This window comes from Cynocephalus volans, chromosome 6 (genome assembly GCF_027409185.1).
Source record: "Cynocephalus volans isolate mCynVol1 chromosome 6, mCynVol1.pri, whole genome shotgun sequence".
NCBI classification, from domain to species: domain Eukaryota; kingdom Metazoa; phylum Chordata; class Mammalia; order Dermoptera; family Cynocephalidae; genus Cynocephalus; species Cynocephalus volans.
The window spans coordinates 37,709,103-37,980,487 of record NC_084465.1 but is presented as its reverse complement, the minus strand read 5'-3'; the positions used below and the strand labels follow the sequence as shown (position 1 = coordinate 37,980,487).

The 271,385-nt window shown below is 38.7% G+C and overlaps 1 protein-coding gene and 1 non-coding gene across 3 annotated transcripts; one reads left to right on the top strand and one right to left on the bottom strand.

The window, feature by feature from the left end:
- Positions 1-53,866: 53,866 nt before the first annotated feature.
- Positions 53,867-230,562, bottom strand: CTTNBP2 (cortactin binding protein 2). Of its 2 annotated transcripts, XM_063098875.1 has the most exons (23): positions 230,468-230,562; positions 217,430-217,537; positions 149,667-149,891; positions 126,763-128,419; positions 120,616-120,819; positions 116,710-116,809; positions 114,249-114,399; positions 111,157-111,408; positions 100,637-100,754; positions 94,633-94,908; positions 92,393-92,488; positions 90,968-91,047; positions 82,851-82,937; positions 82,671-82,770; positions 73,616-73,768; positions 73,261-73,448; positions 66,312-66,490; positions 63,917-64,122; positions 63,390-63,575; positions 61,331-61,394; positions 60,075-60,207; positions 58,892-58,993; positions 53,867-54,673 (listed from the first exon to the last, which is right to left on the bottom strand). In XM_063098875.1, exons 1-23 carry the CDS (start codon positions 230,546-230,548, stop codon positions 54,428-54,430), a joined length of 4,992 nt encoding a protein of 1,663 aa, XP_062954945.1. In that variant the 5' UTR covers positions 230,549-230,562; the 3' UTR covers positions 53,867-54,427. The 2 variants fall into 2 exon arrangements, with proteins under 2 accessions (XP_062954945.1, XP_062954944.1); XM_063098874.1 differs by lacking the exons at positions 149,667-149,891; positions 217,430-217,537; positions 230,468-230,562 and having other exon boundaries at positions 126,926-127,015.
- Positions 230,563-239,974: 9,412 nt separating this feature from the next.
- On the top strand, positions 239,975-240,079 carry LOC134381417 (small nucleolar RNA U13). Its single transcript, XR_010024005.1, has one exon. It is a non-coding gene; the product is annotated as a small nucleolar RNA U13 (small nucleolar RNA).
- Positions 240,080-271,385: the final 31,306 nt, after the last annotated feature.

Genomic DNA, 271,385 nt, shown 5'->3' with positions numbered 1-271,385 from the left:
TGGCAACCATCAGTTTACTTTCTGTCTCTATGATTTTGACTACCCTGAGTACCTCATAGGAGTGGAATCATATAGTATTTGTCCTTTTATGATAGGCTTATTTAACTTAGCTTAATGTCTTCAAGGCTCACCGACACTGTAGTATGCATCAGAATTTTCTCTGTTTTAAAGACAGAATAATGTTCATTGCATGTATATACCACATTTTGCTTACCCATTCATAAATCAATGGACACTTGGGTTGCTTCCACCTTTTGAATATGGTGAATAACACTTGTACGAACATGGGTGTACAAATATCTTTTCATGTCCCTGCTGTCATGGCTTAGGACACTTTTGAGGTTATTTGAGTTTTAAAATGGAGGCTTATAGAATACAAAAGATTTATATTCTGCAAGTTTCTATGTGTTTCTTTGAAAGCTTATTCAAAGAGCGGTAACTACCTGATGGCTCTTGATCAGTGAAAAAACTTCATCAAGGAAAATACTATTTCTGTACTAGAACCTGGGTGGCTTTTCTTTGCCCAAATTCCTGTTTTAAATTGATGAGGCTTCTTTGGTCCCCTTTTCTTCCTTGTGGAGCTTCTTCTTGAAAGCCACAGATGCTGGCATGTGGTAGACAGACAGTAGATTCCTACTGAATGTGAGGGCCCTCTGGCCCTGTGTTCTCTTTGCAGAGGTTTGTTTTAACACATGACCCCAAGAGAGCAGTCTTAGAGCATGCTATATTCTAGTTCTACTTCTTTCCAAATTGATAAACTTTATTTTTTTAGGGCAGTTTTGGATTCACAGCATGTTGCTGCAAATGGCAGAATTTCATTGTTTTTTGTGCAGAGTAATATTCCATTGTGTATATACCACATTTTCCTTATCCAGTTGTCCGTCGGTTGACATTTAGGTTGGTTCCCACTCTTGGCTATTGTAAATAAAGTTGTGACAAATATGGGAGTGCAGGTATCCCTTTAACATGATGATTTCCTTTCCATGGATGAATTTGGAGAATATTATGTTAAGTGAAATAAGCCAAGCACAGAAAGAGAAATACTGCATGACCTCACTTATAACTGGGAGCTTAAAAAATAAACAAAAATAAATAAAGGAAGATAAAATAATCACAGTAATTGATTGAACTTTCAAAAGGGGAGAACAGAACTGAGGCCACTAGAGGTGGGAAAGGGAGAGGCGGAAGGGGATTATCGAGAAATTGGTAAAGGGTAAACAATTACATTGTTTAATGATGAATATACTAATTGTCCTGATTTGAGCATCACATATTGCACACAGGTATTGATATTCAATGCTGTACCCCATGATCAATTATGTTTCTATATATAAATAAAAGATTCACAGCAAAATTGAATAAAATATACAGGGAATTCCCATATGCCCACTGTCCCCACACATGCATAGCTTACCCTACTATCAAAATCCCACACCAGAGTGATACATTTGTTACAACCAATGAACCCACATTGCCACATCATTATCACCCAAAGACAATAGTTTACATTAGGGTTCATTCTTGGTGGTATAATTTTTATAGGTTTTGACAAACATATAGTGACATGTATCACCATTGTAGTATCTATCATACGCAGTAGTTTCACTGCTGGAAAAATTCTCTGTGTGCCAGGTGTTCATTCTCCCCTCACACTCTTCCCCTTCTAACTCCTGGCAACCACTGATGTTTTTCCTGTCTCCATAGTTTTGCCTTTTCCAGAATGTCATATAGTTGATATCATATCCTTTTCAGATTGGCTTCTGCTGTGGGTTAAATGCGTCCTCCAAAAGTTCATGTATTGGAAACTTGATCCCCATTGTAACAGTGTTAAGAGGGTGGGGAATCCAATTATGATATTTGAAGGGTGAGTCATTTCACAGGTGATTAGATTGTGAGGTTTGTGCCATTGTGAATGGATTGATTCATTCATGGAGTAATGGGCATGGTTCTGATGGCTTTAAAAAGAGGCAAGTGAGAAAGTTAGTTCTCTTGCTCAGCCCATTTTTGCCATGTGACACCATGGTTACCACAGGACCATGTAGAGAGTTTCCACCCAGAAGAAGGCCCTTACCAGATATGACCCCCTGGATCTTGGACTTCCCAGCCTCCAAAACTGTAAGAAACAAATTTCATTTCTTATAAGTTACCAAGTTTCAGGTATGAGCAACAGAAATGACTACTACTGTTTCTTTTGCTTAGTAATATTCATTTAAATTTCCTCTATGTCTTTCCATGGCTTGATAACTCATTTATATTTAGTGCAGGTATGTCTTTGACACGATGATTTCCATTCCTTTGAGTGTATACCCAGTAGTGGCATAGCTAGATCATATGGCAGTTGTATCTGCAGTTGTTTGAGAAACTTCCATACTGTTTTCCATAATGGCTGTACTAATTTACAGTCCCTCCGACAGTGTGGAAGGGTTCCCTGTTCTCCATATCCTCACCAGCATTTGTTATTCTCTGTCTTTTTAAATAATAGTCAGTGTAATCGGGAAGAGGTGATATCTCAATGTGGTTTTGACTTGCATTTCCCTGATGATTAGTGATGTTAAGAATTTTTTCATGTATGTGTTGGCCATTTGTATGTTTTCCTTTGAGCAATGTCTATTCAGATCCTTTACCCATTTAAAAATTGGATTATTTGTTTTTTTACTGTTAAGTTGTTTGAGTTCCTTCTGGATATTAATCCCTTGATGGATGTGTAGTTTGCAAATATTTTCTCCTGTTCTGTAGGTTATCTCTTTGCTCTGATGATTGTTTCCTTTGCTGTGCAGAATGCTTTTAGTTGGATGTAATCCTATTTGTTTATTTTTTTTCTTTTGTTGCCTGTGCTTTTGAGGACTTATTCATGAATTCTTTGCTTAGTACTACATTCAGAAGCATTTCCTCTTTGTTTTCTTCTAGGAGTTTCAAAGTTTCAGGTCTTATATTTGTCTTTAATACACTTTCAGTTGATTTTGGAATATGGCAAGAGGTATGGGTCTAGTTTCATTCTTCTGCACATGGATATCCCGTTTTCCCATCACAATTTATTGAAGAGGCTGTCCTTTCCCCAGTGTATGTTCTTGGTGCCTTTGTTGAAAATCAGTTGGCTGTAAGTACATGGATTGACTTCTGGGGTCTCTATTCTGTTCCACTGGTTTAAGTGTCTGTTTCTATGCCAGTACCATTCTGTTTTGCTTACAATAGCTTTGTAGTATATTTTGAAGTCAGGTAATGTAATGCCTCTGGCTTTATTTTCTTCACTCAGGATTGCTGTAGCTCTTTTGGATATTTTGTTGTTCCACATGAATATTAGAATTGTTTTTTCTATTTCTGTGAAAAATGTCATTAATATTTTGGTGGGGATTGTATTGAATATGCAGATCACTTTGGTTACTATGGATATTTTCTTTTTTTTTTTTTTTTAATTTTATTTTGTCGATATACATTGTAGCTGATTATTGCTCCCCATCACCAAAACCTCCCTCCCTTCTCCCTCCCCCCCTCCCCCCCAACAATGTCCTTTCTGTTTGCTTGTTGTATCAACTTCAAATAATTGTGGTTGTTATATCTTCTTCCCCCCCCCCCGGTTTGTGTGTGTGTGTGTGTGTATGTGTGTGTGTGAATTTATATATTAATTTTTAGCTCCCTCCAATAAGTGAGAACATGTGGTATTTCTCTTTCTGTGCCTGACTTGTTTCACTTAATATAATTCTCTCAAGGTCCATCCATGTTGTTGCAAATGGCAGTATTTCATTCATTTTTATAGCTGAGTAGTATTCCATTGTGTACATGTACCACATTTTCCATATCCACTCATCTGATGATGGGCATTTGGGCTGGTTCCAACTCTTGGCTATTGTAAAGAGTGCTGCGATGAACATTGTGGAACAGGTATACCTTCGACTTGATGATTTCCATTCCTCTGGGTATATTCCCAACAGTGGGATGGCTGGGTCATATGGTAGATCTATTTGCAATTGTTTAAGGAACCTCCATACCATTTTCCATAGAGGCTGCACCATTTTGCAGTCCCACCAACAATGTATGAGAGTTCCTTTTTCTCCACAGCCTCGCCAGCATTTATCGTTCATAGTCTCTTGGATTTTAGCCATCCTAACTGGGGTTAGATGGTATCTCAATGTGGTTTTGATTTGCATTTCCCGGATGCTGAGTGATGTTGAGCATTTTTTCATATGTCTGTTGGCCATTTGGATATCTTCCTTAGAGAAATGCCTACTTAGCTCTTTTGCCCATTTTATAATTGGGTTGCTTGTTTTCTTCTTGTAAAGTTGTTTGAGTTCCTTATATATTCTGGATATTAATCCTTTGTCAGATGTATATTTTGCAAATATTTTCTCCCACTCTGTTGGTTGTCTTTTAACTCTTTTAATTGTTTCTTTTGCTGTGCAGAAGCTTTTTAGTTTGATATAATCCCATTTGTTTATTTTTCCTTTGGTTGCCCGTGCTTTTGGGGTCGTATTCATGAAGTCTGTGCCCAGTCCTATTTCCTGAAGTGTTTCTCCTATGTTTTCTTTAAGAAGTTTTATTGTCTCAGGGTGTATATTTAAATCCTTAATCCATTTTGAGTTGATTTTAGTATACGGTGAGAGGTATGGATCTAGTTTCATTCTCCTGCATATCGATATCCAGTTATCCCAGCACCACTTGCTGAAGAGGCAGTCCCTTCCCCAGTGAATAGGCTTGGTGCCTTTGTCAAAGATCAGATGGCAGTAAGTGTGTGGGTTGATTTCTGGATTCTCTATTCTATTCCATTGGTCAGTGTGTCTGTTTTTATGCCAGTACCATACTGTTTTGGTTATTATAGCTTTGTAGTATAGCTTAAAGTCAGGTAGTGTTATGCCTCCAGCTTTATTTTTTTTGCTGAGCATTGCTTTGGCTATTCGTGGTCTTTTATTGTTCCATATAAATGTCTGAATAGTTTTTTCCATTTCTGAGAAAAATGTCTTTGGAATTTTGATGGGGATTGCATTGAATTTGTATATCACTTTGGGTAGTATGGACATTTTCACTATGTTGATTCTTCCAATCCAAGAGCATGGAATATCTTTCCATCTTCTTGTATCCTCTCTAATTTCTCTCAGCAGTGGTTTGTAGTTCTCATTATAGAGATTTTTCACCTCCTTGGTTAACTCAATTCCTAAGTATTTTATTGTTTTGGTGGCTATTGTAAATGGGCAGGCTTTCTTGATTTCTCCTTCTGCATGTTCACTATTGGAGAAAAGAAATGCTACACACAAGCTCCCAAAATTGAACCGTGAAGACGTAGAAAATTTGAACAGACCAATAACAATAAAGGAGATTGAAGCTGTTATCAGAAGGCTCCCAACAAAGAAAAGCCCAGGACCAGATGGATTCACAGCAGAATTTTACCAAACATTCGAAGAGGAATTGACACCGATTCTTTACAAACTATTCCAAAAGATTGAAACGGACGCAAATCTCCCAAACTCATTCTATGAAGCAAACATCATCCTGATACCAAAACCAGGTAAAGATATAACCAAAAAAGAAAACTACAGGCCGATATCCTTGATGAATATAGATGCAAAAATCCTCACTAAAATACTAGCAAACAGAATACAGCAACACATACGAAAAATTATTCATCACGATCAAGTGGGATTCATCCCAGGGATGCAAGGTTGGTTCAACATACGCAAATCAATAAATGTGATACACCATATTAATAAACTCAAACACAAGGACCATATGATCATCTCTATAGATGCTGAAAAAGCATTTGATAAAGTTCAGCACTCATTCATGACAAAGACCCTCTATAAGTTAGGTATAGAGGGAAAGTATCTCAACATAATTAAAGCCATATATGCCAAACCCACTGCCAATATCATCCTGAATGGGGAAAAGCTGAAAGCTTTTCCTTTAAGAACAGGAACTAGACAAGGATGCCCACTCTCACCACTCCTATTCAACATAGTGTTGGAAGTACTAGCCAGAGCAATCAGAGAAGAGAAGGAAATAAATGGCATCCAGATTGGAAAAGATGAAGTCAAACTGTCCCTGTTTGCAGATGACATGATCCTATATATCGAACAGCCTAAAACCTCTACAAAAAAACTGTTGGAATTGATAAATGATTTCAGCACAGTAGCAGGATACAAAATCAACTATGGATATTTTCACAACATTAATTCTTCCAATCCTTAAACATAGAAGGATTTCCATCTTCTTGTGAACTCTTTAATTTCTTTCAGTAGTGATTTGTAGTTCTCACTGAGATCTTTCACCTCTTTAGTTAAATTTATTCCTAAGTATTTTATTTTTTTGGCAGCTATTATAAACGTACTTGCTTTCTTGATTTCTTTTTCTGTTAGTTTGTTGTTGGCGTATAAAAATGCTACTGATTTTTATATATTGATTTTGTATCTTGCAACTTTACTGAATCAGTTTATCAACTCAAAGAGTTTTTTTGTAGTGTCTTTAGGTTTTCGTATATATAGGATCATGTCATCTGCAGACATGGACAATTTGATTTTGTCTTTTCATGTATATATATTTTTTGGTCTTTTCATATTTGAATGCTCTTTATTTCTTTCTGATTGCTCTGGCTAGTATTTCCAAAACTATGTCAAATAGGAGTGGTGAGAGTGGGCATCCTTGTCTTGTTCCTATTATTAAAGGAAAAGCTTTCAGCTTTTCTCCATTTAGGATGATATTGGTGGTGGGTTTGTCATATATGGCTTTTATTGTGTTAAGATACTTACCTTCTGTACCAAATTTGTTGAGAGTCTTTATCATGAAGTTATGTTGAGTTTCAGCAAATGCTTTTTCTGTCTATATTGCAATGATCATACGGTTTTTGTCCCTGATTTTGTTGATGTGGTATATGTATTGATTTGTATATGTTGTACCATTCTTGCATCCCTGGGATGAATCCCACTTTATCATGGTGTATAATCTTTTTGATGTGATGCTGTATTCTGTTTGCTAATATTTTGTTGAGGATTTTTATATCTATGTTCATCAAGGATATTGGCTTGTAGTTTTCTTTTTTTGTATCTTTGTCTGATTTTGGTATCAGGTGATCCTGGCTTCACAGAATGAGTTTGGAAGAATGTCCTCTGTTTAAATTTTTTGAAGTAGTGTGAAAGTATTAGTATTAATTTTTCTTTAAAGGTTTGGTGGAATTCAACAGTGAAGGCATCCAGTTCTGGGCTTTTCTTTTTGGGGAGACTGTTGATTACTGCTTTAATCTCATTGCTCATTATTGGTCTGTTCAGGTTTTCTGTTTCTTCTTGGTTTAGTCTTGGCAGTTTTTACATGTCCAGAAATTTATCCATTTTTTCCAGGTTTTCAAATTTGTTAGCATAGAATTGTTCATAATATTCTCTGTATTTCTGTGGTATTGATTGTAATGTCTCCTTTTTCATTTCTGATTTTGGTTATTTGGGTCTTCTCTCTTTTTTTAGTTAGTCTAGCTAATTATTTGTCTATTTTGTTTATCTTCTCAAAAAAGCAACATTTGTTTTGTTCATCTTTTATATCTTTTTTTTGGTTTCTATTTCATTTAGTTCTACTGTGATCTTAATAATTTCATTCTATCTATTAATTTGGGGATTGGATTGTCCTTGTTTTTCTAGTTCTTTGAGGTATAACAGTAGGTTTTTTATTTGAAGTCTTTCTATTCTTTTGATGTATGCATTCATTGCAATAAACTTACCTCTTAGTACTGCTTTCGCAGTATCTCACAGGTTTCGGTATGATGTGTCTTTATTTTCATAAGTTTCAATTTTTTAAAATTTATTTCCTATTTAGTTTCTTCTTTGACCCATAGGTCATTCAGGAGCAAGGAGCATGTTGTTTAATTTACATGTTTTTTATGGTTTCCAAAGTTTTACTTGTTACTGATTTCTAGTTTTAATCCATTGTGGTCTGAAAAGATAATTGAAATGATTTCAGTTTTTAAAAATTTGTTGAGACTAGATTTGTGACCTAACATGTGGTCTGTCTTGTCAAATGTTCCATGTGCTGATGAGAAGAGTGTATATTCCATAGTTGTTGGATAAAATGTTCCATAGTTGTCTGCTGAGTCCAAGTGGCCTAAAGCGTACTTTAAATCCTGTGTTTCTCTGTTGATTTGTTGACTAGATTATCTGTCCAATGTTGAGAGAGAGGTATTGAGGTACCCAACTTGTATTTTTGTATTGGAGTCTATTTTTATCTTTTTGTCAAATAGTGTTTGCTTTATATATCTGGGTGGTGTGATGTTGGGTGTGTATATACTTATAATTGTAATATCCTCTTACTGGATAAATCCTTTTAGCGTTGTATAATCACCTTCTTTGTCTCTTTTTATAGTTTTTGGTTTAAAGTTTATTTTATCTGATATAAAGGTGGTTACACTTGCTCGTTTTGGGTTTCCATTTGTGTGGTATATCTTTTTTCCATCCCATCACTATTAGTATGTGTGAGTCTTTACAGGTGAGGTGAGTTTCTTGTAGGCAACATATAGTTGTGTCTACCTTTTAATACATTCAGCTAATCTATGTCTTTTGAGTAAGGAATTCAATCCATGTACATTTAGAGTTGCTATTGAAAGGTATTGTCTTACTCCTGGCATTTTACTGATTTTTGTATGATTGTTTTAAATATCTTTTGTGCCTTCCTTTCCCCTTCATTGTTTATCTTCAGTGTTTGATGGTTTTTTGAAGTGGTAAGGTATCATTTCTTTCTCTTTCCATTTGCATATCTGCTCTACCAGTGTGTTTTGTTCTTTTTTGTGTATTTATGGTGGTCATTATCATTTTTTGAATTCCAAATGCAAGACTCCCTTGAGGATTTCTTGTAGGCCTGGTCACGTGGTGGTGAACTCCCACAGGTTTTATTTGTCTATAGCCCATTTTTTAATCAGGTTGTTTGTTTTCTTATTGTTTCACTTTAAAAGTTCTTTCTATATTTTGGATAACAGTCCTTTATGAGATGTGTGTTTTACAAATATTTTCTCAGTTTGTTACTTGTCTTTTCCTTCTCCTGACCTTTGACAGAGCAGAAGTTTTAATTTTAATGAAGTTCAGCTTATCAATTATTTATTTCATGGATTTTGCCTTTGGTGTTGTAGCTAAAAAGTCATTGCCATACTTAAGGTCATCTAGGTTTTCTTGTATGGTTTTCTTGTATGTTACTTTCTAGGAGTTTTATAATCCTGCATTTTGCATTTTATATTTAGATCTATGATTGATTTTTAAAGCACTTTTTTTTTTTTTTTTTTTTTTGCAGCTGGCCAGGTACAGGGATCTGAACCCTTTACCTTGATATTATCAACACTGCATTCTAACCAACTGAGCTAATTGGTGAGCCTCTTGTGGTTAGTTTTTGAGTTAATTTTTGTGAAGAGTGTAAGGTCTGTGTCTTGATTCATTGTTTGGAATGTGAATGTTCAGTTGTTCTGGAACCATTTGTTGAAAAGATGATCTTTGCATGATTGTATTGCCTTTGCTCTTTTGCCAAAGATCAGTTGATTATATTTATGTGGGTCTATTTCTGGGCTTGCTATTCTGTTCCATTGATCTATTTGCCTATTCTTTTGCCAATATCACACTGTCTTTGTTACTGTACCTTTATAGTAAGTCTTGAAGTTGGGTTAGGTAGTATCAGTCAGGAGTGGAATAGCAGAGAGAGACAGAGACAGAAAGAGTCTGAGTGACAGGGAAAGATAGGGAGAAAGCATATGTCCCAGGAGATGAAAATCTAAGAGGGAAAATTTGATATCCAGTAAGACATGAGGCAGATTTATTGTGAAGCTAAGAAAGCTAATGTCTCAAAGAACTTTACTTGCCTGAGCAAAGAGTTGGGAAACTGAAGGTGTTCATATTGGGCTGCCTCAGTCTTTTAAAGCCAAAATCATGGAAATCAGATAGTTTCATTTCTCTAACTTTGTTTTTCTCCTTTAATATTATGTTGGCTATTCTGGGTATTTTGCCACTTCTTATAAAACCTAAGAATCAACTTGTTAATATCCTCAGAATAACTTGCTGGGATTTTGATTGTTATTGCCTTAAATCTATAGATCAAGTTGGGAAGAACTGATATATTGACAATATTGAGTCTTCCTATGCATCAACATGGAATATCTCTCCATTTTTAAAAGCTCTTCTTTAATTTATTTCATTAGAATTTTGTAGTTTTCCTTATATAAAACAATCACAACAATTCCTGAACTTGTTAAGACAAGTGAACAGATATGATGTTGATGGGGGGAGGGGGCAGAGGGAGGGGAGAAGAGGAATGGGTAAAGGGACACGAAAATCAACTACATTGTATATTGATAAGTTAAAATTTTAAAAAATCTTCTACATATTTTGTTAGATTTATACATAAGTATTTTGTTTTTGGGGGTGTTAATGTAAATGGTACTTTGATTTAAATTTCAAATTCTACTTGTTCATTGTTGTTATATAGGAGAGCAATTGACTTTTGCACATTAACCTTGTATCTTGCAACTTTGCTATAATCACTTATTTTTTTTGTCAGTTCTTTCAGACTTTCTACATAGATGATCATGTCATCTGCAAAAATAGACAGTTTTATTTTTTTCTTCCACAATCTGTATATTTTTAATTTCCTTTTCTTGTTTTACTGCGTTAGCTAGGAAGTCCAGGATGATGTTAAAAGCAGTGGTGAGAGGGACATCCTTGCCTTATTCCTAATCTTAGTGGAAAAGCAATGAGTTTCTTACTGTTAAATATGTTAGCTGTAGGTTTTATATAGATGTTCCTCATTAAGTTAAGGAAGTTCCCCTTTATTACTAGTTTTCTGAGAGTTTTTATTATCAATGTGTATTGGCTTATGTCAAATGCTTTCTCTGCATCTATTGATAGGATCGTTTGATTTTTCTTTAGCCTGTTGATGTATGAATTAAATTAATTTATTTTCAAATGCTGAACCAGGCTTGCATACCTGGGATAAATCCCACTTGGTCATGATGTAAAATTGTTTTTATACATTGTTGAATTTAATTTGCTAACATTTTGTTGAGGAATTTGGCATCTACATTTATGAGAAATATTGGTCTGTAGTTTTCTTTCCTGTGGTGTCTTAGTATGCTTATGATATTAAGGTAATGGTAGCCTCATAGAATGAGTCAGGAAGTATTTCCTCTGCTTCTTTCTTCTGGAAGAGATTTCAAAAAATTGGTAGAATTTCTACTTCAAATATTTTGTGGAATTCAGCCAATGAACCCATCTGGGCCTGGTGCTTTCTGTTTTGGAATGTCATTTATTATTAATTCAATTTTAAAAATAGATATAGGCCTATTCTGGTTGTCTTTTTCTTCTTGTATAAGTTTTGGCAGATGAATTGATCCATTTCATCTAGGTTATCAAATTTGTGGACATAGAATTATTCATATTATTCCTTTATTATCCTTTTAATATTCATGGGATCTGTAGTGATGTCTTCTCTTTCATTATTAATATTAGTAATTTGCATCATCTCTTCTTTTTTTCTTAGTTAGCCTCGCTAGAGGCTTATCAATTTTATTGATCTTTTCAATGAACCAGCTTTTGGTTTTGTTGATTTTCTCTTTTGATTTCCTGTTTTCAATTTTATTGACTTCTACTCCAATTTTTATTATTTCTTTTTTTCTGCTTACTTTGGATTTATTTTGCTTTTCTTTTTCTAATTTTCTAAGAGGAAGCTTAACAAATTGATTTTAGATCTTTTTTCTTTTCTAATGTATGCATTAAATGCTATACATTTTCCTCTAAATACTGCTTTTGCTACATCCCAGAAATTTTGATAAGTTGTATGTTCATGCCTGTTTCATTCCAAATATTTAAAAATTTCTCGATATTTCTTTGACTCATATGTTTTTTAGAAGTGTATTATTTAATCTCCAAGTATTTGGGGATTTTCCAGCTATCTTTCTGTTATTGATTTCTAGTTTAATTCTATTGTGGTCTGAGAGCATAGATTGTATACTTCTATTCTTTTAAATTTGTTAAGATGTGTTTTATGACCCAGAATTTAGTCTGTGTTGGTGAATGTTCCATGTGAACTTGAGAAAAATGTGTATTCTGCTGTTGGATGTAGTATTCTATGGATATTAATTATATTTGATTGATTGTTGGTGATGTGGAGTTTAAGCATGTCCTTGCTGATTTTCTGCCTGTTGAGTATTTCCATTCCTAATAGAGAAGATGTTAAAGACTCCAACTATAATAGTGAATTTATCTGTTTCTCCTTGCAGTTCTATCAGTTTTTGCCTCATGAATTTTGATACTCTGTTATTAGGTACATATCCATTAAGAATTGTTATATCTTCATGGAACATTAATTCATATTTTATTACATAATTCTTCTATTTATCTTTAAAATCTTTCTTGATCTGAGTCTGCTGTATCTAAAATAAGTATAGCTACTTCCACTTTCTTTTGATTATTGTTAGCATATTATCACTTTATCTGTCCCTTTATTAATATGCATGGGGCTTTAAGTTTAAATGGGCTTGCTGTAGAAAACATATAGTTGAGTCTTGTTTTTTTGATCCATTCTGACAATCTCTGTCTTTTAATTGGTATACATAGAACATGATGTTTAAAATGATTATTGATATAGTTGGATTTATGTCTGCCCTATATGTTACTGTTTTCTGTGTTTCTGTGTTTTGCTCTTGTTATTTGTTTCTATTTTTATTTTCCTCTCTTTTTCTGCCTTTTAAGGTTTTACCAAGCATTTTATATGATTTCATTTACTTTCCTATCTTAGCATATCAGTTCTACTGTTTTTTGTTTGTTTGTTTGTTTGTTTTACTTTTCTTAGTGGTTGCCCTAGAGTTTGTAATAAATATTTACTAGTAGTCCACATACTCTTAAATAACACTATATACCACTTCACCAGTAGTGCAAGTACATTAAAATGACAAAATATTCTAAATTCCTCCCTCCTCTCTCTTTTACCATTGCTGTTATTCACTTCATTTATATATAAGCATATATATGATGATATATGTTTATATATATGAATAGCTTGTTGCTATTATTTTGAACAAACTGTGTGTTATATTAATTAAGAATAAGAAAAATAAAAGTTCTTTTTTCCCCTTATTATTTATTCTCTTATGCTTGTCCCCCCACTTCCTATTTTAAAAATGTAGATTAAATTTCTGACCTATATTATTTCCATCTCTCTGAAGAACTTCTTTTAATATTTCTTGCAAGGCAGGTCTACTGGCAACAAGTTATCTCAATTATTGTTTGTCGATACAATCTTTAATTCTCATTCATTTTTGAAGGATACTTTCACAGGGTACAGGATTCTACATTGGGAGTTTTTTCTCTCTCAACACTTTAAATATTTCCCTCCACTCTCTTCTTGTTTGCATGGTTTCTGAGGAAACATTAGATGTAATTCTTATCTTTGCTTCTCTATAGAAAAAATGTTTTTTCCTCTGGATTCTTTCAAGATATTTTATCTTTGATTTTCTGCAGTTTGGATATGACAGGCCTAGGTATAGATTTTTTGGCATTTATACTGCTTCTTGTTGTCTAAGCTTCTGAGATCTGTGGTTTGGTACCTGGCATTAATTTGGGGAAATTCTCAGTCATTATTGCTTCAAATATTTCTTCTCTTTCTTCATCCCTTTCTTCTCCTTCTGATATTTTAATTATGCATTAGTTGTACCTTTTGTAGTTGTCCCACAGTATTTGGCTATTCTGTTTTATTATTGTTATTGCTATTATTGTCATTATTGTTATTTTCTGTTTTTCAGTTTTGAAGGTTTCTATTGTCAAATTCTAAGCTCAGAGATTCTTTCCTCTGTCATGTTCAGTGTACTATTGAGCCCAGCAAAGGCTTTCTTCATTTTTGTTACAGTGTTTTTGATCTCTGGTTTTACTTTTTGATTCTTAGAATTTCCATCTCTCTGCTTACATTATCCATCTCTTCTTTGCATGTTGTCTTCTCCTTCCATTAAAGTTATATCATATTAATCATAGTTGTTTTAAAATTCCTGGTTTGATAATTGCAACATTCCTGCCATATTTGACTGGTCCTGATGCTTATTCAGTGTTCAAACCATATTTTTTCCCTTTTAGTATGCCTTGTAACTTTTTGTTTAAAAGGTGAACATGATTTAGTGGGAAAAGGAATTGTGGTAAATAGGCTTTTAGTAATGTAGAGGTAAGTTGGGGGAGGGTGCATTCTATAGTTCTATGATTAGCTCTGTATTTGATGAACCTGTGCCCTAGGTATATGAACTTCACCAGTGCTTCTTAGATTTTTTCTCCTCTTAGGTGGAACACAATGGCTAGAGGTGGCTGGAGTTGGTTATTTCCCTTCTGCCAGGTAGGTTAGGATCTGATTAGACCCCAGCAGCTTAGCCTCTAGTATAATAGTTACTCCTGAGTGCAGGCCTTGTTAAGAATAACAATGCTGTTGGGCATTTTGAAATGGTCGCTTTTCCCCTGCCCCCGCAGAAGCAAGAGAGGATTATTCTCCAATCTTCACTGTGAGAACCTGGCAGAGCTCCTAGAGGTAATACTCATGAAAGTGTGCCCCACCCCCACCTGCGACTGGGTCTCAGTTTTAACTCTCAGATTTGTCCACTCTGAGCCCCCAGCAATTTGTTGACTACAGCTCAGGTTTTCCTACCCTGGCACTGGTTCCTGTGGAGATTTTTGCTGGGTGGTTTTTGCTCAGGTAAGTATTTCTCTCTGCCTGTCTGTGTCTTTGATTTTGGGGGCAGCAGTCTGCCCTATCAACTCACTTCTCTAATAGATCTAAGAAGGGTTGTTAGTTTTTCAGTTCATTCAGATTTTTATTTATTGTTAGGATGGAGTGAGCTCCTCACATGCTGGACTGGAAACCAGAAGTCTTTCTAGTTAAATTTGAGAGGAAAAAAACAACTTTGCAAAGTTGGAAGGAGTCAAATGCAAACTCAGTGGGACAAAAGAAACCCTAATTTTGAAAGCCCACTTTAAGAAGAAAAAGCACTGAAATGAGAAGGGAAAGTCAATGTCGATTGATCACCCAAGCTTCATTGTTTATCCCAGCACTTGACTTTTCCTCATATCAGATTTGTTTCCCTGGGTTTTTTTTCTTCCATTAAAACAAAACAAACTATTTTGGTCACAGACTTTGTTTTTATCTATTTGTTTTCTAGATTCAGGTTTTGAGCTTTACTTGTCTCAGTCATGCCCACTCCTATATGATAAACTTTCTTAATTTCTCAGCTCTTGCTCTTTGTTTATCCTCATTATAAGAAAAAAATCAAAAGCTTGAAACTAATGTCTCCTTTTAGTAGCCAGGGGCTTTCCAGAGTTAGGAAATTACTATGTGTTAGAATGAAATGCTAATAAAAACCCCAAAGTAAATATTTTAGTAGTTCACTAAAGAAAGAACCTCAAATACTGTGTGGAAGACAACTTAGAGTGAGGTTTAAATAGCTCAATATAAAAACCTGTTTGACCTGTTAAGACAGGTGTGGATAATCACAATTTCCTATTAAAAGACTCAACAACAAAAAACCCCCTATAAATGCAAGACAAATACATCAGGGCATGAGAACTCCAAATGGATAGACTAGGAATTATAAACTTCTCCCAGTGTGTACAGCCTAAGAGACCCGACTCAGTGTCAGCTAACAGGGAACAGGGAATCAACACCTGTGTACAACACCTCGGCACAAATTTCAGGTTTATCTTTGATTCAATGCAGTGGGAATACTCATTTGCTTTTTTTTAATGTTTAGTTTTGTTTTTATTGGTTATGAATATTCATGGAGTACAAAGCAAATTGTCAGCCCTCGTGCCTAAGATGTGATGGCCAGATCCATACTGGGAGCATGTCCATCACCACAAATTGTGATTCTACCCCGTGTCCCAAACCCAATTATCCCTGACCTCCCTCCTCATCCCCCTTTCCCCACTCCACTTTTTATCCCTAGGTATGTTCTCTCCCTCTGCAAGTCCAACGCACCACTGTGGTCTTTCTTTCCTTTCTTCTTTATCTCTTTAATAACTCAGTTTCTCTAGTTGTAAAATGACATTTTACATTATGAAGGGTGGTCAAAAATTAAGTCAATATGCTAATACCAGCTTTTAATTTCATGTAGCGAAATAAATTAACACAGCAATAATTCTAAATAGTTACTTGGATCAAAAGTTATGATACAATCGCAATATACCTTTCATCAAAGTACAAAATCTGTACAAAAAGCGCAACTTGACCTTCAAGAAGTGCCCCCTTGTGGAGGTTTTATTCATTGTTATAATAGCTAATTTCCCAAAAGAACACATGCCAAACACAGAAATGAGTACAGAACTTCACACACAGACTTACGTGGACCTTTAAGACCTTTTATACTTAAGCCATTTTGAATATTGGAAATTAAGCCTGAATAGTTTTGGGTATAAACAGCTCTTTCTGTTCTTTCCTATCCACCTTTGTGAATAACAGGATTGGTCTTTTACTGTCAGTAATGACAGATATCCTGATAGATTGCACTAAAACCGAATTGTATGTTTTTCTTCTTTTTTCTTTTTTTTTCACTTTAACTCTTAGCAATAATCTCAATGAATTGTATTTTGAGACAAATGCTGGCACAAATACTTTTTAAAAAATACAAAAAAAATCTACCTTGCCTAAGGTAGATTAAATTAAAGTCAATTACAATGCAAGTTACAAAGTGATTTGGGGAAGGTGGGCCTAAAACATTTATTCTGCAAGAAAAGGATATGTATGGAGAATCCTTACCATTGGCTGTATAGGGGAGGAAAAATTGCTTCTACCCATTTAGGTTATATGGCTGGTCTGCAAATTATATTGATCTAAGACAGGTTAACATGAGAAAAACAATTTTAGTTGTGTATCTTATACACAGTAGTCCCACAAAAATATGAGACTCAAGGAATCAGTCAGATGACTGAGACATATAACATCCTGAGGTACAGAAGAAATAAGGGTCTGGGGTTTCTGGGGGTTGTGGAGGCAAATTATGGGAAGGAGAGGGGAAGAAAGGTATGGTCAATAGAGGCTGCCTTGTTATGCAGATAAAAACCTCTCAGGTGATAAACATTGTCCCTTAAGAGTAGCTATGTTCCTGCTACAGATGCCTTTGCTAATGAATTTTCTTTAGAGATGTAAATTTCCTTACAAAAGTGGAAGGAAATTTATACTTTAGAGAGTCAAGGGGGAGGGAAAGAGCTTTTCCTGCATTGGCTGGCTGTCAGTTTCTCTTAGCTCAAAATAATATGCCAAAGTGGCATATTTTGGGGTGACTTGTTCTAAACCTCTTCAGCTGGAATACAGGGTCTGGAATATTTGCAGATCTATAGGGTTTCCATCTCATCCCTTAGGGGCTGCTGATGGAAGATAATACCTACTTTTTGTCTCTTAAAGGAAAAGGCTCATGGACAGCTGCGTGGGTCTCTAAGGGATATCCAGCTGCTCATTGAGGCTAATCTGAATTCTATCTGGAAAACTCTAGAATGGCCCCACAGGTTGCCTGGTGATCTTTGGCAGAAATTCAGAAAAACATTGAGACAGGTGGTTGGTTAACTGTGCTATTATAAGAATAAGCTGTCGTATTCTGCAGTGCCAAGCACAGTGCCTTGCACACAATAGGATTTTAATAAATACTTGTTGACTGATTAAGTCAATGCATCATTCTGAGTCAAGCTTCCCAGAAAAGGAAAACTAGCTGTGTCCTCACTTGTTCTGAGGAGAGAGAGAATGAAAGAGCCTCTGCCTGATCCTCAGGAGTAGGTGCCTGGATGGTACAGGCAGTACTACAGGACGTGCGATCCCACTAAGTGCCTAATCCCAGTCCCTGGGGAATACTGGAAGTTCCTCCACAGAGATATCAATCAACCCAAAAGAACTAGAACAGTAGTTCTCAGAGTGTAGGCCTTGGGTCCCGCAGCAGCAGGCGTCACCTGTGAACTTGTCGGAAATAGAAACTCATTTTCCCCTCCCCACAACTTTCTGAATCAGAATCTCCAAGGGTTTGCCCAGGAAACTGTTTTTAACAAACTCTCCGAGTTATTCTTATTCACATTAAAGTTTTAAAACCCACTAAACTAGACTATCCTTTGGAAGTCAAAGTGAGCCACCAGAGCAGCAGTTCTGAAACCTGGATGAACATTAGGAAAATCTGGAGATTCTGAGAACATTGATGCGAGACTCCATCCCAAACCAATTAAAGAAGATTCCTGGGAGGATGAGGTTAGGTTATTGACAGCCCGCAAGGCTCCCCAGGTGATTCTAACAGAGCAGCCAGTTGAGAACCAATCACCGTGCAGTTGGGCTGTTAAGGTGGGCTGAAAGCTGTGATGCTGAGCAAACCACTGGAGCTCGGCAGCAGTTTGAAGGTGACGAGCTTGTCAACCCAGGACAGGGAACGGTAGAGTGGTGCCTGGCACCTGAGAGCATTTCAGAGATGCTCATTTAAAAAGTGGTGGTGACATCAAGTGAGAATTTTTAACCAGACATTCAACAAATTATTGTGTGCCATCTATATGTTCTAGGTGCTAGGGACACAGCAGGGAACAAAAAAAAGGTCTCATGGGGCTCACATTCTAGTGGATGAGGACAGAAAATAAGTGGATAGAATATGTAATATAGCAGATGGTGATTAAAGGAAAAAATAAAGCAGAGAATTAGGTTGTCACAGCATGGGAAGAAAAATCCTCATTAATAATGTCACGACTCAGCTGAGACCTGAAGGAAGTGAAGAAGTCAGTTTTGGGGGTATCTTGAAGACTGAAGCAAAGGGAAAAGCAAGTGCAAAGGCACAATCATTCTTGGTGTGTAGGGGGAAGAAGGGAAAGACACCATGACAGCTTGAACTAAGGCAGCAACAGTGGTGTATCTGAGGTGGTCAGTTCTTGTATCTTGAGGATTCGTGTATTTTGAGGATAGAAGCAACAAAATTTGCTGATGAATTGAACATAGGGTAGGAAAGAAGAGGAGGACACCAGAATGTTGCTAAAGTTTTGGTCTGAGAAGTTATAAGGATGAATTGTTTACTGAGACTGGGAAGAATGAAGGTGTATTGCTAAGTGACTACACCAATTGTATGGCTAGGCAGTTCATAAGCCAGAATGTTTCATTATTTTAGTTATGCTAGGTTTTCCATTTGTATTGTCTGGGCTAGGGGGTTAGGGCCCACAGACCCTTCAAACTCGTTGAACAGACTGGGTCACAGACCCCTTACACACAGGTCCATGCTAGGTAATTGGGAAAAGATCCTGGGAGCCATCGGCAGATGACACGAGATTCGTCCTCAGCTTCTGCAGCAATGGCTTATAGCAGATCCAGCAGTGGCAGCGGTGGTGGCAGCATGGGCGGGGGGGGGGGGGGCGCGGGAATCAGAGCCGTTCATCCTAGACACCTGGGCACACATAAGCAATTACATTAGACAACCAAGGAACACCTGGGCTCACGCGCATATTTGCATCAAATGCTCGGCAAGATTCCAAACATCTGAGGGGCCCTGACCATTTTCCCAACAGAAAGGGAAGCTAGTAGAAAGGGGGCAGGATTTGGGACATGCTTTAGACATGTTAAGTTTGTGATATCCAAGTGGAATGGCAAGCAAGCAGTTGAATCCATGAGTCTGAGGTTCAGGAGAGAGATCCAGAGTAGAGACAAAAACAGGAAAGTCATTAAAATGCAGATTGTGTTTAATGCCGCGAGAGTGAACTAGATTCCTGCTGCTTGTATCATCAGCATTACCTGGGAGCTTGTTAAAAATGCAGAATCTCAGACCCTGTCCCGGAACTACCATATCAGTACTGACATTTTATCATCCCCAGGTGATCCACAGGCACTTTAAAAGTTTAAGGATGTCTAGACTAGATGATTTAGGGTCTAAATGAACACAGAAGTTCTGAAGGCCTGAGTAAATCCAGCTTTGTAGGCTTTGGAAAAAAGATGGAGACTGAGATGATATGGGGAAGGAGAGACGGGTGGTAAGTGGATGAGAAAGTGAGGTCAAGTGAATTGTTTGTTTTTAAGGTGGGAAAAATAACATCCTATTGGTATAGTGGACATGGGGATAACCAGTTAAAGGGAGAGGGGAGTTGGTGGAGCTGCGTGGAGAATTGAGAGTTGTTCCAGAATACCTTGACTAGGTGAGAGAGAAGGGACCTGGGCACAAGAGAAGATCATCTTGAGAGATGATCATGAACAGTTATTCTTAGGAACAGAAGAAAAGGTAGGTGGGCAGATGGGAGGATGAAAAATTGGGAGAGTTTTCTTTTGATTGATTTAATTTTTATCAATGAAAAAGGAAGAAACTCAATTAAGAATGTGGACAGGAAAGGAAATATTGGGGATTTAAGGAGAAGGATGTAAGAACTGTCACCTAAGACAGTTTCCTCAAACTTTTTAAAGTCATGGCACACGTAAAAAGTGAGAATATTTGGATAGCAACTAGGAGGAGATTTGGAGCCATGGCCAAGTTTACTGGAGCAGGAGGCACCTGACTTGGGGGTTCTGGTTGCCACAAGTCCTGCTTACATGCCCAGATGGCTAAGATAGGATTCTCGTCTGGCGTCCCGATTCTGTTTCACACATGAGGTGGGGAACTATGGAGTTAGAGACGGGAATGAGTGGATCAGAGAGAGGCAGAAAGACGTCCGAGTAGCATGAAAGGACGAAAGTGCAGTGGAGTTCATGAACCTGAAGAGAGACTGGCTGGGAGGGTTGTGTGCATTTTCACCGTCCTCAGCTACACAGGTACAGTCATGCAACAGGTGGAGAACTGGCTGTAGCTAGGTTTGGGGTTATGCCTGGCAAGTCCAACAGGAAGAGAGAGGGGAGGAGGGAGTTGAGGAGAGATGCACAGGAATGACAGTAATTGTGATCATGCTGCATAAACTAGGTGAGGAGAGAAATTAAGGCATGGAACAGGAAGAGAATATTGAAAAGGTGGGTAGTTCAGTGAACTGTGAAATTTGTGGGGTCTTGCTGTTTTTGGAGTTGTGATACCAGAGGCAAGGACATGATGGGAGAATGGGATGCTTGAGACTGAGGTCATGGATGGAGTGCAGTATTGGTAATGACAGAGTCAGGGTAGTGTATGGCAGTGGGAAGCTGAGGTAGGGTGGAGGGAAGGAGGTTGAGCTGAGAGGTCAGGGTATTGGAGAAATTATTTACATTGATATTAAAATCGCCAAAAATGATACCAGGTGAGGGTGACAGTGAATCTGGAGATAAAATCCTTGATAAATGAGGGAGAGTAACCCCAAAGTCTGTAGATGACTATAAAAAGGAGGGCTAGTGTAGTCTGCTGTGAGAGCCTGATGTCAGAACCTCAGAGTGGAGCATTTGTGGCAGAGCAAGGAACGACGTGTGGAAGTGACAGTGAGGAGTGAGCAAGACATCGTCGTCCCCCTCCAGGGAGAGCAGTGTCCTCGGGGTGGCTGGTTTTCATTAGAATGGTTGAAGGAAGCAGTTGGCCAAGCGTTTGACGATGCAGGAGACTGTGCTGAGAGGGCCGTGACTTGGCACGTGGGAGGGTCTGGGGGAGTTTGGGGGGCATGAGAGGTAGAATCCGACTGAGGGACGTGTGGGGTCCTACAGAGAAGAGAGCTCAGGGGAGGAGGCCCAGCTTGAAGTGCTCAGCTGCTTGTTCCAGCTTTTGGTGAGCAGACAACTCCAGATAGCTCAGAGTTTTCTACCTAAGCAACTACAGGTGATCTAACCCCACTTTTTAGAGAACTTATTTCTTTTGAAGACAGAAATATTTTCTCTACAATCTAGCTGAGAAAACTTCTTGGCTTTCCCTTTACCCTTTTCTAAAAGCTTCAACAAAATTATCAATTCCAGAAATGAGAAGTGAGAGAATCTTGTCTTAATCCCCTACCTTACAAAAATTTGTCTTGGAAAAATTATTATCCATTTTATTTTCCCCCAAGGCTCTCTCCTTAAAGACTCTTTATTCAATCTCCTTTTTGATTTGAACATTGATCCAGATTATAAGCAGCCCTCATTCCATCCTAATCTGACGTATCAGGATGTGTGCCTTCGCTGTGAATGTATGGGTGGGTGTGGGTGGGAGGGAGGTGTCCTGAATGCTCTTTAGACCTGATCTTTATAGATCTCCATGATATTTCTATTTCCCGTTACCTGTATGACTTTGGTTGTGACTCATATTAACTAAGATTCTTTACAAAAACACTGTGCACTGAAGGACAGCGAGAAAATTCCAGGATTCTGTCCAAGTTCTAATTGAGATGCAATTCTCCATTCTCACAGCCTTTTATTGGGCAAGCTTTGTTAGCATTTGTTTTCCAAGTTACCAGATTACTCATTGCATTTCAGAGTTTAATTACCCAGAAACTATCTACTTCCATGCCCGCAATAAGAGGAAAACAAGAGGTTTCTGCAATAAAGGGGATCAGTATCTAAGATAAGGCCTTGCATGAGGGCTGGTCCCATCTTTGCTGTGTGGCTACAGGGAAGAGGTAGGGAGCAGAGAGGCCAGTTTTCCCACAGGCTGTTGGGAAACTCCTTGGGACACCTCATCTCACATCTTGGCATTTGAATTAGGTTGGTCAAGGTCACAAGGAGTCCTATACACATCACCTTCAGTGGTAGGAGTTTATTGTTCGAATATTGTTAGCATAGGAAGGGTAGAATGGAAAATTTCCTCACCAGCTGCCCAATTCTTCCTGGTCCCAGGGCTTCAGAACTGGGATGGTGCCCAACAGACTTCTTAAGTACAATCAAAGGGCAGACTAGTCATTCGTCGTCTTTTTGTTCCCCTCACACAATGGAGTGTGTATGAGTGAGCCAGCTTTCAGCTCCCCAACTGGAAATGGTTACCAACAAGTCACCTCTGTGATGGTTCATTTCTCTAGTATCAGAAATTTTTAACCCGAGGCTTTGGGGATCCACAAATCCCCTGGAGCTACGTGCCAGAGTGAGGGTCTGTCCATATGTGCATTTCTCATGAGAGGGTACAACCTCATGTCCATCGGAGCCTCGATTCTTGCTTCAATCAACTGTGGCTAGTATAACAGGTTTGTCTCTTACTCGTGGCCCAACACAACATAGGCATTTGAAAATGGCTGCCCTCACAGGGTATCCACACGCTGTCAGCAACTAAAGGTTCCAGAACCATCCCTGCAGTTGGTTACATATCAGAATGCTGTGTGGAGCCATTCCGTCATGTCCCCACACTGATTTCTGATTCCTCCTTCGGATCCTCCCACGGGTCACAGAAATGCAGTGCTCAGTCACCACCCCCAGCACCCCGACTCAGTGACAGAGTGCAGAACATTCTTCTTAACTCTCGTTCTATGGCTAAATAAGTTCCTTTCATGCTGTTTAAATAGACCCCTAACAATGGGTTCCATAGGGCTATGCTGGGTTCTATTGTTCTAATAAGCAATCCTGATTGAGTAAGTTAAGGGTATTCCAGGATTTTCACTTCTCAGAATTACGCAGTTTAGATGTCAATCTCCCATGCCTAAGTAGCAAAGATTCTACAGCTGCATATGCAAACTTTAAGAATTCTGGGAAATCCCAAAGGTTTTTCTGGCCCATGCCTCTGGGCAGAGGTGAATTTTTAACTACTTACAAACAACACGGGTTATTGGTATTTTCAGCATTGACTCAGTCCCAATCAACAGCAATATTAAAATAAATGAGCATCAAGTCTGAGAACAAAGTCCAAATGCTATTTTCCAATCACAAAAATGACATAGGTGACATGAACTAGTGTTGCTTTTATAGTCAATTATTCTAAGTCAAATCCACTTCTCAAAGTAATCGCTACCCTTCATAGCTGGCGGCTGCCGGGGCTTTAGGGCACTGAGTCAGAGAAATGCAAGGGAGACTCGTGTACCATTTGCCTCTGGAGCAATGCAGTATGCGGCTCAATTTTAACCTGATGTCATTAACTCTGTAACCGAATTAACCAGCAGCTCCTACCAACACTAACGTGCCGGGAAACAAACCTATTTCACCAGAGTTTTCAGTCCACTGGCATTGAAAGGCTTCAGAGACTTTAACGTGAATATATCATAAGGGTCTTACCGTTTTTAAAGACAAATACTGGTATGTTGAGAACAGACATGATCACTATTCTGTTCCATCAGTATCGAGGATCACTTCCAATTCTTATAGAGCCTTTCTCATACGAAGATCAACATAATTTATAAGTACTTAGTTTTCATCCTTGGAGAAAACTGAACTCTTTTTTTAAAGGGAATAAAAATTAATTTCAATCAAAAGGATATTTAGGGCTTTTATTTCTATTTCCTGCATTTATTTTTGGAAGACTTTTTAAACATGTTTATCAATATCACATCTTTTGTTACAATATTTTATCCTCTAAGGTAAAAAGAAAAGCCAGTATTCCATACCATGATCTATATAAACCTTAAAGAAAGTTCCCCCGTAAACATGAAATAGATTCTAGGAAAGACACATAAAGCATAAGGATTACATTTTACTTCACTCTTTGGAACTGGAAGAGGCTGGAACGATTTTTAAACTGAAACAAGAGATAATACCCTAGAAAGGAGGACAGGTCAGTACAACCAGCTGGCGTCATGTTCTCAGCATTTCTTTCAGCTTTGTGGCTCTGCTTCTGACCATGCCTTTTATGTTGTCGTTCGTTTGGTTTTCAGAGGGGACTGGTTCTTTTATTTGAACACATATCCTATTTGTTGGAAAAACTTCCATTAAATTATCTTGTCAGCTCCCACCACACTTTCTTTTCATGGCTTTTGCTGCCTGGGTTATAAGAACCCATGGCAAACACGAGAGGCCCTGAAGGAATGCGTGCTGGATCTTCTTGACACATTATTGCCCTGGATCACGGGAGGTCTTTGCCTGTGGGAAAGCAGCGGAGAGAAGGCGGGTTGACCTGTGCAGAGTCTCTCAGAATGAATGCGTTTTTCTTTAGAGTAGTCATGAAAAGTCGCTCAGGGACTGACTGATACCAAGCTAGCAGGCCAGGAGAATGTTGTTAGTAAATGTGCAATGCGCTACTCTCCTGAAGGTACTTCTTGGGTGCTGTTTATCCTTATGATTTCTATCCATGTCCTTTCAGAGTCTAGGATGTTGCCTTTCTCCCTCAAGTCAAATGGGTTATTGCTTTCAAGCTTTTTTTGCTATGAAGACAAAAATAAGAAAAACAGCTGTGCCAACTATTCTGTGACCAGTTTTATTTCCTCTGACAAACTTATGGCTAGTGTGACTTGGCATCACTAGTAACCAGATGCATGAGGCAATGAGCTCTCTCTGGGTGGGCTGCCCTCTCTGATGTGCAGCCCCGAGTGGGTCGTGGCACCTGGTTAAGCTTGCTTTAGTTGGATAAGAGCTAGGAGAGAATAAAGAATCTATTGTGCTTCTAAAACTTAAAGCGTCATTTTAATTAAAATAATATGGTAAACTGGCAGTTTATATTAAAAACAGTCATATACAAGTTAGAGGAAAAAATATAAAGAAATACCAGCTCCTTGGTTTGACTTAAGCATCGTTATTCCTAGAATGAACGATTATTGAGTTCTGCTAATGCCCTGCCCCAAGTGTAGGCATGGAAAGATGAAAGAGATAAACCCCCAGGCTCCAAATCAAGGGACTCATTTAATAGTGTTATGCTTACTGGGAGAATTCTTCTCAATTTGGACTCAATGCAGAAGTTACTTCTTCCACCAAAAAGAGCAAAGAAGGGAGCCACCTCCTAGAAAAGTCCAGGCAGAATGTATAAGGTAGAACCATAAGAAAGAGCTATATTTGACCATTTTTGCCCCCAAGCACATTAATTTTATATTGGTCAACACAGTAGAATCAGCAACTTCTATATGGGAGGCTATGGACTCCCACTTTTTCCTTCCTCCTACGCTTGAGCAGAAATTCCCACTAGAGAGTAAAACTTGCTCTGCCCCTCAAAGAGACAAGGAACTATTTTCTCTTCCCCCATCCTTCTTCAGTATTAAAAAATATCTTGGAGTATCTCACGAGACCTCAACATTATGCCTGCTCTGTCCTGGGATCCAGCTTTCTCCATCCCAGTGTATCTCAACTTTCTTTCCTAATTAAGCCTCATAAGTTTACTGGGACGGAGGGAGGGTAGGAGTACTTTGCATGTATAAAATTATTTTTCCATAGGAAAAGTTTAGTTATACTCAATTCTTGTTATTTAATGTCTTGGATTGAAGAACTTCTTTAGGTATTGTTAGTGCAATATATCTATAACCTCAATTGATTATTTCAGCTAAGATTTTGATGCCCAGTGAATATAGCCAAATAAGCATCATTCCTTACAGAGTACTGTTTAATGAATGTCATACCTGTCTGGGTATTACATGTGTATTACATGTTATACTTACATAAATTTTGACTTTCTTAAAGGCTGTGTCTGAATATATTCATACGGCTCAACTACTAATGTTTTTGGCTTCCTTTCAGTAAAGGTATTAGCAACGTGTGCTTGTTCATCTCATCTGCTGTGAAACTGAGTGTCTTATTCCGTGGCATGGGGGAGTAACTTGTAAGTTCTTCAGGCAAAGGTCCAACAGGCCAGACCAGTTCATGGTTAGTTCTCAACCTAAATGATTTTGTCATTCACAGAATCTCCAACATTCAAAATGGAGGAACTTCTAGATCACGGTTAAACTGTTTTTGGCATCTTTTCCACATTGACACCATTATGTTTTAACAGCATGTTTTCAAGAGACACAGTCTATTAGTTTCCTAGGGCTGCTAAAACAAAGTACTACCCAATGGATGAGCTAAAACAACAGAAAGTTGTTCTCTCACAGTTCTGGAAGTCTGAAATCAAGCTGTCAGCAGGGCCATGCTTTCTCCGAGGGCTGTAGGGGAGGGTCCTTCCTTGCTTCTCCCTGGCTGCTGGTGGTTGCCAGCAATCCTTGGTGTTCCTTGGCTTGTATGTGCGTCACTCCACTCTCTGCCTCTTCTACAACACTTTCTCCCTCTGTGTCTCTGCACATCTGAATTTCCCTCTTCTTATCTTTAAGGATACCTTCATCCAGTATGACCCCATCTTAACATGATTACATTTGCAAAGACCTATTTCCAAGTAAGGTCACATTCAGAAGTTCAGATTGACACAAATTTGGGGGGTGGGGGCACTATTCAACTCAGCGTAAGTAGTTTTGAAGGTTTTCTTCTAAATATACTGAATCCTTTTAAACAAAACAAAATGAGATTCAAGCAAATAAATATACATAATCACCACCATGTCCCAAGCTCCATCAGCTGCATGTTTATATTTATTCATTGGTTCATTTAGTAAGTATTTACTGAGAGTCTATCATATGCCATGAGCAGTGCCGGACACTGGAGACACAGTAATGAACCAGAGGTGAGGTCCCTGTTTACAGGGGCTTACATTCTAATTAGGAGAGGGATAAACAAGTATCATGTCATTTGTGCTCTCAAGCAATAGTTGTTGAGAACCAACTATGTGTCAGACACTGAGGATGAAGAAAAGGAAAAAAAAAGAACAAATTTCATGTCTTCACAGAACCTTCATTCTATTGGTAGAAGGACAATGCATAAATAAGTAAGTAAAGTACACATAAGTGGTAACTACTACAAGGAAATAAAAGGCAGGGAAAGGGGTGCAAAGTCGGGGAGCTCCATATCCTTTGGCTTGAGTTCTGAAGCAAGCCAGGGTGTGAGCCTTGTGAATGTCTGGGTTTCGTTTTCTAGTGGGAGGAACTACAGGTGCAAAGACTCTGAGGAGAACAAGCTCCTGGTGTGTTTAGGGATGGCAGGAGGCTGGTGTGGCCTCTTGGTGTGAACCTGGAAAGAAAGGGATTGAACAGTAACCTGGGGCTCCAAAAGAGCCTGGTTAGCCATGATAAGAGCAATTACTGTAAGTGCTGTGGGAAAGCAACCAGAAGGTTTTGAGCAGGAGAGTAACATGAATGTACTTAAGTTTTGAAGAGGACCCCGGGCAACTGTGTGAATACTGGACTATAGGGTGCAGCAGGTGCAACAGGGGCCAGGCTTGGGTGGGATTTTGACTACGGAGTTGATGTGATTCAGATAATGGCAAATTCTGTGAAGTAAACATGATGTGATGGAGAGAAGGGGATGAAGGAAGATATTTCCATTGGGTGGTTAGTAGCTAGGGAAGCCTTCCTAAGAAAGTGACATTTTAGCTTATGCACAAATGACTAGAAATTGCCAGTCTTTTACAGATCTTGGAAGGTATTTGCAAGTAGAGGGAACAAATTGGAAAGCCCTAAGCCTGGTGTGTTGGAGGAAAGAAAGAGGACCACTAAGCCAGAAAATTCTCTGTAGGGAATGAGGCAGAAGAGATAATCAGGGCAGCGTCAGGTGGGTACCTGTGGGCCTTTCTTAGTGCGCTGAGGTTCACAAGGAGCAGGAAACCCCACCAGTGCAGCTGGCGTCCCTGTCTGTGGTATGTCGTTTCTTGCTGCTTTGTATGGTACAATATTCCCCATCGTGAGAAGAGGGAGTGACTGCCTTCTGAAGTATGAGGGTACTTCAAGAAGTTCATGGAAAAAATAGAATTCTCTTTCAGGATATGAATCTTTCCATGAATAATGATTCCATGAACTTTTTGAAGTATCCTCGTACATTCAGTTAAGAGATGCAAAGTGTTACAGCTCATAATTTTAAAATGTCTATGGCCTTTCACACAGCAAAACCATTCCTAGGAATCCTACAGAAACAAAATTACTAATACTTAAATATAGAGTATAAAGATTTTACTGTAGCATTGATTACAGTAGCAAAAACAACCAAAAAATGGAAACAATCTGGATAAAGCCCACTAATAAAGAAATGGATTAGTAAATTATAGCACATGTGTAAGTGGACTTGTATTTGGCTATTAAAAAGAAAGTGTTGGAGCTGTATTTGTTGACTTAAAATAATGCATTGTAACATTTTTTCTGAGTGGTAGACGGGACTACAGAAATAATATATAAATAGAAAGTGTAATAATATGTGAAATATAAAATGATTTAAGAAAAACCCATGGTGGAGCAATGGAAATGTTTTAAACTTTATCTTGGTGATGGTTTCATGGGTATACATAATTGCTCAAACTAAGAACAAACTGCCGCAAAGTAGACGCAGTTCATTGTACATAAATTATTTCTGAATAAAGTTGGAAAAAATATTCTATACCTATAAAACCAATCTATCTTCTATCATCTCTTTATCTGTCTATATTTGAGCAGGTTTGTAAAAGCAAATGAAGAAAATATAGAAAGATACAGTGATTACATAGGGATGGGTTTGGAGAAGATGAGACCTAACTCTATAATCCTGTAATGTGCCTAGCTTCAAGCCCTTGTCCAGCCAAAATGCTTAATGTGAAGATACATTTGTCTGCAGAGCAGGATTAGGTAAATATTTGGGCTGGCTAAGTAAGGGAAGTACTTCCCATGTAGGTTCTGCACTTTTTGAGCATGTGGAGTAGGTGAGAGGCGGAGAGAACATTCTACTACAGTTTGGTGGTAGTTGGCTAAAATTAAACCTAAGCCACTGATTGGTTGTCAACAAGAAGATCGTTACCCTTTTTCAGCCTATCTTGGAACATAGTAGAGGAACAAGATCTTTGAGTTCAGAAATACTTGAATTATAATTCTAGCCTTGCCCCTTCCTGGTAGAACAAGTTCTGTGTGGCTTTGGAAAATTTAATCTACATGGTTTTCATTTTCCTCAAATGCAAACAATAACCCTCATAGAGTTGTATGAAGATTAAATCAGATGAAATGTTCACAGGGCCTTCTACATTGTAGAATGTCAGTACATGATATTATTAGCCACTGTGGGGGGAAAAAGGTTGGAAAGTTATTTTTTCTGAGGATGGGTGAGTTTAGTGTGCTTAATTGCATGGCTGGCCTATTAGATGTTGTTCACTGAAAAGTTCTAATTCCAGGGCTGGCCCTGTGGCTCACTCAGGAGAGTGCAGCACTCGTAGCGCTGAGGCCGTGGGTTCGGATCCTATATACGGATGGCTGGTGTGCTCACTGGCTGAGCGTGGTGCAGATGACACCATGCCAAGGGTTGTGATCCCCTTACTGGTCAGAAAAAAAAAAAAATTTTCTAATTCCAGACTCTTCTACAAGCCCACTATACGGTATTATTGTGATTTGATAAGCATTTAAAAATTGAATCTGCAATGACTTCAGCATGCTCTCCAATATCCCAGTGGAATCATTATCATGTCTCATCAGACACTATGTAATTCTCTGAGCTTTGTTGTGCCAAGTTTAAGGCAGCCAGAACTCCTTCCACCAGGATTTCCTTGCAGCCAATAAAATAGCTCTGGTGAAATGATGCTCATAGATGTTCACAGATATTAGGAGGATAATTCACACCAAATGGCCTCTCAGGTCAGTTATCATGTTGCTCTCTTTCAGGTGACAAGCAGAAAAGACTGAGTTAGTCTTTGCTCTGTTTATACAGATGCTACACCGTCTGATGGTGTTTGAGATTAAGCCCTGTGCATAGAGATGCATGAAGTGAAGATAAGGAACTCTCTGAAGGATATCTTCATTATTGTGGGGCAGCCCTGCAAGACCTGGCCTCCCTTGCATGTACCCTCTGTCACCATAGAATGAAGGGCATTGCACTAATGAACCAGAAGCCTGGGTCTTAGTTTCCCTTCATAATAGACTTGCCAGGTGGCCTTGAGTTAATCCCCCTGGGTTTTGTATCTGCAAATTGGGGATAAAGATGCTACTTCAGTATTTGCCCAAAAGGAAAATAGTGACCAGTCGGTCCTTCCAATTTTAAGTTTTATGATGCCCAACTTTGTATTTTTCTGCCTTTCTCTTGCCATCTTCTTTCTGGTTGTCCTGTCCTTTATGTGCAGGACACTGTAGATATCCTTTCATCACCTGAAATTAAGATGTAGAATTGAGCTCAGCATTTTATGCTAGAAACTGCCATCGCTGCACTCTCTGACTTTTAGAGGGAAGAAATAAGGGTGACTTGCAGGTTTATGTCTTTACACTCCTGACACCTGAGACAAGGAACCAAGGATAAGAGCCCATGAAGGTAAAGGAGAAGGAATAGGTTCAGATGTGGACATGTCAACTTGTCTGACATTTGTTTCAGTCAATTAGATCTAAGTATTTATAACCCTCCCTACAGATGTATAGTTTTAACAAATATTAGCATGTAGGTTGTTAAAGCCATGGGAGTGGATGAGCTCCCTTAGGAAAAGTGCCTTGAGTAGAAGAGAAAGTGTCAAGGACAGTTTGGGGTGAACAGATGAAGAGGTTCCAGTGAAGGAGCCTGAGAAACAACCATCAGAGTAGAAAGAAAGCCTATAGCTATTGGTGTCATGGGGGCCACGGAAGGAGAAAGGCTACATGGGGAAAGGAGCTGCCTGATCGGTAATGCCAAATACAGAATGAAATCTAATAATTGGAGGCTTAAAAACTGCCCATTGGTTCTGGGAATTAGAAGGTCATTAATGGCTTTAGGAAGAACAGTTTCAGTAATAGAGAAGGCACAGGGCAAATTTTAGTTGATTAAAGAATAGAGAGGAGAGGAAGAAAAGGCCGGATGAAACACTATGGAAAAAGAAGTCAGTCGTTAGAAGATCCTTTTTAATTTTCCATAGGGGCTCTTTGAGCTCACATGTAGGCTTAAGGGAAAGAACCACAGTGAGGGACAATGAAGACCAAATAAGTCATTGAAGAAGCAAAGTCCTGGAGAAAAGAATAGTATAGGCCAAATGGAAAACCTCAGCTTTTGTGATAAGAAGTATTTCAGTTTGAGTTCTCTAAGAAGCAGACCCAAGATGTGATAAGATGTGTAAGAGATTTGGAAAAACACCTGTGAAAAATAAAGAGGCAGGAGCAAGAGACAGTGAGGCGACCCTTCAGATCCCAGTAGTCTGACATCTGCGAAGGAAAAAGGGGGATTGGGTAGGAAGTGTCTTCAGCTGTAACACAGTTCCAAGGAAGTTCTGGCCAGGCCTATGGAATGCCCCAAGTCTCCAGTTAAAGAAGTCCTGTGTCTCACAGAAATGGGCCTGTAAGTGTCCCCTCCACACTCAGTCACTGGCAGGGAGCAGCATGTGGGAAACCTGGCCCTAAAGCAGATGCAGAGGTGGAGTCATCAGAAAATCTGAGCAGTGCACTTTCATGGTGGCTGTATTTGGACGTCATGAAATGAGGAGAACAGGAAGATCAGGGGGTTCCCAACTGGTTGCTTCATTTACCTCTGAAATTTGGCTCGAATAGGAAAAAAAGAACAGAATCAGGGGAGGGACCTGAGTGATGAAGGTTTGCAATAGCAGAAACTGAAAGAAGATAAAAGATTTTGTGCCACACAAGGTCTTGCTGAGAAAAGAAACTGTAGGATTGTGACTGGCATGACTATGGTTTTCCTCCAGAGGGATGTAGTGAGAATAGAGAAGGTAGGTTTCATGACTGATCTCTTTTCTGTTAATGCCACCCCTGGTTCCAAGGCTGCCTCCGTTTTATAATTCTTAAGTTATTAGTTTCTTGTCATTCATGTAATTAAACACAAAAATATACATTTATTGAGCCTTACTGTGTATAAAGCCCAGAGGGACATATAAGGTTGTGTTTCTGTCATCAAGAAATGCATAACTTAATAACAGCAGTGCCTATGATGCAAAGTAAACTATGGTCAGTGATATGAGAGAGGCACAGATAGGGTCTGTGGGACTTCAGAGGAGGTACAGAGTACCTGAGTGGGTGGTGGCAGGGGAGGAATCACAAAAGCCTTTGTAGAGGTGGCTTTGGTTTGGGACTCACGGAGTGGGCATAATTGTGACAGGTATATTATCTTCTATGTCTAATATATTACCAGACAACAACCCTTTCTCCCCCCCTTTTGAGTCTTCCTATTCAGGGCCTTCCTCTGGGCTGGGTGGTGAATACCTCATGCCTGCATTGCTAATGAACTGCTCAGTCACTCTTTAAATCTTACTCTCTCATAAGTGTGACTACAAACACAGCTGGGTGAATTATGTAGTTTATATACTTTAGAAGCTTTGGGGGAACCTCTCCTCTCCTCTCTATTTCCCAAGAATAACTGATGCTATTGTATTTTACACTGCTTGCATATTTGCAAATTTTGCACATTTGCACCAAGCCTTATTGTACTAAAGTTTTTCCCTCCACTAGACTGTGATAGCCTTATTGGGTTGTAACCTTGGGCAGGAAATTACACGTGTTTGATACACAGTAAAGTTAGTGCAGAGTTCTAGTTACTCGCTTAGTTTTCTCACGTGTCAATGAATCTGTAAACCAGTCAATGTTTGGTCTGGAGTAGGAGGGAGGTAGCCCTGCTATATTATCTATACCACTTTTACCAGTACATAAGCTAATCTTGAATATTGGTTGATTCTTCATGTGGATCTTTATGTTGGTTTCCAGTGGGTTGGGACTCCAGCTGTTCATGATACATGGAATTATTTGAATGATGCCTTCACCCCTCAGTAATAAATCTATAATGAGATCCTCTTCCACCTTTCCAATAACTTGGAATAAAAACTACTGGAAGATACAAGAAGTGTAACAGCACATAGTCCAGACCTCTGTCTTATAAAGTAGAAATGATTTGTTACTTTTTCTGAAAAATGCATCTATTGTACAGTTATGTAGGTTATTCAGTGCTATTGCTAAGGTCTTCAGGTGAAACTCAATACAGTCCGTCAACTAGCCCTGACTAGCCTCATTTTCACTGTTAATGCTACAACAATGAACTTCAGTCAAGAAAACATGTCTAAGACCCTTCACACTTGACTGATTCACTCCAGGCTTTACCATGTTGTGCAGAGATATCAGTAAATAGTTGTGAAGGAAATTAAAGTCATGGAGCCTGCATTTAATACAATAACCCCCTCCAAGAGACTTCTGGTGATGTTTGCTCACTGAGCCAGTACTTACATGTTTCATGATTAGTAACTTTACACCCTTTCTGGAGGTTTTTTGTTCTCCATTTAAACATACACTCTGGATACAGGGATTTCAGCTCTAATTGTTACCTAAGTCGCTACCATTGGTCTGTCAAGGTACCTTTTCTTTAGAGGAAAAGACATTATCTTTTAGGAAACTCTGTCAAGGTCAACAGAACACAGTGGATTTATTTTAATAATACTTCTGTATTAACAGAATTTACTTTTAGGATTATGAAAATGTGTTTATCTTCCCAGGCATCAGGCTGGGTTTTTGCCACTTCGAAAAAAAGTATGTGGTATGTTAGGGCAGGAAGCATCATGTCAACAAGAAGGGAAGACATACATGGGTAGTGACTTGGAAAGGCCTCTGAGGGAGGTTTACTCTCCTCTCAGATGTGGTAGAAAGTTCTGTTACTGGATCTGAGTCTGGCTACCTGCTACCAAAACAGAAACAAATGACCCCAAAGCCAATTTGTTGGTGGAACAGAAAGTCAGCTTTATTCAAAAATACCAGTAACATGAGGAAGATGTTAGGCTAACCCATCTCCCTGGTAAACTTGAAGGACATGGCCAGACCGAAACCATCTTAAACTCATACTTGCTGAGGGTTTTTAAGGAGTAAAAAGCGGAGAGTGAAAAGCCGGATGGAGGGGGATGTGTAAGGGGCCAGGTGCAAATTCTCACCAAAGCTCCCTCTGGCTTCTGTTCTCCTTCTTGACATTATCTTAGGGTACTGTAGGATTTTGATTTGCCTCAGGGTGGAATCAGCATAGCTTTATTGGTGTATTCCTTGGTTTCTCAGGGTCTGGATAGCAAGTCTGCACCTCCAGGCTGACTGGACAACATCTTTACATTTATGTAAGTAATGTTATCTTGCCCCATAATCAAGGTTCAAAATATCAAGTAACCATGGGAAAAGAAGGAACTCAGAGAAATGCATACGAAGAAAAAACAGTTTTAAAAAAAATTTTCCTGTAGCCCAGGTGGTTCTAGGTCCCAACATGGTTTCAGTCCTGTTCACTCCAATGACTTCCCCACTGTCAATGGTTCTTTCCATTTCTACGGAATGGGCAGATGACTTGCCTTACTGCTTTGTGCTGAGTCAGGGTGAAGAAGGAGTTAATCTGGAATGAAACTTTTTGAAATGATGGGGGATATAGCTTTTGGTGCCTGGTTGGAGTGGCAGAGGGACAAGGGCATTTGTTTATCCATTGTCTTAACAGTTGATTGGTAGCAGGCAGCTTACTCAGAGTTAGCAGTTATACATTAATTGGTACATCAACAATTTTAAGAAAATACATGAATTCTTTAAGAATAGTATGTCTCATCCAAGTCATGAGGCCCCCCTTCAAGACCGTGAATATTTTTAGAGAACTGTGTAGCTGAGTGGGGAGTACACCAACATTTATAAAGCAAATGTATTTCACAGGGCCTAGTTTCCAAAGCCCTGTAGTTTCAGGTTTAGCCTAACTTCTTATAATTACATATAGAAATGTTAACCCTGCAAAAGACAAGAAACTTTCCCCAGGCTAAGCCTCTGGTATAGATATAGAATTGTAACACAGCAAAATTGCTGGCTCAAAGGGTAGATGTCCTTGGTGCTGGTTAACCTTACTTAATTGTTACGTAAACGTACTAAGGAAATTGCTGTAGGGAAAGAAAATGTTTGCTAAGAATAAACCTATCGACTTAACCTTTTGCAATTGCATTATGGAATGTCACTTTGTTATCTCACTGATGTTACCAGCCTCTATTGTTAAACTATACTTAGCCATAGCCCCACCTTTGTTCTTTTTCTGTAACTTTCTGGCCTGGAGAATAAATACTGAGACAGAACCCTAATTCAGTGTTAATTTCCCAAAGGAGGAATGCCTCTCTCTTGAGGGCTCTGGGAAGTTAACCCCTTCAGGGTGTCTCACTGCTCAGAGGAAATGGGCTTTGGGTAATCCTTTGTGTCTCCGTCATCCAGGGGAGAAGGGTAGCAAATCTGTGAGAGGACAAAGAGAGTGCAATAGCTGAGTTCGATTCAAGACATCATTTCCCCCTTTTGGATCAAAACATTCCTTATGGAAGCATTGACCAATTTCCTGGTCAGAAAGATCCTACTTTTTTTTTTTTTGTGACCAGTAAGGGGATCGCAACCCTTGGCATGGTGTGGTCTGCACCACACTCAGCCAGTGAGCGCACTGGCCATCCCTATATAGGATCTGAACCCATGGCCTTGGCACTATCAGTGCCGCACTCTCCCGAATGAGCCATGGGGCCAGCCCCTACTTTTGTTTGTATTGATTCCTCAGTGCTGGGAAGATTCATTCCCAAGTAATCATGTCCCATGTTGGGGGGAAAGTTGAAACAGCAGGTAGGCCAAATTAGGGCCACGTGAAGTGGGGTCAAGAATTTAGAAGAGACATGATATTTAATAAGCAATGTTTCCAGTTGTATCCTGTTATAGAGAGAGCAAATTCTTACTGAACTTATGTAAATAACCATATTGCCATAAAAATTATAAGGATACTCAGTTTTCAAATTTTGAAGAAATCAAATAAAGAAAAATAATGTTTTCATCTTTGTTCATAAAAGTATATTTTATCAAGTTACTGTAAGTTATAGTTAGCTTGAGAGGATTCCTTAAATTTGGAGAACAAAATATTTAAGTGAAGAACCAACAATGTTTTAAGTAAAAGTCACAAAAGTGTTTATCCTTTGTCAGTTATTTAAATTCATGTAATTAATTTTTGCTTTGCTTGATCTTGATTAGAAGTTTTATATTTTTTCTTCTGTTGCTGCTTTTGGGGTCTTATTCATAAAGTTTCTGCCCAGTCCCAATTCCTGAAATGTTTCCTCTATGTTTTAGTAATTTTATGATTTTGGGTTTTATACTCAAGTGTTTAATCCATTTTGAGATGATTTTGGTATATGGTGAGGGGTACGAATCTAGTTTCATTTTTCTGCATATGGATGTCCAATTTTCCCAGCACCATTAATCGAAGAGGCATTCTTTTCCCCAGTGTGTGTTCTTGTTGCCTTTGTCAAAGGTCAGTTCACTGTAAGTATGTGGGTTGATTTCCGGGTTCTCTGTTCTGTTCCATTGGTCTGAATGTCTGTTTTTACATGAGTACTATGCTGTTTTGTTACTATAGCTTTGTAGTATAATTTAAATTCAGGTAGTGTAATACCTCTAGCTGTATTTCTTTTGCTCAGGATTGCTTTAGCTATTCAGGGTCTTTTGTGCTATATGAATATTAGGATTGTTTTTCTATTTCTGTGAAGAATGTCATTTGTATTTTGATGGAGATTGCATTGAATCTGTGGATAGCTTTAGGTTGTATGGACATTTTCAAGATGTTAATTCTTCCAATCCAAGAGCCTGGAATGTCTCTCCATGTTTTTATCTCTTCTATAATTTCTTTCAATAATGTCTTGTAGTTCTCGTTGTAGAGATCTTTCACCTACTCAGTTAAATTGATTCCTAGGCATTTCATTTTTTTTTGGTGATTATCGTAAATGGGCTTGTTTTCTTGATTTCTTTTTCTACTAGTTCATTATTGGTGTATAAAAATGCTACTGGTTTTTGGGTATTGGTTTTGTATACTGCAATATTAACTGAAATTGTTAACCAGCTCTCAGAGTTTTTTGGTAGAGTCTTTAGAATTTTCTATATATATAACCATGTCATTTGCAAGCAGGGACAGTTTGACTTCATCCTTTCCATGGGATTATATCAAACCAAAAAGCTTCTGCACAGCAAAGGAAACAATCAACAGAATGGAAAGACAACCTACACAATGGGGGAAGATATTTGCAAACTATATATCTGACAAGGGATTAATATCTGGAATATATAAGGAATTCAACCAACTTCACAATAAAAAAACAAATAACCCAGTTTAAAAAATGGGCAAAGCAGCTGAATAGACATTTTTAAAAGGAAGACATATAAATACCTTAAAAAATGATCAACATCACTAATCATCAGGGAAATGCCAATCCAAACCACATTGAGATATCATCTCACCCCAATTAGACTGGCCATTATTAAAATGATCTAGAATAACAAATGCTGGTGAGAAAGAGGAACTCTTCTACACTGTTGGTGGGACTGTAAATTAGCACAGCCATTGTGGAAAACAGTATGGAAGTTTCTCAAACAATTACAGATAGAGCTACCATATGATCCAGCAATCCCACTTCTGGGTATATACCCAAAGGAATGGAAATTATCATATTGAAAGGATGCCTGCACTCCCAAGTTCACCACAGCTCTACAATAGCCAAAATGTGGAACCAACCTAGTTGTTCATTGATGGACAACTGGATAAGGAAAATGTGGCACATATATACAAATGAAATGCTACTCAGCCGTAAAACAGAATGAAATTTTGCCATTTGCAGCAACATAGATGAGCCTGGAGAAAATTATGTTAAGTCAAATAAGCCAGACATGGAAATACCACATGTTCTCACTCATAAGTAGGTGCTAGGAAGGAAGGAAGGAAAGAAGGGAGGAAGGAAGGAAAGAATCACAATAATATACTGAACTTTCAGAAGGAGAGAACAAATCTAAGGTTACTAGAGGTGGGAGGGGTGTTTGGGAGAGATTGGGTATGAGGCATAAAGAAAAATTACGATTTGTAATAATGAATATGCTAATATTTATTTGATCATAACATTGTACACAGGTGATGGTACTCAAGTTGCACCCCAAAGTATGTATAATCAATTATGCTTCAATAAAAATAAATTTAAAGTATAAAAAAGTGTTATAAACCCATCAAATTTCTTATTAGAGTTTTGAAAACCTTTTATTTTGTCCATTGATCTTAAAGTTATTAGCAAGCTGTGTGAGTACTTGTTATAGTCTTTTCCCTGAATCTGATTGCAGATGCCTTTAGAAAAACATCAAAACTTCTTGCAGTTTTACTAAGAACAGATCAATATTTCAAGAAAATCTTGTTCTAATATGGAGGATGGGGAACTTTAGTTCTGTATCAGTGTCTTTTTAATATCAAATTTCAGTCTTTAGAAAGACTTAGAAATAATTTCCCTTCTTATAGCCAAATTAACAACACAAATTTTTCATAAATTCACCTTTCACAAACCATTATTACGACTTAGACATTGCTGGGGCATGCTTTAGACTTTGTTTTGTCCTTTATTTACTCTTTCCTAAATAACCAGTCATTTGCTTAGGAGAAAAGTTCACTACACAACACGCCTTCTCATATAAAATATTCTCTTTTCTTTTTAACCTTCCTAACCCAAACTACATCTTCATATACATAATTTTCTTCACATCTCTCTCTTCTCCTGCTTACTGGTTCCTTTCTGTCTTGTTTTTATTTCCTCCTAAATTTACCTTTTGAAACAACCTCTAATAAGCTCTGACTTTAGACAAAATTATTCTTTTAAATAAAGAACACATTTTCTGTCGCTCTTGTAATTTTTCTCATCAAAAATACATCTTATTTTTGGTATATTTTGTATACATAATTACCTATACTAATTACACTCTTAATAACCTTAATTTTTAGGAAGCAAGTAATTTTGAACTATCTGCCATATATCAGTATTTTATATATGAATGTTTGTCATTCTAAAATTCAACATACTATTCAAGCAACCACAAAAACCAAATGAAGTGCTTCACAAAGACCAAAAAACTAGGTAGCAAGTCCCACTATTTTATTCACCAGACAGTACCAACAAACAGCTAAAAGCCCAAACAGTAAGAAAGGGAGTTTCCAGCATGCACATTGGAGTGACAGCTTCAAATGCCAAGGCACAACATACAACATAATACATGTGCATATGGGTAAACACACCTAAACACATATGCATACATACAAAGGCCTTAAAGCTTTCATTTTAGTCATGACATAGTAGTACAATCACCACTTCATAAAAGACATTTGAACTCAAATTGTATTTCAGACAAAACAGGGCCTGTTCACATGGCTAAATTTTATTTGCCCTGACAGGTAATCTAATAAAAGCTGTGGACCAAATTTTAGGTAAAACAATTTTCACAGCAGTCTGATTTCAAAGCAAAACCTTTAAAACCTTTTTTTCCATCTAGTTTCAAATGAGTTTTGGGTTAAATTCTGAATGTTTATACTTAGATAGGACTAGCTGAATTTTATAAGATAAGCAAAATCTCCACGTGACTTTGATTTTTAGTAATGAGCTTCTCTTCTTCCTTATCTTGGCTGAAATGCCATAAACAGTGAGTTTTTGTTTTAACACTTTCAGAACTGTGTACACAGACAGACAAATTTTGTCCAGAGACTTAGCCAATTCTAACTTTCTGGATCATAGTTTCTGTTTCTGTAATTTGCCAAGAGAATCTCAGAAAAACTTTGTTTGGTCAGTTGGCTGTACTTCGATGACCAAAAGGCACAAACTTAGTTACTGAAACCCAAACAGATGGAGCTCTCCCAAACAAACTCCTTTGAGGAGAAAGACAGTTACTAGTCCCGGAGTCCTTTCTCACACCCAGAATGGTACTTTTAACAAACAAATGGTTTAGAAAGAGGACCCCTGGCCTGACTTACGAGCTTGGAGCCCATCAACCCCTTACTAATGCTGGCTTCCTTACCAACCAAAAGGCGGGGATTCAGCGGTTAACACCACCACTGGGAGATCAGGGAAAGTCTCCCAAATCTCAGCCACAGGGCTGGCCTGCCACAGGCAGCTGGCACACACGGGTGGACCCAGCTTTACTCCCACAGCACAAATGGGTAAACCCTGGTGCGCTGCCGTGGCCAGTTGCCCCTTCTGTTGGAAATGGGGGGGCTGAGCCACCCATGACATTCAGCTCCTGGCTGAACCTTGCCAAAATTTCTTACTGAACCCAAGTCCAGCTGCCCACTGCCGAAACAGAAACAAATGACCTAAAAGTCAAATCGTTGGTGGAATAGGAAGGCAGATTTATTGAGGAATACCAGTGACATGAGGGAGATGTTAGGCTCAGGTTATTTGTGTTCCTGAATAAAGCTGACTTCCCATTCCACCAGCAGTTTGACTTTTGGGTTGCTTGTTATTGTTGGGGCAGCCAGACTTGGGACCAGTAACACTTCCATGTGAGAACATTTTCCAACCCATGTGAGAACTCTTTTTTCCATTCTCCATAGGTCTAACTCTAAGCTTTTTCTTTGTGCTTTATTTTATTCTTTGAGGGTTGGAGAGGTGAGCTGCCCCTTCTTTGAGTTTAAGGTTCTCACTTTTTGAGCTTCCAGTGCTCAGAGTTCCTGGCTGTCTGGGTCTGTGCACAGAGGCCATTCAGAGCTCCATTTCAACAAGTAATTGCGTCTTTGATCCAGTAATCCTCTAGAACCAGGACTTGGCAGTTCTTCCCAAAGTACTTTCTAAACAGTGCTTATAACCAATCCCTTTCACTAGGTAACTTCCAGGTAAATAAACATGGCCAGATGCTTTCCATACTTAACAAGGGAACATCAAAGACATGGAAAACTGGTTGACTCATGGTTGTAGGAAGTTCACATAACAGTGTTCAGTTACCTATCAAGTTTGCTTGTGATGTTAAATCACTTGTGACATTGGGCTGATATCCTATCTTTAGGCTTTCTTATTCTCACCTATAAAACAAGACAAAACGATTACTTAATTGATGTCTTAAAATGGCCCATCTATGGACCACTGAACCACACTGGTAGCCTCATGTCCAAGTTCAACTGTGACCTTCCTCATAACACAAGCCTCGATAGCCAGATCCTCTTCCCCTCCCCTTCCTCTCTCTCTCTTAGGGACCCTTGTAATTAATTTAGATTAATGGCCAGTCCTCAGGCCTAGAGTTAGGAATATGCCAAAGAAATCTACCATAAAGCTAATGTTCAGGGGTGTTTTGTGCTGACCCTTTCCAAGCCTTCAAACATTCCCTCAAATTGCCAGACCATGCAGTATCCACAGCTATGCAATAGAGATACAGGGCACTTCCCCAGAAGCCTTGATGGTCCTAGACTAGCCCTACCTTCTACCTCCATATTTGACCCCAGTGGACCTGGTCCAGAATCTTTTGCCTTAAGGAGAAAAATCTGAATGAGTCAGATTTTGCTCTCTCATCTAGACCACCATGACTCAGCCTATACGGCCATCAGGTCCATCGCATCCACAACTAGAAGCATCATCTTAGCAAGAGATTTACAGATGGGGCATTACCAATGAAGCTAAAGAAACATATTTCCTGTACTGTTAATAATCAAAATAAAATTCGAAAGACTCTGCTAGAGTCAAAACTGAATTATCTTTCTATTTTTTCTACAGAACATTTTACAACATCATTGCCATTTGAAGAAGAAAACAAGTATGTGTTTTCTATGAAACACAGTCCCTAGATTGCAATTTTTTGTTAGTGTTTTTTTTTTTCTTTGCTTTTGAAAGCAGTTTTATTGAGATAAAATTCACAAATAGGTAGGATGTCATACAATTTGCCCATTTAAAGGCTAAAATTCAGTGGGTTTTAGTACATTCAGAGTTGTGCAACCATCACGATAATCAATTTTAGAACATTTTCATCATTCCAAAGGGAAACCCCATACCCTTTAATTATCACACTTCCCCCAAACTTTCCATCTCCCCCAGTCCTAAGCAACATCTAATCTATTTTATATATCTACAGTGGGAAGATTTTTTCAAAGTTTTAAAAATATATTCCATGGCTTCAGTTTCCCCCTTTTCCATTTCCTTGGGGTGGAGAAACAGACACGGGGTCCTGTTCTCTGCACTCCATTTGGTCTAGTGTCCATAATTAAACACATCATTTCCTTTATAATTAAGGCAGAACAAAGTATAATATCCTAAGGATTTGTTTCAAAGCACAACATTGAAAAAAAATATTTCATCTACACTATGACTAGAGAATGTCTTTGACAGGTTTGGAATAGGCTATCTTTTCTTTTTTACAAAATCAAATATGGCATGGTATAGTAGAAGGTCATGTTACTCAGGACTTCCAATCACTAGAGACAGAAGTCTGTCTCACACTGGCTTAAGCAAAAAGGGGAATTTATTGGCTCATATGAGCCTAGGGTTCCTTAGGTACTGCCAGATCTAGCTGTGCCAACCCTATCATTAAGGCTCAGTCTTGTTTTTTTTTTACTTTGTGCTGACTCCATTTTCAGGCAGGCTTGCCCCTTGAGGTGACAGGATGGCTGAAAGCAGCACCAGGCTTACAATCTATCCTCTTAACAGTGCTAGTAGTTGGGAGGATACGTCTATCTGAAGTGAAACATGGTACTAGAATTGAGTGTCTTTGGATCTCATTGGCCTGGACTGGGTCACATGTCAACTCTTGGAGCTGGGAAGAGTCAGCTCTGGTTCACTTGACTAAAAAGGGAAGGAATTATTTCCCAAGGAAAATCAGGGTGTGTTACTAGAAGTGGTTAAAAGGATGGATTTGGGGCAGGCAAAAACAAAGAATCAGAATTACAGAGTGCTACAGCATGAGTCATAAAATCTGGGCTTTATTCTAATATAGAACCAAGTAGTTCTATTACCTTAATCAAACCACTTAATCTCTATAGGTCTTGGTTCCCAGTTCTGTAAAACTACAGACTTGCCCAAGAAGTTCACAAAGGTCTGTGCTAGTCTAAAATTTAATTCAGTGATAAATTGGCTAGGTATTTTGGTATTAAATAGGCATAACTAAAACTGTTTTTCTTTGATAAGATCAATACAATGACTTCCACAGAATAGGACCATATTCTACAGTAAAAGTAGTTCTGTCTTGAGTCATGAGGTTGTGTGTTTTTGAAACTGAGTGCTGACTAGGTGAGTGCAAGGTTTTTAACTCATTTTTGAACTGTCCAGGCTGCTCACAGAAGTTTAAACCCTTGTCACTTTTTTTCTTTAGAAAAAGCCGTGTTGGATATCAAGTTGTTTCCAGTGCTTTCTTTGTGCTTACATTAACCCTTATAGTGTTACGTAGAAAACCAATGAATTCTTGGAGATACTAGGAATCAATTAGAAAAAAAAATGAGATAGCATAATTGAGCCTTCTGATATGCTTAAAAAGGGGGGAGGGAGGAGAAAAGAGGGAGGAAGGGGAAGAAGGGGCTATCACCTCAAGTTTGAAACTACAGAACTGAGCTCGTAAAGAGTGAGCCCCAAAGAAAGGTTCTTAAGATATTTGACTAGTTGCCATGACTAGTACTCAACATAGGCAGCTGAGCTAGCTTATGGTATGATTGAGAGGAGATGGGAAAGGTGGGGGGGTGGAGGGTGTTGAGGGTGGGGGAGTTCTTTAAGTTTGGGTATGGCTTATGAGTTTCCTCAATTGCTTTGGTTGGTAAAAGCCTTTTATTTTCACAAGCTTTCAATAAAAATGCAGATATCTGAGTGCCCCACAGATTAAGACTTAGGTATCAATTCAAAATCAAGAATTATGACTGTTTTAGAAGTTCGATGACAATTTGTATACTTCTTTGTGATTTTTTGACAAGGTACATTTTGGCTCTGGTGTACATGAGTCACTCATCTGGGGTTTTAAAACAACACCTCTTTAATTTAAAGCAGGCTCTTTTTCAGCTTGGACAGGGTACTCTGGCAGATACTCTGGGAAGGTGGACATTTTTCCCATTTAAGGGAAGTAGCATTCACACAGAATTCTATATAAACAGTGTCCCCTGAAGTATAAGTCTGTCGACTTCTCTGTAAAGAGACTATGCTGGCTAGACTTTACAATGTACAGGTGGGCTATTTCCAATGGGAAATGTGACTTGAATTGAAACTAGAAGGCAGACATTTAAATGACTAATCTCAGCTCTGATCTCAAAGTACTCTGTGATTCCATGAATCTGGGTTTCATTTTTGAAAAGTCTAAAGAGGTGATGAAGTAGATCTGTCAAGGGAAGTTTGAGAAGGAACAAAATGATGATTCATCCTAGCAGTGCTAGTGTTCTAATGAAGGGGGAAGTTGGTAGATGTGAGTCTAACAGGGCATAAGCTTATTCTGAAATAAACAAATACAAACCACAAGACTTCCAAGACTGACATGACTGCCCAGTTGTGAACATTATATAAAGGATTAAGTTGGTATAGTAATGCTCTTCAAATACTTTGGGCAAATATTAGGTTTAAAGGCAAAAATTGTAAGTATTTATAGGATTAAATGAGGTATGAATTAATATTTAGCACCTCAAAGGATGGGAAGAAAGATGGTGTTATGATTACCATCTTCAAAGTGGGAACTCTCCACCCAAAATTTGGTTCAGATATCAAAACAGATAAACACCCCCACACCCTCACACCCAAGAGGGTATGAAAATGTGTATTACTCATGCATTCTGGGGAAAGCAGGCCAGGGTCCCAAGCAAATGAAAAACTGGATTGAGAAAGCAGGGAGGGCTGCTTGACTTGGGATTTTATGGTGGTAGGAATTGGAGCTGGAGGGAAGGTTCTGTTGTGTGGCCTGGGGCTTGTGTGATTTGAACTTCTCACCAGTAGAAAAGGAGGGCCATTCAAGCTTTCCTGCCAGCTTGTCCAGATGCGGGTAAGAGGAAAGGAAGCAGTAAAGCTTGAAAACCACCAGCAGTCAATTCAATAGATAATGATTTTTATATCCTAAGACTTCTTTGCCTAATCTCAGATAAAAGATTTTCCCCTATGTTTTCTGTTAGAAATTGTATACTTTTAGCTCTTATATTTAGTTGTATGACCCATTTTAAATTGATTTTTATATATGATAAAAATTAAGGATTGAGGTTCTTTTTTTGTACTTATTGGTATACAATCGTTTCAGCAACACTTGTTGTAAAGATTATTCTTTCTCCCATTGAATCACTTTGGCACTTTTGTTTAAAAAAAAACAAACAAAAAACCCCACCATTGAGCGTGCGTGGGTGGATCTGTTTCTGGACTCACCTTTCTGTTCCAGGATCTATTATCTACCCTTATGCCAGGACTACATTATCTCAATTACTGGAGCTTTACAGTAAGTCATGAATTCTGTTAGTGCAAACCATAACTTTGTTATTACTTTCAAATTTGTTTTGGCTATTTTGCATCTTTTATATTTCCATGTATACTTTAGATTCAGCTTGTCAATTTCTATAAAAAAAAAAAACAAAAACCTGCAAGAGTTTTTATGGAGATTGCTTTGAATTGCTAGATCATTTTGGGAATATCTTAAAAATATCGATCCTTTTCATCCATTGACATGGTATATCTCTCCATTCATCTGGCTCAGCATTATTTCCCCCTCCCACAATGTTTTGCAGTTTACAGTGCACATGTCTTATATATTTTATTAAATGTATCCCTAAGTATTTAATTTTGATGCTATTATAACACATTTTAAAATTTCCATTTGCTGCTATTATTGAATTACAATTGATTTTTGTATATTAATCTTGTATCATGACTCACTAAACTCATTTATTGGTTTTAGTGGCTTAGTAGATTCCTCAGAATTTTTGTAAAGTCAATCATGTCATCTGCAGATACTTTCACATCTATTTCACTATGCAGACCTTTATTTTCTTTATCTTGTCTGTTTTTATTAGCTAGGATCTCAAGTACAATGTTGAATAGAAGAGGTAAGAGTGCTCATTTTCATTTTCTTTCTGATCTTGGGGGCAAGGATGATAGTTGTGTTCTGTTTGTTCTTTTTTTTTTGTAGATGCCCTCTCTCAGGTTGAGTCCCTTCTCCTGGTCAGCTGCGAGTTGTTTTTTTTTAGATCATAAATGGGTGTTGAATTTTGTCTAATGTTTTTCTTCCTGTATTGAAACGATTGTGGGTTTTTTCTCCTTGTGTTTCACCTTTGTTTTAGGAAGATATTTTCACTAGATATGGAAGTCTTAGGTTGACAGTGTTTTTATTTCAGCACTTTAGAGTTATATCATTCGATTTCTCTTCCGCAGAGTATAGTTTCTGATAAGTCTGGGGTAGTTCTTATTTTTGTATGTAATGTGTATTCTTCTCTAGCTACTTTTAATATTTTCTCTTTATCATTTAATACTCCCTAATTCAAGCAGTCATCACCTAATTAGAAATCCATGCCCCAGGAGTCATCAGCTAGCATTCTAACAAGGAACGCAAAGGCAGCTACTACAAGCACTTCTTTAACTTTATCATTGATAGACATTAGAGCCTTTGCCAATTAGTTATAAATGTCAAAAAGTGAGTTTTCATTGGTAAAATTAGTAACTTGTCAATCAGCTTAATGAACATTAGAAATATAATGTTGGTTAAATGAATGTATTAGTTGTTTCCAATTGCTTATAACAAAATACATGAATCTGGGTAATTTATAAAGAAAATTTATTTCTTACAGTTTTTGAGGCTAAGAAGTCGAAGGTTGAGGGGGTACGTATGGTAAGGATCTTATTTTTGGTGGAGACTTTCTGCAGAGTCCCATGGCGATGCAGGGTATCACATCCACATGCTTTCTTCCTCTCATTAAGTTACCCGTGCCCCTCCCATGATAACCCACTCATTTATTAACCCGTTAATCCATGAATGGATTGATGTATTCATGAAGGCAGAGCCCTCATGATCCTATCACCTCCCAAAGGCTCACCTCTCAATGCTGCCACATTGGGAATCAAGCTTCCACATGAGCTTTGGAGGGGACACACATTCAGACTGTAGCAATAAGTCTTCAAGTTCTGCGGCATGGCTAAAATATTTTGGAGATTCTCTTGACAGAGAATAGAGTATAGGCATGGAGGGAACCCAAGCATATTCTGCAAGGGCAAAGGAGTTAGGTTGGCAAGAAATGCTGGAGGTAGAAAAGAGAGAACCAAGAAGGGGTTGGTGAACCCCAAAGCCCAAAAGATGGGAAGGGAATCATTAGGAAACAGTACAAGAGAGAAGCCACTATATGGGTACTGGCCAGTGGCCAAAGAGAAAGGCCACTTACTGCAAGAGGCCCTATTTGGGTTTCAGGAACCCTCATGGACAGAGTGTTTGCAAGCTAATTGCCCACACTTTCCACAGTGCCAGTTCTATTTCTTTCGTTTTTGTCCTCCCGTTATCCACTTATTCCATGTAACAGCACCTGGAGTTCTAAAAGCCTACACGAAAGACATTTAGATACCACTTGTGGTGGTGGGGGTGAGGGTAGAAAGATACTACAACTTTACTTGAGAGGAACTTTTACTGAACTGGGGTCCCTGATTAGGCTAGGATACCACCATTATAGCATCATCATCATCATATTTTTTAGTTCTTGTCAAACATTTATATATCCATTACAGTACTATCATATAGTATTACTAGATATTAGAGGTAAAGTGAAATACATAAAATATGACTGGACTTTGCCTTCAAGTAGCTGACAGAGTACCTCCTGTGTGGTTGATATTAAATATTTGGTATGACATTTTTTTCCCCTTAAAGTTCCTGGATTCAGCTAGGATTAGTTGGATGAAATATCTCTTCACAAAAACTCTAATCTTTAGCCTGTGCTTCTTTTTTTCTCTTCTTCACTTTTCTAGCTTTTGGTCCATTTTCTCCTTGGCTCTGTTGCTTTCCACTTCCTGTCCCAGCATGTTGTCTTTCACTACCTAGGACATTGCCTAATGTTAAGGGCCCCTGTTTTCTTGATACTGATTCCTTCCCTTTAACTGAATGTAGGAATTCTGATTCCATTTCCTCAATGCATGGACAGGGAAAAGAAATCTGGACTATTTGAGGTAACTGGATAATAGAAGCAAAGATTCTGGAGTTAGAAGCTACCTTAGTTCCAAATCAAACACCTAGGCCCAGGAAAGTTACGTGTCACATGGTCAGTGACACAGATCACTCAAGGGCAGCACAGAGAATTTTATTACTTCAATTCCTGTGCTCTATTTACCATATCACAAAATACCACAATATATCATATTTTAATAAGACATTTGGAAATAAGGAAGAGAGGGATAGTAGGGCGGGAAAATCTTGCCTTGCCGCTCAGATTACACCGCACAGGTGTTACGTATTACACTAGCTCTTCTTTTATTACTCACAAAGCCAATCTCAAAAATTCAGGGTAAGGTAAATTACTTGTCAGAAAGATCTGAATAACAAACTGGTTTGATCAAACCAATTCATGCTGCTTTTGCTTTAATAAAATATTTTACTGGAAATATTATTATATTTGGATTTAAACACCCCTTGAAGGATTTGTCAGAAAGAAAATAGAACATTGATTGTTCAGGTCGTTGGCACAGAGACCTGGAAACCAAATGAACTTGGTCAGTCCATTTTCTCTTCCTAAAGAGAATAAAATGCCCCAAATCAATGGGTGGTCACCATAGAAATTATTCAGTTCTAAGTCAGAGTGACTGGAATATCTGTGTACTGTTTCCAGTTCTGAGGGTCAGGCAGATACACCTGAAACTTATGGATTAAAAAAGAAGTCGTGTTGAGACTATTGATTTCTTTAAAAAAAAAAAAAGTCCTGTTTGGATTTTGGTTGGGATTGCTTTAAATCTATAGATTTATGGATTTTAAAGAATATATTGCATTGTTATTAATCATAGTCAAATGACTGTAGTGCAAATGACAGAATTTCCTTCTTTTTAAAGACTGAATAGTATTCCATTGTGTATGCGTGTGTGTGTGTGTGTGTGTGTGTGTGTACATACACACCACATTATCCTTTCATCCGTTGATGGACACTTAAGTTGATTTCATATCTTGGCTATTTTGAATAACACTTCAATGAACATGAGAGTGCAAATATCTCTTTGACATACTGATTTCATTTCCTTTGGATATGTAATTCAGTAGTGGTAGTTCTATTAATTTTCTGAGCAACCTCCATACTATTTTCTATAATGGCCATACTAATTTACTTTCCTACCGATAGTGTACAAGGGTTCCCTTTTCTCCACTTCCGTGCCAACACTTATCTTTTGCCTTTTTGATAACAGCCATTCTAACAAATATATCTTATTGTAGTTTTAATTTGCGTTTCTCTGAGTGTTAGTGATGTTGAACGTTTTTTCATATACCTGTTGGTTATTTGTATGTCTTTTCACATCCTTTGTCCATTTTTTAATTGGGCTGTTTCCTTGCTATTGAGTTGTTCAAGTTCCTCACATATTTTGGACATTAACCTCTTATCAGATGTACGGTTTGCAGATTTTTTTTTTTTCCATTCTGTAAGCTGTCTTTTTATTCTGTTACTTTCTTTGCCATGCAGCAGCTATTTAATTTAATGCAACCTCATTTGTCTATTTTGCTTAAATACAGTTGCCAGTGCTATTTCCCCTGGCTCCCCTATATACCTTGATCCCTTTTACCCTTCAGGTATCAGAGTATGTATTAGGTCCTTGGAGACCCTTCCTTGAGCTATTCTGCCCTAATGATCTTTCCCAAGTGTTTTCTTTCACATCACTCTGATTTCTTCTATATAACATACAAAATGGGAAATTATCTTGCTTTGTTTCTTCATTTATTCACTGGCTCATCCCAACAGGCTATAAGCTCCAAGATGGGAGGTGCCTGGCACATCTTAATGCTATCTTTAAGCCTCAAACACAGTATTAGTTTAATGAATAAGGTTTGAAGCCATTCTTATAAACATTTAAATTAGCTCAAGAGAAATATATTCTTGATTTCCTCAAAATAGAACCTAAGTAACTTTTGTGCTATGTTTCGCTGATACTTTATTAAGGTAGCAGAGTACATAGAAATAACTATCAGTATTTCTGATTTTCCATTGTTTTTCTTCCTGGGAAGCAGAAAACTCCTCTAACTTTTCCCATGAGGACACTGAAGCCCAGAGACATTAAGTGTCATCCTAGCTTGGTGGCCAGAGCCTGAGCTCATGATTCCTGATATTTGAATGTTATCTTCTCTATTAAAGACAGACTGGCTGTGGTGTATAACACTGCATATTCCTTTTCAGTGTATCTTCCATAGTTCTCTCACTCAAAGTAACAGTCAACAGGCATCTTGGTTCACAACTAAACATATTTATTCATGGTCATAACCAGACTAAGAGGATATTAATTCACTAATTTACTTTGACACCTGTAGGATGTTCTCTGAGAAAAATGATCTTGCAAAGGGATGGGATAGAATTCAGAAAGCATCACAAAATTTCAGAAAGTAAATTTTCTGTAATGGGTCAGAGTTCTTAAGAATAATGGATGCCTAAATAAGGTTATGGCTAGGGCTAATCAACTGAATTTAATTTTTATTAAGGATTTAACTGCACAGAAAAAAATATATTTGTGAAAAATTGACCTATTAAAATTGGCTACTTTTACTAACACTCATCTTTTATGAAATCTACTTGTTTTCTCTCTCTGACACAAGCAAAGGCAAAATGTATTAGGCTATTTTGGAGAAACTAACCTTTAAGTGCAAACAGAAGGAAAAGGAAATATCTAATGTGCTTTAAAGTTATTAATTTCCAGTTAAACATTTCTATCAGTTTCATACACCCATAGTTTAAAATCAGATGCTCATAATATAGCATTATTTGTTTGTGAATTATTACAATTTGAAAAATGTTTGAATGCCACAAAAAGTTTTTTTTTTTTTTTTTTTGCTTGATCTTTATTATTTCCTTCCTTCTACTAACTTTGGCCTTAGTTTGTTCTTGTTTTTTCTAGTTCCTTGAGATGTACCATTAGGTGGTTTATTTGGGACCTTTCTTTTTTGATGTGTTTGTTGCTATACACTTACCTCTTAGAATGGCTTTTGCTGCATCCTAAATGTTTTGGTATGTTCTGTTTCCATTTTCATTTGCTTCAAGACATTTTTTAATTTCCCTTTTTCTTTCTTAATTGACCCATTGATTTAGGAACATGTTTAATTTCTATGTATTTGTGAATTATCTGAAATTTCTTATTTTTAGTTCATACCATTGTAGTCAGAAAGAAAAATACTTGATATGATTATGATGTCAATGTTCTTAAAGAATTGTTTTGTTACCTAATAATGAGCTCTCCTGATGGATGTTCTGTATGTGCTTGAAAAGAATGTATATTCTGCTGATGTTAAAGGAATGTTCTGTACATGTCTGTTAAGTCCATTTGGTATGAAGTATGGCTTAAGTCTAATGTTTCCTTATTGATTTTCTGTCTGGATAATTTGTTCATTGATGAAAGTGGGGTATTGAAGTCCCTTATTATTATTGTATTAGGGTCTATATCACCTTTCAGATCTATCCAATGTCACAAAAAGTTCTGAGATATTGATTCACTACTTAGTTCATGAATGAGTGAGGCAACTAGGAATGCTTTACCGTATCTAACTTAACACTCATGAACAACCTGTAGGGTTGTCATGATCTTTATTTTACTACTGAGAAAACTGAATTAAAAAGATTAGGTAACTTGTCTCATGCCATGCAGCTTATAAATGGCAGTGCTTAATTCTGCCCCAGGGCCATTTACCATCAAAGACCATATTATCCCCAATGCAGCCCTACTGCCACCACTAGGTTCCATTATATGGTACTGACTTTCCAAGACTTTTGACTGTGACCCACAGTTATTCTTTACATCACATATATATACATGTATACATCCTCATAATTGAAACAAAATTTCACTAATAGTTCTTAATTTTATTGACTGTGATGACTGACATTTTCTATTCCATATTTTAAAAATGCTAGTTGTGACTCACTAAATTGATATAATGACACATCAGTAGGTCTCTACCTGTATTTTGAAAGTCCCTGACATAATGCCCTGTTTAGATAGTTTGCAACTATATAAAGTGCACATTGTATTTTACTGACAAATCAAAGCTGCACAGATCAATTACTACAGGTCATTTTAATAATCAATTCAAAATTTGGTGTTTTCTCACCTCATGATCTTATCTTCAGAAAATCAGCTAATATAAAATACAATGCCTTGTCACTAACAAATCAAATTGGATGTAATCTAAGTAGGTGTACATAAGTAGGAGAAAAACACACTAGAGCCACCTGAATCGAGGTATGTTGGTCTATGACTTGAGAGCATTGTTTTGTTCCCAAGCTTACTGTCCTTTTGTGAAAACCCTTGAGAGTATCAACTACTACTAGGGCACCCATAATTTGAGTCCAGCTCAAAGGACCTATTGTGCTTAAGCCTGAGACTATTTCCCACAGTCCCTCTCTTACCAAACCTCTGCCCCTCGCTCTAGTCTTCCCAACTCACTGCACACTTCCCTGTGCATGAGGTTGGAGCTCTACACCCCAGGATTTGCCTTGCAGAAATGAAGCCCAGGAAGAATGCTGACATGAGTTGGAGTCTAGTTCTTCCTGGCTGGAAAGGCCTATCCTCAGCTTTATCCCATGTGACATAATCTTCACATTGTGGTTTTTTAAAACATACTTGTAGACATTTTTGTAAAGTTTAACATCGTATCAATGCAGTATGTATACTTCAATGTGAATAACCATTCTGGCCATAAAAAAGGGCTCTCAGTACCCTTACACAAGTAAATGATTCTTAATGTAAAAATCATGTTTTTGGTATTTATGGAAAAAAAGGAAGGTGTCTTATTCAGTGAGCACATAATTCCTGGAGCTCCATTTAAATGTTTAACCCAATCATCTAACACTTTAATAAGGGTGAGTCTTTCTGTGTATAGCTAGTGAAATACAACATAGAGGACAAGTTATATGAACATTCCTAAATTGAACACGAATTATCTGTACAGATAAACTACTAAGAGCTATACATAGAAAGTACTGCAAAATCATTTCACTAAATCAATATTTTATTTGGTGTCAAAGCATTTTAACTGTGAGTTACATAAGTAATTTCATCAGTAATTTTAGGAGAAACACTTCCAGAAAATATTTTCATAATTTTATTATCAGTTGTGCTACTAGAAATAATATTGAAGAGGGAGTTAACTCTCAATTTATGAAGCATTTATGCAAGTATTTTTTATAACCAGTTAGGTACAAAACTTTTGTAAGAAAGATAACTTTTATTGCATTATAATTTCATATTTCACAGGAGTCATAATGCAAACTCATAAGCATTAATAAATACATGTACAACCAAATGGCAATGTAACTACTAAAAGATTTAAAACAAACTAGAATTTAACAGGCAAAATACATCATATGGCTTTTAATGGAAAATAACTATTTAGAAATGATTTGTTATTGCCCCATTCTAGTCATTCCCCATCAAGTGAACATAACATTATGATCTTCATTTAAATGGTACATGTCATGTCATCTGAGCCAATGTTGTACACATTTTCTAACATGTAGTATGCAGTATGATTCATGGACTTCCTTAAATATACATACATATGTACATATATAGATATACAGTACACAGTTCTTTTGCAATACCCCTGAACATCTTGAATGAAACTATGACAATTTTTCTATTATAAAACTACTTGAAAAGTTGGCATAACTTCTTGGTGTAGAAGTTCAATCCTATGGAATTACAAAAAAGCAATAAAATGTTGGTTATAAATACAGTCTTTACAAAAAATTGAATAGTGGTCCCGCACTCACACTTTATATTACAGTGAAAACATTTTATTCATTTAAAGGTATTTACATCTTGTCATCCTTGGTTTGTGTGTGAAATATACAGAAGTTAATAGTGAGAATATTGTAGGTAGGCCTATTTGTTCGGTTTCTCCGTTAGTTCATTTTTGTGTAAGTTCCAATTCTCTTCTTTTGAGTTGTTGTTTATTTCTATTTGCCTTGTATTACTGCTGCTGCTGCTTCTTTTGGTGTTCTGGGAACACTGGGCGACTTTACTTCTAGGAACAGGAAGAAAAGATTTAACTCTTGAAACACCCGACTCGGTCTTTGATTTGCTGTTGCTGCATTCCGTAGTTGGATGGCTGCTGAGAGGACTGACCTCCTGTAAGGGAAGAGAAACCAGTCACATTTGCTATCAGCCATAAATCTTCCTCCTGTCTGCCTCTGAGCAAACACACAGGAGTCTCTCCTAACCACAGATTCTCATGAAAAAGTAAACAAAAGATAATAGAGAAGAGAGGCTGAATAATTAATTCCTATAGACTTACTGCTTGATTTTCATTAGGCCCTTCCTGGTGTCACAAAATTCCCAAATATAGGGGGCAGAGGATGAATCAAGTGTTAAGGAGTCTGGGATTTCTTTATCAACAGAAACTTCACAAAATCCTAGGCCTGAGGAAATCACCAAATCTGACTAGTTCAACTATTTGTAGGGAGCTCTGCAAATAAATGATGTCACCTTGGGTAAGTCACCTAAATTTTCTGCTTTCTACTTTCAGATCTTTAAAATTAAAAAAATGGACTATTAGTTGATAAGCAACAAATATTTTCTGAGCATTATTATAAGACAAGCACTGTTCTGGTTGCTTGGTATACAGCAGAGAACATAAAAGAGAAACAACCCTGCCCTAATAAAGCTTATGTTCTAGTGAATTAAAGCTCCTGTGTGGCGGTTCTACAATTAGGTGAGTCAAGATCTACCATACGGATGGGACGAGACCTCAGCTAGCCCAACTTCCACTGAAGGAGTTTTTTCCCTAGTTTTCAGAATTTAATGCAATATAATAAACATGACATGAGGCCTACTAAGTGAGCTGCTCTTAATGCCTCTGAAGCAGTTGACATCAATTACTTTCCCTCTTTGAAAATAGTAATGCATCCAAACAGCAATGTAACCAGTAAAAGATTTAGAACATAAAACTAGAATTTAGCAGGTAAAATACTGAACATGGCTTTTAATGGAAAGTAACCATTTGGCTTCAGCTGGTGGTTGTATTCTCCTGGGTGTCTTCTTAAACCAGTGGTTGCCAACCTTAGCCATAACACTGGAATCACCTGGGGAGCTTTAAAAACCGTTGATGACTGGACTCTATCCCCAGAGATTCAGATTTAGTCTAGAGTGTGGCATGGACCCTGGGTGACACGATTCTCACGGGCAGCCAGAGCTGAGAAGCCCTGCTTTAACTCACTGTCCTTTCCTCCACTTCTGCCCATTCTGAGTATTTCCATTATCATCTCTACTTAAATAGCTCTCAAAGTTCGTTCTTTAGCCTTCGTTTATCTCCTGAACTTGAGTACTGCATTTCCACCCACTCATTGACATAATTCACCTCTATGGCTAGCCTGCACTTCAAACTCAATTTTTCTGAAACCAGTTTATTGTATTTCCTCAATCCTACCCGTATCTGAAGGCTTTCCTCTTGTCTCAATACTGGTTAATGATGTCCTCCCGTTAACTGAGCAGACGACCTCAGTTATCGTTAATGACTGCCTCTCTCCCCCCAACTTAATCCAATGTGGCCTGCAAAATGGGCAAAGAATCATGGCTGTTTTGGTGCAAATGGAAAAAAAGAGGATTAAGTCCTCACTGTATAACAAGTCCCAAACTCCTAAGCATGTCACTAAAGCTCTTTTTAATTTTGGCTCTGAACTCTTTTAAATCCCATTTTCCCTCAATTTTCACCTATTAAAGTCCTAATAATTCTTTAGAGCCCAGCACAACGTGTCCATTAAATCACTGAAGTATCTACTGGAGCCAGGTCTTCAGAGCCAGCTAATCTTAAATGGCAGGACAGCTGTGCTAGAGGTTTCAACACTTCTGTTTTTCCCAAACATGAAGTATGTAATGAATGAAGAATAAAGAGGGGACTCATATGGCGTTCAAAGCACATGCATTTGCAGGGGAAAGGAAAAAGGGACTAGACTGCAAAAGTTTGGCTTAGGAAGGAATAGCCTCCTGTCAAAAGCTCCCTCTTTAGGGAATCATAAAACAGCTTGGTTCTTTTGTATTAGAAGGACCAACTACCTCCAAGGAGCATAAGAAAAAGGCTGAGCTACAAATGGTTAGAACGCACACATCCCAGTCGATCCCTGTCACCTCCATTTGTACTTTATGGTAGGTTAAGGGTGAAATAGAAAATAAAACCACACTCAATCTGATTAGTATGTGCTGCATTTGTTTTGTAAAGAAGCTTATGCTGTCAAGTAACCAGAAAGAAAATGAGAAATAGTTACATTGCTTGTGGTGAGTTGGATGGCTAGAGTCACATGCTAAGACATGGCTGTAAAAACATAGAAAAGGTACCATAATCCAACCTCATTTCTCCTTACAAGAAAGTCCTTTTTAAGTCTGTAAAATGGGACTTGGCCATGGACCCAGTAAGGTTAATTCCAACTTATAATTTGATCTACCAGGAAATTCAACATGGCATATTATAAAATAAGTTAGCATACAGAATCTATTAGGGGTGGATGGGTGGATCTAACTATAGATAATATTGCTATTATTATTGAACTCCCCCTCTGGCAATCCACAGAGTTAGTACCAAGGTGCACAGGGAGGAAAAGGAGACACACCACGTGTGATTTTCAAGTCTGTCCATTCGTCTGTTGAAGGCAAGGGGAATACATCTTCATGGTCAGAGGCAGAAAATGCCCACATGAAGTACCAAGAAGCACCCACAATAGCTAAAAATGTGGTTATCAAGGCTGGGTGTGGATAGGTGGGGCTGTCAGTCTCTAGAGCTGCGAGGATGCTATATGAGGTGTGATGAAAACATGGAGAGTCATGTGGGCTTAGTGTGGGCCACAGCAATTCAAGGCCGGGTGTGCAAGAATAGAGCAAGTGACTGTGCAGTGTCCTGGGTGTTTAATGCTTCCTGGGCTAAAACCCAAAAGTTCTTTACATAAGGTTACTATTAATGTTGCTGTGCATATTAAGCTCAAGAAAAACTCCAATTTGCATAGAAAGGCACTGCCCTAAAGGAAGTTTTACTTATTTAGCCTTAAAGAATTATTGTTAAATCAGCAATTCACTCATTCCTTCAATACTAAGCATCTACCAGAAGATAAGAGGATACTGTAAGCCCTCCAGATGGGACAGTAGGGGGCAGAAGGAAAACGAAAGCATGTAGTGAAGTTGGCATTGGAGATGGATCTTTAAAGGTGTATAGGATTGTGGCAGGTGAAGAGTGTTCTATAGGAAGGGGAAGGGTGAAAGGACAGATGAGGGGAGGTGCGGGAATAGTGAGTTGCATGTAAAAACTTACATGTAAAAAACGAGTTATGCAAAGATATACCAACCTCTAAGGTACGTGTGGAAAGAAACAGGGTGGAAAATCAGGATGACAGATCAGAGCTGTGCTGTAAGCGGCGGGGGGGGTGTCTCAGCCCTGGCTGCATGTCAGAATCACCAAGGAGCTTTAAAAAACCCGATCTCTAGGTTGCACCTCAGATCAATTATGTCAGAACCTCTGACACTGGAGGTTTAAAAAAATCCTCAAGTGGATTATCCAAACAAAAATGAGAACTATACAACTAAAGATGAGAACTTTTGCTTTAGGGGGATTAGTTTGCATTTAAATGAAAAACATTAGTATTTTGTTCTTTTGATGACTTAAACGTGTGTATTTGTTGTTTTAATTTAGAAGTCTGGCTACATGCCACCTGATTAATAATCCCCATTACATTCCCTTACTGTTAGAGGTGTAAGGAGTTATACTGTGGCAAATACCGACGATGATTTACTCATGGTTGTTTTTCAATGGATAATGGTGTCTACAAGGTTCCTCTCTGATGGAGGCATCGCCAGCCTTCTGGCCACGAAAGAGAAAGTGATTTCAACTAACCCAGAGACCTCTTACCTCTAAAGGGAGTTACTTCCTGATAACAGAAGAAACTGGGCATCTAACCAAGAAATGCTAGTTCTCAGGAGGGTAGAAAAGGCATGAGCACGCCAAACCAGTGCTACTGCGCCCTCTGCTGGCAGGTCTGCAAAAACCATCTTCTAGCCATCGGGGAAGAGTTCCTCTATGTGTACTTGGTGGGCAAAGAAAGAGGAGTAGGAAGCAGCTGTCCTAATACCCACATTTTTAGGCATTAAATAGAAGAAAAAAAGTAATGCTTTCTGGTTATTCTTTCAAGATATTATCCAAATGATAATGTTTCTAATCTTGATTAACTAGTAAACACTTTTATCCTATTTCTCATTTCCTAGCTGCAATTTAAAAACAACTTTGTGATTCACACTGAAAGAAGATTTGTGCACTCAATTCCACAGTAATTCTTCTTTGTCCCATTTTGGAGAGAAAGGGATGCCTACCTTTTGTGACACTGGCATTCTTGGAATATTAGCCATTGCTGAAAATGCAGGGTTGTTTCCTGAACTATCAAACCTTCTTAAATCATCCCTGGAATCAGCAATCTGGAAAACATACAATTTATTAAGTCATGTTTCCACAGTAACACTGTGATACACTCAAGGCACAGCTAAATGTCACCATGGAAAACCCACATATGAAACATTATCCTTATCCTCTTCTCCAAACCTCAGAAGTTCTATAGAATATATCCTCAAATCCTGTAATGTTCACATGAAAGACTTGAAACCTTCATGTAAAGCTAACAGCAAATGCATGAGAAATATCCTCTAAGGAAAAAGAATCTATTAAAGTCAAAAGAAGACCAGAAAAACTGTAGGTAAAAAAAGTCACCTGGCAAGTAAAGAAAAGATATTAAAATTGCAAGATTTTAATCATTACCTTATTTTTCCAGGGGCAAGTTTTTCTATTCATTTCCAGCAAGGTTAAATAAGAGTCAGTTCTACTTAGTCCTAGGGATTAAGACTATTCAAATATAATAGTTGGATCTTTGAGTGGAACCTGAATGAGTTATAACTATCTTCTTATGCTTCCTTGAAAGTAAAAGGAATTTATCAAGGAAGCTTGGTCAAGCTTGCTGCAGATATCAGAGTGTCAAAACAGGTTGAACTTGATGCTGTTAATGCTTTCTTTGAGATTTCAGGTCACTGGTTTCTATATTTGGATCTCAAATTTCACAGCTTAAAGACTGTGATGATATGCATTACACAGGCCAATTATTCTCTTACTGATAGATGACTTATGTGCCAAAAGCACGTAAAGTGCTTTTCATAGGAGTACAAAAAGCAACAGTCTGAGGAGACTCAAATTTAGGCTTATATGAAAAGCTGCCTCAATGTGTTGGTGTGACTTGTGGTAATGTCATTAACATACAGTTTTAATTACAGGTTTTTCTGAGGAGTTTAGAAAAACAAGCTTTATACTAAGACCTCCCTTATTGTATAAGTAATATTTTGGAAGAAACAGCTTTTCTAAGCAAGGTGAGGAATGGTCTGATTTGCAGCATTTACCATCCTGTTCAATAAGAAATTTCTTTTAGGGAATAAGCGTCAGGATGTGGCTCCAAGAAGTCTCTCTGCTAGTGGGGAGAGCCCTTCAATACCCTCACCCATTTGTACTGCTTACCTTGCTTATGTCAGATTCAGATTTGCTGGAGCACATGCTCTGAAGCTCCTTTACAAGATCTGCTTCATCATCCAAGCCCAGAGAGAGTCTCTGATCCAAATCCAATGTCAATGACAGGTCATTCTCTAAAGACCTAGTGCAAAGTTCAGAAAAGAGTTTTTCAAAGTGAAAGCGACACCCCAAATCTCAATATGGAAATCTAGACACCAATTTTTTTTTTGGAATTTGGTGTGGGGTAAGGAAGAAGTATGTGATATCCTTTAAAGTATTTCATACACATCGTGTAATGCAACAGCCCACTCCCAGCCCTGAGATTAGTATACTAAGGTAATACATTTCCGCAGAATTTTGATAACTCATACTCAAAATTCTTAATAGGATAAATTTTTCTTTTACAAACAGATCGACTTTGACTTACAACATTCCAATCTCCTTACTCTTCCCTTTTCTTCTCACGATGGAACAAATGTAAATTTCAAACCTGCCTCTAATGCTCACTAGCAGTGTGGCCATGGGTCAGGTTTTCTTTTTTCACTCCTTAACACCTCCATTCCTGGGCTCCCTTCTCTTTAAAGAATCCTTATGCCTACATCCTAGGGTTACTGGGAAATGACACAGGTGGTCGTATATAATGAATCCAGCTGTGGGCCGGGAAGAAAGTGGCAGGTGGTGCAGTTTCCTTTACCTCCCTTCCTTCTCTCCACCCTTTCCTGTAATGCTATGGACCAGAGGACCAGGTCCTCAGCCAAGTGATAGCGCACACAATTTATCGGGCTACAATGGGGACCTACTGACAAACTGTCCAAACATTTCTATTCTATGATTAACCAAATTATTCTTTATGCCTCAACATTTGTAAGCTGAAATCAACAATTCCCTAGGAATACCATATATCACTGTAAACATCTGGCATTAAAAAATAAAGACTGTCTAAAAGTCCACAAATGTAGAACTTTACCATATTACTTTATGTCAAATGGGTTAATAATTATCACGTTTGATTGAAAAAAAATGAAGCCTATAATATTCAACAAACTAAAAGCAAAATAGGTTTTATATAAAGTTATATTAAGCTTAAACTTTTTTTTTAGATTTCAGTTTAATACTAGCATTTGCATGACATCTAGTACTTTTTAAAAAATATTAATAGCATAATAGTTGCACAAAATAATGAGAATGTGGAACATTTAAAATAGTGATTGAAGTTACTTGATTTATCTTTGTTTGCTATGAGTGAGATCTGAAAGGGAACTTACTTTTGTTTTGACAGAGATGCATTCCTGTTACAATTCAGCTGTGATATAGTCTTGTTTTTCATACCTGTTCAAAAAAATTGTAATCATTTTCAAAAGAATGGCTTGTTGTCCTTATGCATCATTGAACTCTGTAGGACTTTCTACCCTGTTCTTGAATAAACATCCACCTCTTGAGATTTCCCCCCCAAGGACAGATGCTTTGGGCATAATAAACTTTTTCATGTACATTTATGACTGAATTCAGTACAACTTCAATTCCGGAATCCTGAACTTCACTTTTATCAAGAGCCCCTTTTCTTGTTAGCCAAGTTCCTATCAAAAGAGGAGTTTAATGCTTGCCTTTTGAGGATGGTAAGCTCCCTTTCCCTGCCTTCCAACATCACTGACAACGTAATCAAGAGTAGTTTTGACTGTGGGCCTGTTAATGTACTACAGTGTATGCGGCACTAGCAGTGCACTTGTAGAAATTTAACTTTCCATAGCTTTGCATTACACAGAAAAGAAAATATAAGAAGTACACAAAAAGTCATGGAATTAAAAAACAGTGCAAGTCATACCAATGTCTTTCAAGCTACAGATTATAACCTACTTAAAAAAAAAAAAAAAGAAAAGAATCAGCCTGTACTGCTTGCAGTGAATATTTTGACTTGTGTTGGTTATACATACTCACAAATGCATAGGTTTGTGGGTACTGGGCACGATGTAAAAGATTTCTCACTATGGATTATGGTCAAAAAAGTTTGAGAACCACTGTTATAAACCATTTTAGACTCTGATAAAAATGTTTGCAATACACACTCCAAATATTATAAACTCATTAAAACATTTAGTTGCTTCTGAGTAAATTTTAAAATTGTATGAATATTGCCAGCACAAATTTTCTCTAAAAAACGTTTTTGAAAAGTAAATCAAATTTAATATATGCTCATTAAAAAAAGATCAAAGATAATCCACTGTACTAAAGCAACATTTTATGTTAAGAAATATGATTTTAGCCACCATATTTTTTTTTTTTGATCTGGAAACCCCACTGCTGTAAAGTTGGCATAAAATCTCACAAAACAAATTCTTTGGACGGGCAAGTGGAGGGGGCTCCTATCAGAAATACATAATGGGAACATCTTTTCACTCTTACTCGAATATAGAGTTCCCTTAGAAAGGATATTTAAATTTTAACTTATACATTAAAATCTGATATTTCGATATGCTGTATAATGATTGGGCCAGGGCAGTTAATGTATCCATCACCTCATCCATTTAGTTTTTCTGTGGCAAAAAACATCTGAATGCCTCTCTTCTAGCTATAATATAATATACAAAACTTAACGGTTAACCAGTCACTGTACTGTGCAACAGAACACCAGCACTTAGTCCTCCTGTCTAAGTGTAACTTTGTACCTTTGACCAACCTCTTCTGTTTTCCCTCCCCTGTCTCTTCTAGTAACCACTGTTCTATTCTCTGCCTCTATAACAGAACAGGAAGGACATCTATAATTTGTCTAATTGCTAATTATCGTATTATCAACACCCAAAGGCAGAGGTCTAAAACCAGGGATAGATATGTCTTTGTTAGAATAAAAACTAAGGAAATGTTCTAACGATTCATTATCCTGTAAGGACAGGGATTTGTTTCCTTGCTGTTTTCATTGCTTTATGTCCAATGCCTTAAAACCTGGCATATGGTACATGCCATATCAAAAGTATGTAAAACTAATTCACTCAAAGGCCTTAAATTGTACCAAATATGCCAAAGTGCAATGATTTTATTATGTAAGTTTAATTGCCAACACCAAGAAAAACAAACTAAAAAGAAAACCATTAACACAATAAAAAGAAATGTCATTTTAGAAGTCTAGCATGAAAGTGGTATTTTTTAGGTAGGGGGCGCCCATATATTTTTGGAAATGTACCCACTACATAGTTTGTTTATTCCATGAAAATGTGCATCGAAATACTCAGAACTTCGTTCTGCTGAACGCATAGTGAGAAAAACGAAGGCATGCATGCTTTCAGAAACTGGATCGTGAGTGCCCAACTCCGCCTAGGCAGCACGCCTTACCTTCATTGCTCAGGTCCGGCTTATTCCAGGTGGGCGAAGAGAAACGGCCAGACTTCTTGCGAGGACTTGTGTTCACCTTTCTCCAGGCACCGCTCTCTCCTTTCTTCTTGCTACAACTGTTGTAACTTGAAACTATGGATAAGGGGAAACTTCCTCCTTTGAAATCGGCTGTGTACTGGTCTAACTCTGAAAAAACACAAATCACCTTTTGTCAAAAGAATCACAGTGATAATACAGTTTCATCTAGTAAAGTAAAATACATTTCCAGTTCTTAAAGAGATGGACTCTTCAAAAATCACAGGCCTGTTTAATCCCTAACCCGGGGTTTTGTGAGCCAGCACAAACTTGACTTGGAGGTCTAGAATTCAAACATGAGCCAAGAATTAAAAGCAGAGTTCTGGAGCAGTGTTGTGAAATGGCAATTAATTTCTCTAGTGACAGAGAAAAAAGAGCACTCTAAAAACACATTCCAAGAAGTATTAAATAAGGGTGTGAATTTCCTCTCCTGTCTGTAGAAACCCACATACCTGCTCTGGGGAGGGGACAGCCATGCAGGACAGCTTTATTAAGCAAGATGCTGAGAGCAGCTTTAACCACAGCCTGCTGTCCTTGGCTAGGGTGTTTTTTAGCAGTTGTCTGCCCAAAGCCAGGTTGTCTTTTCACAGAGGCTCTTGACAATATAGCTTCTTGAACTCTGGGTGCAATGACGGCATTCCACAGCTTAGACATCCACCTTGCGAGAGAGGGGCAGATTCACAGGTTAGGAGCAGGCCTCTCATGAATTACACACAACTCTACAAAAGGACAGGTTTGAAGACCATGGGGGGAATAAATGTTTCTACAGGTATGTTACCTTTTCCAAGTAGTTTTAGAATAACTGAAATTATCCAATACCAAAGTAGTTTGAATTTGCCTCAAAAATACAATATATTTAAAATGAAATTGTTTACATGTCTCTCTCAATGAAGGAATCAGTGCTTGAGTGAAATACACAGAAAGGAAGGTGATGACTGAAGAAGTCTAGAAAAAATTAGATTTCCTAAAAGTCCATGTCTAAGTAGCATAAACTTATTTCCCACATTTCCTTAACAAGACACACACATATTGTATTTTAATATTTCTAAAATAGGGATACATCTTATAATCACTGGCAAACTAATTCTGCATGCCCCGAGGCAAGGGCTCACTGGTGCACATGGGTGGGCTCAGCCCTGCAGAGAGGATGGGTCAACCAGCCACCACCTCAGGTGGGCTCTGCATTAACAGCTATAAGCAGCGGCACTTTAGCCCAACTTTGGAATGCTGGATGCAATTAAGAGTCTTTCAATAAAAATTACACTTTGTTACAGCCTTAAAAAAGTTAATATGATTAAAGGCTAGAAACAAAACCACATCTCCCAGGATAAGTAGGTTTTCAAAGCTATTAGATATTGGCATAAGACTTTCAGGTACTGTTAAAAACTATTACTTAGGTATTAAACATCAATCTATTTTAAGTTTCTCTGTTAATGTCTAGTGATATGCAATTCAAGAAAAAACTACAACAGACAAAATTTTGGTATTTTACAACAAGTCAAAATTACACAGTCATTCCTAAAAGTGCTAAAGGTGTAAAGATAATAAGCTTTGGTTTAAAAAGGAAAACAAAGCAGCTTCTTAACAGGGCTGTTGGGAGACAACTCTCCGTGGCATTTCTGCACATCTCGTGTCAGCTGCTATTCTGGACTATCTTTTCAGACTGGCAAGATAGACACAGTGTCTCCTTCAGGAACAGAGGGCAGATTTGCTTCCTGACCAGGATAATGAAGATGTTTCCTTCTAGGACAAAGCTTGAACAGATGTGCCAGCATCCCCCTTTAAATGACTGGTGTGTGTGTTCCCAAGCTGTGATGCAAATCCAGCATCTACTTTGGCCACTAGGCATCACCCCATGGGACTTGAGGGGCAAGGGGAACCTGTGTAAACAATGAAGCTCAGGCTGCCTGCTTTGCTGTGAGTGGTAAGTCCTTTGTCTCTGACCTGGCATCCTGAACAATGGAGGCTAACTTGTTAGCTCTCAAATAGGGTAAAAATCTCAGAGCCTCCACAGTTTTTGCCAAAGACCATGCTCCATATAGGAAAGGCCAAAATTTGTTTCTTTAGTATCTTGAGACTCTGGATATAAAATAGCCTTAGATTTAATGAAGAAAGTGGTAATTATACTAATAATAAATGATTTGGTTTTTTAGCAAGAAAATGCTGTGTATATTTAATATAATACTTCTTCCTTTCCCCCCAATTAGCTGTTATTAAATTGATGGTTTCTCTTATGATAGAGAAGATATATTATTTGCATTCCCTGCTTTCCAAATGGATTGCTGCCCAGGAAGCCAGAAAATGCAGAATCAAATCTGCTAGCTAATCACAGAACACTTACTAAGCTGGGTGGTGACAAGTTTTTTCCTTTCTGTTTCCTCCTGATTTTCTATTTCATTAACCTTAGGGTATACATGACTGTTCTCATAAGCCACTTCAAAGGAAAACATAGTACATAAGTGTCAATAAAGGAGAAAACTTTTCAATTCATAAATAGAATGCTGTTTGGTTTTTTTTGCGGGGGGGGCGGTGCATAAAATACTTGACAGAATTTCTCAGGTGGGACCTTATCCAGGGGACACTGCACAGCAATCTGGGCATTACTTTGATGAGAGTTTTGTAACAGAGGGAAAACTGCCACCTGGCTCTTGGCAAAAATACAGTCGCCTTAGGAACTACACAACACACAAGTCACACTCACCCTCTGACAGAAGCATGGAGCACTGGCATTCCGTGTTGATGACAAAAGGTGGCACAAGGCAGCCCGGTCAGTGTTCTTACTCTCAAACATCCCAAATTTGCCATGGCTCTATTTTTAGTAGGCAAATAAGGAGAAATGGCACTTACTTCACTGTTGCTTGGGCATGTCCTAGGACTACGGGACAAGACAGGAAATACTTTGGCCCAAGTAGTGCTTCAGGTGTGCCCAGGCGGGCCAAGCAGGAGTTGAGCTGCCGCCACACGGACAGAGCCCAGTCGACGACCTTGCACACAGGATCGCTGGGTGGGGGCGCCTGACCTCTGAACTAGAGAGACAGGGAGGTGCAACACAGGGGCTGGGTTTAGAACAATGCTGCTTTTCCTTTTGTTTCTAGAAGTCCAAAATTAAAAATATGAAAGTTTAAAACTATAAAACAAAAATGGAGCTGAAAATAATTTTACCTTCACTTGGGGCAGATGAAGGAGGGATAGCTAATGTGTGTTAATGTGTGTGTTAGTGTGATGGGTGTTTTTCTCATTTAATTCTCCCCACAAGCCTGGGGTAGGCATTTTTACCCCATTTTACATATCAGCAGAATAAGGTACAAAGAAATAATAACGCCCAAGGTCACATAGGTCACAGGTGGCAAAGCCAGGGCTAGAGTTTATTTACTTATTTTAATGTTTTATTAAGGTATAATTAACAATAATTACATATATTTGTGGGTGCAATGTGTTTTCGTATATGCATACATTGTGAACTTACTAATTCAAGCTAATCAACATATGCATCACCTCATATACATACCATTTTTTTTGTGGTGAGAACGTTTAAAATCTGTCAGCAGTTTTCAAGTATACATTATTATTAGCAATAGGAAATTTATTTTTAATAGAAACATAGTATTAGGATATAGAATTAACTGAAATAATAAAGGAGTACTTTATCACATTTAAAATGAAGTCAATAACGATTAAGCTAAAGAATCTCCTTTTTTTCCCTCAAGCTTAACATTTCTTTTTCTTTTTTTTTTTTGACCAGCAAGGGGATCGCAACTCTCGGCACAGTGTGGTCCGCACCACGCTCTGCCAGTGAATGCACCAGCTACCCCTATATAGGATTCAAACCCGCGGCCTCGGCACTACCAGCGCCGCATTCTCCCGAGTGAGCCACGGGGCCGGCCCTCAAGCTTAACATTTCTGATGATCTCTCAGAGCCTCACTCTCTATGGGCAGCCAGGGCTGAGGGGAGAGAAAGATCTGGCTTGGCTGTGTGGGCAGTCGACAGAGGGAGGTATCACCCCAGATGTCTCATCAAGACCACGTGTTAAATAAGGACAAGGCAGGCAGAGTTCTCATTTTAACCTGGTCCCCGGGGAAACATTATTTTTTTCTAGGAAATCTTAATGACTGTCCAATAAACTACTTCCAAAGATCAGACTGTTAGGTATCCTAACAGAAAGACATTGCGTAATTCCCAAAGGTAGAATGAAATCTGCCCATCTTGAAGACCTGAAGAAACAGGTGGGCACCCTTCTCTCCAAAGTGCAGATGCTGTTTATGTAAAATTTTTCATTTTGCAAGTTGGCAGTTTTACAGTAACAGTGGTATTACTTGATGGTACATTAAAACTGGTGTTTCATTAAAGGGACTATCCAATAAATGGTATTTCCAGTTACCACACTTTTTTTTTCCTTAATATATATATTCATTTAGCATAAAGACAATTTTATGGAGATGCCTAGAAGCTCATATTTAAAAACATATTTATTGTAGGCCTACTATGTCCAAGCACTAGTTATTGTTGCTAAGAAGGATAAAAGCCCACGTAACACAGTTTCTGTACTCACAAATGATAGAGGACAAAAGCAAAGTGAGTCAAAAGCTACCCGAGAGCAAGTGACCAGTGTCAGGGGAGGGTGAGGTTTCACAGAGTAGAGCAAGCCACCAACCAGGTCCTGCAAGTGCCTTCCTTTTTCTCTGTTTTGTTTGTTAAGTTAACCATCTGTGAAATGAAGAAGTTGAGCCAGGCTCATTATCCTCAAGATCTCTTCCAGACTGACAAGCTTTAAGTACAGATACAAGCTGAGATGGTAATTCAAAAGAACAACTGACTAAGTACGCGTGGTCAGGAGAGATAGGGAGAGGAGGTGGGACTTCAGCTGGGTCTCTCCCAGGGTGTGCAGGACACTTGATGGATGAGGGGACGTGGAAAGAGCATCCCAAATACAGAATGGGCAAGGGACTGTGGGGGAGGGGTGAAAATGGATGCTAACGTTTGCAAATGACAAAAACAAGCTTCCACAAGAAAGCAATTTATGTAACTGTTACTAATTCAAGGTGCTGCGCCTGATCCCCCTGCCTCGCGTGTGCCCCAATGAATGACCACACAGCCCGTAGCTGCCCTTTAGTTTCCCCACACACCACGCTCTTCTTCCCTGTGTCCAAGACTTGCTGCAAGTGCTCCTCCTTCTGCCTGGACCCCCTGCCTCTCTATTCTCAGCAACGCTTCCTTCTTTAGATCACAGACTAACATAACCTAAAAGGCCTCAAATGTGAACACAGAGAGGCCTTCCACCCACTATATTCCTCCCCTGCCCTAATTTCTACAGCGATACCTTATCTGTCCATTTTACAGTGTATATTACAGTCACCTGTTCACTGTAACCAGTGTAACTTTAGTGTCGTGCCCATGAAGCCATACAGAATGAGAACTGAGAGTTCAGGGTCTAACCTGAGGTCATGTATCAGACTCAGGGCCCTGCCTTCAGGAAGAGAAAAGGATTAAATTACTTAGTTGAATCCAGTCCAGTGGTGAAATGCCATGGGAGGGGGTTACAGACTCAAATCCTACCTGAGAATTAGGTACCTGTAAATCGAATCTACTTAACTGGAGGGCATGGACTTAAACACTCTACATACATAGCGACTGTTAAAGTGCTCTACTGGTTCCTCCTGTTATTCAGAAAACCTGAGGCCAGAGCACAAGTCCCCACATAGCTCCCTGGCTGATACACAAACTCAGCCAGCCAAGAAAATAACCCTAAATTTTCAAGGGGAAATAATCCAAATCTCTGAGATGGCAAAATTCTTTTTTGGGGGGTGGGATATATTTTTGTTTTCATAAATATCCAGGATTGAATATAATCAAACCTATATTATTACTTGTTTCTGAGTTAGAATGAGGGATAATAATATATTTTATATTTTTAAGTATGTGTAATGTTTAAGAGAATTTCAAATACAAGGGTACTTCAAAAAATTCATGGAAAGATTCATATCTTTCAATTCTATTTTTCCACGGACGTTTTGAAGTACCCTTCTATTAGAATAGCCTTATGTTTCCACTTCATAACAGGAACTGAGTTATTGATTTAGGATTGTGATTTTTAAGTTAAGAGGGATAAAAGAATTGTACTACGTTTACATAAATGGTATAAGAATTAAGAAAGCATTTGAGTCACCAGGTTTATAAATGTAATTTTCTGGTTTTATAAGAGTTAATTAACTACTTGGAAAGATTTACTTGTAAGACAGCAGAACTTCTCAAGAGAAATGAAATATATTCCTTTAAAAAAAGGTTTTAAAGTTTTAAAGGCCAATTAAACTATTTAAGGGAATTTAATTAACTAAGTTACAAGTGCCCCTTCAAAAGTGATTGCTAAATTTTGCTAGATTTATACATAGAAAGATAAAGCTTTCACACTGAACTTAAAAGCTTGAGGGAAAGCTATTTGGATATACAACTCTAATATACTAAATACATTTTTAAAAATAGCACTAAAATAGCACTTGAATAATCTCTTCTGTATAAAAACTGTTCTCCAAGGCCCCTAGCACCCTACAAGTATGGTTCCTCTGCAAAGGCCTGTCTCTCTATGAGCGTGGGGAGGACCCCTGTGTTATCTCAGTCCCCAGGCTAGTGGCAAATATTTACTAAATAAGCACGTAACACTGTTCTGATGCATCTCAAACAAATGTCTGTGGTGGTTCTGATGTGTTTTGATGATCAGTTTCCATAGCTACAGGTCCATCAATCCAGGTGCTGGCTCTTCCTTGGTCTCCCACAGAGTGAGGACGTAGAAAATGCTAGGACTGACTGACCAGGTGAACAGCCTAGAAGTTCTAAATCTGGATGACTGACATAACAAAAAAGGACGTCAGAAGGGGAAGCCAGGAGTTAGGGTTGGGGTTACAAAGTGTTGAGATTGGCTATACGGGCAGTTTAAGGCGTACTACATTACACAGATCACGAGCTGAATACAAGAAATTAATACAAAATAGAGCAGGAAGGAGACTAAGGAGAAACTTGGGTGAATTCTTAAAAATCAGTTCTGGAAGAAATCATTATTCACATGTGTATAAGGTTCCTCAAAGGACCTTGCAAATCAGAGATGGTCAGAAAAGGTTTTTGAATTAATGAAATGACATTAAATATTTCACATTCTGGGTAAGTGATAAGACGGTATTTCTGAATCTGTAGCATGTTCACCTTGTATAATAGTGACAAAAAAAACTTAACTTCCCTGAAAGGAAGGTCTCAGCTAAAATGCTAACTTCACCAAAATGTACAGAGCTCTGTTAGCAAAAAGAAATTTGTTTTCAAAATTTTAAATGTGCAAATTTTAAATAATACTGTGTAACACACATGATGTAATGGGAGCAGTTCTGTTTAGAATTGTATTTTATAAAATCAAGTCCCTTTTTGGTAGTACAGAGGGTTCACCAAAGGACAAAGATTTATTTACAATGAGAAGAAACATCCCTCAATTATTTAGAAGTCAGATATAGTAATTAACTTTTGTATAAGAAAGGAGCTGCACACACATCTTTGCTTTACCCAGTAATTATTTTAAGACTAGGGACAATTGTGAATGTTGGTATGTCGACTTGAAGGAAATAATTTGGCAAGTACAGACAGAGTGCTTCAGTGATCCCAGCAGTTCCACTAAATTGCTATCACTGCACTACATGAGGCCTCGGGATCTATTTGATAATAATTTCCCTTCTCTTCAAAAGAGGGACAATCATATGTATCTCTCAAACTTTCTCTGATATTCTTCTAGCAAGAATTCTGAGATCGTGTATTATAATTAGTGATAATTGAATATTAATTTTCCACTAAAAATGATATTATTTTTTATTAACTACTAGTAGAAAGAATACTATTGCCCTGAAAGGTCTATTTTTCTTATATCCTTGTAAGGAATAGGAAGAGGAAATTTTGACCAAGTGCCAGCGTGTGTCTAAGTGCCCACAAAGATCAGGTTCTGTGGAGTTACAAGATTTCTGATGTTATGCAGTAGCCGTTCATTCCCGTTGTACACTTACCCCAGGGAATTTGTTTTGCTAGCCTGATCCCTGATAAAAGAAAGGCATTATCCTTTCCCTGCTTTCTATTCTTTGCAGCACACCCCACTTTCAAGCACAATGGTAAAGAAAGTAGAGCTTGAAGCTTGGAACTGTCCTTTCAAAATAAGTAAAATCAGTCCTTTTCAAACCATGTTTATCTGAGAGTTGGGGAAGGGGAGGTCCATTTTACCTGAAATAGTGCCAATTCTATAGAATAAAACTGGTATCGTTGTGATTATTTATGTGAATTATTTTTGACAATGACATGTAAATGTTAATAATGATAAAGTTAATGGAACTACCAGTAATTTGAAAAACTACAGACCTATACAGTCTTTACCTCACTTTTCTGACTACTTGCTGAGGTCATACAATGACCGTGCTTTGGGCAAGAGCGTACATTTATGACCAGACAATGACTTTAACATAACTTGGGGTAAAAGACTTTTCTGGTTAAATTAGGAATTTCAGACACTAATTCAAATCACCAGTGGCAGACACTGTCCACTGAACTGCCAAAAGCCACCCCACACTTCTCCACCCACGGATCTTTTCTGCCCCCCAAGCACACATGCATGCACATTCACACAAGCTAACACAACAGACACAGAATTCTGTTCAAGTATTGGGTGGAGAGCTTCAATCTCGGGAAGGTAGATCGGGCCATGATCTGGGACTGTGGGGTGGGGCAGGAAACCAGTTCTGGTTAATGAAACATTAAAGAGGAGTCTTATGTTTCTGGGAGTTTCTGGAAAAGATGCTTTCCTCCCTGATAAGGAGGAGACTGAGGAGGCTGAAGCTCTCTATCCTTCGCTGGACCTGCTTTCTGCCTTTAAGCGTGTTTGTGTGAGGGTGGTGTGTGACAGACACCCTGCAGACATGCTGCAGTCTTGAAGGGAAGGTCGAGAGACTCACCCGGACCTGGGCCTGATATCCTGGAGATGGTGAGCACCTACCACAAGACTTCTGGTTATATGAGGGGAAAGAGCATCTTTTTGTGGGGGTGGGGGTGGGGAAAAAGGTAGCAATGGGGTGTTCTGTTACTTGCAATTCTGTTATTTGCAGTTTAAAATACTGCACAGACACAATAACAATTCTGTCCTCCAAGTGTGGCCCATTATATAGTCTTAAACGAGAAAAACTTATTAAGTTGAGCTCTGGTATTTCAAATCCACCCTGATACTCAGCTATTGGCCCAATTTAAGAATGTTAAATAAGAATGTATTAGACTCAGTCAGTACTAAATTATTTTTGTTATATGGGAGACTACTGAATATTTATTTCATTAACCTGTGAAAAGTCACTTAAAGTTATTATTACTCTTGAAAAGGTGTCAAAAGGTATAGAATTCTACTTTGCCATGTGACTTTTTAATATTTACCATAGCATTGCATAATAGCTGAGTATTAATGCTTGCCTGAATAGATGGGTAACTACAAGGAAGCATTTAATTTTCTCTAAGAAAAGTGATTAATTTTCTAGTCTAGCATTCCACAGCATTCAGAACTTGGTGAGATTCCATGAGTACAGTTAATAACACAGGAAAACCTATTTACTTTTTCTTGTATGAAACACGTCTAGAAACTATTACAGGGTTTCACATTCATTAACTTATTTAACCCTTGAATATCCCCAAATTGTACTTGCCTGAGGCCACACAGTAAGTGATGGAACTCAAGGCCAAATCTCCTGACAACTAAAGGTTGCCGCCCCCTTCCCAGCAATTGGCTGCAGCTGCTGTTACCTTATTCACAACTTTCCTTCTTAAGAACCTGCGCAGCAGGCCTTGCATGGGCTCCCCATCCCACCGCAGCTGAACCCAGCGGAAATGCTGCTGCACCAGCAAGTCGGAGCCCTGGAGACAGGCCTTGGAAATGGTGCCCATCAAAAAGCAGTTCTCATGAAAGTAATAACATTCGGACGTTCCATTTCCTAAAACAAACCAAAAGCAATGGTCTAATCTCAGAGAGTCCTATTATGAGACAAATGCAAATTAAAATAGGTTAGAGAAAGAAGAACATAAAGTATAACTTGTATGTTGGGGAACAGAATGATATCACAGAAGCTGCTTCTCAGCACAGTCTCCCCACTTTCTTTACCTTTTTGGAAAGTACAGGGGCTTTCGGTGCTGCGATTTTCAAGAGGTGCCAAAAAGTCTCCCAATAAATCAGACAATGAAGATTTTTCCAAATTCTCTAAGATGATGATGATTTTCTTCTTAACAGGAGATTGCTTCACTGGGATCAGACAAGCTGTAGTCAAAAAGAAAATTCAGTGATTAAAGCTTTTACAAAAACCTATGCAAATTGGCAAAAATTAAAGTCTGAAGAAATAAAGTATTAGCAAAGATGTGGTACACTGAGAATAATCTTAAATTGCTGGGGAAGTATAAGGACTCTGGAAAACAGTTTGGCAGTATTCAATACAGGTGAAGATGTGAGGGTACTTCAAAAAGTTCACAGAAAGATTCGTATTCTCTCAATTTTATTTTTCCATGAACTTTTGGAAGTACCCTCTGATGTATACACAGTGATACGACACTCCTAGTTCCATAGCAGATCCCAAATGGAATCAACCCAATGTCCATCAACAATAGAATGAATAAATAAATAGGAATATATTCACACAACAGATATGAAAGTGAACAAATTACAACTATAACAACATGGAAGACTACGAAAAACAATATATTAAGAAGCAAATCTCAAAAATATATACAATACGATTTCGTCATGTAAAGTTCATAACAGACAACACTAAATATATAATTTAGGAATTCGTACATAGGTAGTAAAACTATTAAAAAAAAAAAAAAGCTAAGAAATGATTATCACAAAAGATTGACTAGTAATTACCTCCAGAAGGGAGGGTTTGTTATCAGGGGAGTGGGCACACAGATGCATTCTGGAAGCTGTTCATATTCTATTTCTTGACCTGGATATTGGTTAAATGGTTATTTTATTTAAAATTATTCATTGAAAAAAAAAATTATTCATTGATCTGTAAATACGAGTAGTATGTGTTTTTCTGTGTGTCTATTTCACAGTACAAAAGGTTACAAACCCTAAAGTGACCTTTAAATTAAATATATGTAAAATGTTCATAAAATTATGTTGACAAGACCTCAGAGAGATAAGCATATCCCTCCCCTCATCTTACAGATGTGAGAGGTGGAAGTGACTTGATTAAGGTTTCAGCAACGATGTTAAGGAGTAAAATCTAGGACTTCTGAGTCATACTTTAGTAATCCTTCCACTCAGGATAGAAGGAGCTGACTTCATATCAACCCAGAATAAAGGTGAGAAGTAAATGGAAGATTATCAATGTATATAGGAAACGAATAAATCAATACACAAAACATTCTTAAAGAAATGCCTGACACATACTAAGCACTCAAATGTTATTAATATTTTAGTTAAAACGTACCCAGCACTTCCTATATATTAAACAATAAAAAGTATTAAAATCACTTTTTAATTTTTAAGAAGATTCTAAGATAACCCGAGTCCTTGCCAAATTAACCTGGAAAAAAGAGAGACCAATTTAAAATACTTGAGAGTAGTATTGTCAAGTACTCCACTTTTCACAAATACTCATTATAATATGAGGGTACTTCAAAAAGTTCGTGGAAAAAAAGAATTGAAAGATAAATCTTTCCATGAACTTTCTGACGTACTTTGGTATATTCTCTATTCCTTCTTGTTACTATAGACACAATGCATTTTCACTTTCAAAAGAACTCCTTGAACATCGTAAATTAATCTCTTTTCAGACTGAAATGACTTTTCTGGGTGCTATAAAACCTTAAAGACTAGAGGACTAGAAACCATAACAGCCACGTCTCAATTGAGCTGTCCTTGTGAAGACTGTACGCTAGTGCCCGGTGTGAGTCGGGTCCCACTCAACACAGCTATTCAGTAAAGAATGCTAAAATCCTATGCTTCTCAGTGTTCAAATTTTATTTTAGAAATACCTGTACTGTGGAAGGATGACAAATTCACAGGTGGTTAAAGCAAGAGTGATAAACTAACAAACCTCATCTACTCAGTGATTAAAAAAAAAAACCAAACGCACCAGGTTAATGGTTTATGTGTGTGTTTTTCTGTAACTCGAGACTGAAAGTCTCCAGTTTTTCCCTGATATGTGATAAGTGTCTGGCTAGTTCAAGTGGTGCTGAAGCTGCTGCAGCCAGCTAGAATGTATTGGAAAGAATATTTAATTGCATTTCACAAATATTTATCCAATACCTCCTTGCTACATGTACTGTATGCTAAATGCTACAGCATGTGGAGCTGACTGATTCTAATTGGGGGCATGTGGCACTTTAAACTGGGCCTATTATGAGGAATGGCATCTTAACAGATGGACAGGTCAGGGAAGGCTTTCTGGGTTTAAGAACAGCATAGGCAGAGGAATGGGGACTGGGCAGGGCTCAGTCTTAGAAGGGTCTGGGGCATCAAACCGAGGTCAGAATGTGCAAGAATGGCATGAGGTGAGATCAAAGCTGACCCACACCTCAGGTCGGGACTGGGCTTGGCACCTGGGGTAGAGTCACATGAGTGGGATAGGATCATGCAGTGACAGCCGTGGCCAGCAGCAGAGTGGCAGGCTGTGTCTTCATCCTGGGCTGTGCATTAGAGTCACCTAGGATCCATCCCCAGTGATTCTGATTTAATTGGTCTGGGCGTGGGGCACTGGCATTTTGTGAAAGCTCCCTTATAAGTGAAATGTGTAGCCAGGGGTGAGACTTGCTGATATGAAGCTTTAGAACCTGGCCAAAAATGAAAAGTGGGAGATGCAGATTATCATCTGAGGAGGGAGAAACACCAGCTCTGGGAATCAGTAGAAGTCTTTAACGATGGGGATAAATAGGATTTGACTCCTGTTCTGAGATCCTCACCCTGGTGCAGACTTGACCGGAGAGGAAAGAAATGGGAACACACCTACCAAGGCTCTTAGTGCCGTGGTTAAGGCAAGAAGTGATGGGAGCCTCATCTAGAGCCAAGGCACAGAATGAAAAGGCATTTTGAGATAGACTCAATAAGGCTCAGTGCTTGACTTATTGAGAGAAGGGCAGAGAAGAATCCACAACAGCTCTGAAGCTCCCACTAGAGAGGGGTTGTGCAGCTAATGGAGGCAGAGAGCACATGATCGACAACGTACTTGGGGCAGGGGTGGTGGCGGCGGGTTATGTGTCAGGCCCGACGTGTTTGATGAATGAAGCACCATTTTGAGACACACAGCAGAAGGTGGGACATGAGGATGGGAGCAACTTGGGAGGATTCAGGCTGGAGATAGGAGTGCAGGAGGTCGCTTGGACAAACTCATGCCCTTGGTCCATGAGCAAGGACTGTATGCTAATGACTTAATAATCCCACATTTAATGGACAGTTTGTACCCTAGACCAAAACAGGGTAGGGCTGCTGTTTGTAACCACAGGAAATGCATTTCTATCTCATCTTTGTTTATCTTGGTCTTCCTTGAGATGCCAATCAAGGGTCAAACGGTGTGGGTTTCCGTGGTGAAAGCTTCGTCTTCAATGCTGCTGCCTCATTTCCTCAATTTTTCATTAGCACCTACTTTTCCACCTGACCACTTAACGTTCAACATCTTTCAACAAGTTGGCATAAAGGTGAATTTTATTTTAGTTGAGAAACAGAACACATCTAGTTCAGGTTATTTAGCACAGTTTCAGGTCTAAAATATTACCCACAGAAGCAGAAACTCATTACAGTTTTGAGTTTTAGGAATTTACCAGTCCCTGATCGGGATTTACGGAGATGTGAAGGAAGTGTGCTCACCCCATGTGACATCTGCAGATTCCTTTTGACCTGTGCCCTCAAAGTTAGCCATTCAAATTCCCTTTGCTTTATGTCATTTCAAAGCTCTGTTTCTGAAATGAGTCTACTTTTTGTTCTTTTTTCTTCCAACTTTATAGGCTACACAGCCCTGCTTCTCTCTTGCAGGCTGGTAATCATATTGGACACCTTGTTCACAAGGCTCCGGGCCACACCTCAGGTTTACACACCCTTGTATTAAAAGTCCTGGATAATTTTACAGCAACACTTGTTGGTTAAAAAAATAATTAATGTACCACAGTTACAGTTAAACCCAAATTCTCTTTTGTCTAAAGTGACCCCAAGTCTATAATCTCCCTTTTGGGGACAGAAAACAGCCTGTCTCTTCCACTATCCATTCAAATCCAGGCTCTGCAGAAATGATGCTCTGAGAGTCCCAGTGAGAAGGGCAGGCAAACCTTTCAAAGAGCCTCTAGCAATGCAGGGTCCAAAGAGATAAACTCATGTATGGAGGCTCCAATCATATTCTCCTATTATTATTATAGTAACCCCATCCCATTTTTTCTAAAAAGGAAAGTTCACTCAGAAATTTAAGGTATTATTTTAAAATACTGATCTAGTGTTCATATTTTTTACTATTGTAAAAAAAAAAAGTCACATTGTAATTTTGAAAAATATCTGCCGTGCTAACCCAATGCATATCTTACATTGAAGAGAAATTTGACCCAACTCTAATATACTTTCACACCCTCCTTACCAAATAACAGAGTCACGTGATGTGACTCTCTCACGAAAGGCAATATGAGAAGGAAAATGTTATTTTAAAACAAAATAAACACAAACTTATGCTACCCAGGGTGCTATGTCATTCTCTCTGCAGTGTTCTTTTGTTCTATGTTCCTTTCCTCACTGGCACCATCTTAATCTTCACATAAGTTTCAGATTCTTAAAGCTAATTATTCAAGATACTTTTGCAACTCTTCCTGCTTGTACTTATTGCTCATACACTTCTTTTATTCATTCTCTGTGACTCTTCACAATGGCTTTTCTTCCCTACAGGGCTGTAGAAAGGAACTAATAAGGTGCATATACGTGTGCTGAGCTCAGTGGAAGATAAGAGTTCAAGATTCCAACCCCAGCCCCATCCGAGTAGTTTAAGTCTTTTTCTTTAGAGAAAATAAGCTTAAAAATCAGGAGTAGGGATAGAATACATCACGAATCAGTGTATTCCTCACTTGTAGTAATGTCACTTGAATGATTTAATTTTTTGATTAAAAAAAGCCAGAGAGTAGCCGATAGATAATTCCTATATCCTCATTATTCTAAAAGGTTGATTGAAACAGCCTAGGAAACCCTTGTCCCTCATCCAGATCTCTGCTTTCTTTATCCTCCATCCTCTCCCACCATCTCTTGACCAAAAACATCATTCCCTGCTATGTGCATTGTGTGCGAAGGAAAGACTGACACCACACCCACTGATGGGTCCTTCTCTCTGGCTCATGGGAGACTGCCCTGCACATCTCAGGAGCCTCTGGTGTCCCTACCTACTCTACTTAAGTGTGCATTCTCCATTATCTCTTCATCGGTCACCAGTCGATAGCAGTGGGTCCTACTGAGAAGATGGTGGTGGAGGATGGAGTTTTAGGAGATGAGGACGGACAGCAGCCAGGGCCAGATGAGAGACCAGACCATAGCATTCCTGATTTAACATTCTGAGAACGTTAGCTTTCATTCTGGAACCATTGGAGTTTAACAGCAGAGCACTGTCATTAGTGGTTTTGTATTCTAGAGTGAGCCCCTGGAATCCCTCTGGAGGGCTTGTGGAGGGAGTGAGACCACAGAAAATATAAAGGTTAATGTGATGAGGCCTCCATCGTCTCTGCAGCATGAAAGGCTAGGTGGTAGAGGGAACGGAGAGCAGGAAGAGGACATGATTGGACAGAACCTAGGGACTGCCTAGACATGGGGACAAGGCAAACAGGAATTTACAATGCTCAGGTCGCTCACTTGGGCAACTGCAGTCAAGGTCTTAACAGAGGAACTTTGTATTTGTGTCTTCGTTTTATTAAAAACTGAAGGAAGATCTTTATACTTACAAATTCCTAAGCCAACTAAAGAATAAAATTCCTTCTATATTTGGAGATGACACACCATTTCCTACTTTTTTCTTAAACTTTTTTGGTCTCGGTCTCTTGTTCAATACCTTTATTTTTCAAATCCAAATCATTTTGTTTTTTTGCCCTGTTATCAATGATTCACTTACCGATTCCTGTCCCCTGTGATCTTCTATCTCTACTCTAAGCAAGTTCTTCTATTTGATGACAATTGAATAGCACTGAGAATTCCCTTTTTCTTTGCCTATGCTACTTCCTCCATCAGAAAATTCACCCATTCATTCAAAAATAATTATTGGCAATTAGTACACAAGGCTAAATAGAAGGACAAGCTAGAGCACTAGCTTCCAAGGAGCTCATAATATAACACGTATGTGGGGCAAAGCAAAAGCCCACATAATGCCCTCACTGCCTTGGCCTATAGTTAGGTGGGGCATGAGGAATAAACAAAGACTACTGCTCTTCACTAGGAGGAGACATCATGTCTGGAGCGATCAGAGAAGCCTTCATTTGAGGCGTCCTTACAGCATTTTCACAGAAGCTTTTCCTATAGTTTCTAGAAGTGCAGAGACCATGTCTATTTTAGTCACTAGTGAACAACATCCTACTTTGCATAGTACCTGCCATGTGCTAGTCCTTGTGTGTGTGTCTTTTGGGGCACGGGGGTGGGTTGAGGGGAGTTTATGTGTTTAGTCTAATTCTAGTGGAAACTGCAGCATGAACAAAGACATGGAGAGTAGAAAAGCAAAGAAGCATAGGGAAGAAACAGCATATTCTGCTGGAGCACAGGCATCTATTAAAAAAGGGTCAGAGAAGCAAAACAGGTAGGTAAATGTCCTAGAATGGAAGGCCTTGAATGGCATGGACTTAGTTCAGTGGGCAATGGATGGATGTGGAGGGGCAGGAATCACAGACAGCTTTTAATCAGAGGCCTGCTAGCCTACGAAGGACATTCGTGGGGAGCAGTAGGGAGAGAAGCCACTTACAGGAATGCAGATGAGTCACAGGAAAAGGGCCATCAAGTAAGAGGGTACCAGTGGGAATGCATGAAAAAGGCACACTGAGACCGACTTGGCAGGACGTGACCATGGACTGGCTGTGGGACAAGGGGGAGGGGGTCCATAAATGAGAGACCTGGGGGTTCTATGTGGTTCTCGTGTTGCTTTAAAAAAATTAAAATAGTTGACAACATTGAAAGAACAAAACCCAAAACTTTTCACATAAAAACCTAGATTTCTGGCTTCTTCCTAAAAGGCATAGACCTCACAACACTGGATCTATGCGTCTGATGAAACAAGTCTCTGGAGCCAAGAGCTGCTGCTGCTCATGTAGACGGGGACATGCTGGCCCCTCCTTTTGCAGCACCACTCAACCATTGTCACCTTTTAATGTGGCTTGTTGGCACTTGTGGGCATTCGCATTCAGGTTTTCAATCCTGCTAATAGACCCAAGTTTTAAGTGTGGGAGCTGCTAATAAGACCTGAGTTTCAAGTGTGGGAGCCAAGAGTCTTGGGCCACTCTCCGAACTGAGAAATAAGGGAGAGGGATTCTCTTTAAGCAAATGTCCTCTGTAGACTTAGAAATGCTGAGCTGTCACCTCTGCATGCTTCACAACCTAATTCACTGCTCTCCATTTTCTTAGCTCTTTAAACTCAGAACAGAATTCAGTCAGTATTTCCATCTGCCCTGATAGGGTGAGAACACAATATTTTAGCTTCTTACTTTGAGATGAAACAAGAGCAAAAGTTGAAAAAATGTGGGGGACTTTAGTTAGATAACTAAGAGGGAAAAATAGACATTTTGGCACAGGGGAGTTTTTAAGGAGCAGTGGCTGGTAGTGATTAAGGCCAGGCTCGGGAGCCAGATTTCATGGGCACGAATCCCGCTCTATGTCCTTGCTGTGGGATCTTTGGGCAGGGTACTTAACCTCTGTCTCAAGTGTTTTCATGTTTATAAATCAGGGACGGTTATTGTAGCTGTCTCAGAGAGCTGTAAGTTAATAACTGCAATGTTTACAATTGGACCTGCCAGAGTAAGAGCTTAATAAATGTTAGCAATGATTAGTAACATTATCAGAGAAAACAGCTCTCTGTAGGTTACTTTCACTAGTTTCTAGTCAAAGACTGGCCTGTGGAGTACAGTGCCATTCAGATTCTGGTGGGATTTTCCTGCTCCCAAAATGTGCTTCTAGGTTTGTGGAATCCTCAGTGAAATCCTCAGTCCTTCCCCAAACCTGCCTCTTAATTTTATTTCTTCATTTAGGAACTGCAGATAATTTCTGTCTTCCTAAGCCTGGTCTATAGCTGCCCTGGCCCTAAGATATCTCCCTTTGTCATGACTCCACAAATGAGAAGCATTCCTCCCCCTAAAAAAGAGATTTTGCATCTGTGTATGGACTAATCCTTCACCGATCTGCCTCCTTCACCCCCTCCTCAGTTGTCTCTGAGGCTTTGAGCCCCTGAAGACTGAAGTCTGGCCCATTTCAGTTTTGTGTCACAATCACTATGCAGGGTTATGCTAACTCCACCTGTGGTGAAACCTGAGGTGTCAGACTCTGGAGCCTGAGTTAGAAAACTCACGAATGACTTATATTAATAAACATGTTTAATCCTGGTTCTGCTTCTACATAATGTGGCAAGTTACTAAAATTCTCTGTGCCCGTTCTCCCACCTTTGAAATAGAAATAATGATACCTACTTGTATAGTGCTGTTGTGGAGATTAAATGAGTTAGTGTATGAATGTATTTAGCAAAGTGCCAGTCAATGGCATACAAAGGGTGAGGTGGAGAAAACGGTTCACTTAGATGCAGCAATAAAAGGTGCTTTGACTGTAGAGAATTTAAGAACAATAAAATTTACTAAAAATCGATCTGATTTTTATTATCACTACGCTCCAGCAATTCTAAACAGCAAAGATACAATACTAAGTCCCACAAGGGTAAACTGCTCCTACCACTTCCTCCCTTGGTATACCAATGGTGCCAGTTACTTAGCATGCTCACAATTCATGAATTAACACAAAAGATTTAAAAAAAAAAGAAAATGTAGTATGTTCAAAAAATGCAATGAAATACACATAAAAGTAATTTTTTGCAAGTGTTCCAAATTTCATCCCATAGCTGCTGAATAATTGAAAGTCTGACTTATTTATCTCCAAGCAACAAAGTTTATTTCCTTTTAATGGCATTGTTGAAGAGCATGCCTTTTGGCTATCACAATCCAGTTCACCGAAATGGCCTTACCGTTACTGATGAACAGGTCTACTAGCTGTTCCTTGGAGAAACCAGCATCCACTTCAGCTCTCACTATTTCACATGCAAATCCTGCAGCCATTTGTCTGTGCTGTGATAATAAACAGAATGATTAGTTCTATACACTTTCAGATTTTCAAAGAGAAGGAGAGGCATGCAAGTAATCAATACCTTCATGCAGAGCGCAAGCTGATGTGCTATGTAGTCTTGCAAGCTTCCTTCTGGGCCATGGAAAATGACATTATGATATTGCTCGACCTATTAACAAACCAAGAAGAGAACTTAGGTGAAAATGTTAAGTTGAGAAGGAAAAAAGAAGTGGTACACAGAGCGTAATTCCCCTCGGACTGTCCTCAGACTTTCAAATGATTAAAAATAAAATTTAGAGATTAGCTTTGCTCATGGAGCACTTGAAGTCTATCATTTTAATGTGAAGCACAGGAAAAGAGTATTTAGCAAAAGCTGACGTTTTTATGAAAAAGCATGTACTTTCTTCCCTCTATTTTCCATGGTGAGGTTCAGTATGTTTGCTGGAAAACACAGTTCCTAATGTATTTTGTTTCTTGCAAATGTTCTGTAATTTTTTCTGTATTATTCCTTACAGATGCGCTTGGAATTTTCCCAATGCTATTTTGCCTTTTAGTGATTAAAACACAGCAATGTCTTTCATTAAGAAAATTTTGAAAAATACAAAGAAATATAAAGCAAAATAAAAATCACTAATAGTGTTAGCACTTACAAGCCACCACTGTGAACAGTTTTATATGTTTCTTTCCAGTTTTTTCTTTGCATAGTGGATGTGTTTGTATTTGTGTGTTTTTTTTGAGAAGGGTAGATGAGTATAATCTATTTATAGCTGTTGTGTATCAGAGAATGTGTTTGTGCTGACTTCTTAGGTAAAAGACATCTTGATGAATATAAAATTCTTTGATCAACTCTAGATATTATTCCACTTTGGAATTAAGTGTTTCAAAGAAATCTAAGTAGAGACTAATCATTTTTATTTTGCAAGAAAGAAAATCCCATGCTTAGATACCCATAGGATTTATTTTTAACCTTTATCCTCATGTATAAGGATATCTCTCCTGAGGACATGCAGAGATTTAGCATGCACTTGGATGGGAAGGTAATTATCATCTACACTGGGCACAGGCAGCCATGTCTGGAGCCAGATGTAGAGGGGGAAGTCACCCTCCCTGCTCCATCATCCCAGGGCTGAGCCTCTACTCCCAGCATGCACGCTTCAGAGCAGCTTTCTTCTTGGAAAGGTCTCTTGGAAAAAAAACTTGGACAGGTGATGCTCCAACCTAACTGGTACAGTTGCTCATGGGTGAAGATTGAGCCACCCAGATTTACAGTCTGTTCTTTCTCTAATTTAGAATGGGACAATGTAAGGGCATGTATGTGTGTCTCTGTGTTGTCACTATATTGTGCTCTGATCAGGCAGTTCCCTTGAGATCATAGCAGAAGGCCACATCCCTGAGAGTAGCTGGGGTGGACTTCTGTGAAGACAGTAAATATGCCCCTGGTCCATCACTACGGGAAGAGGAAGCTTCTGGGATATGAAAGGAAAGCTTGAGGAGAATTCCTTAGCATGGAAGGAAGAAGGCTGGGGCCTTTAAGACTTGAGCTTTGGCCTCCAAGGAGCCCAAGACATGCTCTCGGAAACTCCTGGAAAGGAGAGGAGAGCAAGACTTGACCACTAGGCATCAGACCATGCGCTAAGGAGGGAAGTGGTCCTTTAAGGTGCTCCTTGACGTTGAGCCTGGGACTGGCTTTTAGGCTCTGAAAGGCAACATATGTGTAGCCACCACCAATTTTCTCTGAGTTTGAATACTATCCCATTATTGGTAAACCTTCAATAAAAAAGGGAACAGTTGGAATTCACACTGGGGCCAGGGCAGAAACAGGGAGGGTGAGTGACATGCCTGGAAGAAACATGACAGTGTCTGTTGCTGCCCAAGGAATGTCAGGATCCGAAAGCCACAGGATGAACTCAGCAGGGGCCTGCGCTGCCTTCTGTAGCATTGATGGTCTGTGAACCAAGCAACGGTGGAGGTGCTGGCAAGAATCAAGACTAGAACGGGGGCTTCCCCAGAGACATGGGAGAGAAGAGTATCCTAGAAACTGCAGCTGAGGTTCTGCTCCTTCTAAGCAACGGGGCTATGAAGTCACAAGACTTAAGCAGTAAATTATTATTAAAGAATTACTGAAGAATTATTATTGAAGAATAATCTGTTCTCGTTTGTGTCTACGACATGGGGAAGGCTGGGAGATGTACAGTTTGTCCTTGTCATTAAAAATGTTGCCCAGACTTGTCTAGGTGGAGCCTCTTTCTCCCAATCTTAAATGGCACATGGTAAGTCCTTTTGATATGCAGAGCTAGACCTTTTTTGGCTTAGAAAATTCTTCTTCAATTATGTTTTCGGTAACTTCTCCTCTCCTAGAGCTATTTCTAAGGAACATCTATAATGCTTAGTTCTCTCTCTGTTCTCTGTGAGGTATCTGTCATCTTATCATGACTCTGTCTGTCTCTTCTACACTTGGGAAAGCTCCTCAAGTAGGTGTTGAACTCCACTGAGTAACTGCTATCTCACCTCTGCTCTTCACTGTCTCCAGGACAACTTTATGTCATTGCATTCTCAGTTGTTCTCACAGTTCCTGACCTCATCCATCTCTTTCTCAACAGTTTTCTTTTCCATCTTAACCCAGGCTCTACTATGGCTTTCCTGCCCTGTTTTATAATCTACCTCCTTGCATTTATAAAGAATTAACATAATTTTCCAAACTTTTTTTTTTTCTGGTTTTCTTCTGTTTTTTTGCTATGGTCTGAATGTTTGTGCTCCCTCCAAATTCATATGTTGGAATCTTAAACCCTAAGGTGATGATATTAGGAGGTGCCGCCTTGGGGAGGCCCTTATAAAAAAGGCCCAAGAGAGACCCCTTGCTTCTTCTTCCACATGAGGACACAGCAAGAAGGTGCCTTCTATGAACCAGGAGACAGGCCCTCACCAGATACTGGCTCTGCAGGTGCCTTCATCTTGCACTTCCCAGCCTCCAGAACCGTGAGAAACAAATTTATGTTATTTATAAGCCACCTGGTCTATGATATTTTGTAACAGAAGCCTGAATGAACTAAGACACTAGTAAATAATTTTTAGGGTGTGTTCTCCTCTTGGGTTCTAAGAATGAACACTCTGTTCTGCAATATTCTTCCATAGGTACAAATGTTAATTTGTATTATTATTTATTTATGTACTGTGAAAGCACAGGAAGAATTCTGCAGTAAGGCAGAATGTGTGGACCCCCACTGGCTTTACTTGCTGTCTGCTGATTTTCTGTCTGAATCCTCTCCTTAGGTCATCAGGTGGCTGGCAGTGTCTACAGCTAGTAGCTAAACTCCAGGGTTTGGCAATGACTGCAATGGAACGAACTCCTGCTGTTCAACATGGCAGACAAACACGTTAGATGAACTGCAGCCTCCGGAAGCACTGCAGCCCAGCCTGCACCTGTCACCATCCTTGCCCAGAGTGCTTACGGATAACACCCCTCCAGGATGCAGCACAGTCTCACCAATCCCCACCAACCTCCTGCTCAGGTATTTCTAGGAGCTGCAGTTTCTACATGAATGTGAAAGGCCTGCATGGACAGGGAGTAGAGGAGAAGACAGTAGTGCTACACAAAGCAGAGACTGTGCTTTATGCATTTATTTAAAGGATAAATACCCAATTTTCAAACCACTATAAATCTTGGTTTTTTGAATCTTCAGAAAGATAAGAGATAAATGATAGTGTTTTCCTACTTAATTTCTGGTAGGCCTCACAGTAGGACTACTACTCTACTGTTTCTAAAAGGTAGTGGAAAATTTTTCCAGATTCTTGCCAAAGGGAGACCTCAGTTCTATTTTTCTCTGTCATTGTGACGTTTTATCATTTTTCAAAAGAACTTTGGTGGGAAATTGTGTATTGGGTACTTCCAGCCAGGTGTAATTTTAAACCAGAACCCGAGCTCTTCAAATTAATCCCAAATTGCTATATGACTTATAGGTAGAAATTCTATCACAAGAAATGGATTGTTTCACACCAGTGAAATACGATACAGATTTTCGAGATTTACTGAATATCCTATCCCTGAGATTTCCAACTAGCATTGCTATTTAATCTTGTCTTCTGGAAACAAGAGTGCTCTATTTATTATAGCCACCCTGTCAAATGTCCTACACTTCCTTAAGATTGATTTTGAAATCATATAACAGCAAGAGAGCCAGCCTCATAGATATACTGTCTTCAGTTTCAACACCTCATTTGTTCTCAGATCGTAGGCTTTTGGGAAATACCAACAAGAAACATCCAATTTAAAATTTCATTGAAAAGGCCGTTCACTAGCAGTAAGCCTTTTGTGTTTACATAGTCTAATATCCTTTGTGGGATAAGGTCAAATATAAATAAATAAATTAGGTAAAGCGAAAAACAAATGTACACACTTCCAGATCATTCATACATTCTAACACACATATTCCATTAGCAGGTTTCTTCTCATTTCAGGTATTAATGGTATTTTATTCTATTTTATCAAAGGACATGTAGTTGTGTTGGTTACAATTTAAAATCTGGACAGAAAGGTTAATTACCAGAAGCAAATTCCTGTTACTCTACTGAGACTGGGTAAACATACAAAGTTTAGCAAGAAAATGTATTTATCTGTTTTAGAGCTACCATATTACATTTCCCCAAATATCGAAGTTTGGAGTATAAAGAATATAAATGCTCCATGCTTCCAGCAGAGGGCTCTAAAGACAGATAGACAGACAGGCAGACAGATTTTTGAGGGTATGTGTGTAAATATTTTAATTGTGTTGAAAGGAGATATGTTATTTAAGAAAGAAAATCAAACTCAACTTCTGAAATTATAGTCTGAATCATTGCCACCAGAATTATCTCCTTTACAACATGACATTTCTGCTTATTAGTAAAGGGACACTGGCCTCATTATCACAATTGGTACCAATCCCTTTTATTCTTGGGTCTTCACAGCCTATTCAGGAAGGTCATCACATGTCAATTAGTGCTTTGTGAGGCAAATGGATTCTGGCTTAGATGGAAACAAGTGACCTCAACCATGGACCATCCATCCCTTTATTTTTTTTTTCTTCACAATGTTTTTCTGCAGAATGGGGATTACTAGAGTAGCTGTGGTCTCCACTACTGTCAATGTGGCACCTGTAATGTGTTTTCAGATTTGTGGCATTTTAAAGCAATAAACTTCAACTTTTGTTTGGAGTCTCTGAGAAAAAGCTTTTACTGTCCAGAGACAGTTTTAGGCCAACTTGTGCTGAGACATTAAACTCAAAAAAGAATGAAAAATAATAGGGCTTTATGGAGCCAATAAAATCGGGATGGCTGGATCTCACAGTCACATGCCTTACAGCGAGGAATTTCATTCCAACCTCTTCTGACACTCAGTTTTAAGGAACTAATTTATTTATGACTTTAGAGCTACGAATGACATAGTTACTGTCAATTTATTATATAAATTCCCCAAACAATACTGACACATCCAGCATTTGGAATATAAAAAACTGGAATCCTTCATGTTAGAGAGAGTTTTAACCATTTGCTGAGGTCCTTCTGTATAGAATAAGTTTGGGGAAACAACTCCATCTAGAAATGGTATTTTTATTTCTCCTACAAACAAATATTATCGTCAAGGTATCCTAAATCCTTGTGTCTAACTTCAAATCCTGTGACAGTTTTGGGAGAATTTATGTTTTGGTTTAGGAAAATAAAACTCCCCTACAAAATTAAAGAGAGTCATGATTTCTTGCCATATTAAGATTCAACCAAAACCATCAATCAATAAATGATATTATTCTAGTTTTTTTAAAAAAGAAATGGCTCTTTCTGTCTCCCCTTTCCATCAGCTTTTTATCTCCTTATCTGCTTTCTTCTACTTTATACTTGGAATTACTGTATCATCACATTACATATATATTTATTCATTTGTTGTTATTTTTTAAATCTGTCCTCTCCCACTAGAATATAAAGTCTAAGAGCCCAGGGAATGTGTCTCATACGAGGGTACTTCAAAAAGTTTGTGGAAAAATAGAATTAAAAGATAATACAAATCATTCCATGAAACTTTGGAAGTACCTTCATATACAGCTGTATCCTAATTTCTAAAACACTGCCTGTATTTAGGAGGCTCTTAATAAACAGTTGTCAAACAATTGAATTAAATAACTAACAAGATACAAAAACTCACAACACATGGTCTATCCCCTTAAGGAGCTTCTAATTTTGTACAGAGGAGGAATCATTCACAACCATTATAATATATTATTGCCTTAGTCGCTTTAAATTTTGAAGTGACTGCTGGAATGAGTGATACATTTTATTATACTCATCCAAGAGTAAATTGTTAGACTAAGAAAGCCCTTTGTATATACTAAATTGAGATTAGAACTAACAAGTGTTCATTTAGTCTCTGGTCTGTTGGTCACTGGTCAAACTATGCCTTATGTATTAGGAGGTACACATGTAAGTGTACTTGGAATATTCTAGGTATATTGTGACCAACAGATATTGCATTTCACATTTGCTAGTCAACATTAATGTGTACTAGTAATTCAGTTGCATGGCCTTTCTGTTCATTTTAGCATCTAAACAGGTGAATAAAAAGCCCTGGTCCAGAACCTTGCCTGATGAGGAGAAACTAAGAAAGGAAGAGGGAAAGAAGGAAAAGGTTTTACCAGCTGATTTTACTGATGGCCTGAGGCTCACATTCCTGAAAACCAGTTGGTCACACCCTTCAACCTGCAGGTAAGCACAGGAATGAGATAGATGTCCTTCTCAACAAACATAACCCTCAGGCATACTTTGATCCTTTGGAGAAAGGAAAGCAAATAGCAAAGAATAAAATGGAAGATACCACCTTTCGCACACTGTGAGGCTTCTGAGTGTTTATATGCTAGTGTGGCTGCTGGTACAAAGGTCAGTCCCAACTTTGAGCCTAGATAGATCAATGGAATGGTTTTGAATACTTCTTTTCATCATCAGTGAATACAAAGACATCAATTCACAGTTTATGGAAACAACTTTTTAAAAGGGTCTTGGTTCAATTCGTTTATTTTTTTTTCAAAAAAGGATGCCTAAATTAAGGCAACAGGCAAAATTACTGCTTACTTAATATTTTATAATATTAGTATTAGTTTTAGATAGATCTCACAAACAGACACAGTATATCAGGGTCTTGCACAATTCTGGATTCATCACTTACTAGGTATGTGGCTTTGAGCATGTCATTTTACCTCTCCCGGCTTAAGTTTCCTCATCTACAAAATGGATGAAATTATCTATCTCATAGAAACATCTTGAAGAATTAATAAAATAAGACACGTAGAAGCCTTTAGCATATTGCCTGGCATGTAATAAATATGTAGTAAACACAAAGCATTACATTTATCCATTTTGTATCTAGAACTTGCTACTTTCTCTTGACAATCATATTCTGCTTCCTCCTTTTAGTAACAGACCGCCTGGTTTCAGCAGGGTGCATGGTTATCCAGCAAAAGACCACACTTCCTAGCTAGGCATGGACCTGCGTCTAAATTCTGGTCAGTGGGATGTGGGCAGGGATGATGTGTGCAGCTCCACCGAGAGGATGGGACTGCCCTCAGGATAGGACCTGGGTGTGGGCATGGGCACAGTGACTACCTTTGACCAACACCCCAGGGAATAGCGGAGCAGCAGAGAATGCTGAGACCCTGGAACAGCCACCTTGATCCTCCCCACTCCCTGAACCTCTTACTGCTGGCACTTACATGTTTGAGAAAAATAAACTTCTATCCTGTTTAAGCTATAATTATTCGGTTTCCATTAAAGTGGCCAAATCAACATTCTAACTAATACTAGCATATTTATTTTAAATGACAGAAGTTTATAGTAAGCCACCTTGATGTTTATGGACATTCTCTTCTACACTGATGGTTATTTACTTGATGTCGAGTCCTTGTTAAGGGAAGATAACCTCCTCCTGCACAAATTGTAACACTTCACTAGTCACAGGTGGTCTCTGGGTCCAGGCAATGGCAATGGACATCTGGATGACAATGACACAAATCCAGACTAAGTGACAGGCAGCCTGCCAGGGCGGGGGCTGAAGGGGAAGGTAATGGCATAAGGACACAGGAGGACAGGAGCTGGCACTCTTATAAACATAGAAACAGGCCACCCGACATTCCAGTGGCAGGGATGAGAAGCACAGGCCTCCACATGGCAGTGCCAACCTACCAGCCGGAGGTAGTTCTGCAGCATCTGAAGAGGGATCATGGATGTGTAAGTCACACTACTGAGGCAGCCTTCTTGAGGACCTGTAAGAAATACATACACAGAAGGAAAATTGGCTCTCCTTGTTAAACATAAATGATCAAAACACAACAGAATCTATCATAAAAGATTCAATATGTTTGTTGACATACGTAGGCAGAGCTGACGTTTGGCCAAGAAGCACCAGTATGCCTTTGATGTCGTGAAAATATTATCATACTTTGTAATGGCTGCTAAACAGCTGCTGCTCCTGGCCTCCCAAGAGCTCCCCAGCTGCCCCTTCCTTCCTGTAGGGACGCCCACCCACCTCCCAGCAATCACAGCCAGGCCTCCAGATCCTGGCCCCAACACCGTAGCTGGTATCTGCTGATTGCTGGGGTCAATGTTTTACTGTTTATAAGCAAAAGTTATCATAATCCTCAGAAAATTTTAGCCTCGGCCAACATGAACCATAGACCTGGTGTCTCCCTTTCGGTCTACTGATCATCCACCATCCCCCCGCCCCCCGCCCCAACTTCTGCCATTTTCTCAATACACTGCTTGAGAATAAAGGAATTTTCTGGGATGGGCTCATTCTTTCTTTCTTCTTTTAAACTTCAGTAAGTACAGTTCAAACAATAAAATAAAACCTTATTAGGTGAAACTGAATTTTTAAAGACTTCATTCCCAACTATGGGAAATAGGAGGGTACTTCAAAAAGTTTGTGGAAAATAGAATTAAAGTATGAATCTTTCCATGAACTTTTTGGAGACTACCGCGTACACGATAAAAAATAAGTAGCCTTTAAAAATGAAAGGCAGAGAAATTAAGAAGTCCTGTGTCCTATACCACTTACTAGTGGCATGATGTTAGGCAAGAAAATCAACCTTTCTGAGCCTCAATTTTCTTGTATATAAAATGGGGATAAACAGAAATACATATCACATTGGGCTGTCATGAGTATTAAATGATTTCATACTCGTAATATGCCATAAATAACAGGCTCCTGCACATAGCAGTTGCTCACTAAACACTAGCCTATAGCATCATAATAATCATATTAAGCACACACTGGACTTGACAGTGACAAAAGACATTTCTCTTTTAACATGGTCTCTGTTACTGTCTGATCAGCATGCCAGTTTGGCCTCTGGTTTGTTCCTAATGAGGGCTGCAATCAGAATGGCAGGAATCAGTGATCAAGACAGACATCACCCACAGGTCAGAGATAGGGCTTTTGATTTTTCCTCCCCTTTATCAAATGTTTCAAAAAACATCTACTTTCTTAGTAGTGGGAGTCGCATGTGCACGGCTAGAGGACACAGGACAAAAACATGCAGATCTAAGAACAGGTACTGCAAACTGGTCGTGAAACACTGTAAACATCACCTCAGTCTGGAACATCCGTACCTGACAAAAGCACAGTGATCTGCTCTGCCTTATTTTTCTTCATAAAGTCCCATGGGGACTGGCTGTAGCTCTGACCAGCTGACCATGGCATATTTCCTAGTCCCCAAGAAAGAAATAAAACGTCAAGGGCAGCTTAAAAGTAATTTTTCTCATAAGGGCAAACATATGCTGTCCTCTGTAAGAACCCTAAAGAACCCAGACCTTAAATTGTCACAGGCACACACAGAACATGTAAAGTGTTATGCAAGGGGTTAATTCCCTAATAAAAATTTTTCTGAAGGTCAAAAGAAAGGCCTTCAATCTACAGGTTTCTCCAAAGAAGTCTTTAGGAGGGATTTAGAGAGATACCTAGAGAGCAAAAATACACTTGGCTATTTCTAGGGTTACGTTCTTGGGAGCAAAACTGATCATAACCCAAAACTGCTTCAGAAAGCCCAAGCACTTTAGATGAGATATCAGATCCTCTGTGATCCAGACAGTGTATTACTTTCCAGGAAATTTTTAGATTCCAGGAAAAAGAAAACACAATTTCTGGTGCCAAGAATAAGACCAGCCTTCTCACAGCCTGGACCCTCTTCTTACTCTTGCTCAGTAATGGGCTCGCTTCATAGGTGTCTTCTCTAGGAAGGGATCAGTAATAAGTATTTGTTTTCATCTCTTCCCTTCCACAGATCAATTCTTAAATACCGATTCTCAGCATGCCCCCAATGCACACCCATGCCCCATTATAATTCTCTGCTTCTCCGCTGGCCTGAACTTCCTTTAATCTATCTTAGTTTATGGACCCAGCAAAATAACATATGCACATATATTAATAACAATGTTATAATTGCCAATTATCAAACGGCTGCAATTAGGCACTAAATTAAGCCCGTTATCCACAAAAACTCAAATGATTTTTAGATCTGAAAAGCTACTAGGATGCATTTCTAGAACCTCCGTGACAAGCATGAATACAGGAACAATTAAGCCTTAGCATCCATTGCTCACAGAGGTAAATTTATCTCATGGTGGCGAATATCCATTTGCCTTTGCCAGTTTCCAGATTAGCTGGATGAAGACTGATGGAGGGTCATTTCCTTTGAAACATTGTGCTCACTTTGTTTTTCAGACCCCTGGGCAGAACCACACTTTGCATAATACTCTGTTGCTGGGGCAAAATGTGTTCCTGAGAATCATTTATGACTTATTTTCTTAATGCAATGATTTAATTATATAATAACAATTCAATAACAGTAAGAATTTTAATGACCATGCCAAAGATCCATAAAATCAAGTTGTCACGAATAATTTGCTCTAAAAACTAGTAGTAATATATGTTTTGAAAGTGAGTTAGCATATATGAGTGAACAGAATAAAACACTGATATAATAAATAAGCTCATACATTAATAGCCATGGTAAAAGCTCTTGACCAGCCTTTTCCAACATGCGCTGTTGAAAGTATACAAGATTTCATATAGACAGAGTATGACTGCTTTGCTCATTAGCTATGTGATCTCAGGCAAGTCATCTTGTACCTAGTTATCTGTAAAATGAGGCTGTTGTAAGGACTATTTATAAAGCACCAGCACAGTCCTCGCAAAGGAGCACGTTTCCAATACATGTTAGTTCTCCTGGCCTAAGAGGGAAGAAACTAACCAGGAACAATTAACGTTTATAGAACACTTACTATGCTCACCAGAAAGCAAACCTTATCTTTATGAGTTCTTTGGAATCTGTTTTATGGTGTCTAACAAATAGAAATAACCAGTTATCACACTGACTCATCCCATGTAGGATATTTGGATATATCTTCATTAAATTGCTTCTTCTAACTCCAGACTTCATTAGGATACCTGTCCTGGAGGTAAGGGGTTAATGCACTATAGCACTGTTGGCATGGCCCAGGAACAAATTTGGAGCTGGGTTCAAAATGTGTGCATTAGCAAGCAGTTGCAGTATGGTTAGTTTCTTGCATTTATCTAGAATAGCAAGTGCAATCACAAAGCTTCATCAAGGGCTTTCATGTTCTTTAAGTATCACTTGAGGCATAAAAGCATTTTTATATTAACAGGCAACATTACGTAATAGCTACATTATGAATAGTCAAGTTATTCAGCACCAGCAGCTGCCACAAGGGAGCTTTTTCCATTTGTCAAAACTGTGCTTAATCAATGAACTAAATATCAGGTTATAAAGCCCATAAACATAAATAAACCCGGAAATCTAACTTTCTCTTCACTGTAGAACTGCTGATACCTAGTGTGATGGATCGTACACTGCTTGCACTGAGACCGATGTTGGAGTCAGTGGTGTTATTAAATGTCACGTCTTCCAGACTCCACCATCCATCAGAAGAGATTGCTTGGAAATGATTTGTCAGGGCTTGACTCACGGATTTTGAAAAATCATCCCATGATGTCTGTTTGCGGATATTTAAAGTACATATTGTGTTTTCACATTCAAAGTCATCAGAACCATAGTTGCCTGGTTGAATTTCACCCACTGAAATCCTTAAGGGTACTTTAAGAGCATCTGTTAGAAGAATAAAAGAATTAGAAGTTTAAAAAGAAATTCTAATAGATAAAAACAGCAATAGTATTACATAAAATAAGCAGATATGAACATTTTAAAAATAAGTAAAAGAACAGCTATTTTATTTCTTTAAATAACCTTAAATTGAACATTCTTATATTGGAGTAAACTTTTGTCTCCCAGTCTCTTCAGGTTCTTCGGAAGCATGTTGCACAAACTGTTTATTTTTCCTTGTATCTTTGGCCTTTTCTACTTCACTGACTCATTCTCTTCAGCAAGATTCTCAAATCCTTTAAAAAAAAAAAAAATCTGAGAAAACTAGAGCTCTCCCTTTACCCTGAATTCTCTATATTCTCTTTTCTCCTTTTCTTTATGGATAATGTCATGAGCTAGGGAGGTTGCAGCTGTATACAGGTCAGTATGCTTAGGATAGTGGCTTCAGAATCATTCAGACCATCATGAATCATGAGTCTCAGGGTCAGGCTTTTACTAGCTGTGTGTACTTGGTAAACTGCCTTGATCTCTCTCTGCCCATAAAATGGAGGAAATGCACATGGAGTTGTTAGCAAGAGTAAATAAACTTAAGTTTGCAATGGATTGAGCACACTATTTGTTACATAGTAAATACTAGTAAGTATTTGATAAGTGGCGAACAGTAGGAGCTTTTTAAATGATCTTTCCAATCTCTCTGTGATACCAACTGACGGAGGCTCCTCTGGGTGGGCAGCACCCCATACACGTCTGTCCTCATGAACTGCACTGCACACTTACTAAGTGTCACTGGTGTTTGTTCCCAAATCTTTGACGTCTACTGAACTCATTACTAAAATTAGTGAATTAAATATTCCATAAACTGATAAAATATGAGTAACTGTTCCTATGAAAACTAAGTTGAATACTTTAGAGACACTTAAAAGGGTTTCTAAAAGATGTTATCTAATGAAGTATAGATGAGGCAACCATGGGAAATCTGAAAAAGATATTGCTTTTAGTTTGCTTCACAAATGTGTTTAAGTACTCATGCTAAAAATCATGGATGATGCATTAAAGGTCTGGTTTATTCAAATAAGAAAATATGGAACTTCAATCAGCAGAATCATACTAAAGACCTCTATCTAAAAGCTGGTTACAAAAATTTTTTACTCTGTATACCTTAAAATTAAAATGAAATGTTTAAATATCTGTATTTTTATGACTTCCTTCTTAAACTAGCTTTTCCCATTAACTGACCAGCTACTGGATTATTTTATTTTCCATTTGTCAGTTCTCAGTCATCTTACTTCTCAACAGCATCTGACACAAGTGACCTCTCTCTGCTCCCTGACACACTCCTGTCGATTTCCTCACACCTCATGGGGCATTCTTTCCTTTAATGTTGTTCCTTTGCTTGTGCCTCTACTGTTTCTAGACTTCTTTTGTCTTCTTTTTTGTCTCGAGCCCTTTTCTCTTATTTTTCCTGTGTTCACTCTTTTGGTGATCTCATCTAGTACCATTACTTTAAATATCACTCAGACTGCTGATTCTCCAATTTATATATCCAGTTCATATTCATTGCTGGAATTCCTGCTGACTTGACATTTCCACATAGACATCGTAACAGACATCTCACACATGCAGAGCTAAACTCTGGATCTTCATTAGCATCATCTGCTTCGCCCACAGCCTTCCCCTTGACAGGTGAAGCCAACTCCATCTTGCCAGTTGCTCAGACTTGAACACATTGGAATTATCCATGAATCTCCTATCACACGTCATGTTCAATCCACTGGGAAGTTTTGTTGACTCTACCTTTAGCTATATCCAAACCAAGTATTTCTCACTATTTCTCACCATCTCATCTGCTACAATCCTGTATTAAGCCATCACTATTGTCTCTCACATTCATGTCCTAACAGGTCTCCCGGATTCTACCCGTGACTTCCTACAGGCTATTTACAACGCAGCCAGTGATGTTACTAAAACATACATCAGAGCTGTCACTCCTACGGCTGTGTTTAGTCCTTACAATGGCCTATAATGCCAACAAGATTAGGCTCCTCCCCATCCTATAACTTCTCTGACCTGTGTTCCTATTTCTCCCCCTCTGCTCCCTTTAACGAAGTCACCCTGCCCTCCACGCAGGTCCTCAGACACACCAGGCACACTCCTTAAGGCCTACCTTAGGGCCTCTGTCCATTTGCTGTTCTGCCTGGAAAGCTCTTGCCTAAGGTATCTTCAGAGATGCCCTTTTTATCTTCAAGTCTTTGCTTCAATGTCCTAGCTGTGTGGCTACCTTGACTGCCATGCTGAGAACTGAAAGCCCCCCTCACACTCCTGATCCCCCTCAGTCTCGTCCACAACACATCTCACCATCTCACAATACCATATAATGCATTATTTCTTATGTTTATTGTCCATTTTCTGTCTCCTAATGTTAGAATATAAGCTTCATGATGATAATCTCTTAAAAAATTCTCTGATTTATCTACCCGAGTGGCTAGGACAGCGGCTGGCACATACAGGAGCTCAATAAATATGAAGGTACTTCAAAAAGTTTGCGGAAAATAGAATTAAAATACAAATCCTCCCGTGAACATTTTGAAAACCCCTCATATTTGTGGAATGAATGAATGAAACGGTAGAATTCTAGAATAGTTTTTTCCACTGCCTCTCCATATTATTCATTGCTCAAAATAATCAGCTTCTGCCTACAGAACTTCATAAAATTTGTCTCCCTGACAACTTCCTATTTGCCAAATGTGATGACATTTTAAAAACCCTTACAGCCTAGGGAATTTTATACTATTGAATTACTTATTCCTTTTGGAAACTTCCTCCTAACTTGGACCTGATCATACCATTATTTTCTGGCTCTCCTCTTCTCTCATCCTTCCCAATCTTCTTTTCAAGCCATTCCTCCTCTCTGTTCTGTCCTTAAAGTTGGGGTTCCTCTGGGCTTGCTCCTTAGTCCCCTTTTCCCTTACTCTACAAATCGTTCCTGTCTGATGGCACACCTATGACAACTGTGGCCCGCTTCTCCAGTCCTGCTCCCACTTAGGGAGTTCAGGCCCTCATTCTGTCCTGCTTAGTACCAGTCATGCTCCCCCTCTGTGGCGTCCAATACCAAGACAATATTTGCACATTACCAATCTCTCACTTCCTTGCTTACAATCATTCTCCCGTTCTTCAGCATCCACAGGATTAAGTCAAAACTTAACCATAGGATCCAGTCAAAAAGGAGTGCAGGGCCTTTTATGGCCTGACTCTAGATGGGTGCGGCCTTTCCACACCCATCTCCCTCTTCTCCCCTGCGCGGCAGATGTAACTAAACACGTGCAGAGATGCCACACTCTCCAGTGCCGTCACACATGCTGCTGGTTCACCTGGGTGGCTCTATTTTCGGCTCTGTCTTGGCCCAGCCTTTCAACTCTCCTTCGATGCTCTTACTTACCTCTCCTATGCATATTTTTAAACTTTGCCTCACTCAGAGGTACTCATAACAAACATAAGTTTGGAGTTTTATTTTTAAAATTTTACACAGATGGTTTTATATTATGTATCCTTTTATAACTAACTTCTTCACTCAGCATTTTTTAATGTATCTATGGTGATAGATAAAATTTATTTTTAAGTGCTATTCGGTAACTTGAGAGTATGAATTTTCTATAGCTTATTCTACTTATCCATTCCCCAGATTTCCATTTAGAACATGTTTAATTTTCTACTACTACACACAGGGCTGCAGCATACATCTTCATATATCTCCTGGTACATACTTTCAAGGATGCGTGTAGCTCTCGTGCTTAGGGAATGAATAGAAAATGTTTGTTGAATAAATGAAGAAAAATGGGCTTCTCTGTGCTTCTTTGACACATTCTGTTCTTCAATACTTACTCTGTATAGTTCCTCTGTACTTACAGCTTCTACTGTCAGCCTCATAAAAGTACTCTTACAATCTCAATGCATAGCCTGTCCTTACTGCTTTTCTAAGATTGTCAGAATCACAAATCTTAAAGAGACCTTAAGAAATTATCCACTCTTTTGCCCTTAGGCATACGAGTAATTATTATCCCCTATTAACAGATGAGCAGACTGACGTCAGTGAAGGTTGTGCACCTTGCCTGAGGTTACACGGACCTCAAAGAAGGGTACTGGGATTCAGATGACCCTTCCCTAAAGCACACCACCTAATGTCCAGTCTTCCACAAGATGTTCACTTACAAATCCTGTCAACATATCTGAGACAGAAATCACACCTGGGTCTCCTTTATTAGTCTTTTACTTCCTAAAGTCCTCCTACACCCTGCTCTTAGGCTTTTCGGCTTTTCCCTCCCTGTCCTCATTATATACCATTTCCTTATCCACCACTCTGGTCCAACTCGTGACACTTAACACTTCTTGATGCTTGATGTTTACAGACTCTCTGTAGGTCGATTTGTCCCATACAGAGCTGCCTACATGATTCAGAAACAACGTCTGAATCTTATTATGCACTAGCAAGAATCTCACTAGCTCTTCTTTGCCTGTCATATAAAATAAAAACTACTAAAACTAGCATTAAACTGCCTGAAACATCAACTGCCCTGTCCTGCTCTGCCAATTTCCCCTCTAATCACATCTCTACTTCAGCCAGGCCAATATGCTTTTTACCGTTCATGTCCAACATACCAGAGTTATCCACGTTTATTCCTTCTATTTTTTTTTAACATTTAATATCAAAAAGTGGAACTGAAATAAATGATAGCATTTACATTCCAGAATAAGTTTTTACCCAACCGAAAGTTGTCCACATTTGTTATTAGGGTAGGTTCAATTTATGTATATAAAAAGCTGAAATATGATAAGAGAAATATTGTATCTTAGAGAAATCCTATAAAAGGCACTGCTTCAGCCAGTGAATAGTGATTCAGAAGTTTAAGGCCCTGAAAGCTAGATTTTAATGATAAATAAAGACTTTTTTAACCAAAAAACCCCTCAGATGTAAAGAGACTTGCTATGATTCTCCTTCATCTTCCTAAATTAAAGTACCCTTGTAGTTTGCATATATTCTTTCTTACCACACTAAAGTGTTCTTCACAAGATAAAAGAATACAAGCACATGTATTAAGTTGAAGATTAAAACATTATTTCAATTTTTAAAATTCTGCTTATCCTAAAGTCGAATTACTGATACAGTTTGCTGATGAGAATTGGATGATAATCTTGATCAGAGGTTATCATGTTTTGTAATAATGATCTAGCATTCCACATTCATAAACCCACAAGTGAGGCCTTCATAAAATGTGCTGAGGAGCATATACTCTCAGAGCTAGAGGGGACCCACGAGATCAATTATCTTCACAGACAGGCAACCAGGCCCTGGGAGACAACCGACTGGCCTGGCTCATGCGATCAGCTGATGCAGAATACACAGCTGGGATTTCTCATGCCCTACCAGTCTAATGTCTAGAAGGACAATCTAAATCAGAAGAAAAAAGCAACAATTATTTAGATTGCTCTCCTAGGTCCATAAAATACAAGGAAGAATTCGCATTATTTCAATAGCAATTAATTCTGCAAAAAGTCATTTTGCGTGGAAAAAGAATTAATTACCAAATTTATAATCAACGAAGTGTTTTTGCAACAGCTAAGGCTCAAAAAAGGTTAAAGAGAGGAGAAGGCTACAGTTGCATTAATATTTTTTCCCACTGTCCCAGAGTCCCCAGCATCGTAGAGGAAGGATGAACAATAAGCTCCGAAGGACACTCACTCAGGTTCTCCAGCAAATGCTTGCAGTCATCAGTGGCAACGTCGTGCACAGTCCGATTGCACTTGTCTCTCCTTTCAGGCTCGAGCCCTCCGTGCCTACACAGGATCTCTAGGCAGTTCTGTAAAGACAAGAGCTCTATTACCTACAAGTCCAAATGAATTAACTTGAATGCAAAACCCAAGGGAAAAGCTAGTTGCCTGGAGCAAGACAATCAAGAATTCACAGCTAGAAATCTTCTTTCAATTCCAACAACACAAATATACAGATTAATTTCTGATTAATCTAAATAATGTCTAGAAATGCAAAGCAAAGGGTGCTTCATTTAAATGTGAATCATAGGATCATAAAACATTGCTTCACAGAATAGCCTCTTAAGTTTCAAGAAAAAAACTTAGCTTATTAATCATTCAGTTTGCAGAGTGAAATTAAGAATGAAATTGACTTTAGAAGACAGTTTCCTTTTGTGGTAATTTGGTAATACAAAGCAAAGGGCTCTTGCTACAGCTGGATGCTCCTTCCTGCCTTCCAGACTACAGACTGCTTTCTTGGTAATGTAAGTGCAGGGATCCAATTTTAAGAATTTTGTCCCAGAGTCCTTATAAGGCATTTGTATTTGAGATCTTACACTGCCCTATTTTTCTATTTGAAAAATATGATCACCACGTTGATTGAGTTTTTAGAAAAACATTCCCAACAGATACTGAAGTTATGTTCCTTCTGTTATTCAGCTTTTTCTTCTGTGTTGCTTAAGAAAATTTCCATTCAAAAAGTATCAGTAACTATGAACTGAAAAGTCTTAGTCCTCCATAATTTTTCAAATGCAAAGTAAAACACTATATACATAGTAAAAGACTATATATATACACACACATACACACATATTTTCTAATAAATAATTGCATGGCAGGATATTACATCAGGATATTTACCAAGGAATTCTTCTATATCAACTTTTACCAGTTCATGATTTGTTTACTGATCTCCCACAAGAATAAGGAGAAAAATGAATAGACTAGAAACCATGAAAAGGAACTAACAAGCAAAACAAGCATCATGCCCCTAAATACAAACACACACGCACACACACACTCACACATGCATGCACACATGCACTCACACACGCACACAGGGCTGGCTTGCATTCTGACAACACAGTAAACCCAGCAGTCTGAAAAGCCTTCCTCTAATCCTGCTGTTATACCTTTTTCTGTTTCATAAAACATATTTTTTCCTTTTATAATATATTTTTACTAAAGTATAAAATTCACATAGAAAAGCAGACATAATGTACAGCTTGAAGCATTACCACAAAGTGAATCTGCTTGTGGAAGGAGCACTTTGGAAGCCCTCTGGAGGCTCCATCTCGAGCCCTAGGCCCTTCCCTTCTCCTCCCAGAGGTAACTACTATTCTGATTTCTAATACTGGACATTGGTTTAGCTCGATTTTGAACTCTATGTCCATGGAATAATACTGCAGGTACACTTCTGCATTTGGTTTCCTTCATTGAACATAATGTCTCTAAGATTCATCCATGTATTGGGAGTAGTCATAATTCATGTTTTTTTAAAAAAGGTATTATCATGTGGTATTCTATTACATGAATATACCACAATTTACTTATACATTCTCTTGTTGCTGAATATTTGGGTTCTGCTGTGAGCATTTAGTTCATGTCCTGTGGTGCATGCTGGTATACACATGCTGGTATACACTAGAGCTGGACCTGTTGGAGCCCAGGCATACATCTGTTCTATGTGAATATATACTGCAAAGGCTTTCAAAAGTGGCTATACCAATTTCCACTTCACAAATAGTATATGTGAGTTCCAGTTGCTTCATATTGCCTCCAAAACATACTTTAAAATGCAAAAATGTGTTCACAAGAAAATATAGGAAATCCCTAAGGGCCAAAAAGAGTAAGCTGAAACCACAAATTTGGTGAAATTTGAACAGGAAGCCAAGGCTTTTGGAGGGCAAAGTTGATAGAACTTTTTGGGGGGGATGGGAGATGAGGCCTTGGGCCCCACAAAATGGAGCACTGATCTAGGGGAACCCTGAGTAAAGAAAATCCATGTGCCTGCAAAGGTAACCAACATTTGTTTTTCAGTGCCTGCCCCTGCTCAGGTGGGAGGGATCTCCTCTAAAACTCACCAAAGTCTGGCTTTTGTGAGTCTTGGGTTCAGATTTAAGAATTCACTGAGAAATGAACTGAAAACAAAATTAAACATATAAATAACAGTTCTTATCAAGGTGTTCTTACTACTTTGTATGGAACCAGGAAATGAATGATAAGATAGTGAATAAGAAATTCAGATAATATTGATTTAGAAATTAACTCTAATAAGAGGCTTAAATAGAATGGAATCTGAGAACTAATCTTTGTATATTCCCAAAATGATAAGAGATAAAAATAATACATTTATTATTCAGGTTAGTACTTGTAGCAAAAGTGGGCAAGAGACAAGGCAGATCTGGATTCTATTCCTGCCAATAGAAATGATTATATCTATAACCACTGGTAAATTATTTAACATTTTTCTGCCTCAGTTTCCTAATCTGTGTTTCAAATTTCTATATCTCAAAGGATGGTTAAATGACTTAAATAAAACATGCATACAAAGCTCTTACACTGTTGGCATGTACTAAGCTCCCAACATTTATTATAGCAGCAGTTATTATTATAATCAACATCATCATCAATTAGAAGAAAAGCCCAAATATTCAGTTAACTTGCAAGGTATTATGCACATCAACAAATGGCACTAATCTCAAGATAATTCTAGAAGATCTTAAATTATAAACAGAAATGAAAAAAGGTTATATTAATCTGTTTCTGTTGCTTATAATAAAATACACGGAACCAGTAATTTGTAAGAAAACGAAATTTACTGCTTCCAGTTTCAGAGGCTGGAAGTTAAAGTCCAGGGAACACATCTGGTGAGGGTCTTCTCTGGTGGTGGCTTTACAGAAATGCAGGAGTCTCACACAGCAGAAAATGATGGAGCAGAGCGAGAAAGACTCTCACATGCTCTCCTTTTAAAGCCCTCAACGATGTTCTTGACCACCATTATTAATCCATTCACTACGATGTGCTCCTACAGTTGAATCACCTCTTCAAGGCCCCACCTTTCAATTGTCATAAGAGGATTTCCCACCCCTTTACACTGTCACAGTGGGGACTAAGTTTTGGGGGGACGTCAATCCACAGCAAAGGTGCAATGCAAGTTTACAGTACAACACAAGCCAGCAATTCTCCTCTTCATTTCTGACAGTCAAAGTGGGTTATTTTTAATTGTTATTACTCTCAAGTAGGTCAGTGGGCAATCATATAAGCAACACCTTTATCTTTAAGGAGGTATGAAATGTCAGTCCCCATGATGGTAACACATATCCAAACACTGCTATAAGTGTAAATTCTGCAGCGCTGTGCTGGCTCCAGGGGACCTTGACCCAACTGATTTACTTTATGGAAGAGGAAGAGGAAGGAAAGATGGAGAAAAGTATCCATGTGCTCTCCTTGCTGGGTGGAGTGTGTGAAGAGGACAAGTGCTCTGATACCAGTCTCTCCTTGTGGAAATGAATCCCCAGGGGGTCTAAACTGGGCAGGGTGTATGGGCAGGGATATGGAGCAAGAGGTACAGGTGAATGAGTTTAAGCTAAAGTCCTATTAAGTAGGACATAGATGCACCTGCTAAAACAGAGCTTAAAGTAGTGGCTTAGGCTTCAGCTTTTATTTCCACTCACACCTCATTTGCTGGAACTTAGGTATGTGGTGACAGTTATCTGCAACAGGGGCTAAAGAATGTAGTCTTTATGTTGGGTGGCCACAGGCCCAGCTGAAAATGGAAGAATTGTTATTACAAAGGAAGGCAGAAGAGATGTTGCGGGATGATGAGCAATCTCTGGTCCTTTAAGGAGAACTGAGAAGCAAGGTACCAGTTCCAGGGAGACTAAGTAGAAACTCCAAGTCCAAAGAGCTAGAGATAAAATGAAAGTCAGGACAGGGAGTTGAAGGTTTGAAAATGAGCAGAGGGACAGAAAGCAAAACAGTGTGCAAATGCAGAGGTAAGGTACAGGTCAACTGCTGAGAACAACCTTGGGTATGGGTGTACCCGCTGCTGTGCAGGGTGGGGGAGGTGGAAGCCGTTAAAATTAGAAATAATGACATTAGCAAGAAGGTAGTCTTAGGTGTGAGTGGCCAAAGACAAAGGTGACTGGAGGCAGCTATGAAGGGCTGAGTGCTGAGCAGTTTGCAGCAGTCTCTGTAGGCATAGGAAAGTACCATCACCTGCCCTACCCTGAAAACCAATTGGTGCATTTGGAAGATATATTGGAAAGGAAGAAGGTGATGGAAAGGAGCCCAGTTAAGAAACAAATGTAATAGTTGTTCATTCACTGATGCAACAAACATTCAGTACTTCTGGGCCAGAGACTATGCTGGGCACAGAATATACCAAATGAAAAACTGATTTTTTGGAGGCAGTGGAAAGGGAGAGAGGCATGCAAACAATTACAACATAATTGTCTCTAAGTGGAGTGCAGAGAGGTGCCTGGGGAGCACCTCAGTCCTGGAAGCCAAGACTGAAGCTGAGATGTTTTCCAGGCGAGAAGAGTCAGGGCAGAAGAAGAAGCCATCTGAGGTCATGTGAACAGCAGTGGCAAAGATAAGAGAGTGGGGGCACAGGATGTCTGCACAGTGGCTTTCACACCTGGGTAGAGCACAGACACGCCAGGGAAGGAGGCAGAAGTGCATCGTGAGGCAGACTCAGGCCACACAGGGAGGGACTTGCCTGTCATGACAAGGGTCTGGCCCTTATCCTGGAAGTGACAGAGCCTTGGAAAGATGGGCTACAGGTAAATTACATCACCCAGTTCCCCCACGTGACAGTGTAAAGGAGGTGAGGAGACTGGAGCTGAAACCACAGCAGGACCCTGAATGCATCCCAATGGCCAATGATGATGCATCCAAAGGGCAGTTCCAATGAGACCATGGAGGGCTCAATGTATTCAAAATTCATGCATAAAGGAACAAAATCTGGAGCTGTACTGATCACTTGAATTCATTAAGTTAGGAAGGAGCAAAAAAACTGAGATGCCAGGTCATGTAAGTGATGCAGCAGACCAGCTGAGGAGCACAGATGTCAGGGTACAAGGACACACCCCATCGAGCTGTCTGGTAGACGCAGAGAAACACGGTCATCAACAGAGTGCAGGGAAAGTAAAGATAAATGGTCAGGGTCCCTCAAGGATTTGGAGTCTTACTGAGCATTTGATGTAAATATGCACACGCACCCAGGTGTTCCTTGGTTATTGTCTAATGTAACTGCGCATGTGTGCCCAGGTGTTCCTGAGTTGTCCGACTCACACCCAGGTGTCCTGGGTTATTGGACTTAAGTATAAAGGACAAACTGCTCTGATCCACAGCCCCCCCCCATGCCCTAGGGGGGAGGCCCACAGGGAGGCTGCTGCTGCCAGGGCCCCTAGGATGCCCCGAGAGGCCACCACCGCTGCTGCTGGTGCTGGTGCTGCTGCTGCCATTGCTGAGGAAGCTGAGGACTGAGCTCGTGTTATCTGCCAATGGCTACCAGGACCTTTCCCAATTACCTAACTCGTGGACCTGTGTGTGAGGGGTCTGGTGACCCAGCCATGCATGTGAGGGGTCTGTGACCCTGGCTGTACAATGGGTTTGAAGAGTCTGTGGGCCCTATCCCTAACCCGACAATACAATTGGCTACATCAGCAAGATTCTGACAACTGCCCTAGCCAGACACACGGTTACCACATCACTGTCTAAATGGGACACTTTATGAGTAAAAGGTGGCAGTGTGAATAATAACACTGGGATAACAGGACTGTATTGGGTGAACTGAAAAGTTTGTTCCGCTAGTTATCAAGGAGATGCCCTGTAAATGTGAACTTCCTGGAAAGGACCTGCTTGGATGGACTCAGGAAATACATAGGTAGGGTTAGAGATAAGATTTTGGAATCCCTGTAGATTATGTTCTGGGGATCAACAAGATCACTCAAGGGAGAAAGAATAGAATTAAAGGAGAAAAAAGGTCAAAACTCAGATCCCCAGAAGGTGTTAGTGGAAAACACCAGAAGGCCCACGTCTTGGGTGAGAGGTGGAGCAGGACCCTGCTTAGCTCAGTTTCTGTTCCCTTTAGTGTTCTGCCAGTCAATCACTGCTGCCCAAAGTAAGCCGGGATTCAATACTCTTCATTGAACATTCTGGAATGAGTGTTAAATTTTAAAAAAGGCCTTCCCTTTGTTTACACACAGCCTGGCATTTTCAAAAATAATTTTACTAAAAATTAAGAGAAAAATGGAAATAATCACAAAGAATCAAAAGCACTAAAACAGAGTCCAAAGCTCTTAAAAGACTTCTATTTATTATGAGTAACATCCAGTTCCAATGACTTGGTGCCTTTTCAGGCACCTTATCTAACTTTCTCCTCTCTAAACCAGTTATCCAACTCTGTGCAACAAGGAAAAACTCCAGTGTCTCCTATTACATTCTTCCTTTGAAGCCAAGACCTGGGTAGGAGAAGTCCAAATCTTGGGGCTCCATGTGGACGTTTGCACACACCTTATCCAGACTGCCTGGAGGACCTGGGTGACCGCTACAGTGTGAGAAGAAAAGTCTGGCTCTCACACAGCTAAAAGTTAACAATGCATCAGGCAGACCACAATCATAACAGAGCAAAAATGACCTAAAGTTGGCAACGAGAGGGCCACTGCCTGATCAGAGGGCGCCTTGCCTAGAGATGACCTCTTGGAGGCTGGAAATAAATGTCTGGAAGAGAAGTAAAAAGCCAGGTGTGGAGATATGAGTTTGGAACTAACTAGCTATTGCAGAAGCCACAGTTAAAGCTGACAGACTGGATAAGCTCTTAAAAAACAGGAGTAGGCAGCTGAGAATCGTTTGGGAGTTGCTTAGAGTTAAAAAACAAACAAACAACAACAACAACAAAAAAGAGAAACACAGGAAAAACAAATAGAAAGCCTGGTCAGAGAAGTTGGAGGGAAAGCCAGGAAGGGGCAGTGCTTTGGAAGCCCAGGGAAGGAGGAGCTTGCATAGGCAACATGTTAAACAATCCAGACAGAATAAGCAGGAGCATAAGTGACAGGAAGCCACTGGCTTTGGCAATATGTAAGCTATAAGTATAATCTACTCAGAGTAAAAAAACTCACACAGTCCCCCAAATTTAAAAAAAAATCTCTGGGTATATGAGCTTCAATAACAGAGATACTCAAATTTAGACAATCTCAATTTGTTCCTATTGCAGGAACCTGACCTGTCAACGGTCTCATGACAGAACAGAAAGTTTCATTAAGAATCTCTTCTATCTATGCACCTGAAGTGATGAAAACAAAGGCTTATCCTTACTTCAGCAGTCTCTCTGGGGTAGTCATAGGCCAGCTCTAGAGAGAGGTATTCCTATTACAAAACATCAGATGGTGATTTGCATAAATTTCTTAATCACTGGAAAAAAGACTAAGGACTAAAATGGAAAAGGCACTGATTTGGAAATCTGATCTTCAATGAACGGACCATGGGGAATTAGTTACCCCATTTCTCAAGACTTAGTTTCTTTATCTATAATACCAGGGGGATGAACTCCATATGCTACATCCCTTTGAACTCTCAAATTCCACAATTTCCTACTGAAAGCCATGTGGAAACTGAAGTCTCTTCTTGGGTAGTGATGATATTATTACCCTGTGTAGATTGGATACATATGAGTATATGCTACTGTAGACAGAAAAAAGTTTGCTTTTTAAGTTCTACTTGTTGTCAGTGTAGATATTTTTACAAAGACAATGATTAACTCAAAATTCTAATTTATTTTTTCATAAAACTGGCTTTAGCAACTTAGTTGTAAATAAATTGCCTTTCTGTAGATCTCAGCCAGAATATATACATTTTATTAGGCAAATGAAACAAATATGTTTTCCAACACCTTTGACTAGGAAAGAAAGAAGCTTGGTATAGTGAAAATAATGGGATCAGGCAGTCTGGGCTTCATTCCTGTCTTCCATCTATTAAACCCTCTGGGTTTAAATGCCCTAATCATAAAATGAAGAGGTTAGACTGGAAGATTAAATACCCACTCCAAGCCTAAAAATACAATCTATTATTTTAATACTTTAACAGTGTGTGAATGTTGTCAGTCATGCTCGCTTCTTAAAATCTCTTTTTTCTTGTCCAAAATTCATTTTATGCTTTTTAAAGTAAGAGTCATATCCCATGAGACAGAGGTCATATTTTCCTTTAGTCAACAGTGATAGACCATCCACTGCAAATCAATGAATTGTATCCATTCACTGTATTGGGTGATCTTTGATCATAAAAACACCAGGACTAGTAAGAAGTTCGTAACTAGGGAGGTGAGCAGCAACACAGTCCCCCTACACTGAAGGGTAACTCTCCCTGGGGAGTGGGTTTCTCTCTCTGCCTAGCACGAGAGGTTCAGTAGCCAAACATTCTAGATCAGGGGTGCTCAGGTTTGGCTGTTTCGTTTCCTCTAGACTGAGTGCATTTTACTAAATGCACAACCACTCCTGCCATTAACATCTCACATTAGACTCAGAGATTTTCTTTTAGGGAGTGGAGACAGTTGCGAACTCTTTCCACACACCCCTAAACTATCAAATGAGATTCACTATCCCAGATTAACTGTGTGCTTTCAAATTGAAACTATTCACATTTCCCATCTCTGTCTCCTAAAAACATTTATTATTCACATTTCCCATCTTTGTCTCCTAAAAACTTTTATGTCAAATGCCACTATATTCCATTCAAATCAGTACATAAATGAGGGTATTTCAAAAAGTTCTGGGAAAAATAGGATTGAAAGGTAATAATCTTTTCATAAGCTTTTTAACGTACCCTTGTTTATCAAGTTCCCAGTATTTTTGTATCCTTTTTGTTAATAGGCAAAGTGGAAAAAAAAATTACTACTACTAACAAACAATACCTCCACAATGAACTGAATCATATCCTTTTCTCACTTTTTTAAAAACCAAAATCCAAAATGAATAGCTTCTGCTATAGAACACAACAACAGGAAGTTACCCGACCAGGAGCTCTAAACGCACCTCTGCAGCTATCTCCATCTGGATGAATAAATCATAGCACTTGAGTTCAGCATGTCTAAAACCACATTCTATCTTCCTAATCACAATGATGCCTTTTCTTGCTCTTTCTGGGAACGTCACTATTCGATCATCTTTCTATTCAGTGTCCTCATTTCCCATATCTAATCAGTGTTCAATTCTTGGACATTTCTAATACCTCTCATCATTTCTGCCTTTCATCTAGTCTCTCTCCCTGTCACCAGTTTTTTCTTAATCCCAAATCTTCTAAATTAGTCTATTTAAATTGTAGAACTGATTATTTTGCTCCTTTCTACAAAACCTTTCAATGACTTTACTTTGACTATTAAGACCAAATTCCTTAATATGTCATTGAAGGCTCAATGCCCCACTATGAAACTCTCAATCTGGTCTTATTTCTCACAAGTCTTCAATAGCTCACTCGGAGCTGTTATCTACCTCTCTACATCCACGTGTCTGTTTTTACACTCCCTCCACCTGAACTACTCTCCTCTCCCCATGGCTAGTGGCAAATTTAATTTAATCTACCCTACAAAGCCCAAAATAATTTCCATCTCCTCCAGAATGAGGCACTCTTGAGTCTGCAACTCTGCCCTTTGAAATATGTATGTTCTCTTTCTTTTTTCCACAATCACTGTATTTTGATACTGTTCCAACTGCATGTCGGTTCCTCTTACGTTCATTTTTTGTGCTTCTCTTGTATCTGTCTTGTACCCTGCACACTTGCCACTGGATTAGGAGCTACCCCATGGCAGAAACAATCTCTGCAAAGGTTAGCATACACAGTGCCTTGCACTTAGAAGCTTCCTAATAGCATATTATTGCTAAAACATATTATTGTTAAAGTGATTTAAATAGAAAAAGCACGAGGCCTACCATAGTATGCTACTTCTTTGATAATCAGAATATTTTTTGTATTCTATCTGATGAGTGAAATCTAGAGCTTCCTCTTAGATATCAGCAAGACAGCACAGGTAAGGTGTAAGGTTGGCAGCTGAGGGTACAGGGCACAAGCATGAACTCTACAGCATGGTGTGAGTCCTGGCCCTGCTTCTAGCTAGTAGCATGGCCTTGGCAGTGAAGTGAACAACCTGATGGATTAAATCAACACCAATAGTTTTCTCCTATTGTGGATAAGATACAATCTTTGAAATTACTCTCATATTTCTTATTAACAAACTCCAAAAACAATGATTTTCATAAAATGTCCCTTATACCCATGACCACAAATATCTGCTGGGTAGGAAAAATGTCAATTTGTGCTGGTAGTTAATCATCTCCTGCAACAGCATCACTCAGTCTCCAATCACTCCATTTCAATACAGTTAATCAATAGCAGACAACTTTGTCACTCATCACACTACAACTGCGTGATGTGGCCAGCTGCTAGCAGACACACCTTAAAACCTTTTGAAGCAGCAATGTGGGCAGCAGTCCAGCCTTCTCTGTCGGCATGGTTAATGAGGTCTGCAGGAACTACAGGCTTGGATGTGCCTTCAGAACTCTCTTCTCGATCCAAGTCAAAGATGCCTGACTCAGGCTCCTCTTCATTCACAGAGTTTCCATGAGCGGGTGCCTGACGGTACATAAGGAGCTTCAGGCCGTCCACACTACCAGTGTCCACAGCTGCATGAACTGGTGTCCAGCCATCCTGAAAATAAAATGACCAGGGGGAAAGGGTTGATGACAACATGAATGTTGAGAACAGTATTATTTAAAGCTCACCTTAAATGTTCTTGGGTATTGTAAGGAAAATGAAAAATGGTCAGGTTCCCTTAGCTGTTCGGAATCTTGCCGAGCATGGCCTAGCCTATTTGATGTAAATATGTTAACTGTGCACGTGCACCCAGGTGTTTCTTGGCTATTGTCTGATGTAATTGCGCATGTGTGCCCAGGTGTCCCTGGGTTATCTGACTTAAGTATAAAGGTTAACAGCTCCAATCCACAGGGTCCCTGAGATGCCACCAGGCTGCCACTGCCTCTGTCACTGGATCTGCTGTAAGCTGCTGCTGCTGAGGCTGGCTGGGGGCAGAGCTCACATCCAATCACACATGTCAACCTTGCCAATGGCTCCCAGGATCTTTTCCAATTACCTAGCTCATGACCTGCATATGAGGGGTCTATGACCCAGTCTGCACAGAACAGGTTTGAAGGGTTTGTGACCCAGCCCAACAAAGGGTCTATGACCCAGACCGACAACGGGTTTGAGGGGTCTGTAACCTAGCCCGACAGGTACGTACCACTGAGCTGGGAAAAGCAGGCATTCTAATCCTGAATATCCCTGGTGAGCTGAGTAAAGATCTCTGACCTCTGTGGGTTACTATACTTCCCACTGCTATGACTCATGTTTGCTATTCTGTAATTATTTCCACCTAACAGCCATTTAGAGTGATCAGGTACTGCCCAGGAGGGTAACTGAACATTATGTATGGTAACCCAAAGTCTCAATTTAATACTATGAAAGGAAATGAACTTTAGCATAAAGAGATTTTTAAAAAAACTTATACACAGAATGATGTTATTAGTAATGTACTAAAAGAATGCTTTTATGAGGCAGTTTTACTTATAAGGCAGTGTCCTAACTTTAGTGATCTTAAAATTGTACGCCAACCCTTTCCAGAAGGAAAGATCCTAGATAACAGGAAAGAGGTAGACACGTGGGAAAAACAAAGCCAAATAATTTCATTGGATGTCACGGGCCTCTACTGAGTGCTCTGTGATTGCAGAGGGATACTTACTATTACAAGCTTAGAAAATGTTTCAACTAAAATTATTTGGTCCATTTTCTAAAATATATTATTACTTTGGAGCTTTTATCACCCACTTAAGCTGGCTGTTACAGTAGATGCACACCTCTTTTCTAGGGCAGTGATTCTCAGGTGTGCTCCCCAGACCAGCAGCATGAGCATCACCTGAGAACTTGTTAGAAATACAAATTCTAATCCCAGATCTAATGAATCAGACACTCTGGGGTGGGGGCCACCAATCTGTTTTAACAAGCCCTCCAGGTGATTCTGATTCACAGAAGTTTGACAAGCACTATTCCAGGGAAATAGTTCTTGGTTCTATCTATAGTCTCTCATTTCTACATAGAGATGGGTCTGCCTTCTATTCAGGAACCCATCTTCACCTGTTTTTAACATTTTTCATGAAGAACTGAGCCTTATTTTTATGATCTGTATTATGACTTTATTTTTCTGCCTTTATTTTCCCTTTGACAAATTTTTCATATAGTATTTCATATTGTTGTACTAAATTATATTTCAGTGAGCTGTGCTCATGGTTTTTATTTTTTTAAGAATCCACGGTAGAAGACACAGAGAAAAAAGACAATAAATGGTAGCAATCTAAATTTAGTCGAAGTGATCTGATCATTTGCTAAAGCTGTTCCTTGATGATGCGGCTTTTTCTCTGGTTCTGCACCTCATACCAATAAAGCCCCCTTGGCTAAGACAAGACCATGGCTGGGCAGTAACTGGAGTACTGAATATAGTCCTCAGGCTTCAATCAGGTAAAGGAATTTCACGGCTTGTTCTTCCTTGAGTCGTGGACACCTTTACTTGGGTAACAACCTCGGATAGGCACCAGAATATAAGTGCTTTGGACCTTTCCTAATTTACATTACAAAGGCACATGGCCATTCCTGAAGAAACTTTCAATGTTCCATTCTCCTCCGATACTTTCTTATTAAAAGGCGCAAGACATTATTAATCATTCCCTTAAGATCATCCATCAACTATACTCTTTATCTCTGTACTTTTGAGCACCTGTACTTCTGAAGATTTTGCCAAGCTCATCAACAACTAGCATGACAACATGGATTTCTGTGTTCTCTAGCTTACACAGGATATAACTTAAATTTTTATGTGTACTACTAATTTTTCATTCAGCATGGTGATGTAAAATTCATTTATTTTTCATCTATAAGGTAAAATTTTATAACAAATATGTGTAATACCATGGATTGCTTAGATAAAATGTATAAAATAACATGAAGAAATGTAAAACTAACTTATTTTCTCAGACTTTCAAAGAATAGAAAGGAGAGTTTTGTTTTTTAAAGCTCTAGCAATAAGATTCAATGAAAAATGTTTATACCTAGCTTACTATATCCCTGCTTATATCATTAAATGCTGGTTCTCTTTGGGAAAATCACATAAGAAAACCCAGGATCTAAGATTATTATTTGTTGAATGAATAAAAATTTATTACACTTTCTCCCATATTTCTGAAAATAGGACACAGGTATTTGTTTTCTTGTTTTACACATGAATAATCTGAGGCTCAGAAGTTAAAGGACTGGTTAGGCTAATGAGGAAGGCTTTTAATTAGTAGGGAAAAGACTCAAACAGAGGTCAGACACTTTCCAAATCCAATATCCTAAAAAACAAAACAAAGTAACCTGTATTTTAACATAGTTTGTTTTTCTAACTGTAGAGTTTGCAGACAAATTGTAAATTATATATATAGGAAAAGAAAATTGGTACTCACTGTGGTTTTTACACTTCGGTCAGTTCCAGCTTCCAACAAGAGTTCAATACATTCTTTATTGCCATTTTTACAGGCCAGGTATAGAGGGGTCTGTCCTCCATCAGCAGCATGATTAATGTTAGCATCATATGCAATTAATAATTCTACACACCTAAACACAAGATTATGTCTAATTACATAAAAACTGAGTTTGAGAAGATACAACAATCATAATTCCTTGAACTTGTAAAGGCAAGTGAACAGATATGTTGATGGCGGGGGAGGGAGAGAGGGAGGGAAGAAAAGGAGGAATTGGTAAAGGGACACAAAAATCAACTACATTATATATTGACAAATGAAAATAGAAAAAAGAATTAGAATAGGCTATGTTGACATTGCATGCAAGACATACCTGTTACTTTTATTCAGATAACTGAAATAAGTTCTTATAATAAAAATAATACATGATTGTTAAAAAAAAAAAAAAAAAAAACCAAAAAACTGGGTTTGACTTCTGAAGCACCACCTGGCCAAGATATTAAATTAAAAAAAAAAATAAAGCTAAAGCAATTCTGCATCTTTATATACATCAATTATTTTTATTTATACATAGCAATTATTGTGGATCTTATTATATGGATATTGTTTTTTTAAATGGCTAAAAACTATATTTTAATAAAAAAATACTCCCATGAAAATTTAAAACAGTAGTTTTGATTGAGTGATGAAACCGGGTTCATGACACTTTCTGTAACCAATTTGTAAAAGTGGAGTCCTTGAAATATGTTTAACTTGGGATGAATGGCTTGACTGTACTTAATATACATATATATATGATTTGTTGTTCAAAATAGCTTGAATCTTGAAAAAAAGGCAGGCTGCTGAATCATTCTGAGATTTTCCCTTGAGAAAATCATTATAAATAGCGTAGACAGCAGGGCACCATGCGTCTCCTCTATAAAAGGCAGTATGGAGGCTGAGAATAGGGCTGCCTTAGGGAGAAAAGACAGCAGAGTTTGGTGTCCTGTCTCCTCAAGGAAGCTAGTTTTGAGGAAAAAGACAGCTAAGCAGAAACTCCCTGCCCTGAGAATCAAGACGAATGAAATAAGGTAAAGTCAACACTTTGTGACACTTAGTAACAGCTTAGCACCCAGAGCTTGAGCTTGTAAAATCAACTAAGAATAAATGTAGGAAACAGGGATCAATCATAATCAAATTAATAAGCAATTCCCATCATCTTTGTTTTTTTGTTGTTTTTTTTACTCAGATGAATTTTTTGTTGTCTTTCTTTGGCATATCTTAAACATAAGGTACATGTTAACATGTGTGTATCATACCCACTTAAATTAATTAATCCCTGGATTTCCCCTGGGTTCTTCCTTTTCACAAAGGTATCCATGCCTTCACTTCTGTGACTGTTCCACTCTCCAGGGAAGTAGCCCTACAGATTGCCCGATCACAGGTAAAGGTAAAGCATAGCCCAGAATAAGAAATCACTTTTGGAGGACTCAGGACACATCCAAAAAGTGACAGCAAAGCAAGTCCCTATGGTTCTCAATAACAAACTCTGGGTGATGAGACATGTATTAGACATGCAGGAAAAAAAAATAATACCATATATTAAGGATGCATTTTGAATTTTAAAAACTTACACCTATGATTAGTGATATTAATGTGAACCTTAAAACACATACTTCAAGAATTTTGTAATTTGTTAAAGAACATTTCTATTAGGACAGTTGGATTAAAAAGTTGAAAACAGCTTGTACTCCCCACAACCTGCCATTTCAGCAGAGGCAGAGAAAGCTACTTAGCTATATTCTATTTCATTATTAGGATATGACTTGTAATTTTAAAAAGTCATGCCTATATTTAACTGACTTAGTAAGCTACCGAAGAAATCATTGCCACAGTCATGTGTATTTTAATTAATAGGCTCTCTTCAGTGTTAATGCTCAAGCTTTCAGGACATAAAATTAATGCTTCAATTATTTTAAATGGTAAAACTAGATGAATAATCAGGATTTAAAACTGAATAAATTGCCACTTGGGATTTAAGATTATTACAAATAACATAATTCTATGTTTTACTTTTAAAGCCATCATAAGTAACAATGATGGAGGTCTGAGTGGTAGAAAATATTGAACCACAACCTTCTTAACAGTCCCTGATCTCACTATGTATGCGCAGATACACTACAGATTATTGTCTTCAGAAGATTATTGTCTGCACGTTCATTCACATGCAGTTTGGGCACAGCCTGTTTCTCTTCCTCACGTTCCTCATATACAACCACTTTATTATTAAGAAGAGTAAATTTAGGATACAACTTTGGATTTAAATCCTCAAATATGTTTAGTGAATTTATTTGCTGATGGATATTAAGCACTAGTTTTCACATTCAGCCAGAACTAAAGTATATATAAAAAGCGGCTCTTTTCAAAGAGAGAGAGAAAAAAAAAAATTAAGATCATCACTTACTCAAAATGTCCCTGAGCAGCTGCAGCACACAAGGGTGTGAAGCCTTTTTTATCAGCAGCATTGACTTGGGCTTCTGCACTCAGCAGCAATCTCACACAGTCTATGGATTTAAACACAAAACCATGTTAATTCCCCATTTAGAGTCATGATGAGTCAAATTCTATGCAAGCTGTAGATAGATTCTAAACCCAAAGGACCTCTCCCATGTACAGTTAATCTGATAATTCTATCATGGCAGATGTGGGACCCCACAGACTATTTCATAGGGAAAGCAGCCTGTTTCACCAAAGATTATAATACCCCAGATTCACCAACTAAGACATGATTTTTTTTTTTTTTTTTTTTGGTGCTTTTGGAAGAACTACTGATGAGTAAAAGAAATGTCATGTGCTAGAAAATGCTTTATCAGACTCTTCCACCAGCTTCTCTCAGGAAATAATGTTTTTGGACAGAAAACCAAATCCATTCCTGAAATTGAAACATTCTTTGTATTCTAATAGTTAAATTCTTACTTTATGATGTTAACTTAATTAACTGTTAAAAGGTTTCTGTAAGGTGGCCGTCCTACATTTAACTCCGTGAACAAGGACAAAGGAGAGCCTACACAAAGTCACCTAACACAGGCATATCACCCACCCCTCACGTTGTGTATTTACTGGTATAATTTCTCTATGCTAAAAAAAAATCTCCATAATGCTTTTGAAGTAAAAAAGAATTCTAAAGTACTTTAAAAATAATGAGCTATCTTTGCTGACTAGAATCTTCCACGTATCTAAATCACTCAACAATCGTATGCTCACATATGCAGTGCTATTGGGCTTTGCATTTGCACTCTGATCATCTTTTTTCTGCACTACCATATGTTTTGGTATATTTGACTCCAGGACTTGCATTTTAAAGAACAAGAATAATTCCCAGTCTTCATCTATATGTCATTTGTAGTTATGTACTTTTTCAGTTCACTTAAAAAATCTAAATAACTCTATAATTGTTCCAACTACACAACAATTTCAGACCCATGACCTTTCCTAACTACTAAAACTTTCCCTTGCTGTAGCATACACTAAAGCCCTGATGCTTTGACTCTCACCTGTCAGGTATTTCTAACAGACAAATTAGGGCTATTCTGTCCTAACCAACGTGATCACAGATGAAGGACTTTATTCTAAAATGTGCCTTAGTTACTAAACCCAAGATTTCTACAGGCACAATACATTTTATTGGGCATAAAAACAAAGATTACTCGTTACTAGCTGCAGTAAAATATTTATATATTAAGGAACTGCTCTGGATAGACTGTTCTGCCCGAACTCACTGAGGCTTAAATTATGTCCCCCAAAGTTCCAGGTATTGGAAACTTGGCCCCCACTGTGACACAGTTGAGAGAGTGGGAAATCCTATAGTGATGACTGAAAGATGGGGCCTTAGGGAGGTGACTGCATTGTAGGGCCCATGCCTTAGATCATGGGCATGGTTCTAAGGGCTTTAAAAGGAGAGCACCTGAGTGTCTCTCTCTCTCTCTCTCTCTCTCTGCTCCACCATGTTCTGCCATGTGAGATCTCTGCATTGCTGTAAAGCCACCACCAAGAAGACCCTCACCAGATGTGTTCCCTGGACTTTGGTCTTTCCAGCCTCTGAAACTGTAAGCAATAAATTTTGTTTTCTTACAAATCACCCAGTTCCATGTATTTTGTTATAAGCAACAGAAATGGACTAATATAGAAAATTTGTAGCAGAGAAGTGGGGTGTTGCTCATAAAAAATACTTGAAAATGTGCAATCAGCTTTGGAACTGGATGTTGAGAAGAAGCTGTATGAATCTGGAGGAGCAGGCTAGAAAAAGTCTAGATGCTGGTGGGAGTTTAGAAGACAAGAAAACTAGGAAAAGTTTGGAACTTGTTAGATACTGGTTAAATGTTGGTGAGCACAATGTTGATAGAAATATGGACAATTAAAGAAATAAGTTTTTTGGAAACTGGGGCAAAGATCACCCTTGCTATGAACTGGCAAGGAATGTGACTGCAATCTGTTCATGCCCAAAAGTTTTATGGAATGTGAAATTTCAAGGTGCTGACCCAGAGTATTTGGCAGAAGAAATTCCTAAGCAAGGAAAGCATTGAGGAAGCTACATGGCTACTTGCAACAGCCTCCGCTGAGTTATGGTGGCAAAGGCATGACAAAAAGCCAGAGTTTATTGTTAAAAGGAAAGCAGAGTGTAAAGATATGGAAAATTTGCAGCCTGGCCATGTGTTACAAAAGCAGAGAGGATTTTCAGGAGAATGATTCAGTGCTGTAGCCCAGTGACTGTTTACTGAGATGATTAGTACAGAAGAAAAGATTAAGAGAATGAAAAGATTTTGAAGGCCTTCCAGAGATCTTGGAGGCTGCATCTTCCATTACAGGACCAGAGGTTTAGGGAGACAGAATGGTCTTGGGGAACAGGCTCAAGAAACCTTCCATGGGCTCTTTGCCCAGGGCCACTTCAGGATGCTGCTCCCCATACCAGCACCTCAGCTGCTTCGGCTGCTCCAGCCATGGCTAAATTGGCCCCAGGTGTGGCTGGACCTGCAGCTTTGGAAGATAAAAACCAGAAGCCATGGTGGCGTCCACATGGTGTTAGGTCTGCAGACTCGCAGAATGCCAAAGCTATGGAGGCTTGGGAGCCTTTACTCTGATTTCAAAGGTTGTATGGAAAAGCCTGGGGTCCAGGGAAGAGGTCTGTCACAGGGACAGATCTACCACATAGAGCCTTTGCTAGAGCAATGCTAAGAGGAAATGTGGGATTGGAGTGACAGAAGAAATACCCCACCAAGGCCATGTCTAGTGGAGCTGTGACAAAGGGACTGCCATGGAGACCCCAGAACTGTGGAGCTCCCAGCATGCAACGCCAGCCTGAGAGAGTTAAAGCATGGCCCGAATCCAGGGAAGCCACAGAAGTAGAACTGCCTGAGGACTTGGGGACCCAACCTTCATGCCAGCGTTCAGAGGAGGTCAAACATGGAGTGATGGTACATGATTTGCCAGCTTTGAGATTTAATGCCTGCCCTGCTGGGTGTTGGACTTGCTTAGGACCTGTTACACATTTCTTTTTGCCTATTTCTCCCTTTTGGAATGGGAATATGTATTCTGTTTGTCCCACCACTGTATCTTGGAAGTAGGTAACTTTTTTTGATTTCACAGATGGAACTTTGAACTTTAGGCTTTTGAAACAAGACTTTGGGGATGAAATGAATGTATTTGTGTATGAAAAGGACATGAGTTTTGGGGGGGCCAGGGGTAGAATGCTGTGGACTGAATATTTCCCCTAAACTCACTAAAGCTTAAATTGTGTCCTCTAAAGTTACAGGTATTGGAAACTTGGCCCCCACTGTGACACAGTTGAGAGAGTGGGGAATCCTATAGAAGTTGATTGAAAGATGGGGCCTTGGGGAGGTGACTGGATTGTGACGACCATGCCTTAGATCATGGGCATGGTTCTAAGGGCTTTAAAAGGAGAGCACCTGAGAGTCTCTCTTTCTCTGCTCCACCATTTCTGCCATGTGAGACCCCTGCATTGCTGTAAAGCCACCACCAAGAAGACCCTCACCAGATGTGTTCCCTGGACTTTGGTCTTGCCAGCCTCTGAAACTGTAAGCAATAAATTTTGTTTTCTCACAGATCACTCAGTTCCATGTATTTTGTTATAAGCAACAGAAATGAAATAATACAGGAACTATACAATTTGGACTTTTTAATGTTAACAAAAACTTAAATCTTATGTAAAAAAAAAAAAAAAAATTATCCACTACTACCTGTAAGAGAAAACTGAAACCAAAATGGACCTTTTGCTCATAGCAATGATTACAAGTGTTTTTGACTTTCCATTCTGTTGCAAGTGTGTGGTATGATAAGAGCTTGCCATTTTTACCTGTATGTCCATTCTTAGCAGCAGAATACAAGGCAGAATGGCCATCTTCACAGGAGTAATTAATGTCCAGTCCTTCTTCATTAAGCAGCATTGATAATAAAGTGACATTTCCCTGGGCAGCAGCTTGCTGAAGAAGGGTGGGCCTGCCAGCCAGGGGGGCAGGACCACCACTCATTAGCAAAGGGGTTAGGGAGGGTGACCAGCCTGTAGGTTAAAGTGACCCTCGTTAGAGTAGGAAAAAGGACAAGAGACAGATATTACCCATCCCTTCTGAATTACACACACACAAACATATGAACATGTATCCTCAAGTGGATTATGTGGTTTCTAACATTATCAATATGTTAATATTTACTCAGCATGGATCTGAACTGTTATTTCAGATCTTATATCTGCTGCTAATTAAATTAACATACATCATAAGTTATTTTTAGTCATCAGTCTTGCACAGATAAATGTTAAAGTGGTGACTGGTTTTAGGAAACTAAGATGGCTGTCTCATTTTAAAAGTTCAAATTGCTCTTTAGGATTTCAAAACAATTTGAACTTTAAAATCATGTTAAGGTTTCCTCAATTTCAATATCAATCTTAAAGAGTGAACTGACATTTTTAGGTATAAGACAGAAATAATTATAAGAAATAGAGATTTTCTTTTTTCAACAATGTTTGTAAGGTACATAACTATACATTTTTACATAAACCACTAAGATAGACCAAGCACTGTCAAGGAGCCTATTTACATTCCTTGAATTCCCTTATTTGGAAATAAAGGTAACAGAGACCAACTACTATTCGCTATTAATCGCTAATGCAAACACAACATATATGACTGGATCTAGAATACATTGGCACAAATATTCAATACACAATTTTGAAGACTGTGTCATCTGGCCATCTTTACAACATGTCCAACAGACTTTTAATCAGCCAACAAAACAGGACACTCTACCATATAGTTTTAACAAAAATAATAAGAGTTATCATAGTTAGATATTTCTCATCAGTGTTTAGCAGCTTTAGAAGAGAATCTGTTAAGTGTGTGAAGTCGGCTGCATATAGCATGGAAAATTTTCTGAATTCTTCCTTGATCAAAAGGCTGTAAAAACAGTAAAGTAAAAATGTTTATTTAATGTGATATATAGTATCTGTGCATTTAAGGCTTACATACAGTGAACTTTCAAAACAAGTCATTTTACTTTTCTCCATATAGAGCCCCAGTACCTTCAAATAACGACGTTGTATATATATATATACACACAGAGAATTCCTGAGGACACACTTTCTACATATATTTATGGAATCATTCTCTTTAGTAAAATACAATAGATGAATGTTTTATATTCCCTGCACAGCAGTATCAGGACAATGTTCTAGGTATGTGGGTGTTATATTACTATGTACGTGACTCTCAATTCTTATGACTGAATCCTACATTATTGGTCTTAAATTCCTTTAATAAATATTAAAATGGTGCATATGAAAAAATTTCTCAGTATTTTAAAAATTATTTACAAAACAAATCAAAGCCATTTATACAAATGAACCTACAGTGCTTATTAAAAACTGGATATTACATCTTTATAATCAATTATTTGGGTCCATGAATAATTTATTGTTTTTATCCTATTAGGATTGCAGTGACATACAAAACCAAAAGCCTCATGAAATTCAATGTTTATCTAAACTTTATGATATTTTCCCACTAATATTCATTAGCTCTTCTTACAAAAGTAGTATTTTTACTTCATACTTACAAGAAGGCTCCTCTCTGGTACATTTTACCTTTTGTATTTTCTTAAAAACAAACAAACAAAAAAACAGGCCCACAAAAATTAAATCAGTACTTATTAGAAATAGAGGATAAACAGAAATTATAAATACCAAGGTATGAAACCTTGACTGCATAGCAAACACAGGCAATATGAAGGCATCGCACTATCGTCCTCTGCGGAACAGGAGGGGATGCAGCTCACGCTCAGCCAATTTCTTTCTCTCATTCTCTCATTCTCTCTCTCTCTAGATCTCATCCAAGGGCTCTTGGTTATTGATATTCTATTATGAATACCAACACATGTATATTAAGCAGTTTGCTATTCTTTTGGGTTTTATTTTCATTTTTCTTTTTTCACCAGAATTCTAGGCTTTGGGAGGATAGTTTCAATATATTTTTCAACTGCTTTGTGTAAAAATATTGAATGATGAATATAATTTCCTGGGAAACTCCATTTTTAATATTGTTATCTGAAAGATAAAATGTTTTATTCAAATTTTTTCTTAATCTTTAGACCACTCAAGAGCCTTGCAGTTCTCTTCCTGTTATACAGAACAGCAGGAGAAGATACATCAATTTCCTTATTTTCTTAGGGGACTGTAATTAATATACTTTTAAAATGTTAACAAAAGAAAAATGCTTTATAAATACCAAGTATTTTAAAATTTTAAATACATTTTATATCCTCACTATCATTTCCAGTTTTCTCTAGCACAGACAAGCTTAAGTCACTTTAATAAATCCTGCTATAAATATGGAAACAAACAAAACTTCACTGCCAGACTACTATTCACCTGAAATTCCCAACAATGATAGAAATGGTACTATTTTGTTACCTGGTTAAGTAATGGTTAAGTAATAACTGAACAGGCCTGTATTCACATAGCTACTCTAATGATGTTAGGAAAAGGTCATTCAGCTTTCAGTGTCACATGCAAACATTAGTACAGGTGACATCTTGCACAACATGCCACGAGGAAGGGAACAGACTGAACATGCAATGACAGAGGGAAGAGGAGTTGCCAACAGCTTCCGGCATCAGCTTCAGAGGGTGGAGAGGGTTAATGTCACAGCCCAGATCATTCTTATTTTCTGATGTAGCCTTTAAGCCAATCATACATGGAGAGTAATTTTTTAAATATAGGTTGAAGGGAAAAAGTCTGAACCAAATCAAATAAAATGCATTAAAAACAAAACAAAACAAAACAGAAAAATAATTTCCAGGGGCATGGAAACTCAGTTGCCTGGAGCAATTTCTGGGCTGGGCTTCTGTTCATCTAACAATTGAAATGTGTTCATTTGACAAGTTTGGCAGGAACAAGAAATTCTAATTCACTTAGAAGTTAAAGCATTATTTAAAAATTTAACATTTGGCAGTAAATGTTGCCAATAGTATTAGGGTAATTTATAATGCAATTCATCAAAATAGTAACTTCTGTCATCCCAATTCTCCTTGGTGCTTTAACTCAGCCATAATTGTTTGTCATTGAAGGTGACATGGAAAATCAGGATTTTAGAGTTTGAAAGATCATGGGATCTAGCAGTTTCCCAAAGAAGGAGAGGTAATGAACTATTGTTTGAAAATTCATCAGGCAAAATTATTTTGAATATTATTTTTTGTTTGAAAATATTTTTTTGTTTCAATGCTTTCATTTTTAAATGGAAAAGCTAATGGCTCAGAGAGAACATGCTTTCTAGGGTGATACTTACAAAGAAGCAGAAATGGAATAATCCTGACTTCGTACATTCAGTTCAGTGCTTGTTTGATCACTGAACTTGGGACAGACATCTGCCAGACATATCTGGCAGATGTGCTGTGTCCCCATGTCCTGTCCTTAGCAACCACGAGGGCATTTAGTGGCTTTTTATAAGGTTGATAACTTTCAGTGGGCTTATGACCTGGAGAAGCACAAGCTCACCCAGGCACGGACAGGTTAAAAAGCAGGATGGAGGGAGCTCTGGTGCTTCCTACTTGCAATGGGAATGTGACAAAAATAGGACAATCTAAATAGAAAACAGAATTGAAATCCTATATCTCAGTTGGAGAGTTCAGGCTGACCTACATCCACAGTTGAGTTACACAGTTATACACCCCCATTATGTAAGTGTAATAACATTTCCATTCCCTGAACAGATGAGGTGCTCAGTCAACATTTCTTGAATACTAAAGATCTCCAGTGCCTCCACTCTCCCCTAATAAACCACATCTTATAATCAAATGACACAGAAATTTGTTATTCCACCAATGGTAACCCTGTACTTCTGAGAATACGTTGGCCAAATTGCAAAAATTGGAGAATAGAGAATGAGGAACCAGTTTCATGAATCTTTAGTGGATGTTGTTGCTTTGGTTCACCATGTTCTCTTTTGCTCTCCAGACCTAAGCAAAGGACATTTTTCAGAGGAATTATGGCTCCTTTATCTAAAGTTCCACTGGATCCTATGAAGGTCATTCTGGTAAATATATAGCAGATTAGGAATTCTTCATCTTTAAAAGTTAACTTAAAATCCTGCTGACAAGTTATGCTTCTCAGTCATGGATCCTGATTTTAAAACTTCTCTGCTGAAACCAAAGGGCATTTGTGGCTGGACCCTGGACCACAGTGATGACCAAGAAAACAACTGGCAAAGCCTCAAGGTATCAAAGCAAAGATGGCTTTGTATTTTTAAAAAACTGACAAAACTTATATATGTTCCTAGGAAGCGTTTTCTACTTCACAGTCTATGCATTTATGTCAATAGCACTGCCACAGCTCCAAACATTGTTGGAACTTGTGTAACTGCCTAAAGATCTTACGGTACATTCTGTGATTCTCCTGAATGGTAGCAAATATTCCTTTTCCGAGGGTGGGTTTAATTTGTCACAAACAGCTAACATTATTTTAGGCCAATGAGAAGGGCTGTCCAGCTTAGTAATATGATTTTGGATCAAAAATATGGAGTGCTGAATGCTTGCAAACACATCACAATATAATACCGAAGTCAATTCTAAAACAAATTCTCAAAAATGCTTTGAGCACCAATATCATTGAAGCAGCGACAACACCTCTAGTTATTGCTTGCTCATGCTGTTCTAAGCTTGATGCCATGCTCGTATAGTATCTGATCCTCCTAACATCCACTCTCACCCATATAAATAGCAAAGCTCCATATTAAGGAAGAGAAAACTTGCTCAGTTTAAGAAAAAATTGTCAAAAACACAATTGTAAATGGCAGAGCCTAGATTCCAATGCAGAGCTGACTAACTTCCAAGTCCATGCTGTTTCCAATACCCAATTTTGCCCCTCAAAATAAGATATAGTCTCACAAACAGCTTAATTTCAAGGAGACAGTTTATGATTGAATAAATAAATCCTGGTGTACTGCTCTCATTACCTGATGATTAGCATGTATAGCGCTACCTGTTTTTCTCATGCCCACTCTCCCCTGTAAGTTTTAAATATAACACTATTCAACCTTCTTTTAATTTTTAAAGTTCCCTCCCACAGAAACAACTGTCTCTGCTTGCTATCCACTAAGATCCCCTGGTAGGAGAGACATCTCCAAACAGAACTCCGACATGGTAACATTATTTTAGATCCACAAAGTGCTCAATGAAGAACTAATCCAGTCATGTCAATCAAAAGCAAGGCTTCCTCTACCAACTGTGCAACAGAGAGGGAAAGTCCAGTTCTTCTTTGTTCAAGAGTCCCAATGAGTTCATAAGCCACATCTGCAATGAAAACCTTCTCCAGTACAGCCCTTATGCTATGCTATCCAACTGTGCTCAAGTGTTGGAAGAAGAAAGCTCTCAAGAGGGTAAACAGCTTTGGAAATTAGAGCAGAGATTTATAAATATTCAAACTTCATCTCTGAGGGTTAAAAAAAAAAACCCTTAACATCAAACTGATATTAAAACCCAGATTATACCAATTACAGAAGAAATCTAATCGGTTTGATAATCCAGGGTAGTGTTAATAATAACTTTAAAGGATTTTTTTTATGTCCTCTAGGAATGGACAGAGACTGACGATGCCTGTTTATATTGAGGTCTTGTGAGATAAATGTTTAATGAGAAGGAATACTCTTTTCTCCCATGGAAATGTTACAGCCTGTCTAAATTAATGGTCTCCATGTGCTTCAAACCACAATTTTCAGGTTATTTTAAAAGAAAAAAAGCACTCAGCATAACAAAACCGCAATTCATACAGCAAGATGAATCACCATACCCTGGGGCCTTTAAAGAAAAACACAAAAAAAGAGAGGAAAGAAATAGAAAAAAAAAAGGAACAAATTAAAAAATAAAAAAAAGTTTCAAGGCAATGTGAAGGAAATTGAGGCACATGAGAGGACAGGCCACATTCTTAAAAAAGGGTATAATATTTCAATCCCTTTACCTGATGCTGTTACCAGGAGGCTGTCTGAGGCACCTGGTCTACGGGATGAGGCACTAACAGGGTTTATGGAAGAGCGAAAGGCAATGGTGGTAGGAATGACAAGGGAACTGTCTGAACATGCAGGTTGGTTCGATCCAGGGGTTTCAGCAGGCCAGGCACCCACCTGAGACGTGGCCAGGGCTGAAACTGCACAGCCTGCAGGTGCCACAGTTAAATCTATGGATGGTTTTGGTGGCAGCTGAGGGGAGGATGATTTAGGGAGGTTCTCCTCATTTATGACCCTGTTCCCTTGGGGCAAACTGGAAGGAGGCGAAGCCACAGTTTTGTTATCAACCTTGGCCCCTGTGTTTGAGGCCCTGCTGCTATCCATGATAACCTTGAGTTGGGGATGTGGTGGAGAAGGAGTTTGGGAGAGCCCTGGCTTTTTTGGAGGGATAGGAGGAGGATTTCCTCTGTCAACTCGTGCTATACTGGGAGTCTTTAAACTGGTGCGACCAATGGGAGAGTAGGTGCCAACGTCCCCCATAGGGGGGGCTCCGGGCCTTGGGGCTGCACTCGCTTGAGGGCTTGTAAATCTTGACAGTGCTTGGGTCACAGTATTCCGAGCAAGCTGTTTGGCCACTAGGTTGTCACGACTTGTAGGAGAGACATCTCTTGATGGAGGACTTTGGGTAGTATTTCCATTTTGGTCCGGGTCATTAGCATTGCCCTGAAATCTAAATCTAGCTGCTTGGATTCGTGGGTTTAGACCTGGATGCAAAGACGTGTTGGCACATGGTGAATGTAAACTGTGTACAGGCGGAGCCTGTGAGTGGTTCTGGGGAGCTGTGCCTGGGGCTTGAGCAATGGGAGGACCAGTGTTATTGGGAAGTGGGGGTACGCTACTTGTTAGGTCTGGTATTGAGCCAGGGCTCGGTCCATTTTCTTCAATTTTGCTTGCACTTGGAGGTGGGAGAGTGGGTAGAGAGGAGCCAATCAAGTCACAATGGGAAGCCTGCCTATCAACACCTGGCCTGAGCAAGGTGGCATTGGTGCACACATTCCCTTTTGCATTTGCAGAGACTAGGGGGCTCCCTGTGGAAGGCTTTACAGGCACAGTCAAAGGCAACTTCTTCACATGGTCAGTGCTGTCTGTCACTAGGTCTGTCTGGCAAGCAACAGACCTTGTCACAGGTCCTTCTGTCCCCACAGATATAGAAACCAAACGCCTATCTTTTGTCTTCCGTGGGAGAGAGAGGCTTGGCTTACTGTCATTTCCCCTTTTCAGCTGCTCGATCATTTTCTTCATCTTGTCTATCTCCTCTTTGAGGTCAGTGGTGTGCGCTTCTTCGCGGTTCAGCTTGGCACGAAGCTGCTCCCGTTCGGTATCGAACTCTGAGAGCTGTTTTTCCATCTGAGCTTCCATTTCTGTGCTTCTGCGTTTCTCTGCAGAGAGTTCCTCTTCTAATTCATTTGTCTTCTTCTTTTCCTCTTCCAGCTTGGCCATGGCTTCCTCTAGCTTCTGGGCCTCCTCTATGACTTTGCCCGAGAGCTGTTTACACTCCTTCACAAGCATCAGGACCACCAGCTTGTTCTTGCCACGCTCCTCCTCGAGGCGGGCAGCCAGCTTCTTGTGCTCTTGTTCGAGGGTTTGTAGCTGAAGCTTCTCCATTTCCAGCTGGAAAAAATTCACAGGAAAGCCCTCATTAATCTACAGAACATTCTTTCCACCGAAGAAGTGCTTTTTTCGAGAGATTTTCATTAATTTTCTAACAATTACATGGTAAGGGTCAGCAAAAAATGTCATCTTTTCAAAATGTGTTGTGAGAAGAAAGATAATATTTTAAAGACCTATGAAAATGAGAAAATAGATGTAAATGGTTTTATGAAAAACATCTAAGTTACAACAATAGACAATCTTTTAGATCTATTAAAGTTAACTATGAAAAAAGAGAACAATAATCGGATGCTTCAAATCACAGCAGAGTTCAGAAAGGTCTGTTTTTATAAAAATAGAGCCTTGTGAGGGAACTGGGGATATTAAAAATAAAGAGGTTTAATACCTTAAAATTACTAACTAATCTTTGAGGTACAGAATCATAAAAAGTGCTGAAAACAAAGGACTTTGGTTAAATGCTAAGCCTTTATATTCGATAATTGGATTACTTAGCTAAATAATGTAACTTCTCTGAGCTTCTTATGATGGGTTGTTGTCAAAGTCATATAAAGTCATATATGAAAGTTCTTTGAAAACTATGCAGAGCTAAAAATATGTCTTATTGGAACTGTAATCAGTGTCAGTGAACCCAAAGCCTGTCTGCTACTTCGATCCCATTTGCTCACTTGATTCCCATGGACTTGGCCTTCCTGTTTGCCGCACATTCTTGAACAGGGTCCGAGCTCAGTGTCTTTGACCTTGCTTTCTGTTCTCTCTGCCTTGGATTCCACCCACACACCTTCACGTAGTGTTCCTGCTGTCCTCACCATTCCATCTGCTCAAGCATGCAGGGAGAGGTACCTTTTCCCTTCACAAAAAAGCTGTCTATTCACCGAGCCATAGGCCCCTAGGATTGGTGCTTACCAGAGAAGAAACATTTCTCTACTTGTTTGACCTAGAGAGGAAACTTTTAAAAACCTTTATCTCTGCAGATGGGGTTTTCTAATATGCACCAAAGTACCCAACAGCACAAGAGGCTGGCTCCTTCATGTCCTCCAGGGCTCTGCTGAAGTGAGGCCTTCCCTCACCACCCCGTGGAAAATAACAGTCCCTGCCATCCATGAACGCATCACCCTTTGTCTAGCACCTACCTGCCCCCACTGGAATGGGACTTTATGAGGGCAGGGACTGTCTGTCTTGTTTGTGGCTGTGTCCTCAAGACCTAGAACAGTGGCTGGAACACAGTGGTGTTTAATAAATTATTGGTTGAATGAATTAATGAAATTAATGTAGTTCCACAGAAACAACAAACTTCCAAACACCGATGGTACTTTCTGGGTACAAGGGCAACCTTACAGCTGCACTATTCTAACATGTTCTAACAGGCTTCTCACTTCTCTCCAGGGGAACATCTGTCACGAGGGGCTCCTGAAGGACAAAGGACACACTCCGAGCTGGGACGCAGGAGCTAGGTCAGCTCACATGCCTGATCTACCAGGGGTGGAAACATTCTACCAGGGGTACATAGAGGGCTTCATGGCTCATAAAGGTTAAAGTAGACCTACCTGATTAAAGATATGGAGAGGACTTTTTTTTCCTCTAGATGTTGAACACAAATGCACTCCCGAGAGAGTTAGTACCTATTTAAGTCAGATTTTAGTCAACAATAACGGAGGGAGGAGATGCTCTCACGATCCCTCAGTTGAGGGCATGTGCTCCTGTTCCTTACCCGCTAGGAAAATACACTCCTCCATTCCCATTCACAGTCATACAGTCATGGAACCAAGAGGAGAAAATGGCTCGCTGTCCAACTAGAGGTCAGAGACATTATTTACTATTTACCCTGGATGCTTCCTGCTTTGAAGAGCAGTTGCTGAATAGCACTGGATGGATCCCATAAATAGGTGATCTGGAATATAGATCATTTCTCATGAACAGTTACACATATGCTCTAGTCTACTGTATGGAATTTTGGGGGTCACTTCATAAGTAGATTAGGTAAGATTTGGGAAACAACAGTGCTATCATATATTTATATTTATATTATATTCACTTGGGTGCCTCACAGAAAATTTGACTTATTATTGGCTAAAGCACATTTAACTCTTGTAATGTGCACCAAATGATAGACTGCTGCTAGAAGGCATAGACAAAATTAAAACTACCGAGAAAATTTAAAATGCATTTTATATTAACTCCAACAAAAAAACATTCTTATGGCAATGTAAAACAACAACAACAACAACAAAAAAACCCCACACAAACTAGGTCAATTTTCACCTTGTATTTAAACTACAAGTTTCATAATTTACCTCAAAAGGTAGAAAAAAGATGTGCTGTAGAATTTTAAGAGCTACCATCATTTTACAAAACAACTAAGTAGAGGCCAACTTAGTGACTTCCCTGATGTCGTCTGGCTAATTAGCATCAGAATCATGGCAGTTACTCAGGGTGCTATTTGTCTCAAGTTTTTCTCACCATGTCACATATCTTGCCCATGGTATTTCTTCACTATGGATCATCATACTTCATTTTTGAAATAACTTTCATCTTACACTTCAGAATCAAATTGAAGAAACAGTTCCAACTGAAAATCAATACAACTGATCTCAGATATTTATACAGAAATCTATACTACTATAAAAGCATCCATAATTCTTTTGTATCTTTGTCCTTCTACCACTCGTGCCTTATAAATCCTATCTCAGACTAATTCATGTCATTTTTAAACCTACCAGAGAGCAGAGCACAGAGGAAACTTCACAACTCATGTACCTACAAACACATGGCTCCAAACTCAATTGAGCTCTGAGCCCCAAACATCACCCTACCTAACTCTGTTTAGCTGCTTCTACCATTTATTACAGGGGATATTTCAAACCTCTGCCACTTTCCCCAAAACTTCACCTAATGATCAATCACTGGACTCTCAGTTTACCTTCACAGACTCCTTTATCAAGGAAATTCAAACTCACTCATTCTCCCTCTACATTTCTGTCTCCTCCATTAAGATTTATTACAGCCACACCAATTCATATGTCCTTCCCTTCAATCTAAGGGAAAAAGGTTTCCATCTGTTCAACTTCAGACTTGCCTTCAACAATTAACTTCATTCTTTCCTGTCACCTCTGGAACTTGCTCCATCAGTTATCACACTGCTCTTTATAAATACTAAACATCTGCCTCTCTACAAGCTTCTTCCAATCAGTAGATAAATATACTCCCACACTTTAAAAATACTTTTTTATATTAAAAAAAAGTCCTTGACCATTATAGCCCAAAGTTTTTATGCTTAAGACACTAAGAGATGTAGCACTAAGTTCTGATCCCACACTTATTAGCTGTGTGACCTTGGTAAGTTCTCTCTCTAAAGCTAGATTCTGTACTATTTCCTTATTTGTACAATAGAGCAATAATAGTAATTGCTTTATAGTATTAAATGAGACATTTCTTGTACAGTGTGTAGCATAGTGCCTGGCACTAAAAAATGTTAAGTTTTCAATACATGATATAATAGCTAGTTGTGTTACTTAAAAATGTGTGACTTTGGGGCCGGCCCCATGGCTCACTTGGGAGAGTGCGGTGCTGGTAGCGCCGAGGCCGCGGGTTCGGATCCCATATAGGGATGGCTGGTGCGCTCACTTGCTGAGCGTGGTGTGGGCCACACCGTGCCGTGGGTTGTGATCCCCTTACTGGTCCAAAAAAAAAAAAAAAAAGTGTGACTTTGCACAGTGTTTTTCCTTCTGAAAACACATTTCAAGGCAAACAAGGAACTAGAGAACAGACCACATTAAATATACAAATGGATGTTTTTATAAGTTAGGGGTTATGGATTTCTGAGTTTCAAGATGGCGGCGGCTGCGGCGGCTGGCGCGGAGTAGCTGAGGTGGAAAAGGTGGCCACTGGGCCTCAGGCAGCCGGGAAACTTGTGGACCTTCCTCTGGCCATCTCTTAAGGGAGGACTGCTGCTGCTGGCCGGTCGTGGGGGCTCAACGCCACTTTGCCCCGGGCAGGAGAGGCTGCCTCATTTACAGGCAACAGCTTTGAAGTGTGGAGCAGGAAAAGAACTGATTCTTAGCTGCAAAAGTGAGTCTTGAAATAGGGAACACGGCGCCAGGGCTGCTGTGGATGCAGCCAGGATCCCGGAGGCTGGGGCCACACTGAAGGCGGCCAGCTGCCCTATTCAGGATTCGAGGTTTCAGGCCGGCATTAAAGAAGATTCCTGGGAGCGCCCGAGCCGCGCCGCGACTGAACAGCCCCAGGCGGCAGCGCCGAGAACACGGAAGGCAACAAACCAGAGACAGAGCGAGCGCCCGACCTGGCACAGCACTGTGAGTGATCCCTGGCACAGCTCTGTTCGGGGGGTGGATGCCCACGCGGCTCCCGCCTGCACCACCAGGCCACTCACTGCCACGGTGCTGCCTCCATTTTCCCAGGTGCGGGCAGCTCCGCCCTGCTCGGCCATCACTGAGCCCATTTGCTTGGCCTGGCGCGGGGCTTTCCGGACCCTGCGGGCCGACCTCCTCTCCCACTCCCCCCGCGGTTCTCTGGCAGGGCTGGGGGTGTGGGGCGTCCCGACCAGTTTTGGGAGGGCTAGGAAGTACAGGCGGGCTGACTGTCACTCCACCACACCCTGGACTCCGGCCCCGGTAAACTTCCTGTTACTGGGAGGCAGATACCATCTCTGCGACCACCAGTTTGGAAAAAAGCCTAACGAATTTCTGGTTGGGAATAGTGTGGTAGGAGAGTTCCCAGGTCCGCTTGAACCTGCCAGAGAGCAGGCTGCAGGCGGGTGCTAGACTCGGTTTATACCGGGGGGATACAAAGGTGAACAAGACCCGAGAAAGATCTACAAAGTGCTACAAAGGCACCCAGAGAGACCGGTCGTCTGTGCCTAGCAGAAACCTGGTAGACTTCCTGGGCGAGGCGGTGCTGAGCAGGGTCTTGAAGGCCCAGCTGATAGACGAGGGGTGCAGAAGACACGCCCCAGCCCAGCACAGTGTGCACAGAGGGGGAAGACGTGTGGCCAGGGAGGCGGAGACTCGACAGAAACCACACACCCGGTGGGGTCGCCACTGCATGATCTAACAGCCTGGGCCAGAGCACACGGAACGGGGAGAAGTCCTGTACAGAAAGTGAAAGCTCAACAGAGATCACACACCTTGTGGTACGTGATCCACCAGCCCAGCAGAGTACAAGCTGACCAGAAAGGTGGCTCCCCGGAGAAGCCCAAGACCCGAGGCAACCACACACACAAGACACTAGAGGCCAACTGAGCAGTCACGGCGGGAGCCATACCAAATTGGCAACCACAGCAACATCCTAGTTAGTCATTAGTCTTAAACCGGTGGACTGTGAAACCCCCTGCCACAATGAACAAACACCAAAAAAAAGACACCAGAAATACAAAAAATCAAGAAAGTACACCACCAAAAGTTAATAAATCTCATACTCTAGATCCTATAGAACAAGAAGCCCTTGAAATAACTGACAAGGAATTTCGAGTGATAATTCTAAGGAAACTGAATGAGATACAAGAAAACTCAGCTAGACATCATGATGAAATGAGGAAAAGTATACAGGATCTGAAAGAGGAAATGTACAAGGAAATCAATGTCCTGAAAAAAAATGTAGCAGAACTTGCTGAACTGAAGAAGTTATTCAGCGAAATAAAAAACACAACGGAGAGTTTAACCAGCAGGCTTGTCGAAGTTGAAGAGAGAACCTCTGAACTTGAAGATGGGCTGTTTGAAATAACACAAGCAGACAAAAAGAAAGAAAAAAGAATCAAGGACATGGAAGAAAATCTGAGAGAGATATCAGACAACCTCAAGCGCTCAAATATCCAAGTCATGGGTATTCCAGAAGGGGAGGAAAATGGAGATTCCATTGAAAACATATTCAACAAAATAGTGGCAGAAAACTTCCCAGGTATAGGAAAAATCACAGATCTTCAGATCCAGGAAGCTCAAAGATCTCCAAACATATTCAACCCAAAAAGGCCTTCTCCAAGACATGTCATAGTCAAATTGGCAAAACTCAGAGACAAACAGAGAATCTTAAAAGCTGCAAGAGAGAAGCGTCAAATCACCTATAAGGGAGCCCCAATCAGGTTAACATCAGACTTTTCATCACAAACCCTAAAAGCTAGAAAGGAATGGGATGATATTTTCAAAATACTAAAAGACAAAGATTGCCAGCCAAGAATACTCTACCCTGCAAGGCTATCCTTCCGAAATGAGGGGCAAATAGTATATTTCTCAGACAAACAAAAACTGCGGGAGTTCACTACCACAAGACCACCCTTACAAGAAATCCTCAAGGGAGTACTGGGTTTGGTTCCTGAAAAATAACTACCACTGCCATAAAAACCTAAGAAAAATCTAAACCCGCTAGTACAATAAAAATGGCATTCATGAAGAGAAAACAAGCTAAGAAAAACACTATCTACAACCTAAGGAACCAACAAACAAAGAAACCAAACAGTAAATCAGAAAGCAAGGAACAAAAGACACCTAAGACAACCAAACAACCAATAAAATGCTAGGAATAAATCAACACCTGTCAATAACAACTCTTAATGTTAAAGGCTTAAATTCCCCAATTAAAAGACACAGACTGGCTGACTGGATCAAAAAGCAGGACCCAACTATATGCTGCCTACAAGAGACCCACCTCACCCATAAAGATTCACACAGACTAAGAGTGAAAGGATGGAAAAAGATTTACCATGCAAACAGAAAAGAAAAACGAGCTGGAGTGGCTATTCTTATATCTGACAAAATAGACTTTAAACTAAAAACCATAAAAAGAGACAATGAGGGACACTACTTAATGATAAAAGGACTGATCCATCAAGAAGACATAACAATCATAAATATGTACGCACCCAATGTTGGAGCAGCCAGATTTATAAAACAAACTCTATTAGACCTAAAGAAGGAAATAGACACTAATACCATAATAGCAGGGGACCTGAACACTCCACTGTCAATATTAGACAGATCATCTAGGCAAAGAATCAGTAGAGAAACACAAGATCTAAACAAGACTCTAGACCAATTGGAATTGGCAGATATCTACAGAACATTCCACCCAACAACCTCAGAATATTCATTCTTCTCATCAGCACATGGATCATTCTCCAGGATAGATCACATATTAGGTCACAAATCAAGTCTCAATAAATTCAAAAAAATTGGAATTATCCCATGTATCTTCTCAGACCACAATGGATTAAAACTAGAAATTACTAACAAACAAAACTCTGGAAACTATACAAACACATGGAAATTAAACAGCATTCTACTTAATGACGTATGGGTCCAAGAAGAAATCAAGCAGGAAATCAAAAAGTTTATTGAAACTAATGAAAACAATGATACATCATACCAAAACCTGTGGGATACTGCAAAAGCAGTATTGAGGGGAAAATTTATTGCATTAAATGCTCACTTCAGAAGAATGGAAAGATGGCAAGTGAACAACCTAACACTTCACCTTAAAGAACTAGAAAAACAAGAACAATCCAATCCTAAAGTTAGCAGACGGAAAGAAATCATTAAGATCAGAGCAGAACTGAATGAAATTGAAAACCAAAAAACAATTCAAAAGATCAATGCATCAAAAAGTTGGTTTTTTGAAAAGATAAATAAAATTGACAAACCATTAGCATGGCTAACAAAAAAAAGAAGAGAGAAGACTCAAATAACAAAAATTAGAAATGAAAAAGGCCATATTACAACTGATTCATCTGAAATACAAGGAATCATTCGAGACTACTATAAACAACTATACGCCAACAAATTTGAAAATCTGGAGGAAATGGATAAATTTCTGGACACACACAAGCTCCCAAAACTGAACCGTGAAGACGTAGAAAATTTGAACAGACCAATAACAATAAAGGAGATTGAAGCTGTTATCAGAAGGCTCCCAACAAAGAAAAGCCCAGGACCAGATGGATTCACAGCAGAATTCTACCAAACATTCAAAGAGGAATTGACACCGATTCTTTACAAACTATTCCAAAAGATTGAAATGGACGCAAATCTCCCAAACTCATTCTATGAAGCAAACATCATCCTGATACCAAAACCAGGTAAAGATATAACCAAAAATGAAAACTACAGGCCGATATCCTTGATGAATATAGATGCAAAAATCCTCACTAAAATACTAGCAAACAGAATACAGCAACACATACGAAAAATTATTCATCACGATCAAGTGGGATTCATCCCAGGGATGCAAGGTTGGTTCAACATACGCAAATCAATAAATGTGATACACCATATTAATAAACTCAAACACAAGGACCATATGATCATCTCTATAGATGCTGAAAAAGCATTTGATAAAGTTCAGCACTCATTCATGACAAAGACCCTCTATAAGTTAGGTATAGAGGGAAAGTATCTCAACATAATTAAAGCCATATATGACAAACCCACTGCCAATATCATCCTGAATGGGGAAAAGCTGAAAGCTTTTCCTTTAAGAACAGGCACTAGACAAGGATGCCCACTCTCACCACTCCTATTCAACATAGTGTTGGAAGTACTAGCCAGAGCAATCAGAGAAGAGAAGGAAATAAAGGGCATCCAGACTGGAAAAGATGAAGTCAAACTGTCCCTGTTTGCAGATGACATGATCCTATATATCAAACAGCCTAAAACCTCTACAAAAAAACTGTTGGAATTGATAAATGATTTCAGCACAGTAGCAGGATACAAAATCAACACACAAAAATCAGTAGCATTTCTTTTCTCCAAGAGTGAACATGCAGAAGGAGAAATCAAGAAAGCCTGCCCATTTACAATAGCCACCAAAAAAATAAAATACTTAGGAATTGAGTTAACCAAGGAGGTGAAAAATCTCTATAATGAGAACTACAAACCACTGCTGAGAGAAATTAGAGAGGATACAAGAAGATGGAAAGATATTCCATGCTCTTGGATTGGAAGAATCAACATAGTCAAAATGTCCATACTACCCAAAGTGATATACAAATTCAATGCAATCCCCATCAAAATTCCAAAGACATTTTTCTCAGAAATGGAAAAAACTATTCAGACATTTATATGGAACAATAAAAGACCACGAATCGCCAAAGCAATGCTCAGCAAAAAAAATAAAGCTGGAGGCATAACACTACCTGACTTTAAGCTATACTACAAAGCTATAATAACCAAAACAGTATGATACTGGCATAAAAACAGACACACTGACCAATGGAATAGAATAGAGAATCCAGAAATCAACCCACACACTTACTGCCATCTGATCTTTGACAAAGGCACCAAGCCTATTCACTGGGGAAGGGACTGCCTCTTCAGCAAGTGGTGCTGGGATAACTGGATATCGATATGCAGGAGAATGAAACTAGATCCATACCTCTCACCGTATACTAAAATCAACTCAAAATGGATTAAGGATTTAAATATACATCCTGAGACAATAAAACTTCTTAAAGAAAACATAGGAGAAACACTTCAGGAAATAGGACTGGGCACAGACTTCATGAATACGACCCCAAAAGCACGGGCAACCAAAGGAAAAATAAACAAATGGGATTATATCAAACTAAAAAGCTTCTGCACAGCAAAAGAAACAATTAAAAGAGTTAAAAGACAACCAACAGAGTGGGAGAAAATATTTGCAAAATATACATCTGACAAAGGATTAATATCCAGAATATATAAGGAACTCAAACAACTTTACAAGAAGAAAACAAGCAACCCAATTAAAAAATGGGCAAAAGAGCTAAGTAGGCATTTCTCTAAGGAAGATATCCAAATGGCCAACAGACATATGAAAAAATGCTCAACATCACTCAGCATCCGGGAAATGCAAATCAAAACCACATTGAGATACCATCTAACCCCAGTTAGGATGGCTAAAATCCAAAAGACTATGAACGATAAATGCTGGCGAGGCTGCGGAGAAAAAGGAACTCTCATACATTGTTGGTGGGGCTGCAAAATGGTGCAGCCTCTATGGAAAATGGTATGGAGGTTCCTTAAACAATTGCAAATAGATCTACCATACGACCCAGCCATCCCACTGTTGGGAATATACCCAGAGGAATGGAAATCATCAAGTCGAAGGTATACCTGTTCCCCAATGTTCATCGCAGCACTCTTTACAATAGCCAAGAGTTGGAACCAGCCCAAATGCCCATCATCGGATGAGTGGATACGGAAAATGTGGTACATCTACACAATGGAATACTACTCAGCTATAAAAACGAATGAAATACTGCCATTTGCAACAACATGGATGGACCTTGAGAGAATTATATTAAGTGAAACAAGTCAGGCACAGAAAGAGAAATACCACATGTTCTCACTTATTGGAGGGAGCTAAAAATTAATATATAAATTCACACACACACATACACACATACACACACAAACCGGGGGGGGGGGGAAGAAGATATAACAACCACAATTATTTGAAGTTGATACAACAAACAAACAGAAAGGACATGGTTGGGGGGGAGGGGGGGAGGGAGAAGGGAGGGAGGTTTTGGTGATGGGGAGCATTAATCAGCTACAATGTATATCGACAAAATAAAATTAAAAAAAAAAAATAAGTTAGGGGTTATAATTCAACAATTATAAAGAATATCAAAGAAAGTTGCACTGCCAGTAACGGAGAATTAACTTTTATTAGACTAATGCTTCTGCAGATGGTAATTATAAACCCTTCCAAAAATATAAAATAATGATCTGAAGGCTTGTGACAGCAATAAAAACGGTAGAAATGAGAGAGGAATAAACTCTTCTATCAGAAAGGAGCCAATGGCACTGGGTGAGACTGCCCTTATGCAGGTTTTCAACTGGGGGGCAATTCCCTATCCTGGTAGCCCTGCAGCTGAAGCTTAAGCACAAAGCACCAGTTATATTGGTTTGAGCAGTCAGAGGATGCAATCATCCAGCATCCTTGGTTGATTCTTGAATTACACATTCATGGGGCAAACCCTAGACAGAATGAATGACAGAAGGTAGCTGCTGAACGGCTGAGAGAACTGAGCAAAGATTTCAGTGATTGTCAACTGCAAGAAGACAGTTTAGACTATTAATCAAATCACATTAACTGTTTACTAGAACAAAATACAATTCTTCAGAAGATAACAGAATCCAGACTGTGCACCACAGCATTCTTAATGTTTAGGACACGATAATAATTACTAGGCATGCAATGAAATTAAGAAACAAAAAAAGTGATCCATAGTCTATAGAGAAGTAGTCAATAGAAACTGGGCCTAAGATGATCTATATTGGAATTAACACACAAGGACCTTAAAGCAGCCATTCTGAAATAAAATATGGTCACAATGAATAAACAGAAAGGGAATCTTGTCAGAGAAATGGAAACTATAAAAAAAAATCAAGTTCTGGTGTTCTGGGTTGACTACAGCTAATAATGTCATATTGTATATATTTCTAAAATGCTAGAAAAGAGAATCTTGACCATAATCACCACAAAGATAAATGTTTAGGTGATGAATATGCTATCTACACTAAGTGAAACATTGTACAATATATGCAAGCATTGAAATAACACACTGTACCCTACAAATATATACAATTAATTTGTTTAAAAAAGAGTCAAATAGAAAATCTAGAAATTAAAAGTAAAATATCTAAAATGAAAAAAGGTCACTGAATGGGCTTAACAGAAGATTTGAGAGCAGACAGTAAATTTGAATATAGAGCAAAAGAAAGTATCCCATTTGGAAAGCATAGAAAAAAATGATTTAAAAAATGAACAGCAGCTCTCAGTCATCTCTAGGATAATATAAAGTGGTCTAAATTCCATGTAAGTGGAGTTCCAAGAGGAGAAGAAAGAATAGGAAGAACAATATCTTGGAAGAAAAAATGGCCCCAAAGTTTACAAATCTGGTAAAAAGACAAATTTACAAATCCAAGAAGCTCATCAACCCCAAAGTTAAATAAATATAAAAAATGTTACACCTATGCACATCATAGTAAAATTGCTGAAAACAAAAGATAAGAAAAATAATCTTGAAAGCAGTCAGAGAAATAAAGATACATTACATACAGAGAAACTACAACATAAATGACGGCTGAATTATTTCCAAAATAAATGAGGTAAAAACTGACAGACACAAAGGGGAAATAGATAAATCTATAATAATAACAATCTTTTCTCAAAAAAATTCTAGATTAAAAAAACAGCAAGAATATAGTAGCTCTGAATAACACCATAAAAAACCACCTGGCCATTGATACTTATGGAGCAAAACACCTCAAACAAAACTACAGGTGTAGTCTTTTCAGATGCACTTGCTGAGCTATTAAAAACTATCAAGAAAAGGGTAAAAATCTTACAGAATATGTTCTCTGACTACAACAGAATTAAATTAGAAATAAATCATAAGATATTAAGAACACCCCAAAATTCAAAAATAAAACATACTTTTAAACAGTACAAAGGTTTAAGGGAAATCACAAGGAAATTTGAATACATTTTGGGCTGAATGAAAATGAAAACACAACATACCAAAATTTGTGGGATGCTGTGGAAGCTGAGCATCTAAAGGCAGCTAAAGCAGAGAACAGAGAAATTTTTGGCTTTAAACGATTACATTAGAAGAGGTGCCTCAGATCAATAATTCAAGTCTCACCTTAAGAAGTTAGGAAAAAACAAGCAAAGTAAATCTAAAGTAAGTAGAATGAAAGAAAAACCAAAGAAATCAATGAACTAGACTAGACAAATGACAGAGAAATTAACAAAGCCAAAAGTTGTTTCTCAACTAAAAGATTAATAATATTGTTAAAAGTCTAGAAAACCAGATGAAGAAATAGAGAAAAACACAAATTTCAAATAACAGGAATAAAGAGAGGATATCACTACAGAATGAACAAATATTAAAGGAATAATAATGAACAACTTTGTGTCAATAAATTCAACAAATCTGAAAAAAATCAAATTCCTCTGAAACACGCAACTTTTAGAAGTTATATAAAATGACACAGAAAATTGGAATGGCTTTATATTTTCTAAAGAAATTAAATTTACAATTAAAAACTTCCCCCAAAGAAAACCAGCTTATGAGGCTTTCCTGGTTAATTCTACCAAACATTAAAGAAATAAATACCAAATTTAAACATACTCTCTCAGAAAATAGAGGAGGAACCACTTTTCTTTTTATAAACTGAGAATTATCTTCATACAAAAAACAAAATTTTTTCTAATTTACAGAAAAAAAAAAAAATCCCTCTTGAACACAGACACAAAACTCCTTACAGCTTAATGGAGTCAAACCCAAATCAGCAATACATAAAGAGTAATAAGAAGGTGACCAAGGGAGATTTACCTCAAGAATCCAAATTGGTTTAATATTTGAAAATCAATCTGTGTAATTCATATTAAAAGAATAAAGGAAAAAACCCATGATTATGTCTACAGATGCAGAAAAATCATTTTACAAAATTCAAAACCCATTCATGATAAAAAATCTTTCACAATGTAAGAACAGAATGAAACTTCACACTGAATGGTAAAACACAAAATATTTTCTCCCTAAAAGACAAAAGAAGAATGAAGTCCGTTCTCACTACTTCTATTCAACATTGTATTAGAAGTTCTAGTCATTGCAAGGATAGGAAAAAAAAGAAAGAAACTAAGAAGAAAAAGGAACGCAGGCAGGCAATTTGGAAAAGAAGTAAAATGTGCTTTATTTACAGATAACATGTTTGTTTACCTATAAAGTCATACATAATATACTAAATAACTGCTAAAACCAGTAGGGAATTTAGCAAGATCACAAGATACAATGTCAACATACAAAAATCAATTGAGTACCTGTATAGTAACAATATTTGGAAGAAATTTTTAAAAATAATGTGATTTACAGTAGCATCAAAAAATAAATACTTAGGAATAAAAGCAACTTAAAAGATATATAAGACCACTACACTGAAAACAACACAATGTTGCTTAGAGAACTTAAAGACCCAAATTAATGGACAAACATACTATGATCTTGGGGGGAAGACTCAGTTTTGTTAGGATGTCAATTCTCACAAAATTGGTCTACAGATTCAATGATATTTCAATCCCTGCAAACTTCTGGAGAAACCAACACTCTGATTATAATTTGGAAATATGAAGGATCTAGAATAGGAAAAAAAATTTTGATAAAGAAAAACAAAGCTGGGGGCTGGCTGGTTAGCTCACTTGGGAGAAAATGGTGCTGACAACACCTAGGTCAAGGGTTCTGATCCCCATACCCTTGGGCAGTCACCAGAAACAAAACAAAACAAAAACAAAAATTGAAAAACCTACAGTTCCCACATCTAAGTCTTACTATAAAATTATAGTCATCATCTACCTGAAGTTAGTACAGGCAAGCCTACTCCATGATGAAAAAAATCAGAATAGTGTTCAGTGATTGCCTGACTTAGGGGATATTCTCTCTCTTGATATGGCTGCAGATTACATAGGTGTATGCATTTTCAAAACACATCAGTTTGTACACTTAAGATATGTGAATTTCACATCACGTAGATTTTTCCTTAAAATTGCTATGTAAAAAAAATTGAATTCCAGATTTGCATGTTAGATTTTTACACTGGTGTGGATTAACATTTCCGATACTCTGTGTGTTCTATACTTGAGTAAATGAGTGAATATATCGAAGTACAATGGGAGCCAAGTTTCTCACTGTTGGAGAAAGGAGTTGTAAATAGAGAAAGGACTGGAATGTACCCTATGAATTTGAATTAGAATCAGTGGTGTCAATATGAGTATGAACTCATAGTTTGATATAGAGAGACAGACAAATAAAATATAGATATATGTATGTGTGTATATATGAATATGATAAATATATATAAGTCCTAGCTCTAGATTTGTTTCTAAATACCATTTTTATTAAAAAGGAAACTAGTGCTCTTGGAAGAAATAGATAATTGCAAGGATTGGGATAGGAAAAATATAAGATGAACCTGGAGTACTTGCTATAAGAAAATAAGGAAGTGCTCAAAGAAAGGTGGAGAGATATCAAAAGGAGCCTACCTAAAAGGGCTCCTACTGGTCAAATCAGGGACAATTTTGAGCATTGAAACAGATAGTGATGCTAAGTTTCTAATCCACTGAATAAGAATCCATGACTCTACACTGATATAAATAATAAACAAATAGATGTGGGAGAAAGAAAAGCTGTTCCTTAGAGCAGAATGCCAAAAATAAATGTAGAAGGAACAATGGGGTTGGAAAATAGTCAATGGATTCTAAAACTGAACTAGTGAACATTTAATAAATAAGAGGATATTTAAAGAATCTTAAAGTATTTCCTCACCAATTACTTACTGATTACAAAAGGAACAATAATAAACGTGGAGAACCTGTCAGAGACCACCTTAACTGAGAGGTCAATGTTAACACCACGTGACTTGGTTTGGGAAAAACCAACATCATATATGTCTTTTGATTCACATGATGCACTATGAAGAACACAGCATCATTTCCATGGTATTCCAACCAAAAATGCATAAACTGATCATTAAGAAACATCAGACAAACTCAAATTAAACAATATTTTACAAAATACCTAGTTTGTGCTCTTCAGAAACATCAAAGCAAAGTTGAGAAACTGTTACAGCTTAAGGGAACTAAACAGACACGACAAACAAATGCAATGCATGATCTAGAATTAGAAAAAGAATTGCTAGAAAGACCATCATTGAGACAACTGGTGGAAAATTAATGTGAATTAGACAAAACACTGTATCAATGATACATTTTCTGATTTTGTTAACTGTATGGTGATTATATAAGAGATGGTCCCTGTTCTTAGGAAATATACATCTAAACACTTAGGAGTAAAAAAGCACTAACTATATCTCCAATCTATCCTCCAATGGTTCAGAAAAAAAGTGTGTGTGTGTGTGTGTGTGTGTGTGTGTGTGAAGAGAGAGAGAGAGAGAGAAAGGGAGAAGGGATGGGAAAATGATAAGTAAGCTACATTATACTGGAGGAAAAGTACAATACATAAGAAATAGATATGGTAGTCATTTGAATATGAGAAAGAATCTCTTTTAAAAACCTCAAAATAAAGTTGAAAAATAAAAATAAGGAGGACCAAGGAAGAATGACTTCCTTATGCATTAAGGAAGTTTTGACTCATCCTAAAAGGTATGTCTGAAACCCATCAAGAGACAACTGAAGAGAGGGGTGAGAATCAGGTGGTAGAGGAGAATGCACCAGGAGACTTACAGACTTAAAGTATTATACCGCAGGAAGCCAGAGAGGACTACTGCAGTGAGGAAAAGAGAACCGACAGGATTCTCAAAGAAAGAGGTACCAAATGGCACTGAAGAAGAACCTACCTTTCACTATTTAAAAATAAAAAAGTAAATATCGATGACACATAACTTTTGATATTTTAATATGGTGGATTAATATTGGAATAATTCTGGTTTTTTGATGTTCGAAAGATGTTTTTAGATGTAGCCATATTATTTAGTAATAATATTACTAAGTAGTATGAGCCCCGTAAGTTTCTCAAACCACCAGTGTGTATAATAAATATTTTTCTGCTGGTCAAGAGTCTTTGATTCTCTCCCGCACTGACTTTTCCTATCATCAATAAAGTAGCTTCATTTTAATATTTTCAATAGCAAATTTTAAGGATTGTTCAGGTTAGCATATTAGTAGTAAATGTGAACTTATTTAAATTTGAGTATTAGTTTGTTCATACACTATGCAAGCAAGCAACGTTTTAAACAACCTTTGGAGAAAAAAATATCTATTGAACTGCCTATTTTGTATAGGGAACCACATTAGAAACTACTAAGGATACAAAATTCCATAAACTCCATTTATTTGATTTTAGGATCTCATAAAAATTTTAAAGAGATGATCATATAGCAGGCCCACATACTAAGTTAAAAGGGAACCACCATACATAAACTACTGAGTTCCAGTTGACATTGTTATATTATTGTCCAATTTCAAGTAGGGGCTGAGGGAAATTTTGTACAGAGCAGTATCACTGAACCCTTTTGCAAAAAGCAGAGGACTGTGTGGAACTAACACAGCTTCACTGGTAGTGAGGAAGTGGGTGGTTGCTCCAAGAATAGCACCCAGACTGGGAGCCATGAATGAAGAGGCACCAAACACATGTTTTTACAGAATGAAAGGGAAAACTATGTAGGTGGGAGCATAGCAGCAGTGGAAAGGCAATTAGTTCTAATTCGAAGTGGAAAACAGGAAAGCAATTATGGTCACTTACAAAATGAGAGAGCAGGGTGCATGTTTGTCACACCATGAAATACTCTCATGATACCTGACTATATTCCTTATTGCTTCCCCAAATCTTTTAACACTCATTGCATCTTCATCCTCTTCTCTAACTGGTCACCCCAGCCCACTTGCTCAATCCTGGTAAACAAATATAAAACAATAGCATATATTAAAAGATCTTTTTCGTTTTCTTCCCTTTTTTTAATCTCACAGGGGCTCTAGGTACCAGTCAGCAGTTTGGGCTCTGCAGTTCTCGTCTGCCCTTTCCCCTTAATCGAGAGTTTCAAGAGGGGGAAAGCAAGCCCTGGGAGCAGGGATTTGCCTCATTTAGGATCAGGCAAACTACCCTCTCCTCGAAATCTCTGCTCAGAGCCTTAATAATCGTTCTGAAATGCTCCTGGGGAATCAAAATGCATTCTGAAATGTAACAATGAATTTTATAAAAAAGAATCAGAAATGAGCTAAAATAAGCTATTCATGTACAAAATGTCCTAAATACTCTTCCTAAAAATGTTACTATAGATGATTCTCTACCATGTTACTATTGAATGAAAATCTAGAAAGCAGTTTAAAATTAAAATATATTTATATATGTGACGAGGTAACTATTGTGTAATGAGGTAGCACTGAATACAAATGGCAAAATAAAGTACAATTATTCATAATAGGAAGAAAAGGGCATATGAGATAAAGTAAACAAAGCAAATAATGTGTTCTTTTCTGACCCATTTGTCATTTCTTCAGTTGTCTAGCACTGGAAATGCCTTCCTATGTTAGAAGAATCTTCCACCTTATGATTCTCCCCTGCAGAAGCTGAACATTTCCAATAATTGCTTTCCTGGCCTTCCCTGTAGCTAGGGAGAGCACGTGTGGCCTATGCTGGGCTAATCACACACACCTGCCCTGCACTTCCACCAACAGGAAGTCAGTGACGCAAAGAAGCAAGTCCAGGGGAAGCACTTCTCAGGATCCCAAGTGGTGATGACAGTGATGCTGTCTGGTGTCAGCTGGGCAGAGGTTAAGCTGCAGCATCCAGCTCTCATCAGCAGAAGCATCACCTGCTGTGGACTAGCTCTGTAGAGAGCATGTGTCTGTGATGCTGGCTAGCGAGAGCTGCTCCTTTGGTTTTCCCAGCCATGCTGAAAGCCAGTTAATATTTCTATAAGCCAGTCAATAAATGCCCGTTCTGCCTAAATCAATGACCATTGGCTTCACTTGCTCTAAAAATCCTGTCTTAGGCATCTACTGCCATACAACTGACCTAACTATCCTGAGATGCCATCTAAAACATAGGTATTTTTTAGTTTTTTCACTGGTGAAAAGAGCTGCTGCTCCTCTGAATTTCCTTTCTATTATTTTGGTTTCTTACTTTTAAAGGCTCTGCTCAAAAGGTCTTTTTTATTTCAGGGCTCGAAATTATGCTTTCTAAGTATTTATAAAACATTTGAAAATATATACACTTCCTCTCTAGTGTTCAAATAAATTAGAAAAGAAACTGTATTAAAAGATGATACACAAGATTTAAAAAAAAAAACCCAACCCCAAATATCATGCCACCCTGGGTTACTGGCTCAAAATGGGGATTAGATTACTAGAGGCAAAATTCCCCAAGATGATTACTCATTAGCTTACGCAAAGTGGTTTTATAGGCTCAGTCCATTTGCCAAATTGACTCTCACCCAAATTTCCCTGGCACACAAATTACCAAACAGTTAACCCTCCTATTAGTAGTCTCAGCAGGAAGCGACGCATGAACGAGCATGGAGCCTCTTTTCTGCCTTGAAAAGCCAGCCAGAGCAGCATTCAGGCCAAATGTCTTAGAATTACCAGAGATATGCCCAGTGTCAGATAATAAATACTTGAATTGTAGATAATGGGGCCTTGCTTTCCCAGATTTCTGCACCATCAGTGATTTAAAGCACTGGACTCATTTATTTAAAATGATGGATTTTTCTTCTTACTACTTTTAGATTTCTAAAACTGTAATTTTATGCTATATGTAAGGGAATTGAAGACATTTGGTTAAAGTATTTACTTTCATGACCAAAGGTGACGGGTAATCTTGTTGTTAAAAAAGATGACTTTGGTATTTCTGCTTTTATCAGCTGATGTGATATTTTCTTTGTAAGTAAAGATACTGGGTAAGAGTACAATCTGTAACTCTTCTCACACACTATAATCTCCTGGAATAGAATATTCCTTAAGGACAAAAGGTAGCATTCCCTTTCAGAGCAGCCCTTCACAGAGACTACACAGCCAATGAATTTGGCCATAAAAGACTCCTGTATTCCCGTTCTACACGAGAGACAGACCCACTGGCTCATTTTATGTTAGCCTCACAGGACCCATAGGACAGAAACAACTTCCTTTCACTCCCAGCCAGGTTGGAAATGACCCAGTCATTCAGAAACAAACAGGATGTAAGTTGATTGAAAAAAAAATCAGCTAGATAATAAAATCTTTGATTCAACCAGAAACGAGTTTCTTCTTTTTCCCTCTAAAAGAGAAATAATAAATAAAATGCAGAACTGAAGGAAAATTTAGGAAAGTATCCGTGTTTTATTTATTAAATAAAAAAAATTTTCTTGATTTTTTGATAATGCAGCATAAAATCCAGCAGAAATAATTTATTATGAAATAGCTCATTTGACATGTTAAGAACATAATTGAAATCCATTCCATCCAAGAAATACAAATGAGTTTCACTGACATCAGCTGAAATACATTAGCTTCTGCTTATGCGGTTTGTGGGTACTTTTGAAAACCTCCAGAGATCTCAGTGGTTGCCTGCAGGGCTTTGTAGAGTGTTTGCAAAGTCCAGAGAAAAAATGTTTGATTTTGCCTCACATCCATGGAAGGCCGTCTATTCTTCTTTTTTATTTTACTCAGTGCTTTAGTTTTCTACCATGTAACATACTGAGGGAAATGTTTGCTTTCATTCAACACTTACCCCAGAACATTGGCATTCGTGTGCTAATATAAAGATATAATTATGGGAAAAAACGCACATTAAATGACAATATCACAAATATTTATAGAATAGTGTGTTCAGGTTGTCAACCAGTTGTTAAGTGTGAGATACAAAAAGTTCTCTGAAAAGGATTAATAGAAGAAACATTTTAATTTATGCTTTAATAACAGTGGGAAGAACATATTAGTTTTAATTCTAATCATAGTAGACAGCATAAGCTTCTCTGAATCCTTCACTCTCTTTTCTAATAAAGGGACTCTTGGAGCCATATCAGAAGGACGAAATTTAAACTTCTATTTCCTTATGGCTGATCACACTTTTTTAAAAAAAATCCAGCTTAGTACTCTTTGAAGCATGTACTCTAGTACAAGAAATATGTGTGCGTTGGGAGGGGGATGGGGGAAGAGACAGGAGGCTGGTTTCAATGAAACACATGTGAGCAGGAGGCTGGAGGTCTGCAGCGACACAGCCATCACATTCCAGAGGCAAGGTTTACACTAACCAGGACTTTAAGATGACATGTTGTGAGACTGGATATACCGTGCCAACTTTCACTCTGTTCTCTTCATGCTATTTTCATTTTCCAACTAAATGGTAAAAAATAAAATAAGAAAATAATTTCTAATTGCTAAGAAATATTTTGGACAGAGCTGGATAAAATAAGTTGGCGATGCTACCATATGATCAGAGTCCTGGTTGCGTTTCTGGATTAACCACCTAGCAGCTAAGCATGTCTTATGGCACTAGGAAAAGGGGGGAAAAAGTCCATATTTAAAGAGAGTATCAAAATACCCATCATGGGAAACAATTTCTTTGTCATACTTCTTTCACAGTTTAGTATTATTTTGTGTTACATTTTAAACACTTTAAGTTACATTTTAAAAGAGACACCAGAATCTGTCAGCATTTTGCACTTCTAAGCTGAAAATAAAACATTTAAGAACAAACAACCTCAGAGGTGGTTTCTTCATTGTATATTGTGTTATGGGGAAAACGACTGTCTGAAAGCCTCCATACCTTCTTTTGTCTGCTCTCAGTGGCAGCCAGCTGTGTAGACATCCTTTCTTGCATTTTTCTGCAGTGGGCCATGACTGCTTCAAGGATGGAGAGGGGGTTGGTACAAACTGGCTTCTTCTCTTTGTCACCAGCACCTGCTTCATAGTCTCTCTGGAGTGCCAAGAATGGGTCATTTAGATTGAATCTCCCATATCGTTCCTGGATAAATACCTCCTTCCTGCGAGCCTAGAAAAAAATTAGAGGAATGCATTGAATAAAGAAGTGAAAATATACAGACATATTTATAAGGTTTTGTGATTACTTTTCCAAATGGTATTCACAACTGCTGTGAGTAATGGCTTACAATGTCAGAGTGGTGAATGAGACAGAATGTAACCCCCAATCTCTGACTAGCCTGGCATGCCATTCTGTCTGCTTTCAAATTTTCTTAAGAATATTCTCTTTTACATTACACATGATGTAAATGCAGTTTTTCCTATGATGCTCTACTACCTCAAGAATCTGAACTTTAGGTGTAGTCTCTTCTAACTTAAAGTAAAATCAGAATTATTAACAACTAAAGTCACTTTTAGCAAAAGTTCAAAAATAAACATAATTATGTCTCTATTGATAGAACTTATATTTGAAATCCTAATTATCAGATTAAGCCACGAAAAATAAATCCCCTACAACTTTCATATAGCCAGAAAGAAATTACAAGGACATCTGATAAAGAATGAAATGGTTTGTAAATTTTTTTCTGTAAGAAAATCACAATATTCATCTTTTATAAAGTCTGACCAACCACAAAAGCCTTCAGAAAATTTAAGAAAATGCAACTTTCTCACCATTGAAGGGCATTAAAATATAGTTCACAGAATCCCAGGAAAGAACACAACCTCATTTTATTCTAAATGTCAGCCCATCAGTGACAAAGTTAATTTCACACCCATGTAATGAGCACCAAATGCAATTTTCTATAATTAGCCAACAGTTTTTGCATAAAATGGAAAATAGCAGTAGAAATATATTGAAAACTAGCAACATTTTCCTAACTCAGGTCATTTTGGAATAGACACTAGAAAAAAAATTATTCTGTGTCACTGCCAGTGGAAAGCCTAAATTATAATAAATTAAGTCCAAAATGGTAAACATGTTTCTAAGGAAATATTACATACGGTTCTTCACTTTAAAGGCAATTGCATTGAACAACTAAACTTTTCCATTTTTAGACCACTGTCAGCAAGCCAGCAGCTAGATAAACACAAGTGCTATGACAAATGGGGAAAATCTAACATTTCTTTTCCTATTACCAAATTAGTTTAAGAAATAAAATTTACAAAAAGTCCAGTTTCATCATTAAATTTCAGCTAGCTTTCAAAAGATCACTTTAAAACTAAAAGACAGAAGGTTTGAGTTAAAAGCATTTGGTGTTTCAAGATTTTCCAAATTCAATTATGTAATCAATACACTGAATAAGTATTATCTTAGAGATACAATTTCAAAAGCAATTTCATTTTGTCCTTTCACTTTTCTCTCAATATTTATTCAATGTAGTAGTTGTTCCTCCACCTCTGGATGAAATCTTAAATATAGCTCCATGGTTTTAACCATCACTTTTGTTTAATAAAACTCCTATAGTCACTTTAAGTCATAAAGGAGTCTCAATTTGGCTATTAGAATAGGGCAGCTTTTCTTCCCCAGCTAGCATCTGAGCAATACCTGGCTAGGGGGTGTATAAAACAACCTCTCCCCTTTTAGCAAAACCTCTCCTCCCTTTCTAAGCTATTTCAGTTCCCTGTGGGTTGAAAGGGGCTGGTGGTAGATTATGAAGAGGAGGTGAGAGGAGCAGGAATGTTCTACCTGACTGGTTCAGTTGGTCAGCTAGCTTTACCAACTCACTGTAGCCAATATTTAAAGACTCCTCTTTTCCCACGAAGTGCCTGGCGACTTCTTTAGAGGACCACTCCCCGCCTTCCACTGCCGTGGCCCCTTCATCTACAGTTTTCTCAATGTAAGTCATAAATTTAGGACAGGCTACATAATCTGGAGAACCCATCACAAAATGAAAATGTGAGGCTCTTTGTTAAAACATTATTAAGAATTTCATGATGGCAACAGCACAGCGTTCAACCAAGCATGGGCCCTTCTAAGCATACGGCCTTTGCAACTGCACAGGTTGCATGCCCGTGGAGCCATCCCTGCATACACTCCTTATGCAGCATTTGGAAACCACATTTTTTGGTTGAGGTCCCAGGTTCTCTCCAAACTTCCCTATTAAATAGTATCTGAACCTATCTCATTTCTACTCCTTGATGTGCACAGCACAACCTGGTCTATAGGAAACACTCACGGATCTTTATCTAAACAAGTCGGGAGTCTCCCCAGGATGACCACTGTCTCCACCTCCTTTACTTAAACAGGATGGCTGCTTGTTCAGACATCTCCACTCAGCCCACCAAGATCTGCAGGAGAAACCTATTTAGTTATTAAATAGTCTCCCTGAAGCCCTTTTCTCTTGATTTGAGATGAAGGGAGAAGCAGCCGGGTGGGGTAGGACTCACAGCACAATTCTCAGCAGAGACACACTCTTTGATAAAAACTTTTCTCCTTAACCTCCAACAACTAGATCCTTTTATACCCTCAATGTCAGTAAGAGGTTTAAAAATCAAAGCAAGATTTCAAATATTTCTTCTGAAAATTTGCACCTTGGTCCCACTTTAATATCTGATATTTATCACCGTGGGCTCTCTGCTGAAACTTACATTTTAACAACACATTATAATTACCCATCCAACATATTTTATGATGTACAATACTTATAACACTAACTCAAGTCATTTCTTAACACACAGGTTATTCTTAAGTCAGAGTGAACTTTTGAGACATAGGTTAAAATTAATTTTTGTATAAGAGGTAAATACATATATCATGGACACATTTCCAATTCTGCCCAATAGATTTATGGTCTGAAAATATTTAATAGCAATTTTCTTTTTACTAGTATGAAATAGTTTGTGTGTGTATGTATTTTTATTGTGTTTGGTTTTGTTTTAAAATTACTAGCTTTAACTGACAGTCACAATGTGACATTGTTAAATGTGGGCAAATTTTTATTTCTGTTGAAAATGTATAATTACATGTATGCCGGATCATAAACACAAAACTGCCAATTAATTTGCTTTGAAAATATAGAAAACTTAACCTTTAGTATGAAGTTCAAGATACATACATTAGATTCCTTTAAGGATAGAAACAGTGGCTCTGTACCTGTTGCTAACTACCTATGCAACTATGTCCCTGATATCTTTAATTTTCAAAATGAAGGAAATAGAGTTGCATCATTTGTTTTCGAAGACAACCTGATTTCATTTTTTTTTAAAGTTCCTAAAAGCATGAAAACCTCAGGTAAAATAACTGTCAAAGACTACATGTAATCCATTAACACTGAACTGACCTATGGACTAATATTTATTGTTTTCAGAGATGTCAGGCAATAATTTTATTCTTTGACCATATACAAATGTATTTATATATGTTACATATATTCAACGTGTATTTTTTATTTCCTTGTCTTATAACTATAAGCAGGATTTCTAGAAATAAGTAATTTTAAGATGGAAAGTGTATTTTTTGGTCTACAGCTTTCTGTCAGGCTCATAAATGAGAATGCATTTGCCCATCTTGATTCCATGGTTAAAAGTCACAGATTAAAGAAGAATATGACATGAAGAAAAGATGCTAAAATGAACTCTTCATTTGGAATTCATGACATGAGATATAACAAATTTTCCACTAACTGGTTTTTTAAAATCTTTATATACTTAGTACTAGAATAAAATATATCCATATGTTTTTTTCATTGGTTCTTACCAGAGAGAAATAGAAATTTATTTTCCTATCGTATCAACATATCTCATCCCAAGTGGATGAGTTTTCCCAGTTGGAGGAAGAGAACACATAGGAGATCCAATTATATACCTGGGAACTTTCAGTGACTTGGAAATTTCAAGATCCAACAACCAGGCTCCACGAAACTAGGATGCTAGGCAGTGGTGGTATAGTCAAGTGCCTGCAGGAGCCAGGCAGCCAACATCAATGTGTATATGAGGGCACTTTAAAAGTTCATGGAAAAACAGAATTGAAAGATAATATAAATCTTTTCATGAACTTGCTGAAATACCCTTGTACTTGGCATGCTACACATCAATATCAAATGGTAGACTTTTGGTGAACTAGAGATGATATGGTCTAACAAAGGGCATTCAAGTTTTTTAAAAATTACAACACTTTGTCAATCAAACAAAATATAACTGGCAGGCCAGGTTTGGCCAGCAGGACACCCAGTTTGTAACCTCTGATTCATAGGAAAAGTCCAGTTACTTTGAGACTAGGTGGGCTATGTCTTCCCCTAAACATTTTGCTTTGAGCTCCTTTCAAGTAGGGACACTTTTATTTAACTGACATCCTTCCAACCCACCCTAGGGCACACAACAGGTACATATCATACTTGTTGTAGGGATAAAGGTAGCATCTAACAGATTCAGGGAAACAGAATATGTAGCCCAGAGCTACCTGAGGAAAGAGCTCAGACCACGTTTCCCCGTTGGAGGAAGTCAAGTCTCTTCTCTAGGGCATAATCTTTCCAGAACCAGGAGAGGAAGTTAAGCCAATGTCGGATTCCTCTATGCAGAACTAATTATAGAGAAAATGATGACTAAGGATCAGTTCACCCACTGCCCAAGACAGAACCAGGGATTCCCAAGAAAGATTCAATGAACTCTCCATTACATTCTTGTAAACAGTTAGCCTTTCTTAGGACATCTTACTTTGAACAGAGTACTTATTTTTAATGTGCATTATTTTTAATAAGGGAAGATCAATAATAGAGACATGCTATAATATATAACAAGACCATGTAACAGAAAACACTTGAAATGTTTATCATGCTGGGTTTGAGAAGGCCTTTCTCTAAAAAGGAAGATCTGAACTTCTTGGTTTATGCATCAGAATTATTTGAGAATGAAATGCATTTCAGGGAAATGAGTCATTATGAAGACACAGACTAACTATAATTATAAAAACAGATTCTTAAAGGAACTTAAACCTAGCCACACTGATGAATAAAAATATAATTTCATCAGAATCTGAAGTTTCATAAAATTTTGTTGAGAAAATCACAAGCAAGAAGTAAAAACATGATCTTTATTACTAGAGGATTTAACATATATAGAGTTCCTATTTTAGCTTTCATTATTCAACACAAACAATTGATCTAGTTTGGACATGATTAGTAGGAATAAAAGAAAGGACACTTGAAATAGCCAACTTTTCTTATAGCATGTAATCCTAGAAAAAGAAAACAAAACTTGCACTGTGAGTCATAACTAAAACACTACAAAACATACCATGGATTAATTTTAAAACATACTGATAAACTTATAATTTTATCTTATGAAAAGCTGGCATGATTCTGTAACAATTAAAAAATACTAATAAAAGATAACTTTTATTGAGAGTTTATTATTTATTGTTAGGTGATTTATAGTCATTATGTTCTAATGATAAGCCCAGGAGATGGCCATTATTTTTTCACATTCTATAGACAAACGGACTGAAGCTTAGAAAGATTAACTTACTTGCCCAAGGTCACTTCAACAGGAGCTGGTATCAAACCTAGGCAGTCTTACTGTAAAGCCTATATTTTATGCACTAACAGATAATTATGGCTAGAGTACTTGAAAAATTAGGAAAGGTTTCAAATAAGTATTGTTTACAGAAGTATTCAAACCAGTACAAAGAAATGAAATTCAAAAAAAGAAAAAAAATGACAATGATCTAAGAAGTTGAGGTTTCTATATGCTCTATATGTACAAATGTACTTCCATCATTACTACCATATGCTAACATGATTCAATTAGACTTAAACAGGTTTTTTCCAAAATTCTTCATAGAATATATCATTTAAGTGTACAATACAGTTCAACAATAAAAGTAGTTTTCAAATATGCTTTTCCTAAACCACTGAGTACCAAAAAATTTAAAAAACAACAAAAAAACTAGCATCAATACAGATATAACCACAAGAGGTCTGCTGAGGAATGCTGTCCTGTCCTCAGCTCTAGCCTGTTCAACACAGCTGTCACTGTCTTGGGTGCCAACGATACAAAGCCACAAGGGATGGATGAAATGATGAGTCCGATCTGACAAGATGAACTTACGCAGGGATAAAAATGTGCCAGTTCTTGAGTGCAAACACAGAAGCAGGTATGAAAAACACTGAGGGGCTAAACTGAGAGGAGTGAACGATGAAATGGACACTGCCCCATCTCCAAGCCGGCAACTCAACTCTAGCTTCATTAATCAGTAGGAAACAGAGGTCAGAACTGGACAACGTCTCAACTCCTGGGCTCACTTTTGGCAGAATTATTTAGAGAATAATCAATTGCAAAAGGATCTGAAGACAAAACTGAAGAGAAAGAGTAGAAGGAACTAGGGATGCATAAAAGAGAAGACAGAGGCGTGATGGTGCTCTTTCAATACCTGAAGGCATTCCATGTTTAAAGAGGTACTTGATGATTTATTTCCATGATTCCCAAGGTACAGAATTACAGCCAATATAAAAAAGGATTTTTAAGAGTCAAAGCTGTTCCAAAGGTACAATGGGCTGCACTGGACGGGAGTGAGATCGCTGGCTCCAGCTTGTGTTTCAAGCACAGGCTGAGAGAACATGCAGTAGAAATGTAACGCAGGATCTAGAAAGTCAGGAAGGTCCTTGGCTCCTAAACTGTTACATTCCTCTCAAACCCTGAAATATATTGATTCAAAACCAAGTGGAATGAAAAATACATTTTTCAAACAGCCAACATAAAAATTTAATTTATCTATCTAGCCCTAAATCTCTGTCTTTGTGGCAAGAAGTTCAAGTAGACAGAAATTAAATAAAACTAACAGTAAGAACACTTCTAAGAAGAAAGGAGGGAAATCCTACTTGTAAATTATAGGAAATGGAAAACCAAAGGTAAGCCGTGGTCCTCAGAAACTCATTCTCACTCTAACAGGTGGAATAGCATGGGGGTGAGTTTACACATTCACTCACTCACACACACACACACACACAAGCATGGGGGTGAGTTTACACACACACACACACACACACACACACACACGGAGCAGGCAGGTGCAAGCATGGGGGTGAGTTTACACACACACACACACACACACACACACACACACACACACACACACGGAGCAGGCAGGTGGACTGCAGGGTAGAATAGCAATATAAAAGTTACAGTTTCCCAGGGAAGGAAAGTCACTGCCCTTTGATGAACAGAAAGCCCTGGAAATTCATTAGCAAAAATAACTTCCGGAATTATGACTTAAATGCCAAAAGAATCGGAAGCATTCATTTCAGTGACTACATCTCAAACACTGCCTATATGTGTAAAGACATAACATGGACCATAGCAGTGAAGGGGAGTGCCATGGCACCATGTGATCTACCATGCAATGCTGGGGTATGCCAGAGAAGAGGCAAGTCTACCTTCCTTCCTCCCCCCTCCCACCTTTTGCCACCAACAACATCCTACCTGCTCACGGACATCATAAACTGGATGTGTAAAAATTGTCATGTTAGAAATACACGTAATATATATTATGAATCATACATTAAGACTTCATTTATTTGGTTCCTGAGGCTAAAATCTATCCGGATGGCATAATTCAATAAGCCACCAATTATCTCTCAGAAGTGTTGATTAAACAGAATCCATGAAATGGCTTGGTTTCACAGAAGTCCAAGCCAGAAGTAAGCTCTCTCCTATCTGGAGCCTCCCATCACTTCTGACCTGGCATGCCACTTACTACCTTGCACACATTCATCAGTGCTCACCTCCACCAGATATGCGGCCATGCTCACCTGTAGAAATGAGATTACCTTCATTCCCTAACTAGGTGAAGAATGGCAAACAAATGCTACACTGTTCTGTTCTCTTGCCCAGATTGGACATTATTAAATTACCAGTGCACTTTAAGCTGAATCCACATATGGCCCCAAAATGTGTTTAAATACATCACTCCAGGCAGCCACCATCTATCAATCAGAACTCGAACACAGATGAACTGACCTGCCATCTCTGCCCTGGGCACTGTGTCGCTGCCATTAGGTATACTGTCACTTCTACTAGACAGTTAAAACCATGCCTTTTATATCTTTGTAACTTAAAGAGCTATAAGCAGAATACCCCACACATACCAGTTACTTACATAAGGTTGATAGAGCTAATGGTTTCTGTTACTGGGATTGATCATTCCCTATGAGTATAATTATAAATGGGCCTTTCGTATTGAAGAACAAAATGATTTTTAATTTCATGAAAGAGCAACTATTATTCAAGATTAACAACAACAAAAAACTAAATTCACACTTATTCAAATCTACAAGCATGTTTAAACTATTTTCTGTTTTTAATTAAAATAACACATGTTCACTGAAAACTTGGAAAATACTGATAAAAAGAAAAAGAAAAAAAATAAACAATCATCCGTAATTCAATCATAGGAAGGTAGTTGCCGTTAGGTTTCTCTTATATTCTTCAAGTTATGTTTTCCAAGTATATATTAGTTATCAAGGACTTCAGTGAATGGGAAAGTGGCCTTTCCCATTCAATTTGCTTAGTATTTCCCATTTCAATAAATAATCTATATCAATATTTTTAATAGTATTCCATAAACAAATCCTAACACTAAAAAAATTCTCCTATTGTTTATCATTTACTTTGTTTTCAAGTGTTCCAACAAACCTGTATGTAAATACTTTATTTATTAGGGTAAATCCATAGAGGTAGTATTATTGGACTGAAGGATAAAAACATTTTCAAAACTTTTGAAATGTATTACCAAATTCCTCTTCATGGAGATTTTGCCAATTTATGCTACCACCAGTAGTATAGGATTGACTATTTTCTCACACATTAGCCTACTCTGGCCATTATCATTTCACAAAATCTTTGCTTATCTGAAAGACAAAATGACATCCCACTGCTATTTTAGTTGACATTTTCATTAATTAGATTTTAGTTAAATGTCATGTTTTTATTTCTCATCTAGATCCGGAGATATATGCTATCGTTTGCTCATTTTAAAAAAATTTAATTGAAACATATTGATTGCTCATATTTATGGGGTATAGGGTTATATTTCAATACATGTATACAATGTGTAGTGATCAAATCAGGGTAGTTAGCACATTCAACATCATGAAAATTTATTGTTTCTTTCTGATAAGAGCATTTAAGCTCCTCTCTTTTAGCCATGCAGGCAAGGGGAATATTGTTGGTAGGACTGCAAATTAGCACAGCCATTATGAAAAACAGTATGGAGGTTTTGCAAACAACTAGAGATAGAACTACCACATGATCCAGCAATCCAGCTACTGGGTATATACCCAAAGAAATGGAAATCATCGTGTTGAAGGTTCTGTACTCCCATGTTTATCGCAGCTCTCTTCACAATAGCCAAGATATGGAACCAACCTAAATGTCCATCAATGGATGACTGGATAAAGAAAATGTGGTACATACACACAATGGACTACTACTCAGCCATAAAAAAGAATGAAATTCTGTCATTTACAGCAGCATCGAGGAGCTTGGAGAAAATAATTTTAATAAGCCAGGCACAGAAAAAGAAATACTGCATGTCTTTACTCACATGTGGAATTAATGAACATAAAATTACAGCTACACTGGTAAAATAAGTTGTACTGGTGTACAATAGTGCTTTGGATCTCTAATAAGCAATAATTTATTATATGCTGTTAAATGTCTGCTCATTTTTCAACTACAGTTTTACTTTAATGATTTATGAAGATCTACATGTTACATAACCTGTCAAACTGCTGCCAAACATTTTGAGTATTTCCCCCAATCTGACATTTGCCTTTCAAATTTTGTTTGTGATGCTGTCAAGAAAAAGTTTTATTTCTGTCAGTCATTTCCTTTATGCTTACGAAGGTCTTTCATGTCCTGAGAACTGATAAAATTATTCATCTCTATGTTCTTCTAGCACTTTTCTAAATTTTATATTTTACATTTTAGTCATGAATCTACCTGAAATTTGTTTTGGTACCTGGTGTAAATGAAAGTGTCTATTTTGTCAGCACTATCTCAGTACCTTTGGTGAAGAATCCATTCCTGACTAAACACGTCATCATATTAAGTATTTATAACTTTGAGGTATAACTGAAGTACATAAACTGAATGAAGTGCAAAATTTGATCAGTTTTAAGATATACAAGGGGTCTTCAAAACATTCATGGGAAGATTCATATTATCTTTTCATTCAATTTTCCCACAAACTTTCTGAAGTACCCTCATATTCCGGACACAAGTCCTTTGTCAAAATATGTGTTATTAATAGTTTCTCCAAGTCTATGGATTGTCTTTTCATTTTTTTAACTGTATCTATTGAACAGAGTATGTTCTTAATTTTGATGAAATCTAATTATTTTTTTCTTTTAATCTTCATGTTTTTTGTGTTCTAAGAAACCACTGCCTAATTTGAAGTCTGAAGATTTTTTCCTGGAAGTTTTATGTATTTAGGTTTTCTATTCAAGTCCATGATTCACCTCGAGGTAACATTTGTGTATTGTGTTGGGAAAAAAGGGGGTTATGTTCACTTTTTGCATATACTGAATTGTACAGATCTAGTTTTCAATCACTTTTTGAAAACACTATCTTTTCCTTACTGAATTTTTTTTTAATGCCTTCGTTGAAAATCAACTGACCACATGTGAATCTATTTGTGGATTCTTTATTGCATTCCATTGATGTGTACATGTGTGGTTTTTTTGTTTCTGTTTTTGTTTTGTTTTTGCTTTATAATAAGTCTTGAAATCAGGCAGATTAAGTCCTTCAAATTTCTTTTTAAAAATTGCTTTTGGTATTCCAGAATCAGACTGTAAATTTCTATAAAAAGGCCTCCTGAAATTTGATCCAGTTTGGGTAAATTTTCTCTATATTCTGTCAGCAATTTTCTTTTTGTTGTTTTCAGCATAGAAGCCTTGTCTTGGATATCTTTTGTTAGGTTTATTCCTAGGAATCGCATGCGTTTTGGTGTGACCGAAAAAGAAATTTTTAAGTTTCACTCTATTTTTCTACTAGCATATATGATTTTTAAATACTAATTTCATATTCTGCAAACTTGATAAATTCACTTATTAGTTTTCGTAGCTATCTTAGAAGATTCCCTCCCCAGGATTTATATGTAAGCAATAATATCTACAAATGTCACAGTTTTTACTTCTTTATGCCTTTATTTCTCTGTATTCCCACACTGCAATGACTAGGACTTCCAGCACAATGTTGAACAGAAGTGGTACAAGCAGGTAATCCTGCTTTATTCCTGACCTCAACAGTGAAAAACTAAATTGCATTCCTCAATTATTATTATTATCATTATTATTCAGTGTATTTTTTGTGTGTAGCTGCCCCCTTTATCACTTTGAAGAAATTCTCTACTATTCTTGGTTTGCTGTTGAAATTTTTCAAATATTTTTCTGCAGCTATCAATAAGAACATATTGTTTTTCCCTTTTATTCTGTTAATATGGTGAGTTATAGTTTGATGAATTCAATTTGTTTATGATATATTATTCTTTGGAATTCAATCTGCTAATATTTTGTTTAGGATTTTTGCATCTATATTTTTGAGGGATATTGGTCTGCCATTTTTTTCTTTTTTAATATCTTTGTCAGTTTTGGGATTAGAGTACTGCTGACCTCATAAAATGAGTTGGGCAGTGATGACCCTCCTGTGTTTTCTGAAAAGATTTATGTATACTACTATTTTTCTTTTTTTGAGTATTTGATAGAATTCACTAGTGAAACCATCTGGAGTTTTCTTTTGGGAAAGGTTTTTAATAATGAATTCAATTTTTAAATAGGTATAAGAGTATTTGGATTTTTAATTTTATCTTGTTTCAATTTTGTAAGTTGTATTTTTACAAGAAATTTGCCCATTTCATCTTGGTTGTCAAAGTTGTTCAAAGGATTCACTTAGTATCCTTTTAATGTCTGTAGGATCGTAACGATAATCCCTTTTTTCGTTCTTAATGTTGGTGATTTGTATCCTTTTATTCTTGTTCATTCTAGCTTGGAGTAGGTCAATTTTGCTGATCTTTCCAATGAGCCAGGTTTTGGCTTCATTAATTTTTTCCTGTTGTCTATTTTGTATCTCATTGATTGCTGCTCTTTAACAGAATTTTTTTCCCCTTCTACTTTGTATCTACTTTCCTCTCCATTTTGTCATCTCATAAAGTAGATCCTAAGGTCACTGATTTCACCTTTTTAATATAAGCATTCCAAGTTCTCAGTTTCCCTCTAACCATTGTTTCAGTTGCATCTTAAATGTTTTGACATGTTATACATTTGCCACCATTCAGTTCAAATTATTTTTTAATTTCCTTTCTATTTGGTCTTTGATATGTGAATTCTAGAGATTTTTTTTCAAAGATTCCCAGGTATTTGGAGTTTTCCTATACAGCTAATTATAATTAATTTCTCATTTAATTCTGTTGAGGTCAGTGAATATAGCCTATATTATTTTGATTTGTTTAAATTAAGACTTGTTTTATGACCCAGCAAATGTATCACATGCACTTGATGAAGTGTTTTTTCTGCAGTTATTTGATCTAACATTCTACAAATGTAAATTAATCAAGAAGGCTGATAGTTTTATTCATATTTTCTATGTTTTTACTGAGTTTTTTTTTCTAGTTGTTCTATCAGCTACTACTATAGTTATAAAATTGTCTATTCTCCCTTTGATTCTGCCCATTTTTGCCTCACATATGTTGAAGCTCTGTGACTAGCCACATAAGCATTTATATTTATGACTTTGTGATGAACTGTTCCTTTTATTTTGAATTGTATTTTCTCTGTAATTCTGGGTCTGTTTTGAATCTTTCTAATTTACCAATATAAATGTTTGAATTCATATTAAGTGCTGCCAACCAGTAGGACAAGCCTTCCTCACAATACCCATTTCTAAAAATTTCCTTGCTATGCTACCAGTCTATTCTTCTAGATGAAACTTAGATTTATTTTATCAACTTCTAAAAATAAGCAATTATAAATTTGGCTGGAATTATGTATAAGCTAGAGATACATTTGAGGGACGAAGACTTTTTCATAAAATAAAGTTCTGACAATGAAAATCATCTTCTGTCTGTTCAATTACTAAAGTTCACAAAACTTTTTTATGTTCAAATCAATTTGCATAAATTTCAGAACAAAAGAAATCTTTTTATATATCTTTGGTAATATCCTCACTTTCCTAATTTTCTGTATATATATATATGAGGGTATGGGACTTCCAGTCAAGATGGTGGAATAGACGGTCCCTAGCATCACTCTCTCCCACAAATCAACTGATTTACAACTATAAAAATATAACATCAAGTGCATACGGAATGGGAAGACGTCCAGCGGGGGAGGCAGAAGCTCCGCGGAGACCACAAGCCCTGCAGGGCCACTGTCCCACAATCCAGCAGATAGGCTTCACCGCCACCACCTGGCTCCATTCCCAGCCCGGCCCAGTGCGCAGAGTGGGGAGACGTCCGGCAGGGGAGGCGGAGGCTCCACAGAAACCACACACCCTGTGGGGCTGCCACTGCGTGATCCAGCAGGTAGGCTTCACCGCAGGCACCCAGCTCCGTTCCCAGCCTGGCCCAGGGTGCACAGAGTGGGGAGACGTCTGGCAGGGGAGGCAGAGGCTCTGCAGAAACCACACACCCTGTGGGGCTGCCACTGCGTGATCCAGCAGGTAGGCTTCACCGCAGGCACCCGGCTCCATTCCCAGCCCAGCCCAGGGTGCACAGAGTGGGGAGACGTCTGGCAGGGGAGGCAGAGGCTCTGCAGAAACCACACACCCTGTGGGGCCGCCACTGCATGATACAGCAGGTAGGCTTCACCGCAGGCACCCGGCACCATTCCCAGCCCGGCCTAGTGCGCATGGAGCAGGGTGACATCCAGCAGGGGAGGCGGGAACTCCGCGGGGACCACACTGCCACCACGCAATCCAGCAACCCAGCCCAGTGCGCGCAGAGCGGGGAGACGTCCAGCGGGCAAGGCAGAAGCTTTGCAGAGACCACACACCCTGTGGAGGGGCTGCCGCCACACAATCCAGCAGCAGGTAGGCTTCACCGCCGCCACCTGGCCCAGCGCGCACGGAGCAGGGAGACATCCAGCAGCAGAAGGGGAAGCTCCGCAGAGACCACACACTCTGCGGTGCCTCCGTGCATCCCAGCAGCCCGGCCCAGTGCGCGTGGAACAGGGAGATGTCCAGCACGGGAGGTGGAAGCTCAGCAGAGACCACACACCCTGCGGTACCGCCCCGTGACCCAGCAGCCCGGCTGAGTCCAAGCTGACCAGAGAGGTGGCTCCCCGGAGAGGCCCAAGACCCGAGGGTACTTTGAAAAATTCTTGGAAAAATAAAATTAAAAGATAATACAAATCTTTCCATAAACTTTTGAAGTACCCTTGCATTTATCTTGATTTAAATTGCTAAAGCAGTAGGTCTCAATCCCAGCTGCTCATCAGAATCACCTGTGTAACCCTGCAAACATTCAAAATTGGCCCAATACTCAATTGGTAAATCCATAAAGATTCTAAGTACTTTCATATCACAGCCAAGGATAAGAACTAGTAACCAATTTCTTTCTCCTCTTTACACTTTTACACCATTATTTCCACACTTAATTTCTTTATTTCCAACTAGATAAATCCTTAGGTCATTTCTTTTTCAAGCAGTTTTTGGATGGGAATACTTCCTTTCTTTGCCATTATGAGGATGATTTCTATTTTCTTCTTATGTACTCCACTTTGGTCAAAACATCCTTAGGTGGTATCTCAACACTAGATATTATTTCATCACCTCTTTTATTCAATAGTGCATAGGAGCAACTAGAAGGGAAGGTGGATTTTTCTTTCTTTCAGTAAGCCTTCTGCTTTTGTCTGATTAAACCAATTCTTTCTAACCTTAAAATAAATAAGTAACATTTAAGATTATTCTTGGTGTTAGCTGGTATCTTCCTGGCATATAACCTTTTTAATCCAAAGATTCTGCTACATTATGGTTATAGCATTTATCCATTTGTTCTGGTCTTTTTGAGGTACATCAATTTTTCTCCTGGAGGATCTCCATTCTTTATTTTATACATACATGTATCCTTATTTCTACTCTAGAAACTTAATCCCTTCCTCTGGATTCTGGGAGATCTTAAGTTTGTCACTGATTCAATTTTTCATGGCATTGATTTGTCTCTAGTACTTCTAATACATGTTTAATTCTGCTGATGCATTTTAAGTTCTCATAACAACAGTATGAGATAGATACCATTAAGCTCATTGTACAGATAAGAAAACTGAGGCACTGAGAGCATAAGGGACTTGCCTACGGTTGCATGGCTACAGCCTAGACTCACTCCCAGCAATCTGCCTCCAAGATCTATGTCCCGTTTTTATGCCTTCTCCTCTCCAGCTTCACAGCTAGTCCCCACTTCATCTCATTCTGGCTTACTTCACTTCAAAGCCTGTTTCCTTGAATTTTAAGACACAAAGCAGATGCTATCTAAAAATTGCTTTCTAAACTTGTCTCATAATAATTTTGTCAAATGTGGGTTGTTCCTATGCATTTTAAGTGCTATGTTATCTTTCTTGTTCTATGCCGCAAAGTCTTTCATGGCCTTGTTTTCTTTTTTTTTGGTTTACTCCATCCTTGGACCAGTAGGAGTCAACCCAGACCTGGTGTTTATCCATAAGCAGGGAGGGTAGAATCTTCCTGAATATCTTTCATCTCCAGCTGGTTGCCATTAAAATGTTTCTTTAATACCAGGAGTCAGTGGGCAGCCTGGTGCAAATTTACACTGTACCAATCCTATTATTCAAGTGCAGTGAGGGAGTCAAAGCCATGGGCAGGCCCCGCAAGAGAAATGGGCTACTTGTTAGGGTCTTTTCTCCCTTTTGTGTTAAGGACATGCAGTCTCTCAGTGCCAACTAGGTACAAGGGCAGGTCTGTGCCATCCTCTGTCCCAGGAAAGTATCAGGGAATGACCCAGACAGCATTTTGGCTGTTGCAGCTTCTGTCTGAGCCATGTACTGTTGTAATGCTGCTTTCTAGTGCTTCTCCTTTGCAGCCACAGGAGAATTTCAAGCAGCCACTGTCTGCCTTCCCATAGTCTGCCCTGGCCTCTCCAAATACAGGAAGGTGGGAGTTGGCTGGCTCTTTTCAAGAGCATCACAGGCTCTCAGGTAGTGAGTTGGTTCTCATTTACCCTTCTGTAGGGAAAATATAGGAAAATGGTCAGGGCCCCTCAGACGTTCAGAATCTTGCCGAGCATTTGATGTAAACATGCACATGTGCCCAGGTGTTCCCTGGTTATTATCTAATGTAATTACATATGTGCACCCAGGTGTCCTGGGTTATCGGACTTAAGTATAAAGGACGGGTGGTTCTGATCCACAGGGCCCCCACCACTGAGATGCCCCCGGGGGGGCTGCCACTGCTGCTGGATCTGCTGTAAGCTGCCACCACTGAGGAAGCTGAGGACTGAGGACTAAGCTCTTGCTGCCTCCCAATGGCTCCCAGCATCTTTCCCAATTACCTAGCATGGACCTGCATGTAAGGGGTCTGGTGACCCAGCCTGGCATGTGAAGGGTCTGTGACCCAGTCTGTACAATGGGTTTGAAGGGTCTGTGGGCCCTAACCCCTAGCCCTGTCAATACAAATGGAAAACTTAGCATAACTAAAATAATGAAACATTTTGGCTTTAGTTATGAATTGCTTTAACAATACAATTGGTGTAGCCATACAATTAGCATAGCCACCTAGCAATACACCCTCACAGCCTGGTCATACAGTCATTAACTCTAGCAGGCATTCCTTTATTTTTCAGGACATGGGTAGTACAACAACTGAGAGACTGGGCTCAGAGGTCAGACAAACTGGCTTTGAATGCAAACTCTGCCAACTTCCAAGTTACGTAAAATTGGGCTGGTTACTTTACCCCCCCAAGCCTTCACCAGTTACACGAGGACAAGAAAGTACCTAACCCAGAGTTTTGTTGTGATTTTTGAGGGATTAATAGAAATAACGCACATAAGGCCCTTAGCTGAGTGCCCAGACAATAGGAAACGTGCACTAAATGATAGCTATCATTACAATAACGATGACGCTCTTTCTAGTTTGTAATGTTAGTATAGTATAAGTTTCACCCTATTTTTATATCCTTTAGGTTGCCTCATTAGAGAAACGGGAAGTCAGGAGTCAGATGTCAGGGCCAAAGTCTCCAAGTTATTCAGAACTCCCAACAGAAATTTATCAAGTATCTAGTGAGGTGGGTGACTGTTTTCATGTGTATGTCCACACATTTACATCTGTTCTCTCTCTCCGATTTCATCACACTCCTTAAGGGAAAAGCCCTGTGCTGCTAACATTTCATTATTCCAGACCCCCTCAGAGTCTGCTGGGGACCAGGCATCACAGGTGCACTCATGAAACACCAGTCACGAAGTCAAATGTACTCAAAACAGCCGGGGAGGGAAACAAACTCAACAACATCCATCACTTAACAGAAATGCACACAGATACGCCACTCCATGGACAGAGGAAAAACAAATAATGAATTCTTTTAAGAGATAGTTGTTTTTAAAGGACTACAGAGAAAAAAGCAAATATTTAGAACAAAATACAACAGAATCCTATTTCAATGCCACTCTCTAATAAATGAAATCAGTTCTAATGTAAGTCGAATAACGTGTTCTTAAGCATCACATTTAGAGAAAAAAGATATTGCTATGCTATTAACTTTATAAGCCTTGCTCTTATTGTTTTTCAGCTTTCAGAGTAAATATAGACATGAGCATATAAATATTGCTTGTAGCCCTAAAATAGCAAATATACAAAAGCCATTCATTTGCTGAAGTTCTAAATCATATTCCTTAAATTATCTAAAGCTTTTAGACACTGAGAGGAGTGATACAATTTTCCAACAAAAGAATCCCATCATAAAACTTACCAAAGTTTGTGACATTATGATGAACTAGTTAAATAGTTCCTATAAAGAGGTGACTCAGAACATCTATAAGAAAATATGCTTCCAACGATTGAAAAAAGAGTTATAATTTCAATTGGCCAGTGATTTTAAAATAAGTGTTAGAAAATAAGGCCTCTGAAGAATGGTTTTATATTGTCCAGGGAAGCAATCACCATATTCTGGGGACTGAATGTCCCTATAACAAGCACACCATGGGGATTCAGCAGGTACTGCCTTTGTGTTTGATGAACCAAATTCCTGTTCTGAAAATTTCCAAGTAGAATTTTCCTCCCATTTGCATGTTGTTCACATCATCATTACTGCACAGAAGCATTTTCTTATTTGGCTTTGGTCATGTTTTTATCATCTAGGACATTTTGACTCATAACAGAAAAAAAAAAAAAAAAAAAAGAAAAACACCAAAATTAAACATCTTGCCTAAAATGAACATATGAGCAGGTATCTAAACAAACAAGCAAGCATGCAAGCAAATGAAAAACCTCAAGAGAATGCAAAATAGCTTCCTTGAAATGTTTCAATATTTCAAGAATAATGTAGTTTGCCAATATGATAATTCCAGAAATGCCTATTTATTTCTGACTTGAGAAAAGATGGGTGGAAACAGTAGTGGGTGTGGGAACAGTGTTAACACAAGCATCCCCAAACACACAAAAAATTTAAGAAGTGGAAAACACCAAAATAAAGGCAGTGTCTTATCTCCTGGGGATAATACAACAGATAATTTCTGTGGGCAGAAGTTGTGATTAAAAATTTTAAATACAGTCTTTTTTTGAGAGCCAGGGGGAAAAAAAAGTTGGCTTCGTTAAAAATAAAATTCCCCAGGACATAAAGAGAGAATTGGGGGGACAGTTTGGCTCTTGTGTTGTGCCCCGCTCCTGACTCCTACAGAACCAGCCTGGTCACTGAGGAGTAACTCACCAATCGCAAGAACTGCTGAACATCTGGAAAAAATAAACAGAAAGATCATAACACTCTCACCATCTACCAGCTGAAGATGACTCACACCATATCAAAAACAATCAAGGGGAAAGGAATGTCAACGTTTGGAAAGCAGTCTTTATTCAAACTCTGCCAGTAATTTCACCACCATTAAATGTTCCCAAGTCCTTGAAAGAACATATACCTCCGGCTTCACTCCAGAGCAAATCAGAAACCCTCCAAAGCTACCAGAAAAGGATCACTACACAGATCATGGGGCAATCCAGTGAGAAAGCAGAGACCTTGGAGGGTAACTTCATCACATACATGCAATAAAAAAGATGTGTGACCCTCAGGTGGCAAATGTGCAAACTGTGTGTGGGATATTTAAGTCAGAGGCACAGGGACCCCAGGTGAGGGGAAGAGCTAGTCTTGTTCAAGGGATAGGCAGATCTCAGCAGGACAAGTGTCATCTGCAGAAACACAGTAAGAATCCATTTCAGATCGTGCAATTTTGTCTTCCTTCCTTGTATGTGAAGCTATGAAAAATGCTTCATAAACCATTAAGTGTGGTGCATAGGTTAGCTGGTATTATTAACATAAAACTGAACAGGCCATTTGTCATAGGTCTGTTTGTGATGGTTCATATTGGTGAAAATGCTCATCTATTAATGTTTCTGCTAGACTTTTCTTCTTACCTCATTTACTCAATGAAAATTCATCAAGCAGCATCTATGCACATGCCATTGTTCTCCAGCAATCAGCCTCCTTTGTCTTCCTTATTCTGCTGGGCATTTGTGGGCAGAATGGGAAGGGGGTAGTGTATCTTAAACAGTCTGCAATACAGAGTAAATTATAGAATTCTGTAAACATGTGCTACACATTATGAAGCAGTGAAATGTGGTGTCTCTCCCAAAGGAGTTCAGACCAAGACGAATGGGTATCATTTCCTGAGTCTCCAACTTGATTTATGACTGGCTGTGATCAATTTCTGCAGAGTAAACCTGAACTATATTTCTAACATCTATTCTTGTAAGAATCCGTTTTCTCTTTTCCAAGCTGTGCCACCCACTTTCTGGCTGAAAGTGGAGCAGGAGCCTGCAAGCCTCAGTGGCCTCAGAGCAGATGACGCCACTCTTCTGTGTAGGTGGCACATGACAGCACTAGCTGAAATTTGCTGTAGGAAGGAGATCAGGACACAGCCATTCCCACCCCCTCTATCCTGGAGCTGCTACTGAAGGCATCTGTCTCTGTCCTTTAATATCCTCAGTCTCCCATTAATATTCTTGGGGAACACAGGATAGTAAAAGTGACGAAGTTAGTGTAAGACTAAGGTCCTCAGCGTCTGCCCAGAATAGGTCAGTTTTTAAATGGCTGATCAGTTACACAGAAGTGTTTAAGCAGGTTTAAAGCCTGTGGTCACAGTCTCTCAGCCAGAGTAGAAGCACTACTAGTTCAGAATAAAGGTACTCATTTCTCTTCCAACTGCACACCTTTTCTTTGTATCAAAAAAATTATGTTGTGGACCTTCCCAGGACAGTATGGGACAGGACTAGTAGGAATAAGGCAGCCACGCTCCTGCCCGATGCCTGCTAGTCACCCTCTCCACAATTGGCTAGCCAGCAGGAAATGACTCACGTGTAATTTAACTGCCTCTGTGCCCCAAATAGGTATCACATCCATAATCCTGCTAACAACAGCCCTATGCCCAAATCAAATGACTCAACTGCATATCAGAATTTATACAAGAGGAGCTGTCACAGTCCATACGAGGTATCCTGATAGTTGTCTGAGCTGACTCAGTACAGCCATGCATTTAGAAGATCCCTCTAAAATAACATGGTGCTTGCCAGTGAATGCACAGATTGTTTTGCCTGTGTAGTCTATTTTTAAATATTGGTACCAGGCACATGGATACTTGCAGCTGTGTTTGAGAAGTAAAGGATAACATGTACTTGAGAATTAAGCCTGGCACCCATAGAAACAATTCCTACTCCATTTCATATAAATAGCAGTATCAACAGGAGAGCTCACCAAAGTGATCAGACAAAAAAATCAATTAATGCAAGGAAAAATCTTAATAGCCCATTTCAAAGATAATTGTTTTTGAAGCTGATTTATGATTACCAACAGTCTTAATTTTACTCATATTTTCAATGTTAAAATGACCTTAATGACAACAGATTTTTTTTTTTTTTTTTGGCAGCTGGCTGACAGGAGGCTCTGATCCCTTGACCCCAGAGTTACAACACCGTGCTCTAACCAACTGAGCTAACTGGCCAGCCTGACGACAGATTTTTTAACACACACACACACAAGTGCATGTACAAAGCATCCAACAGGCACTCAAATGATCTTTAGGTCAAGGAGGATAATAATTGAATGCACCTCTTAAGCTAATCTATGTTACAATATTTTTGCTACCATTCTGTTGAACCACAAAGTCACACCATGAGGCCAACAGCAAGAACTCCATGGAGATCTTCTAAGGTCAAAGAATTCATCATCACCATTACATACTAAGAAACTACCCAGGAACAATAAACCCATTAGCCCATGTCTCTGTGAATGATCAGAGACGTAACAGAACACACCAATGCATCTGGTACACCTATTCCTGGTTTCTTCATTCTTCGAGTGTGTCAAGAACACCCAAAATGATTTGGAAATGAAAGCAAAGAATTAAAAAGCCACTGGGAGAAATGTTGTCCTCAGAGCTGATACATTATTTGCAGAGAAAGGGTACCCAGGAAAACACTAGAGTCACTAAACGGCTGATGGTGTTGAACAGCGTTTGCCGGCTCTCCCTTCATCAGGAAAGGCTCTGCTGTAGAATGAGCTCCACCCTTCCATGGCTAGTTGGTCCTGGAAGCCACCTGCTCCTCACAGAAAATAAACCCCTCTGTGTCTGAATTAATTTGAAAAGTAATGATTGTTTTTGTTTCACAAGGTCATAATAAGAATTTATATTTGAATATAAATTTGAATATATTTGAATATATTTTTGGAATGAATGACCTAGACTACCAAATGGTCAAAGAATCCTATTGGCTAGAAAAAGGCTAATGCTGTTTCCATGTTTAAGCTATTTATTTCTCTATTTATAAAGCAAATGACTCTCAGGCTAAGTTAAGGTGTAATTTTAACTGTGGATGAAATATTCATTAGCTGTTACATGTACATTTTAAATTTTCAGTTCAAACACTTAGAGATAAACAAAACATAAAAATGGCTTATTTAAGACTAATGTCCCCCCATTCACTGAGAACTTTATCATTATCCAGGAAGAAAAAGAATCAGAGCTCCCAATTTCATAATAGTTTCAGCTCCAATAGCCTGCCCTAGAACTCCCCCTTAACACCCTCATGTCCATGGACTTCGTCATGACAACACAAAGACCTCAGTGTCTTCTTTTCCCCCAGTTTATCTCCCACTCCCCAACCACTTTTTCTCTCCATCCAGGGCAGAGCTCATAACGTTTCTCCAGATGATTCCATCTCTGGAAACCGTGATTTCTCAATACTGTAATCTTGGGTCCATCCAGAATCTGCCGCCTGTGCTCCCTCTAATGAGCACGATGGCACATTTCAAAGACCATGCATCTGAACTTTCCCAACTCACCTGGGCCCAAGGAGCCAAGACTACTACAGTTTTAATGAATAATACTAGCTAGAAGGAGGCCTATCCTCTCATGTGTCCCTGGTTCCATGGTAGACATTCTAAACCTTCACTATACTCCTAACCCAGCCTTACCTTCCCATGACATTCAAGCCTGCTTTCTTCTTCATGCTAGGGATCAATTTCTTCTTCAAGTACTTCTCAACATTCTGCTCCCTATTATCTTCTCAGAGGAAACTGTTTCTTTCCCCCTAAGAATATTAATTCTATCTATGCTTTGCCTTCCCTCTCTACTTCCTCTTATTTCTAAGCTTCTAGAAACTGTATTCTCTAACCAAAACAACTTCTTCCAGACCCTTACATTCAACTACCTGCTAAGTAACTTGCCCTGGTTGTTTCATCAAGTACCAACCAAACTCTTCATCTTTCCCACCAAACACCTTTTACCTCACATAGTCCCTGCCTGGCTGTGGCCCCACCACCCTACAACTCACCTGAAACCTGAATGTCAATAGAGATATCATTCCCCGCCTACCCCCACTGAGGCTTACAATTGCTACTTCCTAAGTATCACTCATATTTATCCCCTCCTCTCTATCCCAGCCACCACTGCCTCTTGTCACCTTTCATAATAACACAACAGTCTCCTGCTTGGTCTTCACATCTCCAGACCTGACTCCCCTCCATCCAATCCTCCTCTCTGCGGATAGGTGGGATGGCCCCAAAATGCAGGTCTAAGGTATTACTGCACTTCTCAAAGTCGGTCAGGAGTTCTGCAATACAGCCCAAACCCTCCTCAAGGTCTTCCAGGATCTGACCCCTTACTCTCTCTCTACTCACGTTTTTTACATACCACCGCCCACCTTCTCCATCTGACCTCCTAAGCTTTTTGTTAACTATATTTTTTATTTCTGTATTCCTGATATTCTGGCATCCGGAACCTTCATGACTAGTGAGAGACGGGCTCCCCTCCCAGGCTGGCCAATTCTCAGAGATGGCAAATAACTTCCACTTCCACCTGCTTTCACCTGCAAACCAACCAAGCTACAGCCCAGTCCCTCCCTTTACCTACCACCTTTACTGAACTCTCACACATCTAGCCACTACCCTCCTGTCCCAATCACCCCATAACCAGGTATCAGACAACTAGAGGCAGTCCACACACTGCAGGAGTCAGCTGAAATTATTCAAACCAGCCAGTCCCAAGCCTGCTTGCCCTGCTTACCCATTCCTTCCTGTGAAAACCGCACTCAAGGCTCTGAACATGCCTTCCCCTCACTCCTGCCTCCTTGCCGCCGACGCTGGTGCCTCCCATGCGGTCCTGCTGGCATGCCACACCTCCTGCTTCTTGCGATCTCTGAGTATAAAGACATCTTCCTTCATGACAGTCATTTCCATGTCTGTGTGTCCTACCCTATCTGATTAAAAGAAATCCTGAGTACATTTTATGACAAGTTTCAACTACAAAAGTATTTACAGAGTCCTGAGTTCACCATGCTGCTTCATGCCTGTGTGTGCAGCTGCTGAGCTGGATTCATCCAGTTTCTAGTTTGCCTTTCTCCATAAAGCCTTTCCTGACCAACCCAATGCCGAGCCCCTTTGTGCCACCACTGTATTTTGCACATGGCTCTTTGCTGAATTCTCGCTATTCCATCACCACAGTTATTCACTTGCAAGTCCACCTCCCCTCTCTCCTGTAAAGCTGGGCTGTGAGCTACGAGAAAGAGACTGGGCCGTACTCATGTCTGTCATGAGTACTTAGCCTAGTACACAACAAGCACTTGATGAATTCTTCATGAATTAAGGGTCTATCGCTAATATCAGCATTGAGTAGTGCTGATGATGAGCTTTGTTGCTCTGAAATAGAGCCTTTAGATTAATAATTCCTCAGCTAGGAGGAAAAAAGCTAATCAGTAATAACCTTAGACACAGCTTACTCTCCGTCTTTTAAACTATCCCAAAAAATAAATATAGACAACATCTTAATAGTAGCTCAACCAGTCAAATATATTGACTTTGGAATGTATTTTCATAAGTGTATTTGATTAAGGGAATGTGACAATTTTAGAATTCACAATACAATATCTCAAAAAACAGAGAAGATCGGCTGCGGCGGCTGGCACGGAGTAGCTGAGGTGGAAAAGGCGGCCACTGGGCCTCAGGCAGCCGGGAAACTTGTGGACCTTCCTCTCGCTATCTCTTAAGGGAGGTCTGCTGCTGCTGGCCGGTCGTGGGGGGTGACCGCCACTTTGCCCCCGGCAGGAAAGGCTGCCTCACTTACAGGCAACAGCTTTGAAGTGTGGAGCAGGAAAAGAACTGTTTCTTAGCTGCAAAAGCGAGTCTCGAAACAGGAACATGGCGCCAGGGCTGCTGCGGATGCAGACAGGATCCCGGAGGCCGGGGTCACGCTGAAGGCGGACAGCTGCCCTATTCAGGATTCGAGGTTTCACGCCGGCATTAAAGAAGATTCCTGGGAGCGCCCGAGCCGCGCCGCGACTGAACAGCCCAAGGCGGCAGCGGCCGAGAACGGGAAAGGCGACAAACCAGAGACAGAGAGTGAGCGCCCGACCTGGCACAGCACTGTGAGTGACCCCTGGCACAGCTCTGTTCGGGGGACGGATGCCCACCCGGCTCCTGCCTGCACCACCAGGCCACTCACCGCCCCAGGGCTGCCTCCATTTTCCCAGGTGCTACCAGCTCCACCCGGCTCGGCCGTCACTGAGCCTTCCCACTTGCTTGGCCCGGCGCGGGGCTTTGTGGAGCCTGTTGGCCGGCTTCCACTCCCACTCCCTCCACGGTTCTCTGACGGGACTGGTGGCGGGGGGCGTCCCCGGGCAGTGTCAGGAGGGCAAGGAAGTACGGGCGGGCCGACTGTCACTCCACCACACCCTGGACTCCGGCCCCTGGTAAACTCCCTGTTACTGGGAGGCAGATACCATCTCTGCGGCCACCAGTTTGGAAAAAAGCCTAACGAATTTCTGGTTGGGAAGAGTGTGGTAGGAGAGTTCCCTGGTCCGCTTGAACCTGCCGGAGAGCAGGCTGCAGGCGGGTGCTAGACTCGGTTTATACCGGGGGGATACAAAGGTGAACAAGACCCGAGAAAGATCTACACAGTGCTACAAAGGCACCCAGAGAGACCGATCGTCTGTGCCTAGCAGAAACCTGGTAGACTTCCTGGGCGAGGCGGTGCCGAGCAGGATCTTGAAGGCCCAGCTGAGAGACGAGGGGTGCAGAAGACACGCCCCAGCCCAGCACAGTGTGCACAGAGTGGGGAGACGTGTGGCCAGGGAGGCGGAGACTCGACAGAAACCACACACCCGGTGGGGTCGCCACTGCACGATCTAACAGCCTGGGCCAGAGTACACGGAACGGGGAGAAGTCCTGCACAGGAAGTGAAAGCTCAACAGAGATCACACACCCTGTGGTACGTGATCCACCAGCCCAGCAGAGTCCAAGCTGACCAGAAAGGTGGCTCCCCGGAGAAGCCCAAGACCCGAGGCAACCACACACACAAGGCACTAGAGGCCAACTGAGCAGACACGGAGGGAGCCATACGAAATTGGCAACCACAGCAACATCCTAGTTAGTCATTAGTCTCAAACCGGTGGACTGTGAAACCACCTGCCACAATGAATAAACACCAAAAAAAAGATACCAGAAATACAAAAAATCAAGATAGTACACCACCAAAAGTTAATAAATCTCAAACTCTAGATCCTATAGAACAAGAAGCCCTTGAAATAACTGACAAGGAATTTCGAGTGATAATTCTAAGGAAACTGAATGAGATACAAGAAAACTCAGCTAGACATCATGATGAAATGAGGAAAAGTATACAGGATCTGAAAGAGGAAATGTACAAGGAAATCAATGTCCTGAAAAAAAATGTAGCAGAACTTGCTGAACTGAAGAAGTTATTCAGCGAAATAAAAAACACAATGGAGAGTTTAACCAGCAGGCTTGTCGAAGTTGAAGAGAGAACCTCTGAACTTGAAGATGGGCTGTTTGAAATAACACAAGCAGACAAAAAGAAAGAAAAAAGAATCAAGGACATGGAAGAAAATCTGAGAGAGATATCAGACAACCTCAAGCGCTCAAATATCCGAGTCATGGGTATTCCAGAAGGGGAGGAAAATGGAGATTCCATTGAAAACATATTCAACAAAATAGTGGCAGAAAACTTCCCAGGTATAGGAAAAATCACAGATCTTCAGATCCAGGAAGCTCAACGATCTCCAAACGTATTCAATCCAAAAAGGCCTTCTCCAAGACATGTCATAGTCAAATTGGCAAAACTCAGAGACAAAGAGAGAATCTTAAAAGCTGCAAGAGAGAAGCGTCAAATCACCTATAAGGGAGCCCCAATCAGGTTAACATCAGACTTTTCATCACAAACCCTAAAAGCTAGAAAGGAATGGGATGATATTTTCAAAATACTAAAAGACAAAGATTGCCAGCCAAGAATACTCTACCCTGCAAGGCTATCCTTCCGAAATGAGGGGCAAATAGTATATTTCTCAGACAAACAAAAACTGCGGGAGTTCACTACCACAAGACCACCCTTACAAGAAATCCTCAAGGGAGTACTGGGTTTGGTTCCTGAAAAATAACTACCACTGCCATAAAAACCCAAGAAAAATCTAAACCCGCTAGTATAATAAAAATGGCATTCATGAAGAGAAAACAAGCTAACAAAAACACTATCTACAACCTAAGGAACCAACAAACACAGAAACCTGTGGGGACCTGTGCAGGCCTGACTAGCTTGCGGGGTGCTAAAGAGGGCCTTGAAAAGGGTCCTTCTTGTATGTCCTGTAAGTATGTAAGGAGATCTGGAATAATGGTGTCCTTGCTAAGGGTCATGCACAGGTCAGTGTATGCGTGTGTTCTTGCTTGAGAAAACATCTTGAGATTAGATCTGGTACTTGCTATAAACGTCATGTTCCTCAGATGTTTATGAGCCATTGACGTGAGAGCAGGGAACAAAGAAATACCAAGGCCACCTGTATTGTTTTTGAAAAAGCTTGTTTGTTACATTCCTTCACGTGGACCTCAGCTAGAAGGATATAAATAAGATTGTGACCAGAATAAACTTGCTAGTGAGCAGCATCCCTGCTCTTAGCCCCCTCGATCCCCGCTTTTCTCTGTCTTTATTTTCCCAGCGGTCTTCTACTTTCAGGTTACCTTTGTTCTCGTCGGAGCCGGCCTCCGACAAGTGGCGCCCGAACAGGGACCTGAAAACACTGAAGGCTGCCCGAACCACAGGAAAGGTGAGTGCATGCAATTATTGTTTATTAGTGGTTTCGGTATTGTTGTTACAATCGGGGGTTATCAACAATGGGGCAATCTAATAGTTCTGAGTTGTTTGTTCAAGTGTTACATAGTTCTCTTAGTTTGAGAGGTGCTAAAGTTGAAACTAAACAGTTGTCTAAATTTATTGCTTTTATAAAGCAAGTTTGTCCTTGGTTTCCTGAATCTGGCACAATTAATATTGAAACCTGGAGAAAAGTTGACAAATGTATTCAGGGATATTATCAAGCTCATGGGCCAGAAACTGTTCCAATTGATGCCTTTGCGTTATGGTCTCTGATTAAAGATTGTTTAGTTACTGAAAGTGAGGCAGACAGATGGAAGCATGCTGCACGGGGCTCCATTAGACGCTCCCACTCCTCTTTTGATCTGGCCCCTCCAGCGTGTCCATTACCTCGTCCGCCTGGAATGCCCCCTCCCCTGTCTGGTGGAGGGCCACCAAGGTATGAGGAGCCCATGCAGCCTTCTGCTCCTCTACTCCCTGACATGTCAGAGGACCCCCCTAAGGAAGCTTTACATAAAATATGCCAGACTCAAACCTATCAAGAATTTTTAGAAGCTTTAGATGATGTTCCCCTTCAGGAGCCAGGGCTTACTGATCTAGAAGCTTCGGCTCCTAAGGGTGAGGAGCAACTTTCTCCTCGGGAATGGGAAGATCTTGAAGAACAGGCTGCCCGTTACCATCATGATGAGGGAATTTTTGCTGCCATGGAAGGCGGAGGTACTATCAATTTTCTTAAAGATTTACGGCAAGAGATTCAAACAATTGCTGAGTGTGTTAAGGGACTACAAAAAAAGCCAACCGAAACTAAAAGATCCGAGCCTCGTTTATTAACTAAAATTCCATTAGTGACTCCGGCTCTAGATAGTCAAGGGAATGAGATCCGTACCCTCAGAACTTCCCCAGGACATGGCTAATAGCCCTACTTTATGCCAAAAATTTGTTGCCATGGCCTTAGAGCCTATCCGCCAAAAATTTCCTGAAATTTATATGATCCATTATATGGATGACATTTTATTGGCTCACAGTTCTCATTATCACTTAATGACTGTATTTGGAAAATTAAATCAAGCTTTGGCCAAATTTAGATTAATCATTGCTACAAATAAAGTTCAACAACATGAACCTTTTACTTATTTAGGATTCACCCTTTACCCAAAGGAATTTAAACCACAAAAAATTCAAATACGTCAAAACCATTTAAAGACCCTAAATGATTTCCAAAAACTCCTAGGTGATATCAATTGGATTCGGCCTTCTTTACAAATTACTACCCATCAATTAAAACCTTTGTTTGAAATTTTACAGGGTCCCTCTGATCCTAATTCTCCCCGCCAATTAACTTCTCAAGGAAAGCTAGCTTTACAAACTGTTAAACAAGCTATCTCTGATGCTAGATTACAATACTGTGATTACTCCTTGCCTTGGAGCCTCCTTATTCTTGCCACTCCCCATACCCCTACTGGGGTCTTATATCAAAATGGAATCCTATATTGGATCCATGGCCAAATGACCCCCTCACGCGCCCTCGCCTCATACTTCTCATTAGTGGCTCTTCGAATTCGCCAAGGGCGTAAAACCAGTATTTTGTATCTTGGAGCGGAACCTCATTCTATCATCATTCCTTATACTACAAAACAATTGACTTGGCTTCTTAATACCACTGAAGATTTTCCGCTAGCCCTTGCAAATTATCCTGGCCAAATTTGTCACCACTTGCCCCCTGATAAATTGCTTCAGTTTATGCAAAATACTCCTTTTATAATCCCCAAGATTGTTCAATCTCAACCTTTAACCGATGCCCTTATGGTATTTACTGATGGCTCCTCTAACAGCTTGGCTGCTGCCGTTATTGGTGATCAATGTCATACTTGGCCTACTACTTTCACCTCGGCCCAACAAACAAAATTATATGCTGTCCTTAAAGTTTTTACAATGTGCTCTGATCCTTTCAACTTATATTCTGACAGCCAATATGTGGTACAAGCTCTTCAATTCCTTGAATGTGTTCCCATGATTAAAAGGAGAAATGATACAATTTTTACTCTCTTTGCACAAATTCAAGATCTTTTGCACCAAAGACATCATGGGTGCTATATCGGACACCTTCGTGGACATTCTAATTTACCCGGACCTCTTAGTGTGGGAAATCACACTGCTGACCTCCTCACCCGTCAATCTTACGCTTTCCTTACTGCTGTTGAAGAGGCACAGCAATCCCATCTGTTACACCATCAGTCGGCGCGAGCTCTTCGTTTACAATTTAAACTCTCCCGAGAAGCAGCCCGCGCTATTGTCAGAAATTGTGCACGATGTTCTGCCCTCTTGCCGGCCCCCCATTATGGGGTAAACCCCCGAGGTCTTCGTCCTAATGATTTGTGGCAAATGGATGTTACCCACATACCTGAATTTGGTAAACTTAAATATGTTCATGTCACCATTGATACTTACTCCCATTTTCTTTGGGCTACCTGTGCCACATCCGAAAACAGCCGAGCTGTGCAAGCTCATTTGTTGTCCTGTTTTGCAGTGATGGGCACACCTAAACACCTTAAAACTGATAATGGCCCTGCCTACACCAGTCGCTCCTTCCTACGATTTTGCTCTCAATTTCATATCGCCCTTAAAACAGGCATCCCGTACAATCCCCAAGGTCAGGGGATTGTTGAGCGTGCACATTTAACACTCAAAAACCAAATTTATAAAATAAAAAAGGGGGAGCTAGACTATAAGTCTCCCCATTCCCTCCTTGCCCATGCTATTTATATCTTAAATTTTTTACAACCTGATGCAGAAGGACGCTCTGCAGCAGAAAAGTTTTGGAATCCAAAAGTCACTTCTCATCCTCTTACTGGGACCCTCCACGGGCCTGATCCAGTACTAATGTGGGGGAGAGGTTATGTTTGTGTTTTTCCCACAGACGCTGATAGCCCTCGCTGGTTACCGGAGCGGTGTGTCCGCCATGCCCAAAAGTCGGGTGGCTCGACTACGCAGAAAAATGATGAGGCTGAGGATAACGCCTCGATGCAGGAATGAGTTTGATCGGAAGATCCTTACACTGCATTCCCTGGCGCACCTTTGCTCCATATTCTGGATCATCTTTTTTCCTTTTGTGCCGGTGTCGGGAGACAACTATTGGGCTTATGTCCCTAACCCACCTTTGCTGCACCCAGTCACCTGGGAGGATGATCGTGTTCCAATATATACCAACAACACTTTATTCAAAATCTTAAAATGCAGCTCCCGACTTTGCAACAGTTAAGCACTCATTTGATCTACTTAGGAATATTGGCTCTTGGTGTAATCCTTGTATCTCTTGCTCTCATCACTGGCTGTAAAATTGTCTTGACCCATTTTATGAAATTATTTGTTACTGTTAAAAAATTACAATTATACCAAGATAAAGACAAAGATTATATACATTTATAAAATAAAAAAGGGGGAATTGTGGGGACCTGTGCAGGCCTGACTAGCTTGCGGGGTGCTAAAGAGGGCCTTGAAAAGGGTCCTTCTTGTATGTCCTGTAAGTATGTAAGGAGATCTGGAATAATGGTGTCCTTGCTAAGGGTCATGCACAGGTCAGTGTATGCGTGTGTTCTTGCTTGAGAAAACATCTTGAGATTAGATCTGGTACTTGCTATAAACGTCATGTTCCTCAGATGTTTATGAGCCATTGACGTGAGAGCAGGGAACAAAGAAATACCAAGGCCACCTGTATTGTTTTTGAAAAAGCTTGTTTGTTACATTCCTTCACGTGGACCTCAGCTAGAAGGATATAAATAAGATTGTGACCAGAATAAACTTGCTAGTGAGCAGCATCCCTGCTCTTAGCCCCCTCGATCCCCGCTTTTCTCTGTCTTTATTTTCCCAGCGGTCTTCTACTTTCAGGTTACCTTTGTTCTCGTCGGAGCCGGCCTCCGACAGAAACCAAACAGTAAATCAGAAAGCAAGGAACAAAAGAAACCTAAGACAACCAAACAACCAATAAAATGCTAGGAATAAATCAACACCTTTGAATAACAACTCTTAATGTAAAAGGCTTAAATTCCCCAATTAAAAGACACAGACTGGCTGATTGGATCAAAAAGGAGGACCCAACTATATGCTGCCTACAAGAGACCCACCTCACCCATAAAGATTCACACAGACTAAGAGTGAAAGGATGGAAAAAGATTTACCATGCAAACAGAAAAGAAAAACGAGCTGGAGTAGCTATTCTTATATCTGACAAAATAGACTTTAAACTAAAAACCATAAAAAGAGACAATGAGGGACACTACTTAATGATAAAAGGACTGATCCATCAAGAAGACATAACAATCATAAATATGTACGCACCCAATGTTGGAGCAGCCAGATTTATAAAACAAACTCTATTAGACCTAAAGAAGGAAATAGACACTAATACCATAATAGCAGGGGACCTGAACACCCCACTGTCAATATTAGACAGATCATCTAGGCAAAGAATCAGTAGAGAAACACAAGATCTAAACAAGACTCTAGACCAACTGGAATTGGCAGATATCTACAGAACATTCCACCCAACAACCTCAGAATATTCATTCTTCTCATCAGCACATGGATCATTCTCCAGGATAGATCACATATTAGGTCACAAATCAAGTCTCAATAAATTCAAAAAAATTGCAATTATCCCATGTATCTTCTCAGACCACAATGGATTAAAACTAGAAATTAATAACAAACGAAATTCTGGAAACTATACAAACACATGGAAATTAAACAGCATTCTACTTAATGACATATGGGTCCAAGAAGAAATCAAGCAGGAAATCAAAAAATTTATTGAAACTAATGAAAACAATGATACATCATACCAAAACCTGTGGGATACTGCAAAAGCAGTATTGAGGGGGAAATTTATTGCATTAAAGGCTCACTTCAGAAGAATGGAAAGATGGCAAGTGAACAACCTAACACTTCACCTTAAAGAACTAGAAAAACAAGAACAATCCAAACCTAAAGTTAGCAGACGGAAAGAAATCATTAAGATCAGAGCAGAACTGAATGAAATTGAAAACCAAAAAACAATTCAAAAGATCAATGCATCAAAAAGTTGGTTTTTGAAAAGATAAATAAAATTGACAAACCATTAGCATGGCTAACAAAAAAAAGAAGAGAGAAGACTCAAATAACAAAAATTAGAAATGAAAAAGGCGATATTACAACTGATTCATCTGAAATACAAGGAATCATTCGAGACTACTATAAACAACTATACGCCAACAAATTTGAAAATCTGGAGGAAATGGATAAATTTCTGGACACACACAAGCTCCCAAAACTGAACCGTGAAGACGTAGAAAATTTGAACAGACCAATAACAATAAAGGAGATTGAAGCTGTTATCAGAAGGCTCCCAACAAAGAAAAGCCCAGGACCAGATGGATTCACAGCAGAATTCTACCAAACATTCAAAGAGGAATTGACACCGATTCTTTACAAACTATTCCAAAAGATTGAAACGGACGCAAATCTCCCAAACTCATTCTATGAAGCAAACATCATCCTGATACCAAAACCAGGTAAAGATATAACCAAAAATGAAAACTACAGGCCGATATCCTTGTTGAATATAGATGCAAAAATCCTCACTAAAATACTAGCAAACAGAATACAGCAACACATACGTAAAATTATTCATCACGATCAAGTGGGATTCATCCCAGGGATGCAAGGTTGGTTCAACATACGCAAATCAATAAATGTGATACACCATATTAATAACTGAAACACAAGGACCATATGATCATATCTATAGATGCTGAAAAAGCATTTGATAAAGTTCAGCACTCATTCATGACAAAGACCCTCTATAAGTTAGGTATAGAGAGAAAGTATCTCAACATAATTAAAGCCATATATGCCAAACCCACTGCCAATATCATCCTGAATGGGGAAAAGCTGAAAGCTTTTCCTTTAAGAACAGGAACTAGACAAGGATGCCCACTCTCACCACTCCTATTCAACGTAGTGTTGGAAGTACTAGCCAGAGCAATCAGAGAAGAGAAGGAAATAAAGGGCATCCAGATTGGAAAAGACGATGTTAAACTGTCCCTGTTTGCAGATGACATGATCCTATATATCGAACAGCCTAAAACCTCTACAAACAAACTCTTGGAATTGATAAATGATTTCAGCACAGTAGCAGGATACAAAATCAACACACAATAATCAGTAGCATTTCTTTTCTCCAATAGGGAACATGCAGAACGAGAAATCAAGAAAGCCTGCCCATTTACAATAGCACCAAAAAAATAAAATACTTAGGAATTGAGTTAACCAAGGAGGTGAAAAATCTCTATAATGAGAACTACAAACCACTGCTCAGAGAAATTAGAGAGGATACAAGAAGATGGAAAGATATCCCATGCTCTTGGATTGGAAGAATCAACATAGTGAAAATGTCCATACTACCCAAAGTGATATACAAATTCAATGCAATCCCCATCAAAATTCCAAAGACATTTTTCTCAGAAATGGAAAAAACTATTCAGACATTTATATGGAACAATAAAAGAACACGCATAGCCAAAGCAATGCGGAGCAAAAAAAATAAAGCTGGAAGCATAACACTACCTGACTTTAAGCTATACTACAAAGCTATAATAACCAAAACAGTATGGTACTGGCATAAAAACAGACACACTGACCAATGGAATAGAATAGAGAATCCAGAAATCAACCCACACACTTACTGCCATCTGATCTTTGACAAAGGCACCAAGCCTATTCACTGGCGAAGGGACTGCCTCTTCAGCAAATGGTGCTGGGATAACTGGATATCCATATGCAGGAGAATGAAACTAGATCCATACCTCTCACCGTATACTAAAATCAACTCAAAATGGATTAAGGATTTAAATATACACCCTGAAACAATAAAACTTCTTAAAGAAAACATAGGAGAAACACTTCAGGAAATAGGACTGGGCACAGACTTCATGAAAACGACCCCAAAAGCACGGGCAACCAAAGGAAAAATAAACAAATGAGATTATATCAAACTAAAAAGTTCTGCACAGCAAAAGAAACAATTAAAAGAGTTAAAAGACAACCAATAGAGTGGGAGAAAATATTTGCAAAATATACATCTGACAAAGGATTAATATCCAGAATATATAAGGAACTCAAACAACTTTACAAGAAGAAAACAAGCAACCCAATTAAAAAATGGGCAAAAGAGCTAAGTAGGCATTTCTCTAAGGAAGATATACAAATGGCCAACAGACATATGAAAAAATGCTCAACATCACTCAGCATCCGGGAAATGCAAATCAAAACCACACTGAGATACCATCTTACCCCAGTTAGGATGGCTAAAATCCAAAAGACTCTGAACGATAAATGCTGGTGAGGCTGCGGAGAAAGAGGAACTCTCATACATTGTTGGTGGGACTGCAAAATGGTGCAGCCTCTATGGAAAATGGTATGGAGGTTCCTCAAACAATTGCAGATAGATCTACCATACGACCCAGCTATCCCACTGTTGGGAATATACCCAGAGGAATGGAAATCATCAAGTCGAAGGTATACCTGTTCCCCAATGTTTATCGCAGCACTCTTTACAATAGCCAAGAGTTGGAACCAGCCCAAATGCCCATCATCGGATGAGTGGATACGGAAAATGTGGTACATCTACACAATGGAATACTACTCAGCTATAAAAACGAATGAAATACTGCCATTTGCAACAACATGGATGGACCTTGAGAGAATTATATTAAGTGAAACAAGTCAGGCACAGAAAGAGAAATACCACATGTTCTCACTTATTGGTGGGAGCTAAAAATTAATATATAAATTCACACACACACACACACACACACACACACACACACACACACACACACACAAACCGGGGGTGGGGGGGGAAGAAGATATAACAACACAATTATTTGAAGTTGATACGACAAGCGAACGGAAAGGACATTGTTGGGGGGGAGGGGGAGAGGGAGAAGGGTGGGAGGTTTTGGTGATGGGGAGCAATAATCAGCCACAATGTATATCGACAAAATAAAATTTAAATTAAAAAAAAAACAAAAAAAACAGAGAAGATGATCTGATTCTGAATTAACTGGGAACTTATGCTAATTTCCTTTTTCTCCCCCTACTTAAGACTCCTTTAAAATTCACTCCAGTTAGGAAATGATATAAAAGCACAGGTTTAAACAAATTGATCTCTCTTCATCCCCATGAAAGGCAGTTTAATGTTTAAATCCTAAATTGTTAAAAAAAAAAAAAAAAAAAAAAAAGGAATGTGTATCTATGTCAATTTTTAAAAGAACTGTAGTAAATTTAAACATCTAAAAGTGTACAAACACTGCTTTATAAAGTGTGGATCATAAGCTTCTCCATTTTACATTTAAAGAAATCTCACTTAGGGCATTTAATATCGCTTTCACAAAGGATGAGATTTTGTAATTTGTTCTACTTTGTTTAAATACAGGAATAGGAAAGTACATACTAATTCTACAGTTCAGATGGATGGTACTAGGCAGGATTTACTTATGTTCTCCAAACAAAATAATTCTGACCCTTCAAAAGCTACACAAGCAAAGAGGTTTAGGTTTTACTTGTTTATTTAGAAGTGCCTTTTAGAAATGCCTCGAAGTGACACACCAGTATTCTAATTTTCCTATTCTCTTCAGATAATTACCAGCATCAATAAAAGAGAAAACAGCTTACAATGCTCACATCCTTAGGTAGAATTCCATTCATGAGCAGGCCAGTAGCCATAAATGGACAGATGCTCTGTGCACCAAGCCTCTCACAGGGGACAGCTGAGATTGGCATTTTAAAAGTGTTTGCAAGAACAGGCCTCTCTCTGAGCCCCAAGGACTGCATGGTGAGTGATCAGTGCATCTTGTCCACATGCACACTAACTCACCCACGCATCTTGCTTACAGCTGCAAGGTCTGGTTGAGCACCTGGGAAGAGACTGAAGATTACAGTGATGCAGAGCCACATAATTCAGTGCAGAATGGGAGCTCTGCTTTTCAGTGGCCTGGATTTGAATTTTGACTCTATATTTCCCTGTGCTGTGACCTTTCCCAAATTCTAACCACTCTAAGCCTCAGTTTCTCACATGTAAAACCAAAATAATTATAACCTAAGTCACAGGATTGATGGAAGGCTTAAATAGATAATTAATGTGCAGTGCAGAGCACGTTGCCTGACTCAACGAAGTGTCCAGTTCCATCACTCTCAAGAAGAGAGGATTAGATAACTGACATACCACCAGTGAACTACCCAGACTAAGTCTGAGCTGGAGCCTTGGTTAGAGGAGGCTTCATTACCCTGATATTTCCCCATCCTCATGGTACTTCAAGTTTTAAGCATAAGCCCATGTTCTTGAATGAGCAAGCTAAGAATAACTCCTAAATTTTTATCATTTCATGTCCCCCACACGTTTTTATTAAACCAAAGAGAGTGATCTTTAAGAATACTGACTGAGAGGGTTAATAAATATGTTATTCTTGCACAAAATACCCTAATCCTCCAATTCTACCAGTGTTGTACTTTTCAGAGAACCTAGGGTCAGCTTTTTTGCTGGAGGAGAGAATCTGAAGAAATCAGGCTTCAGAGATGGAGAGAACAAGACTAAGTTCTGACTGACATCATTTGAGTCCCTGGGTCTAGCCATACCTGAAAGCTAGACTCAGTCCTGCAGTTTTTCAGTTACCTGAGCCAATACACAGATGCTTCTTGACTTACAATGGGGTTATGCCCAATAAACTCAATCGTAAATTGAAAATATGGTGCGTTGAAAATGAATTTAATACCCCAATAAACCCATTGGAAAGTCAAAAAATCATAAGTCCAACTATTATAAGTTGTGGGCTATCTGTATTTCTTAAGAGATATCTGGTTTCTGTTGCTTGCAACCAAAAAATTCCTTAATAATAAGGCAATGAATCCCACACTTTTGCAACAAAAACAATACCACCAGTAACAACCAAATGTTCCCTTGCTGGCATCTGCCAGCCAATTAACTATTACTGCTTTTCTCACCACCATTAACAGCATCCTTTCCAGGTATTTTTTTAAAAATTTATTAATATTTTTATACATTCTAAGATGCTGTTGTGGAGCAATTGGGGGGGATGGAGGAAGGGAGAAGGAAATAGGGTGGGGGAAGGAAGGGGAGGCATGGCTGAGGCCTGTAGTACCCCCTTCATTCCTCCAGGGGAGACCAGGGGGCTTCCAGCAGTGGCTTGGTCATTGCTGGGCTGGGTGCAGATGTCAGAGGGGTGTGGCTGAAGCCCTTGGCCCCCCACATTGATTACCAATGAGGCACTATTTAACTGCTATGAAAAAAATTTTTTAAAAATTTATTAACACATCGTAACTCTGCATTAATTACAGACCCAATCTTTGAAAACTATCCCAGTTATTCACAAGATTTATAGACATGGATTCAGTCATTTTTATAATTGATCAACTATTTAACAACTGCTCCCAGTTTGGAAGATTTGAGGGAGAGTCTCCAAAATATTTCATTTATGGGAGGGCAACTCACATATCACCTTTGATTTCTGCCTTTACAAAAATGTTAATAAAAACAGTGGTGTCTAAAATACTTAAAGAAACCTGCAGTAGAATAACAATTTCAGGACTTACTAGTTTCCTGGGCTTGTTCCTATAAATCCTTCTAATAATATCCATTTATGTAGCAGCTGAGAACAATGGTATCATTTTATTATTCAATTTTTTTCATTGCTTTAAAGTGTTTTCTATATATTTGTTTAATAATGTACATGAATGTTCCAAATAGGAGCTTTTAAGAAAATCCTCCAAAATGTAATTTCTACGGGTTCATGGTCATTTCCCAGAAAAACATTCTTAGTCATTGTAAGGCCTTGCTAAATAACTACTCTATCTAAAGTAGAAACATACCTGCTATTCTCCTTGTACAAAATCTCACCACAGTTTGTAATTGCAGTGGATTGAATGTACCCCCCCAAACTCACTGAAACTTAATCCCCACTGTAACTGTTGAAGGTGGGAAATCCTATTATGATATTTGAAAGGTGGGGCCTTGAAGAGGAGATTAGGTTGATGGTTTAATGGTGGTCATGGGCATGGTTCTTTAAAAGGAGAAGGCCTGAAGAACTCTCTCACTCTCTCTCTGCTCTGCCATTTTCTGCCATGTGAGACCCCTGCATTGCTGTAAAGACACCACCAAAAGGACTCTCACCAGATGTGTTCCCTGGACTTTGGACTTCCCAGCCTCTGAAACTGTAAGCAATAAATTTTGTTTTCTTACAAATCACCTAGTTCCAGGTACTTTGTTGTAAGCAACAGAAATAGACTAACACAGCAATTCTTTTCATAGTGTGTTCTGCTCATCCCATTTCACGTCTGGCAGTTCTTAAGCAGCAGGTAAGTGTTTACTATAACTATTAGAGTTTATATATGGAGCCTCATTAAATCCTGACACCCATGTTAGCATCACTATTTATATGCCATTAGTCTCAGTGGTAAACTGAGACTTAAGGAACAGGAATAAATTTCCCAAAGTCACATGGCTAATAAAGGCAGTCTGGACAAAGTCCCTAATCCCTAGGAGAGAACCGCTGCCTTAATAATGCCTCGAACCATTCAGCAAAATCCTCTAGTAACAGCTACAGGAATCACAATATATGAAAAACTTCAGCACACTTGTAATATGACAAATTGTTATATTTAATATAATAGATTATTCATTTTAATCTGGGAACTTTACCATTATTAATGCATTCTTATGAGCATTTCATCCACATGATTAATTTAATAAAAATGCTACTTCTGTCTAAGAAACAAAAATAAGGTAAGATCTCAGATCTCTGACTTCAGGCGACTGAAGAGTGGCAGAAGCCTGGAGCCTAGCCCTGGCTCTACTTCCTGCTCCAGCCCTGACCAGCAGCAGGGCTCTGAGCCCAGCACCCATCTCCCCATAGCTCAGCTTTCTCAACTGCAGGGCCCCAAAGAGTAATACATTTTTGCTTCTACAAAATTGTCCTAAAATGGATTTTTATGTCAAACGGTTTTTATGACTGTTAACTCAATAATAATAATAATAATACCCAAATAAACCTGATTAACAAAAACTTCTAAAGCTATGACTCAAATTATTTTCCTGACTCCGAAGGATTCCCGATTCCAAATTCATGTGGGATATAAAAATTAATAAACCCATACAAACAGGTATGTATTATGCACACAAGTATATCTGCATACATACATGCACACCTGTTCATACAATCTATAAATATTTAGGGCATATTTTTGAGGTTTCTGTAGACTACAAAGTGCAAAACCATAACTAAGCATCACAGCTGTATTGAACTCACAGGCTTCTGAAACATTTCTAGTTCCAGAAATAGCCTAGAAGAGAAAAAAAATGATCTTTTGTGGAAAAGCAGGACACTCAGCAACAACCAACAGCTCTGTCAAAAACAGTCGAAGGGCGGGCTGTCTTTCTGAATTCTGTGAGCGTCCTCCCCGTGAAGCTGGGGTCAGACACATTAAGGATCCAAAGAAATCCCTTCCCTGCCCCCTCTGACATCCTCCTGTACATGTAAACTATTACCACACAAGGGCCCCATGTGAAAGCACCTCCTGCTCATTTCCTATGATTAGCTCGCTACCAAAGAGATGGTTCGTATCTCTTGGGAAGGAGTTTGGGCCTCTCCTGCAGGCAATTATTTCCGGTATCATTGGGGAAATCTATGTTCTCCAGCAGGAGATCTAACTAGTGAGGGCAAACTCCATGGAGTCAAGGGAAACTGCACAGCTCCTCACTGAGGGAATGAAATACCCCAGTATGGGCTCTGGAGGAAGAATGGGTCTAGGTAGTAGGACACCGCTGAATACGAGAAAGCTGTATTTCAAAAGCCAAATTATGTAGACCGGTGTTTCTCCAACTTTTTGGTCTCAGGACCCCTTTATATTCTTAAAAATTATTAAAGACACAAGAGCTTTTGTTTATGTGGGTTACAGCTATTGCTAGTCACCTTATTAGTCATTAAATGAAGACATTTTAAATCAATTCATTAATTTATTTTAAAACAATAATAAATCCATTACATGTTAATATAAACATGTAATAGAAAAAAAAAATCACCATATTTTCCTAACCTAAACAAGTTAAGTGAGAAGAATGGCACTGTTTTGTATTTCTGCAAATTTCTTTAATGTCAGGCTCAACAGAAGACAGCTAGGGTCTTATATATGCTTCTTCATTCAATCTGTTGCAAAAATCATGTTGTTGTAGCCTGTAGAAAGCTCCAATATATACTCACGACAGAATGAGCGTGAAAATATAAAATGATGTCTACCATTAACAAGAAAATTGTTTTGACTTCATGGACTACTTAGAAGGGTCTCGTGGATTCTGGAGACCCTGAACCACACCTTGAGAGCCGCTGGTCTAGACTCTGCTATTCTCAGTCTTTATTTTCCTTTCATCTCCATCCTTTTATTAAGCTTTTCAGAACACTTTGCCTTGTATCAGTTTCACTGCAGAGAATGAAGAGTCCTCTACATATGCTTGTGCTGGAAAGTTAACGAGAGAACAGCAGCATCTAAATATCAAACGTCAATGTGGTGGTAGCCTCAGGACCCAAAAAGAGGCTGCCCCATACCTCTCCGAAGATGGAGTCTCAGATATGAGGTTACTTCAGAAAGTTCATGGAAAGATGCATATTATATTTTAATTCTATTTTTCCATAAACTTTTGAAGTACCCTTGTATAAAGCAACGGTCTTTTGGTCAAATCCCCTCCTCCCTACCAGAAACTGCACGCATAAGAATGCGGGGGGGGGGGGGAAATAAAGGCTTGATGGATTCTTGATTACTTGTATATGCCACATGCAGAGACACTACTAACTGGTGTGGTCAGATAAAAGATCACTTTTCTTTTTCAAGATGGCTGAAAAATGATGGGGTACTAAAAGGAACAGAAAGTCAAAGCAGAAGGGAGAAAAGAAACAGAACAGTAACAACCAGAAGTAGTTGCCATTAGAATCCACAAGGAGGACAGCAAACAGCAGGCTTGCTACTAGAAAAGCACTGCAACCTAGAGAAAAAAGAAACAGCAGTCGCCCTGGCTTGGGGGAGACCACGGGAGAGCCAATAGGGGAAAGAGATACCAAGCTTGGACCACAATTTCTCACCAGCTCTTCCAGGCTTCATGGCACCACACTAACCACCCTCTATATACTTCAGAATTAAAAAAAAAAGCCACAGTATAGTGTGACATTATGATAAGAATATTTTGGTTTTTGTCCATGGTTCCTAGCTTGGTCTATCCTTCCCCTGCCTTTCTGTCTTGGAGCTGGGCAAAAAGAAATTTTTTGACCTACATTGTCTGACTGTAGGTCAAAAGATTCCCCTTTCACAAGGGTCCTGCCCCATGCCTGGGAGCAAGGAAGGCTGCATAGAGAGGCCAAGAAGAATCCGAACAAACAGGCTTTGCTGGGTGTCCCCACCCAGTCTGTTAGTGTTAGATCACACCCTTTTTGTCCAATCACATTTCTGCGTGATTGTCCATGTTTCACTCGTGCCTGCATAATGAAGCTTCCATAAAAACACAAAAGCATGGGGAGCATGGGGTCTGGGGAGCTTCCAGATAGCTGAATACATAGAGGTTACTGGAGGGAGGCATGTCCAGGAAGTGCTTAGAAGTTCCGCACCCTTTCTCCCATATCTTGCCCTATGCATCTCTTCCTCTGTATCCTTTGTAATATCCTTTATAGTTTATAGCCAGTTGGTCAGAAGCACAGAAGTCCTGAGGACTGAGCCATCAACCTGCAGGATCTGACACTATCTCCGGGTAGATAGTGTTGGAACTGAATTGGAGGACACCCAGCGGGTTTCTGCTAGAGAACTGGTTGCTTGCTTGCTTGTTGGTGGGGAAAAATCCCCACATATCTGGTGTCAAAAATGTGCTGTTCTGAGAGTGTAATGGGAGAAACTGAATTGTCTTTTTCCCTCACTCAAACAGTAAAGTAAGTACTCCAAGCTCCACAGAAATGTGTACTCAAGAACACAGCAAAACTAGATAATACATAAAAACTGTCCCTGTCCTCCCCATTGGTTCTAATATCTAAGGAAGAAAAATAGGGATAGAAAAAATTAATTAATCTAAAATTAGAAAATGGGTATTCCTGTATAATATGAAAAAGGAAAACACAGGAAACCATTTTACATCTATACAATATTCATTAATCTAAACTTCTTGATGTAAAGATACATCTATATTTAACAAGGGAAATTTGAATATCAACAAATATATATAGAGCCAGGTGTAACAGAGCTGTGCACTAAACAATATCTCTGTACTCATGGAGTTCATATTCTAGTGGGAAAATAAAAATAGACACTTAAAAATGTATAGTTCGGCAGATGGTGATAAGTGTAATGGAGCTAAATAAAGCAAGAAAGGAGGACAGGAATTGCATGTGTTGTGGACAGAAGTGGCAATAGGATGGTTGTAGAAAGCCTCAATAAGGTGACATTTCAGCGAAGACCTAAAAACGAGAGGGAAGGAGTAACAGGTCTATTCAGAAGAGCTTTCCAGGCAGAGCAAATACAAAAGCCCCACAGCTGGAACAGCCTGCACAGGAATAAGGGGAAGGTAGTGAGAGGTGACCCAGAGACACGGGGTGGGGGAAGATTACACAGCCTTGAAGCCACAAGGCCTTGCCTTTTACTCTAAGCAAGATAGTGGCACTAGGAGGCTGTGAGCTGAAGGGTGACATGATCCATCTCCTGTTTTAAGAGGATCACTCTGGCTGCTAAAGAAAGCAGAGACTACAGTGGGGCATATGCAGAAGCTGGGGGTTAAAAGGCTATTAAAACAATACAGACAAGAGAGTTATGGTAGGCAGAATAATGGCCCCTAAAGAACCTGTGAACCTGTTACCATACATGGCAAAAGACACTTTGCAGATGTGATTGTGTTAAGGATCCTGAGATGGGAAGATTATCCCAGATTATGCAGTTGGCCAAGTATAATTGCAAGAGTGCTTGTAAGAGGGAGACAGAAACCTCAAGAGTCAGAGAAAGAAATGTGACAACAGAAGCAGAGTGTGAGAGTGTGTGTGTGTGTGTGTGTGTGTGTGTGTGTGTGTTGTGAGAGAGAGAGAGAGAGAGAGAGAGAGAGATTAAAATATGCTATTTATTCTGTTGGCTTTCAAGATGGAGGAAGACGAAGAAGCCACAAGCCAAGGAAGGCAGGCAGCCTCTAGGAACTGGAAGAAAACAAAGAAATGGATTCTCCCACAGAACCACCAAAAGGAATGCAGCCCCAATGACCCGTTTTAGACTTCTGACCTCCAGAGCTGTAAGATAATAAATCTGTGTTGTTTTTAAGCCAGTATATTTGCAATAATTTGTTACAGAAGCAACAGGAAACTAACACAGGGTAACCTCAGTGGAGATAGTGAGAAGCAGTAGGATATATCTTTTAGTTAGCAAGATTCACAGACAGATTATAGGGTGTGGGGGGAAAAAGAGGAACCAAGTCTTACTACAAAATTGTTGTTTTTCCTGGCAGCTACAAAAATGGATTGATTTTCAGTCAAGATAGTGGTGGCAAAAGTGTGATTAGAATGGGTTCAAGGGAGAATGGAAGAAAAGGGATTGGAGGCAGCTAGCAGACAACGATTTCAAGGAGTTTTACTGTAATAGGGCAGAAGGAAATGCCCCAACAGCTAGACGGGAAGCAGGGGAAGTTAGCAGAAAAATTTGATGACACAAAGACACAGAGAAGTGTCCCTGATTTTGAGAGAGGGCACAGAACAGAGTGCACAATAGCCAGCTGGACCCCTGAGCCAAGGACATGGACGATTTGCCCTGAGAGCTGGAAAAGTGAGCAAGTGGGTGCAGGTTCCAGCAGGCTGGGTGAGGTAATGGTGGGAGGGAACGGGAGTTCCTTCTGAGGGCCTCTGTACTCTCGGTGATGCTGAAAGCAGCCGAGAGAAGCCAAGGGAGGAGGTGCTGAAGGTCTCCGAGGAGAAAAGCAAATGTAAAAGAGTCCAGGAGAACAGGTGAGTGAAAGCACTGGGAAGTGCCACACAACTGCCAAGCATCACATCACACAGGGCCCACAGAAGGACATGGTTGTGAATTTAAAGTGACAGCAGTCAGCAAGGTTGGACAGTTTTTCTCCAGCCTGTACAACCCTGTGGGTATGAGCACAAGGGAGGCAGAGTTTAATTTCACAAGAACCAGGGTTTCACCCAGTGAGGACCGAGGCAACTGCAAAAAAGGAATTGCAGCAATAGTTCATGGGATCCAAGATGGGTATGGAGTTGTCTGACAATTGAGGTTCCATTAAATAAATGATATACAGTGATTAAAAATCTCAGTGTTGAAGAATACCTAAGGACAGATTCACAATATATTGAGAAAGTAAGTAGGCTGCACAAATTACTATGTAAAGCATGTTCCCATTTTTGAGAGATACATATTTGTATGGGTTCATTAATGGAGAGAAAAATAGTTACTTTGAATGATGGGAAAGTTTCCTTTTTGTATCTCTCTGGAGATATTCTATGAAGAACATTTATCACTTAATAATTAGGAAAAATTATAGATGTTATTTTAAATAGCATAGCTGTTAAAATTCCTTGCAAATTATGTCATTTAAAATTGTACCCACCTAAATTACATTTCAGGTTGCCCAAAAATTATAACAGGTGCTACCAATGCTCATAGGACAAAACAGATTTTTACCAGCAAATGCACTGGATTGGGCTGTGCTTCTCTACAGAGGACTTTTCAAACTAAAAACATTCCAAAAAGATACACATAGCACAAACGGGCTGTTGATCAGCCAGTGCACATTAAGATGGTATAATGAATGTAATCTACCCTCGTTAGGCATCCTTTCTGAGTCACTGGTGCCTGTGTGACTTCTATCGTTAAATATTTTGAATATCATCATCCCTGCTCATGTTACCTTACATGGCAACAGAAAAACAGCTAATGAGAGAATACAGAGGAATAACAAGGTTTTAGTTCTTCATGTGAAATACAGTATACTAAGAAGGCTATAATAATGAATACTGGAAACACTGAAAATATTTAAAATGCATGATTAAAAAAATGAAGAATATAAAACTATGCTGTATAACCCGGTTATAATTATGTTATGGTGGTAGGATTATAGGTGCATTTTTAAGTCAGTACTTTAACAATCGAATGATATATGTTTTCATTAAGAAAAGGAAATATAACTTTCTGGCACATGAAGAATTAAAACTCAGTTATCAGTGAGGAAAATAAGGCAATGGGAAAAAACCAATCCCACATGAGTCCCATACTTCATGTATACCCCCTGCAAAAAGAAAATGCAACGTGATTTTAAAATATCATAAAATGTTATTTATACAATTAAGAAAAAGATTAACAAAGAGGTATCTGAATAGCCTATAGAGCAAACTGTTACATTTTACAAAGCTGATATAAACTTTCAATTCTCATACATAATTACTTTTACTATTAAAAATATTAAAAGCTGCTCCATTATTATTGCTGTCTGGTAATCTTAACCCCTTAGTTAAATGTATCTAGATTTGAAAGCTAGCTTCTTGACACTGAAATTTTTTTCTTAAACAAATATTTACGTAATTTAATATCATCTAAAAATATTCTCATTTTAAAGGGGTAGCTTAACTCACTATGAAGAAAAAATGGTAGTGAATGTTTACTAGAAATTATACCTGGTTATCTGCAATTTAAAAACAAATTGACTTAGAGACAGTTTGAGACTCTGAGACACTTGAGACACCACAGAAGGTAGCAACCAGGAAGGTCCTATAAACATCAATATGCAATTCACTGGCAGAATGAAAGAGCTAAGTAACAAAATTTTAGATTACAGGGTTACCAAAGTGTTTGTAACATTTTAAATAATGTAAGGAGTGCCAGAAAAAAAATGTAGCACAAACTGCTTTTCAAAGCAATGAAAACTAGAACAATAATAGGAGTTGGAAAGTCCAAAACCAAGCACGTGGAAAACTGCTAACCTTTCAAACTGATGAAATTCGAAACTGAAATAAGTTGATTAGAGGAAATATCGAGCAAAATTATTTCAGTACTATAGAAAAATGTTGTTTAATGTCAATGAACAGCACCAAAACCATAAAGTATATTCATAACTTCATAACATAAAAACATTTGTGTTACAGGCAGTCATGTACATTCTGAGAAAAAGTGTTACAAAATTATTTTACATCAACTCTCATTTTCTTTTAGAAACATTGATATAGTTGTTTTCAAGCTTTTGTTCCATGTTCAAATTTTTATAGATACATTTAAATATGTTAGGCAAAGCAATAAGTAAATACTTGTTCAGTTTGAAAAACGTGTACCGAAAATGATTAAACAAGGAACATTAGCAAATGATATGGGATCATATTGGCAAGTGGTTTGAAGGTCACACAGCCCATCTGTTTACTTAGAGGATGAAGAATCGGTTCACAGCAGACCACCCACTGTGGTGCCCACCCCTTCACTTCCAACTGAGATACTTCACCTAAGCATCCCGCCGCCCACTTATGTCAATGAATGGTTTACTGCAGAAGAACCCAGCTACAATCAGTTATTGCATTGTGAATACTGTTGAAAACAATACTGACCACATTATCTGACACCTCTAATTTGAAGATGCACAAGCAATTTTAGACCCAGTACCGGGAGTAGTTTGCCTTCCCCGAAGAATTAACTGCTATGGCTTTTTTCCTTATGAGCAACACAAATCACGTAACTCACCTGGTTCCTGTTTTACTTTCCCCATCAGGAAGCTTAGACCCCAACCTTTGCTTCAACCCTGCAGTTCAGCTTCTGTTTTACATACGGGGCCTCCAGTAAGATTTCATTAGAAGAAAAAGCCTTATGACTAAAAGATTTGTAAGCCACTTTTCTAGTCTCTAATTTTTATATACCTACATTTTTCCATTTTGCTGTTTTTATTCTCATAAGCCATTTCAAATCCTACACCAAACAATTAGAGTAAATAAAAATGACTATATCAACTGCAATAGCATATCTCCTTATTATACAAAGTTCTTAATAACTCATGTTTTATTTTAATCCAGTAATTCAAGAAAGCTCCTTTAATACTATTTCCACGGACTTCTTCAAGCATGTGTCTGGGCTGAGTCACTCAGTGGCACCTGACATAGCTTTTGGAGAAGCTGTCCTGAGAAAAGCCCTTGGTCGATTTTTCTCATCAAAATCTCATTAGTGCCTGAACCAGTATCAGCCACCAATGTGCTGGCCATCCTGCTTACTAGGCAGAGAGCCTTTGCAGCCCTGACACCTAATCAGCACCAGGGATTTCCCTGTGCACCCTGATGTTATCTTATACAAAACACACCTGCTTTACAATGACTGCCCACATCATCTGGATTCTCCAACTTTAGCAAGCATCACAACCACCTGGTGGGCTTGTGAAAACAGAATGCTTTGCTCACCCCCAGTTTCTGAGTCAGTTGGTCTGGGTGGGGATCTAAGAACTTGCATTTCTAACGAGTTTTTAGATGAAGCTGATGCTACTGGTCTGGAAACCACACATGGAAAAACAATGTCTCAGCTCATTCCATTTTCCTGCTTAATAATCTTGAGGGACTCTGCCCTATCATTAAGCGCACAAGCTTCAGTGTCACATTCAAAAATTTCCTTGACAGAGCCTGTTTTACCTCTGCTCCATCAGTCCATGCCCCTGTGCTCCAGTCCTGTTACCTCTTCCCTGTGCCCAGAGCACACACAGATCTTGTGCTCATGCTGCCTTTCTGATTCAAACACACTTTTCATTGCTCTATTCATTAATGTACTCATTCTTCAAGACTGCAGGAATGCCGCCTCTTCCCAGAAGCCACCCATAATTCATCTTTATTAGAATTCTTTCATCTATGCTTTACTGTAACACTTACTCAAGCCTCCCCTGCATTATCATTAGTAGCTATTACCTAGCTCTCTTCCACTAGATATGGAAAGCGGTTAAGAAGATGCACTTGGAGTCAGAAAGACCTGGGTTCAAGTTTTGGTTCCAACTTATCAGCTGTGTGACACAGAACACCTTACTTAACCGTCAGACTTCAAGTGAGATAACAATACTATCTCCTTCTAGGGACACTTGTGAGGGTTAAATGTACTAAAAGTACTAGATAGTACACGTACCAGATAGGTAGGGGTCAGTAAATAAAAGCAGCAGTTTCCTAGAAGTTTGAAAACATCGCCAAATTCTTTGACACTCCTCCCATGTGATCAGGCTGTTGTTTCTCCACCTTGAGTCTGAGCTCTGTGACTGCTTGATCAATAGAATATAATGGAAAGTAAAGTTGTAATATTGGTTTAAGGAATGGAAGATTCTACTTTGTCTCTTAGGATGCTCACTGTTGGATCCCAGCCACCATGTGACAAGGAATCCCAAGCCCCCAGTCCCCACTGAGCTCCTAGCAGACAGCCAGCATATGAGGGAGCCATCTAGAAAGTAGGTCCGCCAACACGTTCCCTACCCTCACTGCCACATGAGGTGCGGATGGGGAGCTGTCCCCACCAAGCCCAGCCTAAACTGCAGATGTGGGAGCAAAGTAATGATTATTGTTGTTTAAAACCACGAAGTCTTGGAGCAGTTTTTAACATAGCAATAGATGACAAAGCAGGAACATGGCCTTATCTTTGCATCCTTTCTCCCCTCTAGCAGAGGGGATCATAGTTCCAGACCCTAAAAAGTGGTCATATCACAAGGTTCGGACATAGCTAGAAGGAAAATCCTCCTACGAGATCTCTTTTTGTGAGTAAACACAGAACTCCCTGGGAAAGAATATTTTAACCCAGAAAAACAAACTTTAGTCCTCACCTGGCCTTTCCTCTGCTGACTGGTGCCAGAACCCCAAGGAGTTCAGGCTTCAGTAAATGTTAATGGAGCTGTTAAAAAACAAACCAAAAAACATCTCTATAAAGTCACTGGTACAAAGCAGCCATACTGTTTTGTAATTTCAAGTAACCCAATGATAGATAAATGAGAGAGAATAACATCCACTTTGAAAAGCAAGAAATCCATGAGACCACCATCTGCTTGTAAAGAGACATCAGAAAAAGACAGGGCACGGCAGCTGTACAAAAAGGAACTACTCTAGGGGAGTCACACAAAATCCAGGGAAACATAAGTAGGTGGAGACCAAACCAGAGAAACATGCTATTTCCCTTTCATGAAATATATTTAAAGTGTTCCTATTTTGCTAAATTTTTGTTATTCTTACCTTGACCCTATTTTTACACAGCCATCCACAGCGGGTCTTAGAAAAACATCATGTCAGTTACGGTGCGTAATCTTAGTGCCCCGTACTTTTCTGTTGTAGCACCGATCACAAATGGAACTTGTTAATTATTGTTACTGTCCTTTATTAGACAATAAGTCCCACAAGCACCAGGACTGTCTAGTTTATACTCTCTTCCGAGTGACCAGCACAATACCTGGCACGATAATACACACTCAATAAATATTTGTTGGATAAATGCTGAATGACTAGCACTCAACAGGCTATTGTGAGAACTGGAACAGATGCCTGAATTACTTGAGCATGAAGTACAGTTTTACAAAAGGTAAAACCTTGACACTGAAATTGCTTTAGGAACCTGTTTGCTGTTATCAGTTAGAAAACAATGCATGCTTATGTTGGAGGAGACATTTTTACTCACAATTCCCTCTCCATCTATTCAAGTCCTGTTAATACTACCCACCCAACCCCACACACAATATATCACCTACATTTAGAGCCATCACCTAGAGTTCAGAGCTTCATAGAACCATACTTTAATGTCCATTGTAACTGCTTCCTCAGATCCGTTCTCTCCCTTTTCCTGTCTATTTCCAAAAGTAGTTAACACAGTCTCCCTTAAACATTGTTTTTATCGCATCTGTTTCCTACCTCAGAACCTACAGTGAATCTCAACTGTCAATTGTTTGAAATCTAAATACATGAAGAGTTTAACATATTAATGATCTCCATTTTTAAGGGATTCTAAAGCTCTTCCATTAATGGTCCTACCTACCTTCCCACCAAACGAAACTCACATCTTATTACAATCACAAAAACACATGGAACCCCTGATCTAGCCAAGCACAAACGATGGAAGGTTGCTTCTCAATTACACAAGTGAGGTCTCATTATTTTGTCATGACACTCCAGAAGGAAGCCCACTGCATGTTTAAGAGTTGTCTATGAAAGATTTATCCCCAATCACTCATGGGAAGAGACTCAATAGAAAATCATCATCAACTCTAAGATAACTTTCACGGATTATTTAGAGGTTTATTTCAAATAATCTAAGCCTAGATTCTGTTGATGCTGGCTTTGTGAAAGAAAACTTGAACTTTCTAACAAGGCCAAAGCTACATCTGCATTTTAATATCCCAATTATTTAAAACACTGAACTCTTTACTGGTAGCTGCTCTATCATTACCATGCCATGCATAATCAACCCTCACAAATTCACTGCAAATTCTATTGATTGGGGGAAAAAAAAAAAATCAAAGGATTATATAACATCAAGGAAATCAGTACAACAGCCTTTCATGGAAATCAAACTAAATTCTTAAGTAATGACTCAATATATCACCTGCCAATTTTTTTTTCCCAGAGACAAAACAGAAAAACAAGTTAAGCAAATACTTTTAAAAAATCAAAAATGAAATGCAACTAAGAGAGACAGATTTAGTAATAAGTGAAATAGGAGAAGATGGTCAGGGTGGAAACAGCAGTTCCTAAGCTATTGTGTTCTTGTCCATTTCAGAAATCTCCATCATTTATTTCCTTAATGTAAACTTGGGGCACGCAGCATTCACATGTGCACTGGCAGGTTCTTTCTTACCCAGAAGAAGACAGAATCAGACTCCAATTACAGAAAAGTACAAACTTTGGGTATGATAATTAATTAGAATAAGGAAACATTAAAAAATCAGTGATGCTCTTCTATATTATCATAATTGCCATTCAGTAAGACCTTAGACATCTTGAAGGATTTACTTCTGTTTATAATTACCTGCAGTCAATTGGAAGGGATTAGCAAATGAATGATTAAAAATTGAACACTGTCTAACAATTTCTTCACAGGTTCCATTTCTGTATATCTTTTGATATCTGCAATTGATTACAGGTGTGTGGGAAATGTTCTGGAAATCTGCGCATTTAAAGCAAAATAAAGATACACAAATGACAACCTCCAGCTCTAGGAAAATGCTTAGTTTTATTTATGTTGCCTTTGTGGCAGAGGTATGGTAAGAACTGAGGTTAGGAGTCAGACCAAAAAATGGCTTATATTCACTGAGCCTGTTTGTCCATGCCTAAAGTGGGAGCACTACAGCTGATCTCAAGGGTTTTCATAGGGATGATAAAATATAATGCATGTGATATGACTGGCATATAAGAAAAAGCCAACAATGTTAAGACCCATTGCATCTCCTGCTTAAACGTCAGCAAACTGGAGATAGCAGGAAGCCTCAGGATTCCTGCGAAGCATGAGCCAAATAGAGTTACTTACCCTTTTCTTGATTTTTGCTTTGCTTACTGCCTAACTAACCATCGTGGGGGTTGGGAGGAGAGGAGGTTGCAGAAAAGAAATTGTTTTAGTATAAAAGGATAGAACCATCTCCCTCTTTTTTTCAATTTTAGAAGGCCGTGAACAGAGGTGGTTGTAAACAGGACTATTCATGCAAAGTTGAAAATAATGCCACCAAAAATCAAAAGACTTACCATAATAAAGAACATGCTGCCTAAACTTGGAAATGTGGGGAGTAGACTGACAAACTGAAGGATAAGTATAAAATAACTTATAGGTCTAATTTTTATCATACCATTCTTACACACTGGAAAAGTCACTTTTTAAAAAATTAACAATACTTATTACATTATTCCCAATACACTTTAAAAGTCTCCAAAATTCTTAAGCCCTACTTGAGAGGGAAGGGTGATTTTGCTTTAGAAAATGTTGTTGGCTGGACAACACATGACAAAAATCACTTCTTTCCCTCTAAGGTGGAACCCTGGCTTTCTAGTTAAAGGTTATTTCCTGTTTAAATTGCTTGTTCTTTCAGTAAATTTCCACAACTAACCTCTCATTCTGTTTCTTCCTATCTGTGCTTTAAGATAATGTCTCTGGCTGAGTGCCTAAGGTTTCTTCTCAGGATCTTGGAGATTAGCTTGGTCCCACCCAAACCAGGCTAGGCCGGCTGAGCCTGTATACATCCCTGCTGACCCTGAGGGAATGTCTGACCTTTGACTTCAGAAGGCAAGGGCTCCACTTCCAGATCCTGTTGACATGGCCATCTTCTGAACATACAGAGGGAAAGTCCAGACAACCGAGGGACTCCTTCAAACCCTCTGACCAACTGCAATTCCCCACACCTTACCCCACTCCTAAACACTTCCCATAAATGTACCGCCTTTGTGAAGAAGGAAGATCTGAGATGCTAATCTCTACCTTCTCACAACGGCCGCCTTGTGATTAAATTTTCTGTACTGCAAAGGCACATGCTTTGGTGACTGGCATGGGCAAACAGACCCCACTCAGTTCAGTAATAAAGGCACTCTCACAACTGACCACCAGGACCCCACACAACAACTACTCAAGCCCATGGAAATGGTGCTGCCCATATTGCTCAGGAGAGCTCTCTGAACCTCTTCTGTTTCTGAGTGCTGCCTGATTCATGAATCATTCTTTGCTCAAATAAACTTTGTTAAATATAATTTATCTACAGTTTTTATTTTAATAGTTTAATGTTCATCTCTCCCACTGGAGTCTAAGAACCACGAGTAAGAAATCATGCCCCTTGTTTACCATTGTACCCTTGAGGCCCGGGACATGCCTAGAGCATCACAAAGACAATAAATATCTGTTGAATGAATGAATGCATGGATTGCCTCACCTTCTTTCCCAACCCTATTTAAAAACCACCTGAAATATGGGATATAGCTTTTCCCTTCCTATTTCATTTGTTCAAAAACTATTTTCAATTTGACTAAAAAAATTGGAAGGCAGAAACAGAAATGTCTTCTTTTTCCTTTGCAAAAGAACCACAATCAAAGAGAAGAAAAGTAGAATTTTGAGAGTACTGTTTCAGACCCTTGTTTCCTTTTATAATCAAGACACAGAATTAATCATAAATGTGGCAAATGAATTTTTGCAAAAACCCATGACTTGTAGCTTAGCCACTGAGTGTTAAGACAAGGTGGCTGAAGTGTTATCAGAATGCCTTAAAGAAACACTCTGTGTTTTCAGAGTACATGGAACTAATTCTAAAAAGAAACCATACAAAAAGAACACAGGGTATTAATTGGACTAACAGTCCCCACAATTGTGATAATCTGCAAAGTGTACAGAAGTATATTCCTGGCTTCATTCTATTTGTAACTGACTCTACCCTGCACCCAGTGTGGACCACACGGAACATTACTGAACCAGGCAAACCTCAGCTTTAGTTTATTTTCCTCACAGATATCTTGATAATTTATTGATGATAATTAGCAGGAAAACACTGCTCAGTGACTTTAGTTGCTTATTTAATAAGCCAGAAATAGTAAAGATAAACACTTCACTTTTGTGGCCTCATCACCTCCATTTCTTAACATATATAAAATGCAGTTTTGCTTGTATTCTAATAATTTTTTCCTTTGCTAATGGTAAATATCTGAGAAAATAAAATTTTTCAAAAGGGAAAAATCAAAATTAATACTTCCTGTGTTTGTCCTACTGGACAAAATACAATGTCATTTAAAAATCATCAGCCCTCTGTATTTTATAAAAACTGATTTGCTTGCAGAAACAACACAAAGTCTGGCCAACACTTTTCTTCCTTCCTCTAGACATGGAACAAAAGTGTTATCTCAGCAGACAGGGAAGGAAACTTAAATTAATTTATATTTTCATGAATTCACCTCGACTCAGCAAATTAATTTATTCATTAAATAAAATGAACAGCACAAAAACAGGGTAAATTTCAATCAATTGCTTGCATTCATAGGAGAACTTTGAAATACAAAAGACTGTACGTTTTCCTTAGCTGAAGCCAATAAAAAGCCAGATTGTTATTCTTTAATCAGTATGGAGCAGACATGTCATATGAGGAAAACACTCACAATACTGTGTAGCATACCAGTAGCTGTTTTTAAAACTCAAGTGGAAACATGATTCTATTTAAAGAGATTGCCTTTGTTCTATGTAAAGATTCCAGCACTGAGCCATACAACCATAAAGTTTTTTTAATTTGAAAAACAAGGCATTTAAGTCCTGCATAAGAAATTATGGTACAATTTTAAATAGTAAAACATGTGGGGCATTCTGAAAGGGTCATAAAACTTGTTAAAATGAGTATTTTCAGATTAATTTTTAGCTCTGAAGGAACAATATTTCACAAGAAAATTACTTCATTATAATGTAATGTATTTGAATTACTAATTTAGAGTTTTACATTTATTTTAGGAAATACAGTTTAAAAGTGGCATTTCCTTGACCAGTATTACTTTAGAAGTGTTTCCTAAGTGGGGGTGATTCTGTCTCCCATGGGGACACTTTCTTCACTGTCACAACTGGGGACGTGCTACTGGCATCTAGTGGGTAGAGATCAGGGATGCTGCTAAACAGCCCACAATACACAGGACAGCCCCCACAATGACAAAAAATATACAGTCCCCAATATCAACAGTGCTGAGGATGGGATGAGAAAATCTTCTTTAAAGCAAAATCACTAAAAAGCCTTTTAAAAAATTTGAATTATGAACCCAATTAATGAGTCAGGTTTTGAAGAGTCAGATTGTTCTAGACAAACTCTGAACCTACTGAGTCACAGTCTGAGAAAAGTAAAACTTGGGCCCAAATGACACTACTTGGAACAAGTACTTTTTATATATATATATGTCAAGATACAGAATTTTCTAAACACACACAATTTTGGCCTAATATATCTCCATTTATATGCACTTAAAACTTCATTTTTATGTCTGATCCATAGTAGGTACCCAACAAATACTTACTGAGGGAAAGAGGAAGAGAAGGGTCTGTCTTCCTACATCATATCCTAGGGTGTTTTACAAGATAACATTAAACCAAGATAAGACTCCTCCCTCTGGGACTTTAGCAGGTCACTAATGTCTTCCAAACTCCTGTCTTCTTCCATAGCACTAAAGAGTTGCCAGTCAGCCAGGGCCATTTTCCATTCTCCTATGCAACGAGCTGTGTCCACAAAAGTTCTCACCAATGCATCCATGTGCACTGTGTAGAACAAAGCACATGCTTAGAGGAAACTCCTTGCCCTTCACTTTCTCTTTCCTCCTTACCATACACTGGGATGTGGAGCTGGCATTGATCCTGCCTCAACCATGCAGAGGAAGCAACTCCCTAAGGAGAGTAATAAGGCAAAAATAACCCAGGTTTTTAAATGACCACTTGGTGCAGAGCTGCCTCAGCAGTTGAGATCACTCACCTCCAGAACGCTATGAGAGAGAGAAACAAAATTCTTATTTAATCTACTGTACTTTGGGTCTCTGCTACAGCCCCTTGTACCAAGCAATTCTACAGTTTGAAAGTCCCCAATGTCACTAGTGCTATACTCACAAATGCATTCTATTTGAAACTAACTAATTTTTAAAAATTTCAATGCAAATAATACTTCAGAGTCTGGATTATATAGTCACTGTATATAATAAGTTAAGAGGAAGACTTCCCATGTCGTCTCATTTATCTTATCTAAGAGGAAAAAGAAGGCATAGAAGAAATCTGAAGATAATTGCCAAAGAAATTCATTGTTTCAATGATATAATATTTATGTAAACTTATGCTGGGCCCTATAAAATGTAGGTGAAACTGGGGGACAGACCCTGGTTTCACCTAGCTATTCCCCTGACCCCAGCCAGAGCAGAAGTGGGGAGGGGAGAAACAGCAAATGAAAGTCTGCTTGACCAAGCAGGATGGTCTGGATTCCTCAGAGTAACAATACAATTCAGTTAATTATAAGATAAGAATAAAGCTGATTAAACATACACATCCTTAGGCTAAAACTTTTTTCTTTTTTTTAAAATTGGTTATGAATATTCATGAGATACAAAGCTGATTTCCACCCCTTGTGCCCATGATGTGAGGGCCAGATTCATACTGGCAGCATACCCATTACCACAAATTGCATTTGTATGCCCAATTATCCTCAACCTCCCTCTCCTTCTCCTCCTCCTCCCCGACTCCACTTTGTAGCCCAAGGAATGTTCTCTCCCTCTGCAAGACCAACACACTACTGTGGTCTGTCTTTCCTTCCTTCTTTCTCTCTTAGCTCCCACAAATAAGTGAGTACATGCGGCATTTATCCCTCTGTGCTTTGCTTGTTTCACTCAACATAAGTTTCTCCAGGCTCATCTGTGTTGCTGCAAATGGGAGAATTTCATTCTTTTTTATGGCAGAGTAGAATTTCATGGTGTATATATACCACAGTTTCCTTATTCAATCATCCATCAATGGACATTTAGGCTGGTTCCATGTCATGTCTTGGCTATTGTAAACAGAGATGTGATGAACATGGGAGTGCAGGTATCCCTTCAACATGATTTCCATTCCTCTGGGTATATACCCAGAAGTGGAATTGCTGGATCATATGGAAGTTGTTTGAGAAACCTCCATACGGTTTTCTATAGTGATTGTACTCATTTACAGTACCACCAACAGTGTAGGAGTGTTCCATTCTCTCCACATCCTCACCAGCATTTGTTATTTACCATCTTTTTGATTATAGCCAATCTAACTGGGGCGAGGTGCTATCTCAGTGTAGTTTTAATTTCCATTTCCCTGATGACTAGTGATGTTGAGCATTTTTTCATGTACCTGTTGGCCATTTGTATGTCTTCCTTTGAAAACTGTCTATTCAGCTCCTTTGCCCATTTTTTAATTGAATTATTTGTTTTTTTACTGTATAACTGCTTGAGTTCCTTACATATTATGGATATTAATCTCTGTCAGATGCACAGTTAGCAAAATTTTTCTCCCACTCTGTAGGTTTTTGTTTCACTCTGTTGATTGTTTCCTTTGCTGTGCAGAAGCTTTTTAGTTTGATATAGTCCCATTTTTTTATTTTTTCTTTTACTGATTGTGCTTTTGGGCTCATGTTCATAAAGTCTGTGCCAAGACCTAGCTGCTGAAGTGTTTCACCTATATTTTCCCTTAGCAATGTTACAGTTTCAGGTCTTACACTTAAGTCTTTAATCCATTTTGAGTTGATTTCAGTGTATGGTGAGAGGTGCATATCTAGTTTCATTCTTCTGCATATGGATATCCAGTTTTCCCAGCACCACTTGTTGAAGAGGCAGTCTTTTCCCCAATGTAGATTTTTGTTGTCTTTGTCCAATATCAGATGGCTTTAAGCCTGGGGGGTGATTTCTGGGTTTTCAATTCTACTCCACTGGTATGTCTATTTTTATACCTGTATCATGCTGGGTTGGTTACAATAACTTTGTACTATAATTTGAAGTCAGGTAGTGCTATGTCTCTGGCTTTTTTTTTTGCTCAGGATTGCTTTGGCTATTTGGGGTTTGTTAAGAACAGGAACAAGACAAGGATGCCCACTCTAACCATTTCTGTTTAACATAGTACTGGAGGTACTAGCCAGAGCAATCAGGCAAGAGAAAGAAATAAAAGGGAATCCAGATCAGACAAGATTAAGCCAAATATTCCCTATTTGCAGATGACATACTACTATATATCAAAAAACTCCTAGAGCTGGTTAATAACTTCAGTAACATTGCAGGATACAAAATAAATGCCTCCAAATCAGTTGCATTTATATACTCAAATAATGAACTAACAGAAAGAGAAATAAAGAAAGTAAGCCCGTTTACAATTGTCACACACACAAAATAAAATACCTACGGATCAATTTAACCAAGGTGGTGAAAGATCACTACTATGAGAACTACCAACCACTTCTGAAAGAAATTAAAGAGGACACAAAAAGATGGAAAGATATTCCATGCTCTTGGATTGGAAGAATTAACATAGTGAAAATGTCCATACTACCTAAAGTGATCTACAGATTCAATGCAATCCCCATCAAAATACCAATGACATTCTTCACAGAAATAGAAAAAACAATCTTACCCTTCACATGGAACAACAAAAGATCCCGAATAGCCAAAGCAATCCTTAGGCTAAAACCTGAAGGTCAGAATGCTTGTTCCTTAAATGAATGCCTTGTGGCTTAAGATAACATCTGGAACCTCTCTCTTCAAGTTGTCTTTGAAGTTAACAAACTACATGACTGATTTGAAATGTGTACACCTCCATACTCAAAGAAGCTAAGGAGGACCTTATGATGCCACAAATGGCCATCCAAATAAATGCTAATCTTTATCATTGTACACACTGACGTGAGAGACTTCTTAGTCATTTGGGCAGCAAAGACATCCTTTGGTTTGGTAACATAGGCTAAAACATATAAATTTGACTTTTAAACTTGTATAATTACAGCATTTTCATCATCTTGCCCTTGTCTCTCTTTAACTAATATACTGATAAGGATACCAGCAGCAGGAATGAAAAAGAAACGAAGGCCAGAAGACTCCACAAACTAAACAATTAACCTTGAATCACTTATTTCTGGATAAATTGTGTACTCACATTTGGAATATTCAATTAATTCAAAAGGCTCTGTGCCTACCTTGGCTTTTTAGAAAACATAGCTGCTTCTCCTTGGTCACATTCTCTATTAGACTCCAAAGGATTTTCCTCTGGACTTCATTTGAACATACATACTTATTCAAAGATTTACTCCTACTTTGTGTGAATGAGGTAGAAACACTAAGAAATATATTTCAGTTAAGCAGCTTTATGCAATTCAGATTTTCCACAATACTGCTCTTTTTAAAATAGTTTTCCCCTCAATAAAAATTAATGTCTTGAATATATCTGTTATAAAATCATGCACATTTTGTACTGGGAAATTATTTTTTCCTTAAACATATGAAAATAGCAAAAGTACCAAGATATATATTATAATCTCATTATACCCTACCCCCCTCCCAAATCGTATTTATGGATTGTTCTGAAAAGTCCATTGCCATTAATTCAATTATCTATGCAATTTTTAATGATTTTGAAAATCGAAAGCATCAAGGAAATTATTAGAGGAATGCAGTCATAAAGATGGTGGAATAGATGATCCCCAGCATTGCTAACCTCACAAGTGACCAACTTACAACTATTAAAATGCAAAAACTGCCATCGTGAAATCACTTGAGCTTGGGGAAAGACGTGGAGAAACGTGCTATATTCATGAAGGTATAAAAGGCTGTGAAGAGAGGAAGGAGGGACCATTCCAGCCATTCAAGCCCCAGCCACTTCTGCGAGTGACATGGTACAAGACAAGGAGCAGCAAAACACTGAAAGCAGCAGCAGAAAAGAAACATATAATGTTGGAGACATATTGGGGCCCCAATACATCTCTCAGTGGATTTCTCAGAAGGAACCCTACAGGCCAGAAGGGAAGGGGATGATATATTCAAAGTGTTGAAGGAAGAAAAAGTCAACCAAAAATTCTCTATCCAGCAAAACTAACCCTCAAATATGAAGGAGAAATAAAGTCTTTCCCAGACAAATGAAATCCAAGGGAATTCATCAATATTAGACCTGACTTACAACAAATGCTAAAGGGAGTTCTTCAGTCTGAAAGAAGATGATGCTAAAGAGGAGCAAGAAAACATCTGAAGGTACATACCTCACTAATAAAGTAACTACTCAGAAAAACTCAGAATACTCCAATGTTGGAAGGGTGGTGAATAAACCACTTATATTCTTATTATGAAGACTGAAGGATAAACCCAACAAGACATTAACAAATACAACAATTGTATTTAAGAGACAAACAAATAGAAAAACTGTAACTTGAAACAACAAAATGTGAAAGAGGGAGAATGATGTCAAGGTATAGAGTTCACTTAGGTTTTTTATTTTTTCTTAGATATCAAAGTTAAGTTGTTGTTAGTTTAAAATAATCTGTTATAACTATAACATGTTTTTTGTAAGCCTCATGGTAACCATAACACAAAACTTATAAGAGACATACCAAAAATAGATAGTGAGGAATCAAAACATACAGCTAGAGAAAACACTAAACCACAGAGGAAGATGGTAATAGTGGAAAAAAGGATCTACAAAATGATAAGAAAAAAAAAGTAACAAAATGGCAGTAACAAGTCCCTATATATCAATAACTCTAAATGTAAATGAACTAAATTCCCCAATTAAAAGACACAGAGTAGCTGAATGGATTACAAAATAAGGATAATATGCTGCCTACAAGAAATTCAGTTCACCTATAAAGCCACACATCAACCGAAAGTACAGGAATGAAAAAAGAAACTTTGCAAATGGAAACCGAAAAAAGAGCAGGAATAACTACACTTAGATAAAATAGATTCCAAGCTATGAAAAGTAAAAAAAGGTGAGAAAGGTCATTATATAATGATAAAGGGATGAATTCAACAAGAAGATATAGCAATTCCAAGTGTACACATTCCCAACACTGGAGCACCCAGATATATAAAGCAATTACTATTAGACCTAATGGGAGAGATAGATTCCAACACAACAATATTTGGGGACTTTAATACCCCACTTTCAGCAAAGTACAGATCATCCAGATAGAAAATAAACCAAGAAACATCAGAATTAATCTCTACTCTAGGCAATTGGATCTAGAGTAGAATATTTCACCCAATGGCTACAGAATACACATTCTTCTCAGCAACACATAGAACATTCTCTAGGCCAGACTATATGTTAGATCACAAAACAAGTCTCAGCAAACTTTTAAAAATTAAAATCATATCAACAATCTTGTTAGACCACAGTGAAATAAAACTAGAAATCAATCACAAAAGGGACATTGGAAACTGTACAAATACATGCAAATTAAACAACATTCTCCTAAACAATAAATGGGTCAAAGAAGAAATCAAAAAGAAATCGGATCAATCAAATCAGAATTTAAAAATTCCTGGAGACTAGTGAAAACGAAAACACAACATGTCAGAACCTATGGGATACAGCAAAAGCAGTTCTAAGAGGGAATTTTACAGTAATAAATGCCTACATTAAAGAGGAAGAAAGCCTTCAAATAAACAATGTAACATTATGCCTCAAGGAACTAGAAAAACAAGAACCAAATGCCAAATTAGTAGAAAGAGAAAAATAACAAAGATCAGAGCAGAAATAAATTAGATATTAAAAATCAATACAAAAGATTGATGAAATGGTTAGTTTTCCAAAAAGATAAACAAAATCGATAAACTTTTTGCTAAACTAATGAAGAAAAAAAGGAAGACTCAAAATCATAAATGAAAAAGGAGACATTACAACTGATACCAGAGAAAAACAAAAGATCATAAGAGACAATTATGAACAACTATATATGCTAACAAACTGGAAAATCTAGTAGAAATGGATAATCTCCTAGACACATACAACTTACCAAGGTTGAATCATGAAGAACTAGAAAACCTAAACAGACCAATCATGAGTAATGAGATTAAAGCAGTAATTAAAAGTCTCCCAATGAGGAAAACCCAGGACCGGATGGCTTCACCACTGAATTCTACCAAACATTTAAAGAAGAACTAACACCAGCTCTTCTCAAACTCTTTCAAAAAATTGAAGAGGGGGGAATACTTCCAAACTCATTCTATGAGACTAACATTCCTCACACTGAAACTGGAAAAAGATACAACAGAAAAAGGAAACTACTGAACAATATTCCTAATGACCACATATACAAAAATCCTCAAAAAATACTGGCAAACAGAAACCAACACCACATTAAAAAGATCATTCACCATGATCAAGTGGGATTTATCACAGCAATGCAAGGATGGTTCCACATAGGCAAATCATTAAATGTGATACATCACATCAACAGAATGAAAGAAATATACCATACTAATCATTTCAATATATATAGAAAAAGCATTTGATAAAATCCAACACCCTTTTGTGATTAAAAAAAAAAAAACACTCAACAAATTACATATAGAAGGAATGTACCTCAACATAATAAAGGCCATATATGACAAACCCCCAGCTAATATCATACTAAATGGACAAAAATTGGAGGCTTTTCGTCTAAGATCTGGAACAAGACTAGGCTGCCCACTTTCCCCATTCTTATTCAGCACAGTACTGGGAGTTCTAGCCAGTGTGATAAGGCAAGAAAAAGCAATAAAGGGTATCAAATTGGAAAGAAGACGACATGATCACTTAGATACAAATCCCTAAAGACTCTACCGAAACATTACTAGAACTAATAAATTCAGTATAGTAGCAGGATACAAAATCAACACACAAAAATCAATAGCATTCCTATATGACAATAACAAAATAGCTGAAGGAGAAATCAAGAAAGTAATTTGATTCACAATAGCTACCAAAACAAACAAACAAAAACAAAAAACTTACCTAGGAGTAAATATAATCAAGTAGATGAAAGACCTCTACGTTGAAACTATAAAACATTGGTAGAAGAAACTGAAGATGACACAAATAAATGGAAAGATATCCTGTGTTCATGGATTGGAAGAATTAAGATCATCAAAATGTCCACATAACCCAAAGCAATCTACAGATTCAACATAATCCCAATCAAAATACCAATAACATTCTTCAAAGAAATAGAAAAAATTACCTTAAAGTTTGTATGGGACCACAAAAGACCCCATATACTGTCGGGTCTGCCGCCGGCCAACCCGAACAGCCCTAGCCTTGTTCTTTGGTGGGTGAGCAAATGGCCCGGATTACTCTTTCACTCCTGTCCCCTTTGGAAGGAGATGGGGGAAGAGAGCCATGAAAAGAGGTGAGCACACAACCGGCCCCAACCAGCCCGGTTTAAGGACACTCAGACGCGGCAGGGGTTCTGTCAAGCAGTTCCATTTATTATCACACAAGCACTTGCTTTTAAAGGCAAATGGGGAAGGGAGGTTTTTTTACATAATCTTATCAGCTTAAAGGTCAAGGGCATGCATCCTTTCTCAATGCCTAGCTATTGCAATCATGCAGTGTTCACGAGCGCAGAAGCACATATTTGGCCAATAAGGGCTAAGGCAAGGTTCCCGCACACACTCCCACCCTACTTCCTCCCGGCGCTGCCTTAGGCTGCCACGTTAATACGCCCTTGTGGGGCTATAATGGCGCTGCTTGTAATGTCACTTAAGGTGGCGTTAGTTTTTAAGGCCCAACAATATAGCTAAACAATCTTGAACAAAAAGAACAAAGTTGGAGGTATCACACCACCTTACTTCAAAATATACTATAAAGCTGTAGTAACCAAAACAGCATGGTACTGGCATAAAAACAGACAAATGAATCAATGGAACAGAATAGAGAATCTAGAAATAAACCTATGCACTTATAGCCAACTGATTTTTGATAAAGGTGCCAAAAATATACATTGGGGAAAGGATGACTCTTCACTAAGGTATTGGGAAAACTGGATATCTACATGCAGAAGGTTGAAACTAGACCACTCTCTCTCACCATATGCAAAAATCAAAAACATTGGTGGAAGAAAATGGATTAAAGACCTAAATTTAAGACCTGAAACCATGAAACTTCTAGAAGAAAATGGGAAAAACTACACACATTGGAAGTGGGCAGAACTTTTTTGGACAAGATTACAAAGGCATAGGCAACTAAAAGCAAAAATGCACAAATGAGATTCCATCAAACTAAAAAGCTTCTACACAGCAAGGGACACAATCAACAAAGTGAAGAGACAACCTACAGGATGAGAGAAAGTGTTTGCCAACTACACATCAGACAAGGGGCTAATATCCACAGCAAAGGAACTCAACTCAACAGCCAAAAAACTAATAACCCAATTAAAAAATGGGCTAAGGACCTGAACAGACATTTCTCAAAAGAAGAGTTACAAACGGCCAACAAATAGGCACAGGAGAAAAGCCTCAACATCACTAATCATCAGGAAATGCAAATTAAAACCACAATGAAATATTTCACTCCAGTTAGAATGGCTGTTATCAACAAGATAGAAAACAACACTGGTGAGGATGCAAAGAAAAAGCAACTCTCCTACATTGTTGGTGGGAAAACAAATTGTTTCAGCCATTGTGAAAAACAGTCTGGAGGTTCCTCAGAGAACTCAAAATAGATGCACCTTACAACCCAGCTATCCCACTACTGAGTAAATACCCAAAGGAAATGAAATCAATACAGTGAAAAGACACCTGTACTCCCATGTTTACTGGAACACTATTCACAATCGCCAAAAAATGGAATTGACCTAAACGCCCATCAAAAGATGAATGGATAAAAAAAACGGGAGGCTGTGTGAAAAAGGAACCAGCTGACTCTCACGCACGCCACATTTATGACTTAGATAAGTCATGATCTTTTCAGGTTTCCTTTCTGTTTGCCTGATTTTGATTTATAAATGAAGGAGACTGGTCTCAGCCAGTGGTTGTCCACAGGAGCTGTACCCTGGCAGTGTTTTAGAAACAGTCAAGAGAATTTTTTAGTTCTCATAGTGATTGGCACTTTGGGGGCAGAGAGAAGGGGCTATTACACATCCAGAACTAGTCCCATGTCCCAAACAACATTCAAACATCCCTATGTTCATTCTTTGATATAACCATGAGTATGACCATCTGAGCCTAGACAGTAACTCCTTTGACCTATAAACAAGTTGTTTTCATTGTTTTAGCTAACCAACTTTTCCAGGGATTCAACACCCATGTAATTTGTACTTCTGACTGGAACTTTACCAAGAGTCATTCACCATTTCAGAAAAATTACCTCACCCACAGCAAATCTGCTCACTGGATCTGAGTCAACAATGTGGCATACCAGGATCAGGATTCTTTTGCAACTATTGCACTCATGGTGATGCTATGAATAGGTGCAAACAGCCACCTACTTCATCATGCCTTCCAGTGCAGTCAAGCCTGAGCACTCATTCAGGAATATATATATTTTATTATAAATCACTTACCTATTATCTTTACATCGCAATAAGGGCAATGCATTGGGTTTTTATTTTCAACATAACCTGCTTATACATGTAATTATCCATAAATTTAATTACAGGATAGTAAAAGGGTAATACAAAATATTTTATGAAAATGGATCTCATTGGGATGTAAATCACCAACCTATGACCTATCTAAGGCTCCTTGTAATTCTAACATTCTTTGATTCTATGAAAAACATTCACTTTGGCAAGACCTGATTATTAGCAAGACTTTACCTCTAGTCTTACATTTGAAAGTACTGCAATTAAGATAAAGAGAAACACATGTGGTTGCTGAGGTAACAAAAACACAGACTCCTCTAAATGTTCAAACATATAGGTCAGCACCAGGGAATTCCACAGTGCTGATGCTTTTCACAGGTTAACAGAGAGGTATGGAAAAAAATGTAAGGTAGAGCTGGAGCCTTTCACTTCTGCTTGGTCTCAAGAGATTATATATTACTGGCCTCAAAAGGTGACTGTAACTCTATTCTGTTCTTGGGCTGAGAGTCACACATTTTAGTGATACATTTACTGTCTCAGCATTTCTCCCAAAAAATTCATTCAAGAAAATATACATTGGCAAGCAATGCACATGTTCCAAATGTAGAACAGGATGAACACCTCTCACAATCAAACTGTACAACCTACTTACCAAAACGTGTCATGCAAAAAGCAACACCTTCAACTCAATATTAGCATGCAGATGACATAACTATATTCCTGTTTTTCTGAGGCAATTGTCCTCTGTCATCAAATTGAGGAATAATCACTATCCCTACTGTGCCAACTTCCACACACAACTGGGTTTTCACCACATCTGCCTTCTCCAAATGTCTGACCATCCACCATTACTACCTCCCTCCTATACCATATAAGATCCTGTCACAGGCAACAATTTGGTGCATTTCACAGATTTTCATATGTCAAAATAAACTCCCTACGACAAAATTTGAGGAAATACTTCCTGATGAAATAAGATAAACCCATACTTTATTTATAATAAATATATCCCTTTTGGCCAGGTGACCTGTTTCCATACAAAACATTAAATATAAAAGAAAAAAAATAAACTTACCTTTGATTCACATACCAAAACAATTGTAAGATCCCAAATACCCAATTAGAAAACTCTGCATCAAGAAAGTTTAATCAACATTGTTTTTTCAAAAAGAAACCTTTATTGAGGCATTTAAGTAATATATTCTTCACAAGTAATTATGCAAATATTCCAAAATTACTGAAAGATCAAATAAAAATATTTGAAGACACGTATATATAAACTTTTTTAACTCATGAGTTTCTGAAAATAAAAAAAAAATCATTTATAATTTATATAGGAAGGAAAAAGATTATCAGTACATTTTAAAATAAATAATTCTCTTAATTTTTTCCTCACTGCCCTTGCAAACATGTAGGATATCATATTACCACTTTTATACAAACATATGTTTTTAACCAAACAGGCATGGGAAACATAAAAAGATTTATGAACTAATACAGCTGATTTCTCCAGTTTCTCATATTAAACAGTTTACTTCCAGCCCCCATCACTGCAATGAGCGTCGACTTCTTGTTTGCACTTATAAAAAAAGACTATGGGTTGGTGTTTGTGATGAGGGACACATTTTAACCAGATGTAACATTTTAAATCTATTTGATTCAAAAATTAAGGAAAAAAGTTTTGCCACTGCCTTTTGAAAAAAGAAAACGACACAGCAAGGAGACCCAGCCCTGGAACGTTCTTACCCGCAGGGCCTCGATGACGAGGTCTCTGGCCTCTAGCTCCCCTTCCATCACACTGAGCAGCATCCGCAGCTCGGATTTACTGAGATTATCCACATCAAACTCTTTTTTCTGTAACACAAACAAAAAACAAGGCAATGAAAAAAAAACTATTCCCAAAAAAGATGCATACATCCTAAGGCTTTGCAAAGGATCATTTTTATCCCAGTGACTCGGCAAACCCAAGAGGCACTGGGGCACTGCTTGGCAGCAAACAAACTATGCTTTGACCTTCTAGGATAAGTAAAAACCATAATGCTGATCTCCCAAATCTCCCCTCTAAGGAAACAGTTCCCCAGCCTGCCTGGACACCTGATTCAGAATCTCTCCAAATTATGCAGCACAAATTTTGAAGTCTCTGGAATCTGACTCAAAACAGGCCTGGTATATCTTGTGAGGGGGGAGGGTAATTTTCAGGGTAGCAAAGAAAGCACAGATGTATTCCTAGAAGGGCCCCAATGTAAAGACTCCTGGGAGGTTATTATAAACTCCAAGACATCCAATAATAACAGGTCATGTTTATAGAACACTCTGCAGCAGAGGCCACCAGCCAGCAGCTGACAGCCAAATCTGGCCCACAGATGTGTGATACTTGGGCCACAAAGTGCTAACATAAAAAAAAAAAAAAAAAAAAAACCTGAAAATGCCACCAAATAGTCCAGACCCCTCACTTTTCTTCAAAAGTCAGATGACCCAGATGAGCGGGTAACCCCAGATTCATATTCCCACAGGGCAATAATCTACAGAGCCAAGTAGCAGCTGACCCTTTAGAGAAAACACACTCTTCACTTTGCCAACCTTCCTGCATCAACACACACACACACAGTACAGGCACATGCACTTTTAAGAAGCCTGGCCCACCATCCATGAGTAGTCATCTGGGCTGTGGTCAGGAGAGTTTGGAACCCCTGCTGTGTGATTATCAAAATGCTCTCTTATGTAAGGCCCCCACAGCTTCCTGGCATTCTATGAGGCAGGCTTGGTAGGGAGCTGAGGCTGTGATAAGGGAACCTTTCCAGAGACCCAGCTACACCATGAAGTGTCAGCGCCAGGGCCCTGGGGGGTCACGGTCACTCACCCAATGCTCTTCCAGCCCTGCCATTTTCTCTTCATTCCTTCCCCAGGTGACTGCATTCAATCTCACACTTTTAATCCCAATGACATACCACTGACTTCCAATTCTTTTGTCTTCAGCTCTGACCTCTGTCCTCATAACAACTTCTACAAGTAGGTCTTTTAACATCCATTTTAGAGATAAAGCTGAGAGAGGATCAGTTAGCATGTTCACAGCTGGACCCGAAGAGTCCAAAGCCTGAGCCCCTTCCACAGCACACACTCTGCTCCTCTGTTCTATGGACAGACTCATCTGACAAACTGAGTCACCGTCATAGGGAGGGGAACACATGTCCCTCCTCAAAGGTCTCAGTACATCCAACCTCAGAAGCCACTCTTCAATACGTTCCAGAACATCACTTCACATTTGTATAACACCTGAAGGTTTCCAAAGTCTTCTCAAAGAACCAAACCTAATCTATACAATATCATCATCTCTGTGTTTTAGTTCAGAAAACCACAACTCACCCAAGTTGGATAACATAACCAGCTCATGTAACCAGTAAATGGGAAAACCAGGATATACAACCAAGTGCCGTGACCGGTCTGCACACTTCACCAGCACAGTACCAATATTCTAGAGCAAGCTCTGAGATGAGATGAAAATGGAGCGATTCTCTCAATTGGCCAGCAAGAACTAGTCTAGCACCTGTCTGTCTAACACCAGGCTATCCCCGTGAAGACACAGCAAAGACCATTAATGACTTCAGGCGCTTTCAAACAGGCGTGACCAGAACTGGTCATGTCTCAATTTTCATAAAACCTTCTGAAAAGAGATGTAATGGCATAGTGGGTTAAGAGACCAGAGCTGGGGGTTCTCTGAAGAAGGATTTTAAAAGGACCTTTCTTTTAAAATTGTTTCTTTTTGCACATACACTAGACAAAGCAGTTATTTGGGAAGACAGGGGCTAAGGATGGACAAAGAGAAAAGGAAAATCTATAGCAGCCTAAAATATGTGTAGTTCTGAAAGACCCCTGCTTAGAAGTCGCATAAAGATGTTCTTGTGAATCGTAAAATCCAATATACCAGGTCTCAAATTCTGCTCCTACTACATAGTTGAGTCACATAAGGTCTTATAAACCAATTGTTCTCAAACTCTGGCATGCATAAAAATCATGTGGAGAATGTATATTAAAAAAAAAAAAAAAAAAAAAAGACTGCTGGGCTCCACCCCTGGAAATTCTGATTCAGTAAGTCTGAGGTGGGGCTGTGAATTTACCTTTCTAATGGCTCCTACTGATGCTGCTGGTCCAGGGACTACGCTTTGTAGTTTTCTGTAACTGATCTGAGTCTCTGTTTTCTCATCAGTATAATGAAAATCCTAACATCTACCCTGCAAAGTTCTTGGGAGGATTAAACAAGAACATACAAATGAAGTAAGTGCTAGATGAAGGCAGGCGGCTGTTATTATTAACCCAGATGTTTTATGTGGGGAGGAGTGGGATATTGGCTGTGAGCCTATTTCTTTGAAAATCTACCAGCCCAAGTCCAATAAACTCAGTTTATTGACTATGATGAAAGACAGACTCTTTTATCCTGGGTTTTCCCACTGAGATGGGAGAGTAAGCTGCCATTCTTATGTGCTTTAGAGGGTAATGTTTTATTAATGATGCTGCTGGTTGCTCTAAAGATTTTAATTAATTGTATATCTTATTGTCTTTGTTTCCCTGAAGTTTCATAAGCAAAATGCTCCATTTTAAAAGCTAATAAATTATGAAAGACACTGCCAAGATCCTGATTCATACTAGTCAGGAGAGCTTGCCCTGTTTCCATCACTGACATCACAACATCTGACCTGCAACCAACACTTCTGTTTTCCCATATATCACCATCAATAAAAAGAGAAATTAATTAAATAAAAACACTCTTACAACAGTTCTTGCTCAACGATAGACCATATCACACAGATTGTTTAGAAAAAAAAACTGTCTCCCGTCACAATGTATTAAGTGACATATTATTTTAAATATATAGTGAGTCTGTCTGCCTGTCGATCCTCTACACTCCCTACCCATTTCCCCACTAAAACACTACTAATTCTTGATCTTCAATAATAAAAGTATTATAATATTTTCAAGTTGTCATTCTCCAATACCTAATGTTTCCATTTATTCTAGCAAAGCAGGGTAAAAGAAAGTACATGAAAACATGCTAGAGATCTTAAGACTCCAGGTATTTGATAAATAAATACAAAGCACTTTGGCATTTTTAGAAAAATAAACAAGCCTAGAAGCAAAAATCCAAATAAAAAACTAGACTTCTGTTTCATATGAAGGGGCATTTATCTAATGCACATATGGCACAAGAGTACTTAGGTACAGGAAAAAATATTATTAAAGTTTATTGGTTTAAGAGAAAAAGGAATTGTTCTAAATCTTATGTTTATAGACCACCTTGATAATCTAATTTTCCAAAGAAGATGGAAGACAAGATAGATCCAAATGCTGTCACTCACATAAAAAATTAACATCTCTATCAAGGCACCCATGAAAACGCCCTTGCCTTGCCCCCCCGGCCCCCCCAATCACAGCAGACATGTTCATAGACTAAGCTTTACTATTGCACTTGCTTTTCTCAATTAAAAAAGAAAAATCCAACTCTCAATTTTTAGTAATGGAAAGGGAATAAAAACAAAAAATGGAAAAAACAAAGCAAAAAACCAGACCTCCTAGATTTCAATGCCACAGGCTACTCTTCTATTGTGTTTGCCAGAAAAAGTACTACAGGAAAAGTGCTTCTTAACACCTAGTTTTAAAAACCTCACATGGCAGCATAAACTAATCTATAGCCTAGTCATCAGATAGTGTACCTTCTTTCGGACATACTAAATCATATATGTTAATTTATATTACTCTATTGTATACTAATCTATTATATATTGATTTATTATAAATTATATGTAATTTATATATATATACACACACATATATAAGGGAAAGAGTATAAACAACCCCAAACTCTTACTGTTTAGCACAGCATTGTGAACAGCTCTGAATTACTTGGGGTGGGTGTGAAAAAGGCACTGCTCAGGATGTCATCTCATACAGGCTCAGTGAGAGAGAGAAATAGCAGACCAAACAGAATCTAGCTAAATTAAATAATCTTAATTTGCCAGAACGCAGCACACACCAATACCAGGTTTTCCCCTCTCCCTGCCTCCCCAATCTAAAATACTGGTTTTATAGGGTGAATTCAACAGTCACAGACAAACAGGGCCAAAAGAGCCTTGTCCTTTTTTTTTTTCTTCTTAATTAATTAATTCTTTTTTCCTTTCTCTTTGCCTTTATAACCATTTTAAGTAATAGACTATTTTTATAGCAGTTTTAGATCTACAGAAAAACCGAGCATAAAGTATGGACAATTCACAGACGCCTTCCACACAAGCATGGTTTCTCCTATTATTAACATCTTACATTAATGTGGTACACTTGTTATAATTATGAACCAATATTGATAATTATTAACTAAATTTTACAGGATTTCCTTTTTGTATTATATACTTCTATGGGTTTTGCCAAATGCACAATGTCATGTTTTTATCATTACAGTACCATACAGAATACAAGGGCACTTAAAAAGTTCATAGAAAGACTCATATTATCTTTTAATTCTATCTTTCCACAAACATTTTAAAATCTCCTTGTAGTTTCCCTGCCCTAAAAATTCTGTGCTCCACCTATTCATCCTTCCTCTGTCCCTCCCTCCTCCCCTGACACTCTGGCAACCACTGATCTTTCTTTTTCTTCATTACCTCAAACATTTACCATTTCTTTGTGTTGGGAAAATTCAAAATCCTCTCTTCTAGTTTATTGAAAATATTCGATAAATTGTTAACTATAGTCCCCCTACAGAGCTACAGGACACTAGATCTTATTCCTCCTATCTAGCTGTAATTTTGTATCCATTAACCAAACTGTCACTATCTCACCTACCCATTTCCAGCCTCTGGTAACCAGCATCCTAGTCTCTACTTCTATGCAATCAACTTTTTTAGCTTCCATATATGAGTGAGAACATGTGAAATTTCTCTTTCTGTTACTAGAGTGGTTCACTTAACATAATGCCCTCCAAGCTGCAAATGACAGGATTTCATTCCTTTTTTATGGCTGAATAGTATTCCATTGTGTATATACACCTCATTTATTGTAAAGAGTGTTGCAACAAACATGGGAATGCAAACATCTCTTCAATATACTGACTTCCTTTCCTTTGGGTCCATACCCTGTAGTGGGATTGCTGGATCACACGGAAGTTCTATGTTTAGTTTTTTGAAGAACTTCCGTACAGTTTTCCATAATGGCTGTACTACTTTATGTTCCCACCAACAGTGCATATCCCTTAAGAATTAGTGGAGTCAGCACACCGACTGGTTGCCAAACAGCCTTCAGGAGATATTATGAGCCACAATGGCAGAAGCGCCACTCAGATCTTTGCCCAAACACATCAGTTGTTTCAGGGCTGCCGGGTGAAAATCTGGTGACCAAACACGAAACCAGACACATTCTCTAGCTTAATCCCACCAACACCAAGAACATCTCTTCCAGTTTAAAATCCAGTGGGTTGTGCCTACATTTGATGGGTGAGTTTAACACTGGAGGAAAGCAGGGTATCTGAGAAAGCAGACATTCTGGTAGGATGGGTGAGACGTGGCTAGTAAACAATCAGCAGGGGAGGTCAAGTCGTTTCATCTGTTTGGATCTCAGGTTTCTCATCAGTAAAATGAGGATGTTGGACTAAGTGATCTCTAAAATCTCCTCCAGCCCCCAAAAGTCCTGATTTCCCATACCATCAGGGTAACTGGATTACTGGACTGAGGATATTTAGGTCATTCCCTGAGCCTAAAAGCCTTTGAGAAATACTTGAGAAAAATCAATTTTTGCCTCTTGCTCAGAAGTTACAGAAATGTATTTTCCTCCTAGTTTAATAGTACATGCTAATAATTAATAATGCATTTAGAACTTTCTGTGTGAGCAAAGATTTATGTTTTGGGGATGAATAAGAGCTATAGAAAAGGGAAAGCAATGAAATCCATCCTGAAATTTTAAGATCAAAATTTGAAGACTATAACATTAACATGGAAAAAAATAAATCCAACTTTCTAGGTACACAGAACTTCATTATATTAAGAAAACATGAATTTAGCCAATTATAAGGGTTTTCATAAAGAAAAGTACATGCTGCTCATGCTCTCAAATTATTTTCACATCTCTGATGTTACTTCTTGCCTTGAGACTATTCCTCTTGATTTCTCTCTTCACAGATGCAAGTTTTCATGACAGGGGTTGCATACTTTTGATTTTGCTCTAATCCCACTTTCTCTTCTCATTCATCTGAATCCCATCTTTCTTCAGAACATAGCTCAAATCCTACTTTCCTATGCTTTCCAGATTCTAGAATCTCGTTCCATCAGTTCAGTCACAAAATCTGTTCTATTATTTTACCTGGCAATCAATCATGTCCCACCTTGTACATTTCCTCACAATATTAAACTTACTATCTTTATTAAATTTTCTCACCCATACTAGAGGTGTCACCACAGGAAGAATATTACAACTTCATATGATTTTATCTAACATGTGTGTGCCCCTCACCCCTAACTTTTGGTATACAAAGTGCCTACAGCAGGCACTATAAAAACAGAAAACATGCACACAGTTGTCTTGGATATACAAGGCTCACTAAGATACAATGTTAAAGCCTACTCTAGTGGCAACTAAGCAACATTCAATCGTGTACTCATTGTTTAAAAAAACATTTAGAGTAACCTAAACTAAGGAAGCAATCGGTGTATGCCTTTAAAACAACATACTGAGAACGTGGGGTCCATTTGGTGTCAGCTTTCCACAGCCATGCACCTCAAATCAACTACACTGCCTGGGGTCTTGCATACAAGACAAGCAACCTCAGTGTATGCGGAGGAGGTAATACGGACAAGGAAACAATGTCAGGAAGGAAACCTGGTAATGGATGTAACTAATTTTAACTAAGAGAAAGCTGGAATGAAAAGCAGACAAGTGGCTAAATCAGGGGTGGCATCTCCCTGATAAGTAAGCCCAGCTACCACCCTTTTCCTCCTTTTAGATCTCTCAGTTTCCATTTCCTCTTTTTTTTTGGCGGGGGGGGGGGGGGGGGGGGGGGGGACGGAAAAGAAAGGGACTAAATTTCAAATGAAACAAATGTCAATTTCCATCCTAACTCAGCTTTTCAATATCACATCAGCCTGAAATGGGACACAGATCAGCTCACATGACAGCAGGCACCCAGATCTAATAACTGCCTTTTAGGAAGCTTACAATGCGTCAAACAATATCATCTTGAATTATCTGTAGGTGGCAAATGTCAGCATGCTGATTTTCAGATGAGGAGGCTAGGACGTGGAAGGCTAAATGATATTCTTACAGTTACAAAGCCCTTTTGTGTAAGAACCCAGGCAGGCCTTTGGAATTATCTTGCTGCCTTTTCAGTGAAATATAAAAATGTCAAAACCAAATAATTTGCCAACAAGTATCCATTCCACTTAGCAATGTTAACTTGGCTATACTGCATTTACTACAAAAACCCTTTAAGTCGACCCCCATCCTATCAGCTGTTTACTAATAATTTATTTAAAGACAACAAATTTTCCCCTAAAGTCAGGATTTCTACGTGAATGGCATCATGCTGTACACAGCATTAATAAGATGATCTCGTTATTTTTGTAAGTTATAGAAGATTAAACTAAAAATTTAAAAATCCCTTTCTATCTACGTCATTATCATCTCTTTTGTAACTGTTCTCCATTTCTTTGCCTAACCATCAAGGGAAAAGACAAGGTTCATTTCCCATGTTACATAAGCTTTGCAAAGGAGCTCCAATAGGGAGGAAGGCAATCAAGTACTTTCAGATAAAGACTCCTCCTAAAGCAATACTCAGAAGGACTTGCATGGCAGGGTACACAGGGTGGTGGCAGGGGCGGGGGGGGGGGGTGGGGGGAGTGCTGCATCCTTCTTAGGCACATTCAAAGCTAATTCTAGTCCCACATTTCTGTGTAACTGCAGACTATTCTAATGCTTTGTCTAACTTCCTTCCTGCCCAATCTTTCCTTTTAATCCATTTCCCTGGTTCCACACTTCCCCACATTTCTCTCTTTACGCCATCAGTCATGATCTCCTCTACACCCCAATGGGTGAGGTGGCCTTGACTCTGTTACTGGAAGAATTCGGGATGGAAGGGGTGCAGTCCCCATCTCGCCATCACCACAATCTCAACCACCATTTTGAAGAAAGACAACGTATGGAGAAAAGTAACAGTGTTGGAAATGAAGTTTTTAAAAACTAAAACCTGTAAAATATCTGAGATGTTGAGAAAAGTAGCTTGGAAAGGGGGCAATATAAAAATAAAAATTAAAAAAAAAAATCAAGGTCATCTTTCTGAAAAAAGATTTGTAATATCCACAATGTTAATTATTACAAATCACAGGCCAATCATTTCATTATAATCTAGTAACACACAAAGTAAAATTTCCAGTTAGCCAATCAACACGAAGTATTATGACACTTCTTGGTGAGCTTCCTTTCACTTTCTTCAATCAACAAATATTTGTGGAACACTTTTCATGTGCCTGGCACTGTGCTATGAGGATACTTCAAAAAGTCCATGGAAAAATGGAATTAAAAGACAATATGAATCTTTTCATGAACTTTTTGAAGACCCCTCATAAGCAACCTTTGCTTTCCTTTACACACAACTCTCGAAGGAGAAGGCTGTCTCTCCCAGCCACAGCCTTGCTGTCCGCCTGATCAACAGCAGATATTCATAAATGGCTGATAAGTATCAAGCCTGGGAAACATTTTCTCATCTCATAAAGTTACGCAAAACGCACAAGGATAGAACCAACTGGCAATTTAGCCTAGGAATAGATTTGATCAGAGAGAGGACAAATATTCTTAAACAAAATTGCTCCTGTGGGAAATACAATGATAGCAACAACAACAATAATAAAGTACAAAAACCAGATGCAAGCAGAAATATGCAACCTATTATTTAAGAAGAATAAAAAAAGTAAAGAGTGAAAAGCATCACACTGAAAACTGTTATAGTTTAATCTTTGGGGAATATTCCAGTCAATTTCCTCAACTGCTAAGCTATTTTTCTAAAGCACGTTGCTGAGACTGAAAGTTGAACCTCACCTTTGAAAGCCCTTCACATGTGCCACCTCTCAAGCCACACTAGTACAATACTTCCTGCAGTCTCTCCAGGTCCTTATACCTCAAGGCCCAGCTCAAAAGTCATCCTTCCATGAAACATTTCTAGATCCTTTCACTAGGGACCCTCTTCATGACTCTTCCTCCCAAAACTCCTAATGTATAACACCATCATCTCTGATTTGATTCCTTGGTGCATGTCAGTTTCTATCACTGGTATGTGTTACTTTAGGGCAAAGACATTACTCAGGATGCCTCTATCTCAGTAATGGTAATGTTTGTTAAAGCTACTTTATTTCCTACTTAAAAATTATGCTGTGAAACTTTCAATATTCTACAGCTGCCACATAACTATAGTTAAAAAAAAAAAAAAAGCTTAGTAAAATTGGCTAAGAAGGTTCTTTTCATTGCATTTACATTCAATACTCTCACCTGGAAAACAAAAATTTCAAGGTGCCAGCTGTTCATTTGTTTAACATCACTGTTGTGCATTTTTAACAAAAACCATTGTCCAAGTTTTTCCTTGACACTGTCACCATGACAACAAAATTTATACCTACCTTCTTGCATATTAGTTGCTCCAGAAAAATCCCTAAATAACAAGAATGTTGGTTGGCTTCCCAAACAGCTCTAAAAAGATCACTTTCCTTTCACTCCTAAATTTTTTGGTGACAATAAAAAGCAGGAAGATTCTGTTTTCCAGACTGCCTTATCCATTAGGAGTTATTTTTCAGGATAGAAATAGCAATATGGCCTATAAAAGTCATCACATTTGGCTGAGGCACTGAAAATAACCCAGGTCTCCCAGCATGGTTCACAGCAAAGACTACTAATACGATTCTGTTGAATAATGTAGCTGTTACCCAGCTTTACACTTGGGATGCTTTCAGGATTTAAACAGCTAAGAACAAGAATCACGAACTAAATTTAAAACACTCCATTGAAAATAATATTAAACTGAAAACTATAAATTAAACTTGTTTCTAAGCAACAATCTAAATAGTCAAAACTTAGTGAAAACATTGACTTTCAAAAACAGCCTACTGCATTGGAGCTTCCATTGGCTCATTACTGCCAAATGTATATATATATAAAAATGTACAATATGTAAACCAATTTGAAATTAAATAAATCTCTAAAATGCAATATAGAATTGCTCACTAACATAAAAATAAAGTTTAAGTCCACAGTTGACAAGAACACAAAATGCATAAAAATGCCTTGCTTTTTAAAAGGAGCAGTTTAATGACATATCACTCATCTATCTAGCTTTACTTTAATTCAAAAATTAAATTTAGTCTATAGGTCAAGTGGCTTAATAAGGATCAAGCCTTATTAAATCAAAACTATTTGGAAAAGTAAAATAAAATGCCCACTTTACTGCATGAGAAGCTATCACCAAAATTTTACTTAAAAAGTAAAGTTTTTTTTTTAACTGTTAGATTAAGAATCTTTATTGTATTTTGTAACCCTAAAAGATTCTATGGAAATAACAAAGGAGGTTCACGTTCACGGATTTCCCATGGCTATTCCCATTAACAAGGGTGAAATTACCAAATCCCCAATTATCAGCAGTGAAAATCAGACTCTTGAAAATTTTAAACAGCAGAGAGGGAGCACTGACCTTGTTAACGCAAAAATCTGTCTGGCCACCAAGGTTTTGTTTACAATCTAACCGAATAAAACGATATATCAGCTGCAGACCATAAATTGATGTTTGTGTTTGGTTTAATTGTCTCGTGGTTAAACTATTGAGGGCAGTAGAAAGAAACCTGTTCTAAGCAGATTAAACAAACAAATTTAACCTTCCTGGGGAAGAAGAAACACACACACACACATCCTTTTCTTTTCCTTCTCAGTCCCTTTCCCTTACACACACACACACACACACACACACACACACACACACACACACACACACACACACACACACACACACACACACACACACACACACACACACACACACACACACTTTTCTTTTCCTTCTCAGTCCCTTTCCCTTACACACACACACACACACACACACATTTTCTTTTCCTTCTCAGTCCCTTTCACACACACACACACACACACACACACACACACACACACACTTTTCTTTTCCTTCTCAGTCCCTTTCCCTTACACACACACACACACACACACACATTTTCTTTTCCTTCTCAGTCCCTTTCACACACACACACACACACACACACACACACACACACACACACACACACACACACACACACACACACACACACACACACACACACACACACACACACACACACTTTCTTTTCCCTCTCAGTCCCTTTCCCTTACAATCTCAAGGGCATCCAATCATTTCAACTTCCCAGAGAGGCTTGTTGTCTTAATAGCTTTCATCCTACTTCACAGAGGGGAACTGACTCACACGTGGGCAGGTTTCATTTGAAATCTTAAGTTCTTATTTTCCAGACAAGGAATGAAAACTCAATTTCCCAAAAGTTTCCACTCGAGACTTGCCAGTTTCACAACTGGAAATCAGCAGTCCTCCTGCCCGCCGCTTTCTCCTTTCTTCCCAGGCTCAGCTCCTCTCACCGCCCCCCCCCCCCCCCCCCCCCCCCGGTACCTTCCTCCACATCTCTCCACTCCCTCTGCAGAAGGCCCTACCTCCAGAGGCGGGAGGAAGTTAAAGCAACCCTAGCTGTTTACGCCCAGCCTTGCCCTCCGCCGCTCTTGCACGAACTCGGCTCAGGTAGTGGGAGGAACGGAGGGGCATCGACGCCCCGCTCACGCCATCCCACCCCGAGTCTTCAGCGGGAGCAGCCGGATCCGGCCAAGAGTGGGAGGCGCTCCCACACCTGCCTTTCGCTGCAGATCCTTGCAGCTCCTGCTGAGCTGCCTCCCAAACCCTCAGAACGCTTTCTGGACCCAGGAGATGTGGGTCCAGGCCTCCCCCAAGGTAGGGACTAGAACCCACCAGGGAGTCTGTGCACGGGGCTAACCAGGGGGTGAAAGTGAGGACCAGCTGTGGATGGAGGCGCATTCGAGTCTCAGACCCCAGCGCAGAACAATGTCTTGAAACCAGGTGCACAATCTCCACCTCGGCCGGGCATCGCCTCGGGAAGAGCGACCCCTTCCCGGCCCCCACCCCCAGGGCACCACCACCAAGTGATGGGGCAGCAGGCCACCAGGACCCAAAGCGCCGGCGCCCGGCGGTAGCAGCTTCCAAAGCTGGGGCACAGGGCCTCTCCCAAGGGGCCTCGCACAGGCACACGAGCAGACACGCACAATGGGCATCCCCACACCTGCTCGGCAGCGGCCCGCTTCCCCTGGCTGCTCTGCCGGGTCCGCGGAGAGGTGCCAGGCACCCCCGAGACACGCGTTCCCACCACGCGCGCAGCGAGAGGCGAACAATGGGGGGTCAGACTCGCCAGGAAATACACCCCAGCCCTCAACCCGGCCCAAACCGGCCGCGGCGGAGGGAGTGGGCGTAGGGGTGGCCGCGGGCGCACGCGGGGGGCCCCGAGATCCAGGCGGCCCAGGTGGCTTCCCGGGCGGTTTGGGAAGCACGGGAGGGATCCCCAGCCTGGCCGGCCGCCTCGCCCCACCGCGAGCGGCCTCCGGTCGTGCTGGCACCCCGAGGAAGGGGCACGCCGAGGGGCCCGGGCTGACGGAGCCTCCCCGGGGGCGCGCGCCCGCCCCGGCCCGCGCCCGCCCCGGGAACTCGGTTACCGCCGCCTCCGCCGTGGCGCCCGCCGCGTCCTCGGGGGCGCGGGGCAAGTCGGGCTCGCAGCTCGCGCCGTCCGTCGCCATCTTCCTGCTCCGGCGGATCCGAATGCGAGCTCGGCGCGGCGGCTCCGCGATCAGCCCTCTCGGCGCGGGCGGCGCTTAACCCGCGGCTGTCCGGGCACGCGGCGCTCGGAGCGGGCCGCCGCGCGCTCCCTCCGCCCCTCGCCGCCGCCCGCGCCGCTTAACCCGCCGCGCGCCGGGCCGCAGCCGCCCGCCCCGCCCCGCCCCGCCCCGCCCCGCCGGCAGCGAGCACCCGGCCGGGCGAGGTCTGGGCAATGGGCGCACGAGCCCGCCCGGGGCCCCGCTGAGCCGGCTGTGCACGGACCCGATGACCTGCCGGGCCTCCGGGAAACCCTCTGCTTCAGACCCCTCTATCCCCCGCAAGAAATCGCATGAGGCACCCCCTTCTTCTGCTCACATTTCTTTTTCTTAAATTTCATTGCCTCCAGGGCGTTTTTACCCTCCCGGTATATATACACCTGTCCTTGTTTCATTCTGTCCTTGACGCTAGTCCTCCAAAAACTATCGACTCCCAGATGAAAACGGTGTGTCCTGTCATCTTTTAAGCACGTTCCCCGGCCCCTCAGGTCCTACCTTTCTATACCATCTCCTTTTCAAGGAAAATGGAGCAGGTCCTTTTTTTGTTCTTTGACCCCAAGTCTGAGGTCTCTTCTGAAGGACTAAGCAAGAAGTGTTCAGTGCAATAGCTTTTAAAAGGAAGTCCTCTACTTTTGAGAGAATTTAACAGAATTCCTCCTCTGCGTGTGAGGACATGTGGACATACACATAAACACACACACAAAACCTTTGTAAAAATCGATTTTATGGGCAGTGCATGTCTCAGAAGATTTTTCATTAGATGAAAGAGTTATACCTAAACACTTATTTTTCCCTTCCCACATTTAATTCAGTTCCTACGCTTTCCTGCCAATTCTCGGATTGTGAAAATCTATCACCTTATCAAGACCATATGGTACAGCCCTTCCCAAATCACCAGATCCCTAAAAATGTGTTGAAAGCACAAAATCAAATTGAGGCATTCAAGCTGTGTCTCAAAGAAGTGAAATCAAACCACAACCAAATCCTGTACTTGAAATTCTGGAAGATGAATGACTGGAATGTTCAGTCCAAGGGTTACAGATCAAAGCTTTTTTCTTCTTTTTAATGGTAGACTCCTAATGAAGGGTTTTGACACTTTAATTGCTCCTCTGTCTAAATTGGATCCAAATATGACACAAACCGGGGCAGAAAAAATCTTTTCTGCAAAGACCCTGAAAAGATCAGTAAACTGTTAAAAGGTCCTTCCAGAAGAGAGGTTAAGAAAGAATATTTACCTAGAACTCGGCTTAAGGGCCAGAGGCTTAGAAATCACTTCCAGGTTATCCTGTGAGTAAAGATGCTCATTTATTTATTTTCTTTAACTTTAGTCGGACAGCTACTCCCTCTCTTAGCCCTTTGGTTTCCATTCCTGTTCATTACATTACTTTCTTTTATCAAATATTCTCTCTGAAATTGCTCAATATTAGAATATATAGAAAAGCATTTGACAGTAATAGTTAAATGTCGTACTGATAGTAAAAATTTTAAATTGGAAACAAGAGTATTTCTTGTTCTTTTTAAAATGCATTTTCACACATACAAGGCAATCAATTTTCTTGATGCTGATGTTGAATTACTACTCAAAAAACTAACTGGTTCATGTCTGGAAAAATAAAACAAAATAATAAACTTCAGTTAGGGGTTAAGAATTAAAAATGTGAAATGCCACTGTATCTGGGAAGCAAATCCCTTTTATTTTATACATACAGTTCAATTTTTTAAAAAATCATCAATGGGAAGAAATAGCTTGTATTAGCCTAAAAACAATTAAAGCAGAATCATGTCACAAAGGAACCAATCCCTAGGTGGTTTTCTTCCTTCTCACCTCCCTTTCTTGTTTTTGTGAAAGGAAAACAGGTATGAAAGTCACAGGACAGCACATTTTCTAACCACCAAAATCCAGGACTTGGGAAGGAGAATTGGCAGTATTTTGTTTCCACCTTAAACCTTCCACTGCTGAGGGTTGGCTGAGCCTCCAGCCTACAGCACAGGAGTAGCATACTAGGAGTTAACTCCATCACCAATGGTGTGGCCAGGGGCTGCTGCTTCTCCACCAAGAGGACACTCGCTGGTTTAAATTCTCTCCTGAGAATTAGCCTCTGTTGCAATTGCAAATTAACTCTTTCTGAAAGACTTTCTTTGCACAAAGACAGGCTCTATTACAGTCAAACCAAATAGATCTGAAAGGGTAGTGATTTGATGGCTCCAGAAATTAAATCCTTTGAGCTTCATCAAACAGCTAAATAATAATAATAAAAGACATCTCAGGGCTAGAGTGAAAATTTCTGAAAGGCAAGGTAAAAGAAAAGAGAAGTATAAGCAGGAAGAAAAGAAATCCCTATAACAAAAATGAATAATGACTCAATCAGGAAATTCCTTTCAGCATTAAAATGGAAAGAGAGATATTGAATATACTGCAAATGGAGAAAACTATTATTTACATTGTTTTCTTCTTTGAACATAATGATGATGTTGATGACCAAGTGACAGAAGAATTTGAGACTAATTATTTTCCAAGCCCTGGAACAGAGGTGTTTGTGTCTTCAAGGGTCTCTTCTAAGACCAGCAAAATGAGTTGTGGAAGCGCGGAATGCAGACAGTGGTCACGGAGCCAAGTGGTTTTCTGATTAAACCATGCCCTTGGCCTCACCAGCTACATTGTCCAACCCACTAGACCAAAAACCCAGAGAGTTATACATAATGATGCAACAGGATGCCTTCCGTCCATGTGAAAGATAAAGAACATACACATATCCTAAAACTGTTTCCATCATGGGATAAGAGAATTCTTTATTTCAGTCAAATGACAACATTTATGTTAATTCCAAAGAGGAACCCAATATGTTATCATGTCTTAGTATTGCCAAATGACAAAATTACTGAGTAGCAAATCATTTCTGACTGTATCCACAAGGCTATAGTTATACAATTTAAATATTCCAGACCACGCTCATCCCTGTCTACACTGTGGCAACCAACCTAAGAAGTGCCAAATCTTGACATCAGGAACTCTGTAGCAAAGAGTGCAGATGGGCTCTGGATGCCCTGTATCTATCACATGTTATTGAAACCAAGACATTGCCAGAAACAAGTTTTCATATGACCTAACTACATTCCCTCACTGTCAACTTGTCATTATCTACATGTACTTTAGGCTCTTTGTGGATTTTACTCAGTAAATTTAATTCTAATCTAGTTAGCCACTCTTGTCAACAACCTATGGTTTTGGAAGGCCTCCTCCACCAACTGCAGTTGGTGTGTGCCAAGGGAATGTGAGCTAATTTTACCTAAGCTAAAGCAAAACATAATTAGGAAATTAAATCTGCTATGTAAATCTGCCAAAGCTAAACATAAATAATCATTATAATCACTCCCAGCTTCTTTTAATAACACCTTTAAGTGGGAACTGTATCTGGTCACTCAATTGCTAAAATGATGTCCGAATATAAGATTTTACTGAAGGGTTAAAGGTACCATAAAAACATTATTCCCCAGTCCAGTCTCTCTAAGAACAGACACTGGGGATAATATAGAACAATGAAGTAGTGTTGGTTCAGTTCTATCAAATGTTTTTTAAATTTTAAATCATTACTTGCTGGTTTGGACTCTTATCTGCAGAAGTCATTTGCAAGAGTAAGTTTTAATGCAGAAGGATATTTTAGTGCAAAACCATTATGGAAAAACAATTTTAACAAAAGAATCTGGCCTACTGCTGCCCCTCATGTACCTGAATTGGAAATGGATCTGAATATTTCTGGTTTTTATCAGTCTCTTTAGAAACCCCACAAGCCTGCAGTATGTAGTTACTAGGCAACCACTAAAGCAGAGGTGTTTATACCATTAGGCATTAATTATAGCAGAGCTTTATTTTTCTTAGAAAGTTTAAAAACTATATAAATAGGTTGTGAGATCAGAGCCTTTTATCCTCTGATTAGGAGTGTAGAGCCAGCTATAAAATTAAAGCTGAGATTTTCCTTTCAGTGTGGGGTAGGTATTGTTCAATACAAAAGGAAACACAGTATTTGAGGAATTAAGAAGAAAACTAAAGAGGATGCCTTTCAATTTTAATAAATATGCATATGGCATTTATGATCGACTCAGTAATGATTGACTCAGGATACAAAGAGCAGGAAGAAGCCATAAATGTGTATACCTCTCCCATGTAAAACTGTGAAATAAATCGATACATCAACATTCCCCAGATAGTCATAACCATTTGCTGTATACCAAGTTTATGGAGCTTCAAATACCTTTGGAATATTTGAGACATGAATTTCACCTTATGTTGTCCCAAATCTCACTTGATGCCAATAGTTTTTGTTTTTGTTTTTGTTTTTGTTTTTTCCAATCAAAACATTTTTTGATTAATTCACATTAGTTAGACTTATTTAAAATCACCTAGATATGTGATGATATTATTTGAAGATAAATAATATAAATATATAGAGTAGGATTTATTCAATTAACAAATAAATACAAGATATAACTTCATTCATAATATTTTATAAAACAATGTCATGGCTAGACGTGAAAGCTTAATTTATTTCAGTTCTTGATTCAAGAACTGAAAGAAAGAAATGCATTAGTGTTGCTATTTTCATTCTGGGGAAGGTGAAGTCACTTGTAGAATAATAAGAAAAAATACTCCTGACAAATAAACATTAAGGTTTGAGCAGTCTAAGATATTTTATTTTGGCAATCAAAGAAACATTTATATACTGAAAATGTTTTATTCTAGCAAAACCATAAATATCTCTTTGTTATAGTAAAACATAGACAGCCACAAACTGGCCATTACTCTCTGAGTTAACATCCCCTTTATCACTACATCATCACTTAATACTCATTATTTATCAGTTTCATCATGAACAACTTTGTTAAGAATCAATTCCGTTGGATGGCCAACAGACACATGAAAAAATGGTCAACACCACTCAGCATCCGGGAAATGCAAATCCAAATCACACTGAGATACTATCTCACTCCAGTTAGGATGGCTAATATCCAAAAGACTGAGAATGATAAATGCTGACAAGGTTGCAGAGAAAAAGGAACTCTCATACACTGTTGGTGGGACTGCAAAATGGTACAGCCTTAACGGAAAATTGTTTGGAGGTTCCTCAAACAATTGCAGATAGATCTACCATATGACCCAGCTTTTCCACTGCTGGGAATATACCAAGAGGAATGAAAATCATCATGTAGAAGGGATACCTGTATTCCCATGTTTACTGCAGCACTATTTACAATAGCCAAGAGTTGGAACCAGTCCAAACTCCCATCATCTGATGAGTGGATAAGGAAACTGTGGTGTATCTACCCAATGGAATACTACTCTGCTATAAAAAAGAGTGAAATACTACCATTTACAGCAACATGGATGGGCTTAGAAAAAATTATATTAAGTGAAGTAAGTCAGGCACAGAAAGAGAAATGCCACATGTTCTTACTTATATGTGGGAGCTAAAAATAAATAAATAAATACACAAACAAATGGGGGTGGGGTGGGGAAGAAGACACAACAATCACAATTCCTCGAACTTGTTAAGACAAATGAACAGATATGATGTTGATGCGGGGGAGAGGGAGGAATCCATAAAGGGACATGAGAAGCAACAACATTGTGTATTGATAAAAATAATAATAATCAAAAAAGAATCATTTCAGTTTGGATGTGTTGTACCCAATTTTTCCTCCCTTCAATATCTGCTAAGAACCTCACTATCAGCTTTAACCCTTCACCTCCTGACCATTGACCATCCAAGCGATTTGATGCCATGTGGGTCACAAGACATCTTTGCTTGAAACTTTTCTGCTTGGATCAGCCCTCCATCCTCACCCAATGTAGCCATAGTTGCCCATTGCAATGGTAGTGGTAAACCCCACTCTCAAAATTTAAAATTTGAGGTGATGTCAGGGGAGAAGTTGAACTGAACCTACCTGAGAATCCTCACTCCCCTGCTTTCAGCAGTGGGTAAATGCACTCTGTATACAGATACCACATTGTGTTGTTCTATTTTCTACACATAATTATCTTCAGAGCTATAGAAGAAAACAAAAACAGAATCATAGATTTAAACATGAGAGGGAGAGGGTCGGGGGGGGACTAATGGGTATCAAACTGTGATTCATTGTGCAGTATATGCATGTGTCAAAACAACACAGTGTACCCCACCAAAAAAATATATATATGATAAAAAAAAGAGAGGTAAAGCAATAAAGCTTTTAGAAGGAAAATATTTTTATGAACTTGTAAATCAGAACAGAAGTTCTTAATTTTCATGCAATCCCATTTATCAAACTTTTTTCTTGTATGGTTAATATTTTTTGTGTCCTCTTTGTGAAATTTTTGTTCAGCTCCTAAGCCTCCCAGTTACTGCTTTCTGCTGGCTCTCTTGTAGTCTTATCTTGTACATGCCCAGCTTAGAATTTGGCCTAAAATTTGAAAGGAAGTTATGTGCAGATTTTTTGGACTCTTTACCTGAAGTTTCTTTCTCTCTGGGACTTTGTCCTTCAAATCCCAGACACTTGGGCAATCTCTAAAACCTCCATCTTCTTAGCTCAGTAAACTCATCTTTATTCCCAAACTGCCCCCAAATCCATCCCAACCTGATATGGTTTGAATATGTTTGTCCCTCCCAAAACTCATGTTGAAATCTGATCCCTATGTGGCAATGTCATGAGGTGTTTGGATCACAGGGGTGGATCCCTCATGAATAGATTAATGGCCTCCCTGGGGGTGGGGGGTGAGTGAGTTCTTTAAGGAATGGATTAGTTCCCATGAGAGCTCGTTGTTAAAAGGACCCTGGCACCTCCCCTCTCTCTCTTGCTTCCTCTTGCCATGTGACCTACTTGCACTCGTTTGCTGCCTTCCACTTTCCACCACGAGTAGAAGCAGCCTGAGGCCCGTGTCAGATGCAGCTGTCCCAGAATTTTGAACCAAATAAACCTCTTTTCTTTATAAATTACCCAGTCTCAGGTATTCTGTTATAGCAACATGAAAACGAATATAGAAAATTGGTACCAAGGAGTGGGGTATTGCTATACAGGGAAGAGGCTTTGGAAATGAGTAATGGGCAGAGATTGGAGGAGCTTTGAGGGATCAGAAAAAGACAAAAAGACAAAAAGACAAGGGAGGAAGTAGAACTTCTTAGAGACTGGTTGAATGGTTGTGACCAGAATGCTGATAGAAACATGGACAGTAAAGGCCATTCTGAGGAGGTCTCAGATGGAAAGGAAATTGGGAATTAGAGAAAAGGTCACCCTTGCTACATTATGGCAAAGAACTTGGCTGTATTTTGTCCATGCCCTAGGGCTTTGTTGAAGGGTGAATTTAAGAGTAACGAATATTTGGCAAAAGAAATTTCTAAGCAGCAAAGTATTCAGGCAGCTACGTGGCTGCTCTAATGGCAAAGAAATGACCTAAAGACAGGATTTATAATTAAAAGGGAAGCAGAGCATAAAGATTTGCTGCCTGGGCACGTGGTAGAGAATGAGAGGCTGTTTTCAGGAGAAGATTCCAAAGGTACAGCAGAGAGACTGGTTTCTAAAGATATTAACACGGCTATGAGGCAGCCTAGTGCTATTAGTGAAGACAATGAGAGAAAAAGTCCTCAAAGATATTTCAGAAATCTCCGAGAAAGCCTCTTCCATCCCAGACCCAGAGGACTAGGAGGACCAAATTGTTCTCAGGGACAGCTGCTGCCCTGGGCTGCCTCAGGACACTGATCCCTGCACTCCTGCCACTCTTACCCCCTGCCTCAAGTAGTTCCAAGTGTGGTTCATACCACAGCTCCAGGGAGGACAAGCAGTAAGCCTTGGTGACATCTGGTTCATATAGTGTTAAGTCTACAGGCTCACAGAATGCAAGAGTCGTGGAGGTGTGGCAGTCTCTACCCAGATTTCAGAGGATGTATAGAAAGGCCTGGGTGCCCAGGCAGAGACCTGCCGCAGGGGCAGAGCCACCAAAAAGTGCATCTACTACAGCAATGCAGAAATGTGGGATTGGAGTCCCCACAGAGAGCCCCCACCAGGGCAATGCCAAGTAGAGCCATGGGGGCAGGGCCACTGGCAATGTGCAATGCCTGTCTGGAAAAGCAGGTACCTGACTCCAACTGGTGAGTGTGGCCACATGGGCTGCACCCAGCAAAGCCATGGAGATTGGGGCTTCCCAGGCTTTGGGGATCCCTTCCTCCCTCTGTGCCCAGGATGCAAGACTTGGAGTCAGATGAGATTATTTTGGAGCTTTAAGATTTAATGTCTGCCCTGCTGGGTTTGGGACTTGTTTAGGGTCTATTCCCCCCTTTTGGAATGGGAATGTGTACCCAATGTCTGTTCCACCATTGTATCTTGGAAGTAGATAATTAGTTTTTGAGTTTTACAGGTTCACAGCTGGAAAGAGTTTTGCCTTGAGTCTCAGAGGAGATTTTAGAATTTTAAGTTGGTGCTGGAACAAGCTAAGCCTTTTGAGACTATTGAGATGGAATGAATGTATTTGCAAGTGAGAAGTACACGAGTTTTGGAGGGCCAGAGGTGAAATGATATAGTTTGGATATGTTTGTGCCTCCAATGTTCATATTAAAATCTGATCCCCAATGTGGCAGTGTTGGGAGGTGTTTGGGTCATGGGAGTGGATCCCTCATGAAAAGATTAATGCTTTCCCTGGGAGGAGGGGAGTTGTGTGAGTGAGCTCTCCAAGGAATGAGAGCTGGTTGTGGAAAGGAGACTGGCACCTCCTCTCTCTCTCTTGCTTCCTCTTGTCATGACATCTCCTTGCACCCACCAGCTGCCTGCAGCCTCCTGCCCTGAGTGGAAGCAGCCTGAGGCCCGTGCCAGATGCAGCTGTCCCAGAATCATAAGCCAAATAAACTTCTGTTCTTTATAAGTTACCCAGTCTCAGCAACACAAAAACGGACTAATACACACCTTTCCTCCAGAATCATAGTTTCTAAAATCCTGCCTGCATTCATGGCTCACCAATACCTTCTAACAGTTGTTTTTATATGCTGTTCCACTTTTCCATTTCAGTAGTAGGATTGCCCTGATACTAGCTACTCTGTCATGACTGGAACTGAAAATCGCAGGTGCTTATGTTTAGAGAGAGTGTTTATAACAAAGGCCCTTAATATTAACTAGCCTAATTGGATTGTATCCAGGACCATATTACTTTATTTTCATCCTTGGAATGTTGGGGGAACCCGGCTTGGACTCTCCAATTGCCATTGACAGGTAGAATCTGGGCACTTCACCTATGGTCACACAGGAAAACCAGGCTGGCAATAAGGGATGACAATGCAGTCATAGAATATAATACCATGAAGTAGAAATTCTATTACCAGTTTTAAAAATGGGATCATTGTTTTGGATCATAAGCATGATGAGTGGGTTTTCACGCTATTGCGTGAGATGTACCTCACTCAAACCTTGGCACTATGTTGTCACAGTACCTGTCTGACGTGAAAAGAAGAAAATTAAAGAAAAATATAGAAACATTCTTATTTCTAGGGAGTAGCATGCCTGCACGGATTTCAGAAAATAAGAGAAAAGTTAGGGATTGAAAGGAAGAAGAAAAGGAGGGATACAGTAAGGATGGCCTCAAGTTCCCTTCAGTTAAGAGGCTGATGCTTAAATGGGTGTGTTTCAAAGGACAAAACATCTCGAATGTGAAGATTCCAGTACGTTTTTGGAACCTTTGGCAGATTTGCTGGACTTCAAGATCAAATGAAGAATAGTGGGTCTGTAAGGACATTAACTTTACATCTGCAATATCTGACACTGAGCCCAGCACATGACAAGCAGTCAGTAGATGTTTATTCAAATTAATCGAATGGAACTGATGTGTGGATAGATGGAAAGATAGATGAATAAATAGATGAGATAAATATTACTACCGTACTTTCTTATTTTGTATCATGGGCCCCTTTGGCAGTGTGGTGATGCCTATGAATTTCTTCTCAGAAAAAGGTTTTAAATGCATAAAATAAAACATGTAGGGTCATAAGGGAAATGAGTTATATTAAAATCCATTCAATATGACGATTTCCATTCCTTTGGATATATACCCAGTAGTGGGACTGCTGGATCATATGGTAGTTCTATCTGTAGTTATTTGAGGAATCTCCATACTGTTTTCCCTAATGGCTGTGCTAATTTCCAGTCCCACAGACAGTTTAGAAGAGTTTCCCTTTCCCCACATCCTTGCCAGCATTTGTTATTCCCAGTCTTTTTAATAATGGCCAGTCTAATTGGGGTGTAGTTTTGATTTGCATTTCTCGATGACTAGTGATGCTGAGTATTTTTTTCTGTACCTCTACCTGCTGAATGTCTTCCTTTGAAAATGTCTATTCATCTCCTTTGCCCATTATTCCCACTACTGCGTATATATCCAAAGCAATGGAAATCATCATGTTGAAGGGATACCTGCACTCCCATGTTCATCACAGCTCTATTTACAATAGCCAAACTATGGAACCAACCTAAGTGTCCATTGATGGATGACTGGATAAGGGAAATGTGGTATATATACACTATAGAATACTTCTCTGCCATAAAAAAGAAGGAAATTCTGCCATTTGCAGCAACATAGATGAGTCTGGAAAAAATTATGTTAAATTAAATAAGCCAGACAAGGAAAGAGAAATACTGCATGTTCTCACTCATAACTGGGTGCTAAGAAAAAAAGAAAGAAAAAAAGAAAGAAAGAAACCACAACAATATGTTGAACTTTCAGAAGGAAAGAACAAACCTAAGGAAACTAGAGATGGAGGGTAGGGAGGGGGTTTGGGGAGCGATAGGTTGGATAAAGAGTAAAGAAAAATCATGCTTTGTAATAGTGAATATGCTAATAATAAATAATAAAAATAAAATAAAATAAAATCCAGTGATCAAAATTCTGCATATGAAAAAGAAATTTGCAATGTAGTAATAGCAGTGCTTTTTTATTAGCACAGTAAATAATAAGATATAGTGACGAGTCTCATAATTAATATAATTTTGAAATTTCCATGAGTTTAAATGACATTTTGAGTTCTCTGCAACAATTGTATTGAAATTTTAGAATACATGAAATTTCTACTGTGACACAGGCACAGTACTGCCAGATCTATTGTGGCCTGTAGCCTAAATTCGTAAGTAAAATAAATGCTATCAGTGAGAGGTTAGTGAACATGAAAATATAATTTATTTTTTAATTTTTTAAAAAGTTTATGTTTTGGGCCGAGCCCGTGGCGCACTTGGTAGAGTGCTGCGCTGGGAGCGCGGCGACGCTCCCGCCGCGGGTTCGGATCCTATATAGGACTGACCGGTGCACTCACTGGCTGAGTGCCGGTCACGAAAAAACGACAAAAAAAAAAAAAAAAAAAAAAAAAGTTTATGTTTTAAAAAAATGTTTATGGTTTAAAAATATATGTATATATTTAAATTTGTTTATTTATTTTGAAAGATTGAAATTTAGATCTGATAGGCCAAATAGGGTCTGCCAAGAAGGAGGAAGTTTAAACATCACCAAATGCCCAATCCTCCAAATAAAACAACACAACTCAGGTTCCATAGTGTAGAGTAGTAGTTAAATGCAGGGTTACATGATTAAGTGCCTCTTTCTAGTTGTGTGACATTGGGCAAATACTATGTCTCAGTTATCTCTTCAACTAAGTGGCAATCCTAACAACTCTTGTCTCTATAGGGCTGTGAAGAGGATTAAGTTAACTCCTTTAAAGCACTTAGAACACTGCCTAGCCCCCAGTATGCTCCCAGTAAGTTTTGACTCATCACTATTTTCATGCTCTTCATATAAGTATTAAAGAATTAATAATCATCCTGATATACAAGGAGTTTCAGAAAGAAATAATTTATTGAATAAAATAAAATGATTCTAGAACTACACAACAGTTCTAACAGGGCTATTTGTATATATTTTTCATTTTAAACCAAATATTCCACTTTAACTTAAATATTTAAAACTCTCAATAGTGCTTGCAAGAGTCTTAATAGAGAAACTTGGGATGGGTCATATATATTGGAAGGTTAAATTGGTTATTGCTACATTTAGTGCATGCCTCTTTTTATCAAATGAGGAAATAAGTTTTAATTAAATAGTACATAGTATTGTATAAAAAATATCACTAGGGGTTATGAAGAGCTGAAGTCACAAACTCTGATCTGATCCAGGACATTAAACCCAAATCTAGCTGAATATAAGCCAACAGAAAAACTCCAGTAAGCAGACATGTTTTGTTTGACTCACACAATATTTTCTTCTTTAATAAAGGCATAAACTGCCAACATTTTGAAATTGGAAAATTTCATATAAAAATTCAACTTTCCAACCTCTGAGAAATCCAGAAGACCTGATGCCGCTGGGCTCACACCGAATCCTTTGAGACCGAGGCATGACCTCTATAGCTGGCTGGACTCTCCACCAGCCTGATTTTATTTTACTTTACTCGCTTATTTCTCTTAATTACATCATTTGCTTGTCTTCCAAAAGAGTTTAAACTCATGATTCCTAATGCAAAACATTGTAGTTAATATGATCCCAATAAGATTTCATGCATCTTATTCATTTCAATAAAAAAGGTAGAAGAAAGAAACTTGGACTTAAAAAATATGTCTAAGTCCTGATGGTGTAGGTATCTTGCCATCCACTATGAAAATGCATGCTAATAATTTATAAATCCTCTGAAAAAGATTGGTATAAGCATCTCTTATGAAGGAGCTCATTTGTCCTCTGCTCTCCCCCAAGTGACTTTTATATCAACCAGCTCATCTCTAGGGTAAGAAGGTTCAGACAGACTTGAGGCAGCATGGAGTGCCTCGGTGCTTCTCAGATGCGTTTCCACATACAAGCTTGTTCTGTGCAATCCTGAAGTTTGTCAAAAGCAATTTCTCCCTAGTAATAGGCATAGTACTAAAGTTTGCTTTTGGGGGAAGAGGATGGGAGTACTAAAATGAAATCAAATTTGTCTTACTCAGTTTGGGCTGCTATAGTAAAATACTAGACTGGGTGGCTTAAACAAGAGAAAGTCATTTCTCACATTTCTGGAGGCTGGAAGTCCAAGGTCAAGATGCTGGCTGATTCGGTTCCTGTTGAGAGCCCTCTTCCCGGCTGGCAGATGGCTAATTTCTCACTGTGTCCTCATATGGCCTTTTCTCAGTGCATGGGCAGAGAGGGAAAGAGAGAAAGAGAGAAAGAAAGGGAAAGAGAAATCTTCCTCTTTGGCCACTAATCTCATCATCATTACCACACCATCACAACCTAATCTAACCCTATTTACTTTCCAAAGGCTCCATCTCCAAGTACCATCACATTGAGGGCAAGGGCTTTAATATATGAATTTTGGGAGGACACAAACATTCAATATGATAAGATTCAAGGTCATTGCTGTACCATCTTATTCATTCAGTTTTGAATATGATTCAATGAGTTTGAGAAAAATATTCATAATCAGCCCACCATGAATTACCCAAACCTTGGCTTATTCATGCCTGCAGTGTACCCCACATGCAAACATTTTCCATCCATGTAGCAAGACTTAGAACCACCCACACTGCACAACTTTAGGGGGTACCATTTACCTGGTGGTCTATGTAGATGGCATCCCCGTGCTCTGTAGAAGCCTACAAAGTCTGAAAAAGGAGACAGAAAAACACTGGTATAAAGAGCAGGGGATTTGGTATTGGAAGACCTGTTTGAGCATGATTTCTCTGTGACCTGAAGCAAGTCACTGTTATTCAGTGAGACGGTTTTTGCCTCTATAAAATGAAAGTGATTATTTCAATACTTACTCCAAAGGGTTCTTGGGAGTATTAAGTGAGATTAATATATACAAGTGCCAGAATGCTATAAAGAGCTACAAAAGTAGTATTGTAAACTTGAGTTACCTTCCAGTCCTCTCATTCAAGGGTTCTTTCAGCTGGATATTGGCAGCCTCATCATCAAGAAAACCCAATAGCCGTAGTTGGGTCAGAACATATTGGAACGTCTGTCCTATATAAACACATGTTTCTGAGCTCTTCATTAAAGAAATGCCTCTGGGGTTGAAGCATGCAAGGAGTTTCTCTTTCCCTCATTATCACTTTTTTTTTTTTAAAGTGAAATTTCCCCTGTCAGAACACATCAGGATACCATGGTGATAATTGCTATAGAAATGCTAGATTTAGAAAGAAATGAGAATATTTCAACTCTGTTTTCTTCTACCCATGTTCAACAGCTTAAGCTAAGCCTATGCTAGCAACAAGACTGAAAATGACCTCCTGCCCCAAATATCTTGACTACTCTCTGCTCCAGACCCTTAAACTGCCACTTCCAAAGGCCTTTCAGAGGTTGTGTATAGATTTAAGTCCTAGCCGAACATTACCTCGGACACAGATAAACTGAGATAAAAATAGTAGAGTTTTTTTTTTTGACTGGTAAGGGGATCGCAACTCTCGGCATGGTGTGGTCCACACCACGCTCAGCCAGTGAGTGCACCAGCCATCCCTATATAGGATCCGAACCGTGGCCTCGGCGCTACCAGCACCGCACTCTCCGAGTGAGCGACAGGGCTGGCCCAATAGTAGAGTTTTTAAGAAATATGTAAATATCCACTTGAACCTAAATCACAGAGTCATTAAATCAAATGACTACAAGGGCAGGTATGTAGGATATCTGAATAAGCCTGACCAAAAGTGAAGACAATAAAGAATGACAGACACTTGAGCCAACAGGAGACTGCAGGCTCTGTCCAACAAAAGGGGAAAAAATTCCTTGAATCGGGTCAAGAAATACAGACCTGGTGATATCAGAGCTTCTAATTTTTCAAGAGAAAGAAGAAATCGAATGTTTGTGGGAAATTTCCCAATTTAAAAAATATATCTGCAAGTCTAATCTGGCTATGGCTGCCAGTTTTCAACCTCCCTCTGATCAATGAATACCTCAAATCCAGGAATTATCTCCCCCTAGCCTTAATATGCAGAAAAATGGGAGCATTCTAAACATGTGGATTCCATAGCTATCCCCACTGAGTAAGCCCCTTCTGGAGCCTAAACAGTTGCATATTTTAATAAGCAGCCCAGGAAGTCCATCTGGAGATCATTCAGGGACCACTTTCTGGGACACACTGCTGAAGAGAGCAAGCTGCTCTCAAGCTAATATCCATCTTTGTGCCTGTTGTGTCTAGTACAATACTAAGTGCAGGAGGTTTTAGAAATGAATGAATTCTTCCATATCCTAGTGCTGTATCATAACACTAGTACATGCTTAATAAAAGTTATATTAACTCATTTAAATCTAATTTTTGTCAAGTATCAAGGCCCCCAAGAAACAAGATACTAAACAGAAAGAGGAAAATAAATTTTGATTGAGGTAGGGGAAAAGAGCAATGAAAATTTGGAACATGGGACATTGTGTGGGGAGGGCAGGCCTGAGTGAATGCTAGAATGGGTGACCCACCCAGTAGCATCTAAAGGGTTCTAAGGCCCTGAGAAATGTTTAAAGGCAAAAAAATAAGCTCAACTGTTTCACCACAATAGCAAAATTTCATATAGCGGAAAATAATTAGACCCTGAAACCGTAGCAATTACCATTTATCTTCAAGTCTTCATTTGTCAAAATTATGGTGGTTAACAAGATACACCTATGAATTAAGGATGAATGGTAACAGAAATCACTCCATCAAATACAATAAATATTGATATTTTAATTCTAACTCTAGCTTTTCCTATCCTAATTTCCCTTGAAACTCATTGATATATTCCTGTACTTGTCTTTAGAGTGAATCACAAAATTTCATTTATTAAAAATATCTCTGCAGCAATATTTCCTGTTTCTCAGGAGAGGGATGGGGAATTTTTAATCAGTGTTGATTTTGGAACAACATTGTGAAGGATATTTAAAAGTATTTAAAAGTTTAAAATATTTAAAAGATTTTTCCAAATTAATCATTTTGAGGGCCAGCACAGTAAAAACAATAAGAAAAGGATATAATAAAAATAACATGCAATTACTTTCAGCATTTACTTATGGATTATAAAGATACCCCATTCCTCCCCTCTTTATTTCTACAGAAATTACCTGGAGTCTCCTTGTCTTTCTGTCTGTCTCCTGACTGTGGGACCCTTCGAAACTTTAACAGGCTGGGCCTCTCAACTCAATAGCTCTATCCTCTCTGTTACCCTCTAGGAATCGATCCTGTTTTGCCTTGTGACAATATTTGAATATTCTAATATCAATGTTGGTGAACTTTTTCCATAAAGTGCCAGTTAGTAAATATTTTAGGCTTGCAGGCTAAACAGTCTCTGTTGCAACTTTTCAACTCTGCTGTTGCAATGTGAGACCAGCCATAAATGTAAATGAAGAGGTGTGGCTATATTCCAATAAAACTTTTTGTATTATTTACAATAGTATTTTATTTTCCCAATTATTTAAGTTCTTTGCAGATAGGAAAATCTATATCCCGTTTTTGCAACACCTATACAGCTTAACCATAATATCTTACCTTTGTACGGGCTTGATGAATGTTTGTTCATTGACTATTAGTTAATTGTTTGATTTTTTTGTGTGTGGAAAAGTCCTGGAAATTAACAGAATTTTGTAGTGGAAGAGACCTTGGCTGTCATGCATCTTCTAACATTATAGACGAAACCAAGGCTGAGATGGACTTGCTATTTTGGCTGTAGAGCAGGTCACATGTTATCTCTCCAAACATAGATATAATTCTAGTGATCCCGACTTAATCAGACTTCTTTTAACATCCAATAAAATAATTTGAGTTCCATACAACCCTGGTGTGTCCAGTGCCCTTCTTTATATTTTAAAAGATTTCCTAGAGGTATTTTCATTTCCCTCATGTTATCTCCTCACTTGCTGCTCTAAATTCAGATGATTTGACTTACTTACCCTCAGATTTCACAATCATATCATGGTTTTCATTTTTCTGCCCAAATGAACGATCTATTCTCATCTTTTTCCTTAATATAAGAAGTCTCCAAACTTTAAACCCAATGCCCTTTTTGACAAATCTAAAAATCCAATTCTGCTGATTCAGAAATGCATCCTCCCAATCTGCTAAGTCACCAACATTTGTGTATTCCCAACAGCCAAGAAGATGTTTGAATTTTACTTTCAGGAGTTTGAATTATAAAAACAATCATTCTTTAAAACATCACATTGCATTGTTATGCTAAATATGGCTTTTTTTTTCTGCACCCTATACCCACTGTCCTTACCTCCAGAGATTCTAATTCCCACCTCCAAACCCAGAAATCCATGCCTCCTCGGAGAGAGTCACTGAGCCAAAAGATGATGAATATAGCTGCAACCCTGGAAGAAATCCTAGGGTAAATTTACAGAGTGAGAAATCTCAGATTAGAGAGAACAGACAGATTATGGTAACATTTCACTCCTTTTGGAGTCACACACAAAGCAGGCAGCTAACTTTACATAGTTCATTAGAGGGAAGTAAAGCATCTTTAGCATTCCAGCTGACAAAGATTTGATGCTAACAGTGATCTCATAGTATGTGCATAATCAAAGATTTAAGATATCCCGCCAATAGCAATAGGGTTCTCATGTAAAGAAACAGTACCACAATGCACATCAATGATAACAATAATGGTGTCAGATTCCCAACTGGTTTAATAGAATTGAGGGGTAAAATAAAAAGGTGGTATAGAACAAAGGGTATTTTCTTAATGGCCTAGTTACAGATGATCATTAAATCCTTGCAGGGAATGAATTGGAATAAATATCACTATCCCACCATGTAACATTTGTGGTTGTCAGGTAACATGATATCAGAATAAATGATGCTCATTGTGTTATACCACTGAGATGTGGGCAGTCGTTTGTAACCACAGCATCACCTAGCCTATCCTGACTAATATGGAAATTGATACTAAAAATGAAATAACTAATTTCATATTTAAATTACTGGAAAAAATTATAAAAATAAAATACAAGTAAAACTTCGAATTAGAGAATATTTTAAAAGAAATGCAGTTTTATGACATTCTGTGATACAGGTTGAGCATCCCAAGTTCTAATCTGAAATCCAAAATGCTCCAACATTGGACACTTTTTGAGAGCTCATGGATGCTCAAAGTACATGTTAATTGGAGCACTTCAGATTTTGAATTTTGGGATTTGGGATGTAAGTATAATGTAAATATTCCAAAATCAGGAAAAAATCAGAAATCTGGATCACTTCTGGTCCCAAGCATTTATAATAAGGGATACTCAATATGTATTCATTATGTAGGAATAACGAACTATGTTAATGAGGACAATTATAATAATCTTAGCCTGCAGAGAAAGTTATCCAAACAATAAATTTTTAGAAATTGAAAGTCAAAGATTTCTTAAATTTACTTAAGGGCTTTTGTTTTTAAAAGTTACTGATTCTAAATAGAATTTTGTATTCATCAGTAAGACCTTAAAAATTACAGAAAATACGTAAAATAAAACTATTTACATTATACACAATTGATTTCCATGTACATTTTTATTATGCAAATTAAACTATATAGGCTCCTCTGTGAATTTACTTTATAGCCGTTCTGTTCTTCACTTTAAAGAAGATTGGCTTCCAATAGTCTAGGTCAGGGGTTATCAAACTACTTCTTGCAGGCTAAATCTACCCTATCACCTGTTTTCGCAAACAAACTTTTATCGAAACACAGCCATTCTGATTAATATTTATATGTTGTCTATGGCTCCTTTTGCTCTACAACAGCTGAATTGATTAGTTGCAACAGAGACAGTATGGTCTGCAAAGCCTAAAATATTTCTCTGGACCTTTATAGAAAAAGTTTGCTAACCATTTTTCTAGAGAAAGAGAAACCATAGCAAAAATGCAAAAACAAACAGAAGAGGTTTTGTTCTTTGAAATCCTAAGGGATTCTCCATGGTGTTTTTCACTATATGCAATTTTAATCTTACCACATTAACTTTAGAACCTATTCCATGCATAGGGTATGAAATCACAATACCTGGTCTGGTTATCTCACAAATTCTGAATTATGGGGATGGCTGGTTAGCTCACTTGGGAGAACATGGTGCTAGTAACACCAAGGACAAGGGTTCAGATCCCTGTGCCTGCTAGCTGCCAAAAAAACCAAAAACCAAAACAAAACAAAACCCAAACTGAATTAGAGAAGTAAAAAGTAGTTTAAATTTTGGTATACATGAGATTTATCTGCAATATCGACTGTGCTGTTTCTTCTTCCAAGTTATCTGCTTGATACTGTCAGAATAATCTATTTATTGGTAAGATTTCCAATAAGTAGCTCTTTTATACTGTCTTTCCCCTTGATAATACTCAATCGTGTCTTATCGCCCATGCTTTCAGGAACAGACTCTTCTGCTCTCCGTAATATAACCAGTCCCTCTGAGACAATCTTATTTTCTACCACTCTGTGACATTCTTTCTGTGTCGCTCAGAGTTTTTTTCACTCCTGTCCTCATATACTATATCAAGGAGAATTGCTTTTGCTTCTAGGTAACAAAAAAAACTGACTAAAGTGGCTTAAGCAAATAAAGGTTAATTCCCCTCCCCCACTGCCATAGATATTAGATGTGAGTAGCTGCTGGTGTTGACTTAGTAACTCAACAATGCTTGCATTTCTTAAACTCTAGGCTTTTCCCTCCTGGTTGCAAGATAACTACTGCAGCACCAGCCATCATATTCATATTTAGGTCAGGAAGAAAAGAGAAAGGGGAAGGGGAAATGTAAACCATAGCTGTCCCTTTTATCAAGAAAGCAAATACTTTGCCAGAAACTCAAGCAGATATCTATCCACACAACTTATCACCCAGAGCTAAGTCTTACAGTCATATGACCATGCTAGGTAGGTCACATGACCCAGGTGCAAAGGATGCTGGGAGAATAGTTAGCTTTTCTAGATCTTATGTAGAGGTGGACAAGGACCAATAGGCTACAAAAGCATATTAGGTAAGCCATCTGACAGGGTCTGTTGCACACACATGGAACTAATTTCTACCTCCACGTTTTGGTGCATGTTCTTCCCGGCCTAAAATGCTCCCTCCAGCTCTGCTTATTCCAAACCCTACTCTTTATTTTTTCAGTGTCCAGCTTTACATTCCATCTCTTTCATTAAACATACCCTGAAATTTCCAACTACCACAAGCTCTCCTTTCTCTGAATGTTTTTTTTTTTTCCCACATACATAGTCACATCATATCTGTTTTTTAAAATCTAAATTGTGCTCTACTTATGTCATTTTGGGGCTCAGAAAATGATATTCCGAAATATGCCACTTTGGACTTCTAACCGAGAGCACCCGAGGAACAGAAAATTCAGGGAAGAGCTTTCTCTGAAGTTCCCCCATCTATCTAAAGGCCATGTCCTACAGAAGATATTCAATTGTTGTAAATCTCAGATACATATCAAGGGTGCTCAGACATATAACAGGAATGTATGTATAATATTCCTATTATCTGTATAATAGGAATATATTTTATGGGAATATACATATACTTGTTATATGTCTGAGCACCCTTGATATCTAATCTGGTTCTTCATCCTTCACCATCCCCAAGCTGACGTCTGATCAACCAGGTCATCAAAAATCCTGTTAGTTCAGTTTAGCCAGAATCCCCCCTTATCCCTGATGTTTTCTCTTAGTAATTTTCTATCTACTGACCATCTGCCCCTTCCTTGCTGTTTGGCTATAAATCCCCACTTGTTCTTACTTCAGTCAGAGTTGAGCCCAATCTCTCTCCTCCTCTGCAAGACCCCATTGCAGTAGTTCCTATACCTATTGCAATAGTTAATTGAACTGAATTAAGTTTTTCTTACTGTCTTCAACAAATGTCATGAATAATTTTTTCTTTTTGAGATACCAGTGTCATTTTATCGTTTTTTTTTTTTTTTCGTGACCGGCACTCAGCCAGTGAGTGCACCGGTCAGTCCTATATAGGATCCGAACCCGCGGCGGGAGCGTCGCCGCGCTCCCAGCGCAGCACTCTACCAAGTGCGCCACGGGCTCGGCCCTCCAGTGTCATTTTAGAACAAGCTGCCCCACAAACACAAACATGTTCTTAAAATAATACTGAGAATCTGAAGTCAGAGAATTTGTAGGACTTCTACATTGTTGTAGATGATTTGACATTAAAAGAACCAAGCAGGCAAAGGAAGAGGAAGAGATGAGAGGCTGTGGCCTTCCTAGAGCCCTGCTCCAGCCCTCACTTGGACTGCTACTCAGGGAGTAGGCTCTCGCATGGAAAAATAAACCATGCATCTTTTGAAGTTACACCACATCAATCACAGGCCTTTATATACTGATTAACTGCTTCTCTCAGCAAGAAGGATAAGCCATCTAGTTTTCTCAGCTCAAAAGAAACCAGTTTTGCAGCTCATGAATTAACTCTTCTTTTGCCGGGTAAACTATTTTTCATGATAAGGAAAACAAAACAAAACAAAATACTATGTTTCAAATGATTTGATTTGGCAAAAATAAATAGTGATTACTGTATCTTCTGGCTAAACTTATGCTGGAAACTGTAAGATCATTACCTAATAAACTAGGATGGTTGCTTAAAAGGTGGCAAAGAATGTGAAAATCAACAAATTGAGAGAGCATTCCTAAGTATGCGGTTAGCAGCAGTCTGACTCCATTTGAGAAGGGCAAGGAACTAAAATTGACACGGGTTCACAGAGGAAGATTGCATGCTGATGTTTGGGAGAATTGAGTTGTCTAATTTCCCATGTAGGATCTGCTAGAGCAAGGCTTCTATAAACTTAATGTGCCTCCAAATCACCTGGAGAGTTTACTAAAATCTTGATTCAATATATCTGCATGGGTCCTGAGATTTTGCATTTCTAACAATCACCAAGTTGATTTGGATGCTGCTGGTCTATCGACCACACTCTGAAGTTATACGGTGCTAGAGGACTCTGAGGCTTAACACACAATTCTTTTTATAAAAAAAGATGACTAGTAAGGGGATCTTAACCCTTGACTTGGTGGTATCAGCACCATGCTCTACCAAGTAAGCTAACCGGCCATCCCTCTATAGGATCCGAACCCATGGCCTTGGTGTTATCGGCACCACACTCTCCCAAGTGAGCCATGGGACAGCCAAACTCAACAATCTTAACCCATGCTCCAAAGCAATGTTGCAACCTTCATTCTCCTTAAACGTATGGGGTCTCTGCAACCTTAGCCTCTCCTGCTCTTAGCTCCAACCTCAGCTATACAAGATCAGTGGCAGCCTTCCCACATGTGTTCTGTAACTAGATTACACGTAGGTAGCTGGTGGACTGCAAGTCCAACTGTATTATTTCCAAACAACATAGGAATTGCTTTATTAAAATCTTATATAAATTCTAATATATCAAACAGAACAAGTAGAGAGTGGAGTGAAATTTTTCATTACATTAAAAAAATGCACTTCAGCATATGAGTTTTCTCACTTTTTTGACATGTGTAGAACATATTTTAGTCAAAAATACAAGAGTGAATTTACATTTAGGAATGTATTTGTGGTGTTGAGCAAGTTACCTACCCAGTCTGCCACTTGGATTTGTGCCCAAAAAGGGAGCAGTAATGATACCTTACTTTTGTATATGTAGTTACAAAGCACTGCTGCATGCACTATCCCTTTAATCCATATAATAAGTATCTGATATAGGTGTTATTCTTATTTTACAGATGAAGAAGCAGAAAATCAGAGATTATGTGCTTAATTTCCCATCTAATCTGTGGCAAACCTTAAACTTAAAACCAGTTTCCTGAGACTGCTTCCCTTTCTAACATTCTATGTTCACTACAATGGTTCTCAGCCCTGGTTGCACACTGAGGTTACTAGGAGAGCTTAAAGAATCCCAATGCCTGGGTTCCACCCTCAGACACTCTGAAGTAATTGATCAGTGTTGTGGACTGGGCATAAGGAATTTTTAAAGGTAGGCAAGTCTAATGCAGTTTCTCAACCTCAATGCTACTGACATCTGGGGACAGATAACTCTTTGTTGAGGAGGGACATTTGTGCATTGTAGGATGTTTAGCAGCATCCCTGGCCTATACTCTCTAGATGCCAGTAACAAAAAAGAAAAAAAAAAAATCCATCCACCAGTAATAGGGAACCTGATTGAAATAGTTGGTCAATATAGGTAAACGGAGGCCTCTGCAAGCCAACAAATGTGGGCACCCAGTGAGAAGATAGCAGAGGCAGGGAGCCGAGTCTAAAGAGATAGAGTGAGCCTAGAAAGCCCTATGGGAGTTCTATCCCTGGAGTTCATGTTTGTCTACTATCAGAAGTAGGCATTGTACTCTAGGAAGCCACTTCCAACCGTAAAAAGATTCTAGACTAAAAGAGGGATATCTGTTGACATCACTACCTTCAAACTAAAACCGGCTTCATGCTCAGTATACAACTGTGAGTGGGAGGGGAGGAGAGCTTCCTTGAATACTTAACTCTCAAAAAAAAAAGAGAACCCTGTTTTCACATTGCTGATGTCTTCACATATACTTTTCAACATCCTTTTTACATCATGCAACACAAAAAATGATAATAGTTGCATGATGCACTTGGATAAACAGACGTGGCTGCTTCATCTGTCAACTTGAGGGCAGAGGAGAGCAGTCTGTCAGGCACACCTGGACCTCATTTGAGATATAGCAATCAGCCTGCACTCGCTGTTAAGAAGTTCTGCACTGGCAGATGTTCTCAATTTCCAGCAATCATGGAGGGATTACTTTATGCTAGGTCCTATATGCGTCCTGGAATACCTTGAGCACTTACTGTGTGCCAGCACTTCCCAATGCAAAGGACAAAACTGAATAAAACAAAGACCCCTCTCTCATGAAGGTCACATGCTAGTAAGGAGAGACAGAAAACATACCTATGTCAGGTGCTGGTAAAGTGCTATGGAGGCAAGTACAGCAGAGTAAGCAGAATAGAAAGGGATGGTGTGGGGGCAAAGATGTGAGCAATCTGATGTAGAGAGGGGGAGAATGTCTATTAGTTTCCTACTGCTGCTGTAACAAGTTGCCATAAACTTGCTGGCGTAAAACAACACATTTATTACCTTACAGTTTGGGAGGTCAGAAGTCTAAAAGTGGATCAGCACGGCTGCATTCCTCCTGGAGGCTCTATGGGAGAATCCATTTCCTTGCCTTTTTCACCTTCTAGAGGCTGTCTGCATTCCTTGGCTCATGATCCATTTGTTTACATGCAAAGCCAGCAGTGTAACATCTTCACATCTTCCTGTCCCCTCTCTCTCAGTTCTCCTTCTGATAAGGACCCTGTGATTATATTGGGCCCACCTGGATAATCCAGAATACTCTCTCCAATTCAACATCTATTATTTAATCATGGCTGCAAAGTCTCTTTTGCCATGTAAGGTAGCATAGTCACAGGTTATAGGGATTAGGACATGGACATATTTGGGGGCCATTATTCTACCTACTCCAGTAGGATTCTCTGATGAGGTGACATTTGATTAACAACCCAGTGGAAGTTCAGGAGCTATCGGGGGATGAGGCACCTGGAGCAGCAACTGCAAATACCACATGGGAGGAGTGGGCTTGGCGTGGTTAGAGAACTGTAATGAGCTAAGTGGGCCTGGAGTGGAGAGAAGGGAGTTATGGTAGGAGAAAGAACAGAGGGATGGCAGCAGCACGATCAGGTGAACTGGGCCCATAGGACATGCCGGGACTGCAGGGATGACCTCATGCAATCCATACAACAACCTGATAAAGTAGGTGCTATCATTCACCTTATTTTTTGGTTAAGGAAATGAAGTTCAGAAAAGTTAAGCACAACCAGCTCAAGGCAACATAGCTGTTGGGTGGTAAAGGTCAGTTTCTATCCTGGACCCTCTGGCTCCTGAGCTTCACTGACCTTATCATGCTCTGAAATTTGAAATGCAAACATTGAACTGGATCTGGCAGTCCTGGTTTAGAGGAGTAAAAAGATCCTTCAGTGTGGCGAGAATATCAATATCCTTCTAAATCACAATTTAAGTTGTGAATTAGAAGCCATACCAGTGTGACAGAAAACACAAGGAGCAAGGCCCAAATAGCTGCCCTCCTACCAATTCCCCAAGTGACAACAAAATGAAGGGCTGTGGAGCTAGGATGTTACTAAAATTAAGCCAGGTAACCTTTTTGTCCCTTCAGGTTTACTGTCTGTAAAATGGTAATACAAAATTGCAAACATACCTTGCTATTAAAAATGAAAGAGATTTGGACAAATAAGAATTTTCCAAACAGAAAAATGGGACTTTATTTGTGCCATAAAAGACACTCTGTATTAACAAAATATTATTCAAAGCTTTCTTTATAATAGCATGTTCCTTTGAACATAAACATGCTTTGATACACTTCAGATATTTGATTGACAAATTTTTTAGAAAATTACTGACTACGAGAAGTGGCTTTGCCTTGTGTATATTAGTTCTTTTCCTTTTGCTCACAGATTTTGTCATACTCCTTGGTAAAAGGTGGGGAGTCTTGAAATGATTTTGCACATTGTGTACCTGAGGGGCTCCTTGAAAGGATAAAAGGTTTCTGGAAGCTTCTTAATCACAGAGAAGTCTTTCTCCTCCTTTCCTGAGCCACATGTCCAATGAACGTAGTACATTGGGGGCAGAGTCAGGCCCAGTGTGGTGGCATTATTGCCAGAACAGTCCAGCCACAGGGACTATTAATAAAATTGTATGTTTATAAAAAATTGGGCAATTTAAAAGCTGAGCTATGTGTTCCTTTCCAAACACCTTCTTGGTTGTTTAGAATAGAATTGTTAAGAGGGTGAGTTGATTCTTTAGTTTCCAGTACTCACAGCTCCCACTCACAGCTTTGAAAATTCCTTCATAGCACCTACTTACAGTAGTGAAATTGCAAAAGTTAAATGACATACATTAAGAAAAAATGTGCCCCTGTGGCTTTCTGTGCTTTTGTCATCATGTGGGGAGTTGGGGATCCTAGAGGGGCCTGCATGGTTGGTGTAGCTCTGTGCTTACAGAAACAATACACAGTACGGAGTGTTAGAAATCACAAAGGATCTCCCTTAATGTGATCCATATCACAGCTCCCTGCTCTGCCACGTGGTGCTTCCCACGCATTTCCGCCACCCCCATCACTCTGCCTTTCTTCATATGGGAGGTAGCTCTGGAGCTCCATGCCATCCATTGTGATGATCAACCTCTCACATCTCTCTTCCCCGACCCCATCCTGTCCCCAGGACTGTTTTCTGAACTGCAGAGCTGCTGACAAAGAACAGCAGACCTGAGCAACCAGGACAAGTCTGGGTGAGATCTGAGAAGTTTCCTATAGGGAAAATTTTGCCTCGTAGCCTGTGCTGTGAAATTGCATAATGGAGCAGGAAAACGCCACAATGAGGGACCCAAAGGAAAATGGCCTTTTATGAAATGGCAAGTGGAAAGTGGAAAGATGTCCTGGTGTGGACTTGCCATTTTTAAAGATATTCAATTATACAGTTATTATAAGTGCAATGTTTTAATATATAGACACTGAGGGTACCTGAAGTGACCAGAACATGCTCCTGTGACTTCAGGGGCTTTTGTGACCCATGAACAAGCCTTACCTGGTTATCTGGCTTGAGCCTTCAGTGAAGCCAGCTCTGCTGGGAGGAAGGAAGAACTAGGAATGGAAATGGGGAGCAGCAGATTTAAACTTAGGCTTTTTGACTTGATGATTTCATGAACATGGGCAGCTCACATGCCCTATCTGAACCTCAATATCCACATTAGGAAAATGGGGCTCTTACTCGTTGCTGTGAGGCACAAATGAGATCATGCATGGGGGATTGGTGTGTAAAGTGTAAAGTGCTACACAAATGTAATTTGTCAATATCAAGAGAAACTAAAATTAATGCACTGGGCTTGAACTCATGCAACTGCTTTGTTCTGTATAAATGTGCTAATTTTTTTAAAAAGAAGATTAGATATTTTGTCAGTAATTGGTGTCATCAAAACGCAACTGATTGTCAATATTATTTTCTACTGACTGGTAGTAATGTAAATTTTAAAAAGTGACTCTAAGTTGCATTAGGTATAACGAAAAAAAAATGAACTGACCTAAAGTAGTTGTAAAATATATAACATTTCAGAACTATGGGGCTATTTTGAACAACTGACCAAGGAGGAGGGTTGGTTGAGGTTGAATTGGGGTCTTCCTATCACAAACCAAGTTGGAAGTTAATTTCTGTTAGACTAAGACAACTCTGTTATTCTCCTCTAGTCATTTAAATGAAGCACAAAATATGGCACATGACATGAGTATGGAGAACTCAAAATGTTTGATGCTGCATAATGATATCTGCAGGTATGCGTTCTATAAATTCAGTCTCAATACTTTTTGGCATTGCTGCTCTGCTCTTGATTCATTCTTTCTCTCATTTGCATTTTTTCTCTTTCTTCTCTTTGCTATTCTTTCTTCCCTCCCTTTTTTATTCAGCTCTTTGTCTTTCCAAGACCAATAAAAACTTAACCATTTGTCATATTCAACCAGATAAATGGTGTTAGTGTTTTCGATCAACCCAATATACTCTGATTGAACCTCTTGCTCTTGAAATCCTTGTCTCCAAGGAGGGAGATTCTCTAATGATGGAACCGGAATATATTACTAGGCCATGTGCTGTAGTGGGGAATTTACATACTGGCACATTTGGGGAAAGAGTAACATTCACACAGAAAAAATGAGGCAAATGCGGTTATCCATTCAACACACTCTGAGTTGACTAAGAAAGGTCAGGAAGGCTGTTTGACATACTAGAAAGATGCTCAGGTACTTTAGGAAATAAGACACCCTGGCATTGTAAATTGGTTCAGTGACCTTTGATGAAAATCAAAATGCTACACATGGACCTAACTGAATACTTTTCACTTTATCTTCTTAGCCTGATAAATCTGTAAGAAGACAGAGGCATAAGTAACCTATATCTTTCCTCTTAATATTATTGTGATTTTCTGAGTTTTTCCATTAATTAGAGTGATTTTCTCCACATGCTCAAATTGTCAGAGTGTGATTTAGAGAAATGTCTTAATGATATGATTTGTTGCAAGAGCACAGAATGTTCAGAAGTAGATAGCAAAGACCTTTTATTTTTTTTCTGTTTTCATGACCAAGCTTTCAAAAAAATAAATATGAACAGTTCAGATTAGTTTTCCTAGGACTCAGAAACCTCGGTTGCCATTTTATCAGCACCGCACTCTACCGAGTGAGCCACGGGCCGGCCCTTCTCGGTTGCCATTTTAGTTGCTTCTGTATTTCTAGCTCCTGAAATAATGTATGCTACCTGCCCTCCAAAAATACATAACTGGAGTGTAAATTTGATTCTTATATTGCTTGGGTTCCAGCCCTAACATCTAAAGATTTTTCATATTTTCAACATATCCTTGAATTCAGTTTCAAAAAAATTAATCCAATCAGTCCTAAAAACAAACAAAGTAGGATCCTCACTTTGGTTGATATTTTACTTTTTTGGTCTTGCAATAAAAAAAAAAAAAAAAAAAAAAATATATATATATTTTACCTGCCATGAAGTATAATATGATCAAGGTTGTGATTTGGAAATGCTTTCTAATCTTTATTGAATCTCCCATAAATAACAAACATATAAATGGATTTTAGTAGACAATATATATTTAACCTAATTTAAAATAGAGGCAGATTTCATTATTTCTGGTGAACTGTTTTTGAAATGACAAATAGAATGCATCAGGTAATGTAGACAAGTGTTAACAGAAATATTAAGTTCATAAAGAATATTTAAAATTACATATAGACCTCACCTCCAGTGTTAGGTAAGCATCATCACATACATTAAACACACTTCATGAAAACATAACCCTTCATCAAAAGCAAGTTCGTCATGCATTAACAGGATATGATGGATTTTGTTTAACATCAAAAGAGTCTGAGCTCCAGAAAGAACACATCTGCTTCCCTTTCAATTCAGAGAGACGGCAGCATTCAAATGCTCCTTGTGTTTGGCAGATCAACTCTCTCATTTTCATCACACCAAAATTAACTTTAAAATGCAACTTATATTAGGCAAAAATTTCCAGTTACGGTGAGAATGTGCTCAGTATGATTATTTAACATCAGGTAGAACTACCGCCATTTGTTCCATGAAAATGTTTTCTTTTTTCTTTCTTTTTTTTTTTTTATTATTTTTTTATCTTAATTTTATTTTGTCGATATACAATGTGGTTGATTATTGTGGCCCATTACCGAAACCTCCCTCCCTCCTCCCTCTCCCCCCTCCCATCCAACAATGTCCTTTCTGTTGAAAATGTTTTCTTTTTAAATTGAGTGTATTTATTTTTTTTAAAGCAGTTAAATAAGGTACATAGGATTTGACTTAATATTATTTTTTCCAAGCTAAGCTCTTCCTCTTCATGGACCTTTTCTCTCCCCTCCAAAATAATCCTCTTCTCCCTCTTGTTCCCCTAGAGCTTCTCTTCACAGTCAATTCCCTCACTCTCTCCGCTTCCTCCTGCAACAACTTCCCACCTCCCATTAAAACCTTTCTTTGTAAAGTCAACAGTGGTCTCCCAGATGCTATCCTTCAGGTGATTTTCAATCTTCTTATTTGTTTTTTATTTTTTTTAGGCCTTTTAGGGTTCCATTTTAGTTTCTCTTCTCTCCTTATGCTACATTTTTCTTGCCTGTTTTCATTCATACTCACAACATCAATGATCACCGAATATCTGTGATTCTCAGATTTATAGCTTTGGTCCACACGTCATTTTAGATCCCTAAACATTTGTTTTCACTTGCTCATTAGGCATCTCTGCTTGGATAAACCATAGTAATGGTGTCTCAACCAGAATTCATCATCTTCTTCAATGATCACACACCCTGCCCCCCATGAATCCTCTCTGGAATTTATTATCTTAAGAGTGACACTTTCTTAACCCAGCTGTCCAAAACAGAAGTGAGGGTATCATCTCAAATTACTATTTCTCCTTTAAAGCCCACATTTTGTCAATTCCTGTACTCCACCGATCCTTCCTCCTAAATAATTCTCATTTCAGTCCTCCGTGTCTGTTGCCACGCTCACTTGAATGCTTCATGCCCATGCAAATGGCACCATTTGCACACGTGGCATAATAGGCCACTTTCTGATTGTTTTTCTTTTGGCATTATCTCACTGTTCTTCATAAAGCTGCTGAAATATCCTAGGTGAAAATAGGATCACTCCGTCTGCAGCTGAAAATTCTACAGTGGCTTCTGATCACCTTCATATAACATCTGGAATGTTTTGCTTGACAAAGTCTTCCATGATCAGGCCCCTGTCCAGCCTGCACTCCCACCTGTTTTTATATCTTCAGCTCCTTTCCCCACTTAATGCTTTGCATTCTGGTAGTATGGATCCACTTCTAATTCCCCATACATTCCATGGTTTGCACATGGCTGGATTTGGAGCATGCTGTTCCTTGCTTGGTATATGCTCCACACTTGTCTGCTCATTTTTCAAGGCTCAGTTAGGCACTGTCTTCATGTGAAGCTTTCCTTTTCTTCCCCTGGCACACATGATTCTAATGTACTTAGGTCTGACTTTTGTTATGACAGGAAGGATCCTTTCTGTTTGCCTTTGTCTCTCTATTATAATACAACCTTCTAGGAGGGAAAGGTATGCTTTTCCATCTATGTATCTGTATTGCATACAAGTGTCTAACATATAGTAGGAACTCAATATATATTTGTTAAATCAATGAATAACTGAATGAGTGAAATTACTAAAACAGTCAAGGGCTTTGAAGCTATGTTGATGTCAAATATACCTGCATGAATTTTTTCCATGTTAGCTTTTTATTTTGATTCTGTGCAGACACATCATTAAATTCTGGGTGCATAACAAGCCTTATAGAGCATATTTCTTTCTAAGATGAAGATAAAAATATTTGCATGTAAATGAGACAACACCCGGCTTCAGAGAAGCACTATCTCTCGATACTCCAAATAAACTCCATTACCTATTGGAAAATAAATAAAAATGAATCCACTTCACTAATGAGTTTTCAGACCAGTTTTGCGAGCAAGAGCTCACTTCTAGTTGAAAGTAAATATTCTTCCCAGTCTTATGAAATCAGCTATTGCATATGTGTACACATGCACTGAGGATGAGTTCACATCTTATGATTTGCGAAGTTTGAAATGAGCCCTAAGTATGAGCAAGATATTCGTGGTTCCACAAATTCCATTTCCTCAAATCAACAAGCAAACCCTTACATTTCTAAATAATTTGAGTTATGAAGGCACCTCATACTTGAGGCACTTGCTCTTGTTCCTAAATAGAGAAGTATTTCTTAACTTTAGAAACAGAGGTGTATGACAACAAAGCAGATAAATGCCCTCACCATTTTGGCAGTTTGGATTGTCTTTCCTGCCTTCTTCATTCAGTTCCTTCTTAAGTCTCTTCAGTTCCCCTCTGTAGTTGCTCATGGCAGGATGTGAGCACTTACTATGTGCTGGGCACAAGCTTAAGCACCGTTATTTTAATAGAATTTAATCCTCTTAAGAAGCCAGTGAAATGGACAGTATTATTATCATCTTCAAGTGACAGAGACAGCTGAAACAGGCAGAGGATAAGCCATACAACTCGTAATTGGTAAAGCCAGGGCCTGAACCCGGCTCTGATTGCAAAACCTTGCCTGTAATCCTTTGTAGCCCACTTCATCCAAAGCACAGTTAAAGTTTGTGAGATGGAAAATTACTCCAGTTCCTTTTGAATCACCTCACACTCTGCTTAACAATAATTCCACGCATCCCCTTATTATTACCTTGCCTTTTACATGTACTTTATAAAGCAGGCAGCTTTATAACTAGTGATGCTGATTCTAGTTTGTGAGATGTAATAACTGGTTAAGAGGGATTAAATTCTCTAAAGAAAACGAAGGGAACAGGGAGGGAAGTTTTCTCCTTCCTAATCATGTTACTGAGAAATAAAAAAAAAAAAAAAAAAAAGAAACGAAACCAAACCCAAGAAAACAGAAATTTCAGGTAAAGAATCAATGGCAATCTTTTTCTTAAAGGATGAGATAGTTAGTATTTTGAACTTTGCAAGACTTTGCAGTCTCTACTGCAACTATTCAGTTCTTTGGTTGTAGCTTGAAAGCAGCCATAGATAATATGTAGATAAATGAGTGTGGCTGTGTTCCAATAAAACTTTATTTACAAAAACAGTTGGCAGGACAGATTTGACGCACAGGCCATAGTTTGTTGATGCTTACTTTAAAGCCTCCAGATATATTTCTTCCATTGTGTTATCGAGATATTTGGAAATGCCTAGGTGATTAGTAAAATGTAAATAAATCATAGGAGAGTGATAGCATTTTAGTCCTATCAAGATTATTTTTTTGTGCTACATAGCTATAGCCCTACTGTTTAAACTGGATGTTTTTATAAAAGTTCAAAGGGAGGTGATCTACTTACACTCTAAGAGCAGGCTGTCTGGCAATTTATGGCATCAAACTGTGAAGGCTTAGAAAAGCTTTCGACAGCTACAGAACTACGTTCATACAATTTGGAATTGCAATCTTAGTTGGGAGGATTTAGATTCAGACTAGATACAGATAATGCAAACACGGGCACTGTAAATCTTCGCAGTGAAACCAACAACTGAAATTGGGCACAGCAGTTTTATTGTCTAAACTGATAAAGTGCAATTTTTTTCTCCAAAATATTAGACACAAAGAAAACCAGAGCCCTATACACAAATTTCAGTTTCATGGCTCTTTATAAAGTTTTCCTTTATTTAAAAAATGGCAAGCCTATTCTAAGATGTTGTTGTTGTTATTTTTAGATAGACATGAAATGGTAGAGAAGACTATGGAAACAAAGTGTTTGAATTGGTAGCTCCACTCATCACCTCCTAGTTGTGTGCACAAATTCTTAAACCTCTGTAAGCTGCACATAAAGTGCATAGTGCAGGCCTGGCACACGGTAACCTCCCAACAATTGTTTGCAAAAATGAAGATGTGCCTGTTCCCCTCGACTTCCTCTGTCTTAACGTGTGAATCTTTGTAAAAATAAATAAATAAATAAATAAAATTACTTCACCCCCCTACCCCCAAATAAAATAAAAAGGAAAACTGAATCTGGATATTGAACTCTAACACTGACTCAAATACTAAGGTGGAAGGCTTTCAGCTATTCCAAATAACTGATCCCGTAGTCACACACAATTTCCTCCTGCTTACTATTATTTATTACCAGTCAGTCTTTTCCCCAGCCTTTCTGTCACAGAAAAACAAATGAAATTCCCTTCTTAAGGCATTTTGGTATCATTAAAAAAGAATTCATATGTAAACCTAAACCTATCGTATACATTTGATACTTTGTTTAAGGAAACATGTTGCCTTTTTGTGTTTGTGCGTGTGAAAGAAAGAGGAAAAGGGAGAAAGAGGGAAAGAAAGAGGGAAAGAAAGTGTATGTAGATTCTTGTGCACATCCAAATTTACTAGGTGATGCCATACTTCTTCCTAGTGAGTTGCACCATTTTACCATCAGCAGCGAATGAAAATTTTCCTACCTCTGCATCCTTACTAACACTTGGAATTGTTAAACCATTTTTTTTTCTCAATTTGTCCGTTTGAAATGGATTCTCATTGTAGTTTTAATTTGCATTTCCCTAATTCCCTAATGAGGCATGTATGTCTTATATATTTATTATATACATATATAGTACAGATATCTTATATATGTTATATAATACAAGTATATATTATAAGATACTTGCATTTCCTCTTTGAGACATGTCTATCAAAGTCTGCTCATTTTTTTTTTCAATGGGTTGTCTTTTACTTTTTGTTCTATAAGAGTTTAAAAAAATACATTCTGGATCATAATTCTTTTTAGATTTAGGTATTGAAAATATTTACAGCTTGTTACTTGTCTTTTCACTCTCTTTTTTGGTGGTTCTTTGATGAATTGAGTTAATTATGAGGCAGTCAAATTTGCCAACCTTCTCCCTATTGATTCATACTTTTTTAATCTTATTTAAGAAAACTTTCCCTACCTGAAGGTCATAAAATTATTTTTAAAAATGATTTTCTAAAAAGTTTTACCATTTTGCCATTTAAGTTTTTAATCCACTCCAAATTAACTTTTGTATATGAGGTAAGGATACAAGTTCATTTTTCCATTTGGATAATTGGTTGTTCCAGCACTATTATATTAAATAATCAATCTTTCCTACTGATGTGCAAAACCTGTTGTGTCACAAATTAAGGGTTTATGTATTTGTGGTTTGTTTCTGGCCTCTTCATTCTTTGCCAGCCAGGGTGCAATGTCATGTAAACAACTACTAAAGTTTTATACTAAATCTTTATATCTGGTAGGGTGAGTCTTCCCACCTTGTTCTATTTTTTTCCCCTAGGAATGTTTATCTATTCGCCCTTTGTCCTTTCAAATCCATATTAGAATAAGCTTATCAATTTCCGTGAAAAGCCCTCCTGAGATTTGGGTTGCAATTGCATTCAATCTAAATTTGGAAACAATCGATATCTTGGTTACTGTTGAGTCTTCCTATTCAAGTGAATGTTATCCATTTCTCCATCTACTTATATATTTTATATTTTTCAATAAAGTTTTACAATTTTGTCCAATAAATGTTCTTCTCTTATAATTCTTATTACTTTTTTATAGGTAATTTATATTTTGATGCTGTTATACACGATATACTTGTTTTTTTTTTTTAAATGAGACAACTGTTTGCAAACGTATACACACACATATATATCTATTTCAACCATTTTTTTACACTAAAGGTAGCATATTAAACACACTATTCCGCATCTTTCTTTTTCACTTATCCTTGGAGATCTTTTCATATCAGTTCATAGTTTCCTTGTTCTTTTTAACAGCTGCATAGTAGTCCATCATGAGGTTATTCCATAATTCCCTATAGTTAATTCCTTATTGAGGGGCATTTGGGTTGTCTTCAGTCTTTGGCTATTCAAACAACATTGCAGTGTGTACACTGTGCACAGGTCATTTTCATGTATCATTTTCTCTGAGTCTCTGCTTTCACCAACTTCCTAGAAAGGGAATTCTGAGGGTGGTGGTTCAGTCAAGCCAAACTAACACATCAAAAGCCATCACATTCTGCTCCACTGCTGGCTATAGATCCTCAAGAAATTCTCACAGAGGTTCATAAGTGGACATATCTAAGAACGTTCATTGCAGGCTGTCATTGGGAGGTTGGAAAGGTAGTAAAAGGTGACAATGCACTTACCACCTCATGGCATTATGGAAGGGGCTTGTGGGGGACTTGGCCCCATGCCTGGCCTGGTGTTAGTGTCCAGTTCATATTAGCAATCATTATCACTTTTCCTTCCCATTTGCTCAATATCAATCAGGTGCTTTGTTAAATTGTGTTTTTCCTACCGATTGCTGCTGATGTATAAAAGACATTTAACTTTATATATATATTTACTTTTTATTTAGCAAAGCTTGCTAAAATCTGCTAATATTAATAACACAGCTGCAGTTATCTTTGGATTTTCTTCATTGTCACATACTTTTCAGTTCTTATACATTTTATTTCTTTTTTTTACTTTCCTCTATCTGTACTGTCCAAGAACTTTAGTGCAATGTTGAGTAAGTGGGATGATAGTGAGGAGCATTGTATTTTTCATGATCTTAAAAGAAACTATTTTGACTTTTAACCATTAGGTATGATTCTTGCAATATGCCTTTTGAAGATGTCCTTTCTTAGATTAATGCAATCCTATTCTATTTCCAGTTTGCAAATATATATTTTAAAAACGTGCTGAATTTTATTAAGTTCTGTCTTCATCTACTTAGATAACCATATGGTTTGTCTTCTCTAAGCTATAAATGTGGTGAATCACATTAATGTTTTTGAATTTTCACTTAAATATATTTTAAATTTACATATAGGGGTACTTCAAAAAGTTTACGGAAAGATTCATAGAATCTTTCTATTCTACTTTTCCACAAACTTTTTGAAGTACCCTTGTGCAGTAGTCTTCACACTTTTTGGTGAGATTTCTGCAATTTACACATAATAAGATTCACACTTTTTATGGTGTACAGTCCTATGAGTTCTGACAAATGCGTATAGTGTACAACCACCATCATAATCAAGACACAGAACAATTAAACCTCCTCATTTTCCTTGTGGTAACCCCTTATGATCATATTGAATTTTACCCTTATCCCCTGGAAATTACCAATCTATACTCCATTCCTATAATTTTGCCTTCTGTAAAATGTCTTGTATAAATGAAATCATGCAGTATCTAGCCCTTTGAGTACGATTTTTTTTTTGCTTATCATAATGCATTTGAGATTCATCCACTTTCTTGCATGTATCAATTATTTCCTTTCTTTTTATTGTTGAGTAGTATTCAATTGTATAAATGTAACACAGTTTATTTATTTTTTCCCCAGTTGAGGGACATCTGTGTTGTATCCAGTTTTTGAAGACGACAAATGAAGCTGCCGTAAACATTCATGTATAGGTTTTGAAGGGAACATCTAGGTAAATATCTAGGAATGGGATTGCTCGGTTGTATAGAAAGGGCAATGTTAAGTTAGGAAGCATTTCCTCCTTTTCTATTTTCTGGAAGAGATTATGAGGAGTTGGTAATTTTTCTTCTTAAATGTTCAGTAGAATTCACCAGGAATACAACCTGGACGTGGAGTTTTCTTTTGTGAAAGACTGGAAACTTTGAACTAAATTTCTTTAATGGACATAGGACTATTCAGGCTATATGAATGAGTTTTGGTAATTTGTGTCTGTCAAGGAGATGGTCATTTCATTTAACTTGTCAAATTTATGGGCATAGAGTTGCACTTGTGTTCCCTTATTGTCCTTTTAATTCTTCAGGGTTTATAGTGATATCTCCTTATTTACTCCTGTTATTGGTAATTTGTGTCTTTTCTCTCTTTTCTTGGTCAGTCTGTATAAAGGCTTATCAATTTTTTCTTGTCAAAGAAACAGCTTTTGTTTTCACTGATGTTCTCTATTGTTTATCCTTTTTCAATTTCATTAATTTCCGCTTTTATGTTTATTATTTCCCTTCTGTTTTCTTTGTGTTTAATTGGTTCCTCTTTTGTTAATTTCTTAAGTAGAAGCTTAGAATATTAATTTGAATCTTTTGTGTTTTCTAACATAAGCTTTTATTACCATGAAATTTCCATAAGTATTACTTAGCCGTAACCCACAGATTTTGTTATTTTTTTTCTTTCAGTTAAAAATATTTTAAAATTTATCATGAGACTTCCTCTTTGATAATGGGTTATTTAGAAGCGTATTGTTTAATTTCCAAATATTTTAGCATTTTTCATGTATCTTTGTGTGATTAATTTCCAGCGTAATTTTTAGTTTCATGCTATGTATGATTTCATTTATTTTAAATTTGTTAAGTTTTGTATTGTAGTCTATAATGTGGTCTTTTCTGTTGAATATTTCATGTACACTTGAAAATAATGCATATTTTGCTGTTGTTGGTCAAAGTAACCTTTAAATGTTGATTAAGTCAAGTTGGCTGATACTCTTCAGGTCTTCTATATCCTTTCCAATTTTCTGTCTACTTGGTCTCCAAGTGCAATTTTAGAATGATCTATTTCTCCTTTCAATTTTTTTCAGAATTTCTTATATATATATTGTAGCTATTAAGAACATACATATGTAGGCTGGTAATGGTTTCTTGACGAATTAACTCTTTTATCATTATGTAATGCCCTCTTTGTTCCTTGTCATTTTTATTGTGCTGAAATCTGCTTTGGCTGATATTAATATAGTAACTCCAGGTTTCTTTTGATGTTTTATATGGTATATTTTCCCACCATTTTGCTTTTAACCTATGCATATCATTATATTTAAAGCAGATTTTTCTATAGACAGCATATCCTTGGCTTTTCTTTTTACAATTCATCATGATAATTTTTGTCTTTTAATTAGTGTGCACATGCCATTTACATTTGATGGAATTATTGATAATGTTGACCTTAGGTCTACCATTTTTTAAATGTTTCTTTCCTCTGTTTTCTGTTTTTTCTTTTTCCTGCTTTCCATTTTCCATATTCTTTCAAATTATGTTAATCTTTATTTACTTATTAATTTGTCCTTAGTGTTCCTGTGTAATTTATCTGTTGCTTTTTGTCTATATTTCTTTGTATTTATTTAGTGTTTGCTTTAGTGATTTTAATATACACACTTATCTTTTCACTGTCTACACAGGGTTAATATTTTATCATTTTAAGTAAAACATGACACCACCATATAGGTCTTTTTATTCTACCCTCTTTAAACTACAGTTGTTGTATGTATAATATCTACATATATTGAAACCCCTCCTGGTGATGTTGTAATTTTTGCTTTACATGGTTTTTTTGTTTGTTTGTTTTTTAGTTTATAAGGAAATAGAGTTTATTTCTTACAGTTTCAGAGGCTGAGAAGTCCAAAGTCCAAGGAATACTTCTGGTGAGGGCTGCTTTCTACAGCAATGCAGGGTGTCACATGGCCAAATGGCTGAGCAACAGAGAGATGCTTTGCACTGTCTTAACTATTTTAAAGAACTGAAGAGGAGAAACATAGTCTATTATATTTACGCAGATAGCTACTATTTCTCTTACTCTTCCTTTACTCCTGCAGGCTCAGTTTTCCCACATCATTTCAACTTCAGCCTGAAGAACTTCCTCCACTAATTCTTTTAGAGCAGGTTGGATGCAATGGATTCTCTTAGTTTTCCTTTATCTGAGAATGTCTTTATTTATCTTTAATTACCACAGGATATTTTCACTGGCTATCAAATTCTGTATTGATAATTCTTTTTTATTTTGCACTTTAAAGATATTGTTCCACTGTCATCTAGCTTGTTGTCTAACGAGAAATCTGCAGTTATCTGAGTTGTTCTAAATGCAATGATTTGGTTTCCCCAGCTAGTTTAACTCTGCTACTAAGATTGGATTCTGTGTAACTTAGTTCTAATACACAAATACATTCTTCTATAGTTATAAATAATTCTCCAAATCCCCTCTTCTACCTATTGCAATGAATACTCCTACAATTCCACATATCTCCCCAGTGGGACACAACTACATTTCTTCCCAGATGTTGCAGCCATCTCTGAGCCCATGATGTTCATTCTCCCTAGTCAGGTCTGGGTATAGATCCTTATGATTCCTGATATTTATGTTCCAAATAAGAAATTTTACCACCCTTAACACATCTAATATACCAATGAAAAAAAGCATTGTGTGTTAGTTAAGGTTTTGCAGAGAAACAGAACCAATAGGATATATAAGAGGAGATTTATTCTGGTTATTGGCTCACATGCTTATGTGATAATGGAGGGTGAGATGTCCCATGCTATGCTGTCTGCAAGCTGGTGAGCCAGAAAAGCTAGTGATATAATTCAGTGTAAGCCTTAACAACCAGGGGAGCCAATGGTATAACTCTCACTGTGAGGCTGACGGCTGGAAAACCAAGGTGGGGAGTGACCATTGGTGTTAAGTCCCAGAGTCTGAAGGCCTGAGAACCAGAAGTTCATACATCCAAAGGCTGGAGGAGATGGATGTCTCAGCTCAAGAAGAGAGATAAATGAATACACGTTTTCCCCACCTTTTTGTTCTATCTAGGCTCACAAAGAGTTGGATGATGACCACCCACATCGGTGAGAGCAGATCTTCCTTACTCAGTACACTGATTCAAACACTAATCTCTTCTGAAAACACCCTCAAATACTCACCCAGAAATAATGTTTTACCAGACATGTGGGCATCCCTTAACCTCATTAAGCTGATACATAAAATTAACCATTACACTTTGGTTAACAAAACCTTCCATTTAAAAAAGAGTATTTCATGGGAGTGGGGGTTAGGGAAGTGGCATACAATGACACTATCCTTGTCTTGCTAAATACGGAAGTAAGTTACCTCCATTTGTAGATTTTCCTCCATGGTGATGGATGATCCACTGGGTCAGTTTGGCTGGCCTGACTGCTATCTACCACAAAGATTTAACTTGCTCAGTGTCCTACATGACTTTGGCCATCAGGGACATTTGGGAGGATTTTTCTAGTGGGAGATACGTTAGGTTAGGCTGTTAGATATGTTAGATGCATTAGGTTAGCAAACAGAAGCAAACATGTAAAGGCTCAAGAAGAGAAAAGTTTCTATCTCACTTACATCATAGTCCAGGAAGGCTCTATGTTTCCCATCTTCAACTCATGGTTTCCAAAGTGGTCCTGGAGGTCTTCTCCACCCTTGTCAACTAGAAGGGAGAAAGAGTATGGAGAATGGGCTAGGACTTGAAGAGGAAGACATTGAGGCACCCATGTATGCCCAGCTATGCCCCGCCCTGCTGTAGCCATTGCTAGTCCAGGACTTTCCACACATGAGGGAAAAACATCACCATATAAGGTCACCCTTTACTTCACTGCAAAAGCTGAAAGTATTCCAATATCAGAGAAACAGCCCCACTGTGTTCGGGGCTCAGCCTTTGTGACATGAATCTGCTGAGCCGGTGCCAGCACCAATAAACTCTGCTTCCTGCTTCAAGCCTTGGTGTCCTGCCTCTGCTTGAGAGTTCGCTGTGACATGCTGTAACATCACTTCTCATATGTCATTGGAAATAACTAGGTCAAAGGACCAAGACTAAGTGTTTCCCCTGAAGTTTTCCCTGAACTTTTTCCTTGAAGTTTTTCCCCTGAAGGAAATAGTTTTGAAGGACTGCCAGACATCTTTGCCACAGATCCTATACTCCTTAGCAGTGCATTTCCTGTCGGTGGTGATATAGAGCCTGAAGAATTGTCCCAGGCAC

Coding starts and splice junctions, on each gene's coding strand:
- CTTNBP2 (XM_063098875.1), bottom strand. CDS start 230,548: ATGGCGACGGACGGCGCGAGCTGCGAGCCCGACTTGCCCCGCGCCCCC. Junction 66,491..73,260: donor GAAGGAAAGTTGTGAATAAG/GTAACAGCAGCT, acceptor CTGTCTCTCTAG/TTCAGAGGTCAGGCGCCCCC. Junction 64,123..66,311: donor CATGCCCAAGCAACAGTGAA/GTAAGTGCCATT, acceptor CTCTCTCGCAAG/GTGGATGTCTAAGCTGTGGA.